The sequence below is a fragment of the Microtus oregoni genome, unplaced genomic scaffold (assembly GCF_018167655.1).
Source record: "Microtus oregoni isolate MIOR12 unplaced genomic scaffold, Mior012 000008F_ref0000371, whole genome shotgun sequence".
Classification (NCBI taxonomy): domain Eukaryota; kingdom Metazoa; phylum Chordata; class Mammalia; order Rodentia; family Cricetidae; genus Microtus; species Microtus oregoni.
This window is the reverse complement of record NW_024543067.1, coordinates 40587423-40875780: the sequence shown is the minus strand read 5'-3', so window position 1 is coordinate 40875780 and position 288358 is coordinate 40587423. Positions and strand designations below refer to the sequence as shown.

At 41.3% G+C, this 288358-nt stretch overlaps 1 protein-coding gene and 1 pseudogene across 2 annotated transcripts; both read right to left on the bottom strand.

Annotated features, from left to right (window-relative positions):
• Positions 1 to 67085: 67085 nt before the first annotated feature.
• On the bottom strand, positions 67086 to 247851 carry Npsr1 (neuropeptide S receptor 1). Of its 2 annotated transcripts, XM_041657614.1 has the most exons (9): positions 247705 to 247851; positions 213090 to 213222; positions 108973 to 109076; positions 94673 to 94766; positions 92607 to 92808; positions 80905 to 80981; positions 71956 to 72042; positions 68182 to 68362; positions 67086 to 67203 (listed from the first exon to the last, which is right to left on the bottom strand). In XM_041657614.1, exons 1-9 carry the CDS (start codon positions 247849 to 247851, stop codon positions 67113 to 67115), a joined length of 1116 nt encoding a protein of 371 aa, XP_041513548.1. In that variant the 3' UTR covers positions 67086 to 67112. The 2 variants fall into 2 exon arrangements, with proteins under 2 accessions (XP_041513548.1, XP_041513549.1); XM_041657615.1 differs by lacking the exons at positions 94673 to 94766; positions 108973 to 109076.
• Positions 247852 to 287646: 39795 nt separating this feature from the next.
• Positions 287647 to 288358, bottom strand: part of LOC121451360 — a 1841-nt pseudogene continuing 1129 nt past the window's right edge.

The following is a 288358-nucleotide window of genomic DNA, read 5'->3' as shown; positions in this document are numbered from 1 at the left end:
GATCTGTTAATATTCAGATACAACGATCAAAGACTTTTGCATTTCTGGTTCATCGCAAACCTGACCACTCCGCTGTGGCTTGAGAAGCTTTGATGAGTGTTCTTTAGAGGACTCCTTGTACCATTAGCACAGGGACATTGCAGGCTGAGACCCCATGTACACAGGTGGGTTGTAAGTATAGACATCCCTCTTGGATTGCCAAGGACTCTTGAACTTCCTATCTGGTACTCCACCAGGTTTATAAACCGCACAGGGGTTCTCTTGGCCATGGATGCCCTGCTTCCTCCTGTATCTCCTCCTCTAGCTCTGCACTAGTGACTTTGCAATACTGGACCCTATGTTCTACACTCTATGGAGGAATCCTATATGCGAACAGAATCTGGTCATTATCTAGACACTCTTTTATTATTTTAGGCATAGAAACTTTAAAACCATTCATTGTGTTCTATACACACTGTCAAGAGCTTCCTATAACTCCTTTAATGGAGTTGGGTCTTGACATTATTGTTCCTATATTATAGATACAGAAACACAAGGAGAAGAAGTACTTTACATAAGGTTTCATGGAGAGTGATTGGGGAGAGAGGATTCTATGCTAAATTCTTGGGAGAATTTAAATGGCCTCTTAACCAACACTTTTTTTTTCCCTATTAGGAGTGATTTTTTTTTAAAAATCTATTGCTAAACTTAGACATACCTTCAGATGATCACAGTTGTCTGGGTCTGCTGGCTGATTCTTCACAGTGTGCCACGTAAAACTTCCTTTCTTGTGCACATGATCCTCCTGCAGTTGGTGGGTTGTGGTCCCTCCTCCCTCTCTTTACTTCTGCATATTCTGGGTCTCAATTCCCTCATGTGACAATCTGAAGATGCCCTTTTCAAAAAAACATGGTTGCATTTCTTAGGCAACCTTGATTTCAATTATTTGGCCCCAATGTTTTATTTTCTTATAGCTTGAGGGCAGATTGAGGGTTCTTGAAGCAGAATATATCACAGTGGTATGCTTTTAAGATTTTCAGTCTCTACCTAGGATTTTCCCAAATTATGCATGAAGCTCTCCTGTGAGACAGTGATGTCCCTTGGCCCAGAAGTCTTGATTCACTCAGTTGTATGTTGCAGTGCAGAGCACAGCTCGAGACTGTGCCCAAGGCAAATGGCAGGAAGAGCAATGTGTGAAGCAGGCAAAGTCCGCCCTGTGTCATCTACGTCCCAGAACTGTGCCCTGCTCTTGACTAGTACATTTGAACTGCTTTTTCTTTCTCCTAACCAACCTGCTTGCTTGAAATCATGGATACTCTCGCTGGGCAGCAAAGATTGATGAGAGCTTTGCAAACTATAATCTCTGGAATTTGACCTTATCCAAGATCAAAAGTGTCAGTGTCTGTAACAAAAGTTTCATGAGAGGGAGGCCACCTGCATAAGGGTTGGCTCATACTAAGATGAGGAACCCTGGTGGTTATTCCATTCTGTCCCCCATAGTGTCTGCTAACATCTTTTGTTGTTACTACTTCAAGAGAGGTCTTTCCCAGCATCTAGTGGGTAGGAATCCATTAGGTATGGCACAGTTCATGGCAGTGTCCACAACTTGGCCACTCTAGACAAACATTGCTGACACCGAGAAAGCGAGATTAAGAGAGGAGACATTCCTTTCCCGTTGCTGCCATAACACATGTCCATAGACACAGGGGTTAAAAGAGCACACATTTGTTATCACACAGTTCTCAAGGTCAGAAGTCTCCAGCTGGCCTCACTGGGTAAAACTGAGGCGTCATCATCATGCGCCTTCTTACTGGATGGGGGGAATCAACACCCTAAGCTTTCTCAGCATCTAGAGGATACTCCCTCTCTTTGTGTGAGGCTCATCTTTTCCTCTTCAAAGACAGCAATAAGTTAGGGCATTCCCAGGATGCAGCACTTCCAGTGCCCCCTCTTCCATTTGCAAGGCTTCACGTGCTGGTTTGGACTCTCTCCAGATTACAGGACGATCTCTTGAGGTCAGGTTACCTGGGTAGCAGATTCCGTTCCTTCTGCACCCTAAATTCCATTTTCCATGTCACTTAACACGTGCAAAGGGTTGGAAGATAAACTGAGAACATCTTTGCAGATCATTTACTGCCTACTCCAAAGGTCCTGTTCTTGTCGTGAAGTATTGCCTATATTCTAATCCTAAATCAAATTAATTTACTGCCTTTATCAAACCTGATTGTTAGGAAATTTTTATGATTTTGGGATACTGTGATATGATATTAGTAAAATTAAGTGTGGACTGCTCGAAGTCCAGAACTCATTTCATTCCTTGCCAAAAATATTTACTGACCAAGGCCAAAGCCTGCTACCTGACCCTTGATGGTTTATTTTCTGGAAGATAAAGATTCTGGGATCAGTTGCTTTGCTTCTCCATGTGGGCACCCAGTGAGGGGACTACAAAGAAGCTAAGTGGAAATCAACGGGTCTCTTCCATATGAGTTTCTGATGTAGCAAGACCTTTGCAGAGAAACAGCCGATGCAGAAACAGGGAATCCATGGGAGCCTTTGCCTCTTTGAAGGCAGCTGTGCCCACAAGGGATGCATACCTGCCTTAGTGCCCAGGTCTTACCTTGGTGGCTCAGTATTCCTGTCCTCTAATGAAACAGGCCAAGTGAATGCCCTGGGTTCTGACCAATCCATCACCAGTATCTTTTCACTGAGTCCAGCAGAGTTAGGCAGGAGAAGGCTGTAGCCAGCATGAATTTACATGGCCCACATGAATGTAAGGTGTAAAGTGGTACTCTTAGGAATACTGGAATTTGGGGGCCTTAGGAAAAATGATTGTCCGTGTGATCTATGCCGAGGACAACTATCTTCCATAGCCTTCCAGGCTGTGGCAGGGCTCTGTCCTTGCTGTCTTGCTGGTCCAACCTCCTTTAAGCAGGCCATAGGCTGTAAACTGTCCTTCTCTGGATCAGGCACCTGCAAATCAGGATTTCTCACTTGAAGAGCACAGTGGGATCTCAGACTTTGATAGTGAAACTCTAGGGACTGGCAATCAATGGAGAATGGGGTACTGTTGCCGTTTCTTGAGTTATTATTTGATACCAGAGTAAAGCTCTCCTTTGGAGACCACGACATGATTTAGGTGAGAGAAAGTCTATAATGAGCTTGTGTTGCAGATGGAAATCACGGTGGCACTGCCAGGCTGCAGTCTGTTACACTGATACACTGCAGGAGGGAGGAAGGAGATTACTTATGATGGGAGTGGGCCACAGGGAGGGGGAAATGAAGCCCGTTGGCAGCCAGCATTCTCCCATCTCCTCACCTCCAATTGGCAGCGCCTGGGATGCCTGTTGCCTTTGGCAGAGCTGCCGCTGGGTGTTATTGTTGGATGCTGGCGTTGAGGGCTGTCTGGGAGGGTGAGTTGCCCTACTTTCGTCTGCAGTCGGCCTGCACTGGCTGTCCTGATGCTCTGTGCCTTCTGCTGTGAGTCAGGAAGGAAGAGCAGATATCCCAGTGCCTCATAATTGGCATGGGAGGCAGTCATGGTTCAGTAAAGAGGTATGGTGATTCATTACGCAGTTGACTGTCTGAGATTTCTGGTTCTGGGATAGCAGAGACAAAGGAATAGTGGATGATTTCTGGGCTGAATGGGACAGAGAGAGAGGATGCTTTCATTTTCCATGTGGTTTGTGCCTAATCCAGGGCTTAAAAGGGAGCCCCTGTTGTGTGGAAGTCCCTTTCAGTCCTATGAGGGCCAGCTGTGAATCTAAGGTCAGAGGACAAACCACAGAAGAAAGACCAGGAAGCTGAAAGAGTGACCATAAAGATTGTCCTTAATCTCTATTATCCTTCCCTGTTTTCCAGCATGAGCTGTGCTTCAGGTAAAAACACCCTTCAAAATCTATTTAAAAACAAAAGCTTCCTTTACAAATGTCTGCTCCCTAGCCAACCAGGTCTCTCCTGCAGTGCTGACATCAATGGTGCCAGTCCCAGATTGTCCCCCAAAGCCTTAGTCCTCTCTTCTTCTTCGTTTCACTCTTTTCCTCCATCTTTTAAGGATCTCTCTTGCCTGAATCCAGAACCTACTTACATTTCCTTTGCTCACAACCTTGGTCTTACAGTTCCCTTTACAGATGGTAACTCCTTTTCTTTTTCATTCCCCCTCTGCAACATGTTGTCTAGGAACTGATCCCTAAATGTCCCCTTATTTCCTTCCAAGCATTCAGTCCCCAGCTAGGACAGCCTGCCTGTGTTCTCCAGCTTTGCTGAAGCCATTACCTATCACCACTGCCGAGCCACCTCCGTAGTTCTTGCTGAAACTTCTGATTCTCTGGCCTGTTAGAGCCCACCCACCATGCTTGTCTCTGTGACTCTACTCCACAGCACCCATCACTCCACTGTCTTAATGCCCTCCTTCACCATTCACATTCCACCTTTTATTGGGCTCCTCTGACCATCACTTACATGCTACTACGGCTCAGGATGCTCTTTGGATCTGGGTCTACTCTCCTTGATTTCAATGGACCTTTATACTGCTGTCTCTCAGATATTTACCTATATGTGTTGCATCTCCCCTGCCTTTCTATTCAACTGTTTACTCAACACATTTGTACATCCAAAAGCATCTCAAACATCAGTGCATTGAAAATTGATTCCATCATCTCCCCTTTTGCTCCCGACCAGCTTTCATTTCTTACTTTTGCTGTGAGATGGCCATCAACCCTACAGTTTCTGTCACTTCTTTGTCTTTCATCTCCCACAGCAAGTCACCTGTTCTACCACTTCTGTTACCTCTAAGGTATCTGATTCCTCCCACTCATCCTATCCCTGGGATCCTAATCAAGCTCCATCATGTTTCACACGAGCCACCTCCGTAGCCTCTCATTTGGGGTACAGTTTGAGTGGCCCCTTCAGGCTTCTTTGTTCTCATCTACTGTAGCTCCTTCTGTCCCTTCTACGCACAGGGATATTAGGGGAACCACTACCACACATGCCTGCTCACTGGCCAATTCTTATTGGTCTATGTATTTACTAAGGCTGTTGTATCATCAGTTGAGTGACTACAGCAACAGAAATTTACCCTCCGATGGTTCTAGAAGGGAGGGGGCTGAAATTACCAGGTAAGTAGAGCCATGTTCAGGCTCTTAGTTTTGTGGAGGCAAGCCATCTTTGCTGTACTAGTGAGTCTTGTGTCTCAGTGACCTAAATATTCAGTACAGATAACGTACCACAGACGAAGAGGAAATTTATTTTGTCTTGTGGGTTCAGAGGTTTTTAGTCCATCATTGCATGAAAAGGCTTGGTGAACGAGCTCAGCTCATGGTGATAAGAATGTTGGCTGGAGGCTATTCACATTATGGGAAACCAGGAAAGAAAGCTTGGAGGGAACCAGGGACTGGGTACAACCTTCAAAACCCTGTCCTTACTGGCCATGACCTGTTTTCAAGCCAGACCTCACCACCTAAAGGTTCCACAGAGTCCCAAAATAGCACTCGCAGCTCAGTGCATAAAGACAGCTCAGTGGATAAAGAATATCTGCTGTGCAAGCATAATGACCAGAGTTGGAGTCTCCAGACTGCATAAAACAGGCAAGTGTGGCTGTGTGCATCTGTAATCCATGAACTGGGGCTGTGGGGGGGGGTGTGTGGAAAGATCACTGGGGCTTGCTGGTCAGCTAACCATGCTGAAAAACAGTGAGCTCCATATTCACATAGGTGCACGAGTATAACACACACACACAATATACAATTCCACCAACATGAACTCCACTTGTCTATGCACACACACACACACAAATACTCAGACACACGCACAGAGAATGAATGAATGAATGAATATTATTTTAGAAAGGCTTTGTGTTGGAAGGTTTTCCCCAACAGTAGGTGAATACTATGTATTCTGAAAATGTTTTAAGGAGGGCAGGGTAAACTGTGGTGTTCAGCTGAGGAGGCTTGTTGAATGTACTTTCTGATATATCACATTTCCTTCTTTTTTTTTTTTGCCCTTTTTTTGGTTTTGTCTTTTGAGACAGAGTTTCTCTGTAGCTTTGGAGCCTGTCCTGGAACTAGCTCTTGTAGACCAGGCTGGCCTTGATCTGCCTGCCTCTGCTCCAGAGTGCTGGGATTAAAGGCGTGCACCACCACCGCCCAGATGATATATCACATTTTCAATTTAGAATGACATTATTAGAATGCAATTTCATCAAAAGAAATCAAAAAAAATTGTTTGTAGTATGCCTTCCCAGTTCAGGATGGGCTTCCTGACTGTCTGATACTTGAAATAATCCATCACAGCTGCTGTGGTGTTCTCAAAGTGATCAGAAGGGTCCAAAGGAGCTCATGCCATCAGGGTAGTCTGGACATTGTTTGGCTGGCAGCTTCTACTTTACATGACCAGGCTTCAGTCACCTGATGCTCAAGCACTTGAGTGACTTGTGCCCAACAGTTAAACTGTCCAAAGGAAACAGTCAACAGGCATTTATGCATCAAGGAAGTACCACGGGATGACATTTTGGTGGCATTTTAAAGATACTAACTGTGTTTAACTTCCTGCCAAATGTCCTGAGAAAGAGTTGGCATCCTCTAATCTGCTGCAGGAGAGTAGGTAAAAGAACCCCTTTATGCCTACACTCAGGTTCAGCAGAGCCTGTGGGGTACCAGCTAATCCCCATCCCCGCTCACTTCTTGTGTCCATTACTCATCTTTCTCTACTATGTTTTCTAGAAACTCTCTGAGGTATGACACATGTGTACATTGTGTATAGATATATTCATAGAGGATTGTAAAGATGATGCAATGTAATTTTCATAAACTGAAACACAGCCCCCACGTTGCCCACCAACATCCCCATGACCTGGTCTTGAGCAGATTAAAAGCAGCATTTTCTGCTCAGTATAAGTGGAATCCTATACATTCTGTATTACTTGAGATTAATTATTCTATCCATAAATAGTTTTGTTTGTGTCCCTGATAAACAAGAACTTTAATATATGGCTACAGTTCTGCTTTATAACCTAGTTTCTAAGGGAAAGGTTGTTAGGCCAACACAGCACCTCATTCCCTTTTGATGTGAGGAGATGTGGTTGGACTATACTGTTGCCAGCTGTGCTCATGATCTTTTACTCCTTTCTGCCACCGTTGTGAGAATTCCACACATCCGTTTCAACAGTGATAAGATTCAGGGACAATTGCTCACAATTGTACTGGTGACTTACGCGTCTAACATACTGAGTGGACCCCTAGGGTAGGTATAGAATGTTCTCTCTGGGAAATCGGACAGGCTGGAATCAAAAAAAGCTTGACTACCGCAGCTACTTCCCGTAAGGATGAACCTACCCATTCTACTGTCTCCAGTGACTACATCATAGCTGGAAGAACATACCCTTTGTAAAAGTTAATGATCACAAGATGACACCTTTATTGTTGAACCCAGATAAAATAGAGCTGAAAGGTTGTGAGGGGGTGAGAGCTCAGACCTGCCTTTCTGAGATAAGTGCTGTCTCAGGACTTTCTGAAAGCCCCAGATCCCTTCTTGTGCTACATGCTACTCGTGGTTTGCTGGCCTGCCGTGAATGTAGATTCCTCTAAAAGAGCTTATGTTAAGTATTTTTTTCTTGCTAAATAAATCATCCATCACACTCTGTATGATCTAACCCATCTAACAAGGGCAGGGCTACCTGATGTCAACTCCCTACCTGATATCAACTCCTAGATGAGGGAACTTTGTAAACAGGGAAATAGCTCCCTTTTCCCCTAAAAAAGTTCCCCCTAACTCCTAGAACATGTTCTTTTTTTAGTCACAGGTGTATCTACATTACAGTGCATTGCAATATTCTTAAAGCACTTATCAATTAGGGACGCATGTTGAAATATTTATATATAAAGTGATGCATCAAAGGTTAGCTACAAATAATATAGAGTGTTCAGCATTCTGTGTATTTATTATTGAATAAGTAAAATTTGGGGAGCATTCCTCAGCAGCTTTAAGTGCTCACCTCACAGATGTTTGACTAGAGACACCCCTCCCCCACAGCAGTTTGCAGGACATCCTGTTGAAATGTGTGTGTGTGTCAGGAGGTGTGCAGACATTCACAGAACTCAACCACCTCCTAGAGACATTTAGTCCATGGTACTCAAACCTTCTGGCCCCAGTCTGGAATTATCCAAAGTTCTCATCTATCAGCATGATTCTGAACCCAGGAAGGGAGTCTCTTTTGTGTCAGTCAATGCATGGAACTCTGACCTGCTGGTTTTCACTGTGAGTGCAATCTATGGGTGCTGTGCCAGCCCCTTGGCTGAAAGCTCAAGAGAAAGTCAAAAGTCCCTGGGCCCATGGTACAACATCCTCCTGGAACCCAGTGTTTTTTTTATCAGGAAATGATGTTGGAAATCTGCTTCCTCAAAGGATGCATGAGTGTGTTATGTTAAATTATTACAAACTGTTAAAAGGGGTATCCCTGCAGATGTCACATTCTTCTTCTGTACCTAACTATAGCAACAGTTGCTTGAGAGATGAAGTCCAGCTGACTTCCACAAGGCAAGTGGGGTAGTGACTGCATCAGGACGATCAGAGGTACTCTAGAGTGCAGCGGGGGCTGTGAATGAATGCTTGCAGCTGCTGAAGCTTCCCTTGGTGAGATAGCCTTGACTTCAGCTGCTGAAGGTTCCCTTGGTGAGACAGCCTTGGCTTCAGCACTTCCATTTCCCCAGAAATCCCAGGAGCCAGTAGAGAAGCAGCCACTTGTCTGGAATTTCTCCAGCTTTCATCATCACTGCTCTTGAGAAGACTTCAGATGGCCTGAGGTAACAACAAAACCAGCCCTTGAATCCTGGAAGTAATTGTGTTCCAGTTTGTGGAACTTCCATAGCTGCTATGGCTCCCCAAACCACCGCTTTAGTTCACGAGACTGTGTTTCAGTCACAGCTACTCCGCTCCAGATGTTTCTTTGGCTCTGCCTACTTTAGATGACCCAGCTCACCGCAACTCCAGATCGCCAAGAATCAGCTCTCAATCTGGTCAGGAAATAGTAGCTCTCCCACTTGCCTCTGATAGCCAGTGGACTGTGTAACTGGCTGTATGAACAGCAGTTCTCTTATGTTTTGGGAGCAGTCTGGGGAGACCACTTTACTCTGGGCACCGCTCCTTCAAACTCTAGCAAACTGGGCCGCATTCTAATGTTTTATTGCTTGTAGTCTTTACCGTGGTAATCATGAAAGACCCTCCCACCCCGCCCAGCTTATTAAACGACTTAGCACCTGTAACGCCATTTTACAAGGCTTGTACTGAATATTCAGGGTTTGAACAAAGGACAGTTTAAAAGCTGCCAAAACGAGCTAGAGATACCTGTGGCTGGGCTGGGGGAGGAAAGGGAATACCGAGAATATGGCTAGGCACCATCTGTCCCAGGCGGGGAGGAACGGTGAAGTCTGCCCTAGATAAGAGCCAAGCAGCCCATATCTGAATTCTCGGGAACTAGAGACCTTGTCCCGACCTGAACTCGGCCACATTCAAACTGACCAATGAAAACCCTGTAACTATGCTTCTCGCTTCTGTACCGTGCTTTTTGCTCCCCAAAACATATATAAACCCATTACCCCGACCTAAAGGTGCACAAGTCCTCTGAGAGACTTTGTCGCCCCAGGTACCTGTGTATCTGAATAAACCTCTTGCTGTTTGCATCCGTACAAGTGGTCTCGCTGTTCCTTGGGAAGGGTCTCCCCAGAGGAAAGACACTCTTGGAGGGTCTTTCAATCAGATGAGGTGATTCAGGGACCATTGTCCTAAAGATGATAGCGGGGACCATTGTCCTAAAGATGATAGCAGGGACCATTGTCCTAAGTATGTTTGCAGAGAGCCCCACATCCCAACTATCTTGAGAACTGTTTGTTAACTGAATCACAAAAAGGATGTTTCTTCTTACACTAAGTGTGCTGACTGATGACCTTTGCTACCCTGGCAAAGTTCCTTCTTACCCCTACCCCCCACCCCAAGCCAAGTTCCTCATTCAAGGGCTATATAAGCCGCAACCATTACCCTAATAAACGGAGACCTTGACAAGTGAATTTTGCTTGGTCTCTTTCTTTTCTCTCGCCCATGATTCATACAGGTAGAACCTCTTCAGACCCTGAATAACTGGACCTGCTGGACGGGTCAAGTGGCGCCCGAACAGGGACCTGAAGCACGGTCAACTACCGGATGGCGGAGGATTATCCCGGACACGGAGGATTCTGTCGACTGCATCGCTCGTGCACCTCTTCAGGAGAAGGTAAGGCGCCTTTCATTGCCATCCCATTGTCATGGGCCATACAATGTCAAAGGAACTAAAAGGAGTCCAAGAATTTGCTCAGAGAGAAGGGAGTAAGAGATAAAAAGAAAGATTTAGTAGACTTGTTTTATTGATGAAAAATGCCCCTGGTTGGTGTTGACAGGGGCAGGAATTCACCCCCAGACATGGGGCAAGCATTCAGTAAACAGGATATGTTTACTTGTGGACTCAAAAAGGAGTCCCTCAAGACTCGAGAAGTAAGGGTACAATCCACACAGCTACGTCTGCCAAGCAGGCTGGCTGCCAGGCCCAGAGAGCCTATGTCTTAACCACTTGCCATACAGAGCAGAAGCTGCAAGGCAGGTTTGCTATAAAGGGAACTAGACTCAGAAAACTACAGCTTCAGGACAGTAAAAGGAGGTTAAATATGCTGTTTTTCCACTTTATAATTTTGCTTCTTGGTCAAAAATCTTTAGTTTGTAGGCATATAAATTTATGTCCAAGGTAGGTTAATTTCAATACTGTGGTTCTGTAGGAAAGTTTTAAAATCAAAGATTGTAATACATTCAGAGGATTTTAAAATTGTTTAGGCTATCCTGAGTTTTTATCTTTTCCTTATAAAGTTGAGGATTGTTCTTTTGAGTTCTGTGAGAAGTTTTGCTATAATTTTAATGAACATTTACATTAAATATGTAGGTAAGTTCTGTGAGGAATGTTGCTATAATTTTTAGTGGACATTTACACTGAATCTGTAGACTGCTTTCAGTGAGATGGTCATTTTTGCTGTGTTTCTTCTACTTTCCCAAGAAAATAGGAGATCTTTCAAGAGTTAAAGTTCTTATCATACAAGTTTTTCCATTTGTACAGTCTGCTCTTGGGTGGGAGTCAAGTTGTCTCAGCTTGTGGTCCTTTTGTGCTGTCAGGTGTTGCTTCAGGGTGGACTGCTGAGACTTAGGCCTCTTACTAAATTTATCAAGGGCCAGAGTAATACTCTAACAAATGATAATGGTTAAAAATAAAAAACATTTCCCCCTTCACAAGCAGAGATGACAGGGCCCATCCTTCAGTCCTGCTTGCCGTAGAGTTACTCCAAGATATTTTGTGGTATTCATGGCTATTTAAAAGGATGATGTCATGCAAGCAATGGCATTTTTTTTTTAGGTTCAACATTGACTAATAGCCTAACATGCTTTTGATGTGTTTCAATTAACTACAACTGCTATTTCTTTCTTTCTTTTTTTTTTTTGGTTTTTATTTTTTTTATTTTACTTTTTTTTTTTTTACATCATGCCATTGGTAAATCTTGGAAAAAAAAAATAAAAGGATGATGTCTCATTTATCCTAGGTGTAAAAGAGATACATTTGGGTTGTTTTCAGATTCTGGCTATGATAAAGTAATTCTGCTGTAAGTATAACTGAGCATATGTCCTTATGGTATGGTTGAACAACTTTTGTATTTATGCCCAAAAGGTATTGCTGAGTTTTAAGGTAGATATTTGCCTAATTTTAAAAAAATAACCATACTATGATCTAAAAGTGGCTGTGCCAGTTTGCACTTCCAGCAATGGAGTTTTTTCTTTACCCACATTTTCTTAAGCATAAATTGTTAGTAGTAATTTTTAATCTTGGTCATTTTTACAAGGATAAGATGAAATCTCCGAGTTTTAATTTACATTTCTCTGATGGCTGAAGGATGTTATGTTTGAACATTTTTGAAGGGTCTCTCAGTCATTTTTAAGTTAGTCTGTAGAGAGTTTTCAGCTTAGGTCTGTAACACATATTTTTATTGGATTAATTTTTTGATAACTAATTCTCTGAGTTCTTCATATGTTTTTGGAGTGGGTTTATAACAAGTAAAGATCTTTTCCCACTCTATAGTCTTGTTATACAGAAGTTTCTCAATTCAGGAGATCTAATTTATTGTTTCTCTCAATGTTTATGCCACTGAGGCTATGTTTAAGATGTGGCAAAGTGTACTTCTAATTTTTTCTCTGTGAGGTTAAATGTAATTTTTATATGCTGAGGCCTTTGACTCATTTAAACTTGAGTTTTGTACATGGAGATGGATGTGGATCTATTTTTATTCTTCTACATGTTGATGTCTAATGAAGCCCAAATCATTAGATAAAATGCTCCCCTTTTCCATTTTCCTATCTGCTAGGCAGACTTGCAACTTAAGAGGAGGATAGCTTACAAACTTTTAATTAGATATTCAATGGTTAAAGCCCTAGTTATAGTGTTCTTATGGGAGACCTTGAGCCGCTAGGTAAAATTTTTACAAAAAACAATGAGCCAGTTTCCAATAGAGAGCTTATAAAAGCTGCCAGACAGGTACTCAAGCAGGTAAAGTATGAATCAACAGGTAAAGTATACAACAATCAACAAGTACAGCATATTAATTATGATTAAACTATGGCAAGCATGTGTATTAAGTGTAAAACTTATTCTACAACAGTTTTATGAAAAAACAAAACACTGTTTATGGCTAATCCTTCCCAGTTTTGCCAGTTAAGATATTAAATTCTTAATTTAAAGCAATAGCCTGTCTAGTACAAAAGGGCAGGATAAAATCTGGAAGATGGCTTGACAGAATATTGACTATGATCAATGTTTCTTATACTAAACAATAGATTCATTGATAGTTTTAAGATTGATTCCTGGACAATTGTGTTTGTCTTGAAAGGAAGCCACAGTGCCACCCTTTAATAAGCTGTCTTTGATTTCTTGACTCTCCCTTGTTTGCAGAAGGGAAAAGCAATACTTATAGCAGGGATCTTCCCAGACGTCATTGATGGACACAAAAATAGACAAAACCACTCTGTGATGGCAATGGATCAAAACAAAAACAAGAAAATGCAAAAACACCAGGGATTGTACATTATTCTAGCCTGGTTAACATGTATGACTTCTGCTTCTTTTGTAAATCACAGAATTAGCCTCCTTTTACTCTCATATTTGTAATAGGAATTATTAATATACTTCATCACTGGTTAGTCTGACAGTGTCCAATCCAGAGCAAAGGCAAAGGCCTTCTTCCTAAACTATGTGCCTCAAAAGACCAGACATAGTACTAAATCCTGTAGTAAGCCCTTTACTGAAATGGTCCCTTTATCCATATTGCAAAAGACAGTGAAACCAACTCCAGATAGGTGCTATTCAGCCAGAGGATGCTGATACCCGCCACAAAAATACCTCTAGGATCCTATTGAAATGATGTAACGTATCACTGTTCAATTTGACTATCTCCATCAGCTTTTGAAGTTACTTAGAACAAAACCAAAGCCGTCATCAGGGCCCACAGAAGTCTATGTGATCGTCATCTAACACAGGTCTCATTTCCTGCTACATGATCCTTTGCTTTGTGCACACTAGATGCAGGGCTCTCTCTGTATTTTCTTAAACATGATGAACATCTTACTCTCCTGGGGCTTCTAAATTTATTCTATTCCAAATATGTGTTGTTTCTTCCTGTAGATAAGACCTTTCTTCTAATATTCTTTCAGTACTTATTCAAATATTACTTCATCAGAGAAACTGCCTCTGCCATTGTACATAAAATAGCTTCCCTTGCCTCCTCTTATGACATCTTTTCTTCTTTAGTGAATATTAACTTGTGTTGTTTGAATCTTCAGTGTCTACCACAGACTCACATTTTGAGCAACTGTTTTCTGGATTGTGGTGTTATTTTGAAATAGCTATGAAGTGGGAGTCTGGCCAGTTGAGTGTCAGTAAGGGTAAGGCTTTGGTTAGAGCTTCTTCTGGCTCAGCCATGTTCTTTCCTTCGGGTCTGCACCATATGAAGAAGCCACTACTGTATTCTCCGGTCACTACAGATGGAGATGTCCCTGCTGTTGCCTCCCAATCATGATGAATTGAAACCCTCTAAAAATTGTGAGCCAGATAGAACTATCTTCTCATATATTCTTTCAGTATTTGGTCATGGCACTGTAAGTAACAATAACCATATACTTTACATCTCAAGTTCTGTGCAGTCTGCCCTTCTCTACTAAGTAATGCACTCTAAGAATACAGAAGAGTATTTCTTTCCTATCAGTGCATCCTAGCTAGAACAGTACACGACACACATTCATCATGTGTGTGTTTAACAATGATGGTAGGTATAAGTGAAAAAATGAAGAAATCTGGAGATGGAAATGGGAAGCAAGTGAAGCCAAAGGACACTGGGAGAGGAAAGTCGCTTTTCTCTTCAATCACATGCCAGTGACTTCCCTGTCCTGTGAGGAAACTCCAGCTAAGCATGAAGTCAATTACGGAAAGAAGTTGTGAAAGGAGATCTTGAGAGAACCTGAGTAGTTGATTGGAGAGCCCCTAGGACCGTGGCAGTTCTACTGCAGAAAGCCCAGCAACTGAGTCAAAACATTTTATTGTTCATGTGATTGTGAGTTGGGTCTTTGATACTTACAGCAGGAAACCTAACTAATAAAGATGCCCACTTGTAGTTTCTGTGTTAGCTGATTTTATTTCAGGTGCTTCCAGTCAGCAGCATAGAGCAAAAAAGCACACTCCTTCCTCCTCCTTTGGGTCTCTGAGATTTCATACTTCTCTACAGCCCAAGATGGCATATCTTCATTGATCTGAAGATCATAATGGTGATGGATCAGGTTTTTTTTTTTTTTTTGCTGTCTTGTTTTCTGGGTAAAATTCCAGCTCCACTTCAGGCTTATTGCATGTGTATGTTAGAACGGTATTCTTTTCTGTTTTAGTTGCTTTCTTCCTATGAAAGGCTGTTGTTACCTGCAAGACTGAGAAGTAGAATTAGTGTGCTGTATCCTTACCTGAGAGAACAGACTTAGACAGTGTTTTAGTTAGGGTTTTTATTGCTGAGAATGAACACCATAGCAATTCTTATAAAGGAAAATATTTAATTGTGGTGGCAGCTCACACTTTCAGAGGGTTAGTCCATTAGCATCGTGGGAGGGAACATGGTGGCAGGCAGGCAGACTTGGTGCTGGTTACATCTTGATCAGAAGCCAACAAGAAGTCAACTGGGACATTGGGAAGTATCCTGAGTACCAGTCTGAATATGATTTAGCTTCTAGCCCTCTGTTCCCTTGCTCCCAGATCAAATTCCTATTCATCACAATTCTCACAGAGGCAATGCCCTCCAGCTCTGCTAGACTGACTCCTTGTCATTCATTTGCCGTCAGTGTGAGCTCTAAAAGGGCTCCATGAGTTGGTAATACCGAGTTGACACCCAGATTCTCCAGGCACTTTTTTCATACATATACTCCTCAAGCCTATATCCCATGTTCCCTCATTTTCTTTTATTTTTGAAACAAAGTTCTTTTTATTGTTTTTATTGAGCTACATATTTTTCTCCACTCCCTTCCCATCCTTTACCCTCCCTTTATACCCATTTTACCCACTCCCAAGGCTCCCATGCTTTCAATTTACTCCGGAGATCTTGTCCTTTTCTATTTCCCATGTAGATTAGATCCATGTATGTCCCTTTTAGGGCCCACATTGTTGTCTAGATTCTCTAGGATTGAGAATTGTAGGCTGGTTTTTCTTTGCTTTATGTCTAAAAGCCACTTATGAGTGAGTACATATGACATTTGCCATTATGGGTCTGATTTACCTCATTTAATATGATTGTATTCTAGATCCATCCATTTGCTGGTAAATTTCAAGATGCCTTACTTTTTTCTTCTGTATAGTACTCCATTGTGTAAATGTACTACATTTTTCTTATCCATTCTTTGATTGAGGGGCATTTATTTTGTTTCCAGGTTCTGGATATGACAAATAATGCTACTAAGAACATAGCTGAGCACATGACCTTGTGGTACAATTGAGCATCCTTTGGGTATATACCTAAAAGTGATGGGTCTTAAGGTAGGTTGTTTCCTAATTTACTGAGAGATTGCCATACTGATATCTAAAGGGGCTTTGGCAGTTTGCACTCCCACCAACAATGGCGGAGTGTTTCCTTCACCCCACAACCTGTCTAGCATAAGTTGTCATCAGTGTTTTTGATCTTGGCCATTCTTGGTGTAAGATGGAATCTCAGGGTTGTTTGGATTTGCATTTTTCTGATGGTTAAGGGTGCTGAGCACTTCCTTAAGTGTCTTTTAGTCATTTTAGATTTCTCTGTTGAGAGATCTCTATGTCTGTACCACATTTCTAAATTGAATTATTTGTTCTTTTGATGACCAGTTTCTTAAGATCTTTGTATATTTTGGAGATCAACTCTCTGTCTGATGTGGGATTGGTGAAGACATTTTCCCATTCTGTAGGCTGCCATTTTGTTTTGTTGACTATATCCTTTGCTCCACAAAAGCTTCTCACTTTCAGGAAGTCCCATTTATTAATTGTTTCTCTCTGTGCCTGTGCTACTGGGGTTATGTTTAGGAAGTGTTCTCCTGTGTTAATGTGTTCAAGTATACTTCTCACTTTCTCTTCTATGAGGTTCAGTGTGTTTGGTTTAATGTTGAGGTCTTTGATCCATTTGGAATTGATTTTTGTATATTGTAATAAATTTGGATCTATTTTCATTCTTCTTGATATCTAGTTATGCCAGCACCTTTTGTTAAATATGCTTTCTTTTTTCCCAATTTTTATTATTTGCTTGTTTGTCAAAAATTAAGTATTCATAAGATTCATAAGTATGTGTATTGATACTGGGTCTTTGATTTGGTATTATTGGTACTCCTGTCTGTTTTTATGCCAATACCATGCTGTTTTTAGTACTGTAACTCTGTAGTAGAGTTTGAAGTTAGGGATTGTGATGCCTCCAGAAGTTTCTTTATTGTACAGGGTTGTTTTGCCTAAACTGTTTTGTTTTTGTTTTTGCTTTTCCATGTGAAGTCGAGTATTGTTATTTCGAGGTCTGTGAAGAATTTTGCTTTGATTTTGATGGGTATTGAACAAATCTGTAGATAGTTTTTGGTAAGATTGTCATTTTTACTATATTAATTCTACCTACCCAAGAACATGGGACACCTTTCCATTTTCTGGTGTCTTCTTCAATTTCTTTCTTCAAATATTTAAAACTCTTATCATACGGGTTGGTCAGAGTTACTTCAAGATATTTTATGTTATTTGTGGCTGGTGATGTTTCTCTGATTTCTTTCTCAGCCCATTTATCATCTGTGTAGAGAAGGGCCACTGATTTTTTCAAGTTAATCTTACATTTTCAAATGAATCTGCTACATTAATGAAGGTGTTTATGATTTGTAGAAGTTCCTTGGTAAAATTTTTGGGGTCGCTTATATAAACCATCATATCATTGGCAAATATTGAGAGTTTTACTTTTTTTCCAATTTGTATCTGCTTGGTCTGCTTTTGTTTTTTTTATTGCTGTAGCTAGGACTTCAAGAACTATATTGAATAGATATGGAGAGAGTGGACAACCTTGTCTTGTTCCTGATTTCAGTGGGATCACTGGGAGTTTCTCTCCATTTAGTTTGATGTTGGCTGTTGGATTGCTCTATATTGCCTTTATTATATTTAGGTATGTTCCTTGTATCCCTGCTCTCTCCAAGACCTTTATCAGGAAGGGATGTTGTATTTTGTAGAAGACTTTTTTGGCATCTAATTAGAAGATCATGTGGGTTTTTTCCTCATTTGTTTATGTGGTGGATTACATTGACAGATTTTTGTCTATTGAACCGCCCCTGCATCTCTGGGATGAAGCTAACTTGATCATAGTGGGTGATTATTGTGATGTGTTCTTGGATACAATTTGCTAGTATTTTATTGAGTATTTTTGCATCAATGTTCATGAGTGAGATTGGTCCGTAATTCTCATTATTAGTAATGTCTTTATGTGGTTTGGTTATCAGGGTAATTGTAACCTAATAAAAAGTGTTTTGCAATGCTCCTGTTTCCATTGTGTGGAACAATTTGAGGAGTATTGGTATTAGTTCTTCTTTCAAAATCTTGTAGAATTCTGAGCTGAAACAATCTGGTATTGGCTTTTTTTTTTGGGTTGGGAGACTTTTGATGATTTTTTTTCTATTTCTTTAGCAGTTAAAGGTCTATTTAGTTTGATTATCTGGTCTTGATTTAATTTTGGTAAGTGATATTTAGCCAGAAAGTTGTCCATTTCCTTTAAGACTTTCAATTTTGTGTTGTACAGGTTTTCGAAATATAACTAATAGTTTTCTGGATAAAGGTTTGTCTTTTTTGCTGATTTTCTCAAAGAACCAACTCTCTGTTTCGTTAATTCTTTTTATCGTTTTCTTTGTTTCTATTTTGTTGATTTCAGTTCTCAGTTTGATTATTTCCTGCCATCTAGTCCACCTGGGTGAGTTTACTTCTTTTTGTTCTAGAATTTTCAGGTGTTCTGTTAACTCACTGGTGTGTGATTTTTTCCCGTTTCTTTATGTAGGCATTTAGTGCTATGGACTTTCATCTTAACACTGTTTTTATTGTGTCCCATAAATTTGGGTATGCTGTGTGGTCATTTTCATTGAATTTTTGGAAGTCTCTAACTTCTTCCTTTATTTCTTCCTTGGCCCATTGATGATTCAGGTGAGCATTGTTTAATTTCTGAGTGTTTGTGGGCTTTCTGAAATTGTTGCTGTTGAATTCTAGTTTTAAGCCATGATGATCTGATAAGAAACATGGTTATTCCCATTTTTTTTGTATCTGTTGAGGTTTTCTTTGTTACTTTGTATGTGGTCAATTATTAAGAAGACACCATGAGGTGCTGAGAAGAAGTTATATTCTTTCATGCTTGGATAGAATGTTCTATAGATGTCTGTTAAATCCCCAAAACTCATGTTTCTGGGAAGGATATTATAAAATATTATAAACAAAATCAGCAGCCATTTAGGCTGTACAGGAACACAAAGCAACTATCAAACTTTCAGAGGTACTAACAGCTTTGCCTTTAAAATGGTTAACTGAGAACACATGGTCTCAGGTTTTGCACGGTCTCTCTCCCCCTTACCATGCTGTCCCGGTCATCTGGAAGCACTGCATTTATAAAACATGGGAAGTTTTTATTCAGTCTAATTTGGTCTGATTGGAGTTATTTGCATCGGCAGAGAGGCTCCTCTTAAGATTATTCCTAACAGTCATTGCTGAGAACTGCTCTGGCAGAGGTCGCTGGCTCGGGCCTCCTACCTAGGGTGTTGTTGATTCATGTCCATCCTTCAGAGGTCTCTGCCTCAGGACTGCTTTCTCCTCGGTGGTTCTCTTGTACCTGCTCCTATGGAAGCTGTTGCCTTAGGCCTGCTCTGGTGGAGGTCGCTGGCTCAGGCTTGCTCCAGCGGAGGCAGCTGACACAGACCTGTTCCCAAGGATGTCCCTGGCTTTGGCCTGCTCCCGTGGACATCCCTGGCTTACGTCCCATCATGCAGAGGTCTCTAACTCGGGCCAGCTCCCTCTGTGGTCGCCATTCCCTTGTACCTGCTTCTGTGGAGATCACTTGGGCCTGCTCTGGCAGAGGTTGCTGGCTCAGGCCTGCTCCCACGGAGGTCCCTGACTTGTGGAAGTTGCTGGCTCAGGCTGGCTCCCACAGATGTCCCTGGCTTGGGCCAGCTCCTGTGAAGGTCCCTGTCTTGCACCAGGTCTTGCAGATGTCTCTGGCTCAGGCCTGCTTCCTCGGCAATCGCTCCCTTGTACCTGCTTCTGTGGAGGTTGGTGCCTCGGGCCTGCTCTATCTGGTGGAAGTCAACTTTTGAAACAAAGTCTTTAACTGGCCTGGAACCATCCGAGTCAACTAGGGTCACTGACCAGTGGACCCTGCTCCCCTGCCCTGGGATGATAAGCAGATGTCACTATGCCTGAATTTCTGACTCTGAGCTTTTATTAATCTTGCTTCAAGTCTTCATGCAAACCATGGGATTTTGGAAAAGACTGGTAGCATATTTGTCTAAGAAACTTGACTCAGTTGCACTTGGATAGATGACATGTATTAGGGTCATAACCACCACTGCCTGCTGGTAAAAGAAATTGACCAATAACTGTATGGCAAGAACTGTTCCTGACAGCCCCACAACCTGTCGAGGCCCTCTTGAGGAGAACACCATATCCAGTGTTCCCTTCCACAAGATTGGCCCCAGCCAGCACCAGAAGTGTTAACAACCTAAGTCCCACTGGCACTGGGACTGGAAATCCTATGCTCTCTACCTTTGGCAGGGCTCACTCCTAGCAGGGAATATGTTAGCATTGCTGTCAGTCCCAGCTAGACAACTCAGTCCACCAGTAAATAAAAACAACCGGAACTGGAAACAGCCTAAGCTACAGTAATGGACCTGCGGGGAGCTAGAATCTGCCTGGTGTCCAGGACCTAGAAACTTGGCTTTTTCCTAGTGCTTGCCATTCCAGTTTCCAAGTCAGTTCTTCTCATCTGCAGCATTATTCTGTGTTCCAATGGACTTGGTGTGCATGCACAAATGTTTCAACTAAATGTGCCTCCTCAGAGGCTTTCCAAAACCCAAAGTCCCCTTTGTGTGTCCTAGTACACATTGTGCCCCTAGTGTACTTATGTACTGGGAAAGAAGGAGGAGAACACTTTAACGCGGACCCCAGGCTACAGCATGAAAAGCGAGCTGCACCTATCTGCATTCCACTCCTTGTAGGAGCTGGTATTGCTGGGGCGACAGCCATAGGAACATTGGTTCTCATGGCCGGGAATGAAAACTTGAGGGAATTAAGTAAATAATTGAACCAGGAGTTAGAGCTATTAGAGGACTCCATATCCAGACTAAAGAAACAAGTAGAGTCCTTCACAAAAGTGGTTCGACAAGATCAAAAAGGCTTCAATCTTTCTTGATGAAAGAAGGCAGATTCCATGTAGCTTTAGGAGGAACGTGTTGTTCATATGTCAATCAGTCGGGTGTAGTTAGGGAAGGACTTGCCGCGGTCAGGAAAAACCTCAAAGAAAGGGAAGAAAGAGGCATAGACCAGGTGATTGGTGGCAGTCTCTGTTTACCTGGTCCCTATGGCATTAGCTAGATGGTTGATTCTTACGCCGATTGGCCAAAGGTGGGACCCTGCATCCTTGATGGCCTGGCATCAGTCACTAAACTCTGTTAAGCGACTGGTCCTTAGGGTCAGCCCTGTCCCTCTAGAACAAGATGAGTTAATTATTTGACTTGTGCCCCTAGAACCAGTGAAGAATTTGATGGGTCAAGACAACCAGAGGTTCCTCCATCTTGTATTCTTGCTGAAGCCAGTCCAGGTTTAATTAGAATCTGATCTCCTTCGTGAAGTATCCCACAGAAAACTAGGCAGCTCTAGTCTAGGAAGCAAAGGTCAGGGTGTCCTAGCTAACTTTTCATAGCTTCTGTTAAAACCGGTAGCTTCAAACGGCTTACTTTGTGAAGTCCCCCTTCCGTGGCCACAAAAGATGCCAGGAAGTGGTTTCTGCCTTTAAAGGTGCCCTGTTCTGGAGACTCAGGGCTACACCTAGATCCCCGAACCCTTGACTGTAATTCCAGCTGACTGGAATACAGACGTTCAATTGGCTGTAACCTGTGCCTGAGTGGTCCTCTCTGGAGACAAAAATGTGTTCAGTCCAACTTCAAAACTTCTCATAGTTCCTCAGAGTCAATGGGGCCTGAAGGTCCAAAGTCTAAGGTCTCTTTGGAGACTCAAGGCAATCTCTTAATTGTGACCGCCCTGTAAAATCAGAATCAAAAAGCAAGTCACATACTTGCAGGATACAATGTCACAGGATATACATTATTGTTCCTACAGGAAGGAAAGGGCAGTGAGGATATACTAACCAAAGAAAGACTGAAAACAAGCAGAACAAACTTTCAAATCCTGTATCTTTATGTCTAATGTCAAAGCATTCTTCAGATCTCCAAATCCTAACTTTGATGATGCAACACACTTCTTTCTCTTGGGCCAGTTCCGTGCCTTGTCAGCAGATCTGCTTGGCAGGTTCCACAGCTCTGGCATAGCCAACATTGAGGTCTCCAAGGCAATCCATGCTTCGCTTTGACAGCTTCAGGTAATATCTGTCTGAGCCTCCATGCAAAGACTCTCCTGCCATATGCCTGACCTCAGTGGCTTTCCTTAACTATGGAAGAACATTTCATAACCCCTTTCTTGCATCCTTCTTGATCCTAAATCCAGAACTGTGTGCCCAAAGCTGCCAAGTTGTTCTGCTTGCTGGTACTGGAACCTGGCCCTATACTTGAATTATGTTTGCATAAGCTTTCCAGTGTTGTTCTATCCTAGAAAACCTCTCCAACCTTTTCTTCCCACAGGTAGCAGGATTGCTCTTAATTCTATTTAGCATCAGGCTGCTTTTCATTAAACTTCTCATCTCCTTGAATACAAGGCGTGGCTCTAATATGACATTTCCTAGTTCTCTTTTGTTGAAAGGTTTTTGCCGCCTGGTATAGGTTGTAGCTTCCCCTGCCCTGGTGGCTTATCTCAATAGCTAAGTAACGCAGGACTCTTTCCTTCTCCAGCAGAACTTCCTGCCTCTACCTGACATTATCTGAAGAATGTCCCTGGGCCTAGAGGACTGACCTTATCTAAAAGCTGCCTCTAAACCAGCTGCCTGGTTCATCCTTAGTTTGACCCTTGACACAGATCTCTGCTAAGAAGACTGTATTAGAAGGTCTGCTATACTACCCTAACATCACATACTAAACCTTGTGAAAGGAGAGTGCCACTTAATGCAAAATAGGGCTTGTCCCCAGACTCCCCAATCCTATAAATTTCTTATACTCTGGAATAATGTTGAGCTGATTCACTGAAATCTGTCTCCATTCATACCCACAGCCGTCTTGAACCCTGTTCCTTGTGGACCAATGCAGCCAGTGATCTGGAGGAAGATACAGAGTCCCATTCTTTTTCCTATCTAACTACATTTGTGTGTGTGTGTGTGTGTGTGTGTGTGTGTGTCCCACTTGCTTTTTTTTTTCCTTGTAGATCACTAATAACCACATAGTACAGTCAATAAAAGGCTTTCTTGAAATCTCCTCTGCAGATGACATTAACCCAAAATTCTTCAATTTATTTTCTATCAAAATTTTAGAACAAAGGTAAAAGCCAACCACATTCTTTGCCAACATGTCACAAGAATGGTGTCTAGGCCACTTGCTGGTATGTTTCCCTTCTGACACCTCTTGAGATGCGCCTACATAATCTACTTTGTCTTCAATGATCCTACTAGTCTGGCCTGTTAAGTCCTGCTTAACCTGGTCAATGACTTTTCTAGTCCAAAGACTTCCGTATTTCTCCGAACAACAGCATAATTAGGCTTGTCACAGCAATATCTCACTCCCTGGTATCAATTTCTTTCTTAGTTACTGTTCTATGCCTATGAAAAACCTATGGGAATCATTCTCACTCAAACCAACACACACAGGCTTTTAGCCTTATAATTGTGCCAGGCATGAGTTTCATTGTGTGGAGCAGGATTTTAATCCAATCAGAAAATGATCCACTACCTCATGATGTTTATACCACTATTGGAGAAGTAAGATTGTCTTGCTGGCCAGGCATTATTGTAACTTGTAGTGTTCACAGCCGAGTAAGTTTGATAACTACCCTGTCTCCTCCATAAGCAAGTATAGCACACACAGCATATTACCTTCTCATCCATTTATGTTGTTGTTTGCTTTTAATGACTGTTGAACAGGGAGAAGTGATCACAGCATCATGTCAGCTTCTTCTTCATGACTATTACCTTCAGAAAATTAGTCACAAAGACGCTTGTCCATACCAATGTCCCAGGCAGTCATAGAGGGAAACACAGGGAACTTCCCTAGGCAAAGGGGATAGAGATTATTCTCTGGTGTGGTTGTCTAGTTAATCATACTATGAAACCCTCAACACTTTGCTCCTGCCAAGTGACAGGAAATAGATGACCTATTTGGAGATCCTTCTTCTTCCTCCCTCCACCTCTGAACTTTCTTTTCTCTCTTTGTTTATTTTCCTACAACTTTTTTGAGGGGAACGTGAGAGAGAGAGAGAGAGAGAGAGAGAGAGAGAGAGAGAGGAAAAAGAAAAAAGAAAATAATGCTGAAGACCCAATTTCTCAAGCAACTGTTTAGTGGAAGTGCAAGACCCTCTGATCTACCTCCCGTTTCCCCACCCTATCTCTTTTTTCTTCCCTCCCCTTTCCTGATTTCCCTCCCTCCCTCCTTCATTCTTTCCCTCCCTCTCTTCTCCTCTTTGTAATGGTTGACACATAGTTAAGTAACACTTTACATTTTGAGGTGCCAATCTCAAAGCTCGTTGGACTGAGAATGAAAGAGCATGGAAACAACCAAGCCCTTCTGAAGGGGGTTGACAGCTGGGGCAGAATGAGGGGCCACTGAGAGTGACACTGGGATGTGTCTCTAGTTGCATATACCGGCTTCATGGGATCCTATTCTCTTTGGATGTAAACCTTTCTCAACCTAGATGTAGTAGGAAGGGCCTTAGACTTTCCACAGGGCGGGATGCATGGCACTTCCTTAGGGTTGGGGGAGGGTCTGTGGAGGGAGAGAGAGGGGACTGAGAGGATGGGAGGGAGTGAGAATTTGGATGAATATTTTTTAAGTAATAATAAAAAATGTAAATAGAAATCCTTATGCATAATTTATATATAAAAATAAATATGCTGCAAATGCATAAAATGATTCATAGAGCTAAAATATCTTGTGTATAGACTAAATCTAGACTGACATCCTTCTGTTACCTATCTCTAGCTAAATATATAAAAAGATATAGAAAGAGGCAGCCATAGGAAGCTTTTGTAATAAAGCATAAAATGCAATCTATTTCTGTTCATTTGTCAGTCACCTTTCTCTGACATCCACATTCACAAGACACCGATGAGGGCCAAGGACACAGCAGACTTCTCTACAAGAGACTTTTCAAATGTCCTTGAACTCTCAACCTAAAGACTTTTCTTTTTAAAATAAACTTTTAGTTTTAGAATATCATTGGAGAAATTATGAAGAGGGCACAGCATTCCCAATCACTCCTGTCCTTACTTCCTTTTACCAAGGTCTTACTTTGTTATAGTATTCTTACCTGAACTCATGAAACAATAATGGTGATGTTCTTAATGACTGAAAATTCTCTCTATGTTTCTTAGTTACTGAAACTTTCTGATTTTTTAAATATTCATCAGGATATCATCTTATGTTTAGTTGTCATGGATTGAATTTTGTCCCCTGAACCCATTAAAAAGAAAATGTGTTGATTTATTTTCCCTTCATAGGGCAGAAGAAGACCCATGCCCTCAAAACCTGTACCCCTAAAACCCATGCCCTCAAACCTTGTGCTTTCACCAGAGTGAGAGTCCAGTGCCACATCTTTGACCTCCAGAACCCTGAGTCAGATTCAACGCTCTGACCGGCAATACTCTAGACTATGAAATGGACTAAGAGATTGTGATTCTGCTGCAGAAGCAAGAAACCTTTCCTAGCGGCTTCCCCTTGTCAAACTCTCCCCTTCATGTGTTCCCAAACAGGGCTAAGGAAGAGAATGGAGAATCTTTCTGTTGGCAACATGGCTGAAGCAGAGAAAATTTCCTTTGCCGCCCCCGTTCTTTAGAGCAGATTGTGTTGTGACCCTAGCCTGAGGAAGCAGGGTTGGGATGGGGCCTGCCATAGGCAGATAATGGCTCTAATATGTTCAACCAATGTTTGTTTTCATTTAATGGCTTTCTTTTAAGGCCCTCTGTTTCCAATAGACCATACTTAGGTCCTTACCTGTCCTTTATAACTGATTAACTGTGTCTAAAGTCATCTGCTTCATTTAGAGAAGGCCAACTCCATACTGATTACACAAAGAGAGAATCTGGGAGGCTCTTAGGGGAAGTAGTATTTTTTTCAGGTCTTAATCTAGAAAAAGGAGCATGCTAGGTACCTGGTCTAATGCAACAGACCCTGTCATAGAGCTCCTAGCCAAGGATTTTGGAGGTCGTCTCACACAGCATCATAGAAATCTTTCCTCAAAATACTTAGCATAATGTGGTTTTACCTTTGTTGTTAACTTTTCTCCTCTTCCAGTCTGTGAGCTCTCTAAGGCCATGATTGCTTTGCTTTAGGTTTCAGAGTATCTTGAGTTTTTCAGGGTCAACATGCTTGCCAAGGTCAATGAATATAGTGCAAAGGATGTGAGTTTGAACAGCAGATTAATGGGGGTCAACATCCCACCCATGCCACCTTCCAGTCTTGACCAAGGTACTTGATGTGTAGGCCTCTGGGACCTTCTCTGTGAATTAAGATGATGCCAAATGCCCTTTGGAAGGGCTTACAGGTGCCCTGTTAACCTTACACTTTATTCTTCTGATACCATCCCTCTGTCAGCTTACTTCTGTGTAAACTGAATGAGAAACAAAAACCTGTATCACCAGAACTCTTAGGGTGTTCTATTGCTGTGACGAGGCACCATGACCACGTAACTCTTTACAAGGAAAACATTTAATTGGAGTGGGTCATTTACAGTTTCTGTGGTTCAGTCCATTATCATCATTGCGGGGAGCATGGCGGCATGTAGACAGACAGGGTGCTGGAGAGGTAGTTGAGATTCCTGTATCTTGCAGGCAACAGGAAATGGACTATAACACCGAGAGAAGCTTAAGCAAAAGAGACCTCAAAGCCTTCCCCAACAGAGACACACTTCTTTCAAAAAGGACACACTTACATCAGCAAGGTCACACCTCCCAATGGTGCCACTCCCTATGAGCTTATTGGAGTTAATGGAGCCAATTACAATAAAATTATCACAAGCTCCTTCCTTCCCTTTTCTGAGAGAACATAGGGTGGCAAACGCTGCCTGCCTGGGGGTCTTGCATGATGGTGACCTGGATTGGGTCTTCTGACAAAACTATGGCATGGCCAAGTTCATAGATTTCATGTTTAACCAGAGAAGAATGTCTATACTCCAACAGAAAATGCAAGAAGTATTATATCATGTTCTAGTCTTTAGACTGTAGAGTCCAGAGAATCCACTGCTTTCAGATGTGAAGTAACTGTCTCTCTAATAGTAAAAGAGGAAGAAGTAAAAAGTCTCATCAAATGTCCATATTGTGTCTTATACAAGGAATAAGAAGTTACTTTTTAAGGATATTTGACAGATGTAGAAAGCAAGGCACAAAAGATGAAATCTCTTGTCCAGTTGTACTGATGAGGTGGAAGCTGATGGATGAGTCTGTTGTTCACAGTCTTCCTGAGCCCAGCCTATCAGACAAATACCTAGGGGCAAGGGCAACGTTAGGTTACAGTGCATCTTCAGGGTTGCAAAGCAGGGAGGAAAGCAAGAGTGTGTGAGGGTCTGAGCATCTGTAAGGTTCTCATTTCACAGACAATTTTTTAATCTGACTGGGTAAGAAGAAGAGCACTACCACAATTTTGAGCCAAATTTGAAGTGAGCTGTGAGCTGCACAGTTCTCCTTAGCCCCTTACATTTCCCACTACTTGCTTTCTTGCTGCAATCCCAAAGCAATGTGACCATCAGCCACAGACAAATGCAAACGCCTCTCAAACTGTGAGGCTAAGTAAAACCTTTTCCCTCTGAACTTGATATGTCTCAGTCTGTGTTAAAGTGACAGGAAACACGGAATAGCATCCACTCCCATCCACTACCTAAACTTGTCTGAATGGTAGGGCACGAGGATTGTGGAGTATTACTTTAACTGGGTAAATGTTTCAACGATGAGCAGAGCGGCGGGCTATGTTCCTGGCACCTGGCCGCCCAGACGGCTAGCTTTATACTCGAAATAATTACACGAAAACTGTATTCTTTTGAACACTGCCTGGCCCATTAGTTCCAGCCTCTTATTTGCTAGCTCTTACATATTGATCTAACCCATTTCTAATAATCTGTGTAGCCCATGAGGTGGTTTACCAGGGAAGATCTTAACCTGCGGCTGTGTCGGGTGGGAGAATCATGGTGACTCTGACTTGGCTTCTTTCTCCCAGCATTCTGTTCTGTTTACTCCGCCTATCTAAATTCTACCCTATCAGAGGGCCAAGCAGTTTCTTTATTAATTAACCAATGAAAGCAACAGATAAGATACAAAACCCATCTCCATCAGGTAAAGGTGTGTTACATTCATTTATGCTGCAGAATATTCCTTTAACTGGGTAAAGGTGTGTTACATTTGTTTATACTGCATGTGTTGCTGTTTCATCTTATTTGCCTAAGGCACCTGACTGGTCTAAGAAAAAGCTGAACAGCCAATAAGTAGGCAGGAGAGGGATAGGCAAGGTTGAAAGAGAGAAGAACAAGAGAAGAGATTGAGGAAGAAAGAGAAGGACATGTTAGGGGCTAGAAGCAAGGCAGCTTGCCAGTCATCCAGACACAAGAAGCACTAACCGTAGGACAAACAGAAAGAAAGGAAGAAAGAAAGAAGGAAAGGAAGAAAGAAAGAGAGAAAGAAAGGTAAAAGCTCCAAGGTAAAATATAGATAAAAAGAAATAGATTAAAACAAGAGCTGAGATAAGACTGAGCATAACAAATCTCCATGTCATGATTTGGGACCTGGTTGGTGTCCCAAGAGAAAAAGTCACAAAGGGGCATTGAGGTAGGAGCCTCTATCACACACTGTACCTCTAAGACACCTTATGGTTGTCACAACTATGAATTTGAGAGGGGGTTCTTTCCATTTGTAGGTGAGAGGATATAGATAAGAAGTATTTAACTGAATCCCAAGGAGGCCAACCACTGGGAGGTGCTCCAGGCAGGCTCACTGCACATCCCTGCTCCCTGGAAGGAAGAACAGTTGCACACTCAGCCAAAGCCTGGCCAGGCTCTGGTACCACATCTCTGAGGCATCTCTGGAGTCTTCCTGGAAGAGTGCTGCCTTCCTCACCTTCATGTTTATGTTGGTCTTAAATTCCCTACTCAGTCCTTCCTCTTTATGCTCTTTAGAGGTTTGTTTCAAATGCATACCCAGAATTTTGACTCCTTCCTCAACTCCTTTTTTAAAAAAAGTCTATGCATTCATTTAATACTGTGAAATGAGGGTTTAGTCACAGAATTGAGCCACATAATCCATGAGTTTTATTGAAGCCAGGCAACTGCATTAAGTGTGAAGTGAATATGAGTGAACTGACTCTAGGAGTGAGGCAGGGGCTATCTGTCTGGAGGGACGGTGTTCCTGGAAGCATGCCGAGTTGCAGATAAGCCATGTTGCAGTTCTGTGGTCACAAATTTGTCAAGATTTCCAATCTAGCATTCACTTCATTATAAGTGTGATGTATGTTCATTATGAAGCATCTAGGAAACAGGAAGGAATTATGAAGTAATCCCTATTAATATTATCCCACCAACAGGGAACGGAACATGAGTGTGCGTGAGCATGCACTTACAAAATAAGATTCTGTTATTTATCATATACCTCAATATGGAGTTCTACTTTTTGTAATACCAACTGACCCTTCACTTTCTCTTAAATCAATTTTCCTTGTTGGCCAGTGTCCCTACTTGTCTCTATCAGGACTTTCCAAGTCTAGCTGTGTTCTGTAGCCACCTGGCAGCTAAATAATTCCATCTCCTTGCTGATTCAGATGATGTCTGTCCAACTGTGGTCCATATTTAGAACTGGTGCAACTGTAAGCAGTGGAAAGTGGCACCAGGAATAGGACCACCATAACACATTGTCACAATGAGGACAGGACGTAGAAACTCGTCAGGCTGTTTATGGCAGGGACAGCACAAGAGAACAGCTGTACTTCTCTTCCTTGGTTAGAAGCAGGAAATAACTCTGGTTGTGTCCTGACTGGAGGCTCTGTCAGAAGGAAGCCATGATTCTTTATCTCCTCCTAAATTATCACCTTCACCTGAAGGCTGGAGGTATGACTGAAACACCAGACAAGAATCCCTTCTGAAGAACAACTCTGGAATCATGGTGGAAATGTGCCATATCTGTTTTCCAATTTTAGCTCATATCCTAAGCAATTTAAAGGTCTCTACTCTTGATGGGGCAATGTTGCAGTATCCTTCCAGGTTACCAAGGATGGACATCAGTGCTCTGTTGAGGCCTACAGAGGGAAAGCTATTTCTTCCTGGTCAAAAGAATGAGATTCATATGGCATTACAATCTACTCCAGTGTTTGAAGCTTTATATACCATTGTCTCTTCACTTAGGTGTAAACCATCTGAGCCTGTCAATCACCTGGCTGAGAGATCACTCCCCCAAGAAGGTAACTCTCAGAAAGATAAGCTAAGGAGATGAAAGGAATAATTATTCTCTAAATGATACAATGTACTTTTTCTCCCAGAACACCCTCCCATGCAAGTTTTGTGAAGCCTCTACTATGTAGCTTTGATAGACTTCTGCTTTTCCAAATTACTCAGAAAAGTGCAACTTCTTTCCCAGCCCCCTTTCCAAAGCCCAAGCATGCTTTTTTGACTCTCTGGACTTTCTATCTCTAGTTCTGAGCTACCTCATACTTGAACCATATGGGTGCTTACAAACGGTACTTTTTCCCCTTTCTCTTCTCAGTCTCCTTCTTACTAACAAATGCCAAGGTTTACAGCTTGTTTGGCCTGCTACCATTTGCTCAAGAATTAATAAAACTGTCTCTAAACTTGTTTTCAAGTCTGAGGACCCAAAGAGGAAATCCCTAATTTCTACTAGCATATGGTGACAAACATAGAGCTACCAAAATTGATGGTAACATCACAGTGGAGGAATCCAGGAAGGCTCAGCCAGCTATGGTAACTTCTAATGCTTAGCTTGAAGAGAATTAACTGAGTTGGATCCCTTAAGCAATCATGAGATGAGAAGGAGGTTCATGGTAAAGAAGACATGTTGTGGAATATTTTTTTAATACACTGTGAAGATGTGTCACTGTGATTGGTTTAATAAAAAGCTGAATGATCAATAGCTGACAGAATAGTTTTGTGGCAGAGAGGATGCTGGGAAGAAGGTTGAGGTGCCAGGGAGAGGCCAAGAAATACAGAGGAAAGCAGGATGGACAGTGTGGAGGTGAGGCAAATGGTCCTCAGGGCAGCACATAGATTAGTAGAAATGTAGTAATTTAAGTTATAAAGCTAGCACAAAACAAGCTTAAGCTATCAGTCAAGCATTCATAATTAATAATAGTTCTCTGTGTTGTGATTCAGGAGCTGACAGGAGAAACAAAGAAAGACTCACTACAAATGGTGCCCAATATGGGTCACATATTTCCTCAATAGACTTTAGAATGCTTAAAAAAAGTTTTCAAACATACAAAAATGGAGCCAAATGTGGCTTCCTAATCCCACAGTATCTCATGAGCGCTGTGTGTAGAGATACATATGGCATTTAAAATGTTTCAGTAGCATAAAGTCTTTCCTTAAAGTGAGACGTATCTGCTCCTGGCCAGCACCAGTTTACTTCAAAAAGGATGATGGGAATCAAAGAACCACCATTTTGAGTTTGCTTTCTTTGTGGTAAATTATAGTCATTTGGGCAAAGGTCTGACCTTGCCTCAAGTGCTGACAATATGCTGCCCAAACTGGACAAACAAGACACAATAAGAAAGTGACTGCCAAACTATACCAAGACAAGGTATGGCAGTCCTTCAAAATTCTTGCTTTACAGAAATGTCTGTCAGATATTTTAGGCCAGTTTGCCAAAGATGGATGCCACAATATTGCAGAGGAACCTTAGGGTGACTGTACAGGCAGCCAGATGTCTCTGCCATTTCAATAGTTTCGGAAGTTGCTTTCTCTACACTTCCTGTTTATTCAGGTAATATTTTATCCTTCTTGGGTCTCTGATAGGGATTAAAGACGAAATAGTTATAGTTTTACAGTTTTTCTTGTTACCAAATTTAAGAAAGAAACTTACATAAGTGATGTAAAGTATATAAGGTTGAGAGACATAAAAGCTTAAATTGTTTATCTAAGAAAATATTTTGAGGTCTAAAAATAGTTTTAAGATTGTAATATAAGTAATGATAAAAATGGTTTAGATATAAAATTTCAAATTCATCATAATAAGATAGGTAATAGACTATTTTATCTAAATATGCCAAATACAAATGGACTAGACATTGTGAATGTAAGTTTTACCTGACAATTGTTCTTATTGTTTATAGTTTTACTATGTTAGAGTTAAAACATTTCCTTTTTATTTATATAAAACGTGACAAATGTTGTGGAATAATCTTCTTGTACACTGTGAAGATGTGTCACTCTGATTGTTTAATAAAAAGGTGAACAGCCAATAGTTAGGCAGGAATTTTGGGACAGAGAGGATGCTGGGAAGAAGAAGGTGGAGATGCCACAGAGATTCTATGAGATGCAGAGCAAAGCAAGATGAACAGTATATAGATGAGGGAAATGAGCCTCAGGGCAGCACATGGATTAATAGAAATGGGATAAATTAAGTTATAAGAGCTAGCTGAAAAAACAAGCATAAGCTATCAGCTGAACTTTCATAATTAATAATAAATCTCCTTCTTGTGGTTTGGGATCTGAGTGGTGGGACAGACAAAGACTCTCTACAAAATCATGCCTATCAAAACAGACAAGATCCCACATCTTCTAGCACCAAAGAAGGGTTTGTGCTCCTTTTTGTAATTCCTCATAACCTCGTTGTTTGCTTTCTAGTAGCACTAAAGTCTTCATTTGAGAACAACTGTGCTGTGTCCTGTCTAGCTCGCTCCATGGCTACACCTGCTACATACTCTAGTTCTCAGGAGCAACATTTAGAATGCTGGACACTCCCACTAATAGGGGAGAACATATTCATGGCTCCCGACCAGCTCACACATAGCCTTGCACATGTCCTGTGGTATAGTTATATCACAGGGGTTGTAATGTCATGGCTTGATGGCACTGACACTTCCTCACTAGCTGCCCCTAATTCTCTGCTAGCTGCCATTTGGCTCATCAATCCCATCTTCTGTGGTCCTTGGGCTCCTATGATTTGTCCTTAATTGGAGTCTTCTGTCACCTGTGTTCTGTCAAACTTTCCTGAGGCTAGTGCCTTTTACTCCAAGGTCTCTTTCCCTACCTCCACCCTGACCAGAGCAGTGAACTAGCTCTGAATAAAGGGGTGTGGCTGCTGAGCTCTCTCTAGAAGCCATTTCCTTCATGACCTTCTCTCAAGCCCGCCTATAAGGAATGGGTATGGCCATGCCTTTTTGTGTCAGCCTTGAAATCAGGAGCCATAACTGTGCTCTAAGCTGGGCATTGCACTCTTGTTAGTTATCACCTTCTGGAGGCCCCATGTATTCAGGCCTCATCTCCTGTCTGACTCAGCCATTGTAGTTCCACCCACCTGGAACTGACTCAGTGACTTCAAGGTCCTAGCCTTCCCTATGCCATTTCTGTCACTACAGATTCTTTCCTTTGTATCAGAAACCTTGATTGCTTTGGAGTCCCTTCTGAAATACAGACATTTTGAGAGGAACCATACTTTTGGCTTTTCTCAGGGGTGCTGTGGGTAGAAGAGATACTAGTTTGTAGACATATAAGCAACTTCCTGATCTAAAATTTGCTATGCATGTGTCCAGTGCCATGCTGAGTACTTCCATATACCTCAGTTAGATTTATTTCCCTATCTCTTTATTTACGTGGCAAGTTCAGTCCTGACATTTTGTATATCACAGAGTGAGACCCAGGAAAGATAAGCGGTAGTGACATTTTGTTTATGTTTTAGCAAATACAACTTGCCTGAAGATCAGAGTGCAGAGCTAAGCCACTAGAGGTCAGGGAGTGGTGGCACACATCTTTAATCCCAGGATTTGGGAGGCAGAGGCAGAAAGATCTCTGTTAGTTCAAGACCACTCTGGGCTACACAAGTTTGAATCTGTCTAAAAGAGAAACAAAGCTCACACAAAGGTGTTCCCGGCACTTGGCATCCCACGCCTTTAATCCCAGCACTAGGCAGGTGGAAACAGGAATGATACGTCTAGGCAGAGAGGGGAATAGAAGGCAGGAGAAGACAAGAGCTCAGTGCAGTCTGAGATTTGGTGGAGACAGATGGAGTCTGGAGATGCAGTCTGAGGACAAGATCACTTCTTTAGTCTGAGCATTGGTAGAGGTAAAAGAACTCTCTAGTAGTTGGTCACTCTGCTTCTCTGATCTTCAACATTAACCCCTATATCTGACTCTGGGTTTTTATTATTAATGCCAATCAGAATTCATGCTACAATACGTTAACTTAGTAGTCAGGGAAACAATAAAGACATTGAGCCTGGGCTTCAGAAAAAACTAGTCTCCTTGTTGTGCAATGCTGAATTGCTCTGCCCTCTTCCTTCTCTACTCCCCTAAAAGTTGTTACAAAACATTTATTGGGTCTTTTTATCTGCACCCCTCCCTGAAGAGCCTACAGAACTTCTGAGGAAAGTAATGAGCTCAGTCAGGAGTGATGGGAACACTGGCTGTTAAAATAAGATTTGGCATTCCCAAGAGGCCTTGTCTTTTGTCTCTTAGTCATTTTCTGGTCCTTTTGGCAAGCTCATGCCATTGAAATCCTATAATAAAAAGGCTATTGTGCTTCTTCAGATGAAATCGAGCCTGTCATTGCCATGGTAGACCAGAGGAGCTTTGCCTTTTCAGTCAACCATGGTAGCGTCATTGTCCCTGCTGGTCCTTATTCTCCCTTAACAATAGCAGCCTGGTACTGCTAAAGGCATGACTTGGTGCAGATGGAGGCTCCAGGAGACACCACATTGTGCAGGATGCTTGATTCCTTATTTTAACTTGGGGGCCTTTTGACCAGTGTGGAGTATAGGGTAAGGTTAGGGCAGACAGTCAGGGTGTACAGTAGATAGTTATGGAGTGTAGGGTAGATAGTTATGGGGTAAAGGGTGAATAGATAGTGGTCATAGGCCATGGCCCCCTTTCAGAAGCATTTGTACTTCCAGTTCATTCATTCCATTGGCTTTTGCATATTGGGCCCAGGAAGGACCCTACCCTTAGAATAGGACTTCTGAGACTTCAGTGGTTATGAGGGTGCATTTCTCATGAGCCTCCAAGGGAGATTAGTCAACGTCCCTGGTACATGGACGATGTTTTCAGTGGTGTGGGTTCATCCAGTCACTCTGACTTTTAATTGCTTATTCATGGGACCGGGCATGAATTATTTTGTCAAGAGTTTTGCCAATTCATTCATTTATTCATTCATCCAATAAATATGCAAAAGGTCCACTATTGTCGGGCAATGAGGACACCATGGGGATAAAGATGGAAGTCCTGCCTGCAGCTGTAGGGAGTAGATGCAGGCAATTAAATAGATAATTAAGGCACAGTGTGTCAAGCCAGATAGAGAGGTGCCAGTGGAAGTAGTATCCAGGACTGGATTTTTTTTTTTTTTTTTTTTTACCAAGGCCTCTACAAGGAAGGAGCCAGAACAGGAGAAAATGGGGTCTGCTGATCTGCTTAGTCCTGAAGGCAGTGTCACCAAAAGTGGGGGTGGAGTAGGTGTGGTCTGCACACGTCCTATCTGCAGGCACATTAGTCTCTGTAGATCAGAGAAAGACAGAATGTTCTCACCTACCTCTTCACAATCTCTCCTACTCTTTGCCTCTCGTACTCATCACTCCCAGGGGTTCCAGAAACTGTCACTGGGACTTCCATGAGCTAGTTAGTTAGCTCCTTCAGTTTTCATGTGTTTTAAGCAATGAGATGATGTAGTCCGGACTTTCCCTGAACTGCCCATTGGAAAATTCACCTTTGATTTGGATCCTTGTATCATTCCAAGCATCTGATCTGGGGGCAATATGAGTGACACTTCCTCAGCCCAACATGCTCCCACAGGTTGTCTCCCTCTCCCTATGTTTGCCTTCATTCTCCCTGAAGCAGTCCTTTAGCAGGGTAGATTTTATCGTGGTCAGAGTTCAGACATGACACCACTCTATTCAAAGATTTAATCAATTTAATTCCTACTAGAACATCCTGGCAGGCAACATTATTGCTTCTATATTATGTATGAGCCAAACCAGGCACAGACAAGCGCTATCTCTTCCCAACTCTGTTGGTTGCTGCTAAAATGCCTACATGCTCTCCATGAAAATGTTTAGTACTCCATCAAATTCAGTCCTGGGATTTCTGTTCCTTGCGAGTTCACTCACCATTCTGGAACTCAGTGAAAAGAAGTGGCGGGGGCATTTGGGCTTTTGCCAGTCCTTCCCGATGGCCTCGGTTGGTACACGTTGTAGTTTTAGCTTCCTATCAGTTGTCATCTAAAGGGCTGGGCACCAATTTCTGTTGCTGTGCTCAGGGAAAGTTGACTGGCTAGAAACAGGTTGCATTTTCTGCTGCTTCCTATAGTGTTGTCGCCCTGCCTCCTTTTCAGGTATGTCTGAAGCTCTGGACATTGGTCCTTTTTTGTACCGCTTGCTCTCCAGTAAAAACACCCTCTGGTATCTGTCTCAAATGATACTTCCACTGAGCCATTGACAACATTAGCACCTGTCTGCCCATCATATTCTTTTCTGAGTAAGATGTCAATTGGAGACTTGAGCTCCAGGAATACACCTGGCCTTTTGACATTAGCTGAGGTAAATCTGGCTCTTTCTGGCTTAGATGAAGTCACCTTTGTCCTGATGACTTTGTAAACCTTTTCTGAACTACATCACAAGAATCTACAGGTTTTTGATCCCTAGGACCACACTACAGAAGTGCTGGCTTCCTTCCTCAGTCTCTCAGTGCCTTGCTGTCCATTGTCAACACTTGTTCTAGAAGAGCACTGGCGTAAGGAACCTGAATGACTGCACTCTCTTCAAGATTTCTATAAATTCCCAAGGGACTTACTTATGTTGCCACCAGGCTCTTGATTTTTTATTCCAATGAGTGAATTAAGTCTAGGGATGTATTAGTTACTTTTTAAAACCTCTCTTGCAAAACCATGACCAAAGCAACTTACAGAATGAAGGCTTTATTTGGGCATACAGTTCCAGAGAGATGAGAATCTATCATCACCACAGCAGGAAGCCTGGAAGCGAATACCAGGCATGGCAGCAGAAGCAACTGAGAGCATAGATCAGAAACCACAACCAGGAGATGGAGAGAGCAAACTGTGGGTGGAGACTTCAATCACAAAGCATGACTCCACACTGGGGACTTGCTTCTGTCAGCCAATGGCAACACCTATTGAGGGCTACATATAAAAGTGCCTGAGAATAAGGGGGACATCTCAACTACCTCAAGGGGTCACCTTGCAAGTTGCTTATATCCTCCCCAGTCTGTACCCATGAGCTCAGTCATAAGACCCAGCCATGCTCCTCTGTGTCCCCAACTCTTTCACGCATCATGCAGGCATTCATACTGTGCACTTTTCATAGACATGGAATAAACACAGCACAGACAAGAACAGCTCAGTGGTTCATAGTCCTATACTTCACAGATCTCACGGTCATTTCCATGGTTTGGGCTCCAGGCTCATCCCAGCCTACAGTTGATTTCTAAAATGAAGTCTGAAGAAAGCTGTTAAATAAGATAATTTCCCAGTTAGTGCCAAATTTATTCAGTAAGAATTTATTTTAGACCAGGAAGCTTGTGGCTAGGAGTTGAGAAATGTGCCGTCTAGGAGGAGGCGAGCACATGAGGAGGTTAAGTGCTGAAGAAGTTCCAGGCCTGTGCACGCTGCAGAGGAGGGGTCCACCCCACCCCGCAAGGGCCAAGGTTGTCTCAACATAGATGATGTTTTCAAAGCTAGGGCTTGAAGACACATGGCAGATAGACGAAGAGGAGAGGTTCTGTGTACAGAGCGCTTATGCTCAGGCACAGTGAGACATACATTCATTTGGGAGATTTTGAAATCTCAAGGTCCAAATCAGGAGCAGATGGAGAGAGAGCACGAGCAAGGAACTCAGGACCGCGAGGAGTACACCCACACACTGAGACAATGGGGATGTTCTATCAGGAACTCACCAAGGCCAGCTGGCCTGGGTCTGAAAAAGCATGGGATAAAACCGGACTTGCTGAACATAGCGGACAATGAGGACTACTGAGAACTCAAGAACAATGGAATGAGTTTTTGATCCTACTGCACGTACTGACTTTGGGGGAGTCTAGGCAGTTTGGATGCTTAATAGACATGGAGGGGGCTCCCCAAACCTGGATTAAACTTGGACTTAAACTGGAGTCCATGGGAACTGGCTCAAGAAAAAAACAAACAAACGGAAACCACGAGACTGATGCTGCCCTGTGCTCACAGTTGCCCAGTCTTGTGGCCCTCCTCCTGTCCCTTCATCACTGTGAGTAGTCTCTCCTCACAGAACAGCTGTGTCCCATCTGCTAGACACGTGTGGACAATATGGTGTTCCTGATAACGGGTGAATCAAAGATTCATGCTGTATGCCAGGATAGCTGTGTATCTGGATCGTAGTCTCTGCTCTCGTTGGGAGTTCACCCTTTGTGGACTGATGTCACTCTCACGGGTGAAGAATGCTGACATTTTCCAGCGTCATTGTCCCATCCATTTACATCAGAGTTGCTGAGGTGAGGCTGTGAGACAGTGATAGGCTAGATGGTCTAAGAAGCTCTGTGAGGGGTCCTGCAACCCCCTAAACTGTGTACCCAGTAGAAGAGGAACAGGAATCCCAAACCTCTACTCATGTATTCCTTCAGGCACAGCCAAGAGAGTAAAAATTTCTACCCACTTCCCAAACCCATCTTTCTCTTGGTGACTCCTAGTTCTGGAACAAAGGAAAGTCACCTGGGGTAGATAAGTAACATTTCACTGCTCCCCTCACTGCATGCCCAGAGACTGCAGTTTCCCGTGATACTGACTTCAAGGGCTCAGAACTTCTGATTAAACAAATGGATTTTCCCTATTTCAGATAGGCAGGCCTCAGTCATCCATCCCTACACTCTGGAGTGCCTCCTGCTCAAAGTGCTGCTGATTGAAAGCCACTGTCGTGATTGTATTCTGAAACATGGGCTGGAAACTGCATGACGAGGACATTGCTGATCAAGGGACCACTTGCTTATAATCTCGTGACTCTTCCTGCGGAAGAGCCATAGCTCTGCTAATGTCCTGAATAACCTTTTCCTTATTTCGAGAGGAAATCCATCATCCTGGTTGCTCCTGGGGTGACAGGGAAATCTTTAGAAAGAAAGATGTCTCCACTTCTCAGACGACTCATGTGGGCCATGGGAACTTGTATGAGTCTCTCCACTGGGACGTGGACATGTCCCCCAGATCGCCATTGTTTAGGCTGATGAATTAACTGGGCCAACTGTCTGTTCCCTTTTGATTCTGGCTTCTGTTCCCCAAAACACTCTCTCTCTCTCTCTCTCTCTCTCTCTCTCTCTCTCTCTGTCTCTCTCTCTCTCTCTGTCTCTCTCTCTCTCTGTCTCTGTCTCTGTCTCTCTCTCTCTCTCTCTCTCTCTCTCTCTCTGTGTGTGTGTGTGTGTGTGTGTGTGTGTGTGTGTGTACTCCTGCATGTGAAGACAAGAGGAGAGCCTTGGATGTAATTCCTTGGGAGTCATCCACATTTTTTTCCCCTGAGGTAAGATCTCTTGCTGTAACCTGGGACTTCCTGATTATCCTGGGATGGCTGGTCAGTGCATTCTGGGGATCTACAGGTCTGGATTTTTATTTGAGTGCTGGGATTGACCTCAGCTTCTCATGCTTGTATGAGAGTGGCATGTTCGTGCCAACTGAACCAAAATCATTATTGATGGCATGGGCAGGCGTGCTTGGAGAACCTTAAATTATTGGCCCTTTTTTGAGGCACTGAATGGTTTACGTTATCTTAAATGGGGTGGGGTCCACATTTCCTAGTCTTGTCACCTAGTGTTTTGTCACCCATTCCAAGATGTGGCTTATGAACATGTCCTCTTACTTGGCCCTTCTCCATTTCCTATGCTTTGGGGGTTGTACACAAAGCCTCTTGCCATTACAGATCTATCAGGGTAGTTTCTCCTTTTCTTAGGGGCCTCAGTTAGTCTTGATGGTGATGGTTCTGGGTTCCTAACTCATATCAGGTCTTGTTCATGGGCTCCTGTACTCAAGACCTTGGTTATTCTTCATAGAAGAGTCTCATACACCTCAGCATCCCATAGCAGAAGGAGCTGGTTTCCTTCCTAGGCAGAAGGGTGACAGTGGGGACTGGCTTTTGTTCTCCCTTTACTGGCAAAAGAGAAAGTAAACTCACTTTTCACCAGGATGGTGTTCTTGAGGAAACTCATTACCATCTTGTGGTCTGGGAGACTCTTCCATCTGGTGCGAGTTTGGCTCCAGGCATCTTCTCCTCTACTGTAATCTGCATGCCTATGTGTACTGTGGCTAATATCTCTAGCATTTCCCTGATGTAACTGAATTTCTCTCAACTTGATAATCTTCTCATGTGCCATCATTTTTTCCTAGCATCTCCCAAAATTTGCAGTTATCGGCACCTGACAGTTTAGGGAGGAAAAGAGAAAAGCCAGTTTAACCGTTTTGCTTGGGAATTTTTACCGAAGTCTGAGGGTAGAGTCTAGAAAAGAGCTTTGTGTTAGTGCATCCAGGCAGCTACCCATTTGAGCTGGGTCCAATAAAAGGCTGTTATTGTAATGGTCAATTAGAACACTCTCCAGTCAATGGAAAGAACCAAACAGCTGTAGGATTCATGATACCTTTGTAGTTGGGTTCCTCTACCCCCCCCCATTCCTTTCTCTTCCCCTCACATTTGTGCTTTCAACACTGCCCTATTGTGCTCTCTCCATCAGCTGACCTGCTCTGCTTACTCACGGGTCCTGATGCTGTAAGGGTTGAGAGGATTCATTGTGCTCACTCCCATCTGAATTTTCTGTTCCCATTAATTGACTCAGTCCTCTAGTCATAGTTTGCTCACTAGTCAAAGGATGCATACCCATCAGGTGTCCACTTCTGTCTAATCTGCTTTGTCCAGGAGGTGTTGTACCGCACAGCATCAGGTCAAGAGCCATGGTAGCATATGTCACTCAAAATATATTTTGCATTTGGCTATGATAGGCCCATTGAAGCACTTCTGCCTCACAACTACTCTTTGGTGGTTAGGATCTGAGCCTTCCTTCCTTCCTTTCAAATAAAGGCAAGGTAAAGAAGGCAAGTTCATAGTGGACATGGACTTTGGGAGCTAGAAATGGGGGAAGACACAGGTGTCCCTTAAGAAAAGCCAAGTGTATATGAAGAAGAAAGAAGAGCCTGACAATCTCAGTGTGGAGCAGGTGAGAAGAATCATCTAGAAGGACTGGTTCTCTGTCACCTCTACCAGTCTTGCCTAGAGGAGACTGGCTGGCTGGCCTCCCACACATGGACAGAGGAGAGGAAGGAAAGTGATTCCTTTTGCTTTGCTCCTGCTCAGGAAGCTAGGGGTTGTGTCTGGGGAAGTGGAAAATAGAATCTGCTGTGTAGTGGAGCAAAGAGGAAAATCTCAGGGATCAAGAAAAAGCACGTGAAGGAAAACATGGCGTTAGTGGAAGAGCTGTTTCTTACCAGGTAGGGGTTTGGTTTTGCGCTGGTGAAAAATGTTTTCCTCGTTACTAACTTAGAAGAAAGCGGGACAGTATAACCTAATTTTTTGAATGTGGGAAATAATTATGTGCACTCTCAGGGCAGACGTATTATCTCTGTTTTGGTCTGGTCTGTCCACTGGGCGAATCATGATGTCTAGGTCTTTAGATATCAATAGGGGAGTCAACTATGCTGTCATTTGGATGTGTAGTTTATTTAATAACACTTTTGAAATCTTGGTCCCAACGTTACTATCCTAGCGTTGATAAATCTTTGAGACAAGTAAACCCTTCTTCAAGAATAAATTGTCATTCTGGTGGGACTGTAGAGGGTTAGTGACCGTGAGACCAGGTTGCTATGAAGTGAATTGACGTCCTCAGTGGGTTCCCTTGCTCCTACTTTCATTACACCACATGTCGCCATCCACACTTCAAGCAGAAATTGGCAGCCTGCTCTTGGACCTCCAGAAATGTGAATTTTTCAAAAATATATCATCATTGCAGAAAAACCTCAGCATAAAGTATTCAGTCTTAGGTGTTTTGTTATAGTAATGAAAGATAAACTATGACACTCTACAGCTGACCACTTCTAGCATCTCAGTGCTTACCAAAGAAGTATTTATTTCTTACTCATGTCTCTGTTTAATGGGGGTAGTGGCAAAGAAGTGGGCTCTGTGAAATATACATTATTTCAGACATTTGGTGTCTTCCTGTTATGGGATTGCTAAGGCTACTACCTTCTCTGGTAAGCTTGTGAGCATGAAAGAAATACTCATGAGAAGTTTGGAGGGCATATTTGAGGGTGCCCCTGACCTCTCACATTCATTTGTTAAAACTCATTCTTGTGATGACATATAGTTAATTAAAAGACAGGCCGAGAAATATACAGCATAATTGTGACTAGGAGAGAAGTGGGAGGTAGATGTTAGTAAATGGTAGATGCCAAGTATGAGGAAGGCCAGGCCAAATTATTGCCCATAGGCTTTCCTGCTTGCGAATATAAATTTTATTTGCAGATGGCAAAGGTGTTGTTTCAGTTCCCTCCTATAATAAATTATTTATCACCCATTCAAAACTCTCACGGGGAAGGAAGATTCCCCTTGATTCTAATGTTTTGTCCATGGTCTGGGAACATTAGGAAAAAATACACAGGAACGAGTTAAAAAAAAATCAGGTTGGATCTTGAACATCAATTTTCTTTGAACTTCAAATCACATAGGAAAAAAAGAATATAAAATTGGATGTCAATATCTTTGCCCTTTAATCATTGAGTTTTAATTTTTTCCATGAAAATTTGTAATGAGAAGTAATTTATATTCAAATCGGGGCATCTTCTAATTGGTATTTCATTGCTGAAGTCTCTTAATGTTGTCAGTGAATTTCATTGTGGAAATAGAAGAATCTATATTTAGAGTAGCAGTGTGATCTATCACCCAAATCAGAATGATTTTGAGAAAGAAAAGCATCTCTTAATAATTATGTAGGAATAACAGGTACTGACCATTTTGGATATCACTCTAAAAATATTGGAGAATGTGGAAGGACATAATAAAGTGAGGAGCAATGGAGGGGAAATAGATCATGCCTGTAAAAGATTTACTAAATATAAATTTCTTATCCACATAAGAATTTTCTGGCATAACTTCCAACTTCTCTAGCAATGGTTCCCAAAGAATCCCCCAAAGAGCAAGTGAATTAAGGTGCATCCAGCCAGGTAATGAGAAGCAAAGATCAGCATTTCAGATGGAGGACACGGACACTCAGGCTGGAGTTGGTTGCTCACCTGAAGGATGGCTGAAAGAGCGGAAGGGGAGGTTGCACAGATATCATTAACTATGGGGAAATAAAGGGCTGGTTTAGTGCTTGGCTCTGGAGGAGTGCTTGGTGAAGGGAAGCAGACTGTTCCACCAGAAACTATGGATCTTCACTCTGGGATCACCATACCCCTGGCTGTCCACAGATGTCCGCCCGTGGTGGGCAGCTCCTCCCTTCCTGAAATCCCTTTTCATTATAGAACTGTCACATTTGCATTGTGCATTTGCTTTCCAGTGACCTTGAGGAGGGGAAATGCTTATCCTGTGCTCTGAGTTTGGGGCTAGTAAACTCGGCATGTTCAGCTCTGCCTTCCCTTCCCCTGGGAGCATGCTCCATGTGCAAAGTCAATGCTGCCCACTGTCTCTTCAATGCAAACCTTACCTCTGAATTCCTTTAATTAGTTTGTATGAGCACTTCCTCTATTCTGGCCTCTGTTCTGGCTTGAGGACTTCAGACTGAACAGGAAAGATCCTTGTCTTACAGAAGATACAGACAAGAAGAATGTATATAGAAGGTAAAAAAAAAAAAAACTCATGTTAAATGGAGAAAAAAATGAGATACACAGGAGTGATTTCTGTCTCCATCCCCACAATGTGGAAGGACAGAACCTATCCTCTGAGGTTGTCTTCTACCCTCTACATATTTGCACATGGACACACACATACACATAATATTTATTATTCAAATATAAAGTACTTAATATTTTAAATAATATTCTCGTGTTTATTATTTAAATAAAATGTAACAAGGACTTTTTTTTTTTAAAAAAAAATCAAAATCTGAAATAAGATAGTTGTGGGAGATAAGACTGCCAAGTTGACCATGGAAGTATTAAGTAGTGTAGTTGAGATGAGCTTCCAGAAGAAGAAGAAGAAGAAAAAGAAGAAAAAGAAGAAGAAGAAGAAGAAGAAGAAGAAGAAGAAGAAGAAGAAGAAGACACTGGACAGGGAGTTGTGTGGAGGAATTATGTCTGAAAAGGACCTATGTGTATGTCCATTGTATTTGAGGGACAGCAAACAGTGACAGGGTCCACAGAACGAAGGGAGGTCTAAGAGGACAGGAGAAGTCCACAGGCCCGCACCAACAAAAAGGCTAGCTGCTTAGGTGTTCAGGATCCAAACAGTCATAGACTTCTGAGGAGAATCCGCCTTCCTATTCATTCCCCAGTTCTGAGCAATCACTTGTTTCCAGTCAGGAACAGTCACTGAGCAGCTGGGGCCGGCGCAGCCTGTGGGCCCAGGGAGCATCCCTGTTTCTCATTTGAGCAGAACTGTCAACTGTGTCTATACTTAGCACCTTAAGTAGCTTCACAAGTACATGGAGGGACTCTTGGCTCACTCACCTCCCTTACATCAGCCTCACATCCTGAACAACAGAAATTACAGCAGGAGCTGAATAACTGCAACTAATGAGCTTGTTGGATTTGTCTTGCTTTCTGCCAAGGAAATGTTCAGAAGCTGGTGCTCAGCCCACACCAGGGACGATGTGGAGCCTTTCAAAGGGTCTGTGAGGGGCAGGCATTTGCAAAGCAATAAGCTCTTACTGGCCTTTTTCATTTCCATCCTCCCATGTAAATTTTTTTCTGGTGGAATTTTCCAGAAGTTATATGGCATCTCAGAAAAATAGATTAAGTTCGGAAGCAAATTGAAACCCTCCCTTTTCCAGCTACATATTTGAGTGAGTCATGATTCCCTTTATATATTTCCATCAAAATAACATATTACAACAGATTGAAGGCAAAAGTATGGGAATCCAGCTGTCATCTATGAAGCCAAACTTCAAGAGATTTGTGAAAGTTAAAACATGTCACTCTTCTCACTCAATGATTTTTGAAAAGGAAGTTGCTTTTCACATAAAGCAGATTAGTACTAATATAGAAGTTTGTTTTTACTTGTAAATAATTCATAAGCATTAAAATCTCCCACAATTTTAGTTTTTAGTAAATTAATTATCAACACATATAACTCACATACACAAAAGTGGGGGCTTGTTTGGTATTTGGGGGAGTCTGAAATGTGAGGATGGGTGCCTTGGAAGGCTTTGATGCAGAGATCCTGGCTTAGTGTGGCATATCCCTCAAAGGCTGCTTTCAGACTCCATTCCCTGCTCCAAGATACCACGTAAGCACTCAGCTGTCTCCCAGTTTGTTTGTCTTTGCCTTTGTGACACACACACACACACACACACACACACACACACACACACACACACCCCTTTAGATTAAGGTCTACCTTCAGAGAAAAACACATTTTTTGAGGTCAAGAAGGACCTTGCTCAATATAAGCAGATACTCTACCCCGAACCACATCCCTAGCCCTCCATAAAATCTACTTTTGCCTAGAGGGATCGGGAGAGTTATGGGAGATCAAACGTTTGACCCTTAGGAGAACATATCCATGGTCAGAATGGACAAGGAAACTCTGTGAGTGGGAACAATCTGCAGTGAGGAGCCTAGCCTCTAACACCCAGGCACCAGCCCATGGAGGACACCTGAGCTAAATGGTACAATCAAAGATCTATAAACTCTATGTAAAACCCCAATGAAGTAGAACTTCATGACTGCAATTCAGAAATCTCCATGTTTTTTACTTCTAGAGTATTTTTGAAAAAGACAGGTTTGGGACCTTTAGATCAGCCTTTAAAAAGTCTGCCAAGAAGTTACGGACATGCAGCGTTTGTTATTTGCACCCAATATTACTCTATGCTGCCTATGGCAGGCTTTGACTACCTGCCTTTGGTGATTACCTCTTTTGGATTAGAGAGGCCCTTTGTCCAGCATTCTGTATTTACACAGAAATGCCCACTTGAGGGGGGCAATGTGCTCCCTGTTGCTCAGGGGCACCATGTCAACAAGTCTATAATGCATCTGCTCTACCTTCTGGGTGAGGACGTATATAGTAAATGAGAAAAAGGAAGAGAGAGTCTGTGGATAGTCATGAACAGGAGTGGTCTAGCAGCAAATGCCACCAGACTGTAGACTACTGTAAAGAGAAAAAAGAGAACAGGGTGTGAACACTGATTTCTGCTGAACTGACTCACAGGGCTCTGTGGAGGATCCTGGCTGCTTCTGTCAACTTTGAAAAATGTTGGTACCAGTATTCTTGAAGTCAGTGGATACTAATGACTGATGATACCTCTGCATGCATGGAAAGATCTTTTGGCCATCATTCTGTTTCCTGCATGCATCTGAGACCAAATTGGTCATTTCTCTGTTTCCATCTAACTCCAGTATGACGTAGAAGCCCACTGACTCTCCTCCTATATACCCAGTCCCAAATTCAGATCCCTCCACTTCTCACATGGAATTGCAATTTGGACTCTTATAAATAGTAATGTGTGTTTGTGTGAGTGTGCATTTGTGTACGCTTGTGCAGGCCAGAGTTGACATCTGTGTCTTCCTTGACTGCTATGGAGTTTTTGAGATAAGGTCTCTCACGGATTCAGCTATGCTAGGTGATGAGCAAGCTCAAAGTCTCCTCCAGTTTCTATTATCCCAGAGCTAGGGTTACTGGCATCATGAAAAGGTTTTAGGTGGCTGTTGGGGATCCAATCACAAGACCTCAAGTTGGCAGGGCACACTTGTAAGTGTTACTCATGAGCTTGAAGAGCAATGTCTACTCGATAGTAAGCACCCTACCCCTGATAATAATGTCATTTGACTTATCCAGATCATTTAATTTTTTAATTAATTAAGGATTTCATACTATGAATTTTGATAATATTCACACATTTCCCCGCCCCCCAAAACATCCTTGTCTATGGTGGTTTGAATTAGAATAGTCCCTAGAGACTCATATATTTGAAGGTTTGAACACTTGGAAACAGCATTATTTTAAAGGATTAAGAGGTGTGGCCTTGTTGGAAGACATGGCCTTGTTGGAAGTGTGTCACTGGGGGTAGGTACCGATATTTCCAAAGCCCAAGTCAGGCCCAGTGGCTCTCTTCCTGCTGCCTGCAGACCCAGATGTAGAACTCTCAGCTACTTCCCCAGCACTGTCTGCCTGCATGTCACCATGCTCCCCACCATGATGATAATGAACTAAATCTCGAAAACTGTGAGTCCTACTTAAATGCTTTCTCTTATAAGAGTTGTCTTGGTCATGGTGTCTGTTCACAGCAATAAAACACCGAGACAGCATCCAAACTCCCTTCCTTACCCATTTGTCTTTGTGTCGTCTCCTTTGTAAGAAAAACCTATGGAAAACGATTTGTGCTGTCCATATAATCTTGGCTGTGGGGCCATCCACTGGAGTGTGGTCAACTTACCAGTGGCTACATTCCTAATGAAAACGGGCTCTTCCTCTCCCAGCAGTTATCAATTATAAATAGCTCCTCAGCCAGGGGTTGGATTTGGTGTCTACCTCCCCTCTCTACACTGGTAGTTGGTCTGCAGTAAGCTTTCTGAAGCCTTGAGAATGCTGTCAGACCTTCTGTGAGTTTACACACGAAGCTGCCCCTCTAGCTTTTGTACTCCTGACCTTCTTCAGCCATGACTCCTAAGCACTGGGGAAAGAAGGTGCGATAGGCATTCTGATGAGGGATGGCTATTCTACAGTCTCTTATTCTCTGTATCATGGAAAGTTGTGGATCTTCGTGTTGATCTCTCTCAGCTGTTAAAAGAAGCTTCTCTGATGAGGGTTAATAGATACACTGCTCTGTAGGTATAATAGTAAGTCATTAGCAGTCAGTTTAATAACATATCCATTTAGCAGAATAATAATAGGTGCTTTCCTAGGGCCTATGACCTGCCTAGCTACAGGCTATTAGCCTTCAAAGCAGTGCCAGGGTATGCGTTCCTACTTATGCAATGGGTTTTAAATTCAACCAGAAAGTAGTTGGCTACTCCTGTGACTTTGTGACACTTCTGTATCAGTGTACACGTCTGGTTAGGCCACTCATTACACATTGCAATAATTTACAGAATTCACATCTGGGTAAGTGTGATGATAGCCTTTCCCTTTCTGGTAGCATCCATAACACCATCTAGTACCATAAAAACTAGCCAGTAGAGATGAAGCTTCCAGGTCAGTACCAGCGTGATCTCTTTATGTTCTATGATTTAAGTATGTGTCATCTTCAAAAATACAGTCTTATTAGCAAGTTCTGGAAGGTATCCAAAAGGAATGGCAATAGCCTGTAATGCTCAGGGGTCAATGAAACCTCACTGGCACAAGCCCCCAAAAGGTAACCCATTACGGGCTTTGTATTTTTATTTGCTAATCTTATGTGTCTAATAGGAGCATTGTTAACCAGTTATAGGATAACTCTTTATGTATGTGTCTTTCTGTATGTCTATGTACACACACATACACACACACACACTTCTATAGTCGTAGGTTTACATATGACTTTTAAGAGAAATTATTATTTAAGCGTATTAGTGCTTGCTTACCTGCATATATATATATATATATAGCCTAAATGCCAGGTACCTACAGAGATCAGAAGGGGATGTTGTATCCCCTGGAGTTATTAATAGCTGTGAGTACTGAACATGAGTACTGAACTGGACCTGAGTCCTCTGCAGGAGCAACCATACTCTTAACTACTGCCCCATTGTACAGTCCCCTACCCATGACATTTTTGAAAAATCGTTTTTGATAGTTATCCTCTCCCATAGCTTGTCTTTTATACTGCCCACACCAATTTAACTCTTCCTATTTTATCATTCTATTTAACCTTTTAGGCCACTGTGTTCTATCTTTTGTCCTTTGAAAGCCATGGCATCTGACACCTTACAAATTTCTAGACCCATGTGGATATTTCTAATGAAAGACACATATATGCACAACTGAGAGAAAATCCGCACCATGCAATGTTTATCCTTCTGCATCTGTTGCCTCACTCTGAATTATTATTCTCTATATTCATCTCTATCCATCACCTGTGAGTTTCATAATTTCAGTTTTCTTGAGAGCTGAATGATATCTATTGTGTAAATGTACCACATTTTTGTTATCCATTCACACGTTGATGGGCATCTGAGTTATTTCCATTTCCTGGCTATTGTGAATAGAGAGGCAATGAATATGGATGAGCAGGTATCCCTGTAACAGTATGTAGAGCCCGAGTCAAGGTTTTGGGGCAACCTTGACACTGATTTCCAACTGGCACCGATTTTCTTGGTGCCTGTGTCAGTCAGTTGGCACTCCCACCAGCAGTCAATAAATATCCCCCTTTCCCCACACCTGTACGAGTATCTGTTGTCATTTAGGGTTTTGATCTTATCCGTTGTGAATGGGTAAAGTGAAATCTCAAAGTGGTTTTAATTTGCATGTCCCTGATGGCTAAGGGTGTTGAACATTTAAAGAAAAGTTTCTCTTTTATTGATATTCCATTTTTGAGAATGCTCTGTTCAGTTCTATGCCTCAGTTTTTAATTGGGCTGCTTGTTTTTTGATGCTTAGTATGTTAAATTCTTTGTATAACCTAGATAACCCTATGACAGACATACTATTGATGAAGACTTTTTCTCTTTCTGTAGTCTGTCCCTTTGCTGGATATACAATGTCTTTTGCTATACAGAAGCTTTTTAGTTTCAAAGGTAAATTTATTATTGTTGGTCTTGATGCCTATGCTACCTGGGTCCTATACAGAAAGTCCTCTCCTGTGTTAATGAGTTTGAGTGTATTCCCTAGTTTATTTTTATCAGATTCATGGCATCAGGTCTTATGCTGAGGATCTTGATCAACCTGAGGTAGAATTTTGTGCAAGGTGAGAGATAAGGATATGGTTCCATTCTTCGACATGTAGCCATCTAGTTTGATTAGCACCATTTGTTGAAGACATCTTTTCTCTGATGTGCATTGTTGGCCGCATTGTAAAAACAATAGGTGTCTCCAGGAGTGTGAACTTATGTGTGGGGCCTCAGTTCTACTCTATTGATCAATGTGTCTGTTTCTATGTCAGTAACATGCTGTTTTCATTACTAGAATTCTGTAGTATAGCTTGATTTTTTTTTTTGTTTTTTTTTTTTTTTTTTTTTTTTTTTTGGTTTTTCGAGACAGGGTTTCTCTGTGGCTTTGGAGCCTGTCCTGGAACTAGCTCTGTAGACCAGGCTGGTCTCGAACTCACAGAGATCCGCCTACCTCTGCCTCCCGAGTGCTGGGATTAAAGGCGTGCGCCACCATCGCCCGGCTGTAGTATAGCTTGAAATATTGAAAGATCATTGATACTTCTAGAAGTTTTAATTTTATTTATTATTTATTTATTTTATTGTTTAAGTTTTTTTCTGATTATCCTGGTATTTTGTATTTCCATATAAAATTTAAGATTAATTTTTTTCAATCTCTGTGAAGAATTATACTAGGATATTGATAGGGATTTCATTGAACCTGTAGATTTCTTTGGTAGGATGGCCATTTTCACAAAATTAATCCCCCTGATCCACAAGCAAGGTGTCTTTCCACCATCTTTTAATGTCTTCTTCAACTTATTTTTCCATTGTCTTCAGTTTTTCATTGTAGTCTTTCTCTTCTTTGCTAGATTTACTCCAGGATATTTTATTTTATTTTTCTAAAGCAATTGTGTATGCTATTGTTTCCATGACTTTTTTCTCACTCTGTTTGTCCTTTCTATATTTTATATAGGACAGTTACAGATTTTTCTTTGTTAATTTTGTATCCCGATCCATCAATGGTTGTATTTATCAGCTGTATGTATTAGTTTTCTGGTGGAGTCTTCAGTGTCTTTTATGTATAAAATCGTGTCATATGCAAATAAAGATATTTTGACTTCTCCGTTTTCTATTTGTAGCCCATTTTTCCCTTCACTTGCCATATTCCCTTCACTTGTCTTATTGATCCTTGCAGCACTATGCTGAAGAGCACTATGTGAAATCTGATTTTAGTGCAAATGCTTCAAGTTTTTCTTTACTTATGATGATGTTGGCAGTGGGCTTCCTGTATATTTTCTTTATTATGCTGAGATATATCCTCCATTTCCTTAAATTCTCCAGGAGTTTTATCATGAGTGGATGCTGGATTTTGTTGAAGGACTTTTGCACGTATGAGGTTAATGAGATGATCGTGTGGTGTCATATGTAGACTGCCTAGTATGTACATATGTTCATTCACCCATGTATGTAAATATGTTCAGCCATCCTTCCATGACTGAGATGAAGCTGACTTGCTCATGATGGAGGATCTTTTCAATGTGTCCTCAAATATTATTAGTATTTTATTTAGATTTTAACAACTATGTTCATCAGAACTATTAGACTCTAATATTATTTTCTTGTTAGATCTTTGCATGGTTTTGGTATTAATGTGATACTGATTTCAGGAAAGGAACTTGGAAAGGTTTGTCCATTTTCCATTTTGCAAAATTGATTGTGTTAGTTCTTTGAAGGTCTAGTAGAATTCTGAGTTCAATTGATCTGGCCTTGAGATATTCATTTTGGAGATTTTTAGTTATTGTTTTTATCTTATTTAATGTTAAGGGTCTATTTAAATTACTTCATCATTGTTTACAATTTAACTTTTGTATATTGTATATATCTAGAAATTCCTTCATGCCTTTTTAATATTTTCAGTTTGATGGCAAATAGACTTTTAAAATATGTCCTTATGATTCTCCTGATTTTCATCCATGTCTTTTTTAATAATTCCCCTTTCACCTTTAATTTTATTAATTTGGATCCCCTCTCTTCTTCTTTCAGTCAACTGAATAAAAATTTTTAATCTTCACAAAGAACCAACTTTTTATATTATCGATTCTATGTATTTCATTTTTCTATTTCTACTTTGATAATTTCCCCTCTGATTTTTTATTAATTAAATGTATTTATTTATTTTTCATCCTGACCACAGATTCCTCTCTCTCCACTTCTCCCAGTCCCTCTTCCTTCCTCTCCTCTGCTCCCTCATTCACTCCCCTCCATTCTGTTCAGGAAGGGCAGGCCTTCCATGTATATCAACAAATGTGGCATATCAAGCTGCAGTAAGAATAAGCACCTTCCATTGTATTAAGGCCGAGCAAGGTGACCCAGTATGAGGAACAGATTCCTCAAAGCCAATTCAAGTGTTAGGGACAGCCTCTGCATCCACTATTGGGTGTTCCTTAAGTGAACCAAGCTTCACAATTTTCACATATATGTAGAGGGCCTAGGTCAGTCCCATGCTGGTTCTTGGTTTTGATTCAGACTCTGAGTTTCTATGAGACCAGGTTAGTTGATTCTGTGGGTTTATTTATTTATTTATTTATTTATTTTGTCATGTTCTTGACCCCTCTGACTCCTATAATCCTTCCCTCTTTTCATCAGGATTCCTTGTGTGGGTCTTTGCATTTGTTTCTATCAGTTACTGGATAAAGACAATTGGGTATTCACCAGTCTATGAGTATGGCAGAATATTGTTAGACTTCTGCCTTAGGTAGGGTTTACTATTGCTGTAAAGAGTCACCATGACCACAGCAACTCTTATAAAGAAAACGTTTATTTGAGAGTAGCTTGCTTACAATTTCAGAGGTTCAGTCATGATCATGAAGAAGAGCATGCTGGCATGCGGGTAGATGTGGTGCTGCAGCTGAGAGTCTTATATCTTACAGGCAACAGGAAGTTGACTGATCGTCACAATGAGGGAGGCTTGAGAGAAAGAGATCTCAAATCCATCCTGACAGTCACACACTTCCTCCAACAAGGCCACATCTCCTAATGGTGCCACTCCCTTAGAGGGACATTTTCTTTCAAATGCTATGGTTCTATCCTAGGTCACTGGGCTACCCATCCTCTGGGTCTGGCACTCCAGGTAGTGTCAGGGTGGGCTTACTTTCAGGCTGGACCAGTCATTGGCTGGCCACTCTCACAATTTCTATGCAAACCTTAACCCAGCACATCCCACAGGCAGGACAGACTTTAGGTCAAAGGTTATGTGGCTGGATTGGTTTCCCATTTGCTCCCCTGGAAGTCTTGCCTGGTCACAGGAACTGACCAGTGTATGTTATCAATCTGTTATTGATAGGAGTTATAGCTGGGCTCATCCTTGTAGATTCCTTTGCACCCACTTTCTTCTTCTTTTTTTGTTACGTACACTTATTTATTTGTGCATTTGTTTCTGCTTTAACATGCATTTTTTGAAAACAAGGAAACCTTATATCTGTAGTTGTCAATATTAATTTCTCAGCGCATATGTATTAACATAGTATATATAGAAAGATTAATATACGCATTAAATGCTTGTTAAATATTACTAAAATTAATTGATGATGAAATACAGATAAATTTGCATAAGTGAACAATAGTCATAGACATTGGCTGAAACATAATTAGTTCTTATTAATATAAGTTAAAATTCTGCTGTTTAGAAATTTTCATAATTGATAATTAACATACTTATAAAATGAATGGTTTAAACATAGCTTGTGGCTTATTTAAGGAATTTGTGTACACAGGATAGTTAGCTCTCCCATGTCTGTGGTCTACAGTTTGTAAGATCTCCATGCAAGCCCGCTGCGAATTGGTTTCCTTGCTATAGGTCATCGACAGGGTGTACACTTAAAGCAGATTTCCTGACTCGGATTTCCTCTGTATGCATGTTGCACCCAGTTTCTACCTGACCCTAAAACGTACCCACTTCCAATCATCTTTCCCTTTTCAGTACTTTCCTCCTCCTTCCACTCCCTAACTCGATCCCTCATGTCCCCATTCCCACCTGTCCCCAGTACCCCTGAAATTTCTTCCATTTCCTCTTCCCAGGGGGATCTAAGCACTCTCCCCAACCTCGAGACTTCTTGTTTACCTAGCCTCTCTGGGTCTGTGTATTGTAGCATGGTTAGCCTTTATTGTACACCTAATACTCATTTATGAGTGAGTACATACCATGTTTGTTTTTTTGGGTCTGAGTTACATCACGCAGGATGATTTTTTCTAGTCCCACCCATTTGCCTTCAAATTTTCTAATGTCACTGTTTTTAACAATGGAGTAAAACTCCATTGTATAAAGGCACCACTTTATTTTACCCATTCTTTGATTGAGGGATATCTAGGTTGTTTTCAGGTTCTGGTTATAATGAATAAAGCTGCTACGGACATATGTGAGCAAGTGTCCTTGTGATATCATTTGAACATTCGTTGGGTGTATGCCCCAGAGTGAGATAGCTGGATCATGAGGTAGATCGATTCCCAATTTTCTGAGAGACTGCCAGATTGATTTCCATAGGGGCTGTGCAAGTTTTCCTTCCCACCAGCAGTGGAGGAGTGTTCCCCTTGCTCCACATCCTTTCCAGCATAAGTTGTCGTTTGCTTTTTTGACCTTATCCATTCTGATAGGTATAATATGGACTCTCAGGGTCATTTTGATTTGCATTTCCCTGATAGCTAAGGATATTGAATATTTCTTTTAAGTGTTTCTTGGCCACTTGAGTTTCTTTGATTGAGAATTCTGTTTAGATTTGTAACCCATTTTTAATTAAATTATTTCATTTGTGATGTCTAGTTTCTTGAGTTCTTTGTATGTTTTGAGTTCAGCCCCCCTCTCTGATGTGGGGTTAGTGAAAATCTTTTTCCATTCTGTAGGCTGTTGTTTTGTTCCATTGACAGCATCCTTTGCCTTACATAAGTTTTTCACTTTCATAAGGTCCCATTAATTAATTGTTCATTTGATTGTCTGTATTTCTGGTATTCTATTCAGGAAGTTATCTTCTGGGCCAATCTGTTCAAGGTTGTTTCCCACTTACTTTTCTATCAGGTTCAGTATTACTGGATTTATGTTGAAGTCTTTTATCTATTTGAACTTGAGATTTGTGCAGGATGATCAATACGGACCTTTTTGCATTCTTTTACATGCCTACACCCGGTTATGCCAGTGCCATTTGTTGAAGATACTTGTTTGTTCTCATTTATAATTTTGGCTTCTTCGTCTAAAATCAAACATCTCCATAGCTATGCTGTTACCTCTGGGAATGGTGCATAAATGTTTTGTAAATGGAGCTCCTTAAATGGCAGGGCCCTTTGGAGAGTTCCATCCACCTGACAGGGACCTGTGGAAGCCATGCTGCAGAACCCGGCACTGATCCTAGGGAACTCACGGACTTCGGGCCTCTCTAACTTTCACTGTGCATATTCTCATGGTGACTCTTACTTTTGCTTTGTCAGTTGTGAATATGGTTGAGTTTACTGGGAACAAAAGCTGATTTTTTTTTCTAAAAATTTAAGCTGCTTTGCAGTCTATCAAAGAATTCAATTCCTCCCATTTCTCCCACTGCCTGTGCAGTCATTTTGAGTAAGCAGGAGGAACTCACTAAGGTTAATGGTTTACATAACTAACCTAAAGAAGAGATAACTATATTCCAAAGGACTTAAGAACTTCAGAGATGGTTTCTTAAAAGATGACATTAAGAACTTATAGGAACACATAAGGAAAAGATAAAGGATATAAAGGTCAGACATCTCTTTGGTGCCAGGACAAGATTGATTAGATATTCTTTCAGTTAAAACTCCCAGTTCCCTTGGAAGGAAAAAGTATGCATAAAAGCAGCCAGGAGAAATAGAAACTTGTTCCAAATGGCTGAAGAGGTAGGCAATCATTACCATTTTGAGAATGTATAAAGAATAGGATTACACCTGTTGTCCACATAAAAGTGATACACAGATTATTTAGAAATTGACTTACACTGAAAATAATATGCTAGGTATGGCGCCATACACTCAGCTGATTACACAAATGCAGACGTATCACGTTGTTAAGTACTAATCATAAAGCTTGAATCTCTTTTTTGTAATCTCATGTTTGCTGCTGACTAGGACACAGTATGAATAACATGGGCCTGGCTAGATATAATCATTTGGCTTGAAATATAAAAATTAATGATATGGGGTAAAGGTCAATGATGTCAAAGGAGTGGGGAAGTGGAAAAGAAACTAAAATGGGTAAATGTTAATGATTGGAAGATGATTAAAGAGAAATGTCCTGCAACTACTCATGCTTGAATGCATTAGAACTTGTTTGAGAAAAGGCTTCAAATATTCAGTGCCATCTGTTTGAGAGATACTTGGTGGTCAGACTCTTCATTTTTTGCGTATTTCACACCTCCATCCTGTGGTTCAGAACACTGCTGGAGCTGAACTCCTGCACACATGGATTTTTGTCTGGGTCTTCGATTCAATTCCATTTTTCCACCTGTCTGTTTTTATGCAATACCATGTTGTTTTTATTACTATAGCTCTAGAGTAGCACTTGAAATCAGAAATGGTGATATCTGTGGAAGTTCTTTTATTGTACCGGATTGTTTAGCCTATTCTGGTTTTTGTTTTTCCACATGAAGTTAGTATTGTTCTTTCAAGGTCTATAAAGAATTGTTTTAGAATTTTGATAGGGATTGCATTGAATTTGTGGCTTGCTTTTAGGAGATCTTTCCACCTTCTGACATCTCCATTTATTTTTCTTCAAAGATTGAAGTTATTTTTATACAGGTCTTTTACCTATTTGGTTAGCGTTACCCAAGATATTTTATATTATATTATATGTGGCTATTGTGAAGGATATTGTTTCCCTGATTTCTTTCTCAACCCATTTAGCATTTGTATATAAGAGAGATACTAACTGTTTTTAATTAATCTTGTATCCAGGCACTTCAATAAAGGTATTTATTAGCTGTAGGTGCTCCCTGTTAGAATTTTTATGGTCACTTATGTATCCTATCATATCATCTGTAAACAGCAATACTTCAACTTCTTCCTTTCCAATTTGGATCTCCTTGATCTCCTTTAGTTGTCTTATTTCTCTATCTAGAACTTCAAGTACTGTCTTGCTAGATAAGGAGAGAGTAGACAGATTTGATCAATTCAACTAAAATGGCCTCTGACTTTGATAATTTTCTTTTTATCTTAGGTGTTGCTTATTCTTGTTTATCTAAGTCTTTCAGATGCATAATTAGGACATTTATTTAAGATATAAGGGCATCGTTCGGTCAGTTTGTAGAGATCTTTCTAGATTTTTAGTGTAGACACTCAGTAATATATTTTTTTGTCTTATGGCAGCCTTTATCGTGCCCATAGATTTTGGTATGTAGTATTTTCACTTTATGTTTGACTTGTTCTTTCTCTCTTGAAACTTTCAATATCTTCTCTTTTTTTCTGTATATTTAGTGTTTTGACTATTATGATGTGTTGGTGTTCTGTATGAACCTTAGATTTTGAAATTTTTCTTCTATGACTTTGTAGGAAATATTTTCTGTGCTTCCAACCCTTTTATATATATTTTATTAAATTAGATTTCCGTCTTATAGGATTTCAGAGTTTATGTATATACTTTTTACTTTTTTTTGATTATCAAAATTTTAGTTGTTTCCGCAAGTTCCCCCCATCTCCCCTTCTCACTTTCTCTCCCCATCTTCCCTTACACCGATCCCACCCCACCCCCAAAATCCCAATATTCTCCCCGGCAATTTTGTCTACTTTCCATAGCCAGGAGGATAACTATATGTTTTTCCTTGGGTTCACCTTCTTATTTAGCTTCTTTAGGTTCACCAATTATAGACTCCGTGACCTTTATTTATGACTAGAAACTAATTATGAGTGAGTACATCCCATGTTCATCTTTTTGGGTCTGGGATACCTCACTCAGGATAGTTTTCTATTTCCATCCATTTGCATGCAAAATTTGAGAAGTCATTGTTTTTTACCGCAGCATAGTACTCTAATGTGTATATATTCCACACTTTCTTCATCCATTCTTCCATTAAAGGGCATCTAGGTTGTTTTCAGGTTCTGGCTATTACAAATAATACTGCTATGAACATAGTTGAACAAATGCTTTTGTCATATGATAGGGCATCTCTTGGGTGTATTCCCAAGAGTGGTATTGCTGGGTCCAGGAGTAGGTTGATCCCGAGTTTCCTGAGAAACCGGAAACTGATTTCCAAAGTGGTTGCACAAGATTGCATTCCCACCAGCAATGGATGAGGGTACCCCTTCCTCCATAGCCTCTCCAGCAAAGGCTATCATTGGTGTTTTTATATATTTATTTTTTATTCTTTTTTTAATTGATTAATTAATTAATTAATTTATTAAGGATTTCTGCCTCCTCTCCACAACTGCTTCCCATTTTCCTCCCCCTCCCCCGATCAAGTCCCCCTCCCTCATCTGCTCAAAGAGTAATCAGGGTTCCCTGACCTGTGGGAAGCCAAGGACCGCCCACCTCTATCCAGGTCTCCTAAGGTGAGCATCCAAACTGCCTAGGCTCCCCCAAAGCCAGTATGTGCAGTAGGATCAAAAACCTACTGCGATTGTTCTTGAGTTCTCAGTATTCCTCATTGTCCGCTATGTTCAGCTAGTCTGGATTTATCCCATGCTTTTTCAGACCTAGGCCAGCTGACCTTGGTGAGTTCCCGATAGAACATCCCCATTGTCTCAGTGTGTGGGAGCACCCCTAGAGAAGCTAAATAAGAAGGTGAATCCAAAGACAAACACACAGGCATCCTCATGAATATTAACCTTCATCAGGCGATGAAAGGAGACAGAGATCCACATGGGAGCACCGGACAGAAATCTCAAGGTCCAAATCAGGAGCAGAAGGAGACGGAGCATGAGCAAGGAACTCATTGGTGTTTTTGATTTTAGCCATTCTGACAGGTGTAAGATGATATCTCAAAGTTGTTTTGATTTGCATTTCCCGGATCGCTAAGGAGGTTGAGCATGACCTTAAGTGCCTTTTGGCCATTTGAACTTCTTCTGTTGAGAATTCTCTGTTCAGTTCAGTGCCCCATATTTTAATTGGGTTAATTAGCATTTTAAAGTCTAGTTTCTTGAGTTGTTTATATATTTTGGAGATCAGACCTTTGTCTATTGCAGGGTTGGTGAAGATCTTCTCCCAGTCTTAGTGACAGTGTCCTTTGCTTTACAGAAGCTTCTCAGTTTCAGTAGGTCCTATTTATTCAATGTTGCTCTTAATGTCTGTGCCGCTGGGGTTATACATAGGAAACGATCTCCTGTGCCCATATGTTGTAGGGTACTTCCCACTTTCTCTTTTATCTGGTTCAGTGTGTTCGGACTGATATTGAGGTCTTTAATCCATTTGGACTTGAGTTTTGTGCATGGTGATAGATATGGGTCTATTTTCATTCTTCTACAGGTTGACATCCAGTTGTGCCAGCACCATTTGTTGAAGATGCTTTCTTTCTTCCATTGTATACTTTTAGCTCCTTTATAGAAAATGAGGTGTTCATAGGTTTGTGTGTTAAAATCCGGGTCTTCTATATGATTCCATTGGTCGACTTCTCTGTTTTTATGCTAGTACCACACTGTTTTCATTACTGTAGCTCTGTAATAGAGTTTGAAGTCAGGGATGGTAATGCCTCCAGAAGATCAGGATGATTGGGATAAAGGAAAGTTGGATAGGGGAGCAGGGAAGCACAATCCTTAGTTAAGGGAGCCACCTTAGGGTTGGCAAGAGACTTGAACCTAGAGTGGCTCCCAGGAGCCCAAGGCGATGTCTCCAGTTAGTTCCTTGGGCAGCTGAGGATAGGGAACCTGAAATGACCCAATCCTATAGCAATACTGATGAATATCTTGCATATCACCATAGAACCTTTATCTGGAGATGGATGGAGATAGAGACAGAGACCCACACTGGAGCACGGGACTGAGCTCCCACGGTCCCAATGAGGAGCAGAAGGAGGGAGAACATGAGCAAGGAAGTCAGGACCACGAACGGTGCACCCACCCACTGAGACAGTGGAGCTGATCTACTTGGAGCTCACCAAGGCCAGCTGGACTGTGACTGAAAAAGCATGGGATAAAACCGGACTCTCTGAACATGGCGGACAATGAGGGCTGATGAGAAGCCAAGGACAATGGCACGGGGTTTTGATCCTACTTCATGTTCTGGCTTTGTGGGAGCCTAGCCAGTTTGGATGTTCACCTTCCTAGACCCGGATGGAGTGGGGAGGACCTTGGACTTTCCACAGGGCAGGGAACCCTGACTGCTCTTTGGATTGGAGAGGGAGGGAGAGGGGAGTGGGGGGAGGGGGAGAAGGATGGGAGGAGAGGGAGGGAAATGGGAGGCTGGGAGGAGGCGGAAACTTTTTTCCTTTTCTCAATAAAAAAAATTAAAAAAAGGGGAGATTTTAAAGCCAATAACATGTTAAAAAAAATTCAGCAAAGCACCAATAGGCATTTATCAGAAAGGAAAACCAAACTCAGAGCTCCATCAATAACTAGAGAAGTGTGGATTTAATTCTCAAGTAGATACAACTGTCCACCCACAGAATTGGTTTAGAAAATGATCTGGCACCCACCCACTGTGACAGTGGAACTGATCTATTGGGAGCTCACCAAGGCCAGCGGGACTGGGACTGAATAAGCATTGATGAAACCGGACTTTCTGAACGTGGCGGATAATGAAGGCTGATGAGAAGCCAAGGACAATGGCACTAGGTTTTGATCCTAATACATGAAATGGCTTTGTGTGAGCCTAGCCTGTTTGGATGCTCACCTTCCTGGTCTTGGATAGAAGTGGGAGGACCTTGGACTTCCTGCAGGGCAGGGAATCTGGACTGCTCCTCATTCTCGAGAGGGAGGGGGAATGGAGTGGGGGGAGGAGGGGGTCGTTCGGGAGGGGAGTGTGGGGAGAGTGCGATTTGTACGAGGAGGGGGAGGGAAATGGGAAATTTTTTTGCAACAACTAAAAAAACTATAAAATAAACAAACAAACAAACAAAACCACATGGAGACATATTACTAATTACAAAAGCTCAACCAATAGCTTAGGCTTATTTCTAAGTAGCTCTTATAATTTAAATTAAGCATATATTTATTAATATACATTTTACCATGTGGCTTTCACCTCTATCCCATTTTGTGTATCTAACATGTTCAGTGTCTGTCTGGCTTCTCTGCCCTTCTTTCTAGCATTCTCCGACTCTCCAAATCCTGCCTAGCTATTGACTGTTTAGCTTTTTATTAGACCAGCCACAGTGGCATATCTTCACACAGTGTAAAGGGATATTTCACAGCATTCATGTGTTTTGAATTGTTTTCATTATTTTATTTAACTGTTATGTTTTGTTGTCTTCATTCTGGCGTTTAGTCATTATTCATTGAGTTCCATGACCATGGTTATTCTTCCTATTTAAAAATCATTGTCTTCATATATAATTTACGTCACTTTCTCTAGAAACAATACTGTTGAAATACTAATTTTTTTGTACAGAACGATTATCTTATTTATTCCTGCTTGTGTTTGGAGATTGGACCTAGGTATCTGGAGATAGTTTTTTGGTAATGTATATTGGTATGGAGATTTTTTTCTCTCCTTTGTGAAGTTGGTGTTTATGTCTGCTTCCTATTACCCTCAGTTGCCAGGATGTTATTGTGAATGGACTTTAGACTTTAGTCTTGAGGCAAATTAGCATTATTATTTGAATGGGGTATGGGAAGCAGTCACAATTCAGCTCCAGCCAGGTGAGGTTTCTAAGAGTAGGAGCAGACCTTCTGTAGAGTTAGGGTCTCACAAGTAGTCTTCAGGAGTGCAGGGGAGGCACTCTGGACTCTCCCTCAGGCAGGAGGAGCCAGTATAGTTGAGAGTGTGAGCCTAGGATCCCAACCTGAAGAGGGGTAGTCAGAGGTTTGAATGAGTATTGTAGTGAGGTTGGTAGTGTGAATCTAGACTCCATACATAGAGGATAGAGGCTCGAGGCATTTTCTAGAAAGCAAGCAGGGGACATGTGGTACTCAGGCAGGTTGCAAGGGTAGGTTGGGTAGACAGCGTGAGTTTGGGGCCCTGACCTAGAGAGGGTGAGTGGAGGACTGGATGAAGAGATGAGTGGGGTTGGTGCCATGAGTCTAGCATCACTGCTTGGAGAGGAGTGGCTCTCAGGCCTTGACATGGGTTAGATGGCTAGATGGTTAGAGGGAGAGTATCAAGAATTCCAGCCTAGAGATGGAGCCCAGGATGGTGGTGTGAGTCTGTGGTTCCTAACTGAAGAGGAAGGGCTGAAAGGAGAGTCTGAAGGTAGGTCCAGGAAATGCAGTCTTCAGGCAAGTGGAAAGGTTTAGTGGTTTATCCAGCCTATTCTTGAGTTTTGCCTGCTTGCTATTATTGGAATGAAATGAGATCGAATTCTTCACTATAGTTGTACATTTTGTATTCCATTTACTCCTATTTCTGACACTCCTTCAAAGCATACATCCCAAGGCTGTGTTTTTAAATGCAAAGATATTTGGAATTATTTTCCATCTAATTAAACTAAAACATTCATCATTACAAAGTGTCTCTGTTTAACTCTGCCTATTGTTAGCCTTGATGTTTGCTTAATGTATGTCAGTGGCTTACAGTAGCTAATGTTTCCATGGTCTACCCAGGTTCATCATTTTATTTTCAAATTTATTGAATCCTTACATTGCTGCCATTTTTTAATTATTATTATTACTATTATTATTTTACAAAGAACAGATACTTGTATATTTAAAAAATCTGATAAGACATTTTTTATTGCCAACAGAATTTTTTTCATTTACTGTAGTTGTCAAATTTGGATGAAAAATCCATCATCTTTCTATGTTCTTTCTATCTGTCCTTGCTGTCCTATATTCCTCCTCCTCTTGTCTTCTTTTTATTGTTTGATTTTCTCAAATCAACTAACATGGTTATCAGTTAAATTGTAAAGCTTGATGTGATGGTTTGAAGGAAAATGACCCCTATAGGAAGTGTCACCATTAGCAAGTGTGACTTGTCAGAGTGGGTGTGCTCTAGCTGGAGGAAGCGTGTCACTGTGGAGGTGGGCTTTGAAGTCTCATATATGCTCAAGACACACCCATGTTTCAGACCACTTTCTGTTATCTGGACAAGATGTAGCATTTTAAACTGCTTCTTCAGGACCATGTCTGCCTGCACACTGCCATGTCCCATTTTGATGATAATGAACTGACCCTCTGAATTGTAAGCCAGCCAATTAAATGTTTTCCTTTGTAAGAGTTGTTGTGGTCATGGTGACTCTTCACAGCAATAGAAACTCTAATGAAGATACTTTTTAAGGGTAACCTGTATTCCTGTATTCATTGCAGCAAAGATGTGAAATTAAACAATGTGTTCATTAACATAGATATGGATAAAAGTTATGGCTTCCTGTACCTTAAGAGTAAAGAGGATGGAATTCTGTCATTAGCAAAAACACAGGAAGCCTAGAAAATACTGAGTTAAGTGAAATGAAATAAGCCAGGCATAGAAAGACAAATGACTTGTTGAATATTTCCACAAAGAAAATATTGGTTACTTAAGGCTGAGGAGAGGTTGGGGTGGGTGGAGTGGGGTGGGGAACAGGGAAAAGTATGGGGATTCTCTTTTTCAGCACCCTCTCCATTGCTGTCTCTCTTTCAGACAGGATAGCCTCCATCTCTATGTCTATTAGGATGGCTTTGAATCTCGATCTTCCTGTTGGGTTTGAAGGTGTCTGCCACTATGCCAAGCATTATCCTCATTTTTTTTTTTCTGGAAGTTATGTATCGCTTCTATTCTTTTAGCAATTATCCTGAAAGCTTTATGTGTATTCTCAGTATATTAATGTGTAATCCTAATCTACATTCTATGCTCATTTAAAGTAATTCAAGGAACTTGAAATACTTTCATTGTATTTAATTCCTTTTTAGGCTCATATGCAATTATGTTAGGAACTTTGGGTTACCCCCTGGGACCTTTTTTTTGGAGTCTCTGAGAAGACTCCCATTCATTTAAACATTCTGTGAGGATGGAATTGCACGTTTAAAATGTTCCAACTTTATTGTGAATAATCAATTCTTAAACGAGGCATAGCTGTTTTGTATTTCTCCAAGCAAGAAGGCTGGCAGCTTGGTAGCGACCATCCTCTTTTACGGGAATGGAGGTTACCAGGCTGGAGGGAATGTTGATAGAGCTGCATACACAATGAGCTATACTCAAATGATGGCTGGAACAAAACGAACAAAACCAGACACGGGCTGTCAGCGGCAGGTCTGTGGCTTGCCTGAAATGTCAACGCAAACACAAGACTAGAATCACTTTATTTCTTGACCAAAATTGTTTTCATTTCCCTGTTTTCTTATCATATAGAAGCCCACAGCCCTTCTAAACCCACACTACAAATATAGTAAGAAGAGACAAGGTCGTTGTCTGAACGAGACTGGGGAGCAGGCCTGAGATGTATTACGTCAGACTAGTTCAAAGGTGCTTTATTCTCATAATTAGCGCAGTGGAATTTCATTTACAAGGTCTTAGTGCTGAAGGGGAGGGGCGGGTGGCCTGTGGGAGCTGTTTCTCGATGAAATCAAACCTCAGTTAAATTGCGCTGCAAATATGCCCTGAAAGAAGAGAATCTTTAACCATATTGAATTTATCTCAGTAAAGTAGAGACGTTTTCTATAACGTGACTGAACGTATCCCACACAGCTGCTCTGTTACCCTACACCTTTACCTGTCCCTGAAGCTGTGTGATGCACCCACACATTTCTTGACGCCTTGGTGTGGAACTTAGGCACTTTCATTCTCTACAGCACCCTGTCGCCTTTTCCAGTCCCAAGGAGCATCAGCGGCTATAGAGAGCAACACTGTGCCTTACATTCTAATTCTATTTACAAGATTACACTCTTTCCTGGTTGGGATGTTATATTAGTTTCCCGGTTCATGTGGTAGGGAGAAGGGTTAAATCTCCAAAAGACAAATGACTAAACCTTGAGTCACTGAAGTGTTAGTCTTCAAAGAGAAGAATTCTCACAGCCCTATCTGCCGGTCTAATTTAATCTGCCACAGTCTCCAGACCTCAGCATTCTCTGCTCCAGTATTATGTAGGCCCCATGCTACAGGTAGACTAGTGAGGCCAGAGACTTGAGAGGACTCGTCAAGGTCATGAGACTAATGACACCCATGCTGAAACCATTCCCAAGTTTGGAAGATAATGGCAGTGAAGATTTGAGACTCCAGATCAGTGTATAACAAGCCGGGCATAAATGGCAGCTTCCGACAGGACTCTGTACATTATCTTACTGATCTCTAGGTTCCTCTGGGGATGAGAGATGCAAGCTCACAACAGCTGCCGACACAGTCCACAGACGGACCACAGCCCTCACCGCACTCTCTCTTTAACTTTAAGAATCGATTGATGGATGATGTGGCCATGTGACACGTCCTGCCGACCAGAACCTGACAGAGATTGAGAGCATCTATCAGGAGCCTGGGCCTCCTGTTTTGCTAGCTAGGACACCCGCCAGAGTCTCTGTGTTAATTGGCTCCTGCGGGGGCAGCTATTTCAGCAACAGCTCTCTGTGGCACATCTTAATTTAAAGGGGGACGCTGGAAAGTACTTCACAGCCGCTCAGAGCTTCCGCTTGCTCATGTCTAGCTGACTGGAGGAGGAGTGAAGTCGCCTCCCAAACTGTGGCATGGACAGAAAGGTAGATGATTCAGTCTCCTCAAACTTAGAAAATATTTTTTTTGGGGAGACAGTTAGTACAGTGTCTGATTTCTGCCTAAAAAGATGCTTTCCTTAACGTCAGATGATACTGAAAAAGAAATTTGTGCAAAAATTGCCACTATGACCTTAAGCAGGCAGTCTTTGAGTCGATACAAGAATGAGGAGCAGGGTGCTGTTAAAACAGACAGGACATACTGGTGACTCCACCCAGTAGCCAGCCAAAAAGACAAGGGAAGGTTTCAACTGTAGAAGGGAGGATTTTGCCAAGGAGATTTCAATGTCAAAGACTGCATGAGAAGCTAAATATAGGATGCTCAGGCACGTCACAGGGCCGGAGGTGGAGTTGTACACACAGGCAAATGATGCCATTTCCACTTCTGGCAAAATCTGAAGAAAAAAATTGACTAGAAAACATTTAGTCATATTTCGTTTGAATTATACTTATAAATACTGAATTGCAGACCTGTCAAAATAAACCCTGCCAGCAATTCCTCCCAGAGGTGCCAGATAGACAAAGGCTACATACAGCATGAAGACAGTAAGGAGCTTGCAAGAACATCATGTTGGTAAAGCCACAGAGCTAAGCTGCCAGCTGAAGAGGATTCTGGGAGCAAAATGGACAGAAACGTCCCTGAGGTATGTGGAATGGAGCTCAGAGCGGCTTAAATGTTGAATACGGGAAGAGAAAGAGGCTTCACTCAGTCCTAGAGAGTTGTGAGTTCCAGGTCTCAGTTCTCTCTGGGCTTCATGGGCAAGGACCTATCACTGTTGGGTGTGATCTTCCTGGCTAGGCGAGAATGTGTCTACGTGGTGACCTTGTCCAGCAGGCAGCTGGACTGTCCCCTTCAGAAACCACACTGCAATAGGCTTGGAAGCTTGTTCCCGCCAACACTTTGCCTTGCACATGGAGGGTGTGTACAGTACCAGGTTCTGGAAGTGAAGTTCTTGGTATGTCAAGGACAAACTTCTCATCTATACCCACCAAATTTCTAACACAAAACTGGCGGAGAGCTGTCTAATCTTTGTAAAGTCTTGTATTTCCTTTCAAAACTGTGACAAGATGACTCAGGGAGAGCCCTTCGACATCTTTCTGCCTGTCTGTGCCATCAGCTCACGAGGACCCAGCATCAGGGCTGGCGCAGTGCAGAGCTGTGGGAAGGAGGGCAGAGAGGGTTTCCTCTCACTGACACAAAGAGGAGACAGGTTCGTGTTGGCTAGTGCGCACATTGCCACTGGCATGTCCTCACTGGAAAGTGTGCTTCATGCATCCACTAGGTGACACAGGAGTGGAGCAGGGGCGGCCCAAGCTTCATGCACTTTCACTAACTAGTGGTGGAGATCCAGCAGGGCTGAAGGCGCTCAGCCTAGCATCATGGCTTCAGGGTTTAGATGAATTCCGGTTTGGAGAGAATCTGCATCTCTTGCCTCTCGCTTCTCTCTCGGTATGTCGTTCTGGAGTCCTGTGGTCTCTGCTCCCTGGAGAAAGTCAGAATAAAGAAGGAAAGGAAAACAATGTAACCGGAGGAAAAGGCAGTGTAGACGCTAAGAGATAATAGTCCAGAAAGGTCATTAAAGATCAGACACCTGTTAAGCCTTAACCACTGTGCCTCTTCGTAACTGCTTGTCTTTACAGCCCAGTGGACAGAGACAGCATTGGCCAAAATGGAGACTGCTTTTACCCCATGGTCGCATGCAGGAAGGAAGCTCAGGGATGTGCACAGCCCACGTTCACATGTGGCTTTACAGAAGCAGGAGGTAACCCTCAGCTTCTGCCATTAAGCCAAGCCTTAGACCAGTGGTTCTTAAGCTGTGGTCTCTCCTGTCAGCTCTTTACATTACAGTTCACAACAGTGGCAAGATTTCAGTTACGAAGCAGCAACAAAAGAAGTTTATGGTTGGGGGGCGGGAGGGACTGTCACCGCAACAGGAGGAGCTGTGCTAACCAGTCACAGCATTATGAAGGCTGGGAATCACTGCCTTAAACCATCCCATTACTATTCCCTGTGCTACGAGTTTCTCCATTTACTCCCCATCTAATGAGAACAGATGAAAACCAGCAGGATGACAGCAGCTGTCAGGGGGTCAAATTTCAGCTCTGCTACTAAAGATCAGTAAATCCTCAAAAATGTCACTCAATCTTGTGAGCCTTACTCTATAAAACTTTACCTCTGAAGTAGTAAAAACATCCCATTTCGTATTCCCAGCAGGCTTACACTCAGGCAGTTCATGGGGGAAGTTTCCATCAAAATTAAGAACCTTCACGTGTGTAGCACTGCCACGGCCTGAACCTGGATCTGAGGTCACCAGACTAGTGGGTACTTCCTAACCTTTAAGCCCCTCATCTATGAAATGGGAATTCCATAACCTGATGATCAGGTTCGGGAAGGAAATGGGAATCAGGGTCTAGATGTTAAAACTGGTAGCGTGTCAGGCACCAATGCAAACACAGCTTACTTGCAGGGGAAGCAGATGGAGCTGCTGAAGACGCAGTAGATGAGCGGGTTGATGGCACTGTTCAGGGCTGGCAGGTTCTGGATGATCACAGAGGCAAAGAAGCGCTCCTTGGTGTCCGGAAGCAGGTTGAAATTGTCCAGCATGTCAAAGAGGAAGTATGGGCTCCAGCAGCAGATGAAAGCTGGGGAGAAGAGAGCCGTTAGCGCCATCATGGCCACAGCTGAAACATCACTCTTGGTTGGTTATGGCTGACTGGAATTTTAACTGGGATGTTGTTTGGTGCTAGAGTTCTCTGCGCAATACTGGCCTGGGTATGTTGTTGTAAACAGTTTGGTGTTTTGGAACAGGACTGTCACGCTTGCTTAAATATGCGTATGGATATGCACATGTCCTGTAGACACCATTCCTGAGCTGAGACTTCCTGGATGCCCTCTATCTGGAAAGGGGGCTCTGATTTCCACTGGTGTGGACTTATTGCTGAAAGTCTGGGATCTGATAAACAGTCAGGGCTTCCCACCCATCACAGTGCTGAAGGAAAATGAGCAGGACCCTTCAAAGATCCCCTGAAACAGACAGAACAGGATGAAATCTGATCACATTGATTTCTAGTTCTAGGACATACAAAATGATACTATTATTTTTAAAGCATGGGCCGTAAATGAAGTCATTATGATCTCAAGTTGCTTTCCTATGTCTAAGCTAGCCTTTCCCCAAAGCACTCATCCAATACTCTGTCTAGATCAACTGTGTGTGAGTTCAGTGCCTCGGAGGATATGAAGGAGATGTAGGAATCTCAATTGTGATGGTTAATTTATGTGCCATCTTGACAAGGATCCAACATTTGGTTAAATATCAATCTAGTTGTGTCTGTGAGGTTGTTTCTGAGAGAGATCTTGCCTTCTGCTGGTGAAGAGGCCTCATCTGTTCTATTGAAGGCATAAATATAACAAGGAGGATGAGGATGTATGAGAATTCATTCTTCCCGCTTGGTTCTCTTTGAGAAACAAATATGGAGCAATAGCCCAAACTTGGAATTAAACAGGAGTATAAAGAGTCAGTTTTATTCTTGAACATTTGGGTTCAGATCCAGACTTGAATTCTTGAATTTATTTTAGTGGCTATCAGAGTTTCCCACTCCACCATGGAGCCTGAGATTTCTTGATCTTCATGAGCCAGTGAAGTGATATCTATCTATCTATCTATCTATCTATCTATCTATCTATCTATCTATCTATCTATCATCTATCTACCTATCATCTATCTATCTATCTATCTATCATCTATCTACCTATCATCTATCTATCTATCTATCTATCTATCTATCATCTATCTATCATCTATCTACCTATCATATATCTATCTATCTATCTATCTATCTATCTATCTATCATCTATTTATCTATCATCTATCTATCTATAATCTATTTGTGTCATTTATCCTTCTGTCATAAAGCTAGCTACCACTTATATATCTGCCATTTCTCTGGATAACACAGGCAAACTCAGAACTGCATGGCCTTGGGTTCCTCTACACCAACCTGCTCCACTTGTCACATCACTGTGGCTTTATTTTCTCAACCCTTTCTCACCCCCAGAATTTGCCCTAGAGTAGAAGTTCAGCACCCATGGACATCCTCATGCAGGGGCAACTATCTTCCATTGTCATTAGATAAAAATTCAGGAACTTGATTCAGAAGTTGAAAAAGAGAAATTAATTCATAATTCCCCCCATAAATGGACTTGATATCTTAAATGGGAATAATTGAAAAACTTAAGATCACCATCTTTCTGTGTTCTAGGTGGTTAATGCCATTACTGGAACAGTTCTTATGCACCAAGGGCAACACCATTTTTTTTCTCTCTCCCTTTCTCTCCCCGCCCCCTGTGTGTGTGTGCATGCAAATCTGTGTATGTGTATTTTATAAGATTGTCAGTCCTTCTTCATATTAGAGCTAGAAGTTCATAAGTCAATATTTTGTCTCATATTTGTTTGGAATTGCCAACTTGGCACTTATGAGATACTGTAGTTTGGAGAGCTAACAATTTTTATAGATGCACATGAATATTTTAATAAATATTGAAGCTTTCAGAAATATAGTCCCCTTATGGACAAGATGAGTTTGTTCAATTTGAAGCCTTACCAGTTTTTTTTTGACTGCTTGGAAAATCATGTAGTGACAGTAAAACTGCTTGTATTTGTGCGTCTCAATGGAAACATCTGTATTTGTTGTCAGTTGTAGCATTACAGGTATAGGCATTTGATTTCTTTATTACTCTTCCAGTGAAGTTGTGCCCATATGGTTGCATATAAAAGCTGGCATTGCTCTATTATAAAGCTTTTTAACTTAACTCTTACTCTAGCTAATTATTAGAGTAGTATGTTGACTTTAAAAAATACAGTAGTTATTAATATTGATACTTATCATTTTATGATGGTAAAAGAGCATTACAAAAATATTTGCTATAGATAGGCTATTTCATTATGACAGCATGCTGGCCTGCCCTTGGGCACTCCTGTCTGCAGACTGGACAGACCTCATAAGGAATAAAAATTTCTGATTGAACAGGAATACATCAGCTTGGGAATGCATGTTTACGAGTGTATTTCCTCTCTCATCATCCAGAAAATGGGCGTCTGTGATTCTGGCTGTGAAGGCAAGGAATCTTTGCTCTCCTTCAGAAGCCTCTGAAAGAGTTCCTAGAGATTGGATGAGCCTTGAATGCCCCTGCAGCTCAGCTGGTGTGTGCTGTGTGCCTTTTCTCTGATGGCTTAGCCAGGCTGAATGCAGGCTGTTTGGCATTTTGTATTTTAGAAAGGAAGAAAGAGCTATTCTTGTGATTTGACACACAGCTAAGGTCTTTCTGGGGGCTCCTAAGTGCTTCTAAAGGAGCAGAGGTGAGACATATCAGCTAAACAAGAAGGAAACAGCACACATTCCTGCCCTTCTATATCTGCATCCATTTATTCATTACACAAGTATTAACTCAGTGGTGTATGTGTAACTTAACTTTAGGATAGCATGATTAACTCAAGGGCAAGTCATTGACCTTATGGATTTATAATTGTGTCAGGAAAGATATACTTAATATATATATATATATCCTATATTAAGATATGTCTTAATAAAACTGTATTTATGAATGTGTCTCATGCTAGATACAGTTAGAAAACAGGGACAAATCAGCAAGCTGGGATGAAGTGAAAGGAGAGTTATATAAACATACTCATCAGGGTAGCCTGAGGAGGTGTCATTGTTGGGGAACAAAGTAAGAGGAAGTGAGGCATGCATATCTCTTACCATTTTGGACAGACAGCAGTGCAAACTGATTTTATAGATTCTAAGTGCAGGAAGAAAAGAGCAGAAGACAAGAAGTGTGAGGAATATAGGCTTCGGCCATAAGGGAAGTATTATTGACTCTGAAATTAAATATCCAGAAGTAGAAGAATGCACATCTACTATTTCATAGGGGAGACAATGTCTTAAATAAAGCCTCTGAGTCAAGGGTGATTTGTTTAGAAGCTCAGTCCTAATCAGATTGTCTAAGAGTGATTCAGACCATGATTTTGGTGGGCAACTATATTCACAGAGAGAGGGATTAGGAGCCAATTATCGGCTCTTAAAGCAACCAGACACACTGATGAATCCTGCACTTTTCATTGTAATGAAAAGTAGAAGTGCCTGTACCATATTCCTTCCCTGCATGGCCTGGCTATCCCCAGTTTGCTTTCAGAGTGGTATTCAGTTGTGTGACACAAGGAGAGATATTTCTTACCGAGGATAATGACGATGCTATACTTGATGGCCTTGATTTTTGCTCTCGAGATGAGCCCTCGGTTGTAGCTGCTGCATAGTTTGCCATCTGTAGACAAGAAGGGTCGTAAAATGGACAAAATGTTAAAAGGACAAGGAAGGTTAGACTTTCAGACCTGCTTATGTTCTGCTGCTCTGGGGTAATCTTAGACTTGGATGGTTCAGGGATGGCTGCTAGGACCTGTTCAGTTTGCAATCTAATGCAAATGCCACGAGGTGCCCACACTCTCTCTTAGAAGATAAGGTCAGGCCACTGAAACAGCCAAAGCTGGAATTAGAGCACAGAGCTACAAGGGGTGGAGCCTACTTGTTGAGGGGTGCTCTCAGGCTTGAGCTGTGCGGAGTCACCCATAAAGTCACTGCAGTTACCCCTAGAATGGCTTCTGCAGACCAATTCACTGAAACTCTGCTCTCTGTAAAGCCCAAGGCACAAGACAGAGCCACGTCTGAACCGGCATATAAACTCTAGTCATGCGGGACTGCCATCTCAGGGCGAGATAGTCATGGGAGGACTGTGAGAATCTGTGGAGGGGGCTTTGTTATGGTTCAAGTCCATGAATTAAAGGATCAAAAATGTGTGCTGAATAAATCGATACCTTCTTCTTACAATCGAGTTATTACATAGTTATTAAACTATGGTTGATTGAGATGCGCAGAAAGTGCAATAGATCTGGTGAAATGAGTGAAGAGAAGGGGATTGGCAGATGGAAGGTTGGCCACAGGACCCCTTGCCGGAAGGATTTATTGCTCTCAGAACTTCCCATCTCATAGGACTTGAAACCTTCACATACACTCAGGGAATAAACATCGGGAAAACGCAGGAAAGCTGTCTAAAGTTCCCAGTCTTGGTTTCCTAATTTGGGAATTAAAACTGTATCTCAGGTGACAACCTCTCTGCCGGCATACCAGTCACTTTGTCACTTGGCTTGAATTACGTTTTAACAGTGTTTTGGGACAAAAGGGAGATGTCTTTACAGAGGAAAACTGACAGTATTACTACCCTAGACAGTCTATTATACAATGGTGTTGCCATAGACAGCAGGAAATTATCAGGGTGAGATTATCTCCACAGGGGCAGGGAAAGATGGTAGCAGATCACATTATGTCTTTCGAAGTGTCCCCACATGCTGGCCCAAGGTAACAGCTGGTCCCTAAGCACTGTGGCTTTGAAAACTTAATTTGTCTTTCAGGGAAGTTTTTGAGAATGACATTTGTGCTCTGAAATCTTTTAAAATGGAAAATCTCAACACTTTCCACAGGGCGACTGGATGACAATATCATCAACTCCCTGCCCTCTGGATCTCCCAATGAGATCAGTGAAAATCATCTTTAATGTGACCACTCCAGCAAAGGCAAAGCCTCCAGCTTCACAGACAGCTCTTCAAAGAGAGCTGAGTTACAGGATACAGGTAATTCCCCTTTATTGGGAGATAAAAGGATTATTTCTACTCAGGACTCGGCACTGAGCTGGACTGAAAGCAGTGAAATTCAGCTCTCACTGGCTGAATGGCTTGTACAGCTGGGAGGAGAGGGCTCGTTAGATCCGAAGCTGGAAGAAGCATGCTTGCTAACCCTGCTTTCGTTCCAGGGTGCAACCGTAGTGGGGTCACAGCAGAGGTTTGGTTTTCAATGGGTCAGCTCCAGTTTTTAATCTTCCCAAGGACACAGGCTCCTTTCAGAGTTACTAGCTTCTCATTATTTCTTGTTTGCTTGTTTATGTAATTCTATAATTTTTCTACTTTTTCTTTAAAGATTTATTTATTTATCTATTTATTTATTTATCTATCTATCTATTTATTTATTTATTTATTTATTTATTTATTTATGCATGAGTGCTCTGTCTGCGTGGACACCTTCCTGCCAGAAGAGGGCATCAGATCTCATTACAGATGGTTGTGAGCTAGCATGTGATTGCTGGGAATTGAACTCAGAACCTCTGGAAGAGCACTAGTTCTTTTAATGGCCGAGCCATTTCCTCAGCCAATAATTATATAATTATTACTGTGGAGAACAGAATGTGAGTGCCGTGATGAATGTACGGAGTCAGGGAACATGTACGGAGTCAGGGAACATGTGGGGTTGGATTTCCCCTTCCACCTGTACGTGAACTCAAGGGGTTGACTCAGGTTTGAGAAGAAGGCATCTTTAAACACTGAGCCATCTCGCTGGCACAGAATCCCATTTGCCATGTGATCCCAGCCCTTGGATCTGGGTACTGGTCCTCTGGAACTCTGCCCTCTATGCCACTGAAACAGCACATTCGGGAACTTTGAATGGAGGTGAATTTCCTTCCTGTTGCATAGGGAGGCTCCCCTCCCCCGCCAGGACCTGGAATGTGGGCAGGAGGTTTGCTTGCGACAAGGAAGTCTAGTTCAGAAATGTTTTAAAACAAGTTTTATGTGTTGAAATTTCGTGCACTTCAGGTTGATTTCTTTAAATGAATATTTTGAAGATTTTAAAGCTTATAATCAATTTTGATCAACAAGAAATTTTCATCCACAAACATAACCCAGCTGCCCCTGGAGCCCTCAGCTAAAGGCTTTTGTCTCCATGGCCTGCTTTCTCAACTATGGGATGGACTGTCTCCTTTCCAGGGTCCTTCTGGGGCTAGATTTTCTGGCAAACACAAGGGTATATCTGAGAATATGCCCAGATCTTCCCCGGCCACCATATTCCCAGGCGGCCACTTTGTCTTGGTCAGGTCTGTATTGTTGCTGCTGCTCTGGGAAGCTTTTCCTACACCCCAGCCCCCAGTTCTCCACTGAGACACTCCTTTGGAGAGGCCCTGGCTTGGGCAGCATCTGTGCAACAGCTGCAGCCTCTTTAGAACCACCCTGGATGCTCTCTGAAGATGCTCGTGCCCATGTGCAGCCACCGTTCCCTGCTCTCTGCTTCAAGACTCTGGATCTCATTCAGCCCGTCCATCACAGATTGATCAACATCACTGCCCATCCTGGGGCTGCCTGCTCTCAACCTTCTGCTACCAGCTCCCGGAGCAACGGCTTCACTTTCTGCTCTCTGTTGTTGCAGGGGCTTGAGTAGAGTTGAGGAATCTTCCAGGACTTTGGGCATCTTGAGGATCACATCCAGCTCCCTCCCACCCCAGTGACCACAGTAAGGAGTGTGATTATGCCAGAATGTTTCAGCTGACCCAAAACTTACATAGCCTTTTGACCTTAAATCCCTGGGAGAACTTCTGTCCCTTTCTCGTCTTGGACTGTGCCTACCCACCCAATTAGCTTTCTTGTCTGAGGCTTTTCTCAGGTTTTTTTGTTTGTTTGTTTGTTTGCTTGCTTGCTTTTTGTTTGTTGTTTTTTTACCTCTAACAGGAAGTAACACCAGTGTCTGAGGGAGTGTCAACAAACTCACAGGTTATTTGTTTCTGTACTCTGCCCTTCAGTTTAGGCAAAGAGCTCTAGTGCCAAGGGATCCATGCCCTCTTCAGGCATTCCTGGGTACAAAGCATACTCCTAGCACACATACACACATGTGGGGAAATACTCAAACATATAAAATAAAAAGAAACAAATATTTTAACATTTTAAATACTGTTTTGTTAAGGGTACTCATGTTTCAGAATTAATATAGCTGCTAGAGTTACCCTTGCCGTAGCAGACATTGGTACTGTATATGTAATGCTGCCTTTATAGAAACACAAAACACAGCCTGGCGGTGGTGGTGCATGCCTTTAATCCTAGCACTTGGGAGGCAGAGGCAGGCGGATCTCTGTGAGTTCGAGGCCAGCCTGGTCTACAAGAGCTAGTTCCAGGATAGGCCCCAAAGCTACAGAGAAACCCTGTCTCGAAAAAACAAAAACAAAAAAAACAAAAAACAAAAACAAACAACAACAACAAAAAAAAAAAAAAGAAAAGAAAAAAAAAAAAGAAACACAAGACACTGATCAGCCAGGAAGCTGGGATACTGTGATCTGTTTGCTGGATGAGCCACATGCTGAGCCTGGCAAGAGGATCTGTGTGCCCACTCCATCAGAGCACAGGAGGTGAGGGGGGTAAACTGAGTGCTAACAGTGGATTAGCTTGATTGTTATTGTATTGATTTGGTACCAGCCGTGTTTAGGAAGGAACCGGAGAAAAAGAAATGAGCTTCGATTGGAGTTGGTTGACTTAACAAGGACAATAAAGGAGATAGAGAAAGTCTCCACATTTCTCATCGTGTGGAGCTGTGAGCAACAACTGTCTGCTCTGCACTGGATGTATTTCTCATGTGGCCTCTTGGGAAGTGAAAATACAAAGCGACCTTGAACCAGCCTTTTCTAAATGTGCACATTCGGACAAGAACAGCCCGTTCCCAAATGAAGCCATTAGCATTGAGAAATTGGAACAACAACAACAAAAATACCTCTTTAAGATTTAACCTTGAGGCAAAGATCAAACCAAGGACTTGGCTTCCCCCTTGTTGCTTCAGAGGCCTCAGGATGGATCCATTGAGTGGAGGGATGGGGACTGAAAAGGGAAGAGGACCAAGGTTTAGATCTGAGGATTTGGCTATGGCTGCCAGCCTGTGAGGCAGACGAGAAGCAAACAGATCAGCAGTCTGAGGCAGGCATAAGGAATGTTACTGCCGAGCAACCCAAAAAGCATTAAATTTGTGTGCATGCCAGCCCTTAGATTTGCCAGATCATTTTCTAGACCAATTCTGTGGGTGGACAGTTGTATCTACTTGAGAATTAAATCCACACTACCCTAGTTATTGATGGAGCTCCGAGTTTGGTTTTCCTTTCTGATAAATGCCTGTTCGTGCTTTGCTGAGTTTTTTTTTTTTTAAACATGTTATTGGCTTTAAAATCCCCTTTTAAAATGGCTCTGTAGGAGTTCCCCATGCATTCCCTCAGCTCATCTTTTTCTAGGCCACTCATGGAGTGTGCACACTGGCTTTCACAATGCGGACACAGTCAAACTTGCACTCTCACTTGCAATTTAATTCAGCATGCATCTTGTCTGTAACATCTTTTATTTTCCAGCATCATAAAGATATTACCTAACTTTTGTTTAAAAATTTAAAAACATATTTTTATGTCTAAGATTCTAATTTCCCTGGAGTTATGTTTGTCTGTAGATTGAAGTAAAGTTTTAATTTATTTCCCCATGACCTTCTGATATATGTCAAGAACTATGTATGTATAGATCTATTTTGGGCCATATTATTTTCTACTGTTATCTATTTTATGTCAATGTCTTTCTACTCACAGCTTTGACTTTAAAATAAACTTATATTTGGCACAGAAAAACATTCCTACTTTTTTCTATTTTTTTTTTCAGGAATAATTTGGATTTTCTTGGCTCCTCAACTTTTCTGTCTTATAAACATCTACCAGACTCAAAAAATGTTTTAATTCTCCTTTGATGGGAATTGTATTAGTTTGCTGATTAGCTGGGACCAGCCAACATATTAACGACATGGCATAGTGCTAGCTACAAAACTCCACAGTAGTCATCTGCTCATATCTTTGCTTTCCCTCATGGGTTTTTCTAGACATAAGTAGAAAGGTGTTGCGTCCTCAGCTGATGCTGAGAGCACTCCATGGGCTCATCAGAAAGCTTCTGGCTATGAAGCAGAACTTCAACCTAGTACCTAATCTAAAGGGTTTTTTTCCCCTCTCTACCTCATTCTGCCTCATAGAATTTGAAACCTGCCATTTGACACAGTATTGATCACATCGCACCCACAAAGCCATGATGGGGAGACCCTGTTCTCTCCATAAATGTTATACCTTGTCAGTTTCATGGCTTGCCCTCCCCAATCTCCCATCCTTGTGCAGTAAATGCCCTCACCATAAGGTACAGTTTGTCCCAGACTTCAAATGCACGTGACTGTGTGAAAGCTTATGTTTGTGGCCTACAGCATCTGTCTGTGGGAAAGCCTTTCGGTCATTTATGAAACTGTTTCCTTTCTGTTTTCTTCGAGTCAACCCCTGGGTGGGAAAAAGCAAACACACTTGTCAGCAAGAAGGGCTCCACACTAAGGACGACTTGGGCTTGGCAGACAGTGTTTACAAAGGGAGCTTCTGTTCACACTAATCTTAGCCAATGTACCTTGTTGATGAGCATTAACCCTGGCATGCCAACACTGCTGGAGATCCCATTACCAGCCAGCTCCTGAGAGCCTTGGCTGTTCTGACACACGGGACGTCAAGGAAAGTCCATTGAGGAATAAAATTCACAGGATAAACTCTGGAGATTGCAGCTAGCCTCATTCTGGAAGGAGATCACGGAGGGTGACAAGCTGAACACAGGTGTAATAGAGATTTAAAATTATATTTATAAGTAATGAAAACTGACAGTAGCCATTTCTAATTTAGAGCAAGGCAATGTTGGGCATATTAGTGGACATATGTAGAGAGCCACACCTGATGGCAATGTAGAGAGCTGCGTGGAGCCACCTGATGGTACTGGCAACCGCCCTCCGCGATCCCGAAAGGAAGTGCTCTTTATGATAATCAACTCCTATGGCTAAGGCCTGACCTATGCTATGATCACGCAATGATTATCAGCTGCCTGCATATGCGTGAGCCTATGGGCAGTGCCCACCTGGCAGTTCGGGGTTGGCAGCCCATGCCTACTTAAGGGCTGGGAGAGGTTTGCCCGGAGAGAGAGGGGAAGAGAGAGAGAAGTGTAAAAAGTCCTGAAATAAAACTGCAGTGAGAAGAGCTTCGGTGGTCGCGTCATCCTTGCAGGACGAGGGTGGCCGTGACAGACATATATCTCTAAGTTGCTTTGTACTGACTCAGTCCTGGAAGTTGGGGAAGCCCAATGTCATCACTAAAATATACAACAGAAGGGAGATAATAAGGGGCCCTACAGAGAGAAAGGAGCTGGCTGACAGTGATGGGGAGGCTTGCTGAAGATCACCCCAGATCTATGCCTTTGTGTGGCTTGCTCCTTTTTTCTGATTGGTGAACTCAAGGAAAATGAGGTAAACTTCACCATAGATCATTGAGTGAGGAGTGTAGGCAACAGAAGAGCTATTGGGGGTATGAACAGGAGGGTAAAGACTCAGAGGGACAGGCAGGAACAAACACACCAACCTTTTGTAATGGGCAGAAATCACAGGATAGAGGATTAAAATATTGGTATCCTAGCTACCCTCACCTTCAAATAGAGAACAAAGCTTTAGAGATGAGGGGAGGCTTCTCCTTGGGAGTGCTGTGGGCGGTATGCTGGACAAAGATCTAGAGTTTGGATTTTTAATAAAAACGCTCGGGAGGGGGTAAATTCGGGCTCGTTAAAAAGCCATTTATCACTTCTCTTTCTTTAATTTCTTTCCTTGTGGGAGATGAACGGGCTTAAAGGAAAAAGCATGGGTGTCCTAATCAGTGACATGCACTTGAATCCTGGTCATGTCACCATGTGCCACATATAGAAACTGCAATTCGTCTCACTGTTGAGCCCCCTTTTATCTGCATAATATCACCTTGAAAGCTGGACAGGGATTAGAGAGGTAACAAAAGAAAGGGATTCCCGTGGCCAACAGAAGATGTTCTGTCTCTCCCTCTGTCCTGTCTGTGTCACTGGGATATAGGATCTAAGATTTGTGTCTATTGTCCTATACCGCTTCTACCAAGCAGGAGAACACAGCAGAACACACCTGCATTAAGATGGAGATGCCAAGATTCGCATACCTCTCCAAATTCTCTAGGGAAAGAGACACAAATGCTCATATCCGATAAACCTTGTGGATCCTCTTGGCTATCTCCTATCACATGAGCTAAGACACTTCTACCGTGTTAAACCAAGCTCTATCGATGGCTGGTGCAGAGTGAGGGAGCTCAAGTCCAAACAAAGATTAGAAAAATAATCTAATGCAGACACTCATTTACCTCACTGGAGCCTTAAAAAGTCATTTGACTTTGTACGGTGGCATGGCTTGCAGTGATAGATCTGCAGCAGAAGCCAACTTCTTCCAATGTTTTGTATAGTACTTAGTGGTTGCTATTTGAGTTCAGATGGTGTGTGTTGTGCTGTGTTGTGTGTATGTGTGTGTGTGTGTGTTTTATAGTATATAGAAGTCTAAGTGTGTGAACATCTGTAGATGTTTTGTACATGTGGGCCTATGGGGTATGTGCTTGTGTTCACGTAAGGGATGAGAGGAACATGGGACCTAAACAGAGTGGTTTCATTCTACATAACTGCCACATTATAGCAAGGCTGGAAACCTGTCTTCTTCCTGGCTCATCTGTTTTTTGGGTCTTTTCCGGTGCATCCACCCACATAGCATTCCTAGAGGTGCCCTGCAACTAAGTTCAGTGAAATGGAATTTAGGGAAGGGCTGTCTCGTGCCAGTCTTGTTTGGGCTAGAATATCAGGGAAGGCATGTGGACTGAGCTGTGCCTGATGTCAGGGCTAAGATCATCCTCTAATCAGATGGTAGATTTGCCCATTTCTAAATCCAAGCCAAACAGAGAAGTCCATCTTCAAGCTTCATAGGCATGTTGTACTCTCAAAGTTCTTTGTGCCTGGAACACATTTAGGGTGACTCCCCATACTGCCTCAAAAGTTGCTTCAAGGGACTTTGCTTGTATGACTGGACAAGTTACAGGTGCCCTCTCCCTTTTCCTATGTATATTTTTTGCATTTTAATTAATTAATTAATTGCTTATTCGTGTGGGGTTCAGCAGACAACTTTCTGGAGTCCATTCTCTCTTTCTACCATGTCAATTCTGGGTGTTGAACTCATGTCCTCTGACTTGGCAACAAGTGTCCCTACACCCTGAACCACATCTCTCCAGCCTTCTCCAGGAGTTTTCAGGGAAAGACAGAGCCCTCTGAGCAGATTTTGGGGTCTCCGTTGTTGGGTCCTGCTGGAACCAAGCACGCTTGTGGATCCAGGCAGCCGCAGCTCCTTCCGCTAGAGGAGAAGTCCTGCAGGAGGGTTGAGAGAGTCAGAGCCTTACCCAAGCAGTTGGAAATCACCGTCTCTTGGGCTTTGCTTTTAATCCAAATAGTTCGGATCACAAGGCCATACATGACACTGCAGAATGAACCACAGGGAACATTAACATGGTTGATCAGTTCCTCGTGTGAGGATCCAGAGGGGCTACCACTCCCGTTTCCCCTTGAGAAAGGTACCCTGGAGGGTTCTCAGCCATTCCTGCCAGCTATGCTTGCTGTTCTGAAGGACTATAAGAGCCAGTTGGATGGAGCTGCTAGTGTGTTAAATGAAGAGATGAAGACATAGAGGAGATAAATAATTTAGATATTCAACAGTGCAGCATGGATTATAATTTGGACACTATAACCTTTGGAGGCAGAAAGACCTAGGATTATGTACATGTCAATGCATATGTTATTGAAGTTTAGTTACTTTTGACACTTTCAAGGGACTGTGTGTGGCGGGAGGGGGTGTGTGGAGACCTGTGGTTGACACCAGTAGTCATCCACCTATTTCTCTTCTACCTTTTCAATGAAGTTGGCTTTCTAAACCCCAGATTAAGACATGGTTTGTTTCTCTGGTCAGCTTGCATTTGAGAAACCCCTGTAGATTTTGGAGTTCCAAGGCTGGAATTATAGAGGGACCTCGCAAATGCTAGAAAAATGTCCATTATGTAGCTCAGGCTGGTTTGAAGCACATGGTCCTTCTGAATACTCTATAAAGGCTGGGATTACAGGAATATGGTAGCATATCCCCTCACGATAGTCCAGCCTCTGTGTCCCTCCATTGTATTCTTGCCATAGTGTGATCTTGTCTCCTTAGGTTTAACAGGGACCTATTACTTGCCTCAGCTAAATTCTTGCAGTCCCTAGGGTTACACAGAATGGAACAATCGTCTAACTGCATATTTCTCAAGGCTGCCTTTAATCCTGAAGACCAAGTGAAATTAATTCTGCAAAAATAGGAGAGAGCTTGGAAAGACATTTTCTGAGTTGTACCTCCAGTGACCTTCCACACCTACTAAGCCCCTTGATGATCACTTACCCATTACAGATCTGGTTAATCTTGTCCAGGTCCCAACAGAGACACTGCATGCTGGAGATCTATACTGTTTCAACGCACTAAGCTTGTGATAACTTGTTATACAGTAATTGATAACCAACACTCAAAGCCTGAGTTGAGAGTCTGTAGCGCACACCTCTTGAAATTTAGTGTCAAATGTGATTATATTTAAAAAGCTGAGCATGCATAGGGCTTGCATATCAGTGGACTTAAGAGTGCAATTTCCCTTCTTCTTGCCTGAATCCCGAGTTTTCCACTTTCCATCACACCCCCACTTCTCCAGTGATGAGGTCTGTGCCAGCAGAATGTCAATAACACACACACATCAGCAAATTTTGTGTTTCACATCTCCTTTGATAAATACAAGAATTTCAACTCTTCTTAACACCATTTGACACTTAAAAGTTTACTGAATGCATCGACTAAAAACTTTGGGAAAGCACTGCTTTATTTTTAAACTGCATAATCTTTCCTCTTGAGAATTGGTAGTTAAAAAAAATCAGAGTTCCAATTTGTAGTAGCTGACAAAGCACTAATGGATTCTAATGGGCTTTAGACTATAACTTAATTAATGATGATGTTAAAACTTTGTTTCTTAATGCTTTTTTCATTCTTGCTCTGGGAGCTCCTCTTAGTGCCCCAGGGACCCCCAGGTCTTGGTGCAGTATTCTCTTCTTTCTCATTCTACCGTCTAGGGATTTTCCGGTACTCTATGGCCCCATTAAGGGAAAAGATGAGAGAAGGTTAGCAGTGAGGCTTTTCTTTGTTCTAAATGAAACATTTGCTAGATCAGAACTCAGTTCCCAGGAGAAGGCAGCACAAGGTGTCTTAGTTACTTTTCTAGTTGTTACCAAAGATCTGAGAAGCAGCAGTCTCAGGGAAGAAGGGTAGATTTGGACTCTCAGTTTAAGGAGAGGGCATGGAGACCAGAATAGCCCACAGCTCTGTGACTCTGTCAACAGTCACGAGATGCTGCTGGCTCAGTTCAGAGATGGAACAGGAAGTAAGGTTGGGCTCTATCCTTAAGAACCCCCACTCCATCCCCTCCAAGATCTGCTTCCTGCAGTCGCATTTCATCTGCCAGAAGTTCCACAACCTCCCCAAAGAGAAGGAAACTACGTGAGCCCAAAGAGAACGGGACATTGTGTGTGTGTGTTAAACCACAACTCAAGGTGAGGTCGTGACCAGAAGGCATTAATGCTGTCTGGCCATGATCCCAGTATTTAACTCATTGCTAATTCAAATGTTACTAACAATGAGTCATAAGCATGATGGAAAAGTTCAGAAAGGTCATATAGGCTAAAGACTTGGGTCTAGGTGACGCCTCTTCTACTTATAGGCAATCAGAGGAGCATAAAGCCAAGACTGTCCCCGATAGTCAGCTAGACAAATGGAACCACAGCTTATGTATCTTTGTCATTTATTGTTCCAGGCAAGCTGCTTCTTAGAGCAACAGTCGCTGCTCAGAAATGTCTTCTTTGTAGTTTTCTCCATTTTTTCTCAACTTTTCCATCTAATTAGTGACCAAATGCTGTGGGCTGTCCCTTTACAATGACTCCAGAACCCACACTTCCTCTCCGTACTCTTCGGAAGTAGTACAAAGCTTTGTAATCTCTCTTTTTTTCTTTTAGAAAAAAATTCTTTTACATTGATAAAATACACTCAGATTACATTTTAATCCTTCTAATTAAATTGTTCTGTAACAATAGGTGTAGTCAAGCTGCTGTATGACTGGCATTGCTGCCTGTCTGTAGAATTTGTCATCTTCTCTGATGTTTTATTACTGTTCTAGTTTTGTGAGGAGACACCACGACTAAGGCAACTTATAAAAGCACGGAGCTGGGAGCTTTCTAACAGGTTTAGGTGCTTGGTCTGTGATTATCATGGTGGGAAGACGAGACACATGGTGATGGAGCAGAAGCTTTACAAACTGATCCACAGGCAGCAGTCAGAGAGAAAGACACTGTGCCTGGAGGGGGCTTTTGTAACCTCAAAGCCCACTACCAGTGGCACATCTCCTCCAAGGGCACTAACTCTTCCTAATCCTTCTGAAACACTTCCACCACCGACTGGAATCAATCATTGAGATGTATGAGTCTATGGAGGCCATTCTCGTTCAAACCACCAGATCAATCAAACAAAAGCAGGAGATGCTTCATGAATCTGCATAGTGTCCCTTTGTGGGAGCCATGCTAATCTCCTCAACTTTAGTCCAAGTGCTCTAGAAACACATGCACCTCCTAATCTCTTCCCTAGTAATATCATAATCTTTAAACACCTCTCTTCTGCTGCCATAGCCAGAGACCACAGCAGCATCAGTGATGGTGATGTAGGCTAGAAAGCTGCTCTCCAGCCGGACTCCTGGCTGCACCTGAGCAAGCTCGTTTCCCTGAGACACTATCACTCTCAGGACATCAAATCTCTCCACTACTTTCTCACTTCATTACACCCTCCTGCTCTTACCACCTCATTGCTTCTTGACAGATCTTTGTCTTGGGTTTCTCAGCCAATAGGAGCAGGACAACCAAATGAGTATGGGTCCTCCTTTCCTGAATAGTAGGCTTGGGTAAGAATGAGTTCCAGGGTTCTCCACCCCTCTTTGTTCTGTCCGTGGGATACATTTTCTTTTGTCTCTTTGTAGTCCATATTTTTCTACATGCTACTTTGCAGAGAAACACTCCCTGCCCTGTTTTATCACGGTCAGCTTTCTTCCTTGGACCATTCTGTTGGCCAAACACAGGCTGTGTAGAGCCTTGTCTACTGCAGTCCAGGGCTGAAGGTCATGCAGCCCAGAAAGGAAAGACAGTCTTTGATATTTTGAATACAACTTCTCCCGTGTCTTTCATTTCAGTAACTCTCTCAGGAGACTTAAACTTCTTGAAGGCATGAAAACTGAAGGACTTTTCTGCCTCAGGGCACCCCTGCCCTCTAACTATCTGTTTACTTCATGATCTATAGAAGGCAGTCTAAACAGCCCATTGTTCTTTATGGATTGCAGAGGCAATGTAGGATTGTGGATATTCTAGTAGTCACTAGAGTCAGGCTTGCAGGTCCCATTCCGACAATGCCAGGGATAAGCTTTATGCCTTCACTCTGGATCAGAATGACGAGAAACATCAGAAATCACATGGTTTGTGCTTTCACAGGTGATTCTGCACTAGCACAACAGAAACTCTGGGCCCCCAGGAGAGCAACAAAATGAAATGGCTGATTACACTTTTTGAAGTTGAATTCGGTCCAATATATATAATTTGTTTACATTTATGCAAATAACAGAAAGAAAGAAACACACGTATATGTTTTATTTATGTACAATAAGGTCCTGGGAGGCCACAGACTAACAGTGCACATTTGTGCTTCCAAGGGCAAGGAGCTGGCTAGAGGAAAATCTCTGCTTTTTATTTCATACCCATATGTACTCATGAGAAATGTAAAAGAAACATACTGTCTTTTCTATTACAGGGTTATGTAAGACAATACTCCATTTGAAAAGTATTGTAAAGAAGCCACTTGACAGAAATTCTAATTCTTGAAATCAACATTTCTATCCAGGGTTTCATCTGGTGCTAAGAGTTGCATCTTGTATATCAACTGTACCATTTTGAATTAGCCACAGTGTAAGAATGTGAGGCCAAGCTCTGACCACTGGGAGTGATGCCCAGGACCCCCTTTGCATTAGGAATAATAACCTAGTGGCTCCCACTGGTTGTGCTTTGCTACTAGATTTGATGCAGCTAAGCACTCTCTGCAGAAATAAAACTTATTACCTTGCCAAAATACTTTGGATTGTGCGGTCATTTTCCTAATACCCCGGACTCATTTTTAACTTGCTGAACACTTAAATGTGTAGTCTTGGATATCCATACTAAGTATCAGCCCCAGCTATGGCGTGGAGTCAAGATGTAAAAGAGGTAGACAATGGACAGGAAACTTTTGTACTAACCTGGTAAAGAAGTAACAGTCATGCCAGGGTTGCTCACTTGTTCTTGACCTGGTGATACCCTGTTTGGGGTGACTGGATGCCAGAGAGGAGAGAATATATCCAGAATAACTCTTGCCATTTATCTCAGGGATGTGGAGATGGGGAAAGAAGTTATGGCTCTTACCTCGTGTCTCAGCCCTCCATCATGGAGGTCATTAATCTGTGGTGAGCCTGCTGTGTCTGTTTCTCCATAAAGCATTCCTTGTTTCATTAGCCCAATCTCTCAATATGGTTCTGGGAACCATATAATAATAGCCTATGCCAACTGTGAGTGTTTTCTTTCTGTTTCATACAAGCTCATATTTTGTGGTTTCACATGTGAGCGATGGGAATAAGAACATAAAACCTCCACTTTCTTGATGACAAAGCTAGGGTGCCACAATTTTGACTTGCCAGAGAGATTAAAATATGCCTGTTTGCTTGGGAAGCTCTGAGCATAGAACAGAGGACCTCGTATTCTGTATAATAAAAAAGTCAACTATGATGCGAGCCTCTCATAAACACTATACCATTTCCTGTCACCACCAACATTTCGTGGTTAGGGCTGCTGGTTATTCCCATACACAGGTAGAGAATGTCAGAGCTGACCACAGCCTTGGCATTAACCATCACGTGGAGCTAGCACACCAACAGAGCACCACAGGCTTCTCTTTGGCATATCTAAGAACTCCATGACATCCTCCTAATGTGTTCAACCTATAGAGCAGGTGTGTCCCTTCTGTAGCTCCTATGGGGCTGTCCACCTTGACTGGTCTTATCCCTCACTGTATCTTGTCTGTTGTTCAGTCTGATGGCTTGATCCTGATGGTTAATTGGGTGATATCCAGAATCACTTAGAGATTGGCCTCTGGGCATGCATATTGGGATTATCTGAAAGTGGTTAGTAGGATGGGAAGACTGGTCTACTGTAGGTAAGGTGGAAGTATTTTCTGGGCTTAGATCCTTGACTACATGAAAAGAACACAAGAATTCACCACTGTTCATGGGTATGGGAGTGTTCCGGCTGTGTACATGTATCTGTATCACAAGCAAGTCTGATGCTCAAAGGGGCCAAGAGTGGGCCTAGTGCTACAGAAGGTTGTGAGCCACACTCAGGTGCCGGAAATTGTATACTAGATCCTCTGAAAGAACAGTAAGTGCTCTCAGTTGCTGAACCAGCTCTCCAGTCCCTCAATTTGCTTCCTGACTGCTGCTGTGACATAAGGAACACCATGATGACCTGTAATCCCAAACTGTGAGCCAAAATAAACCTTAAGCTTCTGTCACCAAAAACATGTTGTCCCAGCAACAAGGAAAGTACCTAAGACACACAAGGATATTCTTGAAGCCAGAATGGCTTGCCATCGCTGTAGCTCATGTATAAAGAAATATCTTGGAAAATGAACTTATAAAAAGACATGAGGAATAACAAAGCCATGAGTCTATCTGTGTGCAGCTGGGTTTGGGAAAGTTGAAGAAAGAATCAGTCTCTGAGAGGGGATGCTGGGACAACTTGTTCTTTAAGGAACTTACAGGAAAACTGAATGTTTTATATCCATAGCTAGTACCAGGCTCCATGGACTCTTAGAATAGAGAAACACTTGAATGGCCCCATCACTTGGTGCCACAGAATTAGCTGAGCTTTTTTATTTATTTTTTTGTTTGTTTGTTTGTTTGTTTTTCGAGACAGAATTTCTCTGTAGCTTTGGAAGTTGTCCTGGAACTAGCTCTTGTAGACCAGGCTGGCCTCAAACTCGCAGGGATACACCTGCCTCTGCCTCCCAAGTGCTAGGATTAAAGGCATGCACTACTACCGCCAAGCAAGCTGAGCTTTTTCTAAGGTTTGCAGGAAAGGGCATTCTACCAGTCTCTATGGTGATGATAAAGTCTGGTGCCACCAAGTATCGAAGAGTTGGGCATCAGGAAGAGAGTTTGTTGGGGCAAACTACAGAAAGCTCTGAAATGGGTCACATAGTTGTGATAACATGTATTTCTCAAAACTGTAAATTCAAGCTTGTGGCTATCCAAGTGTTAAAGTCCCCAGTTTCTTCCACAGTCCCCTGTTTCTCTATAGTGCAGGTTTTTCATGTCAGTTGGGCATCAACACAGAGATGAAGGGAGCAGAGATGAGCCCATTATCAGGCTTCTTGTTAAAAATCGGGGTCTTTTTTCCTGAACATAGTCTCTTCACATCTTTGGCTTGACCTGGATCATCCGTCTTTGAACTACTTTCATGTCAAGGGGAGGGGCTGCTAAGAGAATCTCGGAGTGGAAGTGGAATGGAGATTGGGCATACCACACAAACACCCACTGGTCTTGGAATGAACTAATGAGCATTTTTTTAAAAAAAAAAAAAACAGGAAAATTTTCACTACCTGGTAGATCATGTTATTTAGGCTGTCACTTCCTTTCCTGGTAAGATAAGTTGACACAGACCCCCACTATTCTCCTTGGCCTTAGGCATCATGCTCATGACTAGTACTGACCAAGTCTCTGGGGCCCTTTTAGCCAACATAGCCTTGTATTTCGCAGGAACTGCCTTAGCATGGGACTTTCCCACAGTCTGAGCCCTATGGTCCAAGCAAAATAAACTGATTTTTCTCACACACCACAAATCAGTGTTCCATAAATAATGTGCTCTTCCCACCTGCACCTCTGCAATACGACTACAGATCTTTGCTGCCTGCACCTTTGTCTCTGGGAGAGAAAATGATAGGAAGGTGAGAAATTAATTAGGTCACAAGAAATTAAGCACAGCGGAAGTGGAGCGACCACACACAGGCCAACAGCCTTACTGCAGCAATTAGACAGCTCCACCAAGTGAGCCCTGAAACCACAGGAGTTGTTCCGACCCAGAAAGGCAGAGTTCTGCCTTTGCTGTCAGTCATGGTGACTTCCAGCCTGGGGAACCGATTCAGTCCATGATGGAGCTGTGACATCTTTATTCATGCACACACAGCTCTCAAGAGCATTCGCTGCAGGTGGCATGATGTCTCGCCTTCTCCTTCATTCTTTCCTTGCATATATACTAATAGTTGAGCTATCATACACCCCAAAGTGATGTGAGCATGAAATAATCTGAGATTTCCACGTTAGGAGCACATATGTAAAGTGTGTGTGTGTGTGTGTGTGTGTGAGAGAGAGAGAGAGAGAGAGAGAGAGAGAGAGAGAGAGAGAGAGATAGGCATACAATGGGACTGACAGAGAGAGGCATACAATGGGACTGACAGAGACAGAGATAAGAGACCATGACTCAAGCACACATGTGCCACATTATTGCCAGTTACTATTTGGGCTGCATGGCTCAACTATTCCAACATTTACCAAATATTTATTGTATGCCAGACTGGGGACCAAGAAAACAAAGACAACAATCTGCATTAATTAGATACTGCCAATTACATCACCCCAAACTATCCCAAGTGTTACTTCTCCCGGAGTTGGCACAGACAACTCTCCCACAGCGTGTTGGAAAGGAGAAAGGATGGATGTGAAGGAGTTTGGACCAACCAAGGCAGGGTGATCCTGAAACTGCCATGAAGGTTTGTGGGTTACAGAAGTGGGCTGTCATTTGGAAATAGTTAATACGGGGGAGCAGAAGGCATCAGCACTCTGGAGTGGCCAGTGCCAATTCCTTCAGAACACATTAAAAATGGAGAAAGCTGTCTGTTAAGGAATATCTCCAAGGGTATAGAATGGGGGAAATGAAAACCTTTTCACATAAATGATTGTTAGAATATATTTTACTTGAAGAACACAAAAGCAGTACCAAAGCACAAGCATTTCCACCTCTTTTGTAATGAAGGAAATGCAATCTAAAGCAAAAATAAGAGTTAAATGTGGTAGCTCGCCTCTGTACTCCCACTACTTGCGAGGCAGAAATGGGCTGCAATGAGTTCTAGGCTAGCCTGGTCTACGTAGTGACCTGTGGGATGAATGGTCTGGGTTACAGAATGATGTTTTCTCAGTCTCCCACACAATCTCAGTTCTCCCAAACAAAACAAATAAAACACCCCAAACCACAAAATAAAACAACACTAATAACAAGCTAACAAATAAATACCCAAAGAAAGATTACAATACATTTTTTTGCCTATTATCATAGTGAACTTAAAAACATATACTGAGCATGGATTAGGAGTTATGAGGCATGGCTCCTACCACAATGAGTGAACATCATTGAGCTGTTTCTTAGTATAGGGATGTATGGAATTAAGAGTTTCTTTAATGTTACATGAAAGAGGTATCAACAACAGAATTAAGTCAGGGGAGATTAGAATAAAGAAAAAAGAAAGAAGGAAGTCGTCGAGAGACAAAAAAAGAGAGGGAGAGAAACAGAGAGATACAGATAGAGACAGAGTTGGAGACAGAAAGAGGGAGTATATAGTCAGTGCAATGTGTGCCTGAGCTTGGTTATGAGGTGGAGGATGCCTTTCCACCTCCCCTAGAGAGAGAAGGCAGTTCTCAGCCTAGAAAGGAGCTCATGGCTGACCCTCTGGCTTCCAAGAAGCTCAAGGTCATGGAAGGTGATCAATAGCCAAGAAGCAGAAGCAGTCGTAATGAAGACCCTGATATGGTGGCAGTGGCATGAAACCTCCTCTGAAATTATTTCCCAAACAAATTCAGTCTTGACTTTTCAAGCACACTTACAAACCAGGAATTAAGCCATGCTGCTGCAGAAAGCAGCCAAAGGAATGTGGGAACGATGACATGTTAGAGTCACAGATCTCCTGACAAATAAGCCAGGAAAGGGCTACCTAGAGCTGTGCAGGTCTCCTGCTGCAGGCACCTGCCTGGTGGGTGGCGACTCAGGAGGAGTGGCTCCGTGAAGGATAGGAAGTTAATTAGGAGTGAAGCCCCACCCAAGCCTCGCCCTGGGACCTGTGCCTGGTACTGAGCTGTGCTGGGCACTCCTACTAGCTTTTCTACTTTAAGCTTCCATTCTCTCCTTTCACTCAGTTCCTTCCAGCACTGTGAAGACTTACCTCAGTGATGTGTAAACTTTGTCCTTCATCTTGCTACCCAGCCTTCTCTGATTCAAGTTGGTGAAGAGGACAGGAGGAAGTTGAAACAAATGTTAAATGCTAATTTGTCAGTTCGGCAAAGATGACTGGACAGCTACCCACCTCGAATGAGGTAGTGACCTGGCTGTCTTGATCACTGCCACTGATGCCGTCTTTAGCTTCCGTTTGCTGTAAGGCATGCCTTGAGAAAACGTCAGAGCTGGATGGTGAGGCTTTGCACTTCCTCCCAGTCTTAGGCTTTCAGGAGACTAAAGATGGCACCGAGCACAAAGCAAGTGATATTTCATAATGTCTGGGGACACTTAGGGACAGCCACGCTGATGGTAAGTAAAACAGATGCCTGTTAGAGTAACGAGGTGTATTGTCCTAGCTCACAATTAGAGAAAGATCAAATAAAGAAAGGGTACTACCTTTCTCTGTGCTGGGAGAAGAGCCAAGAGTCTCACATTGTCTATCAGAACTCAAGTTGGTAGAGTGTTGTGCACAGGCACCCACAGTCCTAAAGGTGAGCCGTCTTTGCCCTGGGAACCCTGCTACCTGTGTTCTAGACAACGAGGGGTGCATTCAAATTTTAATTACAGGGATTTATTATTATTTCTTTCACTTCCTGTGTACTACCACAACCCAAAGGCTGGCTTTGCTTTTCCTCTGACTTGATGATCCATCCTGGTAGGTTAGGGACTCTCAAAAACTTGTGGATTACCATGGGCCACATGCACAGCTGCCACGGGAGCTCTTTCCACATGCCCCATGCATACAGGCAGGACCACTGCTGCCCGAGTGTCTTGCTGCGTGAGTGGGACCCTATCTGGAGCAGGCTTCTGGGGTCTTCTGTGGCCTCAGGACCAAGGGAATATGTTCTGGGACTAATTACCAAGACCTTTTGCAATAAACTGCCCCTCTTTGTTCTTCTAGCCATGGGAGGGAGTCATTACATACTTCTTCCTGGGAGACACTGCCTGCCTGCTCCCTTACTGCCTCCAGCCATTTCTAGCCTTTGGTCACCGTGGAACCCACTTTTCCCCTTACATTTGCCTTCTCTTTCTGGAGTTCTTTGGTCCTTTAGTGGTAGTGTACAAGTGTTGGGTACCAGTTTTGACAAGTATAGCATCTTCATGCTCTTTACTAACTTTTCTAACCCCCATGCCCCTGCCCTGGTAAGTGGTATATGTGTCAAAACTGGTCCCTGACATACAAGAAGTGCTAGTGACATCAAATCTCAGAGCCATATCTTCAAGCATGTACCCATATACTATTGCATCTTTGTTCAATTTGTTTTAAGTATGTCTGTCTTTCAATTTTCAAGATCCCTGAAGCTATTATTATAATTTGTATTTGAAAGGTCATATGATCAAGGAAAAAGATCAGGGTGTGTAATCAGACAGACCAGGATCTCAATCTTGTGTGGTATTAAGTTCCTTAACTTCTCCGATCTTAAGTTTTACTTAATCAAGTAATTTATTTCACAGGACTGCACTGTAAAAGATGGGATCAGCCACTTGACACAATGCATGTGTATGAGCATACTCCCTGTCAACATTCTCCTTTCCCAGACTCTGATGCAGGAGATTAGCCCATGATTGTATTAGATAGAATCCTGCATCCCAACATGTTCCCACAAAAACGTAGGAACAATGACTACTCTGAATGTGTGGGGTTCAGCCCCTGACCTCTCACCTGATAATTGTCAGCGGGATGAAGTACACCAGAAAGGCCACAATGGTCATGTACGGAGTCCAGTAGGAATCATCTGGCCACAGTGCCCAGCACTGCACCTCACCATTGGCGAGTGTCCTTTTTCCGAATATGAAGAGTGTGGGGACGGAAAACAGGAACGCGAGGCTCCAGGCTATCCCGATGAGGACTTTGGCTTGCTTCTCTGCTTAGAGAAAAGAGAAAGATGCCTGGGCACCTGGGAACACACTTGAGGAAGCACACAGGGTCCACTCTTGGTGACTGATTTCTGAGAGCCACTGGGACCTGCCAGTGTCCCCAGAAGCCTCAGTTTCCTCATAAGTAAATGGGTGTGACCCCTCTGCTGTAGGGTTCAGTTCCGATATGGGGGTGCAGGCCCACCTGCATCCCACTGTATAAAGCTGCAAGAAGATTCTTCTTTGAATCTTATTTAGCTAACTGGTACAATTTCCTCTCCTCATGTTTAATCTTGCAGTTCCTTAATTAGCAGTCCAAATGAACACTTCTGCGTGTCTCCTAATTATATCTTTGTTTCTTGATCTGTGTTCATGTCTTTTTTTTTTTCAGTTGATGTTCTTAAGTCTTTGCCAAATTTGTCACAAGAAAGATATTAGCTCTTCATCTTTTCTTTCTTTTGGTACAAATTTCCGCTTGTCCTCGTGCTGCTGTTCATGATTTTTATTTGTATAAGTCATTTAAGACCTTGATGAAGCGACACACGTGTTCCTTTACTGCTTCTGCTCTTAGTGTGATTCCTAGAGAGACCCTTTCCATGTTATGATGATGGAAGGTTTGTCATTATATTCTCCTAGTCCATCATGTTTAAATGACTGGATTTCCTGGCCCAACAGAGTCTGCTTTTAATTAGCTGTGACATGGGAAATTGATGTTTTCAGCTGGCTAGAGAGCTAGTCCAATTTTATGTATTAACAAAGCCATTCTTTAACAACTGATTTAAAGTGCTATTTGCTCTGTGTGTGTGTGTGTGTGTGTGAGAGAGAGAGAGAGAGAGAGAGAGAGAGAGAGAGAGAAACAGAGACAGAGAGAGACAGACAGAGAGGAAGAGAGAGAGAGAGAGAGAGAGAGAGAGAGAGAGAGAATATGTGTGTGTGAACGTGCAAATTCTTTGGGATGCATTTTAAATACATTATTTATTGTTTCCAGTTTAGTTTTTTATCACATTTAAAAGATATCCATTTCCCCCTGTCTTTACAGTGAAATTTAAGTTCCTATAAGGTTAGGAGTTCATGAGGCCAGGTCTGCCTTGTGCCAAGCAGAGGGTTGCTAGCTGGTCCTGTGCAGTGCTCACCACCACTCACTGAGGGTTCCTGGGACCCTGGAGAGTCTCTCCATCCACAGCATCTTAGGGTTACTCCCCCTATAAGTAGAGGTTCCATTCCTCCCACCTGGTCAGAGTGCAGAAGACAGGAACTGGATGTGGTTGAGTATTCCTGATGCCTCCACATCTTAGGACTGTCAGCTTCCTGAGTTCTGCCTCCCCTCCTGCCCTGTACACTGGACACCACGAAGAAACACTCCTAGCCACACTCACTACTGAAAGCATCAGTTGGAGGTGTTATGTACCATCTCCAATTTTTTTTTCAGGTTTCCTGGACCAAGGAGAAGTTCCTTTGTTTTCAAAACTACTTTTCCAGTTTTGTGGACTTGGGGTAAGGGAAGGCCAGGTGTTTGACTCTTGAAAATGAAGACCACAAAGAGACAATACTCATTTTATCATAGGGTATGCCTGTTGGCAGGGATATAAGGAACTAGGCGGAAACACTTCCCAGAGGTGAACAGTCACAGCATGGCACCACCAAGGACGTCCCTTATGGGGCCAGGATCAGGTAAAACTCCCCAGGTACCCAAACATTTTTCTGTATTTGTGGACTCTCAAATGCATTAGGCAGTGATGGAAGAAGAGAAAGAGAAGAAAGAGAAGAGAAGGAAAAGTAGAATGTAGTTGGAACAGAGAGAAACATTAATAAAATATTAACAAAAAGAATCCCACCCCATGAAAGGATCTTCATGAAAGAGTGCTTGCTCACCTCCTTGAAGAAACTTCATGGGGTAAACGATGGCATGGTATCTGTCTATGCTGAGGGACACCAGGACGTAGGTAGAGGCATAGAGCAGGACAACCTAAGGACAGGAGCCAGAGGACACACGTGACTTCACCTGGGAGAGGACATGCACATAGTGCTCTTGCTATTTAGAAACCAGGGGATTGAACTAAGTAAGGTGCTGAAGAGGATTGAGGTGGAGGCGCTGCCTGGCCCTCCCTGCTGGAAGCAGATCTGGGCTTTGCTGTTGAACTTTGCATTGCTCCTGAAGAGTGAGAATGATCAGAGCTTTCTCCATGCGTTCACTGGCTTCTAGGAAATTCCACATTTCAGGATCAGTCTCTCTTGACATTTGCCTGGTACACTTATCTATAATTGACTTTTAAAGCTAAACTAATTTCCCATGCCACAGTTGACATTCCAGAATCATTAGAAACAAAAGTTCATTTGCCTTTTATTAGTGAGAGTAGCTGAGAGGTAACAGAAGGTTTCTGGTTCCCTGGAGTCTGCATGCTGCTCCAGTCATTGACCCCAGCATCACCCTCAGAGAGCTCACCCCTTCCTCCAGGGCTCTAACAGAGCTGTATGAGGCCTAAGCTTCTGAGCCTTGCTTCCCTCCTCTGACTGTCCTTTGAATAACCTCATTCACTCCCTCTCAATCCCTCGGGCACAGTCTCAGCTGTATTCTCTGTAGAGGAAGAAATTGGGATGCAAGTTAACATCTCTTCTGTGACAGGTTCATATTTAGAATATATCTAGATTAAAAATGTCAGGGAGTCTGATCTTAATGAAAATATTCTGAGTAACTGAAGCCAATGAGACATTTCCTTTTGTGGATCTAATATAGGGGCCACAGACAATGGGAGTGTAGGGCTGAGAGTCTGGCTATTTCTTTGGTTATCACATTTGTTTGGAGTTTGTACCTTTGTTGTTCTTTCTGTAGAGTAAATAAATTATAGCCACACTATAACCAACTATAGTAGATCAACCCATTATATTTGCTTCTGCTATTGAGTTAAAGCTATTGCTACCTGAAATGTGGTCATGGGATTAAGCAGTTGACAACACTAATTCTGTGAACATCGTAGCTTACCCTGCTTTACACATGTTGAGAGTAGCTATATGAGCCTCCAATTAGGCAAAACTATCACACATACAGCCTGTCTCATACTACAGAGTGGGCTAGCTCCTGTGCTGCAGTGGCTATGGTGCTGAACCAGAAGACCGCGATCACGAGGGTGTCCTATCACAAAGTTTAAAAATCACAGACTGGGCCATCAGAAGTCGGGGACCATCTGCATAATTCTTTATTTATTTTATCTCTGTAACATAACCACAAATGCATTCCAGCTCTAATGCTGCAGGGAGAGGGTTGTAAAGAATAATCAGGAACTGCCGCTCCCTCCCCTTTGGCACATCAAGAGAAATCTTAGTGTATGTGTGCAAAGAGTAACCAAGGGAGAAACTGAAAGAGTTTGATTAAGTTTAAAGAAAATTAGTCAAAGCAATGAATGCCTCCTTCGAGGCTGTTGTTTCTGTGTGTAAACCATGGGTTTAGAATCATCTGGGTGACCACACAGTGCCAAAAAGGTGGCATCGAAGGATGAGAAGGGGGACAGCAAGGAAGAAGACCATGGTGAACAGTTTCTAAGAGTCTTGAATATCTGCGCTGTCTAAAGTGAGGTGGTAACACAGTTCAGAATCTGGAATGGGAGGAAAAGTGACCAAAAATAGATTTTCAGGGCTGCAGGCAATATTCACTAAGGTGAGATTAACGTTGAGACACAACCAAAAGGAGTATTCAGCTTCGTGGTTGAAACATCATCACGCATCTAGGTGGAGCAAAACGAAATAAGCATATCTACGAGAAATACATCGCAAATTCTGCTTCTCCATAAAAAAGCAAATGCCAGAAAATGTGTTCAGGGTTTTGAAAGAAAAGTTGTGATCCAAGAGTCTTGTAAATTTCAGTTTGGTGCCAATGCACAGAACAGTTTTTTTTTTTGGATAACTACGAAGGAAGGAAATATAACACCCCACATCTCCTGCCAAAGTCCTCAAGAGGAAACATGAGCTGAATAAGAACTATTTCAAAATTAAAAAGAAGGGATAAAATCACAATGCCATGTAAGAAAGGCATCAAAATACAAAATGCTTACATGATGGTAATATAATGATGGAACATTCCAGGGAAGAATCTGGGCAGTGGTGTGAGGGGAGAGTGTGAAAGAGAGGTGTTGGTAAGTCCCCGCTTTGATGTTTAGATAGTTCTCTATCTGCCTTTGATAGAGATGTATCTAAAAAAGAAAGGTAAGTTATAATGAAGTGAACTTAAAATGGATGAAGATGAATTCCTCTTTCTTCTGTGGTTACTGTAGCTACAAGTTTCATGGCTTAAATGTCAGTTCATTCTCTCACAGTTCTGGAGATCAGAAGTATAGAACAATTCTACTAGCCCCATACCATGATGCTAGCAGACCATGCCTTTTCTGGTGACTCTAGGGGAGAATCCATCCCCCGGGTCTGAGCTCTAGTAGCTGCCAGCACCTACCCTTGTGGCCTACATTCAATCCCGTGCCCTGTGCTACAGGGTCCTCCCTCTTTTTGTGTGTCAGATCTGTATTTTCCTCTTATGATTCCATTTTAGGATTTCCCGAACTAATTTCCAATCCTTAGTCATACATGCCAATCCTCTTTTTGTCACATCTGGTGCTTAGCGGGTGTAAGTTCCAAGGGTTAGGGTACAGATGTCCTGGGAGAATATATTCTCAGCTTACCACAGTAAATAACTGCGTCTGAAGCAAACACTCAAAGAGAAAAATTTCAAAGGAAACAGTGGCAGTGAGGTACTGGAATAATACTAGGCACTGTTTCCCATTGTAAATGTAAATGGCTTGATCTCTTTCATTAAAACAAACACATTTAAAACAAATAACTTCCCTATGGTCTAAGTGTACTCTATTCAGAATAGAAACCAATAAAATCAAATGACATTGAAATTTATTATTAAAGCAGTGGTCAGGGGCATATCAAACAACTAGTATGATTTTAAAGGCCTTTATTAAAATGTACTGCATGATACCAATCAAATTCAGAGCTAGCTGCATCCCGTGTGACAAAGTGAGAAAGGCTACAACACAAGTGGCCATAGACTACTGATAACTTAGATGTAATCAGTGAGTCAACACTCAATAGATGCAACAAAAATAATGTGTAAGGCTTTCCAGGCAAACGGTCTAAAAATGCAAATAGGAAAAACTGAGCTCCACAGTATAGAATGCAAACTATCTAGACTCTACATGACATCCAAAAATTTGGTCAGATACTGAATTGCCAACAACGGAAAATTTTCAGTAGGGATCCAAAAAGTAGGCCATATTCAACTCACATATCTCAAGCAAGTGATGAAGCTGAAATAAGTAACACTTGAAAAATACCACTTGGAAATCTAAACATCTTCATAATTAACTCAAGCGAAGAAGGAAATCACAGTACAATTATAGTCAATTCATAAATGTCAACAATGGGAACTCTACACACCAACAGCATATGGGGTGCCATTCAGAGAGCAGATGGCAGCCTGAGGACAAGTCTGCCTTCTTGCCACCCCACCCCCAACTCTCACAGACGTGACCCAGGGAATGTGACATGCAGGGGATGCTACATGCAGGGAAGTGAGACTTAAATGCTGGAAGCAGAGAGACTTTACTCAGAAAAATGTCAGACTGTGCTCATGTAAACTAGTATTATTGGGCTGACTTTAAAATCATGTACTTGATGTACCAGAGAAAGTGTAGGTTTACAAAATCCTACAAATAGTAACAGAGGATTCTTGTGTTGCTCACATCACATTGACACACAGCCCCTGGTGTTAATATCTGACATTGGTGTGGCATTAAACTCATTCATCAGCCTTGATACATTATCAATAACTAAGGTTCTGTCTTTGTCACTACATTCTGTGGGCTTTGACAGTGGCGTGTGGCACATAGTCACCATCAGCTTTATCCAGATGAGCATCACTGAATTAGCAATGCCCTAAGTATGTCTAGTCATTCTTTCTTCTTACAAATTCCTGGAAACCATTGATTTATTTTCTTTAACACAGCTTCACTTTTCTGAGGTTGTGCCACAGCTGACGTCACATGGTGTTTAGCTGACCAAGGGGCTCCCTCCCTCTAAATATGTGCTTTACTATTCTTCCATGTCTTTTGGCATCTTATTTTCATATTCCACGGACATGACATGTTTTGTTCATCCATTGAATTATTGATGGACATCTTGGTTAGTACCAGTTTTTGGTGATTATTACTGCAGCTACTAAAACTACCTTTATGCAGGATTTTGTGTGAACATAAGTCATATACACTCAATTGCACAAACATCTACAATCATCATTGCCCAACTGTATAGTGAGATTATGCTTAACTTTGTAAGAACCCATCAAATTGGTTTTTACTTTTAGGTCTCTCAACAGCGAGTGCAAGTTCTTGTTAATACAAATCCTTACCCATGTTTGGTATTATTAGCTTCTCTTTAAGATAGCCACTGTATACTACAGGAGTAGTGGTACCTTATTGTTCTGATTAGCAATTACCTAATGAAATGCGTGTTTGCCATTTTCAGTGATGTTCCTATTTTTCCCTATTTTAAGAGGGTTGCTTTTATGTTGTTATCCTTTAAATTTTCCAGTTATCCTATAATAGTTTTATAGTATTACATTTATGTGTGTGGCTCATATTGAATATTTTAAAAGGTAAAATATCTGTGTTTATGGTTTAATATTTTATTTTTATTGCACACATCAATATTTTACAGAACACCTTAGTGGTAACTACAATTATTGTGACCAATTCTTTTCTGTGTAAAGACCATTAAAATTATTCACAATAGACAGAATTTGTGTTGCAATTAGCTACTTACGACCCTCATTTAAAAATTTTTTTCAATTTTACATAATTTTATTCAGTGGTTATATAGAAGTTTAAGGTATCAATCACCATACACCAAATTGGCTTACCTATTCCCCAGTGGGTGGGCATCTAGAACTTCGTGGCTTTCCTCCCTTTCTCCACTGCTCACACTGCCTGTGGGACTCATTCTTCCTCCTCCCTAGGGAGCCCCACAGCATTCTCAGAATTCTGGCTGATCATGACCATTCTCCTCTTCCATCTCAAACCCCAACCCTGTCTCCTTCCCAGGACCCCCACAGCCCACATTGCTGGTTGAAATCTTCTACCTTACAGGACTCAGACTCTTGTCTTTCCAGGCAAAGCTCTTACTCTCACCTTCCCTGGGCACACTAATGTCACCATCCCAGACAGGGTCTCAAGCTGTTTCCTGCAGAACTCTACCTCTTTCTTTGAAAGTTGAGCCCTACTTTCCCTTCTGTGGGAATGTCAGTGCCTCTTAGGGAGGGCACACTCTACCCTCCTTCTGCCCCTTGAAATCCACCCTCCAGGACCCCCAGAGTGATTTACTTGCTTGACTTGTAGAGTACTTGTCTACCCTGACCCCTGGCACTCCATTCCCACCATGTGAGGACCTGGGTGAGCCCCTGCTCATTGTGCAGGAAAATGGCATTTCAATAAAAGATTTATTTATTTTCATTTTATGGATACAGCTGTTTTGCCTACATGTATGTCTGTGTACCACATCCATGCAGTGCCTGTGGAGGGTAGAAGAAGGCATCATATCCTCTGGCACTACAGTTACAGACATTTGTCAGCTGCCACATGGGTGATGGAAGTCAAGCCCAGGTCCTCCAGAAGACCAGGAAGTGATCTTCACTACAGAGCCATCACTCCAGCCCTTCCCTCTGGCATTCTAACTTTACTTTCTGAGCATCTACATGGAGCATCTGCCTGCCCCTCAGGAAGTGATTCCACCTGTCCCCTGGGTGGCATCATAAGGCTCTGTACCAAGGACAGAGGCTACCTCCTCTACCCACTAAGACTCCAACTACTGACATCAGGACTCTGTGGACTATCTGCTAGCTTCCCCAGTCAGAAACCTTATCTCTAATACCTGAGCCACCCAGGCCCTCTGGCTTAGTAGTGCCCAGAGCAATTGCTCCTCAGGTCAGAAGTCACAGTGCATCAACCCCAGTTCATGCTCCTCTCAGCTAACACACACAAAGCACCTGCTGAGCAGGTCAGAGTCTGTGCCTTTTCCTAGCTGAATTAGAACTGCCTTAGCTACTGGGCTCACAACTCAACATCAACTTGTCACAGGACTGAGTGTCTTGTATATCCTGGATATTCCAAACCCAGCACAATCAGAAAAACAAAACAAAACAAAACAAAACAAAAACAAAAACAAAAAAAAAACAAAAAAAAAAACAAGCAAACAAGCAGATTCAAACACCAATTCAACACAGGTGGTCCTGAAACTCATATCAAGGCACAACACATTTTGATTGAAGAGCACAGAAGTCCATCTCAAACTGGCCAGGGAAGTTCCTTCAAGTCAGCTAGTTTTTATATCATGATGTTGGAAAGAACTATGGAGACTGCTGGGGAAGAAAACACATCAGGGGTTGTACTCAACCCTGGCCCCTGCATGCTGCAACACTTACTTGTCAGGCCAGATGTGCCTACTGGTGCAAATGTGGCACAGGGTTACAGGGGTAACTAATGACTTTCTTACTAGATTTGATGCCTACTCCGCAGATGAAGATTCATAACTCAAACTGTAGTCCTAGTCAAGAGTTCATGACTGTGGTAGCATAGAAGCTGCTTGTGTTATTTTGCTAAGAGGTTATGGCATTAAAGCCCTTGCTAAATATTTGTGCTTATATACATAGATCTGGGCTACTCTCAACCTTGGTTAGAGAAGTTCCTTTTCACAGTGGGTAGCAGTCAGTGGAGTGATGCATTCCTTTCAAAGTACTGACAAGAAGAGACTTAGTGCTCAGCCTCAAAAGGCGATCTCCATCATCTCCTCAACTAGTCCCCACCCAGGCCTCAGGAAAGATTTTGGAGGGGGAAGCAGAAAGAATGTTAGATCCAGAGGAAGGTGAAGAGTGCCGCCAAGTTCTGTCTTTTGAACATGGCATAGCTATCATAATCATGAACTCACAGCAGCAAGGGCTGCCTAGACAAGACCTGATGAATCAGTCAAGTATCACATAGTCATGGTAGATGATCTCCAGGACACCCACTGAGAACTATTTGCAAGAGATGGTTCCTGGGATAGGGAGAGACATTCATTTTGAAGGTGTGACCACTGATGGGATTCTGACATGCCAGTAGACGGCCCTCACATAAGTATATGGGAGGCAAGAAATAAAATCCATCTCTCTGTTTTCAACAGGAAATACATCTTAGTTTTAAAGACAGGTACCACTTCAGAGTAAAAAAAGAAATGGATTAAAGTACTTCACTCAAATGGGACCACAAAACAAGCAGGCATTACCTACCTGCCAAAATAGACTTCAAACTAAAAGCAATGGAAGAGATAAAGTTGGACAATTCATTGTAATCAAGGGAACAGTTAACCAAGAAGACATCACTATACCCAATAACAAATATATGGAGAAAGAGGTCAATGACATACTTTATTCATAGTAGACTCAAAGAAAATAAAAAGAGAATAAAAAACCAAGAGAATGAAGCAACTCTTCGATGAAAACTTTAAATGTCTGAAGATAGAGATAGAGAAAGACACTAGAAAATGGAAAGACATTTCATGCTCATGGATTGGTAGAATTAATAATGTGAAAATGACCATTTTACCTAAAGCTATTTATAGATTCAATGTGATCCCAATTAAAATTCCATAACAATTTTTCACAAAAATAGAAAAATACTATCCTAAAATTGATATTCATAAGCAACCACATAAGACCCCATACAGGCAAACAATTCTGAAGTTAAAAAAACACAATGCTGGAGGAATTGTAAATCCAGACCTTAAGATGTAGTATGTAGTGTATATTTAAAAAAATTTATATATTTATATAATATGTATCTAAATATTTTTATATAATATATATAGTGACTATGATTATTGGACTCTTTTGGCATCCTTGAAGTAAATTCCACTTGTTTGAGATTGTGATCCTCAATGTGCTATGGAAATTGTTTTCTCTAACATCTTTTTTATTTTCTTGCACTTATGATAATAAGGGGTATTGGCCTCTTGGTTTTGTTTCTTGAAGTGCTTCAGCTTTGTATGAAGATAATGCCAGTTTTGTGAAATGAATTTGGATGATTTCTCTACTTACTAAATTTTTGGAAGAGATAGATGGGTGCTAACTCTTTTTTTAAATATTTTGGAGAATAAATCAATAAAGACATCTGGGCCTGGGCTTTTTCTTGTTGGTGATATTTTTTTTATTTTTTCAGTCTGGTGTTCATTATTTCTCTCTTTAAACTTTCTATTAATTGATTACTTTATCTTTATACCTTGTGCATTTCTTAGAGTTTATCAGTTCCTTCCATGTGATCTGATTTGTTGGCAAATATTGATTCATAGTTGTCGCGGGATTGTCGGTATTTCTGTGATATTAGCCGTAATGTTTTCTATCTAACTTCTTATTCTATTGATTTGAATTTCTATCTTTGTAAGTGAAAATGATGAATTTAATTTTTCCTTTCACAAAAAATGAACTCAGTTCCGTTGATCTTCCCTACACATTTTTTTATTCTCTAGTCTTCTCCTTCACCATTTCCTGTTTCAGCTTGAGTCCTTCCTTCTGCTAAGTTTGGATTGAGTTTGTTCTTTCCTTTTTACCTTGAGGCACCAAGCCAGACTATGTGTTTTGTTTCTCTCTTCTTTCTGAGTACAATTTATTGTTGCTAACACCCACCTCCTCACTGGTTTTAAAATATCTTTAGGTATGTACCCATTGCATTTTAATTTGTTTCAAAATCTCTAAACTTCCTTTTGAATTTTTTAAAATCCCTAGGTTATTTTGAAACATTTTGCCCATTACTAACTGCCTTCTAGTTTTCTCCAGTGCAGTTGGGAAAGTTGTGCGGTTTCATCGAGACTTTCAGTTTATTAAGACTTGGTTTGTGACATCCGTGCTTTGAATGTGATTGATCTTGTGACTGTTTTCTCACTGCTAATGAAATTTTCCTTGAAGTTCTTGCTTTTCTATTCTCAGATTTCTGTATGACCTGATTTTAACATTCTGAATGTTTATTCCTATTTATCACTTAGCTTCTGTACTTCAGTTTACTGGCCCTATTTATTGTAGCTTTTATGTCACATCTTTATGTGGCACACTCACTCACAGGAATTCCTCAGGAAAGATTTCATAGTTTGTAATGTTTACTGTACATGAGACATTCTTTCTTGCCCCTTTTCATATTTCATATTTTTGTTGGAAATACTCCAGAAAATCAGCAGTTTTGAAGTCATCAGATTTTCATTTATTCACTTCTTTACTTGTGTATCTAAATTGATATTTTTAAATTTATGGTTCCTAGTGTGCTAGGAACTGAACTGGGGTCCTCTGAGGGATCAGACTGTGATTTTAACTACTGAACAGTCTCTAGCCCCTGATAATAATGCCTTTGTAAAAAAAACTCAGTAACCCAAATGGGGGACGTGGAACCTGAGTCAGCCATCTCCTGTAACTAGGCAAGGCCTCAACATATAGTTTGTCCTTTCTGCAGAGTGTTCTGGGCTGGAGTCTAGCAGAATAGTTATCCTAGAGGTCACAGAGACCACCACCTGATGGGAACAGATGCAGAGACCTCCAGCTAAACATCAGGGAATTTTGCAGAGAAGTGGGGAGGAAAGATCTGAGAAACCAGAGTGAACATGGGCACCATGAGAGCATGGTCCACAGATTCAACTGACCAGGATTCATGGGGGCTCACAGAGGTCAGAGAGCCTGTGAGGGTCTGACCTAGATCCTCTGTGTATACATTATGGCTGAGTAGCTTGGTGTTCTTGTGGAATTCCTAACCGAAGCAGGGGTGGAGGAGAGTTGTCTCTGACTCTTTTGTCTACTTGCCTCCTACAGGGTTGCCTTAACTGACCTTGATGTGATGGTACCTGCCTGGTCTTACAGTATCTTGTTATGCCATGATTGGTTGAAGTCCCTGGGAGGCCTGCTCTTTTCAGAGGATAGATAGATGGGGAGGGAGGTTCTGGGGTGGAGAGGGGAGATAGGGTGGGGAAATAGAGGAGGGAAAGGAAAGGAAACTGTGTTTGGAATGTTATATATGAGAGAAGAATTTTAAAATGTCATAGAAAATAACTGGGATTAGACAGAGAAAGCTTAAAAGAATTTTTTAAAGCTGGCATCTGATGGCTGCTTATTTGATATAAAAGTGACCAGATTCACCGTGGGCACAATTCTGCCTGCCTATAATACTTGTAACAGCAATTTTGAATGCTTTACAGGTAAGAGTGCAGTTGCTGTCTCTAAGAAGCTTTGGTGGTATACAGGGTCTTTATTTTTAAGTCATGTTTTAAAGACCAAAAAGGAAGAAATAATGTTGAGTTGCTCCCTTCCTATCCCTAACTTTTTGAATGCTTCAGACCAAAGAGAGGATTAAGTACAGCGAGGAGACTCTAGAGGGCAAACCAACGAAGACATGACTACTGAAGCAATAAGACAGCTAAAAACACAAACAGCAAAACAAAACAATGTCTGACATCAATAGCTTTCAATAACATTAATGGCTTCACCTCTTCGATCTTAAAACACAAGCTAGTTGATTGGGTTGAGAAACAAAATCTGTCTTTATATTGCCTCTAAGAAACTCAACTTGAAAGGTAGGTACTACATAAAAGTGAAAGGATATAAAAATGTATTCCAAAGAAATGGAATTGGGATGCTAGCAGATGTTATTATTCTTATATCTAGCAAAAGAGACTTCAAACTAAAAGTAACCAGAAGAAATACAGATGATCAGTTCATTCTAATCAAGGGGACAGTTACTCAAGACATACAATCCAAACCTAAATATATGTACACCAAGCTCTGGTGCACCCAATTACATAAAAGTGCAGTATTGGGATTAAAGACACAGATTAACACTAATCCACTAATAGTAGGTGACATTACCATGTATTTTTCAAGTCAAGCAGTGTAACAGATGCAGCTTTTATCTCCTTGTTGACTATTGATTTGTCTATTTCGAATCTTTGTGATTTTATATGTATTGTAGTTGTGTTTTCTATTTGCATGAGAAATGTGGTTGGAATTCTACTTGGATTACATTGAATCTGTAGATCATTTAAAGCAGTTTTACAAAAAGCATTTCTTCTGATCCATGCTGTTAACTATTTTTCCATCTACTTATGTCTTATCTAATTTCTTTTTACTTTAACTTATTTAATTGCAGAGTTATAATTTCCAGTTTGTAGACCTGACAGATACTTATTCAAATATATTCCTCCATGTTTTGGTATACTTTTGTAGTTTTCATAATCTTTTTTTGAATAGTTTTATATGTAGATATGCCTTACATTTTGTGTTTTGGTTTTATCTTCTGTAAATTTTGGCTTTATTTATTAATTCTAACCTTCTGGCAGGCTCTTTAGAGGCATTTTTGCTTCTGCATGTCTAATTTGGAAGCTTTTACTTCTTTCTGTTGGTAGCCTTTTCAGCTGAGTGGAAGCGGCAAGGCTGGCATCCTTGTCTTTTGCTGACCTCAGAGAAGGAACAGTGCACAGTCACCACTGTTGAGTGTGATGTTAGCTGTGGCCCTGACACACACCACATTTCTTGTGTTGAGTTGCTTTCTTCCTACTCCTAATTTCTCAAACTTTTTTTTAAATCATGAAAAGACTTTTTCAGATGTCTCAGTCAAAGGCAATAGCTTTGGGCCACACCCATTCCTGACAACCGCACAGTCCAAGGTGTGCACTTATTTTCTAAGGTCTTAGGAATATGTCGTAGATTTTCAAGGCTCCTATAATGCGCCACTACTCAGCCTATGTTTTAGAATTTGTTTCATTTATTGTTTCTCTCAACAATTATCTCATAGCTTACATCAATTTCCTATAATTATTTTGGACAAATACCCAGAGAAAAAGAGATTTTACAAAGGAAAATTTCTGGGTGAGCCTTGCAAGTCTGGTTCTCTGAAGGACTGCCAGCCGCTCAGAATAATGGCAGCTCTCTGGGAAAATGCTTTGCAGGACTCTATCCATGATCTCCTCTCATGATGGCTGGCAGAATGTTTCCCTGTGAAGGAAAGTTGTTAATGTTCAAGGATATCACAGAAATGGACACTGCAGGATGGGAGTAATGAAGGCTACAATATCACAAAACTCACTTTCCTCCAGTCAGCTGGGTTTTCTCTTCAACGCTTCCAGGCTATTGCAAGCCTTTGGTGAATCTGCAGAACCCTACAAGACTTCATTCTGGCAGCTTGCCAACATTTTCCTCTGCCATCATAGGAGAGAATCATTAGAGTTTTCCTGCCAAGGTGTATCTTATATACTATTTTTTTTTTAGTAATTGTTAATAAAGAAAATTGAAGAAGTGTTTTTGGTATGGGTATTTGGTATCGGTCACTGCTTTAAGTTGGTAAATAGTGAGAACAGCATGAATTACAAACACACTTTTGGAAAGCATGGTGGTATATGTGGTGGCCAACCTCCAACAGGTCTCCAGTAGATGTCCTCTCTTGTTTTCAGTCTCTCCAGTTGTTCCCTTCTTTGCCATAAAGAATCAGAGTTGACTTGTGTGCCCAAGAGAAAAAATGTGAAGGCCATGGCGTTGAACTACTGAGACAATTACGTGAAGACCATTGACACTTCTCTTTTGGTCACCAGGACAAATTGCTCTTGGGAAATCCAGTTGCTGTATTGGGAGGATAGTATTGAGCACCCAGCGGAGGCCACATATTAGCCACTGGTTACATTAAGTGAATTGTCCGGTCCCAGATAAGCCCTACAAAGGCCCACGGCCATGAATCATGTCATGGATCCTAGCCCAAGAAACCTATTTCTGAGTTTTTGACTAATAGACACCATGAAAGGATAAATACATATCATATTAGGCAACTAAGACTGGTTATAATTTGCTCTTCAGCAATCAACTACTGTTATAGCAATAGAATAATCAAAATCAGCTCTCTTCACAAAAATAGTTTCCACAAGAAGGCAGAAGACATTTTTCAGGTAAGTATTGCATATTGATGACTGCACCCCCGGCATGCCCAAAGAGTTTATACCAAATCCACTCAAACAAAACACCAGCTCTCTGCACCGACTCCTTTTAAAGTCATATTCAGAGCACAAAGGATATTAACATCACAGCTATTTGTTTTCCTACAATGAAACAAATGTTACCAAGACTGAAAAGTAATAAAATGAATGAAACCATAATCTTACTTCTGAAGATGTATACAGATATCCTAAAATACCTAACAAATAGACTCTAAGATAACAATGTTCCCCAGATATGCTGTTATTCTTCTGTAAATCTGAAGTAATTTTGATCTGAAGAACTGCACTAGAAATGGAGTAATGGGATTTAATTGTAAGTTTAGAAGCACAGGGTTTCTAATTGAACTCACTGCTTACAGATTGGCTAGCACCAGTTAACTTCAGGGGTTGGCTGGTCTCTGTCTCCCCATGGCTGGGGTTACAGATACACATGACCTTGCCCAGCTTTTATGGGGATGTTGGGGATACAAACCCACTAAGTTACTCATGCATGCATTGCAAGCACTTTACCCACAAAACCTTCTTCCCAGGCCTATTCAAATCATCCTATGCTATACTGTAAATCACATATGCATATTATCTATATATTTAGTTTATATTAAAGCATATCAACAGGCCCGATGGGTATGGATTTAAATGTAGATCGTAGCAAAGCATAAGACATAGTATTAGTCATAAAATATTTGAAGAAGGACAATAATTTAGAGAAGGTATTCAAATGCTAAGAGATATTTGAGAAAGTGAGTTTATGTGGTAATCAGGTGCTTAATATTTATTTTGTAGTCATTTGTTAACATTTTCCTAGAAGAAGTGTCCGAGTGATAAAAGAGTAAGCATTGACAGAACTTTGGGGATTTATCTAGCTATAGCATATCATAAGGGTTACTGCTTACCACTGTTTTCACTCAGTGATATCTTTATTATTTTAATTGTTGCTTTGCATATGCATTATTTGTAGCAAAAAACCCCACCCATTTTTAGAAATTTTAGAATTTCACCTAGAATTCCTTTCTTTTCACCTAGGAAGAAGGGAGTGACGGGTTTCACATGAACACAGGTTTAGCAGTTACTTCCTTCATGCTATCCCAGAGCTGATGTTGGCTTCATTGTGGCTCATCCCACTGGGGAGGCGGTTTCCATACCTGAAAATAGCGGACAACTCTGCAAACCAGGTCGGGGGCCATGAAGTCTCCAGTGAATCGCCAAATAATATCTGTCAGGATGTTGATCAGTCCTGTGAAGGAGTCTAACAAAAAACACAAGTTTCAATCTCTCCAAAATTTGTGGTTACACGGCAGAGAAAACAAACTCCTGGGTTGGTTTTGTTTTCTCTTAGCTTAGCAGATGGCGACAGAAGGAAAGTGAAGCAGGAGCTCCCTGTCTTTAAATATCAGAGTTTGTTTGCGCCTAGAAAGGATTTCAGCTGTGACTGAGGAGGAATCGATAGTCCCAGGAGAGGGCCTTCCGCACTCATGCTGTGAGAGGACTCACAGGCAGACAAAGCTGAAGATGGCAAATGTGTGCAAAATGCATCTCTGTCCTGCATAGAGTGGGCCATAATCTCATTGCCTGTCGAACATGGGTGACGACAGACTACTGCAAGTTTCAAATCTTCGTTTATCTCATAGAATACTTTCTTTTTAATTTAACCTTCATTTTTTTTAGAATTTCATACATGAATGCTGTATTTACATAATTTCCTCCTGCTCCCATTTTCAATTCCCCTCGTGTTCCCCTACCTGCCAAATTCATGTTCTCCTCTTAATTCTTATTGTTTTACGAGCACACGCACACACACACACACACACACACACACCTTACTGAATGCATTTAGTGTTGTTTGTGTATGTATAGACTTGATAACTTATCAGGAGCCTGATTCTCTAGGAAAAACTTGCTTTTCTCTCTCAGAAGCCATTTACTGCTATCGTGTTGTAGAATTAATTTGCCTTTCTAGTAAGAAACCATTCTACACACTTAGAGATTAGTTAAGAAAATCTCTTTAATAATATAACTTGCATACAGCTCTGGCTGGTGCTCATAGGAGTTGTCCTGGACCAGAGAGTTCTACTATCTTATACAGGTTTAGACTCCTGCTTTCAACACACTTCAACCTTAAGTCTCTTTCAGGTCCAGCTTACTCTGTTTCTACAGTCTAAACTGAGACTGCATGTCTGCTCACTTGGGTAGATGGGAGATTTATAGAGTGAATATATTTCCATAATTCTGTAAGTGCACCAGAATTGCTCTTTTCAAACGGTTGTTGCCCAGGTTCATCTTGCTCACCTGACAGAATTATATTTTGCCTGATAGGAAGAGAGGGAACTTAATGGGAGACAAGGACTTAACTGGTGGCTGTGACCCTGGGCTGTCCCCTTGTGTTGATGGTAGAGGCATATTCTTTGGTCTAAGGATGGACCTAATGGCTAGTAGTAAGTAAAGGTTGTCTCCTAAGAAGTCAATCTTGGTGAATAAACATTAGCAGAGACTTCCTTTGCAACACCATACTTCAATTATTGTATACACTATTCTTTTTTACAGTGTCTAACAAGCTTGGCTAGTACACTATTATCTGCCATGGCCACTGGAGGTGACATTCCTGTAGCTAAGCTCTTCGTGTCATTTCATATTTCACAATCAAGTGGACTGGTTTGAAAGAAAACGACCCCAAAAGGAGTGGCACTGATAGGAGGTGTGGCCTTGTTGAAGCAAGTGTGTCACTGTGGGGGTGGGCCTTGAGGTCTCAGTGTTACTGTAGTTGACTTCCTGTTGCTTGTAAGGCAAGATGAAAAAGGACTCTCAGTTCCAGTACTGCATTTGCCTGCACGCTGCCGTGCTTGCTGCCGTGCTCCCCAAGACAATGATAATGGACTGAACATCTAAAATATAAGTGAGCCCCCTCAATTAAATGTTTTCACTTAGTAGTGTTGCTTTGGTTATGGTATCTCTTCATAGGAATAAGAACCCCAACTAGGACAGTGGGTTGTGAGTAAATCCTTTATATCCTCATAGGTTTATGAGTTTATGTATGAATCCTTTATAACATCAATTTTACTTCTTGGAGACCTTCTGCATCAACAGTTATTCATCTATGGGTGATGAAATACTTGAAAAATTGAGACTTAAACCCAAGTCCTCACAAATGCTAGGAATGTGTTCTAACACTGAGCTACATGCCAGACCCTAGTTTATTTTTTACTAAAATGTATTAGTTCTTTAAAATAATGGGTCTCATCATTTCCCTTTCAAACTTGCATATTTTATACTGTAATAATATCCATACCTGTTTTTATGCCAATATCAATATGTTTTAATTACTGTAGTTCTGTAATAGAGCTTGATGTCAAGGATGGTAATACCTCTAGTTAATGAAATCAAATTGAAGACCTGAATATTAATCCACACACCTATGAACACCTGATTTTTGACAAAGAAGCTAAAACAGTGGAAAAAAGAAAGCATCTTCAGCAAATGGTGCTGGCATAACTGGATGTCAACCTGTAGAAGAATGAAATTAGATTCATAATTATCACCGTGCACAAAACTCAAGCCCAAGTGGATTAAAGACCTCAGTATAAATCTGACCACACTGAACCTGATAGAGGAGAAAGTGGGAAGTAGCCTTCAGTGCATGGGCACAAATGACCACTTCCTAAATATAACCCCAATAGCACAGACAATAAGAGCAACAATAAATAAATGGGGCCTCCTGAGACTGAGAAGCTTCAATAAAGCAAAGGACACAGTCAATAAGACAAAAAGGCAACTTACTGAATGGGAAAAGATCTTCACCAACCCCACATCAGACAAAGAACTGATCTCCAAAATATATAAAGAACTCAAGAAATCAGACATTAAAATAACCCAATTAAAAAATGGTGTACTATACTAAATAGATATTTCTCAACAGAAGAATTTCAAATGGCCAAAAAACATGTTCAACTTCCTTAGCTATCAGGGAAATGCCCATCAAAACAACTCTGAGATACCTGTCAGAATGGCTAAGATCAAAACCACTAATGATAGCTTATGCTGGAGCGGATGTAGAGTAAGGGGAACACTCATCCATTGCTCGTGGGAATGCAAACTTGTACAACCACTTTGGAAATCAGTATGGCAGTTTCTCAGAAAATTGGGCATCAACCTTCCTCAGGATTCAGCAATACTAATCTTGGGCATATATCCAAAAGATGCTCAATCATACTACAAAAGCATTTGTTCAACTATGTTCACAGCCACATTATTTGTAATAGCCAGAATCTGGAAACAACCTAGATGCCCCTCAACTGAAGAATGGATGAAGAAAGTATGTCACATTTACACATTAGAATACTATTCAGTGGTAGAAAAAATTGACATCTTGAATTTTGCATGCAAATGGATGGAATTAGAAAACACTATCCTCAGTGAGGTAACCCAGACCCTCCAAAAATGGATATAGTATGTACTCACTTATAAGTGGACACTAGCCATAAACAAAGAACATTGAGCCTATAGTTCATGATTCTAGAGAGGCTAAGTAATAAGGTGAACCCAAAGAAAAACATATATAGACCTACCTGGAAATTGGAAACAGATAAAGTTGCCTGACAAAATTGGGACCATGGGGGCAGGGGGTAGAAGGGGAGGATTGAGGAGAACTTGAGGGAATGGGATAGTTGAGATGGAGGAAGGACAGATATGAGAGCAAGGAAAGAGATATCTTGATTGAAGGAGCCATTATGAAGTTAGCAAAACACCGGGCTCTAGAAAAATTCCCAGGAATCCACAAGGATGACCCCAGTTAAGACCCTAAGTAATAGGGAGAGGGTGCCTGAACTGGCCTTGCCCTGTAGTCAGACTGATGATTATCTTAAATATCATTTTAAAACTTTCATCCAACAACAGATGGAAACAAAGGCAGAGACCCCTGGAGCACTGGACTGAGCTCCCAAAATCCAGTTGAAGAGTGGAAGGAGTGAGAGTATGAGCAAGGAGGTCAAGACCATGAGGGGAATGAATGAGCATGGGATCAAGCTAGTCCCTCTGAATGTGGTTGACAGTTGGGGCAGACTGAGGGGTCACTGAAAGTGGCACTGGGATTTGTCTCTACTGCATGTACTGGCCTTTTGGGATCCTATGCTCTTTGGATGTATGCTTTGCTCAGCCTAGAAGTAGTAAGGAGGGCCTTGGACTTTCCACAGGGCAGGGAGCCTTCTCTTAGGATTGGAGGGCGTTGGGGTGGGAGGGTGTGTGGAGGAAGTGGGAGGAGGGGAGAGAGTGGGAATTGGATTGGTATTTTTTAAAGTAATAAAATATAGTAACAAAAAATCCATAACTGTTTTCATCTCTTGTCACATTTCTCTGTGAAATTTATTCACATTTTAAAATTTTCATTTAACTCATCATTACATTTTTATGCCCCCTTCAAATACAGACTCAACACATGAGAGAAAACATAGTATTTGTCTTTCTGTGTCTGGATTATTTTAATTAACAGGACTATTTCTGGATACATATATATTCCCATAAGTGATATTTTGTTTTTTATGGATAAACTTATATTGGTAAATATAATGCATATATGCACCACATTGAGAAATCCATTTCTCCATTGATAAACACCTAGGCTATTTCCATAAGTGGGTTTTGTGCACAGAATCACAATAATGTCCACATATCTCTTCCATATGCTGACTTTGATTCCTTTATTATATACTCGGGACTGACAAAGAGGGTTATATTATGGCTTGTTTTAGTGTCCTAGGTTCATTTTCGTTGTGATAAAATATCTTAAAAAAGAATAACTTAGTGGAGGAAGGCTTAATCTGCCTTCAATTCCAGGATCAATTATCTTTGAGGGGCAATCAAGGCAGAAATTCATGCAGCTAGTCTATTCATATTCACAGTCAGGGGAAGAGAGAGTGAACACAGGTCTGCTTTCTTGCAGCTTCTGCTCAGCTGGCTTTCTCTACTCTTATGCAGAGCCTAGCCCATAAAAAGGATCCACCTACATTTAGGATGAGCCTTCTTCCCACCCCACTTAACAATCCCCCACAGTTCTCCATAGGTGTGCTTACAGGCCCACCTGATCTGACAATTCCTCATCCTAGACTCTCTTGCTAGGTGCTTCTAGGCTATGGCAGGTTGACTTGTAAAGCCAATTATCACATTTAGTTTTTGTAGAACCCCCACCTCCACATTGATTTCCATAGTAGTGGAACTAATTTATATTCCTACCAGACACGTATAAGAGCCCCCCTCCCCTCTCTCCTCCCACTCTTGGTTTCTTGAGACAGGTTTTCTCTGTGTCACCTTGGCTGTCCTGGAACTTGCTCTGGAGACCAGTCTGACCTATGACCAAGAACTCACAGAGATTTACTTGTTTTGCCTCATGAGTGCTAGGATTAAAGGAGTGCACATCCCTGTCACCACTAAAAGGGTCTCTTATCCTTGAATCTTGGAAACATTTATTGTTTTTCCTTCCTTCCTTCTTTCCTTCCTTCTTTCTTCTTTTCTTCTTGTCTCTTCCTTCCTTTCTTTTTTCTAATATTGTTATTTGTCTATTTCATACATGTGTATAATGTACTTTAACCCCTATGCCTCCCTCCCCCTACTTTCTCTTATCTTCCATCCATTCCAGTTTCATAACTTTTGGTTTTATTCTGTGACCCATTTAACCAGGATTATCTATCTGTGTGACAATTGGATTGAAACCATCTATTGGAGCTAGTCTGGGACTTCAGTAATGACTCCTCTCTCCTTGTATTTAACAGTGGTAAATAGTTCAGCAGTGAGGAGTAGGGACTTGAGCTCCTCCTCCATCCCTGCCTGACTGCTGGTCTGCTCATTCATCTTACTACACAGTATCATGTAAGTAACATGTCTTACAAGACATCCATGGCTGCTGTGAGATTATCATTGGAATGGCTTGTCTTGCCCAGAAGCTGCTACTTTCCAGTCCTTCTCCTTTTTTTCTAGTTGTCCACTCTTTTCAGCCCCTCCTCTGCAGTGTTCCATGAGCCTTAGAGAGGATGGTATAAATGTCTGTTTATAAACTTATTCAGCACTTAGACTCAGCTCTGTGCAGTCATGAATGTTTGTGTTTACCATTGTTCACTGGAGAGAGAATTTTCTCATTAAGGCTAACAGTAAGGCTCATCTATGGGTACAAACATAATTATTCAGTTTGACATTGTGTCATTCTAGCTAAACAGCATTTTTCAGTTCCTCCCAGAGCCTATTGTCTCCCCTACGATAGGTTATTGACCAGGTTTCCAGTACCTCAAATCCAACCAGAGAGCAATTTATTATTCCCGTAACTGTAGGGCCACTACTGCACAAATGGGCACATCTTATAAGACAGATTGGTCTCAGACCTCATAGGACTGACACTGAGTAATGCAATTGGTAGCATTTCTATGCCCAGAGACCTGGATAGCACTTTCTAAGACTTCTGGGAAAGAGGACAATCATGGCTCAGTTTCAGCTTGTCTTCTCTGTATCACACAGTATGTGGTGTCTTCAGCAACAGGTCTTGTCATCTACTTCTTGTGGGGAACCAAAAATAATGGCCAGGAAATGGAGAAATGGTTCAGTTTTTAGGAGTACTTGCTTCTCTTGAGGAGGACCCAGGCTTGGTTCCAAGCTGGCTCATAGCTGTCTGTAATCTAGTTCAAGAGGACAGGGGATCCTATTCTGAACTCTTGTGGGCACCAGGCACATATATGGTACACATACTTGCAGACAAAATATGAAACACACAAATAAATAATTTTTAAAGTAAAGGCAAGAGCTTTGTATTGTTTTGGGGGCCTCTGGGGCATCCCTGACCAAAAACTCAGAAGGAGGCACCCCACCTCTGTAACCAAGGCTTTTGTTCAGTAACTCATGGTTTCTGGGAAAAGCTTTGCCCAGATACAGCATTTATTCTTCATTTTATTTTTGCTTCCCATTTTATTATTATTATTATTATTATTATTATTATTATTTTACTATTTTGTTTGTTTTCTTGATTGTAGACTTTCTGATGAGGAAGATGGAATCTTAAAGTACTTTTTATTTTTTTAAAAAATAAACTATTTCTTGAGAGCAAGTAATCACTCTGTATCTAGCCTTCCAGGGGCAATGCATACATTCTCTGACCCTGAGGTGGTCAGCACCACTCACCCACCACCCACTGGGGCTTTCAGATTTCTTAAGTGTATGGCAACCCGCATACCATGGTAAGTGACTAGACACCTGGCCTGATATCACACGGGGCACATGATCAGGCTCATGAACACAGAACTCAGTTCGAATCATGCACCTCACAGCCAAGAAGCTGCTTTTCTTGAAGAGTCCTGGAAAGGACGTCTGAAGCCACCTATGAAGCACAGATTAACGAGAGTGCCCTGAGAGGACAGGATGCTACCCTTTGGAGTGCATCGCATGCGATTCGAGTCCTCTTTCTGGCATTGTGTCTCTTGCAGGAAACTCACAAAGGTCTTAGAATGAAGAGGTAGAAGAGGAAGGCCTCAGTAGCCTCACTCCCAGGAATGCAACTGGGACCTTCCAAGTCTTATGTCTGTTTCTCTCTGTCTGCCATATTGTTACTCTGTAGGCAACAACAATAAAAAGTATCAAAGACAAGTACTCAGGTACTACTAGAGGATTGTTACAGTCTGGGAGAAAATAAACACTGTGGCAATTCAGAATTATAAGAGACATTGTTTATTCCTTCTCTATTTACAGTTTTCCCTTTCTTTCCTTCCTCCTTTTCTCCCTTCTCTTCCTCTCTCTCTTCCCTCTCCTTCCCTCCCTCCCTTCTTTCTTTCCTTCGTGTGTGTGTACGCATGTGTGTGCATGTGTGTGTGGTATGTGAATGTGTGGTGAAGTGCACATGTGTGCAGATGCATGTGCCCACAGAAGCCAGATGGAGCTACCAAGTGTCCTCCTTAACCACCCTCCACTTTATTTCCCTGAGAAAATTTTCTAACTGAATAAACTAACCATGCCATTTTTCCCCCCAGCTAGAGTAGCTAGCCAGCTTGCCCCAAGAATCCTCCTGTCTCCATTCCTCACAGAGGGGTTGCATAACCCTATCTCAAGTTCACATGGATTCTAGTGGTGCCAATTCAGGTTCTCATGCATGTTCAGCATGTGGTTTTGCCCATTGAACACATCCGCATGAGACACCCCTATGAGATCAGTTGTTACTGATCATGGCAGGCTTATGAAGAGCCTGAGAATTGTGGTCTGTGACCAACCAAACAGGGACTGAAAAGGAGCTTCTTCTGGGAAGAATGGGCGGACTGAATGAGTTGAATTGATGGTGAACTTCTTTGGATATTCTCTGTTGGTTTACTTTTTCCCTAATTGAAAAATAATAGGAACAATACTGGTGATTCTGTAGATCTAAGTGGCTATATGAACAATTATAGTGTATTCTGGTAAAATGTGTTTCTACCCTGGAGATTAATCTTAAATAAACCGATTTCTGGTAGTGCAGTAGCCATGGGGCAGTACTATAGCATTTGCTAGTTGCTATTAAGCTAATGAAGCTAGCTCTGATCAGTAAGAGCTATTTAGTTACCTCAGTAATTGAGTATACTGCAAATAAAAAGCTCCTAAGAGATAATGAGTAGGACCTTGGGAACAAAGTGTAGACCTTTAAAGGCCTAATAGTGTGCTTGGATTGCCCTGTTTCCTATGATTCATTACATAAAAGATACTAGAAACAGTGACATGCAGGAAACCGCAGCAGAGTGCGCCTGGCATTTTTGCTTCTTTAAGGGCATCTTGTAAATGTGACTGTGGCTTCTAAAGTGAAGCAAAGCCATGGGTAAAGGAGGGGGAAGTAAAGGTTGATGCCACAGTCTAGTCAAACCCAAAGGATAGAAAAGGTCAGGCAGGCAGAAAGGTCGTGAGGGGTGGTGGCTCTGAGTGAGGAAGTATTGACATAGGGGTAGAAGTGAGGGATGACATGGGGTCTCTGTAGCGTGACATCAGTTTGTGGGGTCTGAAGCTGAGAACAGGAGTTAGAAAGTGGCAAGAGTGACGCCATCTCTCTTTAAACAGAGGAGATAGTCAACACTGTACCTGGATATGTGCTATAGACAGATCTATCTCCATATTGGGGGAAGGATCAGTTTAATAGGTCAGCTACAGGAATTAACACTGGACTAGCTGGAGAGCTGTGTGGAAATCTGAGAAACAGATCATTGGTCTCATGTTTGTAAGCAGAAGTGGAGATGTGGAGAAGGGTGTATGCTCGGATAAACTTTATGTGCTGAAATGAGGATTTAATACATGATCATTAAAGTTTTTAACATTCCTTCCATGGGTATTACTGGTAGATGGTAGTGCCTTCAATTAATGAGAATGCCAGAGGAAAAACTCATTAAGATGGAACATTAATGAGTTTGGGCTTTCCTAGGGCATTAGACAATTACATGCAGTGCTATAACTGATGTAGTTGTATTAAGAGCTACCATTTTTTCCCCCGTATTTTTGTGCCTTTCCTCTCTTCTATTTCTCCCTGTGATGACTGACCTTTTCATTTCATTTTACTATCTGCTATTATCTTATCAACTCTATGTTGTCTGATATTAACTGAAGATTTATATTGTATAGCTTTAATTTTTCCTGGTTTACTTTCATATAATACTATATACACTTTTCTATAATGTGCAGGTTGCTATGGCCAAGTCACTCACAAATGCTGTGTTACTGTTTAGGTATTTTCATTCTGCATGTATTATAAAGCACATTGTTACAATTTTATTATAAAGTTACCTTTTACAGTTGCTATTTAGAAATATGAAAAATGGTCCTCTGCCTGATGGTCTATCGGATACCCAATCCACCATTCTGGAGAGCAGAGGCATCATGTAGATCTGTAGATCCTGATCCTGAGGTCCAGATAGATTCCCAAACAGATTCCCACCCAGTCACCTCACACACTGCTTTGCTTGGCACATAGATCTGACACAATGAGGCAGGGCAGAGAAAAAGGAAAGTCACAATGAATAAGAAAAATTGGCCAAAATAACCTGTCAGTGGACCAAAAGCACAGTAAGTAATGATGTTCACCTTTAGCCAATCACAACATGCCAAGTCCAATTGCCAGAATAAGAATAAGCCAATCAGAGGTGTTCCTATGGCTACTTAATTTCCCTAATCCCATACCCCCCATCATTTACAAAAGAGCCTCTAGATTGGATACTCTGTGTTCTTGCCTCCACATCTTCATCTCCTAACGCCCTGCTCCCTGAAACTGGGGATCACACAACAGGAAGCAGCAACCAAAAACGAATGGACCACCTTTAGAACCTGGAAATACCTCTACAAACTTCTGAAGATTGTTAGACACAATCTTCTCAGGCTGCAAAAGGTTCCTAGGCTCAGACATTGTGCCCATCCCCAGTTGAGCTGAGATTCAGTCTGACACCCATTTGCACACCAACACAGAGAGATCCCAAGACTGAACACTAAGCACCATTCAGCTTGTGCACAACTCAACAAGATGAGAGTAATATTAAACAAGGGTCCAAGCAACCACTCAACACAGGCAAAATAGCTAGATCAAGACACACTATCAATGACCTAGCTCCAGATGCCTAGGTTACATTGCAAAATCAAAAACAGTAATAAAAAGTGTATTTCCTCCCAAACTCAGCACCCCATTGTAATGAGAAAAGAAACTCAGCTCATGCACAGACCAGTGCTTTTGAAACAGCAGTTATATGTTCAAGGAACTGGAGAAGATACGAACAAATGACCGAAGGAAGGCTGTGAGAACACAAGTGCTTGAATGAAAGCATGAAAAAAATTCAAAATATGAAAATGGAATTTAATAAAGAGATAGACTCTCTGAAAAAAAGTCAAAATGAAATAAAACACAAAATGAAAAACTCAGGAAGTCAAATGAACAGCTCATAGGAATGTTTTGCCAACAGAAACAATTGAGCAGAGGAGAGATCATCAAGTCTCAAAGAAAAAGGGGAGTAGAAGTTAAAGAAAGTGTTAAAATCCAAAACAAACAAGCAAAAACAAGATTGGAACAGAACACTTAGAAAACACCATTAATGTGGAATTCCCCTCGGTATGCTGTTAATAAAGAAACTGGTTTGGCCTGATAGGGTAGATGGGTAGGGGAAACTAAACTGAAAGAAAGAAGAGCAGAGTCAGGGAGAAGCCATGGAGCTGCTGCCAGAGACAGACATGTTAATGGTAGGCCACGCACCTCATGGTAAAATTTAAAATAATGGAAATGGGCAAATTCTAGATGTAAGAGCTAGCTAGCAATATGCTTAAGTAATTGGCCAAGCAGTGATTTAATTAATACAGTTTCTGTGTGGTTATTTTGGGCGTCTGGGTAGCCATGAAATGAACAAGCGGCCTCCTTACAACACACCATGAAAGAACAACCCTATGAATGTAGGTATAGAAGGAAAAAAGAACCCCAGGTTAAAGGCACAGAAAAAAATTAACAGAATCATGAGAAAAAAATCTGAGATCTAATAGGAAAAATGCTTATTAAGGTACAAAAAATCATAGCATCAACCAGACAGGAGCTGGAAAGAAACTCCCTGTGCCACATAATAAAGTCCCTGAATGCATAGAACAAAGAAGGTCACTGGAAGTATCAACAAAGAAGGAATAAAGCGTTCAAGGGAAACTTTGAAAGCAGGAAAGGCTTGGATGGATGTGCTACAAGTTCTAAAAGACCACAGATGACAGGCCTCAAGCATTAATCTAATTAATTTTTATATCAGGGTCAGAATCAGAAAGATCAGAGAAGCAGGGAGCAGCAGCCAGTCACTTTCTACCTCTACCATTCTTCCATCTGAAAGGGCTCTTTTCACAACCCACCTTACTACTTCCTGTCTCCTCTCTGTCTACAGTCCTCCAAACCTCTATGGTCAGCTGGTGGCTAACCCTGCCCTCTGACTATGATCAAACTTTATCTGTTAGAAAACAATCTAAATATCACACCATACACACAATACCCCTTTTTGTCTAAACAAAAAGCAAAGACTTTAACCAAACATAGTAAACCTACATACAATAAGTACAATAACTTTATACAAATATATATAGGCAAAAATTATATTCACAATAAGCAGTCCTTTTGCAACTTCCTAGTTTATGTCTATCATGTGGGCAGTAGTATAGAGATTCATCCACTGGCCACAGGCTGTGGGCCTGAGCTACCAGTACTATGTGGCAGGTTCCCACAGTCTTTCACGAAGGCTTCAACACAGATAAGCACCTCTCCATTTAAAGGCTCATACAGGCAGAAAAAGGACAGAGATTCATAGTAAGACAGATTCAGACAACAAAAAAGAGCCTCTGAACTCACAATGTGTTTGTAAATGAGCATAGTCTTGGGAGAGAGAAGAAAAAGAGAATATATACAATCTTAGATTAAAAATACAGTTTAAAAATAATTAAAGTCCCTAAAAAAGGAATAGAGCAATAAAATAAATATAATAAGTTACATAAAATGGGAAATACACAGAGTCTGGATCATGTATGTTATTGCGCTGTCTTTCAATTTTTTATTGTTAATGAGCAAGTGATAACTGCTATGAGACATTTGATTATAAAAGCCACTAAACTGACATTTCAAAAATGTCTTGACTCCAAAATTTAAGGCAAAAGATATGTTTCTTTGGAGGAGAGGTTATGCTTTTATTTCCACAGGAAATGAGAGGCTATTGATTTATATCAGGTGAATAAATGATGTTTGATTCAGTAATAAAATGAATGAAAATCAGATTTGATCAAGAAAGATCCCCTGAAAATCCTGGCTACAGGCATAAAAAATAAACCTAAAAAAACTACAAAGCACATTATATATAATTTACCTGCTCAAACATAAAGCAAAAGTCTTCTTTGACTGACTTGTGTACAATGTACAGTCTATATTTGTATCAATACAAATATGTATGTTACCTTTAAAGGCTTATGTATTTTCAGAGCAAGGAGACAACATCAATAAAAACAGATGACCCAGGTGATCCAGCATTTTAAAATGCCTCTGTTGCAGTTTCTTCAGAGTACTGTAGAGTAAATATCCAATACAGATTCAAGGCTGCTGGCTGAGATTATCTGGTCTCACTAACTACTCTAGTCAAGACTTATCCATTATCCTAAATATTCTCAGGGTCCAGTCAACAATAAGTAGTCTAGAAAACTATACCCATATTCCCCAAATACTGTTTATAAATATTTGTCATAATTTAGGGGAGTTGGTTACAAGTTGTTACTGGTAATGGCCATAAGAAAAGCTGAACAAAGGAGATTAGATTCAGAAATCTCATTCTAAAAAGAAAAAGGGGGAATATAGAAATAGGATAAGAGGATAAATTCTTGAATCTGACTTTAAACCAAAAAAGCCACTACTAGTCTTAAATTTTTATATTGATATGGATTTTTTGTATATTAATGCAAATTTTGAGTTTATTTTTGCTATGCTGTATATGTGTTTCTACTCTTGTTTGAAATAGTGTGCTTAAGCAACTCGTTTTAAAATATAATGTAGCCGGGCGGTGGTGGCGCATACCTTTAATCCCAGCACTCGGGAGGCGGAGGCAGGCGGATCTCTGTGAGTTCGAGGCCAGCCTGGTCTACAAGAGCTAGTTCCAGGACAGGAACCAAAAGCTACGGAGAAACCCTGTCTCGAAAAATCCAAAAAAAAAAATAAATAAATAAATAAATAAATAAAATATAATGTATGTTTAAAAATACAGGTTAATATTTGGTCGTCTGTAATAGTCAAACATATAGTCATATTAGATATGTTTTTAAGGTTAAATAGATATATTTAGGTAGATGTCCTTCAAACATTTCAAAAACCTACATAATATGGCATTTAAAATACTTATAATGGCATATAGCTTTTTATGACAGTGAGACATGTCTGTTCTTGGCAGTACAAATTTACTTCAGAAAAGATGATGGGCATTGAAGAAACTCCATATTGAGTTTGTTTTGTTTATGCCAAAAACTAGCCATGTGGGTAAAAAAACTATTCTTGCCTCACCTTGATTGCTGACAGTTACTATCCAAACTAGACTGGTAGGACACAAAAAGGCAGCTGTAAAAATTTTGCGAAGACATGGTAGGACTGTTCTTCAAAATTCTAAGCTTTACAGGAAAATCTGTCAGATATGCTAGGCTTGTAGGTTAGAGTTGAATGGCCCAATGTTATAGAGGAACTTTGGGTGACTATCCAGGAAGCAAAAAGTCCTTGTTGTTAAATAATATTTTGCCCTTCTGGGGTCTTTGATGGAGTTGAAGACTAGATAGTAATAGTTATAGTTTTTCTTAGTTAAACTATAAGATATATTGATGTGAAATGTCAAACTCATCAAGATATAATAGATAATTGAATCTTTTCTCTAATTTTGTCAAATACAAATGGACTGGATATTGTAAATGTAATTCTTAATAATTGTTTTTCTTGTATATAATCTTACTATGATAAAGTTAAAACCTTCCTTTTTAATTAGATAAAAGGGGGAAATTCTGTGGGATAATCTTTCTGTATAGAGTGAATATATATTACTCTCATTGGTTAATAAATAGTTGACAGGCTTGTAACTGGGAAAAGTGCTATGTGAAAAATTCAAACTGAGAATGGTGGGGAAAAAAGTAGGGGAGTCAGGGGAGACACCAGCCTGCTAGAGAGGGAAAAGAACATGCTGGAGTCCATGTGAAGCCATGGGCCACATGGCAGAATGTAGATTAACAGAAATGGATTAACTTAAGTTTTAAGAACTAGTTAGCAATGAGCCTGAGCTATTGGCCAAGCATTTCTAAGTAATATAAGCCAGAGTATGGTAATTTGGAAGCAGGATTTTTAGTCATAATCAAAGGAGAAGTAAAAACTTCTCATGATAAAAACTTATTCAGGGAATTTTTATCTACAAAGTTGGCTCTATAGAGTATACTAAGAGAAATAGTTCACTATTAAGATTAAACATATACTAGAGTGCACAAGGAATATCAAAACCAGTTAGCCAAAAGTGATATAAGAAAACACCACAGTATCAACAAAAACAAAAAGTAATTATTCAACATTATTCAGCAATAGCTCTCATTATTAATAGTTTCAATTGCACAATTAAAAGACACAAAGTAACAGATTAGATTAGAAAACATCAGTTTGCTGCCTCCAAGAAACACACCTCACTCTAATATGCTAGCTTAGAGTAAAATGATGAAAAAAGACATTCCAAGCAAAAAGAATTAAAGAAACAAGAAGTTATAGCTATTCTAATATCCAACAAAATAGACTGCAAAGTAACACTATTCAGAAGGTTAAGGAAGGACTTTTTATACTCATTAAAGAAAAACCCACTGAAAGGATATTAAAATTCTATCCACATATGCACCAAACATAAGAGCATTCAATTTCATAAAAGAAGCACTGTTAGATCCAAAGTCATAGATTGACCCCAACACAGTGATAGAAAGTGACTTCAATACTTTGTCAGTAGGCAGTTAATACAGACAAATTCTAAAAAATGAAACTTTGGAGCTAAATGTGAAACTTTCTTCAAAATTGGCCACAGATGAGAACACAAACATAGTTTTGTTTTTGTTTTTGTCTTTTTTGAAGACAGGATTTCTCTGTGTGGAGCCCTAGCTGTCCTAAAACTCGCTTTGTAGACCAGAATGGTCTTTAACTCACAGAGATCTGCCTGCCTCCATCTCCCAAGTACTGGGATTAAAGGTGTGCACCACCGCACCTGGCCAAACCTAGACTTTAAGAAAACTGAAATAACGTTATACACACTCTTTGACGACACAGGAATAAAAGTGGATGTCAACAACAGAAATGACAAAGAGTATACACAATAACGTTTGCTTCTCAAAGCCAAGAGATAGTTCCTCAGATGAATTTTGTGTGTGCGCAGCATTGTTTGTAATAGCCAGAACCTGGAAACAACGTAGATGCCCTTCAACGGAAGAATGGATGAAGAAAGTATGGAATATATACATATTAGAGTACTACTCAGCAGTAAAAAACAAGGACTTCTTGAATTTTGCATACAAATGGATGGAAATAGAACACACTATCCTGAGTGAGATAAGCCAGACCCAAAAAGAGGAACATGGGATATACTCACTCATATTTGGTTTCTAGCCATAAATAAAGAACATTGAGCCTATAATTCGCGATCCTAGAGAAGCTAAATAAGAAGGTGAACCCAAAGGAAAACATACAGGCATCCTCCTGAATATTAACCTTCATCAGGCGATGAAAGGAGACAGAGACAGAGACCCACATTGGAGCACCGGACTGAAATTTCAAGGTCCAAATCAGGAGCAGAAGGAGAGAGAGCACGAGAGAGGAACTCAGGACCGCGAGGGGTGCACCCACATACTGAGACAATGGGGATGTTCTATCGGGAACCCACTAAGGCCAGCTGGCCTGGGTCTGAAAAAGCATGGGATAAAACCGGACTTGCTGAACAAAGCGGACAATGAGGACTACTGAGAACTCAAGAACAATGGCAGTGGGTTTTTGATCCTACTGCACGTACTTGCTATGGGGGAGCCTAGGCAGTTTGGATGCTCACCTTACTAGACCTGGATGGAGGTGGGTGGTCCTTGGACTTCCCACATGTCAGGGAACCCTGATTGCTCTTCCAGCTGATGAGGGAGGGGAACTTGATCGGGGGAGGAGGAGGGAAATGGGAGGCGGTGGCGGGGAGGAGGCAGAAATCTTAAATAAATAAATAAATAAATAAATAAATAAATAAATAAAAAGCTTTTCTCCAATTTCCACTTTGGTAGATATTCCTTGTCTATCAAAATGACTCTTCTGCTACCTGACGCCCTTCTCCCCTAGAATGGTTCCCTCGATTGATCATGTTTATTTACCAGATGTTGAATGGTTTTTGTTTTAAAGTCATTTCAGAAGTGAAAAAAAAAAAATTAGGGGCTTGAGAGATGGTTCAGTGGCTAAGAGCTGGTATCGCTCTTCCAGAGAACCCTAGTTTTATTTCCAGCACCCATATCACATGACTCACAGCTGCCTGTAACTTCTGCTCAGGTCAGCCAACATACTCTTTCAGCGTCTGCTCATCTTCACATGCGTGCACATGCACGCAGATACATCAACATACATGCAAATTTAAAGGAAGCAGGAAAAGAGTGCAGCATATACCTTGACTCTGGCAAGCTTACTATAAAGATGAAAATGTGGAAACTGAAGTTGATATAAGGCTCTGGACTAAAGCACACTGCCTCTTTTGTGTATTGCCCGTTTTTTTGTTTTTTGTTTTTTTTTGATGATGATTTTAATTTTATTGCTTCAAACACTGTAACATGATCCACTTGCTACCAAATATGACAATACCATATAATGCGAAAAGGAAATAATTGCTTCGAACATTAACAAAAAGACAACTATACAGTTTAATCTAATGGCCACAGTATATGATGTGGTAGTTGACCCCTTGTCTTCCCCACAAAGGGGAATTTTTTTTTTATTGAGAAAAAAAAATTTCCGCCTCCTCCCAGCCTCCCACTCCTCCCCCTCCCCCACTCGTCTCCCCGTCCCCCCACTCCCCTCCCCCCACCCCCCACTCCTCTCCCCCACCCCCCACTCCTCTCCCTCTCCCTCTCAAAGCATTTGTTTATTTATGTATTCTTTATGAGTATGGCTCTTTCTGTTCTTCTCTCTCCCCTTCCTTCTTTGTCCCTCTCTCCCTCTCTCTCTAGCCACCCTCCAACTGTGTGTGTGTGTGTGTGTGTGTGTGTGTGTGTGTGTGCAAGCAAGTATGTGTGGGTGCCTGTGGAGGCCAGAAGAGAGCATGGGCTTCTCTGGAGCTGGAGTGACAAGTGGTGCTGGGAACTAAACTCAGATCTTTATGGAGCTTCGCAAGAACAGCAAGTGCTTCCAGATGCTGATTTTTCTCTCCAGCCCTTCTCTTCCCTCTTCTTGATGCCTATGTATTTAGCTTCACATGTGCTCACAACATTAACCCCGCAGTCAACACGCAGGAATGTTTCATAGCTGAGCAGAATTCCCCACATGTTAGCTACACTCTGCTCAGCTCTATTCCCTAAAAACCACTGCTCTGTTCCTTGTAATAGTTATTATTTTCAGAATTTATGTAAGTAGAAGGTTAGTCTCTATTTATTAGATATTAACTTCCATTTTAAACAGCATGATGCCTTTGGGATTCAGCCAAATCACATATGGTTTGTTTCTTCTTTTCTTCTTCTGAATATTGTTAAAAGGTGTGGAAGTATAGTTTGTTTATCCATTAATACACTGGAAGATATCTGGCTTATTTCCATTTTTAACTATTTCAGACAAAACTGATAAAAATTGCACAGGCTTTATGTAGATATCCCTTTTCTTTCTTCTAGTGAGGAAGAAAATGAAATTGTTGGGACACAGGGTAGGCATATGTCTCACCATAAAAAACAGTCCAAGTGTCTTCTAGCATTGATGTCACATATATGTTTTCTCACCAGAAACATAGGAGACACCATGGCTCTGTGTCCTTGTCACACCTGATGCTGTCAGGATGTTTTCTTTTTGCTGTCCTATTAATAGGGAATTATTATTAATAGGGAATCTTATCATGACTTGCTTTTCTATTTCTTGAATTACTAAAGTTGAACATTTTTCCGAGTGTAATTTCTATCTGTACATCATCTTCTATAATACCTGTTATAAGGTATTTTCTTCCTTTATGATACATTTTTAAGGTCGTATCTAAGCACTGGACTCCTCTCTCTTCCTGATTCTCTTGGTTGCTTTGGCTCTTTGAACAATGGACTTCAGTTTCTTTTTGAGACTCGTACGTTGTGATTGAGTGACAGACATGGGATGGTGTATGAAGGAGCAAAGAGTGGTCTGGTATGATGCTCCTATTGTAAAGGGCTTGCTGTGGAAGCATGTGGACCTGAGTTCCTCCCCTAGAACCTACAAAAAAGTCAGGCACAATGGTGCATGTGTTGCAATACCCATGTTAGGGAGGCAGAAAGACAGGCAGATTCCTGGGGTTTACTGACCTCCAGCCTAGCTAAATCTGTGAGCTTCAAGCCAGTGAAAGTTTTTGTCTCTAAAACAAAATCCAGGTAAACATGTGTGACATTGTCCTGAACAGAAACACACACACACACACGAATATGAGAGGTAAAGATAGTATTTGTACTTAAAACTGGGCACACTATAACATGTTCAAAAAAAGAACCTGAAAGGTAAATATTAGGAGACAAAGAAGGACTGAATCCAGATAATGAAGATGAGTTACGAAAGATAATATCTAGTTCTCTGTCTCGGATTTTTCTTTTCTGTTGTGGTTAAAATGTATTTGATAGCAAAAGTGACAACTCCAATGTGAAACTCCACAGCTTCAGAACGGCTATGCTAATGGAATATACATTCATTAATATGTGTAGACATTAGGCCTAATCATTTCGATGTGTGATTTTTTGCAACTGTTTATAATAAAGTGTATATTGAAAATGGGCACGTTTCTCCAAAGATGTTAAAGTGAAATGCTGAATTAATCTATTCAGGAGTTTACCAAGCCTGCGTTTGTTGTCTGTGAAGTCTGCCTTAGTCAGCTACAGGCTTTGAATTTCTCCTTGGGTGCTTTGTTGGGGTGGGAGCTGGGTGCTAACTGCAGGTGGGTGTTCCAATGCGTACAGTGCAGACAGCTGCATCTCTCCTAGTGTGACACCCTGCAGATTGAAACTCAGTGCCTACAGGATGATGGATGCTGTCCTTGTACCTCTCTCAGCTCTGTAGGTGGCTGGCCATTGTGGGTGGTGTAGCCACAGCTTTGCAAATTCTTCTCCCATGAAAATCAAACTCGTACCTTGAATGCATCATAGAGTTTGCATATAATAGAATTTAGAGATTTTTAATGGTATTAGAATTATCATTTTCCTATGTGTTCACAAGAGATGAGGTTTCTACCTTTGTGTTTATCATTTTTTTCCAGGTGCTAGGGACAAGGCAGCAGGGTTTGATCCCAAATGGCTGAGGTTTTTATTGGAAAAATTGTCTATGCAGAAGGGTAGGAGTTCATGCTTTCATAAAAATGTGCACTAACCTTTTCTGAACACCTGCATATAATATCTATAACAATCATTCAATTCTGCTGCTGTCATTTGGAAGCAGCTATAGACAAGGGTAGACTGGGTGGATATGGCTGGGTCCCAGTAAGACTCTGAAAAGCAGCTGCAGGCTGCGTTTGGCTGGCACGCTGTGGTTTTACACTCCCGATTTGCAGAATAAACTCCAAATGCCCTACACTGGCTTCTGGAAGCCTCTAGCCTTCTTCAGTTAGATCTTTTCTCATCCCACTGTAATTTTATTTTATTACAGAAACCTTTCAGCCAGCACACTAATGCTAGCATCTGGTTAATTGATGAAAACGTTGGTTAAAGGAATGAGGCATACACACAATCTGCCGTAAGCATATTAATACAAAATACAAATCTGCATTTGTTTGTCATTTTCTTAGTATAAGGCCAGGACTTTTATTGAATTTTATTCCTCTTCATTTTTTTGCATAAAACATACCCATAATGTATCTTTTACGATTTCCAATTTTGGTTTCTTTAAATTAGGGTAAGGAGTTGAGATACCAGCAAAGCAATCTGATGCAGAATCTCATTGGAGGGATTTTTATAATCCTCCTTCATCTTTTATAGCTAGATCCCTTGAGCTTAATTCTACTGCAGCTTTTTTAGTGACTCACTAAAAAATGTCAAGGCTTTGCAAAGCATCTATCTTAATTTTCACAGAAACAGCAGCTCTATAATGTTAGCTAAATTGCACACTTTTAATAATGAGTATGACTGGCAGAAACTGGCTTGGGAGTAAACATCTCTCACTTTCATAAGGTAAGAAGTAGGAGTCAAAAGAGGCAGGCTCTTTGAGGACCATGCTGCCAGTCATACATTTGATTAGTAAGGTGGTTGCTGGAAGAATGGGAGCATCAGCACTCTCAGATGCTGATGAGAGTGGCCATTGGTCCTGCTTCATGTTCCCAGCATGCCCAGCTGTGCTCTTTACTTTGCCACGCCCTTCCTTCCCCTCCTCTGTTGGCCTGGAGAGCTCTTTGTGAATGCTGCCTGAGAGCATCTTCTATTGAAATTCAAGGTTACTTTTCTCTCTGCCCACTGAGCCTGGCAAGATTATCCCCCTCACTCTGTGCTTCTCCCATCTTCCTTTATTAGTACCTGTGTCTTTAATGCATTTTTTCTTAATATTGCACACTCCACTATCCTGCATGGCAGTGGAGGTTATTTTTTATTCAGCTCCACATCTTCAGGCCTTAGAATCATGACATTACACTGTAACAGCTTTGTAAAATGTGATTGAATGAATGGGTATGTTAGTACTTGATTACTGCATAGGCAATTTCACAGGGCAGATTAAACCACATCAACCATTTCCTTCACTGTAGATTGAAATAATGATTGCAGAATCTAGATGCTGGAAGACAGAGAGTGATTTGAAATTTTGATCCTCAATCAGAATTGAAAAAAATATGTTCCCTGGACTCTAAGATCTCTGCAGATTGAGTCTTTGGAGTGACTGAGATTATGCCTTGCTAAGGTGTGCATCAAGCTTTCTGACATTTCTGATAACAGATTATTCTTTTAGCTCAACTGCAGTTCTCTAGTGAGAAGCACTCTGGAGAGACCCCTGGAAACAGTAGCAGTGGCGTATCTCCAGAACGTGTAGTGCTCTGGGGTCTACTTTAGTCCTGGAGTACTCTGCGAAGTCTGGAGTGAAGAGTGGAAGGCAGTAAGTCATAGCAGCTTATTTGCATGTGGCTATTCTTGAAACTATTTTTTTTTGTATTGCCAATTGTCCCTTTTCCTTTCACCTTTTTTTTTTGACAACCAAATACTTGAAGGCAGTATGAATGGGAAAGGAATTGAAGAATTCATGTGATTGTTTGTTTCATGAAATATTTTGCCTTGCCCAACTTCATGTCAGGTACCTAACTGCCACATAAATTTATTTCTCAAAAATAACTTCTCTGCCTCACTGTTTTAGGCTTATCCTTACCATAATAACATGAGGGTGGCATTGTGCCCTTCACCGAGATGAGGTACCAGCTAAGCTTAATGGTCTAAACTGTCAATTCTTTGGCTCTTTATTAATCCAGAGAAGGGGCCCGCACCTCAGTCATTAGTGCTCAATTAGGAAAGAAATCATCACATCCATTATCATTAGAGCAGGTCCTTTGTAGGAATCTTTGTTCCTGAGATTTTTCAAATCATCTCACCAAGTCACAAAAATACCAGTGTTTCTCTTTCCCTGCTAGAAATGCCTTCTAACATATAAAAATCTCAAATTTAATTGAAGAAACGCTATTTCTCCTGAAATTTATTTTCCTTATATTTCTTGTGTGCAGAAAGTGCCTATCTCATTAAGTGAGGTTGACAGACTATCTGGGTTGTTGGTTGCTGCTGCTAGATGCTAGTGTGTGCAAGCATCGAGTTAGTGAGAGCAAATGATCCCTTAAGATAAGGCATGGCCTTGTCGCTCCTGCTCCTTTCCACTCGAAGGGAACACATTGAGGACAGGGCTGTGCAGTCATGGCAGAACTGCTCTCAGGCTGGCTGATGGTGGCTGGAGGAAAAGGTCAATTAGCGTCCTTTTACTGAAATTTTGTTTTCCTGGTAAGGAGACTGCATGCATGGTCTGGGATGTTTGGGAACTCCAGTGATAGAGGGGACACTTTCATTGCAGTTGTGCTGACCGCCATGTCACCTGATGGCCCCTGCTGTATCTTTCACTTCTGATTGTTTGTTTGGTCCTATTCTGATGTATTAGTTTTTGTATTACATTAGTTATATTTCCTAGAAGCTTCTTTGTTTTCTAAAGAGAGACAGAAAGGGGTAGATCTAGACGGGAAGGAAGGTGAGAAGGACCTGGGAAGAGTATAGAGAGGGGAGAGTGCAGTCAGGTTATATGAAAAAAAAATCTAATTTCAATATAAGGAGATAAAAAGAACCCAACACGTACCAGGACATGAGGCAGGAAGGGATGGAGTCATTCTAGGGGTGGCCTTGTTCTGTTTTGGTACACACGCTAAGATCTTAGCAAATCCCTGTCAGCTCAAATTCGAAGCACTAAAAACGCTACAGGATGATAGGGAGTCCCATGTCATCAGGCTTGCCACACAGGAGTTGGCCATGTAGCCTGTGCCTTGGGCACCATACTTCTGGTTTTGCGAAGGCCTGTAAGAGCCCACAATTTACTCCCTGTAGTGATATTGCTGAGCACATCACGTAGTGGCGTGCTGTAGAAGAGCTGCTCAGAATCAATGCTCTTTATCAGGGGACATCTCACTGTGCATTTCCCTCAGGACTACAGTAAACCTTTGCCCAATTAATTTTGACCACAGTTTAAGCCACTAGCAAACCATAGGATACAAAATGGCTTAGCTGCAGTGACTTCGCGGGGCTTCCAAGCCTAATTCAGTTCTGTGATTTATCTATCTCTTTGTGGTAAAGGTTTAACACTTTTGAGACACTATTTAATTTCATATTTTTTATTTTATTGGAAATACCCTCACAGGGGCAGGCTGAATAAGCAGAGTGGCATTTGTCTGTGGAGTTTTGAATTGTGAGTCTGTCTCAGTAGATCTGTACAGTCCTGGGCATGGTGTTGACTTCCAAAATCCTACATCCTTTGTGTGAATGGGCAATGAAACTACTTGATTTATAAATGGCTATCCCAGAGGTTAAGGAGCTAATGCATATAATGGGACTTAATACAATGATCAGCATATAAGTCTTAGATGCTTGTTACAATGCTGGTGCAATGAGCAGAGCCAAGCACGAGGTAGATTATTGTCTTCACACTCTATGATGAGAGAGTATGTCTGGCCAGAAGTCTTGAGTTCCTAGGCAACCTGTAAACAGGGTCTTCTAAAAAGCAACTGGTACATGGGAAGTAGAGGCTTTGTCACACTAGAACTCCAGTGATGACCTCGCATTGCTTAGACAGACTACATGGGTCATTAACCTAATTCATTTTATACCAGATAGAAGGAGAAATGGTGGTTGAGTCAATGGATAAGGTGAAAAGAACGAAATCAGTTTTCATGAGAATAAATCATAAGAAAAACCAATTCCAGTGAGCAGTCTAGGGGCTGGCACCATTTATTAGCAGGAGTGCTATCTGTGGGGTATTTTTTTGTTGGGTTAGATGTTCTGTACTTTGCAAGTAATTTGTCATTCCTGTCTTTACCTACTAAATGTTAGAAGTACTGCCCCATCTCTATCTTTATGATGATTTCCAATTCCCCACTCACCTGGATGGTCTCCAATTGAGATCAATGACAACAATCCAGAGGTCAATTAGCCCCAATAACCATAGAATAGTCATAAGTTTTAGCAGGAACACTTGGGTATTGGGGCCATCATGGAGTCATTAGTTAGAAGAGAGAGAGAGAGAGAGGGAGGGAGAGAGAGAGAGAGAGAGAGAGAGAGAGAGAGAGAGAGGAAACAATGTCCTTTGGAGAAGGGGGAATCTGGTACTCATTTCAAAAACAAGAAAACTGGGGAGTTTCAGAATTAGGAGTGTCACAGAGGGCAGACAATAGAAACTTGGTTCCTCAGAAAGTCTGGCTTATTATCTTACAAGGTTCATCTTTCCAAGTAAGCCAGGTGAGTAGGACAGGCCCTGTAACCAGACAAGAGCCCTTGAGCCATCATACTCCCTGAGCCACCACAGTCCACAGCAGGAGCATCAGCTTCAAGGAACAGTGAAGGTCAGGCAAGGCCACTACTCTCTTCATCACTGTAGCTATCCCAAGAAAGAAACATTGCTATTTCATCCTCTGGTTTTCTTTTTCTTTGCTGCACTGAAGACTGAAATTAGGGCTGCATCCGTACTGCTTACCCAATCTTTCCCTGGGTTACACTCTGAGCCCCTTGGCCTCCTGTGGTCATTGTGAGGATAATTTGAGGCAAACATGCAAAGCACACAGCTCCATCCCATCCACACAGGAGGTTCTAAATACATAACACCCTGATGTTCCTACCCCCATAGGAAAGAACTGAAGCTGGGATTATTTAAACATCTATCAAAAGCCATAGATAGGCCAGCATGATTGACTCAGTTGGTAAAGGCCTTATCTGAAAGCTTGGTAACTTGAGCTCCATCCCAGATCCCACCTAGTGGAAAGAGAGAGCTGACTCCTGCAAGTAGTCCTTTAACTGCACAGATATACTGGTGCAGGAGAATTGTCTATACTCTGTCATTCATGTTTTAAATAAACGCTGATTGGCCATGCAGGAAATATAGGTGGGTCAACTAGACAGGAAGTAGAGGCGGGGCAAGGAGAACAGGAGAATACTGAGAAAAAAGCCCACTCCTTCCCAGATGACCGAAGAAGCAGGATGCGATTTGCCCCAATGAAAAAGGTACTGTGCCATGTGGCTAACATAGATAAGAATAATGGGTTAATATAAACTACAAGAGCTAATAAGAAGCCTGAGCTAATGGGCCAATCAGTTTATAATTAATACAGATCTCTGTCTAATTTCTTTGGGGGTTCCAGCTGTGGGAACTGGGCAGGACAGAAACCCTAACAAGCAGCCTCTCATGTTACAGTATACCAAGTTATGTATGTGCCTTCCTCAAATCAATCAGCCAGTCAATCAATTCAATCCTGTCAATCAGTCAATCATGTTAGTCAGTCAATTAATCAATCAATCATGTCAATCAATCAATCAATCAATCAATATAATTCTTTAAAATGTACTGTCACAGAAATAACTAATGATAGAGACAAGATTGGAACTCAAATCTCTGCTTTTTGCACATTTTCTTTGTGTGACTTTCAAATTAAGGACAGATCTTAAAAGTTTCATTGACTAAAAAAAGTAATAAAAAGAAGAAATACAGCTCTGAGTATATGGAAATTGTAAGAAACTCAAATTTTAAGTTCTACACTAAAGCTTTTTCTATCCATTGTTAGACTTGTTCACTCATGGGTGTACTCTTGCCTTTTTTGGCTACATTGGCTCAGTTAGGTAGAGGGGAAAGAGATTGTATCATTTCATAATTAGGTCTTTACAAAACAAAAGTTGGTCTACCTTTGCTGTCGACCTTTGACCCTGCTTGTTCTGCTATTCTCAAAGGCTGTGGATCTGGATAGGTCTTGACATAGGCAAATCTTCTAGCATCCTTGGGAAATTAGGAAATTACCTTGCAGGTTGCACGGAAGTGTTCCCTGTTGGCTTCCACGGGAAACGTTTCAAGGCTCCAGATGGGAACTGATTTCTTTCATTCATGTTGTCAAAAATCCAATCTCAGTCTCTTTCATGTTCAATAGGATTTGATTAATTAGGGCGTGAAGGGAGGGAAATGACAGCCCCGGTTGCCGAGCAGCACTAGCTGCTGGGATTTCAGCTCCTCTCCCCCTTGCCTGACAGGCCCTCTGAGTTCCCGGCCTGTCTAATCATGGTGCTGCTGGGGGCTGAGTGCATACGCTCAGCGTCAGCCGTGTATCTGCACTAGCCAGCTCCATGACTTTGAGAGATTTTTACCTCTCTTCTCAGTTTCTGCTCCCATAAGCCTGTAATACGAGCAATGAGCATGCCCATGGCTCTGCATAATTTGCTAGATTCTTATGTTCCCTCTGAAGTATTGGCTCAATGAGAATTCATTAAGTGTTAACAAACATTATATGTTTGCATGTTATTGTATTTCTTTGTTTGTTTTGATTTTGGTTTTGGTTTTAGTTTTGTTTTTCTGCCTACTTGCCAGCATGTAAGGAGCCAAGTTTTGAACCTGAATTATAAAAATTTCCTGAGCATCTCCATGAGTTCAAGCTCAGCTTGGTTTACATAGTGAGGTAAAGGACCTGGATAATACCTTTACAACTTTTACAAAGATAATTTGTGCATAGTATACAAAACTCAAATTAGAAATCATGAAAACAGTGTCTCAGAAAATGTGTCTGGGAATGCTTGTGGCTCAGAACAGCCCTAACCCGGAACAGATGCAAGACTCCAGCAGCAGTAGCAGGGAGAAAGCACTTGTTAGACTGCCATACACTGGGACGCCACCCCAGAACGACAATACAGAGTGCATAGCAGAGCAGCAGTGCTGGATGCTGTGACCATTGTGATGTTTTGAAGATGCCCGATGGAAAAGTAAAAGCCCACAGACTACACAGTTCCATATATATATATATATATATATATATATATATATATATATATATGATTACATTCTAACAGGAATGAGACTACCTGAGCTGCAGATGTCACCTGTGGTAGGGGGTGAGGGCTGATGGCCGACATTTGTCAGGTATGTGGGGCATGGAGGAAGCCTAAGTGAATACAAAAAGTGGATGAAGTCCTGAGTGGCATGACACAAGAACCAAGGTCCTCAGATCCATAGGAAACAGGCTCAGAAAAGCAAAGCCTCCTTCTGGTCCAAGAACTAGTTTTGAGGCACAATTGACCAGTGTGTACAAAATCTACCAAGGGCAGCTTTCTTCTTCGAGATGTTTGTGTCCTGAGACTGCTCACCTGCAGAGACCTCTGACAGATTACCTAAGTCCTTCTGCCCCATGCTGCACATAATAAACACGTTTCGGTCTCTTTTGTGGTAATAGTAGGGGTGACTCCATCAGGGAATGCACACCCCACCAAACTCCAGCTTTTCTGTACATGAGTCTGTGTGTATCTCCTTTCTTCATGCCCTTACCACCCTTAGCCAGGTTCCAAGGAACAAGCTACACTGGACAAGGCAGGAGTAGGACTTGAAAACATTTGATAACAACTATTTCCTGGCTACTAGTAACAGTGTGTGAACTACTTGAAAACAATCTGTCTATAAAATTAGACTTCATACTTCAACAAAAAAAAATAAAATCTAAAAGTTTAGAGGGTTTTCTACCTGATTACCAGTCACTCTGCCTCTTTCTCAGAAGTCACCACTGTCGTCCCTTACCACCACCCAAAGACACAGAGCGGGAACCCAAGTGGAGGAACCTGAGTCTCATCTCTTAGATGGCTTATGCTTTGATGCAGCTTATCTAATGTCTAGCCAGCCACCTGCTTCAAAGGGTGCCACACTTCAAAACCTCGGGAAGAGAACAGGGTCACAGAGGAAATGGAAGAAGCCCAGTATCTGGTGACCTGTGACCAGGCAAGATTTCAGTTAATGTTCAGAGAGCTACATGTATGTTTGGGTGCTTCAGACATGCAGACTCATTCCCAGGGTTTGCTTTGGGGCCACTGTGCATTTGCTCTGCATTTGGTACTCTTGAGTGTCTCTTGGGGCAGCCCTGGTTCCCAGACACTCATGTTCTGGAAGAGAATTCACTTGTTTGTGATTTAAAATCACTATGTTTCCTGCAAAATCATTTTTTTTCTCACCATGAATCAGCAACATTCTGGAATAATGCAATGATTTATTCTGCTTCTTTCTTTTTTGTGATACATGTGTATTATATGTAATGTGTTCACATATATGTGCAGATGCTCATTGCAGGCTAATGTAGAATGCTGAGTGGTCTTCATCTATCACTCTTCTCCTACTGTCTTAAGACAGGGTCTTTCACTGAATTTAATCTGCCACTTCTGCAGACTAACTGGCCAAGGCGCCTTCGAGGTCCTTCTTTTTCTGCATCCCCAGCACCAGGGTACAAGCACATGTGGCTATGCCTAACTTTTATGTGGGTGCTGATTTGTCTTCCCAGCGCCCCATGGGATATTTGAATCTAGGGCCACCAGGAAACTAGAAAGACAAGCTTGCATTTCTGGCCTCTTATGTCTTTCTTCCTTTCTCTTTGATGTCATTCCCCTGTAGGGGCGGCCCTGATGGTCCCAATGTTACCTCTACCCATCCCTTCCATCATGACGCCATGACATTCTGCCGTTTCCCTGGAGGACTCTGCTTCCCATCCCTTCATTCAACATTCATCAGGTCATAGCTGTTACTTACTGATTGCTATGCTGGCTCAAGTTCCCGGCCAAGGAGGAGTCAATTAAGACACCAAAATGGATGACCTACATAGCAACCAGCCCCGTTAGGAAACCGGGAATGAAAGGTTGTGCTCTTCTGAGAAGTCACCTGACCCTTATCTCAGCAGAGCAGCCTGACCACAGCATACTAGTATCGCAAATACCAGAAGCTCTTCCTGAGAATTTTGCTTGCAGCATTTCCTCCTCACCCCATGCTCTCCCGCCACTCTCCCACCAAACTTAAATCACACTATAAAATATAAAATATCCAAACTCCCTTTTGCTGGGGCTGCCCTTCCTTCTTTTGGAGAAAGCCCAGCAGGTTGTGCCTCAGGAAAGCTTTGTTCTTCGGTCTCAGGGAGGCTCTGGTTCTCTCAGAATCCTAACACTGACTACTTGGCTTCACAGAGGAAGTCACACACTAGGTATACAGGAAGAAGAGTTCATTCATGTCTTCAACTTTGTCGAATTTTAGTACTCATCATGTACCATGATGAATACCAGGTTGCATGATATTTGCCCATATAAGAGGCAGCTGACCCACTTGTCTAGAAGAGAAACTGTGCAGGTTTCATAGAGTTCCCATGAACATTGTATTTTAAGGATGATTGGGACTTTTCTAGATTGGTATGAAGAACATTCTCATCAAACACGGAATTATAGGCCATAAAAGGTTCCCTTGAATTCACTTGTTTTTTAATTTGATTGTGAAAAACTCATGAATAAAACTTCCAACCTAGGCTTCTGCATACCCCTGCCTCAGATGCTGGATCAAATATGAGCTCCTAGCTTAACTAGAAATAAAGGATTAATGGAAAATTCAGGATGAACTGTCTTAAAATCTCAAATGGTGAACACTGAACAAATTTTCATCATAAAATATAAATGTTCTGGAAAATTAGGAAACAACCTTCCTCAAGACTCAGCAATTTGGGCATATACCCAAAGGGTGCTCAATCCTACCACAAGGACATTGCTCAACTATGTTCATAGCAGAACCTGGAAACAACCTAAATGCCCCTCAACTGAAGAATGAATAAGGAAAATGTGATACATTTACACAATGGATTACTACACAGCAGAAAAAAATAATAACATCTTGAGATTTGCAGGCAAATGGATGGATCTAGTAAACATCATATTGAGTAAGATAACTCAGACCCAGAAAGACAAACATTATATGTACTCAATCATAGTGGCTTTTAGACATAAAACAAAGAAAACCAGACTACAATTCATAATCTCGGAGAACCTAGACAATAATGAGGACCCTAAGAGAGACATACATGGATCTAATCTACATGGGAAGTAGAAAAAGACAAGAACTCCTGAGTAAATTGGGAACATGGGGACCATGGGAGAGGGCTGAAGGGGAGAGAAGAGGAAGGGAGGGGATCAGAGAAAAATGTACAGATCAATAAAATCAATAAAAAAGTTAATAAAATGTAAATGTTCGGTCAGACTTGGAGTATAAAGGAACCTTCACAAGGATATGAAATTCAACCTTAATTTTAAGTTATTATAATGAGCATCAAATTGTCATCTCTGTGCTGTATGTCCCATTCAATGTCCATCCCCGGTCATCAGTGTAAGCCCCTTGAACCACACCAGTTGCCAGGACCCTGTCTCAAGGATCTCCAATTGCCAGGTTCCACCCACAGAACACTCTAACTGCCTTAACTGTTTGATCCTGTCCACATTCTACAGAATTAAAATCAAATCTGTGTTTGTGAAATCCCACCAATCTACTCTAGAAAGTTCCACTCTGAAAAGTTTCAACCCCACTCCCTAAGAAACTCTATATAAATCCTATATCCTGTTCACTTTATTGTTGTTTCTTGCTTGAACAGAAGCAGCCACTGTCCTGATTTTTGTTTCTTCTCCCAATAAATCTCTTGTGTGAAGTTTGTTGTGTGTTGTGACTCTGGTATTTCTTGTCTCTTGACTGCCGGATACCTTCCCTATCTGAGCTGCGCTGCCTATAAACCAGTCTTCCTCTTAGGATAACTAGAATCATTTTGTGTGAGGGGCCCTAGTCTGTGACACAGGTACGATTTGAAGTGTTTGTCCCCTAGTGTCTCTGTGACCTTCGGTGAGTTTCCTGAATTGTTTGTCACCTAGTCGCTCTGTGACCTTCGGTGAGTTTCCTAGACATCTCATTGCTTACTTGCTACCACAGAAAGTTGAGACTGCTACCCGTGCTTTGTTAAGATGCCTTCAGACAGCTTGTGTGTGGAGGAGGAGACTGCTTAATAACACACTTTTTGGATGGTCACAAACTCTCAGGGATGAAAGCTTTGCCTCTCATTAGCTCCCCCACCCCAGAATTTCTTTCAATGTTTTTCTTCCTTGGCAGTTTAAGAGGGGATTTTTTAGGAAGAGAGAACCTAGGAGACAGAGAAGGACAGGATTCTAAACACCTGAGACTTAGGAAGGTTACAAAGATAGAAGTTTTAGGCCATTTTCTGGCATTTCTGAGTTTTGTGCAGTTTTCTGCAAATCTTCTCACCTCAACAATTAAGACTGAAACTGGGTGGTGGTGGCACACGCCTTTAATCCTAGCACTCAGGAGGCAGAGGCAGGCGGATCTCTATGAGTTTGGGGCCAGCCTGGCCTGCAAGAGCTAGTTCCAGGACAGGCTCCAAAGCTACAGAGCAACTCTGTCTTGGAAAACAAAACCAAAATCAACCAAACAAAAAAAATCTGAGGCTTCTTTGTGGCCTAGCACTGGGCAGAGGCTGCTGTCAGGGAGATGAAGCTCTGCTTGGCTTGCATGGTGCAGATGAAAGACTGGCCATTATCTATCTGGAAGAGAAGATCTGAGTGAGGTGTCTCTCACTGACACCCACAAAACCCATCCACCAGTAGATTAGAGCATGGGGCTGGGATAGGAGCCTCTTCTTCATAGTATCTGGAGCTTTTAGGTAGCTTCTAAGCGGAGGGGCTACCCCAAGACTGGAGAAAATCCAGCAAAATTCCCTGGACCATTTATGAGTGATAAGCCTTTGGAGGCATAAATGTGAAGCCTTCATTGTACCTCTCATTTTGGCCTGTCCATCATCTGTAATGACTCGCTTGGCTCTTCTGTGCTACCCACCCCACTCTGAAGCAAAGCTTCCCCCTTAACCTGTCTACCTGCTAACACCTCACCATGCTGAGAGAGCTCTAAAGCAAATCTGAGCAAATCTAACTGATGAACTAATTGTCTAGAGCTAATGACCAAAGCACTTCTCCCAGCTACACTCTCACTTTAATGGGGCAGGCAGCCTTGACCAGGAGGGACAGTAGTGAAGGGATTCCAGGCAGCATATAATAAGGAGAGGAACACAATAGGCTGGCAGATTGCCCAAGGTCACATAGCAAGGTGAGAATGCAAAGTGGCAGCTTCCCTCCTGCTTGTCTCTCTCCCTGAAACTCTTCTATCTGATCGTCCAGGAGACGCTTCTGGATGGCCTGGCCCCAGTGTGCCGAGCCTGTGACAGTGAGACCTGCAGCAGTTGTACCCCATTTCTAGGAGGAAGGGGGAAGAAAAGCAGCTTGGAGGAAGCTTGGGTAACAGAGACTATGCAAATGCTTTGAGCAATAACATTCCTCTCCATTACTTGGTTAACTGCCCCGGAAGAGTCTGCCCTGATTCTGACGGTTTTATTTGTCCTGTTTTGTCAGAGTGAGAACCAGGGTCTGAGTGACGCCTTTATGAAAGCATAAAAGGTAGATGACTGGCAGAGGCCCAGCTCCTTTCTCCCTGAATTAGAGGCTCTTCCTCCGGGAGCTGGCAAAAGCTCCAAACTTGTGTACATCAATTATGTTCCCTGGCTGAGAGCCTTGCTGTGTGGGACTAGGCAGTAAACATGCCCACATAATGGCCCTCATTTGCGATATGGCCCCGATGATAGCAAAAGGGTGCTGAGGAAGTGGTAGCCTGATCCCATTCCTTCATGGCTTCTACCTATTTCTCTAGCTGGGTGATCTTGGAATCTAGCTATTCATTATGTGTTTGCAGTTATGTAAGAAAAATAATGTTCTTAATTTTCTACAACTGAAATTAATTGCTACTATTAACTTATACTCTGCTGGATATCAAAGCCTTAATTGAGCTCGATAAAGTTTCCCCCCACATTTGTGCATTTGTATTCATCTATAAGCCCTAGAATAATTATATGGAATAAAGAGGTGTGTGTGTGTGTGTGTGTGTGTGTGTGTGTGTGTTTGTGCCCACCTGCAGATGTGTACAAGTCAGCATGTGAGCCTGGCATCTCATCCATGGTATCTGTTTTTGTCATTGATGACTAACGAGACATCTCCGCTTCCCTCTTGCTGGCATCTGTATCTCAAAATAGCACTTAACCTTCTCTTTCCAGTTGCAGAGTGTTCTCAGGCTACAGGTGAGGCTCCACATCAGAACACATTCCTCTGATCTATTAACTGAGACCCTGAGCAGTAGCCTGGTGAGGAAGCGTCCTGTTCTGCCTAAACACTCCATCTTTTCTCACCTTCTATTCCAGATGAAGGAGGCACCACGCTTTGTGCACATTCTGGAGTGTCCCCTGAGGAAGTGAATGGAATGGCTTGTGCTCCTGTAGCTCTTTTTCTTTTTTTAATGGTGAGAAATGCTGTGTTTAGGATTATCTGTGGCACTAATTCACATGGTTTCAGTTTTGTTGACAACATCCAAAGCATCATAATTAAGAGCTAGGGAAATCTGTGCCTTTTCCCCCCTCTATCAATTATTCTCTTCAGAATGTTGACTTTGTCACACCAATGTCGGAGCTTCTTCACAGCACATCTGGCCAGGAGCTTGTTGGCTTTGACCTTCACTATATTGTCTTCTGCCTTCTCCATGGCTGATGCAGTGGTTGGGGCAATTTGTTGACCGCAAAATGGCCAAGTGTGTTTCTCTCCTCATGGAATTTCGACTGCTCCTGAAACATGGTGTCTTGGGCCAGTGGTGTTATGTTGATTTCTTTTTGTGAGGTTACGTCATCTTTCATTACTACCCACTGACTTGGGCTTTGAAAGGGGAGACAATTCCAGCTCTTTTTTTGGCACCATCTTGTTTAAAAGCACTGTGAATTTTGACTTTTTCCAAATGTAGTGTTTACCCTGGGGTGCTGTGAGCTCAAGATCACTGTCTTAGCAGTGCTCCGTCCTTAAGGTAGTTGCCTCCTTGCATGCTTGGTACCCTGCCCATTCTTAGATCTCCATGATTTGCTTTTATCATCACAGTCAAATTATGGGGAACTAAACACTGCAGAGCAGTCTGTCCTGCTTTTCATGGTTCTTCAATTTAGGTGAATTGTGGCCGTGGAAGGGCTCGTGGTACAGACTACAAGGAGGCTCCATAGTGGCAAAAATTCTAAATGGAAGAGTGGCTCATTGGTCAAGATGAAAAAGCATTATGCAGCTAAGTTAGCTTTTTGAAAATTGCCTGCTGTTTTAATAATTTCACAGAAAATTAGGCCCTGGAAAGATGATTTGAGCTTCTATCTATCTTTTCAAAATTTCCACGGTTGGCACCTAAGCAGGGTGATTCTAGATGCACCAGAGAGGAGTGCTCCACTGCATCAGTGGGTATTTCAAGGAGGTAGCTCTCATATGTGCTTGGAGACTCTCTTAGGGTCATCAAGGCCCTGTGTTTATCAGGTCAAAACTATTTTAATAATAACAGAAATAATTTATCTACATTTTTACTTCTATCTCTCATGAGTATACAGTGGCTTTGGAAAATTCTTCTGTGATTACAAACATCTGTGCATCTAGAAACCAGATAACAAAAATTCAATTCAGTGGAGACACTAGATAAATGAGACAATGTTTTGTTTTAACATATACTTTAAAATTAGATGAACATAACAAGTATATTTAATCAACAAGATAAACTTTATATTTCTGGTTGTGAGCCTCACCTTTAATGCCTAAGCCATATCTCCAGATACATTTTTAAAAGAACAAAATCAAACTGTTCAAAATAGTGAGAAATTATACAGTAAATAAAGTTAGAAGGTCAATAACCATGGTACTTAGAAGATTGGAGCCCAATGACAGTTAGCAAAGTGGAAGACGGGTCAGAAGAAATTACCCAGAGGCCACCAACAGCAATAAGGAGGTACATATAAGAGGACCCAAGACATACAAAGTAAGAAAATCTCATCAAAATTTCACTGGAATTCCAGAAGGAGCTAGAAGAGAATGGAAAAGGCGCTTAGGTCACGGCTATAGATTTTCCATAACTGATCCAAGGTGACAATACTAAGAAATAGGCAAGTCCTATTTTGTGTGAATTGTGGCAAGCTTTCTTGTCAGACTATCTTTGGAACACCAGCCCACAAATAATGACCTGGAGATTTATTATTAGGAAAGTTTGGCCTTTAGCTTAGGCTTATCTCAACTAGCTCTTGCAACTTAAATTAACCCATAGTTTTGAATCTATATTCTGTCATGTGGTGTTACCTCTCTTCCATCTTTCACCTCCTTGTCTCCTCTGTGTCTGGGTGGTGACTCTGCTCTTCTCCTTCCCAGAGTCCTCTCTGTCTTTAGAAGTCCCACCCAACCTCTCTCTGCTTAGCTATTGGCCATTGAGATCTTTATTAAACCAACCAGAAGGTACCTTGGCAAAGATGCATTTTCACCATGTAAACAAATATTCCACTAGAGTGATTGCCAGACAGTGTCACAACTTCAGGCTGAAGAGAAGGATTCACAAGTGTGATGGATGTCTACACTCACAAGCCTAGTAATTGGATTACTCACAATTAGCAGATAGCCTTAGGACAGGGACCTCCCTGTGGGATACCTGGGGTTTCAAAGGCAAACAAGGCTTAAAGAGAATCACCTGTGCATGTGGCTACCACAGGATAAAACTGACCTTGGAAATTCATGTTGCCATTTTTGCTGACATCTTCTGAGCCCTCGCCATGTATCTAGAGGGTTTCCTAGCTTTGGCATTTTTTTCCTTCTCCTCTCTTGTCACTGTACCCTCTATTCTAGAGCTGACTGTCACCTGTGCAACAGGTATGAGCTTGACACAGGGCTAGGTACATAAATACTTACATACATCAAAGAGAAAAAAAGCACCTAAAACACGGGGACAAAACCATTAAAATTCTAAAAAAGAGATGCCTATAAAACAGTAACTAAAAAATATCCTATAGCTACACCAATAAAATATAAAATCTTTGAAGTTAAAAAACATTACTTGAGATAAGCATTGGTACTCTATATTTATTCAAAATGCATTTCATCAGGAAGAGATAGAAATTCTAGGCTGGCTAAATAAAAAATTAATGGAACAAGAGGAAGTAAACACAAATTATATTTTGAGTAGACTAAAAAAATAATAAGGCTAGAGATAATTTGATCTACACTGCAAACAAACTTTAGGTAAAAAAGCACTTTTCAAATCTGGAACACTGCATATTATTATTTATTAGATAATGACTAGTTTTAATTTAAATATTCAAAATGGGTAATTAACATAATAATAACAAAAATACAAACCAGCAACCTTAGAGCATTTGAAAACTAAAACTAAAAATACTTGCAAATAATTGGTAAAAAATTACAAAAGTAAATAAAAATAGAATCAAAATGAGGTGTTATAAAAATAACATGTTAGAACTACTGAGCTAAAACTAAATCTTTAAGGGTGTTTGTAATCTCTACATGCTTACACTATTAAAGAAGAAAGTGAAAAACAACATAAAAACATCTAACTGAAGATGAGCCCATTACTGAATACGGCACATTCAGATTATAGAGAAATCAAGCAGGTTCTCTCCTGTAACCTCATCTCTACTGGCTAACTTCCAGGTGCCATGCCTAATACCAAGGTTTAGAGGAAGTAATTATCATTTTCACCCAACCATGAACTCAGGAAGCTTAATAACTACAGACCTGAGAAGATATGCACATTGGCACAATAGTGGCAAGAATGTTATTGGAGTAACCAACCAATTTCTGACTGGACCTAGCCCATTCCATGAAATCGAACCCATACCTGGCACTGTTAACAGGTTCAAGAACCTGTGGCTAAATAGACCTGGGCCCTATGAGAGAACCCAATACTTTTATTCCACTAAATGGACATAGTGTTAAAATGTTTCCTAATGAATTACTGTTGTGCACATGAATCAGTTCACCTCTTCTCTCTCATCAGAAAAGCTTCTTCATGGAGTAGCTAGCTGCCAATTAACACAGAGACCTTCAACTGCCCAATGAGCATACAAAAAATAAAACACAGTAGAGTACTCAGCCTCAAATAGGAGGTACACTTCAGATACCTTCCCCTAATACTCAAGAATCTTTGAGGGAAATGGGGAAAAAAGATTGCAAGAGCCAGAGGTGCTGGATAGCATACAGGAAGCAGTATTTTCCTGGAACACATGTGAAATCACAGTGATTATGATAGCAGACAGAACTTTCAACAGGGGGAGGTGGGAATGAAACAGGAATGTTAGTGTTTGGTAGTTGCTGGGAGGGAACAAGTCAATTTTCTTTAATGGTATGATCTTGGTATATCTGCCACACTACAGGCAGCTTCCATTCCCAAGAGTATTTAGGCAATAAAAACGGACTAGATGTGGGGAGGGGCGAACTCAACTTTTAGTGAGTAAGGACATGAGGTGTGGAGAGGCAAATATGGGAGGAGTTGGGGGAAGAGGACAAATATGATCAAAATGCATTTTCGGAAATTCTCAAAGAATTAATAAGAATATTTTTGAAAGTTCAAGAAACACAGAAGTGACACTATCAAAAGTAGCACAGTAGGAAACTAGGGTTCCATTCTTCCAGAAACGAAGCTGGGAGAAAGAAGTAAGCAAATGGATGACCAAATAGCAACCAACCTGCTCTGCGAGCTATCGTCAAAAACTGACAGTCAGGGCAAAGTTGCTGCGAAGTTGAAGGTGCCGACCACATCATGGTAAGAGTGCTCAAGCACCTGAAACTACCCACTTGCCATCTTTCCCCAGATCACTGGTGCCCGCAGGAAGGCATTGCACTTACTGGGGCAGGTGTCTGTTAACAAGGAGGGGTAAATACAGACCCTTTCTCAAACATGTGTGGCCCCAGCACGGCAGGTGGGCACAGACACCGACTGTGTCACTGACTATTTTCTCGGCACCTTCAGGTTTTGCTCCTGCTTTTGTTGTGCAGTTTGAGCTACTGAGTGCATGCGTCACCATGTTTGTGCACCGTTTCCTTACTGCAATCCCCCCAGAGTATCTCCTCCATTTTCCACTCCAGTCACTCTCTTCTGCCCCACAGTGTCCGTTTGTTCACTTCGGTTGTTTCTCTTGAATCTGTTTCCTTGCTGGATTCTTCCTTACTTCTGAGTTTCTCCTCTGCAGTGTTGAGTTTTACATCCTTTTGGCTGGTTTTCTTAGATCCTGTTTTAATTTTCTTCCTTCCTTCATCTGCTCCAGGCCTCTATGTATTCACCAGCATTTAAAAAGCAGAATTCTAAAATATTTTGCAACATTTCAGATAGTTTATCATCTTTGGAAGAATCGAGACGTTGTGGAGTGGCCACGTGGCTTTCCCCTCTGTTTCTGTGTTTATTCCATTACTCTGTTAAGTGTTGGCGTGGCTGTGTACTCCAGATGTTTCCTCTTCCTTCTTCTCTGGGTTTTATTTGGTGTGAGTTTTCGCAGTGAGTTGTCTGTATTGGTGATAGAAACCATGATTTAACAACAGGCCTGTCCTGCAGCATACAGCAGAATACTTGTCTACTTCAGCTACAGTCCCTGATTCAGTTCTTCAAGGTAGAAAGACCAGGAGACTGCTCAGAAAAAAAAATAACTTCTAGACTTTATGAGATATTAAAATTATTTTATCAAAATATCTCAAACTGTTAAAAATATTAACAAGGAGAATTAAAAACAAGAGAAAGTGTGGGAGAATAAAGCAAAAATGAAAGTGTATGCTTTGTTTGTATGAAAAACAGAAGACAAAGAGCAAGTGCAAAAAAGAACGGGCAACTGTGAAGACCAACTAAGGCAAGGCACCAGCTATATCAGGACGACTAAACATTTGAAATACAAAGGTGGGAAGGGATCTTTACAGAAGAGGGGTGAAAAGATTTTTAGCCAGAGTTGTAGACAATGCCAAGAAAACAACATTTTCCACACAACAGAGCAGATTCATTTGCAAACCCACAGTGACTGTGACAGTATATATAGAGTGTGCTAGCACCAGTCAGACAAAATCCCAACAAAGACGGGGTGGGGCGGGCACGCAAACCCACCACTAGCTACTGAACTGTGAGCACTTGCTAGCTGCTGGGAGAGAAAGCCAGTTTATTTATTCTAACAATGTGGTGTAGGTCCACCACATTCCAGGGCAGGTCCCAGTCCCAGGACTAGCTGGGCAACACTAACCGGATTAGTTAGGCATAGAAGGGGAAACACAACCTCAAAGTTGGGTGGGGGAAATATGGGAGGGTTGAGAGTTGGGTAAGGAGAGAAGTTGAGAGGACTGAACATTAAAAATACATTGTAAGAAATTCTTGCAGAATTCATGAAGTATTTTTTAAAGTGAAGAGAAAATAAGAAAGAAAATTAAGTAGAAACTACAGCATGAGTCAACATGTCGTCCTAGCCTGGATGGATGTCGCTTCCCCAGCTCCCTACATTGCTTTCCACAGCTGGATCTGCAAGTGGGAAGATACCTGCTACTCTAGCTATGGCAAACACGTTAGACAGGGCATCCTCCCTACTGAGAGAAATACTTACACCAGATGAATCTTTTGGGAGGTGTGTCTCTATTCTGAGCACAGGATGCCTCTTTAGACTCGTGTATCCCCTGCCAGCTGCAGCGCTCTCTCACTTGTGCTTCTGGGGAGGTGGGTGGTCGGAGAGCTGTGTTTACCTTTGCTGTGGGGTGTTCTCTTTTATCTCAGATAGAGGCTGCAGTTTTGACCAGTGGTCCATAGTCTGTACCTTAAAACAGTCACATGTAGCCCTAAGACTGTGCCATTTAGCTCATGCCTTGTGCTACTATGCTATTGCTTGCCTGAATGGCCTTGGGTCTCTCGATTCTCCAGGCTCCACAGTGATGGTAGCATGCTTGGACCATTCATTTTTGACACTCAGCTTTGAGCCTCCATGCTTCAACCAGAATCTCTGCGGTCAGTGTTATGACACTCGTGGACCAGGGCCCATTTCACCCAGCCCACTCTGCTTATACCTTATAGAAGGCTTCAGTGATATCTGGGAGCAGCTAGATGACAGCTTACTTCAGGAAACACCACAGTTACTATGTCCCACGGTCCATTGAAGAGCCAGGGCTGAGAACCAACAGCTCTTGTGTTGAAATCTGTAGTTCTTAGCTCAGCTTACCTCTTTCTGCTACATCAAATATCTATTTCCCTATATTTTCAAGCCAAGCCATTCCGTTATTCCTGTGAGTATTCTGGTAGTCTTTCTCTTCCTCTCCTGTTCCTTCTGTCTTTGGGATAGAGCCTACTCTTCTCTCTCTCTCTCTCTCTCTCTCTCTCTCTCTCTCCACACACACGGTTCTTCCTTCCTCAAGCTATATATAGACAGCATATAATCAGCCATATTACCTGGAAATCAGCAATTACTTTAAATGTAAATGGATTAACCTTTCCACTTAAAAAACAGAGATGGTATGGAGAAGTTAGTATTCAATTATATGCCTCTTAAAGGATGCTTATTTAAGATCAAAATACAAAAATAAGAATGAAGTCAAAGGATTGCATCTGTTAGGGTTTCTATTGCAATTACAAAGCACCTAATCATAAGCAACTTGTGGAGGAAATGGTTTAATTTAGCTTATAAGACTGTGATGGTTATCATCATCCATCACATAGGGATCAACAACTCAAACAGGACAGAAAATTGAAGGGAGGAACTGAGGCATAAGCCATGAAGAGATACTACTGGAGGCCTTGCTCCTCATAGCTTGGTCAGCCTGCTTTCTTACTGCCGCCAGGGTCACCAGCTCAGGAATGGCACTGCCCACAGTTGACTGGGTCCTCCCACATAAACTGCTAGTTAAGACAAGACCCTACAGGGCTACCTACAGCACAATCTTATGGAGACATTTTTCTCAATCCATAGTCCCACTTCCCAGATGACTCTAGCTTGTGTCAAATCAACATAAACCTAGCCAGAAAAAAGAGAAAAAGCAATTCCTGTGGATAATGATTAAAAGACAGATAGTATTAACATCAGATAAAATAGATGTTAGTACAAATATTATTAGTCAAATGAGAGAATATTCTATAATAATAAAATATTCATTCATAAAGAAGTTATAATTGGTATGTACATAAGGAATTAAGTAGAAAAACTCTAAAATAGAAAAAGATTAACATAATTAAATGGAAAATTACCTTTATAGTGATAATTGTAAACATAATTTTCTACCTCCAGCAATGTGCATGCCATCTGCTTGGATATCACCATGGAAACAATGGTCACATGCAATACTATTCATACCAATTTAACAAGCAGAAATCTATGTCACAGTCTACTCAGCAACAGAAAATACATATTGAACATAGTTCAATATAAACAATATGTGAGGTCAATAAACAACCTCAATATATATTAATTATTAAAATCATATAAAGTATTTACTCCAATCACAGTGGACTGTATCTAGAAATCAATGAAAATGGAAAAATAAAAATTTCACAAATACATGAAATAAAACACATTCATAGAAACAAATTTATAAAAGAAAAAGATAATTTTAGAAAAATAAACACAAAAACACAATCTATAAACATATCTGCCGTGACTTGAATGAAAATTGCTTTATAAGCTCTTAGGGACTGGAAATATTGGGAAGTGTGGCCTCATTGGAGTAGTTGTGGCCTTTTTGGAAGAAGTGTGTAACTTAGGGTGGGCTTTGAAGTTTCAGATGCTTAAGCCAGCCTCAGTCTCTTTCTCCTCCTGATGCTGCTGATCCACATATAGAACTTTCATCTCCTTCTCCAGCACCGTGTCTACCTCCATGCTGCCATGTTTCCCACCATGATCTAAACCTGTGAAACTGAAGCCAGCTCCAAGTAAATGTTTTCTTTTACAAGAGTTACAGTGGTCAAGGTGTCTTTTCACAGGAATAGAAACTCACAACTAAGACAGAAGTTGGTACCAGGAACTGAGGTATTGCTATGATAGGTGGATACGTTTTTGTTTGGAAAAATGTAGTCTTTGGGACTTTGAATTAGGAAAGCAATGGAATGCCTCAGGCATGCCTTAATGGCCGTACTAGTAGGATAGTGGTGTTCAGGGTGATTTGAACTATGAAAGCCCAGTTCAGGAGGTTTCAGAGGAGAAGAATGTTGGTATGTGGCCTAGAGGCTGTTCTTGTGATATTTTGGTGAATAGTACAACTGCCTCTGCTCTTGTACAAAGAAAAATCTACCTGTGGCTAAATTGAAGAGCTTTTGATTAATTGTGTTTGCAGAGGAGATTTCAAAAGAGCCTAGTATGGACTGTGTTGTGTCATTATTATTTACCCTACTTGTGTATATCATAATGAAAAGGAACAAGTTGAGCAAGGAAAGTTGTAAAACATATAATTTGAGAAGAAAAGGGGCACCGGGCAGTAGAAATGGAGCTAAATGCTGTGTTCAAGAAGATAAACGGATTAGAGAAAACCCTGATGCTCAATGTAATAAAGGGAGTGGTGACTGCAGGGCAAGCTCCCACCTAACTAAACTTGCAACTTGTGAAATGAATTAAAGAAAAGCTTAGAGCTAAATGTAGTGGTGTGCTCCTTTAATTCCAGTACTCCGGAGGCAGAGGCAGGAGGATTTCTGATTTAGAGGTCAGACTGAGGTTTATAGATCCAGTTTCAGGATGGTCGAGCTTAGAAAGTGAGGGAACCCATCAGATACAGAAAGCTGACAAAGATGTGATTGAATGAGGTGGCATGGTCCAGACCTACAAGGCAGCAGAACTCGAGAGCTTTGATTTAGTGCCTCTCATTTGAGGTGCTGGATTTAGTGCAAATGATAACAGAAAGAGGTTATGGAATCTGTCTCCACAACTAAGGAAAGCGGCCAAGGCCAGGCATGTGTCAGAGGTGTCCCTAAATGAAGATCTGGAAAAGCCTTTGCATGAAGTTGTGAAAGTGAAGCTGGGATTGCCTTGATTACCCCAAAATGTTGATAATTCCAGAGCCGTGGGACACCTACCAAGGGAAGCTGCTAACAGCGAGTAGAAACAGCCCAAGAGAAATGATTGTGTTGCAATAAACAGAACTGAAATGAATTAGAGATCTGAATAACATTTTGACATCAGACATGGAGAGGCAGAGATTGGATTTTGTTCATAGGTATTCAGTTGCTTTGGTTCAGTATTCCCTTGCCATGCTCTCTTCCCTGTGCTTGAAATGGTAATGTATATCCTGTGCCAATATATATTGGAAGTATGTGATCTGTTTTTTGATTTTGAATTTATAGAATTTTGATTTTGAATTTAAGAAATTGCCTTGAATCTCTGAAAAAATTTTGAACTTTGGATTTTGAAAGGAGAAGGGACTGATAGACTATAGGGAGTTTTGTATTTGAAATGAATGTTTTTGCATTATAATATGGCTACATGCCTATGGGGGCATGGAATGGAATATGGTAGTTTGAGGAAAAATGACCCCCATAGACTCATAAGGCGTGACACTATTTGGGAGGTGTGGCTTTGTTGGAGTGTCTTTGTTGTAGGAAATGTGACAGTCACTGAAGATGACCTTGGAGGTTTTAGTTGCTCAATCCAGGTCCAGTTTCTTTCTCTTTGTGCTGCCTTCCAATCTGCATGTAGAACTCAAAACTTCTTCACCTGCCCCAGATATGCCTGCATGCTGTCATGTTTCTCACCATGATGACAATTAACTGACCTTGTGAAACTGTAAGCCAGTCCCAATTAAATGTTTTTCTTTATAAGAATTGCCATGGTCATGGTGTCTCTTCACAGCAATAGAAAACCTAACTAAGACAACATCTTTCAGATAGGTTCCAATGTTAGTGATGTATGGAGGGAAATTTGTGGTTGTGAGTGCCACATTAAATAGAGAGAAGCCATGAAACATAAGGATAACTTTGCAACTTTAGTAACCAACAAAAGGTAAAATAACCTAAAGCTAGCAGAAGTTAGAGAACATAAATTGCATAGAAAATTAGCCAAATTGAAAGTTAGTTGCTTAATAAGAATAAACAAAATTTATAACATTTTTTTCTTTAATGACTGAGAAAGGGAGAAAGAGAGAGATTCAAGTTATTAAAAATCAGAAGTCAAAATAAGGAAGTGACTATAAGACATAAATAAATAAAAATAATGTTAATGGAATACAATGGAAAATATACATTAGTAAGTTAGATAATTTAAATAAAGATGAATAAATTCCTAGAAAAATATCAACTACCAAAACTAACTCAAAAATAAATACAGAATCCTCACTTACTTATTAAAGGGAATTAATTGATAGGAATAATTAAAACAAAATTCTCAGAACAAAAAATTTGAACCAGATAGCTTAATACTATCAAACATTCTATCAGACTCACGAATACTATCAGACAATCTGTCAGACTAATGAATACTATCAGACAATCAAAGGAGAATTGCTACTAACGTTTTTGCAATATTAACAGAAAATAGAACATTGAACACCTTTGATTCATTCTTTGGGGACATCTGGTAATTGGATACCAAAGTAAGATAAAATATCACCCAAAAGCTGTACACAACTGTCAGTTCTAATAAAGGTTCAAAAATCTTGAAGAAAAAAATAGTATACCAAAATCAGTAGCAAACTAATGGAATTATATACCATGCACAATAAGGTTAATCGGAAATCAAGGAAGATAGCTCATCACATAAAAAGAATGACAGGAGAGAAAATGTAGTCTTACATGATCACTTTAAGAGATGCAGGTACTACATCAAAATCTATCAGCATTCATAGTATATTCTGTAAGATTGAAGAATATATGCCAAACACAATAAATAAGTATTTCTGAATGATAGTAATAATCTAAATACAAAATAAACAAATCCATACAACTGTGTGAAACAACTTTAACATAGAGCAATTACTCTGAAATTTACAAAATATTATTTAAAGTATTAATGAGTGCCTAAATAAGTTAAAAATATTTTGTCTAATTATTGGGAGATTTTAACACTATTATGAAGACACTACTTCCTAAATTGATCTAAATTCAATGCAAAGCTATAGAAATTTAAATGGCCTCTTTAGACATTCACAGCTGGTGAAAGAGCTGAGAATAAGTCTATTGAGTGCTCAGTTCTTAAACATCTGTGACATTCCATTCAAGGCCTGAAAAACATTGCAGAAGAAGAGGGAGAAAAAAACATGAGAGCTACAGGGTGGGAAGAACTGCTTGCTCTATGCTCTGTCTTAGGACTATTTCATGGCCATGCCAACATGGGTATCCCATGCAGCAGCTGTGGATACCAGTATACTATCAACCCTTCAACATTTTACCACAGATGAGGGAGGATGCAGGAACGTTCACTCCTCCCTTCACTGATAATGGTTTCTGGGAAAGGGAACATTGTATGGGAATGGTGTAGCCCTTGGTAAATTGCCTATGTTCCAGAAAATAACCCTCTACCCCATGAGCTATGCAACTCTAAGAACACTGAGTCAAGAAATCAGAAAATGGAGGAGAGAGAGCAGCTTGGAAGAAATCAGGGGTCAGAAAGGATAGGGTGGGCACATGATAGTGTAAAGGGAGTGCATATGATCACAAGACACATGTGTAAAGTTGTCAAAATGCCATTCAATTAAAAAAAAAACAAGAAAAGAAGAAATGGGAAAGTTGATCCTAAAATTTACATAAAATTGAAAAGGACTTTAAATGACAAAAAGTAATATTGGAATATAAAAAGGAAGTTGAAAATGCTTTTATTCCAGCATTAATTAAAAGTCATAGTAACTGTTGTGGAATATTATTTTAACAAGGCAAAGATGTGTTATACTTGTTTATGCTGCAGAATATTACTTTGATTGTGTAAAGTTATGTTACATTTCTTTCTGCTGTCTTTGTTAACAATGTAAGAATGTGTTATATTATTTTGTGTTGCATTTGTTTAATTATGTAAAGATGCATTGTATTTGTTTCATGGTGGGTGTATTGACTGAGATTTCTGTCCCACCCAGTCCTGCAGCTGTTCAGTCCCAAAGAAACACACAAAGATCTACATTAATCATAAACTGATTGGCCTATTAGCTCAGACTTCTTATTAACTCTTATAACCTATATTAGCCCATAATTCTTGTTTGTGTTAGCCACATGGCTTGGTACCTTTTTCATCAGAGAGGTGTTCTCATCTTGCTTGCTCTGTGTCTGGCTTCCTCTGTGATGTACTGACTCTCTTCCCCGAATTCTCCTGTTCTCATTGCCCTGCCTCTACTTCCTACCTGATCATTTTGCCTATACTTCCTGTCTATTTCTTTTATTTTTATTTTATTCATTTATGTTATGCATTTTAGAGTAGTTGGGTGTGGTGGCATATGCCTTTAATCCCAACACTTGGGAGGCAGAGGTAGATGGATCTCTGTAAAGTCAAGGTGTGGTGGCACACATCTTTAATCCCAACACTTGAGCAGCAAAGGCAGGCAGATCTCTGTGAGTTCAAGGACAACCTGGTCTACAGAGTGAATTCCAGGACACAATACACAGAAAGACCGTCTCAAAAAGCCAAAAAATTAAAAATAAAAGAAATAGTGATTAAAATAAAGCCATATAAAGATGAAAAATACATGGAAAGTCTGGATACTCTATATTATTGTGTTGTCTTTGAACTGTATGATTGCTGAGGAAGGAGCAACAGCTGCTAAAAGATATTTGATTATAAATGTTGCAGGATTAATCCAACACATATATTTTGAAAATGCCTTGACTTTAAAATTTAAGTCAAAAAGGTATATTACTTTGGAGAAGAGGTTTTGCTTTTGTTTCCTCAGGAAATGAAAGGCTGTGGATTCATTCTGGGCTAAGAAAAATCAGGTTTGATCAAGGAAGATCCCCTGAAGAATCTCCAGAATGAACAGATAGTCCAGATGATCCAACATTTCAGAGGACCTTTGTTGGAGTTTCCTCTAAGTTCTGCATCCAAAACTGCTACCTGAGATGATCAAGCCTCACAGAATACTCCAATCAGGACTTGATTATAATTTTAAATTTTCTTTAGGTCCCCATAATATTATCAGTGCCCCCAATCAGCAGGAAGTAGCCTAGAAAACTATGCCCATATTCCCCCAAAATGGATTACAGATGTTTGTCTTTGTTTAGAATGTTGGTTAGAAGTTATTATGGATAATGGTCAGTAAAAAAGCTAAACAAATGAGATTCAATTCAGAGTTCTTGTTTAAAAATAAGGGGGGAGATGTTATGGAACAATGGTCTGTACTCTGTCACTTGTACTTTAAATAAATGCTGATTGGACAGGAGCCAGGCAGGAAGTATAGGTGGGACAATGAGAATTCTGGGAAGAGGAAAGTTTTAGTCTGTAGTCATCGCCCAGTCACAGAGGAAGACAGACACAGAACAAACAAGATGTGGCTGCCTCACCGAAAAAGGTACCAAGCCACGTGGCTAACAAGGACAAGAAGTGTGAGCTAATATAAGTTATGAGTTATATGAAGCCTGAGCTACTAATTCAATCAGTTTATAATTAATATAGGCGTCTGTGTGTTTATTTGGGACTATATTGATGTGGGACTTGGTGAAACAGAAACCTGGGTCAACAATAGTGCCTGTCTAAGTCACCTTATTGGCCTAATAAAAAGCTGAATGGTCAATACCTAGGCAGGAGAGGGATAGGTGGGGTTAACAAGTAGAGAGAATAAGTAAAAAGAGAAGAGGAGAGGAGAGGAGAGAAGAGGAGAGGAGAGAAGGAGGGACAAAGAGAGGAACATGCCTGGAGCCAGAAGCCAAGCAGAGGCCAGTCAGACAGCCATAGTGATAGCAGTAAAGTAAGATTTACAGAACAAATGAAAGAAAGGTAAAAAGCCCTGAGACACAACACACATGACAAGAAACCGGTTAAGTTATAAGAGCTGCCAAGAAATAAGTCTCAGCTAAGGCCAAGCATTCATAACTAACAATAAGTCTAGTCTCCATGTTATGTTTTGGGAGCTGGTTGGCGACCCAAAAGACAAAGCTTAGATCAAATAGCCAAAGAAATGTGCTGTTGGCAACAACTCCTTCTTGACGATGGGTCCTGGTAAAAGCTTGTGATTAGGTTGCCTAAATTCTAGCCAAATTCCCAACCCCCTCAGGTCTTCAATTTTAAGCTGAGGTGAAGGTCATCATTCTTTTGATGATTATTTATTAATTTAATGGTTGTGTTTTGAGCACTTAATATGTGCATGCAACATTTCAAGTCCTACTGATATAGTAAGGTCTTAATTCTCATGAAGAAAGAGAGGAACACAAACAAGATTAATAATAAGTATAAAAATTGTAGTTTATGGCAAGTCAGAAGTGCTTTAGGAATAAACAAAGTGGTTTAAAATAGTTCTGCCAGTCAGTTTGTAGGAGGGTAATATCAATGTTTGTTTAAGATTACCAAGTAGAAATCTTACAGCAAAGATTTGAAGGGTATTGAACCACATGAATGGCACATACTCCTCTGGGAATAGCAGTGTCGACAGAGGTGACAGACAATGTGTTCTTTGTCTTTGGGCCTGGAGATCCCTTGTGTGGCTAAAGAACAGGCAGAAGTGCTGAGTGGTGTGATGTGCTATGTCTTAGTTAGTATTCTAACGCTGTGAAAAAATACCACAGCCATATCAACTCCTATGAAACAAAACATTTCATTATGACTTGCTTACAGTATCAGGGTTTAGTCTAGCATGGCAGCATGCAGTCAGACATGGTGCTGGAGAAGTAGCTGAGAGTTCTACATCTGGATCCATAGGCAACGGGGGGAGGGGTGGGGATGAGGAGACACTGAGCCTGGTTTGAGCTTTTGAAACCTCAAAGCCCATTCTTCAGTGACAGTTCCTCCAATAAGGTCACACGTACTCCAATAAGGTTACACCTCATAATACTTCTCAAGAAGTTCTATTCTCTGGTGACCAGGCATTCAAATATATGGTCTATGGTGGTCATTCTTATTCAAAGTACCACAGGCTGAATCATGGTCCCCAGATCTTTATGTCCCAGAGTTGATGCTCAGATATTTTTTTGTAGCATAGTTACCTGCCCTATTGAACTGGATCATGTGACTTACTTTGGTTAATAGAGTGTAGGTAGACATGACAAATTCTTGAACCAAATGTGTGTGATTTATTTCACCTCCCACAATGCTCTATCACACTTAGGGGAACAAATCTTATTGCTCTCCTGCAAACAAAATTAGAGAACTACTGAGTACATTCAAATCAGAACCAGAAACTTGCAGAGAGCCCAATTCAGCCAGTCTCCAGGAAGCTTGCATGTCATTGGCAAAATTACATATTTACTCTATGACCTACTGATTTGATTTGGCTTCTTCTTCTTCTTCTTCTTCTTCTTCTTCTTCTTCTTCTTCTCCTTCTCCTTCTCCTCCTCCTCCTCCTCCTCCTCCTCCTCCTCCTCCTCCTCCTCCTCTTCCTTCTCCTTCTTCTTCTTCTCCACCTCCTCCTCCTTCCTCTTCATCATCATCATCATTATTATTATTATTTATATTATTACTTATCACAAAATAGAGTTGAGTAGATGAGATTAAGAGAATCAGGGAGGGTGGGGAGGCTATTAGTGCCTTTTGAAAATTGCAAGACTCCGACAGAGTGAAATCACATGCTCTGCCCTGTTTTGAAATAGTCTGTTTCTCGATGCTCTTATGATAATTGTCTGAGACTGCAGATAGCTGTGGCAGCAGCAGGGCACATAGAAGATGCACAAAAGAGTCCATTGTAAGAATTTTAGTAGGTGGCATAGACAAAGTAAACATTGACTGAAGCTGTCAGTACTCTGAATACCTAAAAGCAATGACTAGTTTTACTGATAGGATAGAATTACTGAGTTGAAGGAGAAAGAGAGAGAGAGAGAGAGAGAGAGAGAGAGAGAGAGAGAGAGAGAGACTATAATATTTTGGCTGAAAGCTAGAAAAATGATTTGCCGTTGGTTGAGTTGTGCTCTGTTTCCTGGATGATATGGCATCCTTCCACTTCTGTTGCCTACAGTGCACGAAGGGGAAAACTTCAGGAACTCTCCAGTAGGCTAACCACTTGGGTGCGATTCTGGGTTAGAAGTGTGCAGTGAGAAGAGTTGGCTGGGGCTTGAGCAGTGTGTGTGAAGACAGACTCTTCCAGTGAATGGGCCGAGGGTGAAGGAGGACAACTAGCTGCATCGTCTACAGCAGCTCCCCAGGCTGTGGGATTGCTTTGTGGCTGAACCTGTGACATGATTCCAGGGACCCTTCCTGGGTAACTTGTGAGTCACTTGTCTTCTCCAGAGAACGTTCAAAGACCATTCGGTTCTGGAGGATCTGGCTTTTTCCTCAATCTCTCTGTAAACACTAGTCACATGTGAGAAAACACCAATTCAATGTACTAAACCCTTTAACTCCTGTTACAGCTCGTGTAACTCTGATTCCTTGACCAAATCTTGAAAGAAAGGATTAAGAAAGAGTAGGTCTAGAAAGAGATGATCAAGAGCTCATAAACATAAATTCCCCCCTCCCAACCCTGTGTGTGTGTGTGTGTGTGTGTGTGTCTGTGTGTGGTGTGTGTGCTGAGACTTGATAGGGCTGTATTAGGAAACTTGTATGAAATCACTAACAAAACAGTGTGTCTCTTTGGAAAAGACCGAAAACAAACAAGCCTTTAGACATCCACACTATGACAAACCAGGAAGAAGATGTGAGGCAAAGGAAGAAGACAGAGGCACCAAATAGAGGCAAATAGCCAAAAGAGTGTGCTGTTTTAAATGGCAAGTCAGGAAAGGACTACAGGGAGGAGGGAGGGACCAGTGGCACCAAAGTTGGCCAAGAGGCATTGAGAACTGTCCATGGGTTGTGCTGACTGAAAATGCTGAGACAGAGAAAAGTGGCCACCTATGTTTTATTATCATATAAAACAATCATTCTTCAGTGATCCATCCTTTTTATTTCAAGAGTTATTTACTTATTTTATATGTTTGTGTATATGCCAGGTGTGCATGCGGATCCCCGTGGAAGCCAGAAGAGGGCATCAGATCGACTAGAACTAAAATTATAGGTAGTTGAAAACTGCCTGACATGGGTGCTGGAAACTGAACCCTGGACCTCTGCAAGAGCAGCAAGTGTTCTTAACTGCTGATCCATTTCTCTAGCCCCCCCTTTTTTTCTTCTTAATATAAGACTTTACTTTTTAATTTAAATTTAATTTAAATTTCAATTTTTTAAAATTTAGGCATACAGTTTTCTGTCCTACTTTGCCATGGTTGCAACTAACTTTATTTTATGTGGTGTGTAACATTTTGAGTTCACTTGCATACGTTATCTGACTATTCTTTCTGTAGTAGAAGTTGAAGTTGTTTACAGTTTAGGGCTGCTGTAAATAGTCGAGTGATATGTTTACCAGAAGTTTTGACAGCAATCTTAGATGATGTCCTCAGAATAGATCATGAACCCTTTACTTCTGCTTCAGAGAAAGGCACATTTCCTAATCAGTGCTGGTGTTTGGAAGTTACCCAGTAAACATACTCTGTAGCTTCTCCACATCCCAGTAGCTGTTCTCCCAATTTTAGCTCCCATTTCCCAGTACGTACTCAGTTGGTTCTTTGGAGGGACCAGGAAGGCTAGCCTAGGGTGTGCAGGGAACATTTGTGACCCCCATCATCATTTATTTATTTATTTGTTCCTTTATAAAAATCATCAAAACTGGAAAGAAGCAGACTCCACTATGAAAACCAAGATGGCTTTGCGGAGAACAGCACATTAGCCTTCCTTTTGGCCTGCTCTTACAGCACGGTACTTTTTCTAAGCACTTCCCTCTGGAGTATGGTGCTTGCTCCTTGTACACACAACTGTGCATCCCAACCATGGAAGGACAGTATAATTCATGGAACATCTCTGAGGACCATGGAGCTGATCTGGGGGGTGGGTGGGCAGGGAGGAACCGGGAACTGGAATCTCACAGTCTTTTGTACTCATCTGTTTTACACGCATGTCTTCTTCTGAAAATGGAGCCTCCATTGTCTTTCCACAAAGAGCTGCCCTTCTTCATCCTCCGATTCTAGTGACTAATGTCTTCAGTTGAGGTGACCAGAACCAACCACACAATAACCACAGCTATTGGATAATGAGCTCTGAGGGTCAAGTAAGCCTAGTTCTGCTGGAGTCCTTTGTGGAGAGGCCCTGCTGGACTGTTATTCCTACCTCCCAATTAACTAATCACCTCCACTTTGGTTTTCTGCCACTTGATTCTTCATACCACTTCCGTGGAATACTCATGGACACCTTGTCTGATTCTACAACTCCTGTGATTGTGACTCTTTGGTGATTCTCAGAATTTCTTGAATGACAGCTCCACAATCTTCCCCACCCTCATCTCAGCACCAGCCCTGTTCCTCCTCGACTCTGAGTTTTCAGCAGAAATCACACAATCTTCAGCCTGACAATGCAAAAGTCCATTTTCTTGAAGGTCATTTAATTTCTTTCTATACAGTACAATAAATTATACATGAACATTCTGTAACTTCATGATGAGTCTATAAAAGCAAAACTAATGGCACAAATTAAATAGAAATTATAGCGTATTTTGTCACGGAACTAATCTCTACGCACTATAGAGAAGCATCTCTATAGCAACACTGATCAAAGTGATGAATGGCGCTGTTGTTCCTATAGAGTCCACATTTGCATGGAGGTGTGATTATGAGAACTTCTCACAAAAGGCCTTTTGTCTAAATGCTGCAAAGGAAACGATTCCTTAGAATTCCATGCTTTTGTTTTGCTCTATATGCTGTTCCCGGTTTTTGATGAGGCTTCGGCTCCGGGTGGGTTTGTGCGAAGCCACCTGTCACCACTGCCTCTCAGTGCCTATTCTCCCTTTCTCAACCCTGATCCGAGGAGCCAGTTGCGGAGTGGCTCAGGCAATCACACACTGAATCACCTCCTAAATCATCTTTCCAAATGCTATACTTGGTAACATTCATATGATGGGGAAGCTTGGTTAACCAATTATCTTTAAAAGGTGGAACCAAGTTAGGGTGTGGCTTGTTGGGACCTGGAGAAAAAATGGTGCACAGCCCAGGTGCGTGCTCTCTCTTTCTCTCTGTCTCTCTCTCTGTCTCTCTGTGTCTCTGTCTCTGTCTCTGTTTCTCTCTCTCTCTATCTGTGTGTCTGTGTGGTTCCCTAGAGGCACAGCTGACCTTGGACTTCTCATTCCTGTTCTCACGAGTTTCCCCTTATAATAAATAAAAATATAATTGTTTTATCTTCTAGTTAGCCTGGTTAGTTTCCAAATCAAGCTAATTTCTACATTCATACTTAGAGGAATTAGTCTTTCACCTTCTTTACCTAAAAGTTGTGTTTTATGTCCCCAAACTATCTTTTAGTTTCCAGTTATAGCCACCACTCACAGCCCATAAACCCTAGAGTCAAGTGTGCTGATACATACGCAGAAGAATGTCGACAGAGCTATGTGGCTGCTGTGGTCAGTCAGCGAGGCTCACTTGCTGGCTTTTGCTGTGTTCTCCCAACAAGAACCTGCTGTCACAAATCAGGCAAAACTAGCCTCGGTTAAGCCAAGACTGACATCACGACATGTGTCTCTAGTATGACAAACAATATAGTCTGAAAGCCACATTGAGGGTGTTTCTGTGGTGCCTGGATAATGGGCTAATGAAAGGTTTTCCCTATCTAGTTGCCTACAGGTAGCACACCCTGATATTTGGTAAACTTTCTTAAACTGTTTCCGGTACTGTACTGTCCTCCAGTGATATTCTTTCTCTCTCTCTCTCTCTCTCTCTCTCTCTCTCTCTCTCTTTCTCTCCCCCCTGTCCCTCCCTCCTCTCTCCCTCCCTCCTCCGTCCCCCCCTCCCTCCCTCTCTGGTGATGAGATTTGACATTGAACCCTAGGCTTTGCACACCCTCAGCAATGCCCCACCACTGAGCTAAACGGCTCTTTTTCTGTGTCTTCCTAAATCAACTGCTGACTGGGAAAGAAGGCTGGGAACTCTTCCAGGAGAAACACACCTGCCTTGAAGGGAACTTTCCTATGGGCTCTTTGCTCTGTAAGCCTCAGGCACAGCCCTGACCTAAACGCATACCCAGTAAGGTGAAACTCATCCTGGACTCTGTACCAGGATGGAATTTTAGGATCAGATATAGTTTCTGGACACTAGAGGGTCCAGTGTCCCCTGTTTGCTTAGGGCACCACATTGCTCTGTGCCACACTACACTGCTCTCTGTGCGCATTGCAGTCCCGTTCCTTGACTTGTGGTCTCTTTCTTCTTTGGCAATGTGAAAACTGCTATTGTCCTTTAAGGTCACCTCTGCACTGCTGACCCTAACCCCCTGCCCCACCCTGATTCAAAGCATCATGTCCATCTCTGTGATAATGGAAGGTGCAACATGTGTGCCTGTTATTGGTACCCAGGTGTGGTTGTCCAGGATTGACTCAACCTGGAAGTCAAAATCTTATATTCATACACTTTTCTTCTGGGACCAGATATAGCCTCAAAATACCAGTCCTCCTGCCTTGCAAGTGCTAGTCTTCCAGGTATCTACATGTGGCTGGACATCATCCTTTTTACATGCAATTTTGGTTTTATTGCATAAATAATGCATATTAGGTTATGACTGAAAACTAAGAGTAAGAAAACAATGGTCTAAGGATAAGTATTTTAAAACATTTTACATTATTTCACATAGTAGTTAATAAGAATGGACAGATGTATTAAACTACCAGTTTCCTAAAACCTGTTTCCTTTTCTTATTGGGAAATAAGATGAGTCATTGTTATCCTGTTTGCATCTAGTCTGTCTGTAGTAAGAGTGAATACTGAAGATTTGCTTGCGGGTGAATTACATCTTGCTTTGCATCTTAGTTCTTTATGCATTTGTGCTGATTTTTCTATTAAATATTTATCTTTATTGATTGGTGCACCAGAAGCCCTTTTTCTGGTGAACACATAACTTTTCAGCTGTGTAGATACTGCTTATATTGTAAATATTTAAATTAACTCATAATTTTACTTAAATATTTTATCTTTATAGCTCAAATTTTATGAGTTTTATATGTTTTAGCCCAAATGCGAGTCTCAGTGATTTATGCTTTGGTATTATACTTAAGAAAATTCTTCTCCACTTTTAATTTTTTTTTCAGAAATAATGCTGTGTCATGGTTGTAATGTGTCTTCTTCATTAGTGTGTTTCCCATCTCCCTCTTTCCCTCATTTCTTCCTTCAATAGATGTTTATTAGGACTGCAATATTTTCCAGCAGTCATCCTTTGAGTTCTGAGGGAGGTAAAATAAAGATGATCTGGTCCCCGTTTCCATGGATCTGCAGTCTGATGAGGTAAGCGGATGACCAACACAAAAACAAAGACAGGTAGATTGTAATGTCACAGGGTGACAGGTGCTACGCCATAGTGTAGCATGGAGGGGCTGGAGAGCAGGAGAGGGGTGTGGCAGAGCAGAGAAGAGCCCTGCTTTCCTTCAGAGCCACGTTGGTTGCCTTGCTAGTGGGCACACCCTGCTGACTCAGAAGCCAGCTGTATTAGACTCTGGTTTGTATGTACACAGTTATTTTAGGCATAGCCAAAACAAACGGATTTTTAACCATTTGTAGTGTCTGCCTGCTTTGCATGTCTGGAACCATGTCCAACATCTGGTAGCTGTAGATAACAGACTCTAAAGAGCCCAAGTGGCTGATTGCATCTGGAGGAAGAAGGAACACCCTTGGGAAGGTCTGCTCCAGACAAAGGGAAAGGAAGTAGAGTCCTCAGACAACACAGAGTTAAGTGTGCTCCAAAAAACAGGAGTGTCAATCAGCCGGGACGCACAGGTTTTGCTACTCTTTACTCGCTACAGCTTTCTGACCCTATTCATTTCACATGTGCTTTCTCATATTGTAAACTCCTATGTATATTTGATTTGTTTCTGACCTTTCATTCCACTACCTTTCCAGAAGCGTTGAATTTTCAATACTAAAAATTTTAAAAAGTCACTCAATAAACTTCTGCAGCTTTCTTGATATGATGCCACAATTATTCCAGAATTTATTCACCTGCATTTTGTACTTTAACTGCTGCAGAAAGGCCATCCATTTTATTATATTTTCTAATTGGTTATCGCTAGTATGTCCAAAAGCTAATTGCTTTTTGTATTTGTTTGTTTAATAATGGGCTTCTTTAATCAGCTCTCTTATTAGGCCATGCGGCTTTTCCAAGCAATCTTGCATTTTCTTCTGGCACAGTCATACCACTGGTGATTTTCCTGGCCCTCGTCCCCCACTGACATCTTTCTTAGTGCTTTCCCACTGAATGGCACTGCCTAACTCCGATTCCTTCTCCACCACACACTTTCTCTGTGTGTTTATTGATCTGTTTTTTTTTCTGTCTTTCCAGAAAGTGATCAATTTTTCATTATCTTTAGTACTTCCAAACTTCAGAGATAGAAGTAAGATGTTTGGGGTAAGCTAACGTTTGAGACCAAGTTCATATTCACTCGTGTCAGAATGACACACCAGTGACTTACGTGAGCTGTCCGTTCATCACTGTCCCCTGAGCTACACCAGAGTGTTACTGAGTACCTTCACCAGCACAGGCTGACCAAATGTGTGCAATGTATTTGGGGAAGACTACATGGATATATGCATGGCAGAATGACACAGAACAATACAAACACATTGTAATGAGTCATTTTCCTGGGTTTGATATGGAACCAGATCTATGCATGCAAAATCATCAAGGGAGAACAGTTCAGAAAACACATTCCATCTCCATCTGCTTTTGTGACTCTGAATTTATTAATACTGAAAAATCCTTTTCTTTTAGAAAGTGAATAAAATTGGGTGGTAAAGATGGCTCTGTGGCTAAGAGTACTTACTGCTCCATCAGAGGACCAGAGTTCAGATCCCAGCACCCATTGTGTGGCTCACAAGTACCTGTAGCTCCAGCTCCGAGGGATCCAAAAACCCCCTTCTGCTCTCTATGGATTCCTGCACACACTTAATTAATAAAATAAAATAAATATTAATGAAAAAGATGAGCAAGATAAGTACTAAACATGATTCTTGCCATTTGGAGATCCTTGTTGATGAGAAAATTGTAAAATTCTGTACATGTGTTCGTAACTCTTTATTACAGCCTTCCAGGATTAAAGAGCTTGTCTCTGATAGTGTCTTTAACATTAGCAAAACTGAGCAAGAAGAAAGAAGAGGACTTGTACACACTCTGCCCTACACAGGTAGGAGCTTCAGCATCAGCACCACAAATGTGCCACATGAATTGTGATTGGAGAAAACTCCAGGCACTGTCATCACACTGCCGAGATTGGCATGGGGCTGGTACCCAGAGTACGCAGGGTATTCAAGGCTCGATGTCAGTACTCCAAATCTATGGGCTTTGATGGCTGTGCAGCCACACGCATCCTCTTCTGCTGTATCATACAGAATTGCTGCACTGCCTTAATTCTGATAGTTTATCTTTCCTTGCTCTGAGTACTTGTCTTAGGTAGGGTGACTATTGCTGTGAGGAATTACCATGACTAAAGCAACTTGGGGAAGAGAGGGTCTATTCTGCCTACAATTTCTGATCACAGTTCATCACAGAAAAAGGGCAAGGCACAAAGTCAAGCATAACAAGAATCTGGAGGCAAAACTTGATGCAGAGGCTGTGGACAGGTGCTGTTTACTGGTTTGCTCCTCATTGCTTGCTCAGCCTTCTTTCTTATAGCATCCAGGGCCACCAGCTCAAGGGGAGACAACACTCACAATTAGCGGCTAGGTCTTCCCTCATCAATCACTAAAAGAATTCCCTACAGTCTTACCTATAATCCACTTTCCTGGAGGCATTTTCCTATTGAGTTTCCACCTCTGAGATGACTCTAGTTTGTGCTAAGTTGTCATGTAAACAGCCAGGACAGTACCATTCTGGTGACCACCAGATCTTCCCATTGTCTTCATATAGTTGCTCTGGTGGTTTGAATGAGGATGGTCCCCCTAAGCTCATATGTTTGAAATTTTGGTCACCAGAGAGTGGCATTATTTTAAAAGATTAGGAGGTGTGGCCTTGTTGGAAGAAGTGTGTCAATAAAAACTTCTAGATTTTCAAAAGCCTAAGTCAAGCTCAGAGTCTTTCTCTTTCTGCTGCCTATAGATCCAGGTGTAGAACTCGCATCTTCTTCTCCAGCACTGTGTCTGCCTGATTCTGCTATGCTCCCCACCATGACAATGGATTTAATCTCTGAACCTGTAAGCAAGCTCCAGTTAAATGCTTTCCTTTATAAGTTCCTTGATAAGAGTTGCCTTGGTGATGGTGTCTCATCACAGCAATAGATCGCGAACTAAAATAGTTTCCTTCTCTAGAATATCTTAGATTGGAATCCTACCATTTCCAGATTTTTCATTGGCTTCTTTCACTTCATAGTATGCATTTAAGCTTCATCCATGTGGTTTCATGACATTTTTGGTGATGAACAATACTACGTTCTTTATATTACAATAAATTTATTTCTCCATTCACTTATGGAAGGGCATCTTTACTGTTTCCAAACTTAGGCAATTATGAATAAAATTTCTTAAATATCTGTGTGCAGGATTTTATGTGGACACATTTCATTTCTTTTTGATAAATTCCAAGTCATGTGATAACTGATCAGTCACATGGTCAGAGCATACCTTATAACAAACTTCCAGATTGCCTTCCAAAGTGATTGCCCTGTTTGTGCTGCTACCAGAAACTAGTAAGAAAATGGGTTTCTCCCCATCTTCCCTAGGCTTCGGGATTCCCAGCTGTTCTGGTTTTGGGACATTCTGCTAGGTATGCAGGGTTTCTCTCATTCTTGGCTTGTGTTTCCCGGTAAGTGATACAGAGCATCTGCTGTCTGCATGTTGTCACTGGGGAGGCATCTTGGTCTTTCTGTCCATTTCAAATTAGATTCTTCCCTTCCTTATTGTTCCCCTTTCCTATTGTTGAATTTTGAGATTTTCTGTATATCTTGGAATATAGACTTTGATTGATGTGTCTTTAGCAAGTGTTTTCTCCGGGTCTGACTTCCTTACTGAAAAGCCGGCAATAGCCTGTAGCAGAAGCAGTCCCTACTACCTCCATCCACATTCGGGTGTCCTTGCTGAGCTTTGGGATCCACAGGCGGTTGTGTTAAGACTATGGTTAGGAGAACAGGCTCTAGGGTCTGTTAATGAGGGCATTAATCCCATCTTCACTATCTATAAAGTGAACCAGTCTCCCATTATTTAGGACCCTCAGTGGAGATAAACTAAGCTCATTATATGGTTTTCAGAATGACCCACTCCCAGGGACACTGTTGCAAGTCACAGGACCAGGGAACTCTGCGCACATGCTATGGGTATAATGAGGTGTACTGTGATGTCTATTTTCAGCTCTAGTGTCTTAAGCTTCACTCGGGGCTTTTCTCTTCTTGGAATATGCTATGGCAGCCAGGCGCAGTGTACTCTGCCAAGAGCTCAGTGTACTGAGGAGGCTTTAGAGAAACTTGCCATTTTTTGTTCCCGTTTTCAAGTGGAAATCCAAATGTACCATCCATTCGAGGACCTTGTTAGCACTTGCTACTACTTTTATTCAGCTAGTTCCCTCACCTGACCCCACAGGTGGTAGATGTTCAGGGACTTGGATGTGGTCACTTCTGTCCACTACAGTGAGGAGACTTCTGCACATTGTAGTACTAGCTGTCTATTCTTTTCATACAACATAGTAGCAATAGCACTCGTTATTGTTAACATATTATAACATGAACATTAATGCTAAATATTTTGCGCACATAAATATCATTCAGTCCCTGTATACTATAACTTCCTTATTTAAAAAGCAAAGAAATTGAGGCTTATGAAATAACTGGGTCACTATGATAACCAGCTGTTTAGGTGTAGAGATGGGATTTCACCCAAGACCCTAAAGCCTATGCTTCTAACTGTTATGTATGCACTACTAAATGTTCTTTCTACTGCAGAGGTTTTTGAATTGTCTTTCCAAACTACCAGAGCAATGGTGACTTTGACAGAGAGAGAATTGAAAGTGAGCTTCCTGCGTCCTACCCCAGACCTCTTCAGCCAGGCTGCCTCTGTCCTACCTCTTTCTAAACATATATTGTCCTTACGGGTCTCACATTGTATTAAAAGAGACTTTCCTGATCCTGGAAGGAGACAGTGCATGTCAGAAGTATGGGGGCTTATGGGTAGAACTGGAGGACTTGTGTCTAGCTTTGAATAAAGGCTGTCAACTCTAGGCTGCAGATTTCATGACATGAGTTATTCTTCCAGCATTTTCAGGTGTATTTTTGGCACCTCTTTCGGTGGTAATATGGCTGAATAGTCCAGGCGTTACCTTTTATGTGAGCTGACATGGATTTCAAGACCCAGCCAGAAGTAGCGATAAACCAAGAAAGTCAATATTTAATTACATGTTTTTCCAAACCCACAAACAATTTCGGCTTGTGTGACACTGAGGGAAAAGGTCAATGTGAAATTTTCATCGATTGAATTTGCTGTTTGGCAACTTCATACATGTAGATAATGCATTTGATCTCCTGTCACTTCCCTTCCCTCTTCCATCCCACTTCCACACCCTGTGTTATCTCCTTCTCACTGAGAGCATCCACCCTCATGCTATAAAGATCCTTCCCTGTTTTCCTGTCTTTGTTTTGTTTGGTGATGTAAACCAAGATAATCTGTATGGTCACAGATTTGGAATTATTCCTTGTGTCCTTGTGGGCACTACAGGGTCCATCACTGAAGACAACAACAAAAGACTAAGTCGCCACACGAGAGGTGGATGTGCTTCAGACCAACCCTGTGGATATAGTCTCTCTCTGACACCTGCAGAAATGAAGGTATCTTCCTTGTGGGGTGGCTATAAAGATAAACGGGGCTTGGCACAGAGTAGCAAGTATCTTCGTTATTTTAATTATTGTCATTATAAATCATAACTAGTAAAAATGCTAATTAGATCGCATGAAAAAAATTATCTAACAGAGAATTTCAATGAAAATGTGAAGAATACCAATGGTTTGTGTCTATTTCAAGTATTTGGAAGCCATAGAACACCTTTCTTCTCTGTTTGGATATGTGCACTCCCTCCGTCCTGCATGGGAAACCTTATATTGTCCAAATCCTCAGGCACTCAGAGTTCTCAGCAGAATCTGTCGGCATGGTGACTGCGTCTGCACAGGTGCTCCAGTCTGCTGGGTGGTGTTTGGAGCAAGTCCTGAGGGAGAGGATTTCTTGGTCTCCAAGGTCATGATTGATTATTATTGGGCAATGGAACATCAGTTTATCATTGTAAATCATTGAGGTCAAATGAAAATTTCCTAAAATAGTAACTGGGCTGTGCTTGGCTGCTCTGCTATTCCCAGGAGCTCCCCACTCAGGAGGAAGCAGAAGCTTGACAGTGTAGTTCCTTGTGACACACTCTGGTCTTGGGCGGAGGTGTCTGGGGACTGCTAGAGCCGGGACGGGAGAACGGGCTCTGACTTCATGTGCCCATGAGTTCCGGAGGGAACTGTTTACCCTTGAAAATGTAAATTCAAACTTGGTGACTGTGTTCGGGGGATGGCTGCAGTTAGACAAGCTGGAGGAGTGAACATAGACTCCTGGCAGAATTGGCTTTCTTGTCTGCCTGTTCTATAGACTCCTGTTTATCCTTTAAAGGTGGTGGGAGGCACGGTTTAAGACTTGCCAAGTTCTTGCAGATGGATCTAATGGCTGAAACATCTCCATCTGCATTGGTGCCGGCAGACTGCAAGGTAATTATCTCGCTTTCCACTCACCATCCAGCCTTTTCCCCTGAGCTGTTGTATCCTCCCATGTCTGCTCCTCCTAGCTGCCATTGTTTGGTTTACTGCCATGCTCTGGATTCGCATCAATTAACTTGTCCCTCATAGTGGCCACCACATTTCTGTCTCCACCTTTGAATATGTAAATACACCCTATCCTTGTTTAACTCTTTTTACATGCAATTTGTATTAAAACTAGAAAATCCAAGTTGGTCCAAAGCAAACTAGCATAAAACAGAAATAACAAGCATGACAAATCTTTTCACGAAGTCATAATAGATTCTGACATCAGCTATAGAGGCTTTCTGTCTTCATTTTCTGTTTGCATGCACGTACACATGCCTTCCAAAAGTGAAATTATACTGGCAAACATTGTTTTCACTTTGTTATTTGACAGTCTCACATTTTGTTATGCTGTACCTGAATTTTATCTGTATTATTCTATATTATTTCCTTGTAGATAAAGCTTTTCTTTTCTATATATAACTTCACTATTGTCCTTATTTCAATTGTTTTTACATTGTAATGTAAATCACATTGCAAATTGTATCCTTGTTTGGAAGACATTATATCCATCATTAACTAGATCTTTGAGAAGTTGCCGAGTCAAGAATTGTTGAGACAAGCACACACACTTTTATGTGTGTTCTTTTTCTCTGGGGCACTACCCTCCATTTATGTTCACTATCTAATCACATGGATCGATTATTTATGTTTACCTGCATCTCAGTAATTTCAAGACTTCTATACTGTGACCTCTGTGATCTTAGTCCTTCCACTCCGCTCCCACTCTGGTGACTGTGAAACACCCTTAAGAGTTTTTAAGCCATTCAACATTCATGCACAGTCTTCAAAAACACTGGTATCTGCATGTGTCACTTGGTACTCATGACACATGGAAGGTAACACAATATCATATAAAAATCTCTGGACTGCAAACTATACTCTTAAAACTGTGAGGGTCTTTCTACACTCTATTCATCTTTGGTTTTGCCGAGCATTGCAATGGCAGGGTTGTAAATAATGATTTTGTTCTTCCTAAATGTTGGAATAGACTTGAGGAGATGGTTCAGTAGGTAAAACACCTGCCATAGAAATGCGATTTTGGATGACCAGCATCCACACAAAAGTCAGGTATGTCAGAGCTTATCTGCAGCCCCAGTATTGAGAGACAGAGACAGAACTGTCACTAGAATTCATTGGTCAGGCCGCCTACCTGAGTCAATAGACTTCAGGTTCAGTGAGAGACCTTGCCTCAAACAAATGAGAGGGAGAGCGATCATGGAAGACACTTGTGGTTGATTTCTGGCATCTATAAAAATACATATGCATGCACCTACATAAACACACACACACACACACACACACACACACACACACACACACACATGTGCATGAGCACACAGGTATGGCCAGGGCCAACACTTTGGAAATGTTTTCTCTATCCTTCACAGTTTCAGTGCTTAGCACAGAACTGAAATAAAGTATTTTGAGGGTGAATGTATAAAGTGCCTCTGCCAGATCTCATGGTGTGACTGCCAGGTAACCTCTTTTCCATCACGTGTTTAAGATGGCATACCCTTAGATAGTTAAGATGGTAAACCCTGCAGCCTTCTTCGCTGCCACTGTGACACTCAGAGGTGGTTCCATTCTAACCTACTTCTGTGTCTCTTGTCACTCAGAATACTTTTCCAGTCCTGTGTCCTCTCCCCTGACTTCCAGCATCCTGTATAATTTCTGTTAACCCTTTCTATGGCCTTCTGGGAAGACTCTCAGACTTAGTGTTTCCAGTAATTGATCGGATATTCTGTATCATGAATATCACCTCTAGGTCACCATTCCTTCCGTTGTTTCTGCTCTTTTGTCTGTGAGCCATGCTCTCTCTACACCATCCAGACACCTTATTTTTCTTCTTTCTCGTGACATCACTCTGCTCTAGCACTGATCCTCTGCTACCTTTCCCTCTCTCATCAAAATTAACACACACTATTAAATAGACTGTCCCTATATCAGAGAATTGACAGATATATCCTGGGGAAAGCAACCCAAGGCTCTACTCCTTGTAACCTATGTGCCTCCAAAGTGCCTGGCTCTGTGCCAGGAGTTATATAGGCTAGGCTACCCCTTCTAGAAACTTCAGAGTCAGAAACCCCTTTGTTCTGGACAATGAAAGTTATTTCAGTGCCTTTCTCAGACTATAAGTAGTGACCCTCTCCCCTAATGCAGCTCCTGTATGCACCCAAAGTCCAGCTCTCTCTTTCAGGTCCCTGTCAGCTCATAGAGAATTTTTTTCTCTTTTCCTTTTATTCATAACACCTTCATGTCTATACCCATCTTGCATATTCACATATTTATATCATATAAAAATACTTCCTTGAGAAAATCTTTCACTAGCATGCATATATATGACTGCATTATATATATATATATATATATATATATATATATATATATATATATATATGCAGAGATGTCATTTTCTTTTGAGCCTTTCAGATTTGATTTCCATTTTCTTGGTATCATGGTATGGAGTTTGTTTCTAAAGTTCTTATGCCTATGTTGTCTTCATTGTTTTTCTCAGATAAAAACACTAGATTTATTTTCATATTTGATGATCAAAAGCTGATATAGCAATGAATTCCTATTCTTCATGCTGTCCTCACTGTTTACCAAGATGCATTTGGAGGCATTTCAGGGTGGGCAATGCTGGGGTATCCCCAATGTGTCTTTCTCCAAAGGAAGTCTTTCTCCCTCTCAATTGCTTGATTCTTTAGAACTGTGAATTGCTCAACACACACACACAGACACACACAGACACACACACACACACACACACAGACACACACAGACACACACACACACACACACACAGAGAGAGAGAGAGAGAGAGAGAGAGAGAGAGAGAGAGCATGTATACATGTACCACATACATCTCCTAACACAGCACTTAACAATGCTTAAAAGAACTCTCAATGTACACATCTAGCTGTGCATTTGTGGGAATGAGCATAACACTGTGCCCAGTCTCTGGGGCTGCATCCAGACTGTTTTCCACCTGGGACTTGTAACCCTTTCTTGAAAGTGGAGCATCTGTATTCTGCTGCTTCATAGCCTGGCAGTCAGCGTCTGAGGCTCAGTCCTTCTGTCTGCTGGGTCAGATTTCAGCAGATTCCAATCTCTGTCTTCCTTTGTCTAGCTGTCTGTATTTTGCAGATTGAATTTAGGTGTGGCGTAGAGGGCTCTTGGGCTTGGTGCTTCTTAATGCAGCACCATCTGCTTCATAATTAGTGCCAGTTTCTCTCTGAGGCTGACATTAGATTGTCTGTCACTGCGGTTTGCCATAGTAATGAGAATTTTCATTTTTCCTCACATTTTGCAAGTGAGAAAATGGGACAGGTTGCACGCGGGGCTGTCATCCAGGAATGAGGCTGGGCTAGAAGTCCAGCAATGTTGTGCATGAGGGAATGGAAACAGTCTGCCTGTGATTTAGAAATATACTCTGGCAACAATATGAGAATATATTTAAAATGTTCACTAAAAGGAACAGGTATGGAATATATATATATTTGAGAAGTTGCTAGCTGTTGAAAAATCCCTTTTTCATCTCCCATAATATTTCTGAAACTTCTCTCCAGTGTGTGAAGATAGAATGTCACTGTCACCTAGGGAGAGCATGCTAAAGCATTTTTTTCTTAGAAGGATCTCTACTGGGTCATTTTTTTTTTATGGTTCTGAGGCCCTGAACAATCTAGTGTGATAGCCCTCTGCCTTCCAATGTACAAGAGAGAAGAACACTTGGTGACAAATTACTTCAGTCGTTAGTCTGTAGTTGAAAAGAAAGGAAGAAGCGCCCTCCCAGCCCTCCTTCTTGATGTATAGCACGCACATGTGCACATACATGTATGCACTCTGAGTGCTGACCATCTCTGGGGCCTCTCTGACAGCAGCCAGATTATCATTCTGCCCCTGGCCTCTACATGTTGCACATGCAGCCAGTAGGTACTGATTGCTCAGATTGCTGGCAGAGTGCTTTGGTTTGTGTAAGCATAACAAAATACCGAAGCCTGTGTGAACTGCAAAGAAAGGAGCCTTGCAGTAGTTCGGATTTCTAGAGGTAAGATCAGCTACCTCACCTGACAAAGGCCTCCTGCTGTGCCACAGCAGAGAAGAATGACCTTGCATAGTGGCCACACGTGACAGGAGCAAGAAGAAAAGGTCACATGACAAGAGAAGAAACAATCTAGGGAAGGACCAGGCTTGCTCTTTGACAGCTACTGGCATTTGTAACACTAGATCCACTTCTGGAAGCCCTAGCCCATGCCATGAGATGAATATTACTCATTTCACGCGCGCGCGCGCGCGCGTGTGTGTGTGTGTGTGTGTGTGTGTGTGTGTGTGTGTGTGTGGAGGGGGCAATTTCTGCCATCTTTCATGATACAGTATCCTTCATAGTCGCATTACCTGTTACTGCCATTACACCGTGAACTGAGCATCCAGAAAATGAATCCTTGCGGGAACACAGTATTGTCAACACAAAAACATAGACTCCCTGAAAGGATAACAGACAGTTCATTTGGAGCCAAATATGACTGGCAATGGCCTGGGGACATGGATTTAGGTAATTCCAAATATTATGTTCCAACATGGAAGCAAATTTCATGAAGTGTTTATGGTAACACACCAAAAAAAGGTATAAATCAAGTCACTTATAAAATACGCTCATGGAAACATTAAGTCGGTGGTACAGAAGACCTGCACTATAGGCCTCAGGAGATATCTAAAGGTGACCACAGCTTTTTGGCTGGCAGAAACTAGGATTTTGTAAACATACTCCAAAGATTTTAATCTGTTAGCTACAGAATATTAGATAGAACAGAGAGGGGACACGACATGGCTGTTTAAGGGCCAAGGACAGTCCAGGATAATCTACACCATTTCAACCCACCCACATCTATGAAGGCCTAATTAGCCAATCAATCGGCTTTGCAGACGATTCGGTTGAAATTGCAGCTTCTTTCATAGTATCAGAACCTAGGAACCCCCTTACACCACAGCAAACAAGTCCCATTCTCATTTCCTCCCCTGCCCCTGAGATTGAGCCCCTTTTCACCTAGCATGCTGGATTGGTAAAAATGGGCTCTGAGGTCTACAGACTTCTGTTCAAGGCAGGACTCTGTCCTTTGTGTCTACTAGATATTTGGTAGGAGTAGCTTGAGTTTTGCATTCTTGTGTGTGGTGTGTGTAGGGCTATGTCTGTGGGGTGTTCAGATCTCAGCTCCATTCTGGAGACCAGAAAAGTTTAAATGGATATCACCACTTTCTCACATCTGTGCAGCGGCTGGGTCCAAGGTTCTAGTACCTTCCCCAGGCCTAGGAGGCTCCTCTGAACCACAGACCAGAAAACATGGAGGTTCAGCAAAGAGTCCTCCAATTATCTTATCCTGTGCTGTAATCATTCTACCAAATATAAAGCAACTTGGTCTTAAGTCCAAGCATTCTCATAATCATGAGGATAATTTTGATAGTGCCACTTCTGGAGACATCTATGAGCTTTCAGAGCAGCCCAGTGGCCCAAGCAGCCCTCTAGCACAGAGAACTCAACTGGTTCCAGCTGATTTATCATGGTGTGTGTTGTTTTCTTTTCTGTGGAGACAAAATAGAACACAAAACAGTCTAAGGAGGAAAGAGTTGTTTTGCCTCATAGTTTCACAGGGGGTACATCGTGGCAGGGAGGGCCTCACAGAAGGAGTGTGAGGCTGGGCTAACAACCACAGAGTTGACTGACCATATGTCATCCACAAACAGGAAGCAGAGAAAGAGGAAAAACAGGAAGAGGAGGCAGGCTATAAACCCGCTACCCCCTCCCTGCCCCCACTCTCCAGTGACCTACTTCCTCCAGCAAGTCTCTACCTACTGAAGGGTCCATAACCCTCCTACACAGGGCCTCCAACTGGGGACCGAATGGTCAAACAGATGAGCCTATGAGGGACATTCTCATTCAAACCACCGCAGTCTGCAAACTCTGTAGTATTTCACAGTGACTCTAAACTGCAGCTTCCAGGTGTGCAGTAGAGTTCTGCACGTGCTATGACATAAGTGTCAGCACAGCCAAGAGGTCCAAATGTACAACACGGTACAAGTCAAGGGTGCAACACTGAGTGTCCACAAATGTACAACATGGGACAAGCCAAGGGTGCAGCACTGAGTGTCCACAAATGTACAACATGGGACAAGCCAAGGGTGCAGCACTGAGTGTCCCCAAATGTACAACACGGTACAAGTCAAGGGTGCAACCCTGAGTGTTGGCAAGAGTAAGTTATGGAAGAAATGACTTGTCCTTTAATGAAAAACTATAATTTGTATAATGGCTTCCGTTTATCTTAACATGTTCGTATAATTTAATGTGTGCTCATAATTTCCACAAATATTTTACTTTATTATTTTTATGGCAAAGTCTCATTATGTAACCCAGGCTAGCCTCAAGTCTCTGATACACCATTGTCAACTCAAGGAGTGCTGAGATTATAGGCATACATTATCACATCTGCTACTCTTTTTTTATTTTTACAATGTCCAACTTTAATGAATACCATCAGTTCACAAGATCTAAAGGTCTCAGTGTCAGCAACTTGTCATCTAATCTCATCTACCTTGGTACCTGGCTAAGATAAATGCAAGTTCTTTTATTTCAATCTTAATTACTAATAGTAACTCTCACATCATATATTATGCAGCACACAGTAACTCGATCTCTATGTCTATCTGCAAACATATGTGCATATACACACACAAATGGCTTGCAGAGTAGAAACAAACTAAAGAGTCTGTGGCAGACCTCAAGAGGTTGCATAAGGAAGTTGAGAAACAATCTATACTAATATAATAACCCACATCAGTGCAGGGAGGAGGCTGCTGGAGCCGCTGAGTTAGGGTTTAAGATGAAGTTCAGCTGTAAGGCAAAAGCCCAAGCCAGGTCCAAGCAGGAACTAAGGCAACAACAAAACAGCAGATCTGGCCTAGGGTGGCAAATAGGTGAAGGAGCATGCGGTCAAGGGGGCCACATAAAAGCCGGGGATCAAACCTAGCGGAAGATCCAGGAACAGTTGGGGAGTTCTCTGCTGTTGGTCCTTCAGGCACACTCCAGGTATCTGATGTGACAATGGTGTGAGGCCATACCATCACAGTGCTAAGTAGCTATCACTTTATGGGATCCAGGTAAGGAAGAGAGTTATGCCTTTTTTTCTTGGCCTGGCACATCTGGCAAGTTCTTGGGCCTGGTTTACTTTTACAGTTTTAGCACACCCATGTGCCCCTGTAGCTTTCATTCACCCAGTAAACTTGAAAGGTGGTTCTTTTTCTACTACTGAAAATAAAGTCACTTATGGGTCTGTGTAAGGTGGGTGGTGCCTGATGTGATGTTTGAATTCACTGAAGAGCTGCTGCCATCCTCCTTCAACATGGACTGAAACGCTGCTGGTCAAATGCAGTCTCCTAGATGGGCATCGTGGCACACAACTTTTATCCCAGCACTCAGGAGGTCGAGGCAGGCAGATCTCTATGAGTTTGGGACCAGCCTGGTCTACATACAGCCTGGTATTGGCATAAAAACAGACAGAAGGACCAAGAGAACCGAATCCAAGACCCAGATATTAATCCACACAGCTATGAACACCTGATTTTTGACAAAGAAGCAAATATAAAATGGAAAAAAAGCATATTCAGCAAATGGTGCTGGCATAATAGGATATCAACATGCAGAAGAATGAAAATAGATCCATATCTATTACCGTGCACAAAACTCAAGTCCAAATGGATCAAAGACCTCAACATAAAGCCAACCACACTGAACCTCATAGAAGAGAAAGTGGGAAGTACACTTGAATGCATTGCCACAGAAGACCATTTCCTAAATAAAACTCCAGTAGCACAGATACTGAGAGAAATAATTAATAAATGGAACCTCCTGAAACTGAGAGGCTTCTGTAAAGCAAAGGGCATGGTCAACAAGACAAAACGACAGCCGACAGGATGGGAAAAGACCTTCACCAATCCCACATCAGACAGAGGTCTGATCTCCAAAATATACAAAGAACTCAAGAAATTGGTCCTTAAAAGAACAAATAATCCAATAAAAAAATGGGCTACACCACCCACTGAGACAGTGGGGCTGATCTATTGGGAGCTCACCAAGGCCAGCTGGACTGGGACTGTAAAAGCATGGGATAAAACCGGACTATCTGGACATGGCAGACAAAGAGGGCTGATGAGAAGCCAAGGACAATGGCACTGGGTTTTGATCCTACTACATGTTCTGGCTTTGTGGGAGCCTAGCCTGTTTGGATGCTCACCTTTCTAGACCTGGATGGAGGAGGGAGGACCTTGGACTTCCCACAGGGCAGGAAACCCTGACTGCTCTTCAGACTGGAGAGGGAGGGGGAAAGGAGTGGGGGGAGGGGGAAAGGAGTGAGGGGAGAGGGAAGGAAATGGGAGGCAGGGAGGAGGCGGAATTTTTTTCAATAAAAAAAAGAAAAAATGGGGTACTGACCTATACAGAGAACTCTCAACAGAAGATCTAAAATGGCTGAAAGACACTTAAGGAAATGTTCAACATCCTTAGTCATCAGAGAAATGCAAATCAAAACAACTCTGAGATTCCATCTTATACCTGTAAGAATGGCCAAGATCAAAAACACTGAGGTTGTAGGAAAAGGGAACACTTCTGCATTGCTGGTGGGAGTGCAAGCTGGTACAGCCCCTTTGGATATCAGTATGGTGATTTCTCAGAAAATTAGAAAACAACCTTCCTCAAGACTCAGCAATACCACTTTTAGGTATATATCCAAAGGATGCTCAATCATACCACAAGGACATATGCTCAACTATGTTCATAGCAGCATTGTTTGTCATAGCCAGAACCTGGAAACAACCTAAATGTCCCTCAATCAAAGAATGGATAAGGAAAATGTGGTATATTTACACAACAGAATACTACACATCAGAAAAAAAATAATGATATCTTGAGATTTGCAGGCAAATGAATGGATCTAAAAAACATCATATTGCATGAGGTAACTCATACCCAGAAAGACAAACATCATATGTACTCACTCATAAGTGGCTTTTAGACATAAAGCAAAGAAAAAACAGCCTATAATTCACAATCCCAGAGAACCTAGACAATAATAAAGGCCCTAAGAGAGACATATATGAATCTAATCTACATGGAAAGTAGAAAAAGACAAGATCTCCTGAGTAAATTGGGAGCATGGGAAACATGGGAGAGAATAGGAAGTGAGGAGAGAGGAATGGAAGAGAGCAGAGAAAAAATGCATAGCTCAATTAAAACAAAACAAAACAACAACAACAACAACAAAATAACAGTAGTTTTCAGGCTGGGCATTGCTCTTGGAGATCCCATTTCATTTTACTTTATTTGAGACAAAGACTTACAATGTAGCCTTGGCTGACCTAGACCTTGATACTCTTAATTTTAATTTTAACATGATAATAAAATCTGTGAAGATTAGCTAGCTCATCACATGTTCTCTATATTATTTGGTGATCTTCTTTGGTCAGAGAAGCCTTGGTTCTGATAATAAAGGGGAAGGCAGTATCTACATGCTTGCTGATACACACAATTTCCTGTGTAGGACAGATAAGCCCTAAGAAGATGCCTCGGTGCTGTGCTCCCGTCTGCCAGGCCGGCCCTCCTGTCTGCCAGGCTGGGGTCTGACTGCTGACTATTGCCCAGTTCCACTCCTCAGTCACCACTATGGTTTTTCTAAGTGGGCTGCTCGGAGCCCTGTGGGACTTGAGTTTGCCTCTTCGGGGGCATGTACAGTAGGAGAGGCAGCAGGTGGACTTCTGTGCCTTGTGGGCAGATTCTCCGGGTCTTCATGCTCCTCACTCGGATGCTTCTCTTTCCAAGTTAACCCTCCAGAGAACAAATCCTCCATCTTACTCACTTGTCTCCCTCATCTAAGCTGCTTTCAGGAACAGAATCTGAGAGTTCATTTATATTATGAGTTGTGCGCAGCTAAGAACGCTTGCTACAAGTCCTCAATCCGGAAGTTCTGAACTTGAGCCAAATGAACGTGTCCTGTCAGCTAGGAGCCTCAGCATTAGAAAGGCGCCAGGAGGGCAAATATGTTCTTTGTCCTGGATACTAAGCATGTCGAGGAGGGGACACTGAACGTCTTTAGCCCTGAGAAAAGACTTGTTCCCAGGGCAACGGCTATGGTTTTCAGAGTAAAAGCACGGCTGCCACCGCAGTCTCAGCACAAAGTGAGCGGAGTGTCAAGTCAGACTTGGAGCATTCACACCGGGCATGGCATGGCATGGGCTCCTTAAACCGGTACTCTCAGCCAAGAGTGGAGATCCCAGTGTCTGCATAGTCTGTGGGAAAGGACGGAATTGTCTCTCTTAGGCCTCTGGAAGGAGCAGAGATGAAGGCAGCGGTATGTGCTTCCTGGACAGCACTTTTAAGGGCCCTGGGAAATTATAACATTATAACTTTTCTAGCACTTACATATCAGATATAGTGGTAAGTACCTTTCTTTATGACTTAGTATTTTGTCCTCACGAAAAAAAATAACCGTTTTCTTCATAGATGAGGTAGCGGAAGCAAAAATAAGCAAGTAATTCACCTGCAATGTCTTTGTACAGAAACCAAGAGAGGCAGGATCAGAAGCAGAAACTGCTTCTGGAATCTGCTCCAAAAACGAGTGTTCTTTTTTCTTCTTAGTCAAAAGCTGAAGTGAGAAGTGAGCGGCAGCAGATACGGAGCCAGGAGAACCCACGATGCTCCCCTCACTTCATTGGGTCGCAGCCATGCATCTGTAAGCAGGTGACTGCACGTGCCTCTGTCATGACCATCTTCGAACCGAGCAGCCTGACTGTCCTCCATGGAGCAGACTGCCACCTGCAGTGTGCTCTGCACCAGTGGGCACAGAGGCACAGGCTGCCTGTCTGCTGTAGGCGAGGCAGTCTCAGTGAGCAAGTCTGCCTGTACATCTCCAGTCTGGAGAATCCCACCAAGCAGTGTCTGAGGATGCTCACAGTTCATCTTTGAATTTAGCAGACACAATTGCAATCGTGCTGGTTTTTGCCGTCACTCAGTTTTCTTGTCATGGCGGGCACCCGAGAATTATTTCAATACCATCTTTCCATAGTAAACAAGAAGGGTCTCTTCTGGGGAGCTTCCACTCAGAGAAAACCTTCCCATAAAGGGGCCCCAACATACAGATATCAGTTAAGCTAAGAATGTAAGGCTCCTATATTCTAGAGTAATAGAGGAGGTGACGTTCATGGTGCCTTCCACCGTGAGCAATCTATGACTGCCATTATACTGTGAACAGACTGTATGATACATGCTGCCAGGGTTTTCCAACTCTCTTAAATGTTTTTTATGCCTGGGCTACTTTATGACTCACTTGGGCCTGACTGACTGTCAAAAGAAGATTTCTTTGGGAAAAGTTTCAGGATCCATATTCTCATCTGCAAACTTCAAGAGGGGGTTCGCTTGGGTTAGCATCACCTCTCACAGGCTTACCTGATGCTTTCTTTATCTGGTATCTCTTAAGCCATCTGAATTCTGAGACTGTAAATGTGCTCTATTCTAAGACACCAACCAGACGTAAGAGGACCTGCCACAGGCAGAATACCTGCTCTGACAGCCAGCATCCATTATACACTCCCCTCCATTGGGCATCCTCAGCTGATCTTCCTCTAGTAGAGGGAGCACAATATTGCACGCGATTTGTGTCATTCTGAGTACACGTCTTCCTTTGGATTGTACCAGCTTGGGGGTCAGGATAGACCTTCTTTTCCACTGGTCAGAGAAAGAAAGTTGAGAACCTAGCCCAGTCTATCATAGGTGTGCATGATGGTCTCTTGCATTTGGAATAGCAGTAATCTTCCTCCACTGGGCTCCTAGCATCAACTTCCCTCCTCAATACATATCTGGAGGTATAGGGAAACCTGCCGATGCTGCTCAGCCTGAAGCCTGATCTGTTTCATTCCTGAGGCTCGACAATAACTCCAGGCAGAGTTTGGAATGGATAACCCTGTGGATCTCACCAAGGAAGGTTTGCAATAGGGCCAGCTTGAAGCTCACAACCCAGCCATGATAATGACATTCCTTCTCTTCAAGTTAATCTTCCAATTGACCACTTACCTTTGAAAACTTAGGGAGTGTAGTGGGTTTTCTCCTGTGTGATGTCATGTCCTTCCATGACAGTGGTTCTCAACTTGTGGGTGGTGACCCCTTTGGGGGGCAGGCGTCAAACCAGTTTTTCAAAGGGGTCACATATCAGATATCCTGCATATCAGATATGTGTATTATGATTAATCACAGTAGCAAAATTGCAGTTATAAAGTAACAATGGAAATAATTTTATGGCTGGGGGGGGTCACCACAACATGAGGAACTGTATTAAAGGGTAAGTGCATTAGGAAGGTTGAGAACCACTGTGCTGTGGAGGACTTTTATGGCCATCTCTAAAGAGTGCCACCTTTGGTTTGATTTATTATTAATACATGTTCTAATGTACTCACCTATATTTTCATAATCGTAGCTAAGCAGGGGCATATTGTTTAAATCTCAGCAGTGAAGTTGCTCATTGTGAGCCACACCTCATGTTAATTGCATCTCACTGTGGCTTCATTTCTGTTATTTTGGCTACTAATGGAGACGTGCTTGACCAATGGAATGGAAAAGAAGAGACACCTTAAAAATTTCACAGCTGGGGCTGGAGAGATGGCTCAGCAGTTAAGAGCACTGGCTTTTCTTCCACAGGACCTGGGTTCAATTCCCATTATCCACATGGCAGCTCACAACTGTCTGCAGCTCTAGTTCCAGGGGAATCTCACATAGATATACATGCCAGCAAAATACCAATGCATATAAAATTAAAATAAACTAATCATTACAAATTTTACAACCTGGGTCACAGGAATGCTTGCAGCATCTACTTGTATTCCTAGAACACATGGGTCACCCAGCAGTGAAATCGTAGAAAGAACCAATCAAGAGGGACTGGAGTGTGTCTGACCATCTCTGCGAAGTCCCTAGCATCACTAGATAAAGATGAACCATTTGCCAGGTCTCGTTTAAAATTTTGACCCTCAGAAGCACAAGAAGAAACAAAACCAGTCACAAGCATGGGGAACACTTTGTTCCAGTAAAAACCGGAACTAGGGAATTTTATCATCTCCTGTTCATATGCAGAGACTCTTGCAGCTACTCCAGTGACCTGCATGAGGTGGGCCATGAGATTCTGATCCTGGTGCTTGGGACACCTAGAACAAAGATGGCCAGCTTCCCGACAGTAGGCAGATTTCCTACTATCTGATAACACAGGGTACTGGCTTACCTGAGAACCGGTTTCAGCGATTGACCAGAACTTTGATTCGCTGTGAAAGCAGGACCCCTCACCTCTAACTGTTGTGTGTGCACCCTTACTATGTTGTACAGAGCTTCAGTTGCTGTCTCTGAGCCACTCAAAGCCTATTTTCCGTTTCTGGTATGCAGAAACATAATTCACTGCTTATGAGCTAAATTATTTATTTTTTAAATCTCTAATTTAGACTTGATCTAAAATGAGCTACAAAGGAGGAATTCTGGAGGCTGCTCAGTCTGGCATCTCATCTTGAATCCCCCATCTTCTGTTTAAGATATTTTGAGGACATTTACCCCATATGATAAGACTATAGTAGCAACGTTAGCAGATTTTAAAAGATGCAGAATCATTCAGAAAACTAAGACTATTAAATTCACAGTGTAGTCAATGTTGGCAACAAGGTGGATCTGACAATTGAAGTCTGTTCAGTATTGGGGGAGGAGGCTAATGGTGATTATGACAGTCATTAAAACAGTGCTCTGCCAGTGATCCTTATTACCAATCATCAGATGGTTATGTTCCCAACCCCCACCACTCACCACCATAACTTCCCCCAGTGAGCAGTTTCTGGGGATAGGCAGTTTACATGGCTCATCAAACAATGTGCAGAGAGGGTTTTTTCCTCCTGTTTAGATTTTAAAATAACTAGCAGATGGAAGGCGAGCTCTACCATTTGGCAAGAGAGTCAGTGTACTGAAATACAGCCTTTTGACAGATACTCAGATGAACATAAGGGTATCAGGAAAAGTAAATGAAGAAAAATAATTACGAAAGGAAGAAAATCAAAAGCAGCAGTGAGGTGGTTACATGAGCTTATTGAGAGACAGATAAAGGGATTTTTTTCAGAAGCAATTGACATCCGCCCTAGAATCCACATGTGGGGCGTTGGCTCTTAAGCATTACCATGTCTCTTCTTAGGTTGTTTATACCATTGTTTAAAGAAGCTTCAGTCTGTTAAAAAAGCATAGTCTGCCTCCGCCTCTTCCATGGAAAATGTCTTTACCTTTGTCCATCACCGGAACTCTTTATAGGCTGTCAATGTCATTGTCTATACACTGAAATAACAGGGCTACTAGAACTAACTGCATTCTTCTTATACTGTCCCCTACTTCACTAATTAAATGTGCTTGGATTTTGAGAAGATCATTTTGGTTACGGTGTGAATACAGGATGTGAAGAGACAGCAGCACAGGAACATAGCGTATGGAAAGCCGAGCAGATCTTTGGGGAGTTTCAGTCTAGCATCTGTGGCCAAATGATTAAATGCGTTTGACTCAATCCCATGCATTGGACTTCTGCTTTGTGACAGGGCAGAGGGCGATGGTGAGAAAGACAGGAAGCAAATAAAAGGACATTTTTAAATAGACAAAATGAAAACAAAGACATTGTGGAAACTGAACTGCATGAAGAAAGACAAATCAATGGGAACTAAGATGATGAAGTGGAGAAGAGTCTATGTGGGGACTGTAGGGAAATGCTGATGTCCAGGGTCTGCCCTCAGGGATTGTGATTGGCACTGTGTCAGCTGGAGAGGTTAGATCCCAGTGCCCTTGCCAAATTTCCTGCTAACTCTAGTGAGCCGTTGGCATAAAGAATGCTGCATTATGGGGTCTCAGTCATGATTTTCAGGTAGCTGTGGGACATGGGAAGGACATGGCCTCAAGAAGTCTGAGCTCAAAAGACCTTGATAAAAAACAAAAGCTAACCCTTCTCACACAGACCCTGTATTAGGTATTTCATATGCATCATCTCCCTGTTCATCAATGCTGCTGCATATGAAAGTTCAGTTGGTAGCGTTGAAGAAATATTGTTGTCTTAGTAAGTAAATTAGAATTTCTGGTGTTGTTGCCTAATATACAGATGTGTTGTGTATGTGTGTGTGTCCATTTCTATGTATGTGTATATACTAGTGCATGTGTATATATGTATATGTGTTGTGTTTGCATATGCATGTACATTTGTGTGCATGTTTGCATATATGTGAACATATTCATTTGTATGTGTATGTACTTGTATGAATATATGTCTGTACATATCTGTATGTATGTCTAAGTATGTTTCTGTGCTTGTGTGAGTATGTGGACCACAGTGAGGCAATTGGAAATGCCTGGTGCCATCTTAGCTGGTGCAGTACATGCCATGATGCTCTGATGAGATAGCTAATGATGTATCCCTCAGAACTATGCCCATCATTAAGAGACATATTAATGAAACTTTTCCTTTGGAACCCCAAGAAAACTTGTGGGACATTTTTCTGAAAACACCAGAATGGCATTGCCATCTATCTTTTTGTGAACATTATCCATCACTTGTGATTCATCTCTTTCAAAAAAGGCTTTCTGAAAATTCTTTTATAAGAATATAATTTTACTGTCTGTGAAACCCTCTTAGCACTTATTTTATCATTTTTTTCTTATGACCTTTCCTTTTTTTCTTATGCTGTTTCAGTTTACAACTTTGATTTATTTTCCTCTCTTCATAGATGCCTCTGAGCAAATGGTTGTTTCCATGATCATCTCCCTTCTCTGCTGTGCCTAGGAGCACTCTTGATGTGCAGTAGGCCACAAATTAAAATTCGCTACTTGACTTAGGCTCCTTTCTTGTTTATGTGAAGGATATTTTTCCAATCCGTTGATTGTTCCTGTTCTCTACAAGTCAACCTAGAAACTTCAAAGGGAAGTTCAGTCACCAATTGTGGACTCTAGAGACATATTATATCGACAGTTTTTTTCTCCCTACTTCCTCTGTCTGATTGTCCCGCCTATACTTCCTGCCTGACTACTGACCAATTAGCGTTTATTTAAAATATAATTGTCAGAATACAGACAATTGTCCTAAACCATTCAAGTAAACTTAAACATTTGGCAATTTATCAGTATAATATAATGTGTATCACAACCCACAAACTCACATGGTTTTTCAATAATCTGCATAAGATAATCAAAAGATCACTGGATGTGGATCATCATCAAGAAAGACTCAGAGGAAGAAAAAATGGTGGGTCTCAGAGCCCCTCATTACATCCTTATCCAGGCTATTGAACTCTGTTGTCTTTACCTGGCTCCCGTTCCACAGGGTGGGTGCATTGGCCTAGCATTTTGCACAAGATTGGCAATAACAGATGCTCTGTATATTTTGGTCAACTTAACAAATGTATAATCATTGTGACAACTGGTGACAAGGAATTCATTTGAAGGAAAAATATTATGTGAATCATCTGATTTAATGTACTTCTCTCTCTCTTGATCTGTGGCAGACATTTAATTCCATCAATTATTCTTTCTTACTAGAAAGCATCATGGATTGTTGGCCACTTTCAATGATATACACATTGATGTTTGTATTGATATCTTTCTATTTATAAATAGCAGCCTTGGCTTCCTTTCTATCTCTATAATGAAATACTCCAGCAAAGGCAACTTTGAAAAGGTTCAAGTTCAAGGTACATTCTACCAGGGCGAGGCCATCAAGGCAGAAGGAGCTTGAGGACACTGACTGTACCACACACACAATCAAGAATGCATTATGGGAGAGGGTACAGGAGGGCTTGGAAGGGAAGAATGAAGGGGGTAAATGGTGTAATTATATTTTATTTAAAAGAAGTATTTTTTAAAAAAGACCCAGAAATGATGAATGAATGCTTGCACACTAGGTTTATTTTCTTCTCTTTATACAGTCAAAATCATAGCCTAGGGAATGGTGCCACTGATCTTAGAAAGGTCTTCCCACCTCCAAGTAACCTAACCCTGACATGCCCACAGACATGCCTAGAGGCTTGTATCCCACGTTATTCCAAATCTCATCAAGACTACTTATCACAGTATCTACCCACCCACCCATCCATCCATCTGCTCACTCATCCACCCATGTCTGTATGTATGTATCCTATCTATCTATCTATCTATCTATCTATCTATCTATCTATCGTAACATATGTTTTATATAAATATACATATTATAAAATATTTGTCTATATATGCTACAGCTATATCCTCTATCACCTGCTATCCTCCAAAACTATCTTCTTAAGCAGTTTCCAGAAGCTTCCATAGTGTTTCCTGCTGCTCCTCTTTTCAGAAGAGACTTTTTGAAAAAAATTAGAACAAGATCCCTATTGTTCCATTGATTGATTCTTAATTGATAAAGAAGACCGCAGCTTCAAACTGGACTGCTGCATTTGGATTGACTGGTAATTTGTTAAGCTTCTGACATGATAGGAATTATTCTTCCTGTACCCCATGTCTTCTACATAGGCTCCTATCGAATTCTCTACTTAACTCGCCTTTGTTTTCTCCATCTGACTAGAAATGACTCATGTTGTTTCAAGATTTCCCAAATAATTCTGCATTACATTGCTCTCCTATTCCAATTTGCTCTATACATTTAGTTGTGCAATTAATATCAACATTGATTATATTCTGACCCAGTCTTCTAAAATTCTTTTAAGCATATAGATAATAATAAGTTATTGATATATGTGCCTACTTTTATTTTTTAAATATCCCTCCCATTGTATTTAGTAGATATGACTTATGAGTAAATCTATATTAATTTCCTTTCCTTCTTTTAGTTATTAATTTTATCAACAGATATTTATTGAATATCCACTACTACATATTCGTAAAACAAAACAAAATCCCTGCTTTAATATTGTTCACATGGTAGACACTATAAATGCCATACATCAATTAATTATAGCAGAATAGAGCTTGATGGATATTGTAGGAAAGAAAAGAAAGAAAAACACAAGAAAGTCAGGAATATTCAGGTCCTTGATTCACAGAGTTTACTAATTAGATTGGTTATTACATGCTCCATGGAACTGATATTTGAACAAAGCTTTGAAGGAGAGAAGAAAGGAATCTAGGAAGAGTATTTAGTGGAAAGGACTTCTTTGGACAAAAATAATCTCATATGCAGAAGTTCTGAGTCACAAACATGCCTGGGTTGATGAAAAGTAGCAAGGGATCTTTTGGGTGGAACAAAGTGGGGAGAGTGATAGACATGAGAAAGACGCGAAGGCAAATCCAGATCATGTAGCTTTGAAGGCTTTGTGAAATCTTCCAAGCTTTATTCTGTGCAGCGTGCAGCGTTGTGGGAGGGATGTGTGTAGAAGCATGACTTGCTTTGCTTTTCATTTGAAAATGATCTTTCTGGTTGATAAATTGAGAATAGTTTAGAGGTAAGCAAACCTTTTATGAAAGAGTCAGAGAGTAAATATTTTAGGTTTTACAAATCATGCAAAATCCTTCCGTTAGTTACTTTTCTCAATGATGTGACAAAATATTTGGCAGAGGCATCTTAATGGATGGAAGTGTTATTCTGGTTCGGTGCTAGCGGCTTTGGGTTCACTGTGGCAAGGAAGACGTAGTGACAGCAGGTGTTCGGTCAGTCGCAGCAGAAGCGTGGGCTGTTTGCACCCAGGTTGCCAGAGGAGGAAGCAAGGAGCTTGGGCCAGAACAGGGGCTGGGCTATAATCCTCAAACTCTCAAGTCAGTGACCAACCCCCAATGACAACACCTCCCACACCAAATACTCTATAACCTCCCCAAAGCACATCAATCATTGGGAATGAACTGTTCAAATATGTGTGCCTGTGGGGGTCATAATGGAGCCAAAAGACAACATTCTATTAAATTCTATGCTCTTCCAGAGGTTCAATATTCAATTCCCAATATGGAGGCTTCCAGAAGTGTGTAATTCTAATTCCAAGGAATTTGAAACCCCAATCTGGCTTCAACAGGAATAAGACATACATGTGATATACAGACATACACATAAAAAAATGCCCATTCACATTAAATAAATCAATAACCCACTAAGACACACATGAAAACTTACAACTCCATGCCTGGCTTCTGGAGATTATCACATCATCATACGAGCTCCAGTAGGCTTAGGAAGCCCCAACCCTATAACCTCGCTGCCTGAGACACACATGGGCTCTCTCTTGGGCCTCCTCTATTCACTGTCTGCAGCTTCCCTTGGTGGATGTTCTATATTCAAGGGATTTCCAAACATCCTGGATCTCTAGTGTGAGCTAATACTTTACCTTCCCAGCTTACTGGGAAGGACTTCTTAGTGAATCTTTGCAGGGCTGTTCCTACTACATATTAAATGGCCTCCTCAGATGCTGCAGAAACCTTGGCACTACTCTTTGTGACCTGGTAACGTTGGCATTCTTCATGCCTGCTAAACCAGTTGCTGCATGAATGATGCCAAGTTCTGTGTCCATCATGAATGTATCTGGACTCCTTGTTACCACAACTGCTGTGGCATAGGAGCGGCCATGTGGCTGAAGCTGGGAAGTCATTTCCCTATGTGATTGTTGTCGCGTCCGCCTCGACCAGCAAGGAAGACGCGACACCGGAGCTCTTCCTGCTAGCAGTTTATTCAGGACTTTTTTACAGCAATCTTTCTCCTTCTCTTTCTCTTTCTCTCTCTCTCTTTCTCTTTCTAGGCAAACCTTTCCCAGCCCTTAAAAAGGCACGGGATTCCAACCCCGATTGCCAGGTGGGCACTGCCCATAGGTCCATGCATATGCAAGCAGCTGACAATCATTGCGTGATCAGGCCTTAGCCATAATAGGAGTCAGGTGCAGTTCCACACAGCTCTCTACAATTGTGACTGCACAGGGTATCCCATTCCATATCTGTCATGTTCTGTTTGTTGTTTTAAAGTGACACTGCAAATCTAATGGGGAACAGTGAAAAGTCAAAGCTTCAATATTATGCTGTTTGGAATTTTTTCTGTTAAATGAATCACTCTATTATTTTGTAACTTAGCTCACCCTAAAATTTCAGAATATGAATATGATATAGCTTGAGTCTTTGCTTGATTATAACATAAATGGCTTGTAGACGGATTCCCAATAGTCTCATTCCCTTCTGGTACCGGGTGAGCACAGCTTTTACTGTTCTCATTTGTATCTGCATTCTGCTCCTCTGAACATCCATCAGAATGACCCATAAAGCTCGGCTTACATCATTTCAGGGCTTCTCAAGCCAGAAGCTCCAAATATTTCACATTCCTCCTATAAACAAGTCCCAAAGACCCATGAGCTACAGCTTTTTTTTTTGCACTAAAGAACTTTTCAGCACCACTTTTCTGTTACTTTTCTCATCTCTGAGACAAAACATCTTTTAGAAATAGCTTGCGAGAACAATGGTTTTATTTTGATTCTGTATTGGAGTACATCACTCCACCATAATGCTGTAGGCACAGCAGTGGGAGTAAGGTCAGATCAGTCATTGGCAACCGAAGTCTGTGGCTTGGCTTATTCACATACTGAAGGATTGCAGTGTTCAGGTGAAGGGTGCAGCTGTTTTACAACCCTTAAATGTCCAGGCTTGATTCACCTCTAACAGCTGTGCCTCCTACAACAAAAGTTTTACAATATTTCTAAACCCTTTATCACCATCAAATGTTCAATATGTGAAGCTGTAGGGGACATTCCAGACTCCAATTAAAATACTATGTCACATCTATTGAACTCTGCCAGGTTAATACAAAACAGCTATAGACAACACATATATAAATGAGGCTGATTGTGTTTCAGCAAAACTTCATTCATAAAAACAAGCTTATGGCTTGATTGGCTCATGGATCAGAGTTTTCTACACCTGGAAGAGACTTTAAGACAATATAGAAACAGGAACACCTATAATATAGAAATCATCTAAGAAAGAATTGTCATGACTTGGATCAAAGTTATATATGCCAACATATCTATGCTTTGGGTTTATTCCCAGAAATTGCACAGTGAGGTGTTGGTTTCAGTTAAGTTGGGGAAATCTGTGTATGAAGAAGAGTGTGGAGTTTTTGTGTATGTGTGTAAGTGTGTTTAGATCAATAGTCAATATAGTAATTTTTCCAGAAAAGAACTTTTGATATATTACTCTGTAGTATTATTAATTTGTTTGGCTTAAATGTATGTTACATGAACACATCGTAAACATGCCTGTTGATTCATTATCTTTTGAAACAATGACCAAATTTTAGAAAAATCTAAGGGCTTAAGGAGGCTCCAGTGAGACTGGTGTGGAAAGTCTGATCATCAATCATGTCCTACATCTGTCTGTACACCTGTGGCCAGCCGCACACCCACACCGTCAGTGACAGTAAGTCAAGGACAGTTGATTTAAATGTCACTGGCATTTATAAAATGCTTATTCTTAAAAGCTAAGAATAGACAATGATTCTCTATGCTACAAGTGCTTAGCAGTATTCACTGGGATGGAATCACTAGTTGCTAAGCCAGCGGCACAACTGCAGAGCATGAAATTGCATCTGCATATTAAGTTATTCTCCTGAGCCTTCCAGCTGTGTGACTTTAAGAACTTGCAGAGTTGAAGGGAGACCGCCAGCCTCTCACCAGTGTCCCCAACATATGCTCGGTCATGCCGGAGTCTCTTCGGAGGAAAACAACCATCTGAACCCCTCATTCTCTGTGCCCTTTAGCAGGGAGATACAAGATGATGGGTGCCAAAGTTGCAGATGAGCTGAGAATTCTTGGCAGTCTGTTTGCTCTTTCTGTCTCACTAACCTCATCTGAACCTGGGAGCATCACCTCACAAGGTCGGTATAGGACGAAAATAGTAACTGTGTGAATATCCAGGTTAATGTCCACCACTCACCAGCTTACAGAAACATTGATGAGTAAAATGCAGTCCCAGTTTACTTGATCTCTATTCCTTGCCCTGAGTTGAATGGAATAGAATAAATGTATAACTTGATGTATGTGGATCTTTTTAGACAGTGCCTGGATGCTTTAAGCTTTGAAGATCCTCAAGAGATGGCAGTTGAAGAGATGGTTCAGAGGTTAAATGCTCTTTCAGGAGACCTGGGTTTGGTTCCCAGGACCTGTAGTGAGGGATCACAACCACGTATAAATCCTCTTCCAGGGAACTTGAGGGTCTGTTCTGCCCTCTGATGGTGCTATGCACATGAGACACACATAATGACGAGCAGAGACTTGTGCAGATACATGAATTAATATGCAAAAATATGATATTCAAGAGACTTCCAGCTCTCGGAAGTTTTTCTCTTTGGTTCTTGAATCCAGGCCCTCAGTGTCCAGAGTCCCCAGAACTGAGACCAATGGACAACTGCAGTGTCCCTTCTGCTGAGCCCCAGGTGTTGAACGGTAGCAGCTCTACACTTTCCCTCTTTGCACTCAGAACATGTCGAGAGGCCTTCCCTAGCATTTCCCTGTCAACTTCATTAAACACGCAGGCTTCTGATTTAAAAAAATGGCTGCAAATTCCAGGTATTGTGGAGAACGTTGGATCTCGGAGAGTGGTCTCTCTGTGCAGCCTCCATGTAACTTCATGCTTTATTTACTTTTATTGGTGTAAGTATGAACATGTAACTCAAGTGAGATCGGTGAAGCGTGTGCAACATTTGGCAAACAGTGGTGGGTAGGGCTCCTTCTTATTCTGAGACAGCTTCTGGAACCCAAATGCATTTTCTGTGCACATGGACAACAGTTGACCAGAAGTTATTAATAAGAACCTGTTAGGGACTGAACTATGTCCTTACAAAATTCGTATGTTGAAGTCCTCATATGACCTCCAAATATGACTGGACTATGGATAATTAAAGAGGTAATTAAAGTGCAGGAAGCCATAGGAGGTCAGTTAAAATGGAACAACATAGGTGTCTGTGTATGAAGAGTGGATAAGACATACCAACGGGACTCAGAGAGGAGAGGGCAACACTGTGACACAGGAAGGCCTCAAGTGAACTTGGCTTTAGCAACAACTCCGTTTTGAACTTCCATCCTCCAGGACTGTAAGAAAAACCTCAGCTTCTTAAACTATCCAGTCTATGCATCTTGTTATAGGGCCTCCAGCAAACTAATATGGCATCTTCTGCCAGGAAGCCGACCAGAGCTCAGGATGAGAATCCTCTCTGCCTCCTTATACAACTGAATCACCACAGCAAACCCAGCTCAAGGCTCGTTCTGTCACAGAACTTTCTATGAGGAAAATAAAACCATCTGTTTTATTCTTTGAGCTAGAACAGCTTGAGGCATGGCCCCTCAGCTCCTTGAACACTCACCATAGTTGGGGCTTAGTGATACTTATTAAATGACCCCACGCAGGAAGGAAGGGATGGGTGAGCTGTGGAATTACAGGGTAACTTGGAAAATGGATTGAAGCAACAGAACATCAGAAAGACAGAAGTCTATATTAAATCAGCCTATTCCCTCTACTTGGGCCAGAAATAGTGTGTTTCTATTATCGCATGCAAAATTATTTCATGGAGGTGGCCTCCACTCATTGCAGCAGAAAGTTGTTACTTTAGCAGACTTCTCAAAATGCAAATGTTCACTCCAACTTTTACAACAAAAACTTTGAAGTTCAGAAGCATAAGTTTCTTAGACTAGCTACATGGCTTTCGGCCTTCTGAAGATGGTGGAGACAGCATCTTCATTTTAGAGAGGAGAAGACGAAGGCTTATGAGCCTGTTAGGAGCCACACAGTGTGAAAATACTAAAACAGACTCAGGGAACGAAGAGTGGTGGAATATTCCTAAAGAAAAAAAATGTTTTATTGGGAGAAGAATTCATTCCCTTTGGTTAAATGATTCCCAGAATAGGAGGATGGTAAATTTTTTTTTTGCTCAAGGAAAATTGGTTTTCATCATGAACATAACCACCTCTCCACAAGTAAAGTCAGTGTACCGTGCAATCACTCCAAGGAGCATCTCAATAAAAGGTTTACACATATATTCAGATATTAGCCAATTAGACATTTGCTGGAACATTATATGATAGCATTAAATATGTAGAAAAGAGCATAGACTTGTCAGACAAAAAATATGCGTTCCAAAAAAACTTCAGTTCAGGAAACATATTTAAATTTTAAGCAACGTCTGTTTTGCATTCTTTTATATGTGGGGAGTACTCTGGCATTATAGAATAGGCGGTAACTGACAGGATAATAAGACATTAAACCAGTTGTGAGAAGGGAATTACCAATGAGCTGACAATAAAAAAGACACTAGGAAATATAAAAAAGAATATTCTGAAACTTGCCACGGGCAAGGAAACTTTTAAAATACTAAAGAAACAAGAGAAGTCGAAGTGATGTTACAAGATGGCAGAGTTGGGTCAGCCACTTGAGCTTTGCTGATCAACGCAAGTCTTTTTCGGTTAGAGTGCAGATGATGGTTCCCACATGACCTAGGAGGGCCATTTTAAGAGCTCAGAGCTACATTCACATAGAGACCCAAGGACGGTGCTCGTGGGTTTAGATCTAGCATCTGCTGTATTCTCCAATAGACTTGCCTGTAGCATCACTGAATCTTGAGTCTGCTGCCTGAACATCTATCAAGGTACCCCACTGCACTGACAAGCAGGGCTGTCTGCTGCTGACTTCCTTCTCTGCAGTGGACCCCAAACAACCCTCTAACTTATCTTCAACCCTGTTCAGCCATAGCCCCGGCTTATCCCTGTCTCCACAAAGATTCACAAAGAGACCTATCCACTTCTGTCAACATGATAAGAGTCCCAGAATCCATTACACAGCAAATCTGAAGTGGCTCTCTCTAGACACCAGTCATTTCCTGCTACTGCACCGTGCAGGGAACACCTGTGTCATACATACAGAAGAGCTTGCCTGCTGTGGCCCATAGCAGTTTCTAAACAGTCCCTTACTCAGTACTGTAGATGAGAGAGCAGCGTGGTATTGTCCACGTAGGAAATCATTGGGACTCTTATTTTTTTTTTTATCAAGACAGGGTTTCTCTGTACCTTTGGAGCCTGTCCTGGCACTCGCTCTGTAGACCAGGCTGGCCTCAAACTTACAGAGATCCACCTGCCCCTGCCTCCTGAGTGCTGGGATTAAAGGCATGCGCCACCACCGCCCGGCTGCTTTTTTTGGGGGGGGGTCATTGGGACTCTTCTGCTGATGACAGTTTGTGCTTGCAGCGATCATTACCATGGAAAATTATAGATTAACTTTGAGACTTGATTTCAACTTTTCCTTGATATCTGTGAGCAATTCTGTTCAAGCAAAATACCACTAGAAGATGTACCTGTTTGAGTACTCTCTCCAGTGACCCTGGGTTTTGTACCTGACCCCTTCTATTACTAAGTTGAGAATAGCTCTGTTCACCTGGGTATCAGAAGTGTGGCACCTGTACAAGGGTTGCACAAGGCCACACCCACCAAAATCCCAGCATGGGCGGGGGAGGAGCTCATGAGGGTCCACCCATTGCTGAGCAGATATTGACAGTTAATGGATCCTGGATTCAGGAGAAAAACTTTTCTTCCAGGGTGCAGGCACTGGTAAATTAGCTATTATCCCAACAACTTGTTCGGTTACTAAAACGTGTATGGGGGTTGGAGGTCGCCTGGTGCTTAAGAGCACTGGCTGCTCTTCCAGAGACCCTTTGTTCAATTCCTGAAGCAGCATAGCAGCTCACGACTGTCTCTAACTTTGATTCCAGGGATCCAACACCCTTTTCAGGCTTCTGAAGGTGCCAGCTGTAAGGCCTCTGAGGCACACACTTGGTCAGGCCCCTCCTGAGGTGCTCCATCTGCCGGGTTCTAGCTACAGAACACTCTAACTACCCTAACAGTTGGGCCCTGACCCCACCCTACAGAGTAAAGAGCTGAAGCTCTGGACCTGAAATCCCATCAGTCCCTATCCTAGATAGCTAGTGTCACCCTGGAAACCTCCATCCCATCCCACCCGCTGGAAAAGCCATATAAACATTCTGTCTTCTGCTGTTTTATGCCCATGCAGAGGCAGCCACCCGCCTGGAGTTTTTCCTTTCCAATAAATCTCGTGTGTGAGGTTTGTTGTGTGGTGTGTCTTTGTGGGATCCCTTGGCCCCTGACTGTCAGGATACCTGTCCATCTGAGCTGTAGCACACTCAGTACTCACATTGTAAGCAGACAAACATGCAGCAAACACTCACATGCATAAAATAAAATAATGAAGAATTGTGAAAGACAATAGGGAAGGAATATGTTGGAGTGAGAAATTGTTCCAGGGCAGACAAGAGAGAGGATAAGAAAGGGTATGGGTATCAGATATTGTTAAAATACATTATATGCATTATACAGTTGCCAAAGAATAAAATGGGTTTCAAAATAGAACTTTATATTCTAAGTTTAAACTGTGTTTCATTTTTTAAATGTATGGTTTAGTGTGTGTGTAGGCAAGGAGCAACTTACAGGGATCAGTTTCGTTCTTCCCCTATGTGGTGCCCAGGTACCAATTTCAGGTTTTCAGGCTTGACCGACAGACGTATTTACCTTCTGAGTCATCTCACTAGCCCAATCAAAATACTTTCAATCCATTCAAAGGATGGTAGCTTTGGATTACAAATCATTAAGTAGATTTCTTATGAATAGAAAGCAAATGATTAAAACTATGAACTGATTATTGTGTGGAGGAGAAAGCTTAGAAATCTAAAACAATAGCATTTCATTTCAAACGTATAGGTTGGAGAAAAGCTCAGTTTCCACTGTTTTAAGTGTTAACTGTTAATGGCAAAAGTGCTGGTCATCCATAAACGAATTAATAATTAATTAACAATGAAATTCAAATTCATGATGTCCCCCGGGGGAGCTGCAGCACTTCCACCCCCTTGCCCTTAGTGCTCCCTGGAAATGCCTCCCTTCTTCTGCCTTCTACTTTGGCAGAGTAACAACGCAGAAGCGTTCCTAGGTCTGTTAGTAAATTGCTCTTGGGCTAATTTCCTTTTGTGGTATTTGAAGGTCTGGCCCTCCCAGAAGAAGGAGATGATTTGAGTGTATGCCAAAAACGCCTTCTCCCTCTTTCCTTTGTTGCAGACTCAATACGCGTGCCTCTCATCAGTCCCCCTCCTTACTGCATTTGAATAAAGCAGACAAGTAATTCTTGAAGATGATAAATGACTAATAAATTTTAATTGGCACTTTAGCTCATAAAATAAAAACAGTCATTAAATGCATCCAGAAAATGGTTAGAATGGCAGTGCTAACACTGCAGGATGTGCCAAAATAGCAGCTGTTTCCCTGAAAGTTCAAGTTTAAGCGTCAAGCCAAGATTCCAAGCAGATTCTTTTTGACCTAGGTGGCCTAGAAGGCCATTTGCAAGTTTGAAAGCCAGATGAGTGTCTTTCTTTGGTGTAATAAGTACTCTTCCATAAATCACCTCTAAATATGCTACAATGAATGAATATCCACCAAGATTTCATCAGAAGGAGGTTCACTAAATAATTACTGATAGCCTCCAGTTGGGATGAAACAATACGTAGTTGGCAATACAGGAACTGTTCTGTGCAATGGTACACACCTTTAATGGACAGTATAGTGTATAGAGAGTATGCCAAGTGAAGCTGATAGAATCAGAGATCAGAAGGACACAACATGGTTGTGATAATGTGAAATACATTTGAGTTCTAGTCTAGATTCCTGGAGTATGACTCCCAAAGTTCTTTCAAAGTTTGGAGAGATAAACATCTTTTGGAATATGGATGAATTCAGTGATGGAGGGCAGCCCCAGTTTCAGAAGAAGGATTGCTCCCTAGAAAGACCAAGGCAGGTTTAGTAAAGACTAGGACTGTCCATCCCATCCTTCAGAATCAGAAAGAGACCAATAGCTGAGGATTAAGTGATAAGCAATGTCCATTGATTCAATCTACCATGCCTTTTTAAAACCACATACAGATAGGTGTTGGGGAGCTTCCTGACACATGTGTCTATGGGATTCTTTGGGTGGCCTTCTCGGGAAGGCACAGAAGTCCTACTTCTTCCTCCTACACTTTATATTTTCATCTAGCCATTCATTTGCATCTCTTTAACTTTCCTTTGGAATAATCCAATGACCATATATTTCCCTGTATTCTTTGAGCTGCTATTGCAAGATAATGGAATCTAGGAGGTTGGGAGTGTAAATTTTCCCCCAGAATCTCAAGCGAAACACACAGATTTCAATAGGAATCTGAAGATGAGGGGAACAGTCTTCAGCCTGGGATCTGCTCTCCAGGTACTCAGGTTTACATTAGGTTAGAGGAGACCCACTGAAGTCTCCTGGAAAGCAACGGTTTGCTTTCATTGGAGATAATCCATTGTGCCTTTTGAAACCACTTACTTTCTGTGCTCACTGCTGTGTAAGAGTAAAGGCAAGTTTTTGCTGCACAATGGCACACCGAGAGCAGCTTCGGCAAAGGGGAAGGAATGAGCAGACAGACACTTAATACCTGAATGCCTTAGTTCTTGAAGCAGAAGTACAGAACATGAGCTGTGACCAGAGTCACAACAGACTCCCCCACCCTCAACAGACACCTCTGTTTTTTCTCATTCTTAAAAAGGAAAAAACTCTTCTGGCCAACCAGCTTACATTAAAAGTGAAATAAATACCAGTATCATCTAGTCTTTCCCACAGTTGGAAATGGTAAGTGAAGCTCAAGGAAGAGTCAATAGGTGGGATTCTAGGTAAAGGGGGGCAGAGATCCCTCTGAATGAACCCCTCTGCTCTTCCTTTTGTCTTCTGTTGACTTAATTTGAGCATGAGGATAGGAATTCTAACAGCTGTCTTAAGCTAATGGCCATTCATACCATGAACTAACCTTGAGGACTAAGTATGTAAAGATGTCTGGGTCCCCGGTGATAATAAAACACACTATGGGCCCTGGATTACCTAGGTCTGAACTTCTTTATCTGAGAAGAAAATTAAGCTATATAAATTTAAGCCTCCATTATCTACATTTTATGTATGTGCGGCTGAATCTAATTCCAATTGATTTGCCAGCTAAATGAATAAAAGGCAAAATGGAAATGAGGATGTTCTTCACAGAAGCTACTGGGCTGTGAGTAGGAGGCTGTTCTGTAGATGTCGGTAGTGACAGAGCAGTGACGAAAAATGCTAACTGGCCTTACCCCACATGACTGCCTGCACCTATGTCCTCCCTCAGAAGAGCCATTAATAATGCCTCTGAAAATAGATTCCCAAATATGCTGTCACTGGTGATGCCATCTGAATTGATAATGTTAGGGGAAAAGGAGGCTCCCTTCTGAATCCAATAACTAAGTTTATGAAATAAGAAATAACAGGTAGAAAGGTAGACAAATTTACTTATTTTTAATGTTAGATACACATAGAGGGCTGGGGTACATACCTAATTACTTTAAAAGGCAGCGAGGATTTTAAAGACGATCAATGAGCCACTATCAGACTAGATGCAGATATGACAGGTCACCAGGGAATGGTGCAGCCCCTTCTGGGTTGCTCTTGGGATAAGAGTCCATCTCCTTGAAGTAATAAAATTCCCCAGCGAAGGATTTATGCCCATTGGGTTCTTTGTGGAGGATCTGTCCTTAGGTAGGTAAGAGGTATGTAGGAAAGTCTCTCCAGTGTTTTCTGGTTTCAACTGCCTTCATTTCAAACTAATCAATATAACTAGGTTAGGCATTTGAAAGTGGCGTGTCCTGAAGTCATCCAGCATGTGCTATGTAAGAAATTTCCACCTGTCTTCTGTGGCATTGGCACTTCCCCACCCCTTTTTCTAGGGCATATAGTGCATGGTAAATAAGACTGAAACCGAAGCAGTATTCTTCCCAATCCTGAGTCTTGACTATTTAGACAATTTCCCTCTCTAATGGGATGGGTAATTCATAGGCACAGGAGATAATGGAACTCTGGTTAGACGATGGAGACTTGGGAATCTGATGGAGTGAGACAGATGGACATTTGTACTCCAACTATCCACACTCCTTCCACACTTCTCCTCCTATTGACTCCAAGAAAGTTCTTCCATCTAGAAGATGACAAATGAAAACATGGCATGCATGTTTACTGCAGATATGCAGTAGACATGTCTCCAGTGACACAGATTTCAGTCAATAAGAGCAGGCTTGGGAGGTACTGGTGTATGCAGGAACTTCCTGTGTCCTATCCTCCATGAGCAGTACCCCCTCCTCCTGCCAGGCAACCCTGACACTCCCTGTGCAGGCTGGAAATCCAGTCAGCTGCTCAGCTATAGATATTTTAGCTGAGTCATCGTACTTTCAAATTTTGAGATTTCTATACTTAGCTCTTACATCCCTCTGCCCCTAGTTACTCTTATGTTCTATCTTGCCTAAATGAACTCATTTGTTAAATATGTTGGCACCAGCCTCTCAATTTTGCAACATCCACTTCCATTATGCTACAGCAGTTCATGCACCATGGATCACCCACCCACATCTCTGCATGCTGGGAAGGTGCAGTGCAGAGTGATTGAGAGCTCAGAATGAGAAAAAGGAGCACCCGAGTTTGAATTTCATGTCTCCCACTCAGTGTATGACCTAGGGCAAGCCCTCCTTGCATATTAACTTCCCTCACTATAAACATACGAGAAGAATGGATGAGGAACAGTTGACACCAAATGTGTTTGATAAAACCTTCAGTAATCATATTATTTTATATAGAAATATATGTGGAGAAATGTTAAGCCACCAGTGCTGACAGTAGTCCCTACAAGAACCATAGACCAACAAAGTCTCTAGTCCCAGGTTTGAGAAATCCCCTTTAAAGTGATGTCAGGGTAGTCCAAGTAACTCCCCAAAGAATATAAATCACTCATGCAATTCTTGGTTGCCTTTCAGAAGTTGAGGGCAGCCTCACTCCTATTGCTGAAGAGACCACACAATTTGAACACAGGACTCAATGATTCCATCTTATTCTGACCTTGAAGTTGATTTCCAGCAGTCTGGCTTCTATGGATCCAGAAAATACTGTGCAAGGTACCAAGAGAGGCAATCAATTAAACAATCCTACCTACCTGTGAACCACAGAAATTTCCAGCTTGCTAAGATAGACATAAAAGTGCAATAAGTGGCACTCACATGTCAGTGGCAATTAAAAGCTATATAATTGATATTAAGATCCATCCAATAGGAGAGAAACTAGGCCTGGTGCTGGAAAACTAACCATCCTTCTGGGGCTAGTGAGGTCATGGTCTTAGGAAGGAATCTACTACTGCCACTTTGATAGACCAGTGCAATCCCTTACTACATGCTAAATCCCATCCTCCTCTCCACAGGTAAGTGTAACGACCACCTCTTATCAAAGAAACATTTCTTTATGGCCAATGGAGACCAACGTGGAAAATCATGCTGAACACAATACAAACACTAACAGATTATGAAGAGCCCAGCCTCAGTGATTCATCTACATCACAACTCTGGCATCTACAGTTCAGGGAACATCAAGGAACATGGGGCAGAAGGATTGTTAAGTGCCAGAATTCTAGGAAGTCTGTTGGGAATCCTCTCTTAGAAAGAAGACTGGAATAATGACAGTATCAATGGACTTGTTAATGCAGAAGGGGGAAATTTATGAGGTCCCACCCCTAGACTAAGAACTGCAGGTAACTAATGGCTCCTAAGTAAAGCCAAATTAGCCTTTCCAGGGTTGAGTCCCCGCAGTCTGCAAAGCAGAGTGGTCAGCCTTGAACCATATAGACACCACCAATAAAAAATGGAGTCAGTAAGGTTACATATGGAGAGAGAGAGAGAGAGAGAGAGAGAGAGAGAGAGAGAGAGAGAGAGACCCACACATGCATAACAATAATAACTAAAGAAAACAAGGTTATCAACTTGAAAGAGGGAACTGCATAAGAGGGGTTCATAGCTGGGAGGGATTGGAGAGAGAAAAGAGAGGAGGAAAGCAATGCAGTATTTCAATTTAAACATTAAAAATGGATTAGGTCAATGGTAGGCCACAGGACTACTATGAGGATTAAAGCAGACACTAGGCATAAAGGATGTGAGACAGACAATAGACCCTTAGACCCTTATCCACAATAGGACTTCACAGGTACAACTTTCACGGCTCTGTCCTTGCTTGCTCTTGCCATGTCCTGCCACATTGTCTCAGCACCCAGTCCACAGCATTGCTGCATCCCAGCCCTGCCAGTACTCATCTGGAAATCCTGCTCCCTCACACAGCTTTCCTTTTGTTGCGTTCTACTCCTTGGCTATCCTCACTAAACCCACCTGATGGTTTCATGGGGGCTGCACTCTTTCTTGGCTTTCCATGGCTCCCACTTCACTGTTTAGCCTTGCCCTCCACAGCCCAAGACTATACAACAAAGTTAGTCACCTACTCAACATGGTTTTATGTTATCAGTAAAACCTGGTTATAAGATACTTAACTTCCTCATTTCCTGCACTTGGATGGTTTTTAACAACCCCCTGATTGGAGTCGGCAGAACACATATGCTCAGAGTATAGGCAAGGTTTGCTTACTTCTTGCTACAGGACCTGTCTCCTAGGATCTCCGGTCTCTCAAACTGTATTCCATTATATCTGAGCCATTTGTAATTCTCTGATTCACTTGGCTTTTTCCATTCGTGACGGAATTAGCATATGTAAATCCACCTACAAACTATTATGTTGAAGCCCTACCTCCCAATGCTGGTATATTGAGGATAGCATCTTTACAGAAATAATAAAGGTTTAGCAGTGTGACATGGGTAGGTCCTTCAAAAAAAGCCACAGAAGAGGACAGTGATTCCTTCTCGCTGTATATTCACTCATATTGAGAACAGGTCATGCGAGGACACAAGGAATAGCCATCTGCAAGTCTGGAGGAGAGCCCTGATCAAAACCTGACCTTCGTGTTGGGTTCCCAGCTGCCATGACATCTACAAGTAGCAAACTTACATTATTTAAATCCTTATTTAAACTAGACTATAATGCTTTTGTTATGGCAGGCCCTACTGTAGTTATTGTCAACACAATGTGAACCTGTCCTCTCAGAAGAAAGCCTTGATTGAGGAATTGCCTAGATTGGCCTGTGGGCATATATTGGGAAGAAAGAATTTTGATTATTAATAGAGGCAGGAGAGTCCATCCTACAGTCCCTGGGTAGATGACCCTGGGGCATATAACAAAGTCAGCACAGGAGCAAACACGCTAGCAGAAACATTTCTCATAGTTTCTGCACCAAGATCATGTTTGAGTTCCTGCCCTGACTTCCCTCGGTGATGGGCTGTTTTATTTAGTAGCCGAGAAGCAGTGTCAGTGGTGGTTAGAATGAGAAATGCCTTCCATAAGATCAGGCACTTGAGCTGTTTGTCTCCAGGTTTAGGTCTTTTGGGAAAGGTAATGGAACTCTGAGGAGGTGGAGGCTTCCTGCAGGAAGTGTATCACTGGGGGCAAGATTTGAGTCTTTATAAGGTTTCTAATAAGAAACACTCAGTGAAGATTTCTATTGAGGTGAAGAGACACCATGAGCATGGCAACTCTTATAAGAGAAAACATTTAATTGGAGCTATCTTACAGTTAAGAAGTTTAGTCCACTGTCATCATGGCAGAAAGCATGGCAACATGCAGTCAGACCTGGTGCTGAAGAAAGAGCTGAGAATCCTAGATCTTAATCCATTGGCAGCAGGAAGAGAGACGTGCTTGTCCTGGCTTGAGCATCTGAAACCTCAAGCCCATCTTCAGTGACACACTTCCTTCAACAAAGTAACACCTACTCCAACAAGGTGGCATTGACAGTGTCACTTCCTGGAGACCAAGCATTCAAATCTATGAGTCTCGGGGGGGGGGGGTCATTTCTATTCAAACCACCACATTCCAATCTATATAACCTATAGTTTTACAGCTATATTATAATGTAAACATGCATTCAGTAAAATTTCAAAACTCCTCATGTTCTCTTACAGTCTCAACTCTGTTTAAAAGTCCAAAGTTCAAATTCTCATTGGAAATTCAAGGCACTTTCTTAACCGCAACCTCCGGTAAAATCAAAATAAAAAAAACAGATCACTTGTTTCCAACATACAATGGCACAGGTGATGCATCGTCAGTCCGAAAGGGAGCGAGTGGAGCCGAGAGGAAACATTGGACCAAAGCAAGACTGAAAACCAGCTGGGCACACTCCAAACTCTGCAGCTCCATGTCTGATGTCCAAGTTTTCTTCAGATCTCCAACTGTTTTCAGCTTTGTAGACTGCCTACGTTTGGCTGCCTGAAACTCAAGCTGTAGACCAGGCTGACCTCAAACTCAGAGACTCACTTACCTTTGTCTCCCTAGCTCTGGGATTAAAGGCATGTACCATCAAACTCTGCCCTAGCTTTTCTTAATTCCTTTTCACAAACTGGAAGTTTAGCTGGGTGGGGTCTTGTTCTGGGGTCACCTCTCCCTATATTCCATTTAGGATCAGGCTTTTCTTTAAATATTTTTTATCTCCTTGAGCACTGGATTTAACTCTATTACACTTCCTGGTACTCCATTTATCCTCAAATGTACATTTTTTGTTTGTTTTTCCTTGCTTAGCTTGCTGTTTCTCATTACAGATTTCATAAGCATGTCTGACCACAGAGAACTAGGATTACAATCAATACTAGGATGTCTGGAACTCTGTGCCAAAGCTATTAATCCATAACTCTTCAATTTAGCTTCAGACATATTTTTTTGGACAAAGGCAGAAATCAGCCACATTCTTCGCCAGTGTCAAAAGAATAGCCTCTAGACCACATACTATTATTCTTCTCTTCTGAAACCTCTTGAGCCAGGCCCCATCAAATCACCCTAAGCACCACTGTCCTCCATGCTCCTAATATAGCCCATTAATTCATGCTTAAATCATTCAACTGCTTTCCTAATCCTAAATACCAAAGTCCACATTTCTCCAAACAAAAGCACAGTCTGGTCTATCACAATATTACCCTACTTCTGGAACCAACTTCTGTCTGAGTTAGGGTTTCTGTTATTGTGAAGAGACAACATGACTACAACATTTAATTGGGGCTGGCTTATACATCAGAGTTTTGGTCCATTTTCATCATAATGGGAAGCATAATGGCATGCCGTCAGATGCAATGCTAGAGAAAGAGCTGATAGTTCTACATTCAGAGCCACAGGTGAGAGAGAGAGTGAGAGAAAGAGAGAGTGAGAGAAAGAGAGAGAGAGAGAGAGAGAGAGAAGAGAAGAGAAGAGAAGAGAAGAGAAGAGAAGAGAAGAGAAGAGAAGGGAGAGAGACCTGGCTTAAGCACTTGAAACCTAAAAACCTACCCCAGTGACATGATCCTTCCAACAAAGGTATGCCTGCTCCAACAAGGTGGCACCTCCTAATAGTGCCATCCACCTGGCGACTAAGCATCCAAATCTTTGTGTCTTAGGGAGCCATTCCTATTCAAACAACCACCCCCAACTTCCCTCTCATTTTTTTTGCTATAGTTGAGAATGCAAGCTTTCAGCTTCCTGCTTCTACCATTGCACCTGCTACTTGCAGCCACGATGGACTCTTATCCCTCTGGAACCAGGATCCCAGATAAGCTCTTTCTCCTGTATGTTGCTCTGCTCATGGTGTTTTCTCAGAGCAACAGAAAAATAACTAATACAGCCCCTTAAATTAAAATATCCTCCTTGATGCCAGGAGGAAATCACCTATAAATGATAGTGGTGCTTTTGCTAGCTTCTTCTTTGCATGAACATCCTAATATCAGGACCTTTAAGTAAGAACAGCTCACCCTGATGAGCTTAAACCAGAAACCTCTGTTTCAGGTCCAGTCTCTTTAAGTTTTGTAAAGAAACCCAATACACAGAGTTCCAACCAGAATCCCTGTGCTCAGTATATATGAGCTGATCTGGGTTTTTCTCTTTAACCTAGATGATGGGGTGATCCTCACCAAGGCTTTCACTATTGTTGGTAGGAATTTTTCCTTTACATTTTTAGTTCTACTGTTAGGGTCACTGTGCACAGAGGGTTTCAGGTTTATTTTTAAACCTTACAATTAAAAACCCTGGAGAGATCCTATTGTGGCAAGGTTAATATGGACAATAGATGTTTAAATTTTTTTCAAATAAAGTCTGTGCAAACCATTGAAAATATTAAATGCCTCCATCTCTGTCCTCCATTCTGCACAACCTAAACCGAACAGCTCACTCCTCACCCTCGTGGCCTGCAGATGCTATTTATGCTTGGTGTGCCAGACTTTTATAACAACACAAGCTATTCAAGCTCTTAATTTTAATTTTATATCTGTGGTTATTAGCAGATTACCCTTAGGCTGAATATGGCCATCATGTGCAGTGTTTACTTTGTTTGATCAGCAGAGTCTTTGAGAAAAATTGGGTCTGAATGCCTTAGGCAGGGTGCTCACTGCACCCAGCGGGGCCTCTACTGTGCCTGTCTCACTCATGTTCATCTTCTGTTGCACCCCTAAAGGCATCTGAGATTGAAACCTCTGCTCTGCCTTGGTGTGAAATATTTTGCAAATAAACTGCATCAAGAGTAATTCTGAGTGTGTATGTGATACATTGTTTCAAGAGGAATAAAGTTGTAAATTTGTAAGCCAAATTGTCGGTCAAAAGATTAGGCTTAGCCTTAGAAGCCCTCTTAGCTTCCTTTCTGTTCCTCCAAAGCAACTATCAAGACAAAGAGAAGGGTACAAGAATCTCAGAAGAGCACAAGAAGGACTGTGAATATATAAACATTTAACGTAGTTGCAGAGTCTTCTTTCAGTTGGTTTTCTGTGTTTATTATCTTGGTCTGTTGATGCTACTGTCACAAAATGCCTGAGACTGGATAATTTATAAAAGATAGAGATTTATTTCCTTACAGCCGAGAAGCTGGGAAGTCAAAGATCAGGGGATAACATCTGGTCACAGCGGTTTTGTTGTATCATTGTGAATGACAGAGAATTAAAGAGGTGGGAGGAGAGAGACAGACAGACAGACAAACACACACACACACACACACACACACACATACACAGAGAGAGAGAGAGAGAGAGAGAGAGAGAGAGAGAGAGAGAGAGAGAGAAACACTAGCTTTTTTTTAAATAGAAACTCTACCGCATGATAATATCTTAACCTATTTGTGATGGTGGAGCCATTGTGGCCCAGTCACCTCTGGAAGGTTCCACATTGATGGCATTGGGCATTGATTAACACCATGGATCCATCCCCAAATTCTTCTCAGTTCTCAAAACTGACTATCCTTATCTCATGGGAAATATGTTCATTTCACTCAAAACACCCTCCAAACCTGAGTCTAATCTAAATGGGTAAGCCAAGGTGTGTGTCCTCCTGCAGCAGGTCCCCTGACAGCGGCAAACTTGTGAAGTCACTATAGGTAGCATATTTCCAAAATATAAAAAAGAGGAAGTCATCAGTAGATACTATGATTCTAAAATTAAGAAACAGGGAAAGAGAAACAAATAACAAACCCATGTCAATACAACACCCAGCAGGACATATCATGTTACAACTAGAATATCGAGGGTTTAGGGTCTCAGTCTCTGGCAAACCTGCCTCCTTGAGAGCAGAGTTGTACTGCAGACCTTATGTTTGAAATCTGGGGCCAGGCTGGATTGTATACCAGCAGACCTACATACAGTTCTGGGGTCTTCTGTGAGATATGGCTTCACTGAGAATTAGCCTAGTGGGCACTGCTTTGTTGATAGGGGAGAGTCTTCTGTTTTGTGTTAATTTCATTGGTTAAATTAAGAGACGGCCCTTTAATAGGACATAAAATTAGGTAGGTGGAGTAAACAGAACAGAATGCTGGGAGAAAGAAGCTGAGTCAAGGAGTCGCCATGATTCTCCTACCAGACACAGATTCAGGTTAAGATCTTCCCTGATAAGACACCTCGTGGTGTTACAGGGATATTAGAAATGGGTTAGATCGATATGTAAGAGCTAGCCAATAAGAGGCTGGAACTAATGGACCAGGCAGTGTTTAAAAGAATACAGTTTCCGTGTAATTATTTCGGGTATAAAGCTAGCCGTGCGGGCGCCTGGGTGGTGGGATACCGCCCCGCCGCTCCTAATTACAACACTTTGTCTCTACCTCAGGGAGATTATCTATTTTTAATCACTTTACTTACTTTCTGTAGCTTGGACCGTGAATGTTCCTACAAAGCCCACATGCTGGTAAAGGTTTGATCCCTCACCTGTGGTCCTCCTTTGAGGTGAGAGAATCTTTAGGAGTCAGAGCCTAGTAGAAGGACATTAGACCACTGGGTGTTTGCCCTGAAGGGAAGATTGGTATTGTTTCTTCCTATCACTCTTTTTGTTCTGGCCACTGGGAGTTAACTGTGTGGGTCTTTGTTCACATGTTCCCACCATAATTTTCTGTCTCATCAGAGTCCCAAAGGAAACACAGCCCTGTCACAATGGACTGAAGCCTATGAAATTATAAACCAAAACAAATGTTTTATTTTCTTTTGATAATTGTCTGCTTTGTCACAGTAATGGAAAGCTAGCCAATACTGATTCACAATCCTTTTCTCTTTCCTTTAAATTTTAACCTTTGGTGTATTACATTGAGATGCATCTTTTATGAATAAACTATAACTGATAATTTTTAAAGTATACATGATGAACTTGTTATTTTGGTTTGATTATTTAGTCTATATAAAATGCAACTGTTGGTATAGCCTATCTTCTGGTCTAGTAATTCTAATATTTTTAACTCCTTTTTAAACTAACCTTCTTTAGATTAAGTGTATATCACACAGCTTACTATGTAAAAATTTGTATATTTTTACACTTATTAAGGACTGCATTTTATAACTCTTTTGGGTTAAAAAATTATTTCTATAGTATGTATTGCTTGCCCTCAAGTCTGAGCTTGCTTTAGTACTGGTGGCTACCTTGTAAAAAAGTTTAAAAGTTGTTCTAATTATTATTGGTTATACTATTAAGTATAAACTGACAAGTTTAAATTGTTTGACATAAGACCACATAATATGCTCATAGCTGGAACCATGCACCTCACAATTTAAAATAATTCAGAAGGGCTTCATTTTGGCCATGAGAATTTTAAGCATAAATGTGAATCCATGTGCTTGCTGGTGAGCCCCTTACTGTACTGGCTCTGGTGTTATTTCCTTAGACAGGAACTCACTTTCTCTCTATAAAAGGCACCCATTGACTTTGAAATCTAAAGGGTATGGTATTGTGGAGAGTAAAAAAGAAGACAAAAGTAAAATACAAAGAAAAGTTAGAACTCTTTGACATATGATAATAGACATTTAGAAGTAGAAGAACATGTTTTAAAAAGTAAAGATAAGACCCAGGGTTGGAACAACATAGAACTGAGAAATTCTCTGGCAGCTGACAAATTGTGAGAGCATAAAGTACACAATTTTAAGGTATTTGCTTTTCAACGATCTCATTATGTTTCTTCAAATGTTCACTTATCATTTAAGCACAAAAATTCATGTTTCTACAAGTAATCTTAAAGAAAACAAAAGAAAGGTGTGCACTCAGTTAGGGCCTGCATGCACTAAGGTCACATGATCTGATGAAGATGGGATGTCTATGAGAATGGAAGTCGGGGCTCACAGGAAACCTGGAATGAGCAGAGGAGACAGACAGCCAGGGACAAAACTTATAGGGGCTCTGGGCTAGGGAAACTTTGGGGAGCCTCGGGGACATGGGAGAAGTAGACATCTTTAAGAGTGGGTTCCTCAATGGTGCCTGCATGTGTCTGTGTCCTCCATCCTCACTCACATTTTCTCACCTTGGCTGACAATGACATGGAGATCACAGCTCCTGGTTTGTGCGGGCCTTCCAATGGTTTCCACAATATATCACATTAGGACCCTAAACCTCAATCTTTGACTTTTGGAATATTCCGTGTGTTCAAAAATCTTTCTTCACTTGAAATATTTCTGCTGTAACCCTTTAGAAGCTTCAAAATATATATAAAAAATTCTCATGACACCATGATAAATTAACTCCATGTTAATCAGACTATGAATTAAAATAGGACATGTATCTTCCCTATTTGGTAATAGATGATAAAATTTCAATTGTTCCTTTGTCATTTGTAAGAAAAAAATAAATTTCAGGTTGCTATCCTTTCTACCTCTAAGTTTTCATACTATAAGGGAATACACAATTCTTTAGTGTGTGGATTACAACATTGCAGCCAGAGAAACGCAATGAACAGCAGCTCCATCACCCTCTCTTGGGGTCTTTCACATTTTAGCATTTGCTGGATAACACTGAGAGTGAGCAGTGTGACTTCTGTTGGCCTGAGAGACTCCAGGAACATTCCTCCATCACACCCTCACCTTCTCAACTAGAGGGCCCTTTAACTGCTCATATCTTTTTAATGGCGGTGTTGTTTCTCACAACTCAAGTAGTACAATTCAAGCACCCAGACTTACTGAAAATGGGATAGACAATAAATTCGAAGAGGGGTTTGGGTTGTTGATTTCATTTCTTTTTCTATTGCTATAATTAAATAAACCATGTAGAGAAGATGGCTTCTTTAATGCACAGTTCCGGGTTTCCTGGAAAGAAAGTGGAGGCCCCAGAAACTTGAAGCAAATGGTCACTTTACATCCCTGGTTAAGAAGCATTGAACAATGGACGGATGGATGGGATGGATGGTTGTACTCAGCTCCCTTTCCTCATTTTCCACAGACCATGATCTCCTGCCCAAAGGATGGTCCTCTCTCAAATAGGATGCCACTTCTCACATTAATCAACATAATAAAAGTAGTCCTCCACAGGCAAGAGTAGAGGTCTGCCACAAGGTGAGTGGTTTCCATTGAATTAAATACACCCTTCTAGAGGGAGGAAGGGGGATCATATCACTCAGGAAGGAACAATAGGAACAATCTTAAGTGTTCCTGAGAAGGGACTAGAGAGAAGAGACTGTCTGTCCCAGGAAGGTAAAGGCTGGCAGATAGCTGAGTTTGATGCAAGCCTTTTCTAACCATTGAAAACAGAAAGTGAGTGAAGATGTGATTGATAAAGGGGGATTAAGTCTTAGCCCTAGTAAGCAACAGAACTTGACAGTTTTAGTCAAGTGGATCTGGAGTTAAGAATAGACAAAAAAGGGACTATGGAATTTGTCCCTGAAACTAAGGAAAGCTGCAGAGGCCAGACATATGTCAGGGTGTCTCTGAATGGAGACCTATTTCATGAAGCTGTGATGTTGAAGTCTGGATTGCCTTCGAGACCTTAAGATGTTGGGGACACCAGGGCTGGGGGATAGCTGCTGAGGAAAGCTACTCACGGAAAGTGAAACCAGCCAAAGAGAAAGAAAGATGACAGTATTTTATTTCTCATACTGTGACTCAAACCTAAATTCCCAAGAAACCCGTAGTCATATTGCAGCTGAAGCAGTAAATAGCACCCATTGAGACTTGCTAGCAGTCCCTGTGGAGTTTTACCATTGTTCCTGTTAGGACACACAACACTTTTTTCTTTTACACTTTTCCTATAATCTAACCCCAATAAAACTACTCCGGTATCCCTCTTGCTAGCACACCCCTGGGCTCCACGCTGGGTTGTGCATGGACTCACTGTGAGCCTCACTTGCCCTTCTCTCTCTGGCCTGTGGATCAATGTTTCTCCTTCACCACTCCTTCTTCTTCCATTTAAACAGGTTCTCTACCGCTGTGCCCTCTGCCCGGGACCTTCCTTCCAGAGTGCAATTCCTTCCTTGGTATAGTTCTCCCTTCCCCTTCCAGATGTGCTGTCTTCACCCTTCTTGAGCTGGACGTTCCCAACACCCATATTTGATCTTTCAAATCCTGGCTATCAACGTATTTTCATGCTACTTCCAGAAGAGGTGTTTCATATCACCTGTATTTTGAAAGCAATGTCCATAGACTTTAATCTGCAAAGGTCTAGAAATGTCACATTTTATCAGTAAATATAGATCACTGTGGTTGGTTTTCTAGGAAGGATGTTTCCTGTGCTCTTAAAATGGGATGAAAAGATCAAATGACCATACTGTACTAGGGAGGTTATTGTGTATAGGAAGGATGAAACCCTACAGATCTTTGTGGTGACACTGGAAGTGTCATTTTCATGTTGCTAACATAAAAGGTTGTTTCCATAATGGAGTCTCATGGACATGTAAAGGTGTTAACTCATTAGAGAAAATGGTTCCAACATAGCATTTGTATCCCTACAGAAATTACTATCAGACTTACTGACACTGCAGGAATTTGGATACAGCTTTCTTGTCTCTGGCTGGTACAGTCACTTACCCGTGATGGCCAACTGAGTCACAAAGAAGGTCATTCTGGACTTTCTTTTCCTTCTCCATGTGGAGAACAGCACAACAGAGTTTCCCACAATGGTGAAGACAAACAGGACCCACAGGGTTATCAGCTGTTCAGTCTGAAAGAAACAGAGTAGCAGAGGAAGTAAAGGACCAGGTGCTTCCAGGGAAGGCTGGTACAGGCACCTTGCCTGGGGTCATCAGCTGTTCCGTCTGAAAGAAACAGAGTAGCTTGTAAGAAAGGAGATAAAGGACCAGGTGCTTTTTGGGAAGACTGCTACAGGCATCTTGCTTGGAAGTAGACTGTGTTTTTCTGAACCCTCTTTACTCCTTTCTCCTCCCCTGCCCAGGGAAGCTCAACTCCTTTATATAAGCAGTAGAATAAACTGACCCAAAAGAAAATTCGTCTTCTTTGGCCAAGTAATTTTAACTCCATGTGAGAGGTCAGGATGTATAAAAGAATACTACAGCCACAAAGATGGGAGGAAAATGTGTTCGAAGATAATAAGATAGGTAAGTAAACCAAACTCTTTGATTTGGTGAACTATTGTGCAGTTATCAAGGTGAAGTGATGAAGACTTGGTAGTGACATTAAAAATACTTGCAGTATAATATTTAAGTGGAAAAACATGAAAAAAATTTATACTGGGTATGATTACAATTTTGCAAAATTACACACATAGGGAAAGAAGTAAAATACACTAAAATGTTAACAGTGGTTATTTTAGGTAGTATGATTATGGGTTATCTCTCTCTCTCTTTTCTTTGACAAATTTCACAAGATGGTAATATTAAAGTTCTGCTGGATAATGTATAATTAATAAAAAAGAAGAGCAGGGATGCCACTCACTTAAAATGCCAAGTCCCTCAGAAGATATTTTCCATGATCACTTCAAATGAAGCTTTTTATCTGCTTGGCATCCACAACAGAGAACAAACAGATGAACTGTGATAGACTAGATGCAAGGTGAGATATAGTGCAAGACCTGTCAGGAAAAAACATGGGCCTACAGTAAGCCAGAGGAAGCCAGAAATCAAAACCCAATCAGTCCAAATGGTCTAGGAGAGATCATTTTAAGAGTGGAGCAGACCAGGACTGCAGCCCAAGAGCTAAAAATCTCAACTGGCTAAATTCAGTGTGTTAGGTAGCTAGGTTCTGGAATTCAGCTGCTTGGCCAAACATAAGTCTGAGATGCTGAAGGCAAGTATTTTTATTGATGTGATTAGCATCCATTGTACGTCGATTTTAAATGACGGGGATTCTCCTCCACAATATGGGCAAACCTTGTACAGTAAGTGGGATCATGTAATTACAAACCCTTTTAAAGTTGAAAATATCACTTCATAACTATATTTTGTATATCTAACACAACACATCAATAGTAGCCTTGCCAACCTTAACTGTGTTCAGAACACTCACATTGAGCCACAGGTCAATTACCTAGCATAAAATCTATTTTATGAGAAAGTGTTAAATATCATACGTGATGTTTTGGAAAATCATAGGAAACAGTTGCTTCCTTTCATGACAGTGTGGTTCACCGGGCACCATGCTCTCTTGTTCCCACCCAGCATGACAAATGAAAGTCAAACTGCATACCTGCTAGCCCAGGGGGAAAAAAAATCCCTGTTCAAAATTCAAAGCACCATTTATGGAGCTGTAGATTTGGCTCAGTGGTCAAACACTTGCTTAGCCTTGACAGAGCCGTGGGTGGTAGCTTCAGCACCATACAAGTACACACATACACACACACACATACACACACAAATATACTGAGTGCATGTTCTTCACCTCACTGTAAAGTAACAAACTCAGGAGCTGAAGCCCAAGACCATAATTTTATATACACTCACATTCATAATCTTTTCACTGCAGAACCATGGCTAGTTCTCTATGTACTAACACCATTTTCTACTTAACACAGAAATTAATTTTAAATTATGTGATAACAGAAAAATTAATTGTTTTTAAGAAGCCAGAACAATGCAGATCATATCCTTTTTGGCTCCCTTCCTATTTTAATCAACTCCCTATTCCAAGGTAAACACCATCAAAATGCTTCTTAGTGTTAGTGAGCACACAAAACATTAGTTTCACTATGATATTTTCAAACAAAATGTATTTTGTTGAATCCTCCCTTCCCATCGCCTCCATTTCCTTAACCCCACTGTAACGCCTCCTACCCCAGGCACTAGCTTCCCACTGTCATGTCCATGAGTCCCATTGCTCTCCTGGCAATTGGTTCCCTAGAAAGCTTTTCCTCCTCTTAAGAAGACTCCTTTATGTTTTTTTTTTTTTTTTGTTAATGCCCACATTCAGACCTGCACATATAACTGAATCTTATTAGAGGCCATGCTCCCAGCGGGGAGAAGAATCTGTGATATGTGTCTGTTCGCATCTCGGTCAGTTCACTTTCTATAATTTTATCCAGATTCATCTGCTGTCCTGACATTTTCATAATTTTATTTTGTTTTAAAGCCATACTTTGTTGTGATATGAGCGGCGGGGCTGTGTCCCGCCACCCGGTTAGCTTTACCCAAAATAATTACACGGAAACTGTATTTTTTGAAACACTGCCTAGTCCATTAGTTACAGCCTCTTATTGGTTAGATCTTACATATTGATCTAACTCATTTTTAATAATCTGTGTAGCCCATGAGGTGGCTTACCAGGGAAGATCTTAACCTGTGTCTGTCTGGAGTGGGAGAATCATGGCGACTTACTGACTTGGCTTCTTTCTTCCAGCATTCTGTTCTGTTTACTCCGCCTACCTAATTTTCTGTCCTATTAAAGGGCTGAGGCAGTCTCTTTATTTAACCAATAAAATTAACACAAAACAGAAGACTCTCCCCCATCAATACTTTATGGATAACAAGGCAATTTATATATCCTGTTAAACTATACTAGGAAGCTTTGGTGATTTTTATTTAATTTCTTTGCCTATCCAATAATTAATTAAAACATTATTGAAAAGAATTTGCAAATAAAAAACATTACACATTGAAACTAGGCAGATACAAAATTCACACATCTCAACGAAGTTCTGTCCAGTGAGAGCAGCTGTTCTGAAGCCGTGTGGCTTCCCATGGGACTTTACATACTCACTGTAATATAGTATTTATGGTTTGTTTTTGTTTTTCTTTTCTTTCTTTCTTTTCTTTAAAGAAAGGTTCTCATTGTGTATCTATGACTGGCCTGGAATTCAATATGTAGACCATGCTGGTGTTGACTCAGAGAAATCTGCCTGCCTCCACCACTGGAGTGTTGGGGATTACAGGTACACCCCACTATTTCCAGGCTATGCTAATGAAGTTTTAAACAGAAGAAAACAGGGAACTGGATCAGGTTACAAACCCCCTCTCCCTAGAACAATTTTTTAAAATTACTTTTCCTAAGTTGGTCAGTGCAAGAAATGTACTCAGTGCCTAGCCATGTCTAGTTCCATTACAGAAACTGACTGCGGAATTAAAAAGAAAGTCCAGATTTACAGACACTGTATCAAAGGGATAACACATGCTGGTTTCTTCAGAAGAGCAAAAATTCTTCTTGCTGCTTCAATACACAGAGAGTTGAATTCACATATCCTCCATAGCTGTTGGAAGCCATAACAGAGTTAAAACCAGAAAAAAATATAGCTTTTTATTTTCTTTCATGATTTAAGAAGTGTCCCTCTCTTGATATCCTTTCTAAACTTTCAGACTTTACTCATGTATTTTTCTTTATAGCAAATACAATTCTCTGCAAAAATAATTTTGATTATAATGTATATCCTTCCAATGCTTTGAAAAATGCTTTATAAACATATACATGAAAAACAAATACATCATGTTATGTTGTGTGTGTATGAGTTTGTTATTTACTACGGTCCACATATTGTACCACTTGCTTGTTTGACTCTGCAAGAGAAGTGGCTAAATAAGAGTAATACGTTCACACAATAGAATAAAGTATTTTACTTAAAAATGAATTGACGGGAAGTGAAAGATGGGTCAGTGGGTAAAGGCATTTGCTGCCAAGCCTGGAAACCTGACTTTGGTTTCTGTGACCTACATGGTAGAAGAAGAGACTCCAACAAATTGAGTATACTCTCCACCCATGTGCTGTGACATACTTGTATACAAATATAAACATATAATACATACATACATACATTACACACATGCACAGATACATCCATCCATTAATGTAACAAAATGGGCTAATGGAGGATGGGGAAATGGCTCAGTGGGTTAAGTGCTGTTGGTGAAAATATGAGGATGAGAGTAATGACTCCTAGCACACAGGTAAAAGCTAGACACTGTGGTACATGTCTATAATCGTTGCTCTAGGAAGGTAGTGAGATCTACGGAATTCACTGATCAGCAAATGACAGTGAACTTATAGATTTTGAGACAAAATTTCTTTCTAGATAATCATTTGGTATAGGTTTAACCTACGGCTAAAGACTGTGTGTCCTTGAGTCACAGAACGTGGAGAAACCAAGTTGTCCTTACTTGGATGCTTCACCCCTACTGACTAGATTTCAGAAGAGGGGATAGAAAGACTGTAAGAGCCAGAGATGGTGGGTAACTTCAAGGGGAGAGTGTTTTTCTAGACACAGCAGGGCACTATGCTCACTCATAGCAGCTGTGGCAGTGTACATGAAACCTACACAAACTCAAGCTAGACAAAACTCCAGCATGCAAAGGGGAGGTGGGCATGAAATCCCACCGCTCTTCGTAGAGCTACTGACATTTGATAGCTTCCAGGAGAGGCAGAGCCAGTTTTCCTTAAAGATATGACCTCTGTAAGTCATCCACATGCCAGGGCAGGCTTCATTCCTAAGATATTAATCAGACAAGACAACCCAAACTCAATGGGGGTGAGTAAAAAGAAATCTCAAAGCTGGGTTGGAAGGGAGTAGAGGGTAGAAGTTATGTGTGAGGTTGGGAAAGGGGAGGGCATGTGTTCAAAGTACATTGTATCAAATTCTTAGTGAATTAACAAAAATGCTTTTAAAATGTAAGGATGAGAATGTAGAAAGATGAAGTCAACCTCTGGCACAGAACACACACACACACACACACACACACACACACACACACACACACCTAGTAAATATAAAATGTTGAGAAGCTTATAAGGCTGTGGGAGTGGAGCACACTGGGAAATGAGTTGGGTGGACTCAGATTATTTTACCCACTTGCATCTTCTCAGCAGAATGTGGTCTCTTTGGTTGTCAGATTAAATCCTCAACCTCCCTGCCAAGGGGCCACAGAGTAAGTGAGAGCCCGTGGTATGTGTGGGTCAGACACGCCATGAAGGCAGAACTTATGTGGGAGTTTTGTTGAGATAAAGGTTGAAGAGAGAAAGAGGAAGATGAAGAAGAGACAAGGACCAAGAGTAGGAAAGAGAGCAGGAGCAGGCAGAGCTTGTGTCTTAGAGGGACCTTTTTTTTTTTTTTTGGTTCTTTTTTTTTTATTGAGAAAAGGAGAAAAAAAAAACAAAAAACACGTTTCCACCTCCTCCCAGCCTCCCATTTCCCACCCCCTCCTCCCACCCTTCTCCCCCTCCTCCCACCCTTCTCACCCTCCCCCCACTCCTTTCCCCCCTCTCTATGTACTTATGAGAGATGTGTCAGTCACAGGGATGAGTGATGTGTCAGTCACAGGACCTTGAGTTGGCCAGGATATTGCCTGGGTGCGTCCTGCCAGGTGACAGGGGCCAGCATAATGCCTGAATTCTAACACTTAGGATATTCTACAAGTCTCTAAGGATATTTTACAAGTCTTTATCCATGTCAGAAGTCCAGGATAAATCTAGCAGGTCTGTGAATCCTAGAATGTATTGCCTAATGTTTCAGTTCCCCACCCTGGATTTACAAATGGAGACCTAAGTTTCTGGTTAGGCCAGGGCCTTGGAACCATCACAATGTGAAAGAAAAAGGAGAGAAGACACAGGTAGTGTAAGGGACGAGGGAGGCAGAATTGAGTGAGAGAACCAGAGAGATGATCTTGGTTATTTTGAAGGCTAAAGGCAACCTATAACTTAATCCAATATGTTTGTCATTTCTCACTTAGAGGATCACGTCCTTGCTAACTGCCAAGTCCTAGGCCTTGTCTCTTGTCCTCTCCTCACCAGAGAGGTTATATGTCTAGATGGTCTGCTACTTCGAAAGTCATCTTCCTACGAACGGCATCAAGAGAGCCCAGGGATGTAAAGCTATTAGCCTGGAAAGGATCGTTTTGACTCCAATGGGGAAATTCAGTTTTGTTAGAGAAATGCTGTGTTGAGCGAGACAAACAACTCTCTGCCAGAAACCTATACAGAAAAGGGGCCCTTCCATGCATCATGCTGATAGTCCCCACTCATCAAATGGTGTGCTGGAAGTGGGGCATGAACAATAGATTTGATCATAGAGAACTTCTCTTTTAAACATTGTAGATCAACTTGGAGAAGGATGTAAGAGCTGTTGATTTTGCTTGGAAGGTGCATTTGTGGAGTTGACTGACGTTGATGCCCCAGAGGTCCGGGAGGAGGCCCAAGTGTTTACGTCCTGAATATAGTCCTTGTGTTCTGTCCTGCCAGGAAGGATGGTGAGAGTGGCACATGCGGGTTGGGAAAGGGTGAAGGAGACCCTGGGCGGGTGGCATGGTATGGCAAGTCAGATGGAGCCACAGAGTGCTCGTGCTTAGTTTCTGGAAGAAACTGCAAGAGTTGATGGATTCATCCAGTGCTGGACTCTAGTATGGATGTCTTTCTGAAAGGCTTTTCTGTAGTCACCGCCCTGTCCTGTGTGCTCTGAACTTGATAGGCTATCAGAAAAGCCCACAATCTCTCGTAAAGAATTCTTGTCTGTGAACTATGATCACAGTGACAAAGAATCGTGTGTGTTGGAGGCCTTTTGAAAGTATTTCTCAAAGTTTGGGTTATAACTTCAGTAACTTCATAGTATGGTGTGCTTAGGATGATCCTTGTATGAGCATTCACCAAATAATTATGTAAATTGACCTTTGTCCTCAAAGTGCCACGGTTTGAATAGTAAACTAACCTTATTAATAGCAAAATAACCCTATTAATAGTAAAAGCTAACCCTAGTCAGAGTGTGACATTGTGTGTGCTTCAAAAATAAATGATATACCCCAATGAACAATCAGCACTTAGCAATTAGTCTATCTCAAGACACTAGAGTTGGGCCATTTAACATCTTATGATAGGAGGCCCCTGGATATCTCTAAGGTACTGTACTCACTGGACATTGGAACACATTTATCTGTACCCTAATTTAAGAAGTGAGTGGGTCACCAATAGCCTCCTCCATTATCTTACCTAAAGATTCTAGATTTACTATCTCTTTGGGATGGTCACTGTACTTGGATACCATTGAAAAATCCAGGAAAGGACACTCTCTACTTCCTGCACTGCTGTTCTTCACCCACAGGGGAAAGAGCACAGAACCTACAAGGTTGTGCACACTTCCACCTTCCTTGTATTTGCATGAACTTGCTCCCCTTCATTTGGTGACACACCATAAAAAAGTTACCCAAGGTCAAGGTGAACTGCTGTTGACCATGTGTAAAATTATGTGGGAAGTAAGGCTGCCTGCTTATTCCCGGGCTCATCATAACTGGGAGTGCACAACTTTGCATCAGTCTGATCCAACCCTGCCAGGCTCATCTTATTCTCCAGGAATGAGGAGGTAGAGAAAAGGCTGGACCTCCCATTCCAACAAAAGAAAAATAGATCTGCTTCTCACTCAGGTTCTGGGAAGAAAGGGACAGCGCAGACCTTTAGTCTGTAGGAGATGGCAATGCATCCAAGATACAGTGTCAAGAAATGAAACAGGAAGCCAGGAGTTTGGGGCCATGCAGATGGCCTCCTTGAGCTAAAAATCCAAAGACCTGGGTTGTAGCAGCAGCAATAAGGCTGGACTAAACTTCCATGCAAGGGCATCATGTTCGCTGTGGCAATCAGATTTGAAGAAGCTGATGAGAGCATCTTGAGGGATCTCTCATAATAATAAAAATTTCATCAATACATTATGTTATAAAAATGATAAGATATTGTCTTAGTTGAATTTTCTATTGCTGTGAAGAGACATCATGACCATGACAATTCTTGTAAAGGAAACATTTAATTGGCGTGGCTCACTTACAGTTTCACAGGTTGAGCACATTGTTATCATGACAGGGAGTATGTTGGCATGCAGGCAGTTGTGGTGCCTAGGTAGTAGCTGACGAGTCCTACCTCTTGCAGGTAACAGGAAGGAGACTGTGACACCTTGCACAATTTAAGCAAAATACCTCAAAGCCTGTCTCCACAGTGATACAGTTCCTCCAACAAGGCCACACCTACTACAAGCGAAGCCCCATGGCCTAATAGTGTCACTCCCTATGAGATTATGGGGGCTAACACATTCAAACTACCACAGATATGCAAACAGAAAAAAGACACTAAAATCACTCATGTCTGACTGAGGTGTCAGAATTGGCCTCTTAACAGCCACATAACCCTGTGGCTTTTTTCTTACATCACAGTATATTGAATAGGAACAGCATGGCATTCGACATATATCCCCTTATTTAATCTTCCTAGCAGCCAAATAAGGGAGCTGTGTTCTCAGGCTCATAGGTGAGAGCACCGAAAAACACACACATTTTCAAATGAAGTCTGATCTAAGTAGTTTGCTTGCTCTGTCGTTTGGACTATAATAGCAGAAAAATCACTTCCTCTGATCTGTTTAGTAACTACCTGCCTTTTAATATTAAGATACATTAAAAGCTATTAAACTGACCGTCTATTGGGAGAGTTCATGGAATTTTAACTTTTTTTTTAAAAAATCATAGATTTTCAAACATCTATTACATGCATACATGCATTTAATTCCAAGAAAATCCATTCCTAGATGTGAAAGATTGAAATCAAAGAAGTAGCAGAATCCAATGACATTGCAGAATTACTGGTTAACCTGTGTGGTAGTTCTGCCCAGTGCTGAAGGATGTAAATGAGCATTTCCAGGGTCCTCACAATGACAGGAACTCTCTTTTACCAATGTGTTCTTGTTTGGTGAGTGACAAACACTTAGAGTTTCTGGTCTGCTTGTCTACATTCTCCTTCCTCCTGGAGATCCCAGCTCAGCTCCTCGTGCTTGTGAAGCAAGTGCTTTACCAACCAAGGCATTTCCCCATGCAGACCTTGTATATGCTTCTTGCCTTTGCCTTTTGATTGCTATAGCAAAGTACCTGATGCTGGGTAATACATGACGTAATTCACCTACCCAAAGCTTTGGTGATTCAGGAGCATGATATATGATCTGCATCTGCTTGGCTCTGGTGAGGGCTCCTGGCTACATTACAAGTTGGCAGACACCACTGTGGTGGGAACATTGATAAGAGGGGAGTCATATGGTAAGACAATAAACGAGGATGACTTATAGGCCAGGCCATGGGGACCAATTCTCTTCTACAATTCTTTTCAGTCACCACTATAATTAAGCTATTATAGCTTAATTGTCTGCCACATTGTCCTACTTCATTAAGGTTCAGCCACTACAACATTACTACTCTGGAGACGAAGTTTGCATATTAACCTTTTGAGGACACATTCAAGACATGTCTCAATCGAAGACGCTTGCCCGTTTGGTTTGTAATAAGGGTCATCAATTTTGTTGAATGGTTGTAGGGTTTTATTGTTGCATAGTATTGCTCTATGACTATATTCCAATTTTTAAATAATTTTCTTATTTTCTGTGTATGACTATGGGTATTCATATATATACAGCTCTCTCTCGCTCTCTCGCTCTCTCTCTCTCTGTGTGTGTGTGTGTGTGTATGTGTGGAGACCCAAAGTTGATGTTGGATGCATTCTTTGATTATTCTCCTGATTATGCTCCTTTCGTGTTTTTTTCCCCCGTTTATTTATTTATTAAAGATTTCTGTCTCTTCCCCGCCACCGCCTCCCATTTCCCTCCCCCTCCCCCAATCAAGTTCCCCTCCCTTGTCAGCCCAAAGAACAATCAGGGTTCCCTGCCCTGTGGGAAGTCCAAGGACCACCCACCTCCATCCAGGTCTAGTAGGGTGAGCATCCAAACTGCCTAGGCTAAAATGTGTAGACCAGGCTGGCCTTGAACACGTGATCCTCCTGCCTCTGCCTCCTTCAGCAAATCCTACCGGTGTGCGCCACCACAACCAGCATCCTTTCGTGTTTTTAAACTGAAGCAGAGTCACCCACTAAACCTGGAGCGCTCAGCCTGTTCTCTGTCTCCACCTGTAAATGGCTGGGATTGCAGGTTACTAATTCTGTTCAGGTTTTTACATAATTTCTGATGCCTGCAAGCAAGCGATTTACCCACTGAAAAATCTCCCCAGATGTCCAGTTGATCTCTTCCATGCACTTCAATAGACACATGGCTTGCAGCTGTTAGAGGCAGTGATGCTCTGTGTACTTCTTATATGTGTGCATAGGTATGGGATGGCGGGGCATGAGGAACCACACCAATCCTTAACTAGATGATCTCAAAGTACAACTCATTCCTCTGAAACGTTTTATCACTTCCTGTATCTAAAAACTTCTGAAAATGGTATCTTTTATTTAATTTTTTTCCCAAACAACAAATGGTGATTTATATGACAGTGACTCATTTTATATATTTCTTTGAAGCTTCCCAACTTGGAAATTAATGATTTTTTTATTCCCTCCTAAGCCTCTGAGTTCTGCGGAAATAATTTGTGAGCATTACTCTTCAGATTCTTAATAAATTTTAACGTATCTTCCTAGCAATCATTTTTGGCAGGTATATTAAAGTGTCATAAACCAAGAATTATATAGCTATTAATTATGGTTTTTCAAGCTCCTGCTTCTTTTTGCTTAATTTCTGTCTGCAACACTGTTGGTTTTACTTAGAAAATTTGGGGCAGGATCTGAACCCTCTGCGGTAGATGGAATTCTGTACCTGCATAGCATCTGCTGCTGGGGAATGGCAGTGTGTTCTGTTTATAGCTTGCAGACATGCATTGCAACCGTGGAAGTGCAGAGCAGCCTTGCTTCTGGTGCTTTCTTTGTCTTTGCAGCAACTCATTTTTCTACTTAGATGTTTGATCTTTTGTTCTTTCCTTCAGTGTTTCTGAGACTTAGACACAAATTTATTAGGTTGGGTCTTCTTTCACTGTGAGTCTTCTTAACATCTTTTATATTAAAATGTTCGACTTTAAGAGTCAGGTAAAATGACTTCTATGGTGGTTTCTTGCCCCTGTCTCCTCTCACCTCTGCCATGGCTAGGTGACTGTGTGGACCTCTTAGATGTTCTGTCTCTCTCCTCTTCTTGCGTCTATTCTATTTAGCTTTCCTTCCTCTACTGTAAATTTTATGGGAATTTGTCGAGTGCTCTTCTATTTTACCCATCAAGCTATCTTTTCACTCTGTATTTCTGAAGTAATAGTATTTCCATGTTAAGACAGTATTTCCCTGCACTCATTCATGCCCTCTTTTTAATGCGGTGTCCACTTAAGTCTGCTGAGGATGTAGATGAATTTCTAAGACTTTTTCATTTCTTTCAGGAAGTCAGTTTTATAGAGTGAAGCGTTTTGATACCTCGAGCAATTTCCTTTCTTGAAAATTATTTGATTCTGTACATGCCCAGCATTTTTTTCTCAGATTGTCTGGAGCGCCAGAAGAATGATTTATTTTTACCCCTGCCTAGAAGTTCTTTGGTCTCTGTTGATCTCTTCCAACCTCGGGTGAAGAAGAAAGGGAGTTATATTGCTTGTGATGTTTCCTCTCCATCAGGGAAGGTGTTAATTTCATCTTCTCCTCCTCTTCTTTATTTTCATTTGTTTGGAGTGAATTTAAGGCCTTGATGATGCCAGTAAGCATTTAGTGCCCTCATTTTTCCTTTTAATTTTTGAGGCAGAAAATTATTGAGTTGCCCAGGATGGACTCAGATGGGTCTTGAACTTTCCAAATCTGTGCCTTCCACCCTGGCTTCCTATTTTCTAGTTTTGATACAGAATGTTTTTCAGTTATATTTACTTTGATAGTATTTTACAGACAAGTAAAGAAGAGAAGAACTGAGCAGGAGAACTCAGTTTCTAGTACTGAAAGTCAATATTATCATTCCAGATTAAATCTCTTTCATGATTTCCTTCCCTCACATAAAGCCCCACCTGTGGTGATTCAGTCAGATCTCAGCTGCAGAAAAGTCAGCAGTGACATTACGGGTAGAAGAATGGTCCCCTCTTTACACGGTGGGCGAGCAAGTACAGTGGTGGCACCAAAAACAAATTATTGAAGTTAATTTTCTGTCTACTGGGACTACAGTGGTGGTCAGCTTGCTGTATATACTAGCAGTATATTCCAGATTCAGGAATCCCAGCTTCAAATAGGCGTGGGGCTCAGATCTGCTCCACTGTGAGCACGCAGTGAGTGAAGGTATAGTATAATCAATGACCAGTTTGCCATGCCAGTGAAAAGCAAACTTCCTTCAGGAGTGCTGGGAAGTCAGTGTGGCCTAGCACTGGACTTGCTTTAGAGTTGGAGATGGGATTTGCAGGTGTAAAGAGCTCTGGAAGCAGATTAAGGTTTCTTTTCTTCTGGGTTCAATGGGCAGATCCTGTACAAACAGTCCACACAGGCTCTCCATGTCTGAGACTTTAGATGTGGTCTTAAGGAAACTCCCGGATGGAGGAAGTCCAGTACTGTAGATTCCTGGGCTCTTCCTAAGAGTTGGCATTTATTTATTATTTGTGTATGTATTTATTTATGCAACACCTATTAATTATCCACTGTGAAGCAGATTAAATAACCTAAAGCATTGATGCTACAAAGGATAATAAAACATGAGGCAGGTGTAGCACTCACGTTTAATCCTACCTCATCAAATACAAACAGGAAAACACTGAGCTGCTGGCTAATTTTTCATGCTGTTCACACACACACACACACACACACACACACACACACACACACACACACACGTAGCATGAAGGTTTGGAGAGCTAGGGTGTCCGGACTTGAGGAAAGAGGGTCACTGGAGTAACACCTCACACACAGGTAAATGGAACAGCAGAACCTGACTGAATCCAAAGGCTTTGGTCCGTTCACAGGTGAGACATATGGTAGGCAAGAAACTCTCTGACTTTGGTTTTCTTTTTTCCAGAATAATGGTAAAAATAAAATCCATCTGAGACGAAGTTAGTGTTTGGCTGAGATTGTGATGGTGGAGAGATTTAGCTTAGTGCTGGATGCAGGGTCATAAGACAAGTCACTACCTTTGAACGTGGTGCTCACATTCTCCCAGTTCCTTCTGTCAATTGTACCAGTCTATTGTCCTGTCATCTGAGTTTAGCAGTGATCCTACCTTCACTCCATCCAGATGGTGTCCAAGACCTTTCTTGACCTTCACAGGATATAGTTGAGGACCAAATGCCCCCTAGTGGTCAGATGAAGCAAAATTCCAGCCAGATGACTAACAACTGGGTTGAAACGATAATTGAATTTGTCATTTTTTCGTTTTAAATATTTAAAATATTTCTTTTTAAATATCCTTATATTGATTTACACATTACCTATTTGTGCATCTGTGTGTGTATATGAGCACACGTGTGCACGCACACACACGTGCATTTGTGCATCTGTGTGTGTATGAGCACACGTGTGCACGCACACACACGTGCATTTGTGCATCTGTGTGTGTGTGTATGAGCACACGTGTGCATGCACACACTAGTCCATTTCATGATGTGCATGCAGAGGAAAGAGGACAACCAAAGAAGTCAGTTCTCTACCCCCATATGAGTTCCTGGATGGAACAAGTTACTGTTTCCTACGAAGGTCCACCTGCGGCCTGAATTTAGAATTTTCAATGCCTACAGCCAGAGTGCTCTCGGTGCCATGATTGCTGACTTACAGACAATTGGCCTTGAAACTCGAAACTATTGGTTGATGTGACAATGTCAGTGACCTAGTTGGGAACCTCAGTATACTGCAGCTCAGCTGTGAAGGAGTGAATCAGAAGATCCCATGATGAACGTCATATCAGCCAGAGCTGACACAGGACTGACACACAGTGCATTTGTGGATGGTGTGGAGTAGAATTGCTTCAAAAGGATGCTTGTGAATAAGATGCTGAGTCAGAACCTCCTGGGTGATCCTGGCGTCTGCATGGCTGTTCTGGCTGATTTAAAGTCAATCTGATAGAAGCTAGAGTAATTTGGTAACAGGAAGCCTCAACTTGGAGATTTCCCCTACCAGATTGACTGGAGGACAGTTTCTTGATTGGTGCTTGATGTATGAGGGCCTAGCTCATGGACTGTACCACTTCTGGGATGATAAACCTAGGTCCTGGTAGTCCTAGGCAGGATGAGCAAATCAAGGCAATCAAGACAACAAGAAGCACTCCTCCATGGTCAACCAATCAGTTCTTGTCTCCAGGTCTCTGCCCTTCTTGAGTTCCTGCCCTGGCTTCCCTCACTGATGGACCGTTACCTGGAAGTGTAAGGTAATTCAACCCTTTTCTCTCCAAATTGCTCTTTGGTCATGGTCCTAACAATAGGAACTCAAGACAGTGGCCCCAAAAGAGCGTTAATAAACATGTTAAATAATTAGATAGTAGATAACAAATCCAGAGAGGCTCATTTGCAATTGAAAGTATCTCGGGAAATCTAAAACATTTAATCGCTCTACTTGACTCTATGTGTCAGGATTGTCTGGAACGGAAGTCATAATTTATCCAGATGCAGTTGGAATCCTCTTTCTCACAGAAAACATAGAAAGCATAAAACTTTTGTTGTTAAGGTATATCTATTTGCCAGTTGTAAGGTACACGACTTCTTTGCCTTGTCAAATATGGTACGTAGCTACGTGTTCTCTGTTATCTGATGCCAGGCTCTAAGCATCCCTGGGGAAGCCTTCCATGTTGGTGACTCACCCATCAGAACTTGGTCACTGTGGCATCTCTGTATTCAGTCTTACAAATAAGGAAAAGCAGTTGAAACAAGTGGATTCCTTGGCTTATAAATGCTGCAGCCTGGATCCTGATTCAGCTTTGATCATGGAAACATTCAGGCTATGCCTGCCGACATGCTGGATGTCTATTGCAAATTGAGTAGAGACTGACATAAAGCGATGACATTGCCTTTTCGGGTTCACTTTATGCCTTCACATTGAAACCAATCTTCATTTACGTTTGGATCCAAATCTCATCCAAAGCTTGGCAAGGGAGCTGGCTTGGAATAAGCTTTAGGACAATGCTGATTACACAGTTTGGATGCTGGAGCAATGTGTGGTTTCCACATGACAGTAATCAAATATGTGACAGAGGGGTTCAGCTCCATCATCTGCTCGGAGTGAGGGTTAGAGCGCTGAGATACCCTCATATTTTCATGGCTTCTTTTGTGGATGCTGTTATTTGTATGAAGCTGCAGACTGATATTTCAAACAAAGGAAGGAGGAAAATATCTGTTACTTTCCAAGTCAGGAAATAAAACTGCAGAGAAAGGTTCAATGGTAAATTTATAAAGCCTCAGTTCTGAGCCAGCAGCAAAGACTTTCCCGCCACAGAGACCTGTCTGACTCTTACTGCTCGTATCACCTAAGTACTGAGCCCCAAGTAAAACCCGATGGTTTGCTTAGGTTGGCTGGAAATAACAAAAGCAGAAACATGAATTCTTAATTCCATTAGCACAGAAATGACCTTATGCCAAATGGCCATTTCAGTGAGAGAGACTGCAAAGCTTCCATCCCTGAAGACAGTTAGTTAGACATGAATAGTTTGCCATTCTGCTAAGCTCTGGGGACTTCTGGATAGATAGTGAACAGTTAGGTATCTAACTCAGGACTTTGCCCTATCCTCTCTCATCCTGTATAGCTTTAAAAGCTCTGCTAAGTCGTCAGTAGCCACGTGGCTGACATGGAAGCCCAGAGGTAGGAATGCTCAGAGGGCCACCTTCGTTCTTCCTTAAAGCCATCTTCTGATGATACAGTTTTGAAAAACCCGTCTTTTTGTGTGCTTGTTTTGGATAACTGACATCCCTTCAGCAATCCAGCTGGGATATCTTTGCAATTACAATTGGAACATTGTCATCCCAGCTGATTTTCTGTATTCACCTTTCCAGCTGTTTCACCTAGAGCTAGAGGAGGGTTTCTGTTTTGCATTAGCTAGATCATCTTCATACTCACACAGTGTGAGAAGAATACAATAAAACTATGCATAAATGGGTACTTAATTCAAGTGCTGTTCTATTGAAAGCTTTTCATAATTCTTTCACAGATATGCAGAACAAGGATGGAGAGAACACCTCTGAGATATCTGAACCTGTCTGGGGACTAGCAAAGCAAGTTGGCAAAAGACCTTCTGCATGAAGAATGGGGGACTGGCTGGGCCTCCACAGTATGACAGGGCTGTGGATCAGGCTATCTAGAGTAGCTGTGGACTAAGAGTCATCCTATGAACTTTTGAGAATTGGACCAGGGAAGTATTCACCTTGAGGGTAGTCTTAGCAGATACAGGCTGTATAGAAATGATGCATAGAATGGAAATGGAAGCTATCTCAGAAATGGTGTAACTGTGGACATGATTCTGTAAGCTTACAGCTTGCAGGGGGGGGGGGGGGGTTATATGGAAGTCCAAACCGAAGAGCTTGTAATCAGATGGTGCGGGAAGAGATTGTAAACCAGTGTTCTCAGGGAAGCATCTAGGAATGAGCTGTTATAGCATCCCAGCCATTGTAGCATCCCAGCAGCTAAGAGGTGGTCATGGTTGGTCAGACCCGCATTCTAAAAACATACACTCATGAAACCTGGAAAAAGAGTCAAGCAAAGAATTCACAGACAGGAGTGAAGACGGGCTGGGAAAGTGCACATTGGGAGGCGTGACCTTGGCTGTCCAGTCCCCTGAGTGGTGGGCACTGAGCTGAGAAAGACTGATAACGAAGACCAGAGATGAACCCTGAAAACCAAGTCTCGGGATGGGGTATGGTCTGGAATGGTCTTGTCATGGGTGAGGAGAATTGATTCTTGGAGGAAAGGCCATACATCTGGATCTTCTTCAGTAGCATGACCATCTTCATGGGTGGCAGAATTAAACACATGCTATTTGATAGACTCCAGATAACCGCTTAAAGTGTATTTCTTAGTTTAGCCTCTCGGAGATGTTCACACTGGCTGCATGGGCATTTCTAGTTGTGCAGGAACAATTAGTCAACTGGGCTAAGGTATTTAATCAGCAGTGCTGGGAGCCATAGACCAGGCTTTAGTGGTTGTGTTAATTTCTCATTTCCTTATCATTCTCATGTCAATAAGGACTTGGAGCAAGGAGCTATGCTCACATTACTATGAAATTCAGTGTCCTGGTTGCCAGGAAACTCTAGATTCCACAACAGAAGTACCAATGTTCCAATGCACCTCAACAGGGGCCCTTGTGACTCTTTCTTGGCACACAAGAGGATGTCCTTATTAACCACAAATGAGGTGGATTGGGAGCTTTGAAATAATTAAATTCTGAAGTTTCATTCGAATTCCCACAATGCATCAAGTCACAGCTGTTAGAAATCATCTGAAAACCTATTGTGCGTTGAGTCTATGGAGTAATTAATATTTGCTGAAGAAACAAACGAAGTGTCTGCTATGTACCAATAACTGGGATTAACATTTAAATTGCTATTTAAGCTCTAGGCTCTTGAGATAATAAAAAACTAACATTTGGATAAATCAGATCCAAATCTCTACAATCTAGAAGAAGTCAAACCACTCTGCCCTCCATATCCCACATGGAATTGGTTTTAGCCATCTGCATGCCACAATCCACCTGTGCTCAAACCTGGTGTAATCTTATCCCATAACCCTTGCCCATCCTCCTGTGTACCTTAACTCATCCCTAGGTTACCTAGGTAGATCAAGGCAAATTCTGTATAAGTGATTGTTACAGTGTATTTCTTGGGGGAATAATGACAAGAAAACAGGCCCATATGTGTTCAGTACAGACATTTTTGTTATTAATTTTTAGGGGTTTGAATGTGGATGCAGAATCCACAGATATGGAGGGCCAACTGTAGTTACTGTAAAACCAAAGTGAAAAGATAGCCTTCTTCCTACTGAGGCATGCAATTGATAAAGCCGGGATCGTAGGAACTTGTTTTCTGGTTTGGAAGTAGTGTCTGAGGAATTCTCGTGGACAGGACATCCCACCTCAAACTCTGGTGTTTCCAGCTCATTCAGAAGGCTCAGAATCAAACGATGATGAGGGAAGGTGGCAGAATGTTGGAAAAGCAGCTTGTTTTGTGAAAACACATAGTGAAAGGAATAGGTACTCCATAGGTCTTATACGTAATGACTACCAAGAACTCAATTTGGAATTAGAATATGGAGAACTAAAAGGGTGATAATATAACAAGTTGGGGGAGGAAACAAAGTGGGGAAACTAGCGTGGTTCATTTACTCCTGCTTAATTCCTGCACACCAGGAGCTACCCAGCACAGCGTTCATACAGCTGAGCTTCTCTGTGACTCTGGATGCTATTCCTGCATCCTCCTACATAACCTTGCCCCTACCGTAATCATGGCTTCATCATTTTAAGATAACATCCATCTCCTACCACTCAGTGTTTGTAAGGAGGCTCTGAGAACACCCAAACCTGTTTCTGTGTGGTCATGGGGTCTGTAATCTGAACACTCTGTCTATGTCTAATCTCAGCTGTCAATTTAACTGCATCTGGAATCAGCTAAAACACAGCTGCTGGGCACTACTGTGAGGAATTCTCTTGATCAGATCATTCGAAACAAGAAGACCACTCTAAATATGGACGGCACCTTCTATTGGTGGCCCAGATCAAAGGACATTCACAGAAGAAACCTTGTATTTTGCCTGCTTGTCCTTACTCTCACTGGCAAGTTCATTTATTCTATTGCTGCTGCTGATGTTAAATCTTAATCCAGCAACTCTCTAGGACTTCACAGGACTCCAGCACCAAATAACTACTATATCCTTGGTCTCTCCAGTGTGAATTAGCTATGTTAGACTACTGGACTAATCCTAAAAAGCCAATCTAATAACATATATATATATATATATATATATATATATATATATATATATATATAATCTGTATGTGCGTGTGTTTGTCTATGTCTGGTAGGTGTGTGTGTGTGTGTGTGTGTGTGTGTGTGTGAGATTCTCTCTCTTCTTTTCCTTTAGAGAACCCTGACTAACACCTGATTTGACAGACTTTGTCATCACAAGACACCTGTGTTATAGGAGACGCAGTAAGAGGATGCTGGCAGCACTGGCTATTAGCTACATATCAGTTTTCTTACTCTTGTCAACTTATTTTTTTCATGTTTATTACTGAATTTTTATTGCTTTGGCTACAAGTAACATTTTTCCTATATTTTTTAAACTTTGTGTGCAATATATTTGCTCAGGATTTTCTGTCTTCTCTCACAAGAACTTTATTTATTAAGACCTTCACCACGTTCTATGTGTCACATAACTATTATATATACTGTGAATCAAAGGTTCCACATGTACTTTTAATATTTATTTTCTGTTTTTTTATTTCCTTTAACAAATGTATAGGCTTGAACAGTCTTTGCTTCTACCCAATATTTATTCTATCGATTCTGTAAAACCACAGCACCAAAATGTTACTTTTTCTTAGACATTCCTTGGGTGTAAATTCATCATGTGCCTGCCCAAACTCCTCTATTTATTGACCAGATATTCTTTCCTTTCTCTATTTTTGGCAAATTTGTATTATTAAGTTCACATGTGCCCAATATTTCCTTTTCAGGACAAACTGTTATTCATTATCGACCACAGGGTTGGTTCACTGACTCTGTACTGCTAAGTGTGGATTGATGTTCACCGGTCACTGGTGGGGAATCCCTGTCTCTTGTTAACCATGCTCAGTCTCTGAGATTTCCTTATGGAGTTTTCCCCTTTTCCTGGGTGTCCCCTGTCCCATAGGCCCCTCTGTTGTGTGTGGTCCACCAACATTCCAGTATACTGAGCCCCCTGAGCTAGGGAGAAGTTTGAAAGGAGCCCGAGGGCAGGGAGCTTCCTAGAATAATGGCATGTATATTTATTTTAATAATGTTTGAATTCTTTTGCTACTATAAACCAATTTCTCTCTCCCTCTAACCTCCTCTTCTTTAGCCTTTCTCATTTCTTTCCCCTCCTCTCCATTACCTCTCCTGAGGTAGAATTCTAGAAGTCTGTGTTGGGTGGCAAAACTGTTACTAGGGCCTTGACAGACTGCAATAACCAGAGGTCTTATCACCATGTTACAGTGTGGGGCTGACATAGAAAACAGACATTAGGACATGACAGTTCGGACTTGCATGTTAACTAAGTCTAATCTAACTTAAACACAATCAATGGAGGAACAAATCAAATAATCAATGAAAGGGATAAAATGCTTGACAGAATTAGCATTCTCGAAATTATTTTTAAGTTTTATTATGGGCTAATAGTTTCTATGTTATTGAATTTCCTTTGAATGTTTATTCAATTTAATCAAAAAACTCCTCAAAAGATGCTAAATGTGTTGGAAAGGGAATCAAATTTATTCTTGGCCAAAGAGCATCTTCTTCTGTATGGATTGCTTGCCTTATCAGAGTTTAGAGTCCGCAATAGCAGATGATTAGAGGGAAGCTGCACTTGAGCACACATAATATTCCTTTCAATTATTTATTAGCCTATAATTTGTAGCTTATAGTTTATTAGGTGAACAATATTCTTGAGCAAACAAATTGGTTCAATACCTGTATGTGACTGGAATTCCCTCTCCTACTGGAGACTTTCATGTGTTTCAGAAGGTTGGGTGGCTCAAGCACCAGCTTAACAGAAGAGTTCTAGCTTCTCTTAGAAACTTCTAAATAACTTGCTAGTTGAGGATGACGTTGAATTTCCAATCCTCCTTTCCCAAATGCTAGGATTGTAGGTATTCACCAACACACCCAGTGAAATGGAGATTAAAGTAAAGGTGGTGGCAGGGACTATCCAAGCAGAAAGCCATGAGTAGAGTGGCAAGGTCACCAGGGGACACTGTCAAAAGAGTGGCTTGAGGGGGAAAGGAGGAGGCCTTTCCTGACTTCCTGGGAGTCCATGAAGGGTCCACTCAATTCTTAATCCTCCCCTGCTACTTATTCCTCCCTTAAGGGGAAGTTTCTGAATTTCCAAAAGCAGAATTGAAGAGGGAAGGAGTCCCATGAGTCTGTTTGCTTTCGTGGTGGTCAAATAAGCAGTGTTGGTGGATGAAATGTCGGAGAGGTCACAGAACCTGAAAAGGAGAGCCCCAAGACGGATGTGTGGAGAAGCTGGGAGGGCAGAGAGCCTGTCAATCTGTGAGTACTGAGATGGATAGATGCAAAAGGCAGGTGAGCTAAGTACACAGATATATGGGCTCCAAGAAGCCTCTGCTTGAGGAAACACCACTCCCTTCCCCACCAGCCATCTGCTCTGGGCTTGCTGAGAATATCTCAGAGACTAGTGCTCATGACTCTTCCGTGATGGTCTCTTTCTTCTCCTCTGAAAACAATGCCAGGCCCAGGAGTACTATCATGTGTAGGCCTTCTCTAGGGCAGGACATTGTGTCAGGGTTGTTAAGCCTGGCCGAACAGCACTGAAGTCCTCAAGAGTGCACAGCGAGAGACTGACTGTCCCTAGAAGCAAGAGATTGGTTGTCCCCAGAAGCCAGAAAGCTACATTTTTTTGGTTGATTTCAGCTTGTACTTTTGAAAAGCTTTTTAAAAATCTCAGAGAGCTATGATGGAAAAGCAAGTCAATGTTATGCTCACTTCTCCCCCAAAGCTATTTAAGCAAATGGCATTCTTAACATCTGGAATGAGGATCATCTAAAGAAAATGTAAAGCCCTTTCCCCCAGGGGGAAGAGTCTTTTTCATGTTACTCAGAATCATGCGAACTATGCTGGATCTTTGTAGTTTAGATACAGGAACAGGAACTGGACATAACCAGCTTCTGTATTCCCAAAACGAGACCCTCCTGATGTGGCCCCTTGGCTCTATACCCCACTTGAAGGGCCTCAGGTTCACAATACAACATCTCCATTTCATTTGGTAATTATACCAATAAAGCTTTTAACTTAAAAGGAAATAATGTCTATTTAAATAGAATCACTCAAACGAAAATGCTTTGGATTTTTCCATATAACTAGAAACCTGAAGGCAGGTTCCCACTGCCCCCATCTCCGAAATGTCTTTGCTTTTCCTCTTTTGGTCGCAGAATGGCTGGCACAGCTTCACACGTTGTATCTGAGCTCAAGGTAAAAAAACAGGGAAGTAAAATTCCAGTGCTCTCTATTTTCTCAGATAAAGAAAAACCTGTATTTGATACTTCAGAGACTTTCCCACAGCAAGAAATTGTTAATAGTGGAGAAAATTCAGGCGAGCTTCAACAGGAATGGCAAGGAGCAAGTTAAAGCAGACTCCGGGGCCATCCTAACAGGTGCTTCCAGAAACTTGTTCCTCCAGGTTCCTTCTCCAGGCTCAGGTCCTGCATCTGCCCCCCCTACTCACCTACCCCACATATGCACAGAACCAATGTCATTTTTCACCCTCACTGCAGATTGGATTGTGAAGATTCTGAGAAAATGTGTATACTAAAGTCTCCAAATAAAGCGTGGTGAAGAGGACCCTGGGAGAACCTCAGAACTCTCCCGGGACTCTGTCAAGTGACCTGTAGCTCAGGGAAGGCCACGAGAGGACTCACTTACCCTGTAAGACTCTCAGGCATAGCTGTTCAAATGGGGAACATAGAGACAAGTGACAATCCTGTCTTTGTGGAACATCATTTCCAGAACCTGAGAGGTGACACAGGACACACACAATATGCAATATCACATATGTATTGAGGAGAAGAAAACCAGTGAGCCACAGGGAACACAGTTAAAAGTGTCCTTGTTCAAAGAGTACGAAGGAGACAGGTTTGAGCAATGCCCAGTGGCCCTGTGGCAGTTACCTTGGACCATACCTGCTGCCTAGCTCCCTCTAGTATTGGCTCTGTGCTAATGTATCCTTCCAAGTCCTTTTACTTTCCCTCAGAATTTGTGACTTTAAATGAAGCATGGTTTGTGAAAAATACATGCAATAATAATCTATATAAAATTTGCATTAAGATCTAATATATGCAAGGGCAAATCCACCCTCTTAATCTACAGCTCTATGAGTTTTGATATGTGTATAAACTCTGCAATCAAAATATACAACAATTCTGTCATCCAGGGAGATTTCCCCGTGCTTTTTCAAGGCACACTTCTCTCCCCAATCCCTACCCCTAATCATGATAATCATTTGGTTTCTGCTGTTGAAAACTTGTTGTATGTAATTTCCATATCAGTACCTCCCTCAACACACATCAGCGGAACTTCTTGTAGTAGATGGGAATCAACAAGGGCCCCAAACTGGATGATGCGCAGAAAGTGAGAGACTTTGGAGCGCTCAGCCCTAAATGGGATGCTTTTATCAAAACTCCTCCCTTCAAGGCTCAGGGGTCTACACAGAAGAGAAGACAGAAAGACTGTGAGAGCCAAAGATGACATAGGAGGCCAAAGAACAGTGTCTTCCAGATACAAGACTGAAGCTCCTGCGAATACACAGAGACAGTAGAAGCACACAGAGAACTCACAGAGATTCAAGTGAAGTGGGGTCCCAACACTCACAGTGGGAAGTAGACATGGGCTTCCACCCCTAACCAAGAAGCTTTCTGTAATTGGTACCCACTGGTGAAGGGAAAATCAGTTTTTTCAAATGGAGTGCCACTCAGGGTATGAGCCATACTCCAGGGCAGAGCCCATATTCCAGGTCAATACAAAACAAAGTCCATGAAATTTAATGGAGTTTTTTTTTCTATTTTGTTTTTCTTTGTTTTGACATCTTTGTCTGCCTTGTCTGTTTGTTTTGATTTTAGTTTCTGTTTTATTGCTGAGATTTTTGTTCATTGCTTTTTTAAATAACATAAAATTGGGTGGGATATAAGAGGAGTTGGAGGAGTTGAATATATTGTATGAAAAATTAAAATATTTAAAGAACAAATAGAAATAAAAACTAAATGAAATCATTATCAATTATTATTTTTTTCTTTTTTTTTTTTTTGGATTTTTCGAGACAGGGTTTCTCCGTAGCTTTTGGTTCCTGTCCTGGAACTAGCTCTTGTAGACCAGGCTAGCCTCGAACTCACAGAGATCCGCCTGCCTCTGCCTCCCAAGTGCTGGGATTAAAGGCGTGTGCCACCACCGCCCGGCTATCAATTATTATTATTAGCACTTTTGACTGGACCCATCTAACAGTGAACAGAGGATCACTTATGATGCTGTGTACCGAGGAAAGCTGATTCATTTTTCATTGCTGAGTAATTTTCATCATGGGCTTTACACAGTTGGTTTATTCATTTCCCATTTTAAGAATGTTTGTTTGTTTTTATCTCCATAGTTTTTTGCAAACAAATGAAGCCAGTAACAGGAATGAATACGTTCTAATTTCCTTGGAAAATTGCTAGGAAGAGGGTTTTATCTTATATAGTAAATGCATGATTAACTTTATATAAAGAACATGCCAATTTTTCAAAAAAATATCTTCACTTTTATTATTCCACCAGCACACTCCATCTCCTTTCTGGTACTTGGTCTTGCCGGTGTTTTAACGTGCGTTCCTTTGATGACGTTCCTCTTCCATTCTTGAGTGAACAATGGCATTTTGTTGTTTATTTCGTGTATTTTTCTTGTATTTTCTTTGGTGATGTCTTTATTAAAATATTTTGTCATTATTTTAAACTATTGATCATCTTTTAATTAAGTTTTAAATAATCTCTTCAATGTCCTAGATACAAACACTCTATTGGACTTCCAAAGTTGGAAATATTTTCTCATCCCTTAGCACTTGCCCTCCTTTAATGGTGTAAACCCTTGATTTCAGTGAAGCCCAGTTTATCAAAGTTCTTCTGGGTGGTTGAGCTTTTGGTGTTGACTGGAAGAAACCCTTGCCTAATCCAATGCCACAAACTCTTCCCTATGTGTCCCTGTATTTTGCATTAGGGTTCTCACTTGGGCATATGATGGAGTTGGAACAAGTTTTACAGACTGTACACATGGGTAGTTTCACTTTTCAACATGGCTGTCTCTACTCAGACACATTTGGTTTTTCCCTGTTCTCTACTGAAGTATTTTTTTCACCTTGATCTGGATGCAATGCAAACACATATGTGGGCTGGTTTCTGGCTCTCTTCCCCAATCTAAACTACAGTTTATTTTATGACTGTAAACATCTTTTAGTGTTTTAGGGTCACCACTGTTTTAATTTTCTTTTTCTTCCATGCAAACTTTAGAATCAGCTTTCCTTGTTAAGCCTGCACCTCATTTTCCTCCTCTGCCTTTTCCGGTCTGATTCTCCAAGGCTCATGTTTCTGTAATCCTTCCTGATGCCTGTGGCTTCTTTCTCTTTAATCTCCCAGTGACTGGCTGAGCACGTAGCTCTCATACCTGCAAGCATTCTCCTTGAATCTCCGTGCTATCTTGATTAAATTGTCCAAAATATAGCTTGAACAGTTAACAGGTATTTGTAATAAAACATCAAAGATTTCTTCTTTTTTTTTCTTTTTTTTTCTTTTTTTCTTTTTTTTCTTTTTTTTTTTTTGGTTTTTCGAGACAGGGTTTCTCTGTGGTTTTGGAGCCTGTCCTGGGACTAGCTCTTGTAGACCAGGCTGGTCTCGAACTCACAGAGATCCGCCTGCCTCTGCCTCCCGAGTGCTGGGATTAAAGGCGTGCGCCACCACCGCCCGGCTTAAAGATTTCTTCTTGTTTGGAAGAAAAAATACTGGATTATTAGTGTGATAGACCACAAGAGCCAAGTTCTCCCCTCCCTCTCCTCTACCTAGACCCAGTTTCCTAGGTGGGGCCCTGGCTTTCTCTGGAGTCTTTATGGATCTTGTACTTATCACTCTGTTGAGGACCTTGCTTTGCCTTACCTGATTGGCTGCATCTTCTTTCACAGGGACATCACCTGTGTCTGTCTCCCCCAGTGGACAGAGCTGCCTGAGCTCTAGGCGTCTGTTTCATTTGCCTGTGCACTGCCAGTGCCTAGCACAACACTCAGCCAAGAGCATCTTTGATGCTTAACCTAGTAGAAGAAAGGGTACTTACAAAAATGGGAAGGAGAAAAAACACAGTCCAAAACATTGGATTTCACTATATTACACTTTAATTTAATTTTAGATGTGGCATTTATTTAAAGTTTTCTATTACATTAAGAAATATTTATGCTGCCTTGTGCTTTAGGAGTATAAAAGGTTGTGAATCATTTTAATACTCTTTCTTGGGTGTCTGCCTTAGCTTCTGGGCCCCTTAGTGCTATGCTCATGCTTTGTCTTTTTACTGCTTACTACAAAGTGAAGTCCAGAGAAGGCATCAATTTTCACAGATAGGGAGTGCTTTTGCAGCACGAGGATGGTGATGCTGATGGACACTGAGTGAATCTTGAGGCTTCACAGAAGAGATAGGCATCAACAGAGCTCAGAGTGGTACCAGAAGACACAAATCGGGGGACATTTGCTGCATGCAGTATAGAAAGTGAGAAGAGGAGCCCAGAGGGTGGCGGAGGAGGCATGAAAAATCAGGAAGACCTCTGCAGGATCATATCCTACTGAAGGACTAACTGGAGCTTTGGACCTGCATGGAGATACGGGGGAGGCATATTTCATATCATGAAGGGATTCTTGATCTACATGGGCCACTGTGAAATCCTGAGTCATCTCAGCTTTTCACCATCAGGGGATAAGGGCTGTCTCTCCTGGAGGCTATGTGTAGACATAGCTGCAGGTTGACCAGCTAGCCACTGTGATGTGGGGGAAATGGCCTGCCTTATATTAAACCACTGAGATTCCAGGCTTCATGTTCTATTTCTGCAGCTCTTAATCTGTCCTCACATCAGCTCAGAATCCTATTTCATTTGGGTTTTATGATGTTTCATTTCTTTGGAAGTCTGTGCCTTTAACTTCTCTCAGTCTTCGTTTTCACATCTGGTTAGAAAAAGTGAATGCTATTTCAACATCTCTAAGAGCAGAGAGGAAGTTGGATGCAGTAAAAGGAAATAATTTGCAAACTGTAAAGTGCTGAGAAGACTGAGAGATCCGTCCTGTTTCAGGTGGGTGTCAACATTGCTTAAGTGGGGAAACAGGAACTGGAACTATTTTTTCTGACCTTGGGTAACTTTGCTGTATGGCGACCTGGAAAACTAAAACTCCTACTTCTTTCCTCAGTAGAGATCCATTCACTTTCTGAGCAAGACAGTTTCTTATCCAAGGGGGGGGGGTCATTGACGTAATAACAGAATGATAAGGTAAGAAATACCGTCTTTCCTAGATATCTGTATCTTATTCCAAAAGTTTGATGTTTTAATCACAATTGAAATGAAGATTAAAAAGAGTGATGCATGCCATCATCTGAGGGAACATACCAGTGACCATTATCATCTGAGGGCATACACCAGTGACCGTCATCATATGAGGGCATACACCAGTGACCATCATCATATTAGGGCATACACCAGTGACCATCATCATCTGAGGGCACACACCAGTGACCATCATCTGAGGACACACACCAGTGACCATCATCTGAGGGTACACACCAGTGACCATCATCAGCTGAGGGCACACACCAGTGACCATCATCTGTGGGCACATACCAGTGACTGTCATCATCTGAGGGCACACACCAGTGACCGTCATCTGAGGGCACACACCAGTGACCGTCATCATCTGAGGGCACACACCAGTGGCCATCATCTGAGAGCCCACACCAATGACCATCACCTGAGGGCACACACCAGTAATCATCATCTGAGGGCACACACCAGTGACCATCATCTGAGGGCACACACCAGTGACCGTCATCTGAGGGCACACACTAGTGACCGTCATCTGAGGGCACACACTTGGTGCTGCCGACAAGCACTGTGGTATGCTGTGGGCTCTGCCAGTGTGCTCCAAGGTCTCCTGTGTCTCCAAACATTTCCCACACAGATAATGGCAACACATCACAGATCAATAGGTAATATCAGGAAATAGTAAAAGAATTTTATTCTGAGACTATAATTGCTAAAAATTATACACTGTTCTAAGCCACTTGACACTGAAAATTGTAGGCCTTTTATCCCTTAAATTTCACAACAGTCCCCCAAAGGGTCATCTGTTAAAGCGATGAGCAGACCAGTCGCAAGCTACTGAGAACATGAGAAGTAAGCCTCCTGCAGGTCAGCTCGAGGGCCCATACTCTCACCTTCTTTGCTCTAGCAATGAAATGAAGGAGAAAATTTGAGCGCCCAGCTGTACCTGGTGATGAGTCAGTTACCCCTCCCTGCAGTGAGATGGCTGAAACACAGAGAAACTAGATCTCGCTGAAGAAAAACAACATGACCTTCGCCTTCCCTTGAGTCTGTGGCTGGGCACTGCCACCCACTGCATAAACAGGAAGTTATTTCCAAGATGGGGATGACATGGTGATGCTTTGAAGCATCAATTGATATGCTTCTCACCACAGCCCACGTATCCCTTTCCCTTTGTATATAACCTTGATTGTACCCACATAGACTATACCGGAAGCAACCTAGTACTGAGCATCTGAATATTTCATGGAGATGACTATCAACAGCTTGAAGGAAAGTGATTATTTTTCCTTTTGTAAAAGGATGTGTCTTCAAAGTCCCATCTTAACCCAGAAGCTATTTGCAGTTTTTACTGTCAAGAAAGGGGAAATCCATTTGAACCAATGAAATGTCACTGGTGTAGTGACTGGAATGGGAATGACCCTCATAGACTCAGAGATTTGAATACGTGGTCACCAGGGAGTGGCATTATGTGAAAGGATTAGGAAATGTGGCCTTTTTGTAGGAATTGTGACACTGGGTGTGGACTTTTGGGGTTTCAAAAGCCCAAGTCAGTCTCACTGTCTCTTTCTTCCTGCTGTCTGTGGATCGGAATGTAGAACTCTGAGTTAGTTCTCTAGCACCATGTCTGCCTGCACAACCATGGTCCCCACCATGGTGACAATGAACTAAACCTCTGAACATCTGATGAAGCTCCAGTTAAGTTATTACTTTTAGAAGAGTTGTCATAGTCATGGTGTCTCTATTCTTAGCAATAAGACACTGACCAGGACAACTGGGTATAGCAACCAGACTCCAGGGCAGGCCCAGTGTCCAAGAATAGTTGGCAACACAAACCTGACTCCATGCTTTTGTTTGTGTTTGGGGTGTTGTTTTATTTTGTTATTGTTGTTTTTATTCTTTTTTGTTTGTTCACTTTGAATTTGTTTTTGTTTATGAGAGAGAAGGGGAACCTGATGTTGGGTGGGTAAGAAGGTGAAGGATGTCTGGAGTTGTTGGGGGCTGTTAAACATTATCAAACTATATTGTATAAAAATAAATGAAAAATTACATAGAATGATTTTCAATAGATAGGCTTAAAGATGCACACACACACACACACAATGTGTCTTTGATCATTTAGAACAAAGAATCTTGGCTATGAGTATTGGAGAACACAGGGAGTCATTTTCCCATCACAGAAAGGGGGCTGAAGAAAGGGTGTGTTGGATGGGGTGTAATGTAAGAAAAAAACACATGGGGAGAGAAAAATCGCATTGTTTCTCCTCCTTGGAGAGAGTACTGGATGAGGAAGTGCCAGACAGTGAAAAGAACACAGGGAAAAAGCACTGGGAGAAACCAGACTCTGATTCCCTGGATGTCATGCAGATATACATTTAAGATGGAAATGCTCGGAGAAACGGGAACAGAGATGGGGTCACTGTTTCCTTATAAGATTGTGGAGATTTAGCAAGCAAAGAGATAGAGAAAGGGGAAAGTTCAGCACCCTGGAATGGGAAGGCACAGTCACAAAGGTTTACTGCCCCTTTTCCAAAGCAGGGGCCAGAATAGGGCCCAGGAAGATGAGTGCTCTGAGGGTCAACAAAACTTCCTTCTAGTTTATGTCCTCTTGCCCTGTCGCTAACTGGGCAGATGCCCTAACCACTACCATCTTTACCACACACAAAGGAGGCTATACATGGAGTTAGAAGATTTCCTTAAGCCAGTTCCTGAGAAGATCCTTCCTAGACTGAAAACCTCTCTAAGTTTACTTGGAGACTAAGTTTATTCTGAATATGATGGTACTTCTTGATATCCAATTTGTTAATAACGCAGAGACATTTAACAGAAGACAATCTCTTTATGTACTAATAGATAGCCAGTCAATTGCATGCCATCCTTATGAAGTTATTAGCAATGCCCATGTCTTACATGAGATAAAGTTGGACTGAATGCATGCATGATGGAGCCCACCAAAAGTGAGGGTGGCACCACTGGTGTATTAGGTCTGAATAGCAGAAGCAATCAGCAAAGGAGAGAACTTTAACAGACATTTGCCTGAGTAAGACTTCCCCTTAGGGACAGCCGTAGTATACAACTGGAGAAGCCCAGTGAACAAACTGAGAGGAACCAATTAGAAGAGAATTAAAAAAACGCACAATGGGCCCCAGGGCAGGTAATGAAGCCACCAAGACTTGTATACAATAGGTGAAAAGGGGCTGTCAGAGAAGGAGACAAAAAGACATATCGAAGCGAGAGTTACAGAAGGTCTGGAGATATTGCCACAGGGCAAGCAGATGGGGTCTTAGAAATGAGCTGTCTGACTATACAGAGCTAGCAGATGCAGAAGTTTAAGTGAAATCCTTGTTGCCTGGCGTTCAGTGTAGATCACTGGGACAGATTGGGTTAAAATTCCTTTTTGTTAGAACAGGAGGAAAGATAACGTTTAGAAAGCTGGGCATTAAGTAGTGCAGGAAAGGAGGGCACACACAGTACACAACTGTATCTCATCCCCTCTCACACTCAGGCCATGGTTTACACGCACACAACAGTTGGACTAATTGCATAGCATTTGCAGCTATTCCCTGACGGAGGATGGCGGAAGATCGTATTAGGTAATACTTAGCATTGTTAGTTCACATTTCCCCCCTCACCTATGAGTAATAAGACTGAGTTTCTTTTGTGTTATTTTATTATTTAGCTAATTTCCTAATTCAGACATAGCTCCTTCCCACTTTCTTTAAATTAAATTTCTCATCACTCACCAAGTTCCAGAAACAATGCCAACAAACTCTGTAGGACAAAAGGCGTTTGTATTCAGTGTTTTGCCTTTGTTTTGTTTTTGGACAGAACTATGTATATTCTAATGAGTTAGGCATTTGAAAACTGATACGTTCTCAAAGCTGAGAAAATTTCTCAATCCTAAGACATCTCAAATACAGGGAGGTGAATTGGATGTGACATCTGGGGTAGATGAAACCGGAAACTGAAGCACATCAAAGCTTTGGATGAAAACCTTCAGGCTACAGCTGTGTGTTCACACACATAGCTCCTGAGGAGGACCAAGATGCGTGGAGGTGGGAGGCAAACTCATGCTTGACTGCCATTCTGAGTTTTGTGGGAATTTGACACGTTTAGGACAATGCACGTTTAGGGCAGTGAGAGTTGACGTTTAAACAAGGGTCAGGAGGGCTAGAAATGGGAGGAAAGGAAAGGTTATAAGCTTGTGAAAAGAAGGCCAGAAAGTCAGACACTGGGATATTGTGTCTTCTGCCAACAGAGCTGTGGGTCAGAGAATAGGAATGCTATGCTGTCCCAAGGCTATGATGAGATGGGGGAGTTTCCCAGAACATATCCTGACACTGGTACGGACATACTGACAGGATCTCAGGGCGGTTGTCATGGGAATCAATGATGACTTTAGACACATTGGCTTTGAAATGTAGTAGGCGTTGGGTGAATGTGTTCCTTCCCTTGGTGAGTATAGTTGGTAGAGACCACGCAGGGTGAGGACAAACTGTGGGATGAATGGTGTCTCATCAGGTCCCCCCAGTTCTTCCGAGGATAAACCCAACATCGTGTTGCCCATTCCAATGAATGCTGAAGATTAAAGTAGAGTGCCATACTGCGTTCATGCTCTAATTGTTTAGCAAATGTGCCTAGCAAAGTGCTAGGTTCGGGAGAGAATGTGAAACCAATATAAGTTCAGAGTCTGTAATACACTCACCCAACAAACATTCCAGCAGAAATCTGACCCAGCAAATACTCCAATAGAAGTCTGACCCAACAAACACTCCAACAGAAGTCTGACCCAACAAACACTCTAACAAAAGTCTGACCCAACAAACACTCCAACAAAAGTCTGACCCAACAAACACTCCAGCATAATTCTGACCCAACAAATACTCCAGCACAAGTCTGTCCCCACAAACACTCACTCCAGAAGTCTGAGACAGTTGCCTGAAGCAATATGATGTGCAGTCCTAGAGCCCAAGGAAGCTCAGCAGGTGGGGACTTTCTAGAAGAAGTAACCCCTGCTGACCGGTAAAGAACAGGCAGAATTTAGATAATCCCAGGAGAAGACAGGAGCCAAGTACTTATGCTGTGAGTCTGGGAATGACAAGAGCTGCTTCATGGAAATCACACAGCAAGGTTCTTGGCACGAAGGTGACAAGTGGCATGTACAGAGACGGCTCTTGGCAGTATTTCCACCACATAGACTGCTGTCACCTTTTCTATTTTATGTTTCTTTTACTGCCTTTTGCAAAGGTAATATGAATTAAGGGGACACGCTTAGGAAGCAGTAAATAGGACATGTGTTTTGTCATTGTGCCTTAGAATTACGTGGCATAAAAGGAACCAAGGCTAGCAAGGGATTGGATGGCAGGCAGACTTCTGTGGGAACAGTGTAGCAGAACCGCGTGTGCTCAAAGTTTCACAGAACAAAGTTTCACGAAGGCTGAGGTTTGGGTGTCGAGGCTTCTCCCCTGATTTGTGTATATCTGAAAATTTCTGCTTTAGTCCATGTGGGTATTTCTCACAATGAAGCAGAATACTGTAGGCTCCTGGTTTCAAAGGACATAATTTTCTGTTTCTCTTTGTGCACTGGCCACAAGCTTAACTACAGGAATGAAACAGAGGCTGCAATTCTCCGGTGCTTAGTGACAAAGACATCACTGGGATACAGGATGCTGATACTAATGGAGGGGCACAAGGATTTGTTCATATATTCAAAACATCCCCTCAGGTGGGATTCAAGATGGCAAATGATGCTTCAACAGAGAATGCATATTTCCTGAGCCTCAGAACAATGGCCTTATTGTTGATTATTACTCATTTGGGGAGGGCTGGTCTCTTCAGTATGCTTGTTGTCATGTTTCATAAACATCACAGGCAAGTTGCCAGTGGCCCTGCTGAGCCCAAGCTTCCTGGGCACACGGAGCCTGCTGATATCCACTCTGAGAACAGGCTGGTTTCAGAAAAGGCAGTGCTCAAACTCTAGTCAGTGGTCATGAACCGGAGCTTCAAAGCATCTGGTGTGTGTGTGTGTGTGTGTGTGTGTGTGTGTGTGTGTGTGTGTTGAGTCAAGTCTAAGGGACTGAGTTCCCTGAAGCCAACCAACAGTAACTCACTACAGGTCTCTGCCCTCGATGAAGAAGCTAGCTCACTGACTCTCTGGACAGCTCCCAGACGAAAATTTTTTCCTAATTATTCTAAAAGTTGGGAACCGGGAGTGAATCTGTAGAACAGAGAGGGTGGATGCCATGGTAATCGTATATCCAACTGCAAAACCCCAGTCATTTCAAGAACACCAGAGAATTATCAATAACAGCAGCAACACAGCAATGGCTGGGCTTTATTTGACATGAAGGACAGGCTGAGGACAGTGACTTAGGCTGATGACTAAGTATATTCGTTGTGAGTCACGTTAGGCAGGAGGGTTGTGAAATGGCCCCACTACCCAGTGTCTGCATGTGCGAAGCAGCAAACTCACATTTTCCAGACACCTGTCTTGTTTCTGTCTACTAGATCATTTTATAAAACAGGGGCAATATCAGCATAGTGAAAGAGCTATCATCTTTTGCTATTACGGCAGTGAAGCTCGTCAAACTCAGATTCTTTTGATTTATTCTAGGACGCAACCTGTTGCAATTATCACCACCATTAACTCATCAAACAGTTTGTTTCTCACTAATGTTCACTAAGAAGACACAGCTAAGACAGAGCGATCCTTCCTGCCTTCCACTCTCTCCCTCTTGTTGTCGGCCACTGCCCCGAGGGATGTAGTTTCCCAAACCTCTGATGAAAAACCAACCAACCAACCAAACAAACAAAAAACAACCAACGCTAATGGCTAAATGAGTTTACACCGAGGAAGCACGTCTAGTTTTAGAAAATGTACTACTTTTGCTAGAAGCAGACCTTTACACACTACTCTGGGGTTAACTACAGTGCTCTCAGCCAGGGAAACAGAGAGGGAAATATTTCACTGAGATTCATTACTGACGAGTTACAGGATTTCATAGAAATAGCAAAAACATCTGCCTTCTTAAAAAGCCACAGGGCTGAGCTTTGAAAACTAGGAAGCTGTATTTAAACTCATCAGGGTGGGGGTTGCCCCTTCCTTAATCCAAAGAAAGAAGGAAAAGAAAAAGAAGGGAAAAGAAAGAAAAGGAGACTATTCCTAGTAGCAGCTCCGATACCCACAGTCCTCTTAAGTCCCACCTGTTCTAGCCTTTAAAGCCAAGACTCTTACCTTGAAGGAGGAGTAGAAGGAGCCCCACTCCTCTGCTGCCAGCACTTCAGTGAAAGTAGCAATTTCAGTGCAAGCTACTGGGGAGGCATCTAGCATTGGCATGGTCTGGTTGGCAGGTGAGCTGCCCTCTGTGAGGTTGGCTGTCATGGCTCAGGCAGAGTCGAGTCTCACTGTCTCTGCACCTACGCCTCGGTCAGAGAGTCCAGTTGGCCTCCCGAAAGCCAGGGCAGCAGCTGCTGCTGGATTGCTCAGCACCTCTTCTGCCTCTCAAGGTTTCTGGCTATTGCTCACCAGAGCGGAGGCACGGAGCCCTCCCTGAGCCCACCTCATTGAAGAGTTCTGCCTGACAACAGGGAAGATCCACGTGCTGCTCTCTCCTCTGCAGTTATGATCCAGCAGCCAGCACAGCCTTTTCTGTCCCACAGACCTGCCCTGTGTGGCCTCATCCCAAGGGCATCCCCCAGGACCCTGCTCATGTCCCCCTGAAAGGGCTTTCCTGACTGTACAGTAGACCCTTATCTTTGCTCCAGCTTCCACTAAGTAGTAACTGGGATGTTTAGCTGGTCCATTAATTCAGGTCATGTTTGTATTTCTGAAATCAGAGTTATGTATTTCTTTCAGTTGTGATTGCGCTCTGATTTAGAATTCTCACCTAGGCATTCATTTGGCAATGCATACTTTACTTCACTAAACGCAAGCACACGGTACCCATGCTTCTATTGAGGTTTTCTCAAGGTACCACTCACTTGGAAGCATGTATCTGTTTGTCAGTAAGCCACATTCTCTCATAATATAACTGGGGGCTTCCTCTATGAACTCATCTCCCCAAGTGGGGTCACCTTGGCTCCTGCCAAGAGTGAACAGGGTAAGGGTGGAAACGTGATAGTAGCAGAATCCTTGGTACAATAGAGAGGACTAGGCAAACAAAGAGATGGCTTCAATAACAAACTTATAAAACACAACTATGTGTCTTTTCATTTGATTTCATAAATGACTGTGGACTAGGCAGGGAAGTGGCCTTTATGCTCTTATTTTGTCCTAGAAGAGACTGATCCCAAAAGGAGAGATACCTGGCCACCATCACACAGCTGGTGAAGGTTTGCAGTGGTATCTTCTGAATTCCTATACAGTGGTGATTTTCTGTGGTACAGACTGATGTGTGTTTGCTTTCGAATAGGACATGAGACTGATATAAATAAGGTAACCGGCCAGGTACAAATCTAAGTTACAAGCCCATTACCTGCTTTCTTACACTCAGAGCTAGTCTGTGACTCAGACAGGCCAGCATTGGTTTGCTCCCCTTGGTCCCGCAGGGAAGAACCCGATTCGTGAAATACTCTGCGAAAAGTTTATGGTGACTTATCCAGCACCATGGTCAGTGGACTGGAGATGGGAAGACATTAAGTCCACAGGGGAAGGGGTCAACAAGAGACCTGACCCTAGAGAGGCTCCCAGGTGCCCAAGCCGAGGTCCCCAGTTAGTTCCTTGGGCAGCTGAGGATAGGGAACCTGAAATGACCCTATCCTAGATCAATACTGACGAATATCTTGCATATCATCATAGAACCTTCATCTGGTGATGGATGGAGATAGAGACAGAGACCCACACTGGAGCACCGAACTGAGCTCCCAAGGTCCCAATGAGGAGCAGAAGGAAGGAGAACATGAGCAAAGAAGTCGGGACCACGAGGGATGCACCCACCCACTGAGACAGTGGAGCTGATCTATTGGGAGCTCACCAAGGCCAGCTGGACTGTGACTGAAAAAGCATGGGATAAAACTGGACTCTCTGAACATGGTGAACAATGAGGGCTGATGAGACTCAAAGGACAATGGCACGGGGTTTTGATCCTACGTAATGTGATGGCTTTGTGGGAGCCTAGCCAGTTTGGTTGTTCACCTTCCTAGATATGGACGGAGGGGGGAGGTCCTAGGTCTTACCACAGGGCAGAAAACCCTGACTGCTCTTTGGGCTGGAGAGGGAGGGGGAAAGGAGTGGGGGGAGGGGGAGAAGGGTGGGAGGAGGGGGAGGGAAATGGGAGGCTGGGAGGAGGTGGAAACTTGTTTTTTTTTCTCCTTTTCTAAATAAAAAAAAAAGAAAAAAAAGACAGAGCTGGGTAAGTGTGCATTCTTAGAGAAATTAATTAGTCAAAATTAAGCCACGACTCAATGACAAAGCACCTCTGTCTGCAAAAAGTACTCCCGACCAACGGACAGGAGAAGATGCTCAGCCACGTTAGTAGCCAAGCAAAGCAGTTAAGCAGAACTGTAACCCACAAGCACAATGAAAACTGACAATCCAAAATTGTTGACAAGATCAAAGGGAAATAAAGAAAGTATGTTTTCATTCGGATGCAATTCAGTTGTCGTGGTTACTTCAGAGAGAAGAATGGCAGGAAGTTGGAGTCGCATGCTCCACTCCCATGCATGATTCCTCTTATATAGTTATTTAAATGTTCATTATGCTGTACTTTTTTTTTGTTTTTTCGAGACAGGGTTTCTTTGTGGCTTTGGAGCCTGCCCTGGAACTAGCTCTGTAGACCAGGCTGGTCTCAAACTCACAGAGATCTGCCTGCCTCTGCCTTCCAAGTGCTGGGATTAAAGGCATGCACCACCATTGCCTGGCTTACGCTGTGCATTTTCCTGTAAGGAATTTCCTATAGGAAATTTTCACTTCAGTTGCCTCTTTTATTGAAAATAGATTTTTTTCCATATAGTATATTTAATCATGCTTTCCCTTCCCCCAGCTCTTTCCAGCATCTCCCTACTTCCCTACTCACAAAGCTACAGCATTTTTCTCTCTCCCTCTCTCATTAGAAAACAAACATCTACGAAAAAACAAAAAGAACAAACAAATCAGGATGAGACAAAACAAGCAGAGAAGGAGAAAGAAAGAGCCAAAGAAAAAAGCAAAAGAAGCATACAGACACAGTGACACATACACGCACACTCACAGACATCTCATGAAAATATAAAATTCAAAACCATAATGTGTAAACAAAAGACCTAGAAGGTTAAAAATGCTTAAAGTATTCTATATTATGAGACAAATATAACCCCCCCAAATATCGTTGAGTTCCTTTTCTGTTGGCCGTCTACTGCTGGGTGTGGGGCCTACCCTGACGTGTGGTTTGTGTAGCTAGTGAGATTCTGTTAGAGAAAATTATTTTTTCCCTTTGGGCCCCTTTGTCATTTGGCAATAGCTTCTGGGTCAGAGATGGGGCCTCTCAGCACTGGAACCTCAGCCAACTTAGAGCTCAGCAGATCCTGCTCAAGCTGCCCGTGTTGGAGTTCATGTGTGCATCAGTTCTGCTTTATTCAAACACCTTTTCTCTTGGTGTCATCCCACAGGCTCTTACAATCCTTCTACCTCCCTGACCCCTACGGGGAGGGATTTGATGAGGACATCCTCCCTTTTAGGACTGAGGTTCTACGGGGTGTCGTTCTCTATACATTGCCCAGCTATGAGTCTCTGATTTGTTCCCATCTAGTGCAGGAGGAAGCTTCTCTGATGATGGCTGAGTTAGACACAGATCTATGGGTATAGCAGAAAGTCACTAGGAGTCATTTTATTGCTACGTTCCTTTAGCAGAACAGTAGTATTTGTTTTCCTTTAGGCCCATGGCCTCTCTAGTCTTAGGCTCTTGGCCACCCAAGCAGTATCTGGGATGGGTTGCATCTCTTACAGGAGGCTTTAAATTCAACCAAATAGTGGTTAGTTGCTCCCACAGCTCTTGTGGCACAAGTTTATCAGTGTGTATTACAGGCTGAGAGCAATTGAAGACCAAAGGGTTTGGAGCTGGGTTGCTGTTTCATTTTCTCCTCTGGAAGCATGCAAAGAATTTTCTAGTACCATAAACAATATTCAGCAAGAAGAAGTCTTGACTTCTGCATGTCCAATTAATTATGTAGATGTTGTCCAAAGAATTTCTTTAAAAGTTTTCATGAGAGACATCTGAGAGAAGGAAGAAACTGGCTCGGTCATAGAGTAATGAGAATGTTGGGGAGAAAATGGCAGTTGTCAAGGACAGCGGAGAGGTGGTAAGGGATTTTCCTCTGTGTTCAGGTAGACCATTGCTTGATTTTCAATTTCTTAAAAAAGAAAAGACTTGTACACATGTGCCAGGGGACATTTCAAAAGAACCATCTGTATCACTGTTAAACATATTGGCAATACTCTAAACATTCACATAAGCAAAGAGAGATTGGAAGGTAGAAACTTCCCACAGGTATCAGTTATCCAATAAAATGCTACTATAGCAATGAGAGCCGCGGACATTGAGGTTTAAACTCACAAATTCAGCACTAATCAAAAGCATGAGTATGTTTTCGTAAAGCATAGCTCTGAGTTTCAGGCTAGGTGATGAATATGCTACTGTGTCTGCCAATTTCCCTGGGCTAAAGGGTCTCTAGGGAGTTGCTCAGATATTTCTCTGGATCTGTGCGTAAGAGTGGTTCAGGATGAGATTACCTTTTGAGTTAGGAGATTTAGTAAAACAGGTGTCCTCAGTGGCAGCATTCAGTCACTCAGGTGAAGGCCTGAAGACCAGAAAGGACTGGTTCTCTTGTGAAAGTAAGAGTGTTATGAAGATGGGATGTTGCTCTTAATGCTCCTTAGCGTTTGAGTTGGACTACGTTCATGAGCCAATTTGATTTCCAACACGGGTCTTAAGTTTATTGATTCTGCTTCTCTAGAGAATGTTGATTAAAACATATGGCTTTTAGATCCTCACCTGACCTCCTCCCAAGATCCTACAGGTTAAAATGAGGGACACAGGTGAAATGCAGAACATAAATTCAAAAGCATAGGTCAGGCTCTGGAGAGTCAGGGGTAATCATATTCGTTATTTGATACTGATGGGAATGAAAATTAGTGCAGACATAATGGAAATCAACCAGAACTTACATATGGTCCAGCTTTGCCCCTCTGCGTATATACTAAGAAGAAGCACAACTATTGTACTACAGAGGTGCCTACATACAAGTGCTTATCACTGCAATGTTTACACTAGCCCAGTCACAAAATCAGTCAGCTTTCATTGTGCTTGTGGGTTACAGTTGATTGCCAGCTGAATGGATAAAGTATGCTATGCCCACAAAATGGAGCTTAATTCAGCCACAGAGAGGGATGAAATGGTGTCATGTACAGAGACATGGATTGAACCAGAGATCATTGTAATCAGGGTGATAAGCCAAACCCAGAAAGACAGGACTCTCTCTTATGTAGAATTTATGTGTGGGGAGCACAAGCAAGTGTGGGGATATGAAGGAGAAAAACAAGAAAGCATAACTGGAATGAATGTGATCAAAGGCTGTTGCATGCATCAGCCTGTCATGAGAAAACTCATTACCTTGTGCACTTAATACATGTTTATTAAAGAGCTATTGCACTCTGCTAGGGACAGCAATTGAAGAGAGCACTTCAGAAAATGCCTTGGCAGCATTATGTAACCTGAGCATATGATGTACACTCTATGACCCAGCAGTTTCCATGCTAGGAAAATGCCCAGCACAGATGAGCACATATGTCAACCCAAGAATATAACAACGAATCCAGCAGTTCTGTTGATAATTGCCCATTACTAGAACGAACTTAATTACCCAAGAACAGCAACGTGCTAAACAAAGTGTGATACATTTGCACAATCAAAAACTTTGCACAATCAAAAACATACCATAATGAAAATGAATTATTTTGGGTGATTATACTATCTTCTCCCCTGATTGGGGTGATAATGGCATGAGGATATTCTACCTGCTAAAGTGAGCGGAGATTCACACACTTATAGCTTCTGCATACATGTTAGCAAAGCTTATAAAGGAGAAACTCTGGGAGAACCATGCATGGCATAGAGGCTGGCAGGGGCTCTGTTTGATGGGGCAGAAGTCAGAATGGGAAAGGGCTACCCAGAGGAGGCGAAGGATTAACAGGAGAGGCAATATGCAGAGGGAGATTTCTAGCAAACCCTGTTTATGCTGTATTGATGGAGGAAGGTCATTGGCTAATAAAGGAACTGCCTTGGCCCATTTTATTGGTTAGAGGATAGGTGGGAGGAGTAAACAGAACAGAACGCTGGGAGGAAGAGGAAGTGAGGTCAGACTCCACAGCTCTCCTCTTGGGAGCAGACGCCTGAGAGAGAAGCCATGTCCCGCTCCCGGGATGAAGCTCCGACCCAGGATGGACATAGGCTAGAATCTTCCCGGTAAGCGCACCTTGGGGTGCTACACACAGATGATTAGAAATGGGCTAAATTAATATGTGAGAATTAGCCTAGAAGAGAATGGGCCAAGCAGTGTTTAAATGAATACAGTTTGTGTGTTGTTATTTCGGGGCATAAGCTAGCCGTGCGGGCGGCAGGGGTGCTGGGGACGCAGCCCCGCCGCCCCTATTACTACACTGTATTCTCACACTCAACTCTGCACATACAATATCTCCCTGGTGTGTGAGCCTAAGGTCAGTGGAAAAGTAGCAGCAGCAACCCAGAGCCAGGCCTGAGGGCAGCCAGTAAGTGTACAGTGGGACTGTGTGGGCCCAACACACAAATGAGAAACCTGGCATCCAGTATTTCTTTTTGTTCATCTGCATTAGTCTGAAATCAACCTGTCTGGCCAGTCAGGATCTCACTTGAGACTCCACTTCTAGGCTCCTTTCCTGTTGGCAGAATTCTCCTGGGCACCAAACTCATGCATCCGTTCTTCCAAGTTGGCTCAGAAATGGGATATTGCAGCATGGTGGGTGCTGTGGTCTTCAGGATTCTCATTCATGTCACACACACGCTATTGACTCTTCCTACTGTGGTTGGTTGAAGTAGCTCAGTGTGCCTAGGGGCCATTCGGAGCATGCTTTCTGCTTGCTCCTATTGAGATAGGAGGAATTTTCCCATCCCACTCTTTTGGTTTCTCCACCTAGACTAAGCCAGCCTGACCGTGTTTGAGAACATAGGTCATCACAGCCATACTGGTGGCAGAACTTCAGTGGCTATTCTTGCTACCTGTTTTTCTGTTTTGTTTGTAACAGATGTGGACATCAAAGAATCAAGGAGCTTAGTTCTAGGATCACTCGGGATATGCTATGAGAAGTGGATCAATCCCCCGTGCCCAGGCAGAAGAGTGAGGCTGGAGACCTTTAGTCATTTTCACATAGATCCTGGGACATTGTGACTCTGAACCTGGAAGTTTGCCTCTATGGTCATGCTATGAACTCACACGGAAAATTAATATCAGGGTAGATAATGGTTTTTTCCTGTTGCCAAAGAAGAAATTAATTGTGTCACTGGTTAAAGAGACTTGGGCTTCAAAGACATCCATCACACACTTCAAGCAAGAAAAGCCATGAAATTCATTGTTTCTGTGGATTTGATGCACTTATCCTTTAATCTAGATCCTGAGCTGTGTAAAGCAGCTCAGCTTTCTTCAAAGAAAATAAGCTATTGAAACCTACTTTTCTTTGGGTTTGGTGCACAGAGCTGTTATGCAAAAGGGCTGAGTCCTCTAAGCTTGGATGATGATGGTACTGAGCAGAGCAGCTTCCACCCTCTGCTTCCCATCAGTAGCCAACTGGGACTGCACCTGGGCCTGCTGTCCAGGGAATAGCTCAGAGGAGACTTCTGCGAGGCAACACGTACTGGGGTTGTGTGTCGATGCACAGATAATGTGTTCTGCTATTGAGACCTGAGGAGTTTTCCCAGCCCACCCTTTCGGTTTACTCCACCTGGGTGTTGTAGGCTATATGGAGAGGCAGCAGAGAGTCTAGGCTAATCTAAGAGGTGTCATTGATTCTCAGGTTTAGAACATGACTACAAGAAAATAAGACCATGCAGCAGAAAAAGCCAAAGCAAGCCTCAGGTCAGGAGTGTCCATACTCAAGAGAAGGGAAGGACACATGGGTGTGTTTCAGGCATCAGCTATCAGAGGAGCAGCTGAACGTCTGCCCTCCATACTGTTCCTTGATGCTAATAAGTGACAGAATCAGCTTTTGAATAAGATTAGACTGGAGGCAGAAGTGTGGTTTCACATGCTTGGAATACTGAGTTTACTTATAAAAATAAGTAGGCTTGAAAAAAAAAAGAACTGAAACAGTTTGAATAGGGAGAAACAATAATGAGCTAAAAGGTAGATAAAAACTCTCAGAAGACGTAAACAGTTATAGAGTTATGAGAAGAATGAGAGAAAAAATGATTAAGGAATCCTCCCAGTAGGAAAAAAAAAGTGAGTATCTGGATAATGAGTCTCAGTGGGAGAGAAAAAATAATTGGAAGGACTTGGGGAAAATGTTTGTGAAAGAATTTCATGTTTTCATTCATAAGATGTGTCTAAATTTGGAATTTAAAACCTTAGGCTAACAAAGGAGGTGAAATACCTGTGAAACTCTGCTGGGAAGAATGGATGAGGTGTGAGAGAATAAGCTTCATCACTTCGGGTGTGATGGTGACTTTATATTAGGAGGGTCAAATTATTTCTCATTTTATTTGAGGATTTGATGAAATTGATGTCATAATTAAGATTTCCCAGCATTGACAAAATGATATAATTTTTTGTAGGAAAGTAATGTATCCACACTGCCCACACAACTTATAAAATGAAGAAATGTGGAAAGCGTAAAGTACTTCCTGGTTTTCTTAGCAAGCCATGCGAGTCCAGACAGTGCTATGATGACGTAGGATGGGCGATAGGTCATTAGAAAAGAACAACAGGACGTGGAAATGAAGCCTCTTCTGGCTGGGCATCTGGTTTGGACAGGTGTCCAAAGGACTCAAGAGAAGCATCTTTACAGGTGTACAAACAACCGCTGCACACACAGCAAAGGAACATGGATCTCTGACGCCTCTCTCACTGGACCAACGCACACTTTAACGTGGGTCATAGGCCCAAGGTTATATGTTTTGATGAAATCACCCAAGAATAATTTAATATATTTGATGAGGACAGATTTCCCAGTATTGATCAAGAGCCAATCATTATAAATGGAAAATTAATAAACTAGATTTTATGGAAACAAAAATGCTGTGAGAACTAAAAGCTATTTGATAATGCCTTTATAGAACAAAAGGTGTAGTGTGTAGATAAGATTAGGAGAAAGCACTTATTAATTGTATCTGACAAAGATCTATCATCAAAGATACAAGTAACAATATTAAAAGGAACAAAAAATTAAAATGGTAAAAAGGATTTCATGCAATGAATGATTGACAAATGATTGTATAAAAACTTTCCAGAGCATGTGAAAATCAACAGGAAAAAGCTACAGTGGAAGGAACCACTTGCTGACAAGGATATGGAATCCAGAACATAGAACCATAGACTGGAAAGGATGTGGAACCAACAAATACCCACATAATGCTGGCAGAAAAAAAAATGAGGAAGTTTCAACTGTTTGTATGTAACAGGGCATACATTTTATGGTGTGACCTATAACTTTTTTTGATGGTGCACAATAAAATCTGCAATAGAATGTGTATCAGTTTTATCTGTGATTGCCCCAAACTGGAAAGATTCCATATATTCACCCATGGAAGGAGGGAAATGAGAAAATAGGTCTGGATGTAGTTACCCAATAAAGTGCTTCTCCATGCCAATATATGGAATACATTTCTGTTGTTTCAGAATTACTGTGCTAGGTGAAAACAGACATTGTTAAAAAGGATAACTATTAAGAGATTTTCATTATTAATCAAGCTCTGAAATAAAGGAAATTCATCTAGTGCATGTACCTGTGAGCATGATGATGGGACTGAAAATGGGCTGATGATTGGAATCTGGATTATGCAGCTGAATACGTTTGTCAAAATCAATTGAAAGTTATAAATAAGCTTTCTACATGTTATTGATGTATTTTTTAAACCTGGGTTGAAAATGCCAAAATACCAGTCTATATTTTTTTTCTTTTTTAACAAAATTGTTTTTATTGAGCTATATATTTTTCTCTGCTCCCCTCCCCTGCTCTCCCTTCCCCTTCTACCCTCTCCCATGGACTCCATACTCCCAAATTACTCAGGAGATCTTGTCTTTTTCTCCTTTCCATGTATGTTTTTCTTAGGGTTCTCTTTATTGTTTAGGTTCTCTGGGATTGTGATTTGTAGGCTATTTTTTTCTTTATGTCTAAAGGCCTCTTACGAGTGAATACATATGATATTTGTCTTTTTGGGTCTGGGTTACCTCATTCAATATGATGTTTTATAGGTCTATCCATTTGCCCACAGATTTCAAGATGTCATTATTTTTTTCTGCTATGTAGTACTCCATTGTGTAAATGTACCACATTTTCCTTACACATTCCTTAGTTGAGTAGCATTTAGGTTGTTTCCAGGTTCTGGCTATGACAAACATTGCTGCTATGAACATAGCTGAGCACATGTCTTTGTGGTATGATTGAACATAATTTGGGTATATACTCCAAAGTGGTATTGCTGGGTCTTGAGGAAAGTTGTTGCCTAATTTTCTGAAAAATCACCACACTGAAATTCAAAACAGCTGTATGAGATTACATTTCCACCAGCAATGGAGGAGTCTTCCCTTTATCCCACATCCTCTCCAGTATGAATTGTCATCAGTGGTTTTGATCATGGCCATTTTTACATGTGTGAGATGGAATCTCAGAGTTGTTTTGATTTGTATTTCTCGGATAACTAAGGATATTGAATGTTTCTTTAAATGCCTTTCAGCCATTTTAGATTCCTCTGTTAAGAGTTCTCTGCTTAGGTCTGTACCCCATTTTTATTGCATTATTTGTTCTTTTGATGACCAATTTCTTGGGTTCTTTGTTTATTTTGAAGATCAGCCTTCTGTCTGATGTGGGGTTGGTGAAAATCTTTTTCTATTCTATAGGCTCCTGTTTTGTCTTGTTGACCATGTCCTTTGCTTTACAGAAGCTTTTCAGTTTCAGGAGGTTCCATTTATTAATTGTTGCTCTCAGTGTCTGTGCTGCTGGGGTTATATTTAGGAAGTGATGCCAATGCTTTCAAGTGTACTTCCCACTTCTTCTTTTGTGGGGTTCAATGTAGTTCGTTTTATGTTGAGGTCTTTGGTACTCTTGGACTTGAGTTTTGTGCATGGTGATAGATATGGATCTATTTTCATTCTTCTACATGTTGATATCTAGTGATGCTAGCACCATTTGTTGAATGTGCTTTCTTTTTTCCATTTTATATTTTTTGCTTCTTTGTCAAAAATCAGGTGTTCATAGGTATGTGGATTGATATCTGGGTTTTCAATTTGGTTTTTATAACTTAAATCAACCCATTCATATTAATCTACATTTTGCTGTGTGTATCATTATCTTTTTTTATAATGTATGTCTGCCTCCCTCCATGTCTCACTGGCTAAACCCTTTGTGCCTACATTCTAACCCTGAGTTCCTCCTCTCCCTAGAAATACCACTAACCCCTTTTGCTAGCTACTTGCCATTCAGCTCTTCATTAAACCAATCACTAGGTGCCTTAGGCAGAGACACATCTTTACAGTGTAAAAAAAGATTATCTACCAACACCTCTTTGTTAGTTAGACCAGCATCTCATGATAAAAATGGACTTATTGAACCTCAACAAAAAGACTAGCATCTCGTGACAAAGGCCTCAAACAAGTCCATTTTCTGTGTGTCTCCTTTATAACCTCACTTTGACCATTACAATACTCAAAATAATGTTTTGAAAATGTTTGCTCTTGTGAGAGAAGTGTCCTCCACTGTTGTTTTGAGTGTTGCTCTTTTATCTAGCACAGCACTTGGTTACATCAAGTCCTTGTGTGCTTGGTAGTCATTGAATGATGTGGACCTGGCAGAGTGCAGGTGCATGAGTTTAGTGTTGCATAAGAATAACCTTAAACCACCCATCATATAATATCTGTAATAAAAACAGATCATTATAAAACATTGGGATTTTTTTAGTTATTAAATTCTAAAACACATCCCAGGGTGTAGTAATGGTGCAGTTAAGAATCTTAATACTAGAATAAATAATATTGTTCTTAAAAAGGATCAGATCAAAGTGGATCCAAAAATGTCTCTCACAGAGATTTTGCAGTGGTGGAGATGTCTATTTTAAGGGGGAGCCCAGCATCACTGACATAACCACATTATACCTCCTCCAGCAGAAGGTTAATAAATGGTTAACAATGATATAAGAATTATATATGTGTTATCCACTGATTCAGGGGCCTATATAAAGTCTTGCCTTCAGTATTTCAGGCTTAGTAGATAAGGATTCTCAATCCTCAACACACACTGGAATTACTTAATGTTATGGTTTGAATGAGAATGGCCCCCATAGACTCATAGATTTGGGTACTTGATCACCAGGCTGTGGCACTGTTAGAAAGAATTAATAGTTCTGACTTTGTTGGAGGAAATGTGTCATAGGGATGGACTTTGGGGTTTTAAAGAGCCCATTTCAAGCTCTTCCTCTTGCCTGCCAACCCAGATGTAGAACTCTCATCTACTTCCCCAGCAACATGTCTGCCTGTATGTCACCATATTCTCCACCATAATAATGAATGAATCCTCTGAAACCGTAGGCAAGTCCCAACTAAATGCTTTTTAAAATAAGATTTTCCATGGTCAAGGAATCTCTTCACCGTAATAGAACCCCAATTAATAACCTAACATGCTTGAACAAGTACATGGTGAAGAACATCTGATGTCTCTGTGGAAATTGCTACAGGGTGAAAACCAGCACTAGATTTCAGTGCTCCTTGAAATTTTTCACTGGGCACACATTGAGAAGGATCCCTGTCCCAGGAGAGCAATGATTCTGGGCCCTAGTGTCAGCGTGAATTTGCTACATGCCCTGGGGCTGCTCTCCTAATTATCTGGTCATGTCCAGTTTTCAGCCCTAAGGGCTGCTTTTGGGGCTCTAAGACTCCTGACAAATCTGACCTCATTTGTGTGTCCTGCTTTCATATGACCCAGTTTTATCGAGACAATGTCTATAATCTATGAGAGCTAGAAAATGGGAGAGAATTTTCCAAGTTTTGTCCCTGGACCACTAGGCTTTCTTGTTCTTTTTCAGCAATTGGACATCATAGTCAATCTCCTAGTTGAAGACTTGCAGAATCTACATTGAGATCACATTCCCAGTACTGAGTCTTTTCTTATTAAAGAAGAGCCTAGAGAATGTGCGGTCCAGGAAGGGCACACACAGCTAGAGCTCCGATCTTTTCTCTGTCCATGCAGGGCTGGATAAGTCACTTTGCTTTCTGCTGTGGAGAGGCAGAACTCTCAGCCATACCCAAGAATGCAGCACATCAGATCTCCCAAAGACTTAACTGGAAATTTGTGATATTAAATTCTCATCAACCTCTAGGAAACCAACTTATAAAAAGAAAACACGTTGTGAGCTTCTGGGTACATAGACGGGTTTGGTGTTATAAACTAGGTGGTGGACAGAGACTTCCTCTTTCTTTGTTGCCTGCCTTTGACCCCAACAAATGTCCAGCTCTCTTCTCAGGCTCCTTCTCCTCCTGTGGTATCGTTAACCATTGATTTAGACAAAAGCTGCTCATGTGGCCCAACTCTTTCTTTCTCATCGCTTTAGTTACTCTTCAATCACTAGTAGCTTCTGAGATATGTGTGGTATCATGGTCTGCAGATACGATGGAGACTTTGTCTTAGTTAGGGTTTCTATTGCTTTCAAGAGACACCATGACAATAGCAACTTTTACAAAGAAAAACATTTTTTTGGAGTGACTCACTTACAGTTCAAGGTTAAGTACATTATCATTATGGTGGGACATGGCAACATACAGGCAGATGTGATGCAAGAGAGGTAGCCAAGGGATCTATATTGTTCACAGGCAATAGGAAATAAACTCAGACACTAGGTGTGGCTTGAGCATAGGAGATCCAAAGTCTACCCTCATAATGACTCACTTCCTTCAACAAGACCACACCTACTCTAACAAGGTTGTACTTCCTAATAGTGTCACACCCTTTGGGGTCCATTTTCTTTCAAAACCATCACATTCCACTCCCTAATATCCAAAAGCTTGCAGTCATATCATAATGCAAAAATGCATTCAGTCCAACTTCAAAAGTTTCCATAGTCTATAACAGTCTCAAACTTATTTATTATTTAAAAGTCTAAAGTTAAGAACCTCTTCTGAGATTCATGGACTCTCTTAACTGTAATCCTCTGTAAAATAAAAAAAAATCACATACTTCCAACATATAATGGCACAGGAGATACATTACCATTACAAAAGGTAATGAAGGGATCATAGTGAGAAATTACTGGACCAAAACAAGACTGAAAGCTAACTGGAAAAACTCCAAACTCTGCAGCTCCATGTCTGATGTCAAAACGTTCTTTAGATCTCCAACTCTTTTCCTCTTTGTTGACAGCAACATACTTCTTCTTTGGGGGCTGGTTCCATTCCCTGTTAGTAGCTTTTCTCATTAGGTATCCCATAGCTCTGGCATCTCCAACATCTTGGGGTCTCAAAGGCAATCCAGGCTTCAACTTCACAGCCTAACACAATGTCCTCTTTAGGCCTATTCAGGAACACCTCTGACACATGCTTGGTCTCAGCAACTTTCCTTAGTCATAGAGGCAAATTCCACTGTCTCTTTCCTTCATTTTTAACTCCAGAATCACATGGCTGAAGCTACCAAGTTCTGCTGCTTACTGGGGCTGGAACATGGCCATCTTGTTCAATCCCATCTTCACCAAATGTCTGCTTTTGATAGTTTTCTTCACTTCCTAAGCTTGGCTGTTGGGAAACTGAATCTGCAGATCAGGCTGGCCTTGAACTCAGAGATCTTTAATTACATCTTCACCAGCCTTTTGTTTTCAGATGATTTCCTTCACTGCCTAAGCTTGGCTATTCTAGAGTTTTCTCTGTAGATCAGGCTAGCCTCAAACTCAGAGATCCACCAGCCTCTGCCTTGCCAGTTCTGGGACTATAGGTGTGTACCCCACACCTGGCTCTAAGCCTTTCTTTAATTCTTTTTCACAAATTGAAAACTTTAGCTAGGTGGGATCTTGCCCTGAGGTCATAACTCCTTTTATTGCATTCTATATTCTATTTATCTCCTTGAATACAGAACTTAGTTCCATTTCACTTTCTGGTGCTTCTTTTCTCTTTATATAATTTTGTTACTCCTCCTTTTCATTATATGCCTTCATTAGAGTTAACAGCAGTAAGCACACAACAGAGTCTTAGTAGGCTGTTTTAAGATTTCTTCTGCCAAGGGAATAATCTAAAACTCTTCACTTTAACCTCAGAAAAACTTTTCAGACAAAGACAAAAAGTAGCCACATTCTTTACGAAAATATCACAAGAATGTTCTCTAGGTCACATATTAAAATTATCCTCTGAAACTTCTTGATCCAGGCACCTGTGATCAAATGACACTCAGCATCACTCTCATCCATGCTTCAACTAGGATGACCCATTAATAGCACTTAGAGCATTCGACTGCTTTTCTAATCCATAGTTCCAATGCACCATATTCCTTCCAACAAGAGCATGGCCAGGCTTATCACACACCAGGTACACTCCTGGTGCCAGCTTCTGTCTCAGGGTTTCTATTGCTGTTAAGAGACATCATGACCATGGAAACTCTTACAAAGGAAAACACTTCATCGTAGTGGCTTGCTTATACGTCAGAGGTTCAGTTCATAATCATCATGTGGTACAAGGTGGCATGTAGGCAGACACGGTGCTGGAAAAATAGCAGGACACAGGAAACAAACTCAGACACTGGGTGTGGCTTGGGCATATGTGAAATCTCAAAGCCCACCTTCAAGTGAAACACTTCCTCCGACAAGGTTATACCCCCTCCAACTGAGTCATGCCTTCTAATAATGACACTCCCTTTGTGGGTTCATTTTCTTTCTAACTACCACAGACCCCAAAGCCTTAACTCCTACAAGTCTTTTCAACATTACCAGAGATAACATGCAGAAGGTGGAAGACTTCTATTTATGGTGCCAGGGCCTTGAAAAATACATCATTCCTCTGTCATGCTAAAGAGAAAGAACTCATACACCTTGGTAAAAAAAAAAATTACAGGGAAGAACTTAAAGCTCATTTGTATTTTATTGGTCGTCATTTTGGCCTATCTCTGTAGGGAAGGCTATTCTGCTCTACTGGAAGCTAAAAGCCCAAAGGTTTCTCATTGGTGCTACGTCAAGGAGACTGAAGTTTGAGGACTTCCAAGTCTAGACTGAGCACAGAAAATACTTGCTAGTTGTGATATTGACATTTACCATAATGTTGCCTGTGACCTGAGCTATCCATTGTCCAGGTGCAGAGTTGGTGCTGCTCCTTCCTGCCTGGGAGCCTCTGGCTGTTTTCTTAGTCCCTTAACTTTTCTTTCCTTTCTTTAAACTTAGAAGAGTACAGTTCTGAATCCTAAGGGCACTAGACGACTTCAGTAGATAATGCTTGGCTGTCATATCTAATTGTCTCCTTTCTTCTTACTCATTGTAATTTTATATGTCTGCAATGCTTTATTCAAGGCTTGTCATTTAGTCTTCAAATTCGTAAGGGGAGAGATTTCTTTCTATATTCTTTGTCTCTGCTGAACTTTCTGATTGTTATTGTTTTGCTTTTGCCTTCTTTAAAAAAACAAAGGTTCAGGCTGACCTTGAAACAAGTAACAAAGATTCGCTCTCACTATGTAACAAAACAAAGGCTAGTCTTGAACTTTTGACCCTCCTTCCTACCTTGTTTCCCAAGTGCTTGGGTTATAAGTATGTGCTACCCCATCTGGTTTGCCCACATTCAACATTTACAGGACTGTGAGATCCTGATTAAATATGAAGGTTAAGAATCAAAACTTTGATGGCCAGTGTTAGTTGTTACCTTGACAACTAACTGTTTTGACTCCACTGATCTCTTGAAACATAATGATGTGTAAACAAAGTTGAAGATGCTGTCGCTCATCTCCATGGCGGTGCCTACCTGTCTCGGCTCCTATACACGCTCTCTTAAATATCCATTCAGTGAAATAACTTGCCCAACTACAGGATAAAATATTCATGTACCTGCTCTCAGAATAAACCTCCAAAACTTCCCACTCTCCCACCTTTCCAGATCTATTTCCTATAGCTTTCTCCCCTCTAGCCCTTATAACCCTTGATATGTACACAGATTTTAGCATAATTTTCTTTTCTAAATTGTTCTTCTTCCTTATTGCTGTGGTCCCTTTCCTCACTCTTGCAGTGATCTTTTTAAATAAAACCTCTTCTTATCTAAATCCTAAGTTATTTTGGTAACCCCAGAATATTTTAATATACTACATACTGTGTTGAAAGACATGTTATCAGCTAAAAAATAACTAGTAAAAATTTCCTAAGAAACTGATACATGAGGACTGTGATATATTAGCTTCTGCCAGAGGATTCTTGATGAGCAGATTCTGGTTTAGTTGAAGGAAAAAGGCATGATAAAGAACAGGAGAACAGAACAACCCCCCAAAACAAAAGCTGATGATGTCACCAAATAATTAATTTCTAAGTGTGTAGTGAGTAGAATTAATATTCTGAGACCAGAAGAAGATGAGATCAGAGATTGGGGATTCAAATTGGGTTTATAAATTTTATTGCCTTGCATAAGAACTCAATTTTTCCAGCTGTGGAAAGAATGTCAGGCATGGATTAACTTCCATCTGCTTTGATCTTTGATAGCATTATGTATCTTTGCCTGCAGAGATTAAGTTTCTCAGGGTCAAACTGTGAATCCACCACTTACCCCATGACTTTTCCCTTAAAGAAATATCTGACAATTAAAACACTTATTTAAGTAGGATGGAATACTACTGCTTTGTTTGAGCAAATATTCTAAGAGTCTCTCTAGGGTATGATTGGTTGAGGAGGTTCAAATAGAGTAGAAAGAGATAGGGAAAAGCAAACAGGGGTGTGTAGGGTAAAAGGTCCAGTCGAAGAAACTCACATAGACCCTGACCCAGAGTCAGCGAAAAAACACACGCTGGCCCTGAAATTAGAACCAAAAGGCTAAGAAGAGCCAGTGAAAGAAATCCACTTTCGCCCTGAAGCCAGAGCCAAATCTGCCCCTGACCAACTGAACATCCAATCTCTGGGCAGAAAACCAACCAGTCCCCGAGTATATAATCTAGTCTATTTGAACTTGTCCAAATTCAAGGGGACTGAAATCAACCAATTCCCTTCCTGAAAATCTTCTCCCTGGAAAACCTCAGCCTCCAAGGAGTCCAGCAAAAGTTGCTCTGCCTGTTGTGTTTGTAGCTGTCCTCCTCCAACCGGGCACAGGTAGCCGCCCTCATAGATTCCTCCTTCCCAAATAAATCTCTTGAAAGAGTTAGTTTAGGTGAAGATCTTTCCCTGGCATGGAGCAAAATTTCTGCTGGGAAAGCTCCCTTAGGGAAGCAGAGTGGAGGAAGCAACGACACTCCTTGAGACCAGAGCAGAATTAATGACTTTTACAGGAGCTGGAGCAGATTGTTACATTTCTGGGGTGTTTCCCCTTAGCAAAGTGAAGCAGAAGAAGCAACATTTTGGGCTGGAGCTGAGAAGAAATGGATACCTCTGCTGGGAAATTTCTTTAGGTGGGTGGAGCAGAGCTCAGCTGTAGGGGATCTCTCTTGAAGGGGAGTAGGATTGCCAAGTTCTATAGGAAGACCATTCCCCCACCTTAAACCCCAGCTTCAGGTATAGTCTGACTTTCTGACAAGTCAGGATACCTTTCTCCTCACAGCTGTAGATATCCCAAATACCTTCCTCTCCAGAGCTGTAACACTTGCAAGTATAGTCTGACTTCCCAAAAAGTGAGGGTACCTTTCCCTCCGGAGCTGTAATACTTGCAGTGGGGTGCCCCCTCACCAATGTACTGGATGCTGGACAGATGATACACTTAATTTTCAGAGTATTCCCTCAGAATGGATACACTTCTCTCCCATTTTAAAGGCACAGAGTGCTCTTGATAGATGAGAACTTTTCAACTTCCGAGGTGGAATCAGAAACCTTTCTCAACTCTCTATTCTGATTAGCCTTTTTATTTTTCTTTTTTCCCCACTACGATTTTGACGTGGTTGTGGAGGCTTTAGGTCAGTGTGAAATAGAAACCTCTGATCAGAAGCACTGTACAGAAACTTCTTTTGAATGCAAAGGAAAGTTCTTCAGATCCTGAAGCAGAGGCATGTGTGATATTGCATGTGGTAATAGCTTGTGCTGAGTATGTGAGAGGTGACTCGGCTACAGTAATTAGGAGCCTTAATCTCTGAGAAAATGGAACACAGTGTTCTTGAGGAAGAGCGCTGGGGAAATATAGCTCAGTAGACAATCATTTTGAGTTTTTATTGCAATTATTTTAGTGTTTGTGCATGTCTGTTTGTCTGTCTGCCTTTCTCCCTCTCTCTCCCTCCCTCTCTCTCTCTCTCTCTCTCTCTCTCTCTCTCTCTCTCTCTCTCTCTCTCTCTCTGTGTGTGTGTGTGTGTGTATGCCAAGGAGGCAGTCAGAGGACCACCTGCCAAAGTCAGTTCATTTATCCCATCATGTAGTTCTTAGGGACTGAATCAGACTTGGCAGCCAGCCCCTTTTCTGATGTGCCGTCCTGACAGTTCAGACCACACTTGTATGCATTCTTCTGTTTATAATACTAAAATGTGCCTACTTGAAAGAAACACCTGAAAATGTCAAGGTGCAAGTTATATTAATTGCTAATATGTTCTCTGGTGCTCAAATAAAATCATGCATATGTTCCACTTTGTATTCTGCCTTTTAATCTCCAGAAATATGGGTTTGTATATAAAATTTGATAGTAATTTTTAGTGTGGCCATTATGCCACTAAGTAATGTGTCCTGATGTATTCAATCATCCTTGTAATAATTGAAGTTTAAATTGTTTCAGGTTTCTCAGAAACCAAACAGTGGCATTTATATGACTATTTTCTCTAAGTATTTTCTTGAGATAAGTTTTTGCTGCTGCTTTCCCTAGAGCGTTCCCTCTTCTGTGCTGGTAAGTCTGCTGTCTTCATAGCCTGAGTCTTTTCATTTTTTTTATGTTTTTAATTAATTGAAGTGTTTAAAGCAATGCATTTTTCTCTTACTATGTTTTTAACTATTTGCTAAGACGTCTGATGTATAATATCCTTACTTCTGTTATTCCCTGTAGTATATATATATAATATGTTTGATTTCATTTTAGGCCAAAGAATTACTTGTGTTTTCAATTACTTATAGATTTGTTCCAGTGAATTTATTTTTATGTTTTGACTTATATTTAAATTGTACTTGAAGACATGTTTGAAATATTTTAGATTTTATTATTTTTATTTGTTCTTGGTTTACATTTACATTTACTTGTGTATATATGCATGTTGCACACATTTGTCCAGGGGCCTAATTCTGGCCTAATCCAGAAAAGTGCCCTGGCTCTAATAAAGGCTGTGGGCTACCTCGTGTGGGTGCTGTGGCCTGAACTCTGCTTCTCTTTAACAGCAGCAGACACTCTTGACTGCTGGCATATCCCTCCAGCACATTTAAGCCTTTCTGTGTAATTTATTATTGAAGGTAACTTGCTGAGAATTCTATCTAAAAGGCAATTACTGCCTAATTCTGCACACACATATAATACACACAAAGACTTCTTCAGGCATGCTGTTGGTGCATCTTATTGATTATCCTGTATCCTTTTCTAATGCAAAATATTTGTATCAGTTCTTTAAGAATTTCATAGACACACACAATGTATTTTGATCATATTCACCTCCATTCCTTCCAGATCTACCCATGTCCCCACCCTGAACTCGGTTATTCATTCTTGCCTGTAACACTTCATATGAAAACTAAAAATATCTGTTTCTATAATTATTGAAATTCGAATCCTGTTTCCCCTTGGATTTTATTAATATAGTCTTCTTTTTAATTCAGATTAACATCACAGATGCATGTGGAATCATTTTAATTTGCAAGCCATTCTCTGTCATAATTAATGATTTATTTTCATCTTGAATTTGACATTTTTTATATTATGACCTGATGGTGGCAAGGAATTGCTTTTGATTGCAAACAGCAGAGGACTGGGAATTGGCAGCACAAGCAGGTCACTTTTCCTCCATCTACTGCCGCCACACTCTCCTTAGAAAGTGCAGCAGGATGCAGGGAGGGCCAAAGCAGTTCTATGATGCCATCAGTGGTCCAGGTGCCTTCTATCTTCTTGCTCTGGCATCCTGTGAGAATCATTCTGATTTCAAAGTCAGCATGTGGTAGTAAGAAGGCGACTCACTGGTATCACACATCATCCCAGCCACCAAAAGAAGGAAGAATACAGAGCTCCTGAGCAGCTCCCCAGAAAGCCTCTCAGACAGCTTCCCTTCACATTCTGTTGGAAAGTGTTTGCTCCTATGGTTGGCATTTGAATGAGACTGAGACTATTGTTATGCTTCACAAAGTAGGCTTTCCCGGAGTGAGTTGCATATAAATGCTGGTATCTGACATGGACGTTTCTCATTTTCATTATTACTCTTTATTTTGTTTTTAGTGTGAATGATGTGTATATGTGCATGTTTCTGTGTGAGACCTGGGGTTCACATGTGGAGGTCAGAGGACAGTATTAGTTGTTAGTTCTTACTTTCCATTTTGTTTGAGATGGTCTCTTGTGTTTGCCTGCATACATCAGGACAGTTGGACCACTAACTTCCATGAATTCTCTTGCCTCTGTATCCCATCTCTGTCAGAGTCCTGGGATCTTAGACATGTGTTGTGGTATCTGGCCTTATGTGGTTTCTAGGGATCCAAACTCAGGTTTTCACAATTATGTTGAAAATGCTTTACAAAGTGACAATATATTTATGTTTAAAATATACAATCTCTCCAATCCCACTGATATTCATTGAATATAATTTCTCAATCTTATTCCAAGTCATTGTCACTAAACATATTTTATATTGTCATTGTTGTTTAATGCGGGTTTCTTTTTGGAATCCTCCTGCTTCAGTTGGTTTAGATTGTCTTTCTGATATGGGCCACCACAACCAGTGGGGAGATCTTTCTATGAAGAAGGGGCTGTTGAACAATTTATAGGATTATTAAATACTCTATGTCTTGTTGCCTTTATATACTTTCTGAGTTTTACCTTTGTTTCTTAAGCTTTTATGTTATTTTTACATTGCTTAGTTATATATTTGAAAGGTTTTCTTTGGTTCTATTTTTGTAACATATACGATGCATAATTTTCTAGTGATTGATTGAAATTTCATATATGAATACTGGATTTGTACCATTCTCCCTTACATTCTCTTCCCTCCAATCAGTTCCTCCCATGTTCTTTCCACTCCTCTTCAAATCCACAGCTTCATGTTCTGTAAGTATAATTCTTACACACATAAACGTGTATGTATGTAAATTTATAAACACAGCCTGCTGAGATAATTTAGTGTTTAGCACTGACATCTTCGGCTAGTCTATCAGGGACTGCTCCCTGGAGAAGACTGATTGTCCCTTTCACATCAGCCATTAAGCCTGTAGTTCTTCTCTGGGTGAAGCCTTGTGAGATTCTTCTAGTGCATACTGGCGTGCCAGCTGGTGTTGTCAATTTTAGGTCCTGTCTATGCAACCATATGGTTTAGATTTCTTGGGTGGAGCTCTCTACCACATATAGAAGACACTATCTCACAGCAGATCCAATTCCTCTGGCTCTTAGGATTTTTCTACCTTTCTTCCAGAATGTTCCCTGAGACTTAGGGGTGGGGATGGGGTTCAAGTTATATAAGTTGGGGCTGGGTTCCCCATGGCCAGCTTTCTCTGCAACTTAGTTGATTGTAACATTCTGTCTGTTGCACAAAAGCTTCCTTTGTGAGCTGTATGTAAAGCTACACTTATCTGTGGGCATGAGGATAAGTATTTAGAATGCTGTTAGGAATTATTCAGCTTAGGAAGGCGGCAGGCGTACATTCTCAAACTCGACCTATCTCAATAATATGGCTATTTTAGTGGTTTAGTAAAGCAACAGCAGTAAATTCTCTTCTGCATCCATGTCCTCACCAGCTAGGGGGAGTAGGATAGGTTTACAGTACCAGTGTAAAATATGTACATATTTAATACATATTTCATACCCTTAAATAATTTAATCAAATCTCATAGTGTACACTTGTCAACACTAGAAATGCATTATTTATTGGCCTCTCCTTGTGATGAGGAGGAAAAGGAACTCGCATGTGTCTTCTCTCATTGTACTCTCTCTCCCATCCACATCTTCATAAGCCTTCAGCTGCTGAATTGCATGTCGCCATTGTGCTTCATCTCTAAGGGCTGAAGCCATCACAGTCTCAGGAGCATTGTACAGATATTCCAGCGTCTTCATATTCCCGCAACACTTATATTCTCTTTTTGAAAAGCAGAATTTTTGTTGCCATTTATGTGTTTTAGATTTGCATTCTTTCCTGGAAAGTGATGCTGAACTTTTCTTCATGTATTTAATCATCATTTTGTAATCTTCTTACACATTTAAATATTTGAAATTGTGTTATTTGTGTCCCTACTTAGTTACAATTTTTCTATATTCTGGATTTGATGCATGATGTTGATTCTCTCTTTGTTCATCTTAGAAAAGGTTTGGATTCTGGACAGACTTGATGTTTTTCTATGCTGGTATGATCAGTGCTTTCCTTCTGATAAAAGAAGATTTGTATTAGCAACACCATTTAGATCGGGAATATAGAATATAGAATATAGAATGTGGGCAGGCATGTAGACAACTTCAGCTTTGGTTCACAGTTTTCCTCCTGTACACATTGCTGCTATTGAATTTGTCAAGGTCTAAGATACTTCCAAAAGATAAAATAGTCTTGAAGTTTCCTAGTCCAGGGAAGATTAGCCACACTTGTGAGACTGTTAGAGACAGTTGCTTCCAAGCTTAACTAGATTTTGGATCACGCAGGAATCTGCATAAGCCATGGATGCTTGGTTCTACTTCCAAATTTTGCTGCAGTCTGGAGTGTGGCAGGGGAATAAAGGAATTTTAAAGACTCTGTAGAAGATGCTAATGTACAGCCAAGATCAAAAAGAAATGCCTGAAACAACAGGATTGACTGCCTTCCCAAGCACTGAGAATGGGCAGCCTGCCTTCATGCACTGATTATCAAGAAAACTGTTCCTATCTTCCCTGTGGTCTGACAGTGTGCAGATAACGTTTTCAGGCTGTTAATGTGTTCAGAAGCATGGAGTGAACCTCTGTAGTCCAGAAACCAACTGCTCTGTGAAAAATTAATAAAAGGGACTTGGATGCTTCTCCTTTTAGCTAAGCCACTAATCAAAAACTGTCTACCTTTATTCAGTTTCAACAGGTCTGGTGTTACCAATGCTATTTAGACTCATGTTTGGGCTATTCTAAAAGGCTATGCTTATTTTTTCTGATTACCTCTCTGCTGTTTGTTTGCTGTGTTTCATGAACCTTCATTTTGAATCATGTAATTAATTATATGTTCCTATATTATCCCCCAAATGTCCACACAGATTACCACCTCTCAACTACAAATTATCCCAGTCTCATCATATTGCCCAGTTCCAGTTTTGAGTGCCACTGTCCATGCAGGCAGATGCAGCTCCTTCAGAGAGAGAGAACAAGGATGGATACAGGAGCCGTAGCCAAAGCATTTCCTGGCAATATATTCATCGCTGCATACAAAGAACTGAACTGCTGCTGCAATTACAAAACCAGGAGGAGAGAGTTAGCTATCGATGGCTTGTGAGATGCCTGGGGAGTCTTGGATAGGATGCTATAGCCTTGATTAGTGTAAACTCACCGAGGAAAATGTTCTATCTGCTGAGTCTGGATGAGCTGATGCCAGGCACATTGCAGAATCTCCACTGTAAAGGTCTTTCAAAGCCCTGAACAAATGTCAATGATTTCAATTCCCTCTTTCACACATTTCTTGAGAAGAAAATGCTTCTTAGTTACCTGGTAACATGCATTTATCCAACTCCCAGCTTTTCCTTTCCTGCCTTTATACACTGCCCATTTCTGTCAGAACGGGGGTGTCATGCTCCATATTGTCACACCAAAAATATCAGTGTTCAGGTACAATTGCCAAAAACAAAATCAACAAAGCCAACCTGTAGCTTAAATAAGAAGAGATTCATTACTAACAAACAAAAAAATAAATGCCAGCTGGCTATGCCAGGTGTTGGAACCCACATATAATTAAGTGGAGGACTCAAAAACTGGATTAGCTTGTCTGAGCCCAGCAGTGACTTGCTGTATGATATTGGAAAGTTACTTAACCCATTTGTATTTTGGTTCTTTTGAAACAGTTATTTTTTTTTAGATTGCATGTATGCAGAACACATATGTTCCTGATGTCTTCAGAGGTCAGAAGGAGGCTCTTGATCCCCAAGAACTGGGATATTAGACGGATGTGAGCTGACTCACTGGCACTAGGACTACAATTCAGGTCCTCTGCAAGAGTGACAAGTGTTCTTAACTACTGAACCATCTTGCTAGTTCCTGCAATTTATTTTCTTAGTGTATGAAATGTAGATAATAATATATAGATTTGCATATAATATACACTAGAACAAATAGCTATGGGTGCGTCACAATTGTAATTATTAGATAATTGTTAATTATTAGTGCCTAATAATTGTTAATAATTAGCTAATTGTTAGTTGTCAATTTTTTACTTCCTTTGTAATTTTTTTCAATCAATATTCTCATTTTGTATATGTCACATTTGCCTGGAAAAAAAGAAACAAATTACATTATGTAGCATCTGCTATGCTCTCAATAGCATCTTCACAACTATGCATTAAAAACCCAAGGTACTAGAAACATTTCTTTTGTTTTGTTTCCTATGTGTTATTTCTGTATAGCTAATAATAAAGCTGAAGCCCAAGGAAACTTTGAAGTTTACTTAAAGTCACAGAGCTAGTGAAAATGGAAATGAAATTCCAACTAATATCTATGCAAAGTTAAAACTCGGATTATTTCCATGAGAATAACATGGAAAACTTAAGCACTCAATTGCTGTCTTTCAGAACATGAGATACATCTTTCCACGCCTTCTCACTTTACAAATTTCTATCAATCAGGTATTATTCTGCTGGGTCTGTCTTTGTAAGTGACTTGACTTTGTTTTCTAGAAGCTTTTAATACCTTTATTTTTTGTTTTAAATATTTTTACTATAATATGCCATAGAGAGTTTTATTTCTGGTTCTGTATCTTTGAAGTTCTGCAGCTTTCTTGTACTTGGATGGACACCTCTATCACTAGGTTTGGGAAATTTCTTCAAAAATATTCTCTATGCATTCACTATGGTTTTCTCCTTTTTCTATGCCTATCACCTGAAGTTTAGATACTTTCATGGTGTCTTAGAATTCCTCAACTGTTTGTTCCTATTTCATTTTAAATCTATCATTGGTCCTTAATACATGATCTAATTCCTCTATCTTCTACTCCTTACTTCTTGGTTTCTGCCTGATCCAGTCTACTGATGAGACTCCCCCTCCCCCCGCCTGAGGATTTTATTTGGCTTATTACATTTTTCACTTTCAATATCATCTCAGGTTAGGTGTTCTTCAGTATGTCTACCTTTATTTTCATATCTTGGATAGACTGCTCTCATTTCATTCGTCTCTTGGTTTTTGGTGTTTTGCAGTTCATCCATGTCTTTGAATTGTTTGAGTAAACTTATAACCATTCCTTTGAATTCTTTTGTAGTTCTTTCTCAGTAATTTTTCATTAGATGTCTGCCTTAGTTAGAGTTTATTCTTGCTGTGAATAGGCACTGTGACCACAACAACTCTTACAAAGAAAGCATTTAGTTGAGGGTGGCTTGCTTACAGTGCCAGAGGTGCAGTCCATTATGATATGAAAGTGAGCAGAAAATGAGCAGGCAGATGTGGCACTGGGGCTGAGAGGGCTACATCATGCAGTCCACAAGAAGGTGACTGATTGTCACACTAGCAAAGCTTGAGACAAAGAGACCTCAAAGTCAGCCCCCACAGTGACACACTTCCTCCAGCAAGGCCACACCTCCTAAGAGTTCCACTCACTTTGGGGGTCATTTTCTTTCAAATCACCAATCATTATGATGGGACCATTGATTTGTGGGGGAACAAAGCTGTCTTTGTTTTTCATGTTGTTTATGTGTCTGGACTGGGACTTGAACCCTTGGAGCTAGTTCATTGGCTGAACCTTTCTTTTTTTTGTATTTTTTATTATAAAAATCTAAATCGCTTTTGTCCTTTTAGAGGTGGTACTTGCAATGCTCAGTGAAGGACTAAGTTCTAGTAAGGAGTATGTATTCTTTTCATCTGCTGGCTTGGTATGTAAGGGAGGAGCCTCTATAGCTAGTCTTTCTCTGAGGGCTTATTTTGCTTCACCGAGGACCTTTTAACTGGGTTTATATCTTTCCCTGTGATTTATGTGTGAGCCTTATCCAAGATCAGCCCTATTTCCCATGTTGGTTCGTTGGCTACTTCTAGACCTGCTTTGAGACACGTGGCTTCCCATATGCTTTGAATGTGAAGTAAACTCTGTTTTCCCCACTTGGGCTGATCCTTCCTCTGAAGCCCTGCAAAGTGTGGAACCCAGCACCAATACTTCTCACGTCAGCTCAGGACTGGTCCTTAAGAGAAGAGTTTTTGATTAACGGACAGAAGTTTTAAAGGTCAATATTATTTCAGGCCCTCAAACATTTAAACTTGTTAACTGTCTATCAAAAATGTCACTGATCTCATCATAATGATCTATAAGTATAAAAATTATTTAGAAATATTTTCTCACCCTTTCCCTTTCCCTCCCTCCCCTCTTCCTTCCACACTCCTAATTTACTCCAGAGATCTTACCTGCTTCCCCTTCCCAGGGGCATCCATGCATGTCTCTCTTAGTGTTCTCCTTATTACCTAGCTTCTTAGCAATTGTGGATTGCAGCCTGGTAATCCTTTGTTTTACATCTAATATTCATTTATGAGTGAGCGCATACCATTGTTGTCTGAAATATATGCCAGTGGAAATTACTTATAATGTTGATCATTTATAACTTACAATTTTATAATACTTGCAAATTAATGTATATTCCTTAATTGGGAGAAGCTCAGTCAATAAAGTACTTGCTGTACAAACACGAAAACTAGAATTAGGCGGTATGAGAACTGATCCTTAAAAACCGCTATTTTGTAAAATTACTTAGTTTCTTTTGCCACATTTATGAAAATGAATACAATGTGATTGGCCAGGTAAATCCATACCTGGATAGAAAATTAAATGAGCTAATGAATGTAAAAGTGATGGAAAGGTGTGATTGCACAAGACAATATAGTGGCTTTGACTGCAAGAAAATGCTGTATCATTGAGATTAGCAAGCACAGAGGACAGATTGGAAGTCAAGCACTCATGAATGAGATGCAGGTGTTTCCCATCTTAGCTTCACTATTTTCATTGAGAAGTTAAAAATGGGGACAATAATAGAAAGCATAATTCAGGTCGGGTCATGAAAGGAATCATGTAAAATGCAGAATGGATGAACTTTTGAAAAAAATAACCGTCTTTGAGATAAAATGACTTTCCCCACAACGTGGGTGGCATTTTGCTGTACCCATCAGTTAAAACTTCAAGTGCAAAAATTTAATTTTCTTTTTCAAGTTGTGTTCTTAGGAGGAACACATGCTGGAAATTAATCTGAACTCTTAGAACAGTTTGTGAAATTAGACATTTATAAAACACATACCATACTCGTGTATCTGTTGTAGCTAAAAACCATATGCTTCCTGGCTACGAAGAGGCTGCTCCTCTCCTGACTCTGCCCTGACTGCTGCCATGGGTCTTTTTTTTTTTTTTTTTTTTTTTTTTTTTTTTTTTTTTTTGGTTTTTCGAGACAGGGTTTCTCTGTGGTTTTGGAGCCTGTCCTGGAACTAGCTCTTGTAGACCAGGCTGGTCTCGAACTCACAGAGATCCGCCTGCCTCTGCCTCCCAAGTGCTGGGATTAAAGGCGTGCGCCACCACCGCCCGGCTGCCATGGGTCTTGATGGTTGTATATTTGCTACCATTCTCCAACTTCATACTACTTCGAGATGTTTGTTGCAAGTAAAACTTCCTTGAAAAGTTAGTCCCACAGAACATACATATATAGACTTTAAAATTGTCTAGGGATTAAAGGGAATTTTATGCTTGCATAAAACCACACTGGTACCCTAGAGTCCTGTTTAGGTTGATGTTGTCTGTATCTAGTGTCCTTCCAATTCCATAACATAGGAATATCTTCTCAAGGTCGTATCCTGTGGAAACATACATAGAAAGATGTACTTTATCCAATTCCTAAAAATACTTGTGACCCCATTGATTAGACCCTGTAAGCTACAAGTCCCACTCTGCCCCCAAACCCTCCTATGCCCTACAACCTCAGAGAAACTCTGAAGCACAGGCTGCGACTGCACAGTACTGAGGACCTAGAGAGTGGGGTGTCCAGATGAGTGGGTAATCACTCACCTTTTGGTCCTCTCTGTGCAGTCACAGCCTTTGCTGCAGAGTTTAAATGTAACTTTACAAGAATGTTGGAAACATTTAATGAGTAAATGAAATATTCCCTTAAAGAAATGGAGGAAAAGACAAACAAAAAATTGGAGAAATCAAAAAACCTCTTAAAGGAACCCAGGAAAATCAAGAAAAAAAAAACCAATCAAACAGGTGAAGTAAACAGTTCAAACAGTTCAAGACTTGAAAACTGAAATAGATGTGATTAAAAAAAAACACAAATTGAGGGAATTCTGAAAATAAGAAACTTGGGTAAATGAACGGGAACTACAGAAGCAAGCATAATCAACAAGATATAAGAGATAGAAGAGAGAATCTCAGATCCAGGACAAATGTGGTGTAGACACTAAGAGACCACAGATGCAAGCCCAGACTACTATACCCAGCAAAGTTTTCAGTTACCGTCAATGGAGAAAACAAGATACTCCATGACAAAATCAGACTTAAACAATACCTATCCACAAATCTAGACCAACAGAACATACTAGAAAAAAACCTTCAACCCAAAGAAGCTAACTGCATCCTTAAAACCATAGGCAATGGATCACCTCCCACCAGCAAAACCCAAAGAAGAGAAACATAAACACTACCACCAAAAACAACAGAAATTAACAATCACTGGTTATTAATATCTTTTAATATCTTAATAGACACAATTCCAATATAAAAAGCTTCAGGATTGTCCGGTTTTATCCCATGACAATGAGGGCTGATGAGAAGCCAAGGACAATGACACTGGGTTTTGATCCTACTTCATGTTCTGGCTTTGTGGGAATCTAGCCAGTTTGAATGCTCACCTTCCTAGACCTGGATGGAGAGGGGAGGACCTTGGACATTCCACAGGGCAGAGAACCCTGACTGATCTTCGGACTGGAGAGGGAGGGGGAGAGGAGTGGGAGGAGGGAGAGGGAAATGGGAAGCTGGGAGGAGGCGGACATTTTTTTTCAAAAAAAAAAAAAGAATACAAATAAAAACAAAGCTCCAGGATAAGAGAATGGATATGAAAGCAGGATCCATTCTTCTCTTATAGACAAGAAACACAACTCAACCTCAAATACAGGCATTACCTCAGAGAAAAGGGTTAGGAAAGGATTTCCAATCAAATGGATCTAAGAAGCAAGCGGGTATAGTTTTCCTATTTTCTAACAAAATAGACTTCAAACTAAAATCAATCAGAAGAGCTGAAGAAGGACACTTTATGTTCATCACAGGAAAAATCCATCAAGTTAAAGTCTCAGTCCTGAATATCTATGCTCCCAAAACATGAGCACCCACATGTGTAAAAGAAATATTGCTAAAGTTTAAATCATATGTCAAATCCCACACACTAATAATAAGAGACTTCAACACCCCACTCTCCACAATGGTCATGTCAACCAGACAGAAAATTAACAGAGAAATAAGAGAACTAACAGATGTCATGACTCAAATAGACCTAACAGACATCTATAGAACATTTCACCCAAACACAAAAGAATATACCTTCTTCTCAGCACCTCGTGGAACCTTCTCTAAAAGTGGCCACATACTAGGTAACAAAGCAAACCTCAACAGATACAAAAATAATGGAATAACCCTCTGTATTTTATTGGATCACCATGGTTTAAAGTTAGAATTCAACAGCACTAATTGCAGAAAGCCTACAAACTCATGGAAACTGAATAGTGATCAAATGAATCATCACTGGGTTAAGAAATAATAATAAAAAAAAGAAGTTAAAGACTTCGTAGAATTCAACAAAAATGAAGGCACAACACACCCAAACCTATGAAACACAATGAAAGCAGTGTTAAGAGCACTAAATGCCTGCATAAAGAAAATAAAGCAATCTTACACTAGCAATTTAACAGCACACCTGAAAGCTCTAGAACAAAAAGAAGCAGACTCACCCAGGAGAAGTAGATGACAGGAAATAATCAAATTGAGGGCTGAAATCAAGAAAGTCAAAATAAAAAAAAAAGCAATATAAAGAATCAATAAAACGAAGATCTGGTTCTTTAAGAAAAATCAAAAAGATAGACAAACCTTTACCCAAACTAATCAAAAGGCAGAGAGAGAGCATCCAAATTAGCAAAATTGGAAATGAAAAGGGAAACATAATAACGGACACTGAAAAAATCCAGAGAATCATTAGGTCATACTACAAAAACCTATGCAAAATTCTACCAGAACATCAAAGGAGCTAATACCTATGCTCCTCAAAGTGTTTCACGTAGTAGAAACAGACAGAACACTGCCAAACTCTTTTTTTGAGGCTACAGTTACTCTGATACTGAATCCACACAAAGATTCAACTAGGAAAGAGAATTACAGACCAATCCCCCTCATGAACATTGATGCAAATATACTCAATAAAATACTAGCAAACCAAAACCAAGAACACATCTAAAAAATCAGCCACCATGATCATGTTGGCTTCATCCAAGAGATGAGGGGATGATACAACATACGAAAAATCTATCATTGTAATCCACTATATAAATAAACTGAAAGAAAAAGACTATACGTTGATCTCATTAGATGTTGAAATAGTATTCAACAAAATCCAGTACCCTTTCATGATAGAATGTCTTGGAGAGATCAGGAATACAAGGAACATACCTAAACATAATTAAAGCAATATACAGCAAGTCGACAGTCAATATCATGTTGAATGGAGAGAAACTCAAAGTGATTCCACTAAAATCAGGAACAAGACAAGGTTGTCTACTCTTTCCATATCTATCCATCATAGTTCCTGAAGTTCTATGTAGAGCAATAAGACAACAAAAGGGGATCAAGTGGATACAAATCAGAAAGGAAGAAGTCAGATGTTCACTATTTGCAGATGATAAAATAGTATACATAAGTGACCCCAAAACATTATCAGGGAACTCCTTCACTAATATGGCAGGATACAAGATCAACTCAAAAAATTCTGTAACCCTTCTATAAACAAATGATAAAGAAGATCAGAGAGAAATCAGAGAAACATCACCCTTCACAATAGCCACAAACAACATGAAATATCTTGGGGAAACACTGACCAAAGAAGTGAAAGACCTGTTTGACAAGATCTTTAAGTTTTTGAATAAAGAAATTGAAGAAGACACAGAAAATGGAAAGATCTCCCATGCACTTTGATAGTTAGGATCAACATAGTAAAAATGGAAATCTTACCAAAAGCAATTTATAGATTCAATGCAATCCCCATGAAAATTATAACACAATTCTTCACAGACCTTGAAAGAACAGTAATTAATTTCATATGGAAAAATTAAAAAGAAAAAAAAACTAGATAGCTAAACGAATCCTGTACAAAAAAAGGAACTTTCATAGGCATCACTATCCCTGACATTAAGATCTATTATAGAGCTACAGTGCTGAAAACAGCTTGGTATTGGCATAAAAACAGACAATTAACCAATGGAATCTAATCAAAGACCTGGATATTAATACACACACCTATGAATATGTAGTTTTTGACAAAGAAGCTAAAATTATACAATGGAAAAAAGAAAGCATCTTCAAAAAATGTTGCTAACATAACTGGATGCCAACGTGTAGAAGAATGAAAATAGATCCATATCTATCACCATGCACAAAACTCAAGTCCAAATGGATTAAAGACCTCAATATAAGTCCGACTACACTGAACCTCATAAAATAAAAAGAGTGAAGTAGTTTTCAAGGCATGGACACAGGAGATCATTTCCTAAATATAACACCAGTAGCACAAACACTGAGAGCAGCAATAAATAAATGGGACCTTCTGAAACTGAGAAGCATCTTAAAACAAACGACACAGTCAATAAGACAAAAAGACAGCCTAGCCAGGCGATGGTGGCGCCCGCATTTAATCCCAGCACTCGAGAGGCAGAGGCAGGCGGATCTCTGTGAGTTTGAGACCAGCCTGGTCTATAGAGCTAGTTCCAGGACAGGCTCCACAGCCACAGAGAAACCCTTTCTCGAAAAACCAAAAGAAAAAAAAAAAGACAGCCTACTGAGTGGGAAAATATATTCACAAATCCTACATCAGAGGACTGATCCCCAAAATGCATAAAGAACTCAAGAAATTAAATATCAAAATACTAAATAATCCAATTAAAAATGGGGTACAGATCTAAACCGAGAATTCTCAACAGAAGAATCTCAAATGACTGAAAGACACTTAAGGAAATGTTCAACATCCTTAGCCATCAGAGGAATGCAAACCAAAATGACTCCGAGATACCATCTTATACCTGTTAGAATGACTAAAATTAAAAACACCAACGATAGCTTATGCTAGAGAGGATGTGTGGTAAGGGTAACACACCTCGGTTGCTAGTGGGAATTCAAACTTGTACAGTCACTCTGGAATTCAATATGGTGATTTCTTAGAAAATTGGGAACCAACCTACCTTAGGACCCCGCAATAACACTCTTGGACATACACCCTAAGGATGACCAATCATACTACATGGACCTTTCTTCAACTATGTTCATAGCAGCATTATTTACAGGATCCAGAACCTGGACACAACCTAGATGACCCTAAACTGAAGAATGGATAGAGAAAATGTACATTTACCCAATGGAGTAGTATTCTGCAGTAAAAAACAATGACATCTTTAAATTTGCATGCATATGTGTGGAACTAGAAAAAAAAAACATCCTGAGTGAATTAATGCAGACCCAAAAAGATGAGCATGGTATGGACTCACCCAAAAGTGGATACTAGCTATAAAGCAAAAGATAAGGAGCCTATAGTTCACGACCCCAGAGAAGCTAAGTAACAAAGAGAACTCTAAAAGAAACATATATAGATAACCCTAGGAAGGGGAAATAGACAAAATCCCCACAGAAAATTGGCAGTGTGAGGGTGGGGGGGGAGAGAAGGGAGGGCAGTAGGGGAGGAGGAGAGAAGGAGAGAGAGAAACAGAACTTGAGGAAACAGGATAGCCAAGATGGTGGAAGGCCAAAGAAAGACGTCTTGATCGAGAGAGTCATGGGGCTAGCAAGAAACTTGGTACTAGAGAAATTCCCAAGAATCTTAGCAAGGATGGCCCCAGCTAAGACCCTAAGCAATAATGGAGAGAGTGCCTGAACTGGCCTTGCCCTCTAGTCAGATTGATGACTATCTTAAGAGTCACCATAGAACCTTCACTCAGCAACTGATGGAAGCAGAGACAGAAAGCCACAAAAGAGCACTGGATTTTTCCAAAGTCCAGGCAGAGAGAGTGGGAGGAGTGAGAATATGAACAAAGAGATCATGACCATGATGGGGACACCCACTGAAACAGCTTACCTGAGTGAATGGGAGCTCACCAACTCTGGATGGACAGGTAAAAAACCAGCATAGGATCAAACTAGGCCCTCTGAATGTGGATGATAGTTGTATGGATGGGGCAGACCATGGGGCCACTGGCTGTGGGACCAGGATTTTTTCCTATTGCTTGTTTTGACTTTTTGGAACCCATTCTCTTAGGAGGCATACTTTGCTTAGCTTAGATATAACAGGAAGGGCCTTTGGTCCTTCCTCAAAGCAATGTGTCTTACACTCTGTGGAGTGGATAGGGGTGAGGAGGGAACAGGAGGAGGGGAGAGAGTGGGAACTGAGATTGGTATGTAAAAGAAAAAAAGATAATTATTTAAATTTAAAAAGTTAAAAAATGATAATATTCACAGGTAATACCATTTGATTTGGAATACAATCTAAAGTTAAATGTCCCATGTATAAAAATTAAAAAATATTGTGCAAGTATTAATTATTTCCATTTTAAAAATATTTTAATATACATAAAACAAATGCAAAGTAGTATTAAGTATGGTTACTCTATATCTTGGCCCAATTTTTATAAGTATATGAATGAACCTCTTATATACATCTTTTAAAAGATACTTGTTTAAGTATTTACACAAACAAGCCAAATGACAAATGAGATTTTTTTATTGATTTTATTGAGCTATACATTTTTTTCTCTGCTCCCCTACCTTCATCTCCCCTCACCTTCTACCCTCTCCCAAGGTGCCCATGCTCCCAATTTACTCATTTTCTACTTTCCATGTAGATTATATCTATGTATGTTTCTCTTAGAGTACTCATTGTTGCCTAGTTTCTCTAGGATTTTGAATTATAGGCTGGTTTTCTTTGCTTTATGTCTAAAAGCCACTTATGAGTGAGTACATATAAAATTTGTCTTTCTTGGTCTGGTTTATCTCAATGCTTGACTAGGACCTTTAGGCTTTCATTGCTTCCATTAAGAAGTCAGGTATAATTCTGATAAGTTTGCATTTATATGTTACTCGGCTTTTTTCCTTTGCAGTTCTTAATATTCTTTCTTTATTATGCATGTTTAGTGTTTTGATTATTATGTGGCGAGGGGACTTTTTTGATTCAGTCTATTTGGCGTTCTGTAAGTTTCTTGTATTTTCATATGCATATCTTTCTTTAGGTTGGGAAAGTTTTCTTCTATGATTTTGCTAAACAAATTATCTGTGAGTTGTTGTTGTTGTTGTTGTTCTTCTTCTTCTTCTTCTTCCTTCTTCTTCTTCTTCTTCTTCTTCTTCTTCTTCTTCTTCTTCTCCTCCTCCTCCTCCTCCTCCTCCTCCTCCTCCTTCTTCTTCTTCCTCTACACCTGTTATTCTTAGGTTTGGTCTTTTCATGGTGTCCCATATTTCCTGGATATTTTGTGCTAAGTTTTTGTTAGATTTAATGTTTTCTTTAACCGATGAGTCTATTTCCTCTTGTATCTTCAGTGCTTGTGATTCTTTCTTCCATTTCTTTTATTCTGCTATTTATGCTTTCATTTGTGATTTCTAATAATCTTCTCATAATTTCCATTTCTATAATTCCCTTGGCTGTGTTTTCTTTATTGTCTCTATTTCAGCCTGCTATAGCTGAGGTAATTGGCTCAGGCTTGTTCCCACAGATGTCCCTGGCTTGGGTCTTCTCTCTCAGAGATCCCTGATTATCACCTGGTCCTGCAGATGTCTCTGACTTGGGCCTGCTCCCTCAGTGGTTGCTCCCTTGTACCTTCTCCTGTGGAGTTTGCTTCCTCACATCTGCTCTAGATGGAGGTCGCTGGCTCAGATTTGTTTCCATAGGTGTCCCTGGCCTAGGCCTGCTCCCATGGAGGTCCCTGTCTTAGGCCTGGACCCGTAAAGGTCTCTGGCTCCAGCCTACTCCCTCAGTGGTTCCTCCCTTGTACCTGCTTTTGTGGAGTTCACTGACTCAGCAGCAAATAAGATTCCTAATGAGACTCAGAGGGAAAAAAAAAAGAAATAGGTAGGAGAGTGAGGGGGAAGAAAGAAAGGAAGAAAGGAAGAAAGAAGGAAACTACATTCTGTAGGTAGATTGTCCACTTTCCTTTGAAGAAGCTTTTCCCTAGAATATTTCAACTAAAAATTTATCATCTAAGATAAGAACTATTTCACTGAATTTTCTCTGTATAAATAAGAGATGGCCATGGTGCCTAACACTACCTGTAAGAATATAGTCAGGAAGAATGAGCAGACTACAGACATTTCCAGCACGATTGTGGAGTGTTCCGTGAGCACTGAGTGTCTTCTGAACACCAGGCGATATCAGGGAAGTGTTTGCTTTAGTAACACACAGCGAGGTAACTTGAGGGCGCCTAGACAGAACAAGCTCAGTGGTCCCTCCCCACTTCTTTTGATATTTGTGATAACAAGCAATGGCCTTTAGCATTGTTTAATGAGCATTCCAATCACATTCCTTTGCATCTTTCATGTTTTCTTTCTACCAAATAAAGAGAATGATACATGAAAACTATCTACTTTCCTAGGAAAAAAGGGGCAACAAGATGTTTCTTTCTGAAATATAATGATTGGTGGAAAAGGATACCAAATTAACTATCATGAGACCAAACTGTCATATTGTGATAAATTTACACACACACACAAACGCACACAACCTATTTAGATTTCCCAAGTGTAACTGAGATAGAGAATCAGCCAGAAAAACCTGAGGCATCATGGGTATAGGCATTAACTTGAGAGCATGCTCATAGGGTGACTGAAAGTTTCAGAATTGTAACCAATATTCTACTAAGTAGAATTTTACACACAGCATTTTATTTTACCCTAAGCAACGTTGCAGGATAGTTTTTATTCAGAGGAAATCTGGAACCAAAGGCATTCAAGGATACATAGGTGCCAAGTAGGAACCAGTTTTGTCTGACATTCAAGTTCATACTTAAGCATGGCTCTAAGAAGAGGCAGCATTTGCATGTATGTTGAATACATTTTTTTTGTCCTGCTCTTTCCTTGTTTTATGTTACCAGTGGATCAGAAGCTTGGTGAAACCAGGCTGCACATCTTTCAGATTTTCAAATTTTTAGCGCATAACGGTGCTCAATAAGTACACTGTCTTCCTTGAAGACTTAATTGAAACTGTTTTGGAAATAATGAACTTACCATGAAGAAGGCTTTGGCAACACTTCAACCAATTAAGTTCATGTGTATTTTCCTGTTATACATGCATAAGAATGATATCTGAAAACCTATTAAATTAACTTTTTTAACAAGAAAATAGGTAAGACACTGCTTTTGTGATTTAGTTGTTTCTTATTTCTTTGTAGTGAAATGGTATCTCTTCTAACTGATTTCTTCTTAGGAACTAGGAAAGCCATGTAAACCCAGGGTATATTGTTGTATTTAAATCAAATATTCCTTCCCTCCTGTTCATCCCCTATAAGTGGCCTCTTGTTTCACTTCGGGTGAATTGCGTTTGTCCTAGGGAGTACTTTGTGATTTGTTGTGTCTGGCACTGGTTTCCCTCTCATTAACCCCAGTTTCTTCCTAATTCTCCTGGCTGATTGGTTTGGTCCTTCAACATGTCAGATATGCTTTTGTTTTGGTCCTCCATTTTTCTTCCAATTTCCCTTGACCTATAATTAATTGCCCTTTTTATAATTGTTCTCAGGACTGATGCCATTCTTATGTCTGTTCAACTGTCAGTTTTTCAGAGTCCGTTTCCATCATACACTCACCCCCACACTCCACCGCTCTCATCTCCTCGTGTTTCTCTGTTCAGTGCCTTGTAGGACTCATTATTTTGTGACCTTCTATGTTGCCCTGGCTTGTGTATTGTCTGTCTCTGCTGCCTCCTCCCACTGAAGTAGAAACACACAGAGCAGACCCACAGTCTGTTTTCTCACTGCTGTGACTAGCATTAAGAATCATCTCAATGTAACAAGTCATCATTGAGTGAATCTTTGGACTGATAGGCAGGTAGATGAATAGCGTTCTCTATGATGTAAGTTATGTGAGATTGGATAATACAAAGATGGGCTACTATTTACCCTTTTATTGTTGGAAAGAAGTATCATTTGAAGGTCAGAGTGCAAGTATACAAAATAAACACTTTTTTTTTGCATCAGAGAAAATCCCAGGGTTAATATTAAGAAGTCAAAACTCGTGGGGTTCCCTGAAGACTCAGAACAGGAAAGGACTTAGGGGTTACGAGGAATGTCACAACAGCTACAGAGCTAGGCAAGCATGGTACAGGAAGAAGAGGCTCTCTCAGCCTTAGAAAACCAGCAGGGAATATTAGGGTAATGCCTGCCTCTCCACCTAACAGGCTTTATCCCAAGCCTCTTTTTTGCTTCCAAGTCCTTTTCACTCATAGGTGCAGACTGAGAGTTCAATTATTTTCAGACACTCCTCACAGTTGTGGGCTGACAGAGAGCTTTTGCTGATGTCTCCCAGGTTCATATCACTTTTCTTACCAGCTTTGACTCCAAGGCTATGTGTCCGCTAACCTTATTTTCCTCTCGTCAGGGATTCACATGAGCTTAACTTCTGGAAGAGAATGAAAGGACGCTACCAGGTGGAAAAGGGAGAAAGAACTTCCTCTTGGCATCCTTCTCCCTATTGTTTCAAATTTAGCTCAGTAGTGATGTTCACCCTGCTGAAGACAGTAGGTACTCAGTTTGGTTAAAACTGGCTTCATGGTGTCCTCTAAGGGACAGCTGTGACAGCAGAGTTGCCCTGTGCCTGCTCTCCAAGCTGTCTCTTGTGAATCCCCAAAGATAAAGTTATACACTGAACCATCAAGCAGTTGGTGCCATTTTTTAAAAGGGCTCTTCTCTGTTCCTGATGACCCTATCTTTAAGCATCTAATAATGATCCAGTCATGTCCTCTCAACTGGGACAAACCACTTCTCCTTGTAATTGCAACCTCTGAAACCTCAGCATCCCACAGTCCAGATGCTCTTTTCTTAAGAACATAAATTTCTTTCTTTTAATTTTTAATGTAATTATTTATTGATTCTTTGGAAATGCCACATCATGCACCCCAGTCCTGCTCACCTCCCAGGCCTTCCAAATCTGCCACTCACCTCTGCAGTATGTCCATTTTCTCCTACCTAGCTATTGGCCATTCAGCACTTTATTAAATCAATTTGACGGTGCCTTAGTCAGAGATACATCTTTACAGTGTACAAAAAGATTATCCCACAACAATGGCTCAGACCCTTGACCCAGTCAACCACTGATAGAGAAGACTTAACGATGCTATTTCAGATGTCTTTCCTTGCTGCTTTATGCAGGTGACTTCTGCAGCGTTGTATAGACCGTAATGGGAACTTGAGTTATTATCAGTCAATGACTTCCAGGACATCTTCAGAGTTGCTTGCTAGGTGTGATCTCTTCCCCATTCTAGGCAGCACTGGAACTCAGCCCAATTCTAGCCCAGTTGAAGAATCTTCTCCTTGCACTGGAAACCTTCTTGACTGAATCCCAAACTGAAAAGGCAGAATCCACTGAAAATCAGAACAGGCTATCTGATTCCTGTGGAGATAAATAAATCAATTGCTTCCACTAATTTCCACAGAAGGCTGGTCTTGCCAATGGAATGGTAATCAAATGCTCCTGTGACCCCCCAGAAATTATGTCACCAGTTCTTTCCCGTAGCTTACTGCCTGCTCTGTCTTCTTTCTCTTACAAGTCCACTATTTGACTTCATTCATTATTTTTTTCTTAGAGAGTCTATTACTCTCCATTCTTCTGATGTGTGACAATACACATAATGAAAAATGACTAGGGGAATTGTTCAGTGGTATTAGTGTGTTCTGATTGCAGCCACCACCCATTAAAGAGGAATTTCCCATGTCACTATGCCTCAGCTCTCATGAGCACAGTTCACTCTTGTCTTTATGACTTCACTTCCCCAAGTCAATACTTAGAACTTCTGGCTAGCAGTGACTATTTGACTGAGCATTGTGAT

Bases quoted from the DNA above. Each gene is read 5' to 3' on its own strand.
- Npsr1 (XM_041657614.1), bottom strand. From the start codon at position 247,851: ATGACAGCCAACCTCACAGAGGGCAGCTCACCTGCCAACCAGACCATG. The intron at 80,982-92,606 runs GTGAGAGGTCAG...TTCATTCTGCAG, and splicing joins ATCCCGCTGACAATTATCAG to TGTCATGTATGGCCTTGTGA. The intron at 68,363-71,955 runs GTAAGAAATATC...TCTTCTCCCCAG, and splicing joins TAGCATCGTCATTATCCTCG to CTTTCATCTGCTGCTGGAGC.